The sequence below is a fragment of the Alligator mississippiensis genome, chromosome 14 (assembly GCF_030867095.1).
Source record: "Alligator mississippiensis isolate rAllMis1 chromosome 14, rAllMis1, whole genome shotgun sequence".
NCBI lineage: Eukaryota > Metazoa > Chordata > Crocodylia > Alligatoridae > Alligator > Alligator mississippiensis.
In genome coordinates, this window is record NC_081837.1 from 13,945,704 (window position 1) to 14,234,061 (window position 288,358).

General features: G+C 44.9%; 2 protein-coding genes across 5 annotated transcripts in view; both read right to left on the reverse strand.

Annotated features, from left to right (window-relative positions):
- Positions 1–3,612: 3,612 nt before the first annotated feature.
- SPNS2 (SPNS lysolipid transporter 2, sphingosine-1-phosphate) lies at positions 3,613–168,348 on the reverse strand. 2 transcript variants are annotated; one of them, XR_009456460.1, is made up of 14 exons: positions 168,007–168,348; positions 122,008–122,073; positions 84,657–84,793; positions 56,574–56,725; positions 54,415–54,481; positions 50,689–50,831; positions 49,081–49,233; positions 47,207–47,396; positions 41,874–41,939; positions 34,609–34,707; positions 22,404–22,567; positions 21,678–21,760; positions 8,508–8,554; positions 3,613–5,756 (listed from the first exon to the last, which is right to left on the reverse strand). XR_009456460.1 is itself a non-coding variant. In XM_059717057.1 (13 exons), the coding sequence occupies exons 1-12, from the start codon at positions 168,299–168,301 to the stop codon at positions 8,512–8,514; spliced, it is 1,575 nt and encodes a 524-aa protein (XP_059573040.1). In that variant the 5' UTR covers positions 168,302–168,348; the 3' UTR covers positions 3,613–5,756; positions 8,508–8,511. The 2 variants fall into 2 exon arrangements, 1 of the variants encoding a protein (XP_059573040.1); XM_059717057.1 differs by lacking the exon at positions 21,678–21,760.
- A 76,867-nt stretch (positions 168,349–245,215) lies between these two features.
- The window catches only part of LOC102573351 (protein spinster homolog 3), a 69,766-nt gene continuing 26,623 nt past the window's right edge, over positions 245,216–288,358 (reverse strand). For 2 of the 3 annotated variants that reach the window (XM_019493397.2, XM_019493395.2), the window contains exons 4-14: positions 284,421–284,486; positions 282,960–283,096; positions 281,249–281,400; positions 280,010–280,076; positions 278,750–278,940; positions 276,658–276,810; positions 271,859–272,048; positions 261,220–261,285; positions 251,956–252,054; positions 248,964–249,135; positions 245,216–248,510 (exon numbers count right to left, since the gene is read on the reverse strand). In XM_019493397.2, the coding sequence (XP_019348942.2) occupies positions 248,446–248,510; positions 248,964–249,135; positions 251,956–252,054; positions 261,220–261,285; positions 271,859–272,048; positions 276,658–276,810; positions 278,750–278,940; positions 280,010–280,076; positions 281,249–281,400; positions 282,960–283,079 (1,275 nt within the window). In that variant the 5' untranslated portion in view covers positions 283,080–283,096; positions 284,421–284,486 and the 3' untranslated portion in view covers positions 245,216–248,445. The remainder of the gene's footprint in view (positions 248,511–248,963; positions 249,136–251,955; positions 252,055–261,219; positions 261,286–271,858; positions 272,049–276,657; positions 276,811–278,749; positions 278,941–280,009; positions 280,077–281,248; positions 281,401–282,959; positions 283,097–284,420; positions 284,487–288,358) is intronic. The other variant, XM_059717316.1, reaches the window with a different exon arrangement.

The window sequence follows — 288,358 nt, forward strand, 5'->3', positions numbered from 1 at the left end:
AACCTCCCAGCGTGCTGGAAAGCCCTCAGGGAAGGGATTTCTTTATGTGGCTATAGAGCAGGAGGTGCATCTCCCAACTCCCTGCTATTAGGAAGGCCAGGCCTCATGCTAGTATCTGAGAGCTGTAGTGGGGCTTTAGCTTTCACCAAGTGGCCATGAGTCTCCAGGCTCAGCTGCAGCAGCATCTGAATACATGAGCTCACAATTAATCGAGTCATTTGCCCAGAAGGACTTGGGAAGGCCCGATGGGTGTTTTTCCCCAACAGGAGGTTGGGCTTGATGGCTATTAGGCACCTCACGGGGTGGTTCTGTGGCCACAAAGGGGTCCTGCCTGTGGGAGGCAGGCCCTGGTGCTGCCCAAAGGAAGGCTGCTTGGAGGGGAGATGCATGCTTCAGTTGGCAGTGTGCAGCCTGCAGCCATGCATGCTGGAGATGAGAGATGCCTAGGGGAGGTTTTCTGCTTCCTGTCTGGCTTCTCCTATCTGGCACTGGCCCACGTCGGTGGAACATGTCACTTTTAGGCACAGAAGGCAGCGCTGCTTTTGTAACATTTGTCACCAAGCAAGCTCAGAACCGTCCGGGGAGGCTGGAGGATGCCCAGGGAGCTGCCCGGACCGGAGCCCTTGCTCTGCAGAGTGACCCCGCACCTCCTGTGGCTCCCCTGGCAGCATGCAGCCACTCCAGCCCTTGCTGAGCCCTGATCTGGAGCAGCCACTTCTCAGCGGGCAGCAGCATGGTGTGGCTCCATGGCTGCAGCTCCCTCAGACCTGGAGCTCCCTGCTAAAGAATCGGGGCTCAGTCTGCTTCGGGCCATGCTGCCTTGGACAGACGGGGCCGGTAGCTGTGGACACTGCTGCACTTGGGGCACAAGCTCTGCTGATCGGGGCTGGCTTGGAGCCAGCACCCATGATTCGCCAGGGCTCTCTAGTCCCCCTTCTCTGCACCATGTTCGTTTTAAATGGCAGATTCGAGAGGCAACCAGTGTTGATGGTGCTGTAACCCACATGGGCAGCTGTGGGTGGAGCTGGGGCACTTCTGGGCACAGCGACTCCAGGCAGCCCTGAGACCCCATCTCCTGGGAGTGGCGCCAAAGCCTCTACAAAGGCAATGCACAAGAGCCAGGAGGTAGGTTTTAAATACATTTATTCGTTAATTTACATAAAGGTATATATTTGGCTTTATTTCTCTCTTCTTATACTCTGAGATTTGCAATCAGCTGCTCTTAAAAAATAAAATAGTAATTTGCTTCTGAAAGAAATCAGAAAACTATTTCATACTTCTCCCTTGTATAACAAGAAATCATAGGCAGACCCTGAACCTCGCGCGGTAACAGTGATTGTAAGTGCTGGTTTACAAACCAAGAAAGCCAACTGAGGAGAACCAGATAACCAGGGGCTTCAGCGTGCCAGACGGTGGCCACTTTGATTAACCAGCAGCTTGCACTGCTCTGAAGTTCCCCTCATGGCTGGTACGTGACTGAGACAAGCAGCTCCTGGGTCCAGCCCTTCAGCCTTCACGCAGGCAAGCAGGCAGTGGGTTTGAACAGGCCAGGCCCTGGGAGTACAGGCTCAGGAGGCATGACGGTGGTGGGGAACAGCTCTGCACTTTGGTTGCAGTGTTTGCAGGTGTCTGGCTGCTTTGAACCAGCTCTTTCCCCTCTCCCTGTGCAGAAACAGCCCTGCTGCCTCGGCAGTGGCTGCCCGGGTGCCAAGGCAGCTGTTAGCAGCAGAGGAGGAATGCTTTTGGGTAAAGCTTTCAGGAGTGAAGCACTCGCCCTGCTGCAAACAGCTGGCCTGGCTGGGGGCATCATAACCCTCCCCAGGCTCGTGAGCCCCACCCCATGCTGCTGATGAATGCAGCAGGCCAGCACCCCATCTTTGGCCCCCTATGCTGGAAATGCCACAGCAGCCAGAGAAGCTAAGAGAGCATGTGCCCTGCTGAGCATTCTGCTGCAGGCTGAAGACCGGGTGAAGACCGGGAACTGAAGGTCACTGAGGAAGATGCAGTCACAGCCTGAGTGGTGGTGGGTCTGGCCTGAGCCCCCCCTGGGAAGGGAGGGAGGGGGGTGGCTGAGCCCCCCTGGGGAAGGGAGGGGAAGCTGATGTGGAAGGAGTTAGGTCCTGGCTAAGGTGTTCCCAACCTGGTCTCTAGTTTGAGCTGCTAAACATCCTTCAGGGCCAACCCAGGACCCTCACCAGATGCAGCATCACTGAGTGTGCTGGAGACAGCTTCACAGCTGCCCCCTGCCCACCCAGTGTGGGTGGGACCTATTTGATTTGGTTAAAAAAAAAGCAGTCTGGAAATGAGTTGGGCGCGGGCCTAATACAGAACTGCCCCCAGTGGCTGTACTGTGACGGATGCTTAAAGCATGTAAATCAGAGCAAAGTGTTTCCAAACTGAGGTGATAAGTGGTAAGCGAGCTGCACAGCTGACAAGTCTGTCAGTGGGTGGGGGGGGGGGGTTGGCTACCTCCATGGATAAGTGGTGCAGATCCCAGCAGGGGGGTTAGAGACTGGTGCATTCAGCAAGATCTCTGCAGACAAATGAAAGCATGGCTCTCCCTCATCCTGCAGCCCTATAAGGTTTTGCTGTTTACGACTCTTACGAACACATGCCTGCAAACTAGAGACATGCAAGGCAGTGCTAATGGCTTCTGCAGTTTGGGCTTATTTAAGTGGGCGGTTTGTGGGCTTCTGGATCCTGTTGGACATCTGGATCTGTACAATGACAGCTGCTGGGTTGGCTGGTGGTTCTGCTCTGACTTTTTGGAAGTTGTTGGGGGGGGGGGGGGGGGGGTGGTTGGGGTGGGGTTCGGGGTGGGGGTTGCTTGGGTGCCACTGCACGACTGAGATCCTCCCCTAGCAAGCTGCACCCAGGGCCAGGGGGGAGGGAAGGATAGTTGATTAGGGTCATGTAGAGCTTTACAACAGGGAGGTGAGACACGGCACAGGTGCGGCTCAGTGAAGGAGAATGCATGGTTCTCCACCCCTAACCTCCCTTCTAGCAACCTGCTCCTCTTCTGAGTGGGACTTGACTTGGTTAATCTCAGTTGTGGTCTGAACCCAAGACTCTTCACCCGATCATCTGGTTTCCCTCTCAGACAACAGATCTGCATTTACAAACGTTGATAGGAACAGTGCTGAAAGAGCCATCTGGACTAGAACAGGTGGCTGTCAGTCTGCTGCAAAGTGCCTGTTCAGGCAGAGTCTGTTCACCTTGTCTCGTCCATCTTGGTTCTCCCAGCCGGCTGCTTTCTGTAGGCCCTGAATCCTGGTCCAAGCACTTACGGGGCACTGGGGGTGGTTGGGCTGTGGACCCTGACACTGAATTAAGTCTCCAGGAAATTGTATGCGAAAAAGTCGCGCAAAGCTGCCTGGCTTTGTGTTTCTAGAGGAAGTGCAGTCACCACGTTCCAAAGTAGCTTTGCCTTCCTGCCAAGGAGAGAGGTTTGGCATAAGAAAGAAAACAATGCAAATGAAGGTGTATCGTATAGGCTCTTCATCCCCACCAAGTCCATGGGAACGAAGTCTCGGCAAGCATGCAAAGCCCTGCCTTTGACATGATGGCTGAACAGTCGTTTCCGAGTTACAGCCTTACAGCCTACCGTGCTAATCTTCCTTTTGGCCTCCGAGATTAAGTGGCTAATTGTTTTCTTTTACGGTGCAACAGGGAACGGCTTAATGAGAGTGAGAAATTCCCATCCTTCCAAAGCCAGGCATGTGGCTGCCAGACCGCAGCGCTGACACTTCCCCCGACCAGAGTAAATAACGGCACACGGTAGCATAAAGCATTGTTTCGACTTTGCTTATTATTATAGCTGAACTTGAGTGGCATTTGCAGTTCCCTAGGGGCCAGCAAGTAGTAGTGGTTGGATTCCTATCTCCAATTGTTTGCCTGACCTACAACATATTTTTAACGCCAACTGAAGTAATCTGGGAAGGGGCTGCCTTTCAGGAAGAGTCCGGTAGAACTGCAGAGGGAGGAAACCGTGAGCCCTCTATCGATGCTGATCTTGAAAAATATGGAAGTGCTGCTGGAAACTGCTGCTGACTCCCTGCTGGGAGTGCAGGAGGGGTATTCTGCAAGGAAGCCAAAGTTTCTACAGAGCTTGGAAGTGGAAAGTGTGGGTGGACCCCGACTGCTTTTTATGTAGATACCAGTGCTCTTTGGGGACACTGGCCAATTAAAAATGACTCCTCAAACCTAAGCCATGTTCTCCAGACTGCTAGCTTGTAACATTATTAAAGCCATATCCAACTAACAGGGTTGGCAATTCCTTTGCTAATCAGGTATGGTTTCCAAAAGAATTAAGTGCTGGGCATATGCAAGGAAACTCAAGGAAAGTGCATCTACTTAGGAGACCTGAACCAGGTGGTTGGACAACTGTTGCCACTGACAACCTCACATCCTTTATTGGGACCATTTGTACTTACCTCCTCCTGCCACAGCTGCAACACGCCCGCCGGCTCACTGTAAACATGCCAGTCTGTCACATGAGAACCAAAGATGGGTCGGAGAGGTCCAAATACAAATGAGCCTGTGACTAGCTAGAGCTCTGTTTTTAGCCCATCACACCAGTGAATTAAAACCATGCCAGCCACACCACTGTACAGATCAAAGTGACCTTAAGTACTGCAACAGGGGGAGTAAACAAGGACAGTGTTTATGCACACTACCATCCTTGCAGAAATGCAGTTGCTGGATAGGGATAAATACTGGGAGCAAATCATTTGCATCTGCAATAAGCTAACGATGTTGTATGATATGCATATAAATGACCCAACACCTTCACTGGCGCAGCAGCACTGCCGTACCAGGCTCTGGGTACAGCAGTTCCTTCACATGTGGATTTTGGTATTTTAGAGGCCTGTAAACCTTCTGTGCAAGGTAAAACAAAACGGGTTAAACAAAATAAAAAGCCATTACATATAAATGGCCAGGACTTTCCTGGCCTTGCCATAACAGTCCCACCTGGTGCAGTGAGAGACTTCTCCTTCCAGCAGCGATGCAGCCCTGTGCCAGCCCCGGGGCTGCTCCCATAAGCAAAGTGCTGTTGCGTGAATGTCTCTGCCGCCTTTTGGGAGTGCTACCATGGAGCCCTCTTTGGAACCAAGGCTGCAGTGCCAAGATGCGCACAGAAGTGGAGCTTTCCATGTCCTGCCATTGCACTGGCCGCTTCAGATGCCCAAAGTTTAAATAAAACTATTTATCTAGCTATAGAGATAGAGATCTGATATGTGACGTCTTCAGCAGGGATAAAGCATCTGAGGATGTTTAAATAATACTAAAAATCTGGGTTGAGCCTTTAGTGTCGAGCAAGAGGCCATGATGTACAGAAGAGGTCCCCACCATTGCACGGTCTCTGGCCAAAGGGGTGGTCGCGCTGACATAGCAGGCAGCATTGAGCAGCAGCTGCCCTGTAGGTAATGTGGACTTCTTCATTGGCTAACTCTAAAATCGTATACACAATCTACAGTCGCTCGCTGGGGTGTAGTGCAGGAGTGCGTCCTACAGGCAGCCCCTTCCGAAGTATGGCAGTCTGGGGAAACCCATCAGTGTCCTTGTGTGCACAAGCACTGGGATCCAGGCCACTCCTGGTCACCTCTTCTAGCTTGACCCTGGAGGTAAGAACAAAGGGATTGGTTTGGTGTTGGAGTGGACTTTGGATGCGTCACGGAGGTCCTGCTTGTGTCTGGTACTGGTGCGTTGTTCCCAGCTGGGGCCGTCAGCATGGAAGCCGGAGTCCTTTGTATCAGCTACAAGTAAGTAAAGGGAAATGTCTGTCAGCCTGAATAAGTCCGGGGTTGGAATTTTGCATTCCTGAGCTTGCAAAACAAGCCATGGAGGCTTCACTTACAAGACTGAGATGAACAGACTTGGAGAGGTCCCATCCAAGGATGAGCTGGGGGATTGTACCACTAACTACAGCAACACAGTAAAAGGGCTGCCACCATATCCCCCTGCACAGATGCAGCTATGGTATAAATGTGCTTATGTTAATAAGGTTTTTGGCTCGGGGAAAGAAAAACTCTACTGCTCTAAGACATCACCCCATGGTCTGGCTGGGCCCAGATGCCTGGGTCAGATTGGTGTAAGGGGGCTGGTGTAAAAACTCATCACAGGGATGACATCCTGCTGTGCAAGCTGCACCATTGTTCAAGCACATGCATATGAAGGGTAGGAAGATCAACCAGCAGGGAGGGAGAGGTGGACAGGGCAGGGCTCTTTCTCTGCCATAGCTAGCGCCCCCCAGCTCAATTTATACCCATGGAAACTGGCCCACTGTCTGTACTGTGGGACACCCAAGAAAATGCCCTTCCAGTGACTCTGTTAAATTAGAGCTCAGCCCCCATGTTTGTCCCAAAAGGCCAAGGGATGGGAGAGCTTACTGGTGTGTTAAATTGCTCATAGCCTAAGAGATAAGTCTTATTAGGAGTCTTCTGCTACCATCAGCAGGGAAAGGGAAGGGTGCGTTTCTAATGCAGAGCAGCCTGGAAGACATGGCAGGTTTGACATGGAGCCCGTGTGCAGGTTTGACAGATGCCCTTCACACCACCGCACCCGCAGTTTAGGCATTGGGCTCTGGGGCCTCGTGAGTTTGTGCAGCTCCAGCCTTGACAGTTCTGCACTGGAGCTTGGCAAGTTGGATGACAACAGCAGTGTAATGTGGACTAGGGCCCAGCTGCCTCTCAACCTTCAGCACACGTGTCTGAGGGAACAGCCCTGGCAGAGCTCTCGGGTGGGGGGAGGCCATTCTGACGTGCTCATTTTTAAGAGGACAGATATATTGAAGGCTGAGGAGTGAAAAAAGCTGCCTGCCACCAAGAGCCTTTCACCTGCATTGTGAGGTTGAATTACCCTCCGCCCTGCAGGACTTGCTGGGTTGGGTTCTGTGGCCTGCTTTCTGCTGCTTGTGGCCTTAATAGAAATCTACCTATGGGGTCCAGGAAGACTTCCCCCAGAGGACATATCCCTTTCTTCAAGTTGCTTAAATCTAGAACGAATCAATAAGAAAGCAACCCTGATGTGCTGGACTTCTTCAATGAGAACCATGCTTTCATTCTGCCGCAGATGCAGCCTCCGATCGTATCCGCTAACATTTTCTCCCAATCCGAGGCCTTGAGGATTCTTTAACCTCGTATAAAAGCTGCTACAAAATGGCATTAAGGTGGAGTTAGACTTCCAGCCCAGGGAGTGAACGGTATGTGCTGGGCTGTTGGAGGCCTATCCTCTACCCTGATCTATTCCCCTCTGTGGAAACAGAACATCTGCTCTGCTCAAGATTATATTACACCAGTCCCCCAAAAAGGCCACTGCTAACTGTGTTACTGAATGTGTTCTCTCAGCACATTTAATTTACAGGAGGGGGAAAAAAAAAATCTCCTGTAAAAAAAATATAATTAAAAATTGCTTAATGAATTTTGGCCACAATCAGAACTGGGAAGTTTTTATCATTCGCTGCAGCTCCAAGCTGCAATTGCATGACTGTCAGCTAGCGATAAGAACAATGTCGGTGAAGGAGGTGGGGGAGTCTGTGTCTGGCCTGATGCCAAGGCCTAGGAGCCGTCACCCAGTATTGAGACCTGCAGCATAGGGAAAAATCCCAGCAGGAGCAAAGAGCAAAGTCTTGCGCTATCACAAAGCATCTTTCCATGAATTGGTTTGGCTCTGCAATGCAATTAGGGATGCTCATGTGGCAGTAAGCAGACATCAGATTAAGAGCAGTGCAGCGGCCGATTTAATGTATGCAGGAAAATGGCAGAAGGGGGTCAGAAGCCTTCAGTCTAGTGTAAGATGGCATGTTAGGGTGATAATGGTCTCCTTATTCCTGCTCTGCTTCATATTTGGAAGGCGCATCAGGACAGCAAGGACCTGACATGCCTTTCAGGGCACGTGCCACTAAGATCCAGCATTAGGATTATACCAGGCTACCCTCATTCCATGAGACCAGAAAATGAGCGAGCCAGTATGTGCTTTCATAGTGCACTAGTAGCTTAAAATCAGGGAAGCTGGCTAGGTGCATGGGGACAGACAGCTAGTACAACGCAGCCCTACTGGAAGGGGTGTTAAATTGCCCCATGTTGTATGTGTGTTTAAATTACAAGAATGACTTTACCACTCAGCCTGTAGGAAACCCTGGAGGGGTCTGGCAAGGGCATAAGACTCTTATAGGTATTAAGTAACTTGATGAACTGGGTTTTCTGGGTAAGCAAAGGCTGAAGACAGATCGAGAGGCTCTGCTGTGGGGGGAAAGTATCTCAGCACTGGGTGTGGGGTGGAGGAAGGGAGTGAGCTGGGGCTGCAGCTGGGGCTCTGCTTTGATCTGAGTAGGGACCAAGCTCCTGACCCCTTGCCTACCCTGGCACCCAAGGAGCTGCTGCTCTGACATGGTACAATCCCTCTGCCAACCTGCCGTGGGAGAAGCAGGGGTGCTGCCTCCCCAAAGCCAGGCTCACAGAAGCCCCACAGTTCCCAGGAGAAACGTTTTCTATGGTGCTGTCACTCACCATCTCAGACTTTCACAGAGGCTGGTGGCATCATGAGTTGATTCACCCTGGGCGGAGGAGAAAGCAAAGCATGTCAAACAAACCACCAGCGCTGAAGTGACAGAGCATCAATTAGCCATATCTACTGGGCTGCCCCGAACTGCTGTCGATCGCATCTCTAAGTGCAATCGTGTCCTAGAAAGACAGGAGTGACTGTGCGTTAGCATTAGCGTGTTAGCGCCTGCATCCCAGTCCGAGCGAGGGGCTCGCAGCCCTCACGCTGGTGTCTGGTGGCAAACCTGACAGTCACTACCGCTCGCTCAGGAAAGCTGCTGATGCCAAATGACAAGGATCCAGCGATCCTCCGAAGGCGTTCAGATGGGCAACAACTGGCTGTTTGCTCCATGGCTCCTGAGCGGCCTCCTGACCGACGCTGTGCATGTAAACTCTGGCTACTGGTAACAATTCGAGTTAAATAAAAAAGTCCAGCGTTTTTCAGTTGCTGGGCTCAAGAACCTGTTGCTCTTCACAACAGATCTCAATGCTGGGTCTAATCCACCAGGCCATTTATCTGCCCTGGGCTCAACAGCGTTGTCATACACCACGTCCAAGGCACTGCTGACATGCAGGCTAGGGAAGGACCTGCTCCCTTTTCCACAGTCCCCCATCCTCCTCCTTGCAGTGCATCACTGGAAGGGCAGCACGGTCTAGGCGTGGGACGGCAGCTCAGGCACCCTGACCGCCGGGCTGCATTCTTGGCTGTGCTGCTTGAGAGAATCGCTTCACCCTCCCTGTTCCTTCTCCCATCCTTTGCCCTTCTTGTCTGTTTAACCTTTTCCAGCATGGACTTCCTTTACCAGACACTGCATGCTGCCACAGTTAAAACAGCATTGCCTCAGAGCTAGGAACTCCCCCTTAAGACTCAGGACCCACCCTGATTTTCCACTTTGAATGCCCACAGACCCAATGGGAGCCCAGATCTTCAACACTGCTCGCAAAAATGTATGAGTGTGAAGTCCCCAAATACTGAGGTGGGGTGCCTCATCGGGACTTGAACTAACCTAACCCCCAGAGTAACCTCGATCCTCCGATCTGTCCCACTTCCCTTTCTAACAATGCTTGTCGCTTCCCATCAGAGAGCAGCTGCTGACTACACTCTGGCTCCCAAACTGTCCTGTTCACTCCAGTGTTTTCCCACAGATAAGAAAGTTTCCATCCCTGGAAGGGACGGAGATGGGAACTGTTCTGTCGTTTCCTGACCGGGAAGAAACTGTTCCAAACTGCCTTTTATAGACATAGGTTTGTGCTGTCCTTGTTTTACTGCCATCTCCAGCAGCTAAAAATGAGTCTCTTCTGTTTTTTTGGGTTTTTTTCCCCCCCAACAAGAAAACCAAATATTTCTTCTGCACATGATCAAACCAATTCCATGCTGCGTGACAGCATCTATTATTATCTAGTATTTATACATTTACCAATTTAATTGAAGGTTACATATGCCAAAACTGTCAAATAGGGTATTTATCATCTCTGAAACAGGTCTAATTTTGCAGCACCTCAGCACCGCCTCAGATAGAAACTGTCATGCGGAAGGAAAAAAAACAAAACCCTCTCAACTGTATATTGAGTTGGCTGGAAAAGAGAAAGGACCTTTTGCAGGTTGTCTTTTCACCCACATTTAAGCTTAGTTACCTTGTGACCCACAAAATCCTTGGCTGGGTTCTTGTGGCCTTGCACACGAGTCATTTCAAAAGCAAAATCTCTTTCAAGCTTCACATTATTCAAGGGCTGCAGATCCTTGTAGCCAAAGTCAAAGCACTAGAGCTTTGTACCTGCACAATTGCTGCTGGTTGGTGCTACGTTTTTAGCATACTCCTGCTCTCCAAAACACCCAGTTCTCCCCAGTCCAATGGAGGAATCGGGCAAATGCTCTGCAGACTCCCTCTCTAATGCGCATCCTTTCTCCCTCCCCACAACAGGGCACCTGTCTAAAACCTGCCATCTTGTCTTCCAGCAGACTCCGTCCCTCCCCAAAAACACTGCCTGATCCCCACCTTCATTGCTTGCTTCAGAGACACCAACACAGCTGGCAACAGTAAGTGCCTCTGGCAGGAGAAGATTGCTGATAGCAGGGGGCCTGTGGCAGACAAAGCTGTAACAAGATGCAATCACTGAAGGCTGAACCCAGACAAATTCTGATGAAAAATGAGACCCAATTGTTCTTTACAGTGAGAACGACAAGCCACCTTCCCAGCTGTAGGGGATACTCCATCAACTGTCTTGTAAATTATGGACTGACTCAAGAAATACGGGCGAAATCCTGTGGCCTGCATTAGAGGGAAGATCAACCCCAACGACCGTAACAATCCTTTGGGGGAGGGGGAATGCCCTCTGAAAAGCAAACCCCCTGAATACTAGAGATCATTCATTTGCTCAGTTCTTTTTTAAAACCGCTTTTTCCTACAGGGTTTAGCTAGCAACAACTCTCGCTGCCCTGTGTCTGTGGCTTTAATTGCCCTGGGTTGGCGATTCGAGTACCCTGGGGTGCGCCGTTCAGCAAATCTGGCCGCTGGAAGTCCAGGCAGTCACATTCACTTCTAACAGAGTCCTTCACCTGATCCCGTGCAGCAGAGACGGAAGTGAAGTCAACATTGGTCACAACGGCAGCCGCCAGACACGGCAGCACGCAGGGAGCAAGCAGAAGGGCAGGAAGCTGTCTGGATCAGTAGATAAGCTCAGGGAGTTAATCGGACAAAAGCACGGCTCACGCTGTTCTCTACTTCTGGTCTCTATCCACTACCTGTACCTGCCCAAATAGGCCCAGCACTTTCTGTGGCAGGAGGTCCAGGGCAGCATCTTGGGGTTTTTTGGTCTCAGGACTGGCACACAGCAGATCTGTCTGATAAGTGAGGACACTTGTCTTCCTGGCTGTAAGTAAATGCTGTCACCTTGGCCACCCAGACACTCAGGAGCCCAGCTTACCTGGAGCTGCTGAAGAAGGTGGGGGCACCCTGGGGGAGAAGGACAGGTGTCATTGTGGGGGTGGGATTGTCCCCTGTAGCTTAGGGATGAGGGAGTGTAATCCTGAGGACCTTACTCTGTGCAGCCAGCTGCCTCTCTCAGCCTTGTAGTAGCTGCAGCAAGCATTTGAAATGGGCCATTGCCCGTGGAAGCAGAGTGCAGAGACAGCCGGAGGGTACGGTTCTGGGAAACAGCAAGAGGCAAGGCGGTACTGGCATGTCTACATACAGCCCAGCCCAAGGGGAGCCAGCAGTAAGGTACTGCTCTTCCCACAGCTCTTTTCTCTGGGGAACACCAGCAGTTTTCTAGATACTCAGTAGAGTTAGCCTGGCTAGTTGGTCTGAAAGACAGGCTCAGCTTGTGACACCAACAGTGGCAGCTGGCTAAGCAACACATGGTCATGTTGTTAGGCTAGGGCTGACCATGTCCTCATTCAAAACTGCTCAGCTCCCCAGCAGTAGAAATCCACTCATCTCCCTGACCTCAGTCAGTCTGGAATGGCCCCATGACTTCCTTAGCTCTCAGCCCTGTTTGCAAGTGGCCACCACCAGATGTTGGGGAGATACGAGTGGTTGCTCCACGTGCGCGTGCATACAGCCATACCTAGCCCTGCGCTTGACTAAAAGCTCACTGGATGGGGATTCACCAACCTTTTGCTATATTTCCCACAACACTGCTCCCACCTCCTCCTCCTCTTCCCAGAGGCCTTTGCATGGGTGGGTCAGTCTCAGTTAATTCCAACAAATTTCACTTAACGCTGCACGTTGCCAACACAAAGCCACATACCAGTGCCAGGCTCGGTTGGGTATTGAAACAAGTCCCCAGCTTTTGATCAACCTGACTTTTAAATTCAAGGGGCATCAGAAAGCATGTTCCACCATCTAACTCAGGGGTGGACAATTATTTCGGGTGGAGGGCCACTTACTGAGTTTTGGCAAGCCATCGAGGGCTGCATGACAGGCAGCCAAGGGCAGATAAATATTAATTTTCTAAATTTTTTAGGGGCCCTGCAGGCCCAATAGACTGACCTGGCGGGCCACATCTAGCCCGTGGGCCACATTTTGCCCACCCCGATCTAACTGCTGCACAGGTGACAAGCACAGTGCATCAGTCAGTGGCCAGGCATTTCCAGCCAGCTGTAAAACAGCAGCCCCCAAGGCACTAGCTCAGACACACTTGCTGCAAAGCCCCAACTGCACAGTGTTTTCAGTACAGCAATTTAGGGTCCTTCAAAGCTCTCCTCCAGCCTCTTCCAGCTGGGACGTGGCAGAGCTTGGTGCAAGTCCCTGTTGCACCACAGCTGAGCGCGGTACCTGTGTCCTACCTGTTGAACTGGGTTGCAAGGGTGCTTCTCTACTGCACAGGGTGCTCAAAGCCCAATACGCTGAAGGCTGTGGTGTGCTTTAATGCTTTGGTAATGACAGCCATTAACAGTACAAGCTGTTAACTGGAGCCTGTGCAATCGGAGCTTGCTGACCAAGATTTAGGAAAAACTAAAGCCAGCCTGTTCCTACGGCATCTTTGTCAGATCTCTGCCTGACCCCCAAGGGCTTTGGAGAGCTTGGCACAGAATTTGTGGATATTCTGTACGGACCAGGTTAACACCACACATGACTGTGCACCACACTACCTCAATATCCTGAGGCTCAATACAGCATGCAGGGAAAACCCCATCAGTGCAGGAGAGGTGAATGGTGATTACACAGCAGCGCATGGCAAGAAGCAGTGATTGGTTGGGGGGAGAGAGGCAAGGAGGCTTGGTGAGCTGCTAAAAATATTCTATCCACTAACAATTTCCTGATGCATCGTGACAGATCCTTCCAGCCTCCCAGGAGCAGGTCTGGTTGACGAAGTTGAGGACAGTTTGCCAAGGGGAAGATACTAACAATTAGTCTGCTTAAAAATGTTAACAAACAAGTGGAGCTAGCAGCAGCATGGGCTGGGGTGGGACTGGTTACTTGCATTTAGCTTGTTTTATTGCTTAGGTGTGAAAGACACCTCTGCGCACAGGGCCTGCCCTGCACACGGTTCATGCCTGTGCTGCACAGAGCTCCTGCCAGCACCATGTACACAGGCAGATTTCAGCCTGTGCAAAGTAGAAACATAGAGCTAAGCTCAAGGGGTCACATCGCCTTGCTAGGACAACAGTCATATTTAAGTTCCTTCTGGTGATGTCAGGTGCCTCCACCAGCTGCACTAAGAAATGAACCAGCTCAATCCCACTCTGAATTTGTGCACATCCATGGGGACGGCATGGGACACAATGGTTATGTGGAGCAAAAACAATGTTCTTTCTTATTCATTTTTGTTCCTAAAAGCTGTGCAGGCTCCGCTAACTTTCTTCATCTGTATATTTAATTGTACTCAGAGGGAGAAACACAGGTCATGTGTCTATTTCCCTTTGTTACACAGCTCTTGATAGCATAAGTCTAGCAATAAAAAAAAAAAATCAAATCAATAGCTCTCCATCCTGTCTCCCAGAATGCAGCAGAACAGTTTTGCAGATGAACAGTTAACAGCATTCAAAGTATCACGGACTTGGCCGGAAATCAGCATCAAAGATAAGCCGCCTCCTCCAGCACAGCAGCTTAACGCAGACTCTTAGAAAGCATAAAGCTGAGGACCTCTGTAAATGCTTCTGGACAGGCCAGGAAAGTTTCTCTGGGCACGTTCTGTTCTCCTTTGGTAACAGCATGGCTCAAGAGGGAGCACCTCGGCTTTAGAGCCAAGAGGGCAGTTCTAGCACCTGTCAAGGCTTAGGTTCATCGTGCACCACAAATGTTAACACTGCAGGAAGGACAAGCAGGTCTTGGATCCCTTTTGAGACTTGAGGTAGGAGGTGATGCCTCCATCTGAAACATCAACCTCTAGTTCCACCCACCTGCCTCAGCAAGAAATGAAACATCTCCTTGCACTTGCTCGTTGACCATATCCTTTACTCACAAGAGCATCCTCATCCATGTCCTTTCTCTCCCATGAAGGCCAGCAAGTGCTGGGAAGAATTGGCTGATATGGTAATTTATGACTGATCCTTTATTCAGAGAGAATAGTCTGATTCACTCCACTAGTACCAATTTATGACTGATCCTTTATTCAGAGAGAACTGTCTGATTCATTCCACTAGTACCAATTGCACAGGTCTACCAAAGGTTAAGGGAGGTAACTGGCAGTCATTTCAGTGGGGCCAAACCCCAATGCTTGTACACGCTGTGCTGCAGAAATGGGGAGGCAAGCAAACAGCTATGGCTTTGGTTCACTAAGGGTCATGGCTCTCAACATCTACAGAAGGGACAGTCTGACACCCTGTAGCCTCGCATCACTACCCCATGTCTACCATATTCATGTGAAACCTTGAGCCCTGATTCAGAACTGTCACAAGAATGCAACTCCCCAACTTCAGGTACACCAGCTATGAATTAGCCCCGTTTTAGACTCTTGCCTTGATCCTCAGCATGTCATCCTCCACGTGAATGAGTGTGCTGCTTTCCGTTGGCAGAAGTATTTATAGCTTCTGCTATTGTAATAATTCCGTGAGACCTGACAATGACAGGCACCGGGAAACAGAGCAGCAAGATTGAATGTTTCATGACTTGCTTTTCTAGTTCCTCGTCTGAGGAGGGTATCTGCCTCGGAAGGAAGCCGACAGTTCGGTTACCCTAGACACTGGCCTGTGATCTCTCAGATTCTCTTTCTCTGTCGCAGTGTGACCTTAGCAAAGAAGTTGTCCTAGCACAAGTTTAGAGAATCAGTTAGCAGCTTTCATTAGAAACCACTTGCATGCCAATAACTATTCCCTGCAGTCACACTGCAGTGCAAATGATCCATTGCAGAGATAGGGATTAAGTGCAATTAACACTTAAACAGCACTTTGCAACAAACTGCACACAATCCCCTTTTGTGAGGCAGGTAAAAGCTGGCTAGTCCCATTTTACAGGCATTGGAGTTTAATGGACAACTTTCCCCTACCCTAAGCCACAGCAGGAGTTAGCAGCCAAACCAGGTGAAAACTTCTGGGAGGCCCCCACTCAGTCCTGTGCTCAGACCACTAGACCTCCCATTTCTTCTCAGTTCACAACTCCTCTCAGTTCCAGCTCAGGGGAAATGCCCTCCCTTCAACAGAGCATCACACGGGTGGGCAGGGGTCACCCTACAGAGGGCTTGCTTTCCCCCTGGGCTCCAGGTATTCACCTCTGCAGAGCAGCACATATGGACTAATAGCTCTGAAACAGACTTGACTGATTTGGGAAGGCGCTGAGCTTCAGGGCAGTTATTGCTGCTGGTGCCAGCTGGCCCCATCTTTCTGTCTGAACTTCCGCAAAGCTCCCTCAGCTTCTGATTAGCTGTAACGGCCCACTGCAAACTATAAGCGAAAGCTTCGCCTGCAGGACCACTGGGTCCAATGCGCCAGTAAATCAAGGAAGGCCGTGCAGCTTCCCAAGCCACCGCAGTGGTAAAACAACATGACAGCAATGCGGCACAGGACTACCTTCCCCATCTGCATGAAGCCACCTGCTGCTGAGTCAAGGGAGTCGGCCAGCATGGAAATGTCACCATCACCCGTATCTGCATGCATCTCTATCTGGCATCTGCACCCACAGGTTTGGAAGTGGAGTCGGTAGGCTCTTTAGCTCCATGGGGAGTCAAAGGCAATCTGGCTGGTGCCATCTTATACCACTGGACGGGGCAACACTCGCTTCACCTTCCTCCCCTGGCCCTGCATTGCACACGAGCAGCCTCTTCCCCCAGCCATTTCCCTTTCCTTTGTGTGTGTTTCTCGCTCTCATTCTTATACTGCTTATCATGCTTGTTTTCTGCACCGAGAACACACTCCTTGACACGCTCTCCCTTCAGAGCCTTCCCAGGAAAAATCCTCCTGCCTCCTGAACTGCAGCCCTGCATCTTCTCGTGTTTGTTTATCTTGCTTCATTAAGGTTGTAAGCTCCTCAGGGCCAGCAGCTTCTTATCTAGGTTAAGGAAGCATCATGAATGTTGATATCACCATGGAGATCCTTTATTATAATAAATCATCCTTAGTGAAAAAGCAATGCTTGGAACGTGGCGGCGTTTAGAGCGTGTGGCTGGGATTTTCAAAGGAACTCAAGGGAGGTGGGGCTCCCTCCTTCAGTGAGCTCCATGGGCTCACTCCCCTGGGCTTCTCGGGAAAGCACAGCCTTTGGATAGGAGCTACGCTTGGGACCTGCAAAAGCCAAGCAGGGGTTTTAGCTAAACTCCCCTCCCCATTTTCTTGCATCACCATTCAGTGTTTTGTGGTGGGGCTATGCGTTGTTAATCAACCATCACGTTATTCCCCACAAGCAGTTGCATATCAGTGGGTGCAGTGATCCTCATCAATCTCCCTTTATGGGCGCTGTGTGGCTAAATCCCCCAGTCAGCTTGCAAATTCTGAACATACAACTCAGCTTTATGCAGCAATGAGCACACAGCATCAGCCTAAAATAAATGCTTGGTTGGTCGAAGGAGAATTCAATTTGTCTTAAGCTATTTTGTTTAAAAAAAAACTAAACTGGTTAGCGATGCAAACCACAAGGGCTTCTAACCTGCTCTATCATATCAACAAAGCATAATTATCACTTTAACATCATATATATCACCTGTGGAGAGGACTACTAATATATATATTCCTGTAAGAAGAATGAAGATTATTGGAGGGTGACTAATCTCTGCGTACCTGTGGTGGTCTCACACAAGAGAAACTGAAAAGCAAATATTAGATCAGGCCCCTTCCATCTACGTAACTGCTGTGCTGGGAGAATTTTAAGATATCGTGCCTATTTCCAGTAAAGGCCATGTCCAGTCTACTACAAAGCAGAAAGGAGGGTCTGAAATCAAATCGTTCGGCTCTTTGCTTCATGGGATGCTGCAATGCAATCTGGGGATGTGCCACGCTTAGGAAGCGATGAAGTGGGTACATGCTCCGCTCGCCTTGCGCCATCTTATCAGTAATAGGAAAGGAATAACTTCCTCGGAGTAAGCAACTGTGCTAATCACATTTAAGTGATACATTAATCATCACTGCTGTTCATCAGGAGTTTCTGCCCCTGATCAAAGGTGTTACGTACTGGAAAGATTTTTTTAAATTATTTTTAAATGTTTAATTTTCATGGCAAATATGTGTAGCAGGGAAACCTGAGCCCATGGGGCAGCCCTATCCTTTATTGATGATGTGGGCGAGCAGGTGAATCCTTCATCCTCATGGGTCCCTTTGAAGTGCCCTGTGTGTAAGCTAGTTAAGTGCCTGCACTTGGCTGTCCGGATCTCGGCTTCTCTCTGTACAGCAGATGCATGGAATGTGAATTTCTGCTTGCCTTTGCGAAGCACATAGAGCTCTCAAAAAATGTGCTATGTGAGTGCATAACTGAGACAATAACTTCCTCCACAGCTGGGGATCCTTGCCTGCTCTGCATGAAAAAAGTAAAGAAGAGGAGGGCTGTCTCCTGAGCTGCTAGGACCCTTGGGTGCTGGCTGGGGTCAGCTGGCCCTGAAGCAGTCAGCGCGTGACCCCAAGTGATCTTTTGCTTGTTCTGTAACTCCCTGTTCATACTGGTTTTGTTACACATTGCGGGGCTGAGCCTTCTGTTGTGCATCTAGTACAGAACAAAATCCTCTGCCCCTCACCACCACAGGGACATGGGCAATGCCAGTCTGCAACAGTACCATGGCTCTTCCTTAGCTCAGTCCTGTTTGCAAGTGGCCACCACCAGATGTTTCAGAGGAAAGTGCAAACACTTTGGCAGTGACCAAACACAAGATAACCACTACTGGATATTACAACAAATGAACAAGTCATCTGTAGATACCACTCCCCCTCTCAGCACATTTGGTATGTTTAGGATTATACATCTGTTACGTATATTTATTTTTAAAAATGCACCAGAAATAATTAGCGCACATTATAGGCTGACCAATTTCTTGTTGTATGCACCAATCCTAAATATACCGAGAGCTTCTTCAAGCTGGTGGATTGTTGAAGTACTGTTATATGTACGGGGGGAAGAAAAACAGGATTTCAAGTGCAATCTCATTTGGAAACAGAAGGCCCATTGTGTTGCTCTTATCCAGAGATTTTTCTGATCGGTCTTTTTAGTGGGAAGAAAAAAAGCCTTTATCGACTGGATTTAACATGCTAAAAAGTAATCCGCAAAGTAGGCCAGGAGCTGCAGGGGTGATAAGAGGAACATAAAGACATCGGGAGGGAGATTGAGAGACTGCAGGTTTCATCTTTTAAATTCCCTCTTTTTAAAAAAACCAAGTGTGGCAGAAATGGCAGCAAAGCTTTACGAGGAGGGGGAGCGCTGTTCTACTTACAGTTGGTGCCACCTGGAAGAGGAAATTATTTCTAAATAAACAGCCCAGCAGAAGCCACTACACAAAGGAGCCCCTCCCTCCCCCCTGCACTGCCTTTCAGAGAAGCATGACATTAGAGCTGCAGACGATTCATCTCTGTGGGCAGAACAGCGCTGAGGGCAGCAGCACTGCACCCCTCTACCCTCATATTAATTCATTAGTGAGGGCTGCGACCTCTAGCCTGCCTGACCTGACCCTCCTCCTGGTGATGAACGAGTTTAGTCCTGCACGTGGCATGGAAGGTAGTTGATCCCTGCGGGCTAATTGATTCAACTTGGCAAGGCACATTTTGGAGCCCTGCTTGCTGAGCAGGAAGATCTGCAGAGGAAGACAAGGTGTGGCACTCCTATAATGCAGCCAGGGATACGGGGGCTGAAGGGGGAGCTGGCCTGGCAGAAAGCTATTTAGCCAAAATGTACAATGCCAAGCGGAGATGGCCTGTTTCTACTAATCAGGGGATGCACACATGGGTGCTGGCTATAGCATTAACACTACGAGAGGCTTCTTTCTATAGCACAGCCATTTGCAAAGCAGTCCCTTTGCAGACCCCCTCTGAAACACTTCCACTGCCACCAGCAAAGGAAGGCATATTTCTAAACCTACCAGCAACAGCAGACAGGAACAGGATGACAACACAGACATTTCTACGCCCCCAGATGGCTCACAAAGGGGGTAAGACTCCAAAAAAAGGACCACTGTGCAAGCAGCACTAATAGGAAAAATACTGAGATATTTTCAACTAGTCCAAGATGCTGATGTAAGCTGCGCTGTCCTGAACCCGACTGTAGGATACTAGAGTATTTTTAACAAGAGAAGAATTTCTAGATTTAAATCATGTCTAGAAACCCAGCAGACCGCAAAGTGAATTGAAAGGAATTGCTTTGTCAGTCATTATTTATAATAACTATTCTATATATATCTGAGCCACTCCGCAGAAGCACGTGAAAGATCGCTAGCTGAATGACACTAATGTGCAAGCAGATGTGAGGCAGAAGAGAAGGAGTAGGGGGAAGAGGAAGGCTGCTGGAGGGAAAGAGCAATAACAGCGAGTGGGGAGCCTGAATTGCCATGCTATGAGGAACGGCTATAGGGAAGGGAAGCTGGGAGGCTCTGGCACAAGCAGAAAGCAGGAAGCTCAGCCCAGACAGTGACAAGTAGACACAAGCCATTGCCATTTCTGCAGGGGATGAGGAAGCTGGGGCCTCTCATCCCACTGCATATGTCTGACCACCCCAATAAACAGATTTTGTATGCTGCAAGGCTGGCTGGCAGGTGCATTGCAACAGAAGCCCAGCGCTCACTGGCACCTCAGCATGGTCAGCCCGTCAGCAAACAACGCGGGGATTGTGCAAACTGAGGAATAGGGTTTTGTTTTTTTTTGGGGGGGGGGGCTATATAAGAAGCTGTGACGGGTCAGGCACTGAAAGCATTCACCAGCCAGAGGCAAACTCCACTGACACAAAGTGAACTGCACTGCTGGGTAAGTGTGCTGATACAGCTGGGACCCCAATGCAGGTGCTGTGGCTGGACAGTTCTTGTTCCTGTACCATAATGCTCTGTTGGAGCAGCTGCTGCACTTTGCTGGTGGCCAGGTTTGAAAGAACATGGTCTTGTTTTCCACATGCACTGTGGTGCTCAATGCTGAAGTTTCTCAACACTCCTGGCTGTCTGAGTGACAGAGATGGGCCAACCATCCCATATGAGATCTTTTAACACCATGGTCAATGGCATGGGTCATGTTGTTAAACCCAGTGGCTGCAGTGGACTCTCTGAGAGCCACCTGTGCTCTTATGGCTGCATCAGGATGCTCCATTCATCTCACTACACCTCCAAATAATACCACTTGACTTACACTTAGGCCCCATCCTCACTCTGGTGGTAGCAGGGTCAAGGAACAGGTACCATTCGCACAGAAATGGTCATGGTGGTGGAACAAAACCATGATACCAGAGCAGGGTTAAGGTTTAACTGAGCCTTACTGAGATTACAAATGACACGATGGCATCCTGTCCATACTACTGCATGCTGGTCGGAAGACAGCTTGTAATCAGGTCCCTTTCCTAAACTGTAGTTGTAGTATTGACGGGGCCTTAAAAATTGCCATTGCTTAATGCACGATGTTTTAGTTCAAGTTACTGTCACTTTGTGTTCCCTCTTCCTCCTCCTTTCTTTTTGATCCCCTTGTGCTGTTTTGACATATCCTAAACTGTGAGATATGCGGAGCAGTGACTGCCTTTATACAGTGTCCAGATATCACCTATTATTGATAGGGTTCCTGATCACTGACTGGATGCTCTTAGTTGCTAATAAAAAGAAAAGGGAATGACAGAACTGTCCCTCCTCGCAGAAAGCTCATGGACCACATCACTGGTTCCCAAGTCTAAGATATAAGCACATGTATGAGCTAGACAGGCACTGCAAAGTGCATCCTGACTCTTCATGCACAAATGCCTGGCTCTCAGCATCTTATGTTGCTTCTAGAAGTCTCATATCTCATATGTGCCCATGAAAACCTGTTCCCGATGTCATTTGCCCTAGTGGATATATATGCATGTCATTACAGCAGAGAAGCCCCTAATGCAGGGGTGCATCACCGGCCCATCCAACTTAATCCAGTAATGTACTGAAGTAGACAGGTAGACAGGGTTTCTGTCAGCACAAACCACTTTGTGAGAGCAGTGCCACCTCTTCCAAACAAGCAGAAGCAATATGAAGGCTACTCACAGCTCACCCGCCTGCCAATACACTCAACGCAAGCATGATACGCCAATGCCCTTATTGCCCAATGATTATGAGAAAGACACTAACCCCAAAACTGTGTGTGTCATGTGGAAGCGTCTTCTGAGTTACTGTAGTTGCCAACAGTGAGGTGGTCCGAATCAGTTTCTTTACTGAAAAACACATAGCCTTTTTTTTCGTTTTACAAGCTTCAGTGGGGACTGGGGAAGATCATCTTTACTATACTGACCCTGAACTAATATATATAATTAATATATCTCCCCCGCACATGCACACATATGATACTTTTGATCATTTCGCCTGCTGCTTTACATTTCAGGTATGGAGTAGGGTAGAGGCAGTCTCCCAGGGAAGCATGGGCTAAAAGTTGTCCAATGAGTTCTCTGATACAGCCCATGTCCATCCTTTTCTGCACCACAGAGGTGTGGTCCTGGGAGACTACTGGTCCCAGGGTGCAGGACCCCAGCTTAATCCCAAGTGGCTAGACCTGCTGTGCCCATGGGACACATCCACATTAAAAGGGAAGGGAAGCCTGCAATCTCAATTGAGACAGTGCCCCCCAGGACAATGCAACCCCCAGCTGAAACTCCGTGGAGCAGACACTTGCAAAGGATGCAAAGCCAGTGCAGCCTGGTCTGAGCACCTTTTGCGGCACTGTATGCCCAGTGACTCTTACAAGAGCATGACACGTCCTTCACCTGGAAGGGACTGAAGGCATGATACAACAATACAAGCATAACAGGTATAAAACAGTAAGAGGCTCCCTCTCCTGTTGCTGGCTGCAAGACTACTCACTGTTGTTCAGCTTTGGCTCGGTCACTTAGGAAGAAGAGGGCTGTGGCCAGGAAGAACATGCCTCCCAGGACGATGACAAAGGGGCAGAGCATGAGGGCATAGCCCAGGCTGAGGAACTCCCAGAGCGGGGACTCCTTCGTGCTCTGTCGGATCAGGTCGGAGATCTTGGAGGGAAGAGCAAGAAAAGAAAGAAATGTTATAACTCCAGGCAGTCAGGGGAACACAGAAAGAAACTCAGCATGAAGGCAGCCCAGGGAGGAGGCTTCTTTAACCAACGGCCTGCTGAGCACGTAGGCCGAGAGTTAAACAGAAGCGTTCTCTTTATTCAACACCCTGCGTTCTTTGCGTGCTTTTAAAAGCCCCTGTGTATACCATTATCCTCCACTCGGGAGCCCTGGTGACATTTTCAGTTTGGAGCAGAGCAGAAATCTCCTCTCCTTATCGGTCTCTCAGCCTGCTTCAGTATTATTCCTTGTCCTTCTTCCCACACCCCCAGATTGCTTCAGCATCTGAATGAACAAGTCTCATGCTGGATGTGCTAACCGAGGCTATTAACACAGCTGCACTACTACCTATGAAATATGAAGCTGTAGTGAATTCTGTAGCCTGGGTTATTCCTCCTCTGTTATGTGCCCTTTGGAAGGAGGTATATCACAACCCATATGCTTATGCTGCATGTGTGGGCGTGCAGAGGGCTCTCCCAGAGAAAGTAAAAGCCATAGGGTCTCGTCTGTGTTTCACAGACACAGAGCGCTCTCCCGAAAAGGCACTTATCCTTGCGTTTGAAGCCAGTTTTCTCTTACCCTTTGTAATTCTGTGTGCCCACTACTGTCAGCACTGCTGTAGTGCCCTGGGCATCCCTGTTCACTAGATACAAACAGAACAGGCTTCACCCCAAGAGCTTAACTTCTAACTAGCTGCTTCCTTGTATTAAGAGGTAACAAACTTTGGCAATAAGTCAACAGGTTTATATGACAGCAGGCAGATTTGAGGCAAGTGGCATTATAGAAGTGGTCTTACCCTGGTATTACGTATTTCAGCACTGGAAAAATAGGGTTGCTAAAAGGCTGGTCAATACAGCCAAAACACAAACCAAATCTTAGCATGCATTGGTCAACAATCCAAGTTGGCTTTTCTAGCTCTAAGTGCAAACCACTGTAAGGACTACAGTGGTGACTTTAAACACAGGCATATTTATGTCTCGCTCCCCCATTCCCCATTTGACCTACAGTATTTGTTGTGTAAGACTACTGCAAAGAGGACCAATTAGCCCCACGCGTGGTAGGGAATTTGTGATGTCAACTCCTATTGAAAGGTGGAGGGAGACCCACCGCACACTTCCTGAACGTATCCAGATCTAAAGCAATGCCCTCAATGCAATGCTAGAAACAGACAGAGCTTGTGCAGCGTGGGTTTTTCATCAACCCTAAACTGCTTCCCTCCTTTCTCATGAAGCAGGATCCTTCATGGCAAGAACAACTGGCTTAAGGCAGAAAAATACAAGCAACAAGAGAGATTTATGTACTGGTTATAAGTGTATAGTGACAGACTGATTCAAGCAGAAGCAAATCATACACCTAGAAGGAATCACTAATTCCCAACCCTTCAATGACATGCAATGAGGTAGTGGGTAAAAGCCATTAGAAGTGGCCTGAGCAGATGAGAATAAACAGAAACAAAGGTTATACTAAAAAAGGCTACGTGGGGTTTCAATGAAAGGTGTGTAGAGGGCTGTGAATGGAACGGCAGTGCTGGTCTCAGTCTCAGCTTTCCTCTTTCCAGAATAGTTTCTGAGATGAAGCACATGTCAAGAAAGATATGTAGGGGGACCTGGGCAGATGTCTGTAGCACCAGTTCTTATTTTATGAGACATCTGATAAATGAGGAGCCAGCAGAAGGATGTGGTGCATGTCTCAAATGCTTGTACTCCTGTTTTGGAAACAGATTTTTTTCTGAAAAACACTGGCTACAATGAGGTACTTCCCAAGCCTAAAGCTCTTAAATTCCCAAGCCTAAAGCTCTTAAGCCAAATCCTGTGTCCCATTCTTATCCTAAAAAGGAGGGTGAAGTTTGGGCATTTGGGATGTAGCCAAGGAGCTTTTGCTGCCCTCTTAAGGAAAGCCCTGTGCCGCTTGTCCAATGTATAATTAGAAAATAGGAAAACAAAAGTGCTGTTAAATTAGAGGTTTTTCCTTTCTTTCTTTTTGTAAAAAATGATCTTTGGGCTGCAAAGCAAAAAGTAGTGACTGTTAATCTGTGAAATTTATTTTAAAAAATAACTACAAGGCAGAACTGTGAAGAAAATAAGTGCTCAGGAAATTAGAGGAACAAAGAATGCAACCTATATGCTGCCAGAAGACAGAGACCTCAATTAGCAGTTATTTCTCTCCTCGCATATCCAGTTACTAAGTGTCAAAATTTCCTTTGTTCTCCATTTTTAATCAAAATTAGGCAATGGACCAACTTCTCAACATGCACCAGCAACAATTTAAACTAGACACTTTCACCTAAAGATGCCAAAGCACTTTTCAACAGTAGGCTGGTACTAGCCTGCCAGGGATCAAGTGACAAATCTCATACCCCCTTCACACAAGACAGGATTATAACCAAAGCAGCAACTCCCTGTTGTTTCTCTAGCCACTGGGCATTGCCTCCGCTTGCACAAAAATGAGATAGTCTAGTCCAAAAGAACGTTTTTCTTCAGCTCACACAAATATCAAAGAGGCCACTACATACTTCATGCTTTCTACCAAACGAATACATCAACTCCTAACTTTTACTCCTCAGTCTCCATAGTAGAACTAAACCAACATCTTGCAAGCTTAAACTAAGCTTGCAAGATGCTACAAGATGCATCTGTTCTTCATCTGATCTGTACATTTTGGAAAGTAGTTTCCCCCACCCCTTCCCTCATCATGCACAACTTGGGTACCAGGAAGTTCCTGCCAACTGTTTGCACTGAAGGTTGGTCTTTGTATCTTGGGGCTGGCTCAACCCCAAGACAATCAGAGAACCTCACACCCTCTGTTGGATTTAACCTCACAATACCCCTGGGAGGTAGGGTAGTGCTATTAACTCCACACTGCAGAAGGGGATATGAACCCAGCTGTCTATGTCCCAGATTAATGGTCTAACTACAAGTCCCTCCTTCATGATGGATGGAAAGCTGCTCTTTCCTTCTGTGCAGATTCCTACATCAGAAGCTTCCCCACCATGGCATCTGAGCACCCCCGTTCTCTGCTTCACTGTCAGCGGGTTGAGCGTACTGCTGTTTATTAGATATGGTTCCTGGAAGGCAGAGAGCGCTTTACCTCCTGATTTTCAGAAGCATTAAGCACTTGCACCTTCCATTGGCTTCAACAGTCACAGGTGCACAGCAGCTTTGAAAACTGAGCAGTTAGTTAAAAAAAGAAAAACATATTCTTGAGTTGTCCGCATTTAAAAGTTTCCAAGATAGAGTCTAGTATTGACTCTGAAATGAGATTTCCCCACCTGGAAGCAAAGAAAAAAAATCCAGTGCAAAACACCCAGGCTGCCAGAATTCAGTTCTTACCAATTTTACTACTTCACTAGGTTCCATACACATGATTTTTGCTGCTCATGTACCCAGCATGACTCTCTAGGCATCCCAGTCATTTGCTTTATCCTTCTATAAAGCAATTGTTAATACTGCAACCTTTACACCTTCTGTTAGGGAAAAGCACGATCTGGTGTAAGACCAAGTATCCTTTTGGCCTGCTTTAGTAACACCTCATGCCAGCTGGCCTCACTTGTGCTGCCATTATCTTTTTCTGACTGGATCGAAGTATCTTTGTTCCAAAGGCCTTGAAGTGGCCAGCATGGTACAGGCTTTCCCAGGAGCAGATGCTCCACATGTACGTTGATGTGATTTGTCTGGCTGTGATTTGGTATTGCCCAATCCTGAGAGACTTTCGATACCTTGCATCTGCCACTAGCCTCAGTGGGTATTTAGCATTATCAGCATCCAGACCATCATATTTTGTTCTTGCAGAAATGATATGCTTGGGAAAGAAGGACGCAGATCAGTGACTAGAATAAAAGGCAAGTGAAGAGGTTTTGCTGTTCTTTTCCAATCTAATCTAAACCCTTCGCTAAAGCTCCAAGAAACCCCAAACCCCAGTCTCATTTTGAGCAGCTCATGTAGTGTTGACCACAGATGAACAGGAACGAGTCCATTGAAATTATTTCACTCGTGGCATTTTTAGAACGTCTGATTGCAAACGGCATGTGCTCAACAGATGGCAGTTGATTGGATTGAGTCCATATAGAGAAAAGCCCATTTTCTGAGTGATTTTGCATGACAGAAAATTAATGATATGATTACAATGGGCCCAGCTCACTAAACCCATTCAGCACTTGTGTCTCAGTCTGAGAATTAGGCAGGCTGCAGGGAAGAAGAGACCTCAGCACCTTTGCTTTGTAAATATGTGCTGTCTATTTTTGGAAGACTGAGCAACCTACTGGCATCTAGCAAAGCTCAGGTGTGCCACAGCCTAGGGAGACAGGCTTTTCTGTCTCCAGAAGGGCACAAACAGTTCACTTGAATAAGTTTCCTAATAACAATAGAAGAATAGCAGCAATTCAGACCCCTGGGAAATCCATACCATCCCTTCCTCCCTCCCTCCCCATCTCACTGCTGAGTCTCATGTCTAACCCCTCTCCCTCCTCTCCATGCTTACTGGATTTTCTGACCATCCCATAGAGAGATGCCTTCTACCTACCCGTGTGGCTGTTATAATACAGGATACAGTGTTTGACCCTTATTTTCATTGACTTAGTTCTTGTTCTGCTTCTCTCCTCAATATTTCTTAAGACCATAAGCCTTGTAATCTCACTATTGCATTCAGAAATGGCTTGGGGTTATACACTGGGATTTTAAAGAGACACTACTGGCAAGTATAGGCCCAGCATTTTTTGAGGATTTTGCCAAACCACATATGAATAGGAAATGTAAAACAACAAATACAAACAATGACAATTTTTAAAATTAAAATGTTTTGCATGGTAGAAACTCAATTGTACAGCATCGTGCTAAACATAGGAAAGCAGTATAACGGAAGGGACAGTACAATTGATTAGTCTATGTTTCGGTTCTGCCTTTGAAGTCGTTTCAGTTTCAACCGCGATACATCTGGAGATTGAAAAGGATGGCTGGTAATGTTGACAGTGTCCCTTTGAGAGCCCCCTGGATTTGTCATTCAGTTGGCAAGGGTGTCAGCGTCATTCTGATGTGGATGGCACCTGACATTAGTCATGGCCAAAACTCCTGTAGTATTTCCGTGATGCAGACCAGCCTGGCTACACTGTTGTTCTCTCCTGCCTGGATTAGTGCAATGTAATACAGTCGGTGTGTCTTTGGAAAACCTGCAGTGAATTCAACAAGGCAACCAAGGACTCTGGCAGCTGTGCTGGAGAACGAGCATACGATGCCTGATCGTGGTTCAGCAACATTTGCTTCCAGCTAAGAGCTGCATTGGCTAACAGGAGGCCTAGAAGTTCATTTTCTCTACGCTATTAACTCCTTGTATCCTTAGGCTTGGCTACCCACATATCTTATATAACTGTAACTGTTAGGGGTGTGAATTTTTAACCAAAACTGTGGTATTGGACAACTACCATCAGTGCAGTTTTACAGGAATAAAGCTGCCCTCTGTTAGCACAGTGCATTCCCATCCCTGCCTACAGATGCAGCTGAGGTGGTACTACTTTCTCATACAGACATGGCTTAAAGCAGCTATGCTTATCACCTCCCAGGGGCCTCTTTCTCTCCACATCATCCATGTGCATTCCTCTGGCACTGAAGCAGCAGCTCTTGTTCACTACATGAGGGATGACAATTACTGCCTCCTGACATTGCTCTGGGGAGCAAAATATTGCTGCGAACTCAGCTGTAAGAAGGATTCTTCTCCCCCCGCCTTCTGCAAATCATGCTGCGAGGTGCTCAGCCCAATTGTCTCCCTCTACCTTTAAGGGGAACTGCCAGCACTCAGCAACTCCTAACAGGTGCTCAGCAACTCTGAGAACCATGCTCCACCTTGGAGATTGTCAGCATGCTGCCAAGTTAAAGCACAGGGGACATGCTTGCAGACATTAGAATAGGATGGGACCACTGTAGGGAGGTACTCCCTCTCCCTCACCTGAGACTCCAGTGCTGGATGCTCCTGCATTTTGCTGTTCCTGAGTAATCGGTTTAGACTTGCAGGCTGAGATTCAGGGTGAAAGGTGCTGCTCTATTAACTGACTCCCCTAGAGTTTGCTGCTGTATTAAAGGCCCTGCTATGCAGCACAGTCCACTCTCATAGAATCACAAAATCATAGAAAGTTAGGGTTGGAAGGGACCTCAGGAGGTCACATCTAGTCCAAGCCCCTGCTCAAAGCAGGACCAGCCCCAACTAGAGCATCCCAGCCAAGGCTTTGTCTAGCTGGGTCTTAAAAACCTCCAAGGATGGAGAGTCCACCACCTCTCTGGGTAACCCGTTCCAGTGTTTTACTACCCTCCTAATGAGAAAATTAATCCTAATATCTAACCTAAACTTCCCTCATTGCAGCTTGAGACTTGCTCCTTGTTCTCTCCTGCCAGAACTCTGTTATAAAGCATGTGGTTTTGCAGCTTAGATGGGAGCAAGCTCTTTTTTTTTTTAAGTCTTATTTGTCCATCAGTGTCACACTTTTATTCCTGACCAGACTGTATCGATTGGTTGACTTTATAGCATAGATAAGATCCTTGAAAGCCATTTCCAAGAGGTTATTGAACCTTAGTGTAAATGGAGCTTGGATAGATTCCTATGGGATTCCTTGCAGTCATAGAACATTCACAGTATTGTTCCCATATCCTGTACCATCAGATTGGGTTTGCTTAATGAGATTTTATTTAAACGTATTAAGGGCCTGATTTTCAGACATGCTGGGAATTCATAATGCCAGTGGAAGTTAACGGAAGCAAGGGGTGCTCAGCAGCTTTGAAGAATTAGTCTCCGAACACTTGGCAAAGATACTTTTGTATTTGGGACACTGTTCTGCTTTTTAGGGCACATTTCACTCTGGAATGCTGCCAAATCAGCACAAGTAGAAGGCTTGTCAGCTTAATCCAGGAAGGAGATAAATCTTGTATCAACTGATCTTCAAGGTGCTTAGTTTTTCCTCTCTTTTTCAGATGACAGCCATGATAAAGACTTGGCCACTCCACGCTCAGTAGAAGGGACCTTGTCACCTGGCTCTGTTCAGAACAGACAACTTCCTGAGCAGAAAAAGACTGCACAGAGGAGTTGCTGGTAGGAAAGGAGAGATCCTAGCACTGCTTCTGTGGGCAGGCACGCAGCTGAAATCCTATGAGCAGAGCCCTCCTTAAGTCATTGCACCCTGGGTAGGAACTATTCACTCCTGGGCTAAAATTAGGATTTTCTATTAAGATAACACTTTAAATGTAAAACTCTCTGTATTTTGCAGTGGAGATGACAGACACATTGTATATGTAGCAAACTGCTGGCATAATTCAGTTTTATCAAGGCGGATTAACTGACCTGTAGAACTCTTCTAGAATAATTTGCTGCGTGTACAACTTTTAGATTTGTTTTAATTCATGTTGGCAGTGGTTGAAGCAACTCTAAAATGGCATTCTTATTCCAGATTAAGAACCTCTACGTGGGGAGCTATTTTGGAACAGTTAAAGTACTTTATATTTGCTTGGTCCAGAGGACCTCACTAGATACACAGGCCCTTACATATAAAGTGACTTCCCATCCATAATTAATAAGCACGTGCATGGCCAGAAAGTCCTTCAAAAATTTATCTGCTACAAGGCCACTTCAAACCAGGACAAGCAGTCCGTGGAACCTGGAACTCCAATTATAATGTTCATTAAAGAAGTATCCCAGTTGTTGTGTTCACTCTGATTCTCCTTTGCTGTGCGACTGATCAAATGCTGCTGTGTCTTACTGTAACTCAGCACCAGTGATAATTAACACTGTTCTGATAACTACTTGTTAAAGGAAAGTAATTAGCATTCTTGCTATTTAGGAAGCTCATTAGATCCAGTTTATCAGCTCAATCAAATCATGGTGGGGAGCAAGAAATGACAGCTTTACGGTTCAAAATTTTCCAGGAGTTATTTAGGGTCACACAAAGCTTCTTAACAACAACAAAAAAAAAAAAAAGGAAAGAAAGAGGGAAAAAAAGGCCATTCAGCTCAGACTGACCTACACTGGATCATGAGGTCACTTGCCATTTTCTTGCCTTGGCCCTGTGGTTCTAGGCAGAGATCATTACAAAGGGCAAGGAGCCCTTTGCAGATGCTGCATCCATCTGCCAGGCAGATAGGTGTACCTGCAAACTGGAGAAGGGGCACAACCCTCCATCCCATGCTGGTGAGATAAAGCTATCAAAAGTACAGAGATTCAAATGAGTAGTGCTGGCCATTTGCATTAAAGGGAGGCTTTTTAATTAGATACATGGAAGAGCAGTCCAGGTGAAGGATCAGCTATAACCTTATGTGACACTGGCACTTCCTCTCAGGGAAAAAAAGCACAAGGGGCAGTCATGCACTGCACAGGTGTGAAGTCATGTGAAGCAGCATCTCACAGGTTATGCTGCAGAGGTGGCAGTGGGGTAACGGCATCAGTTGAATGCAGGAGAGCCTGAGACAAGGTGCTGGGGGAGGAATACCAGTGCATGAGCCAGCAAAACCCTCTGAACACCCAACTCCATCAAGCCTTGAAATGACGGGAGAAGAAAGGGATGTGGGGCAGGGAAACTCTGTAAAGCAGCCAGGTAAACATGAGGGACAGCAGCACAAGGGCAGAGAGGACAACTTCTGTCAGTGAATGAAATTTCCCTTGCAGATGAAAGGCAGGAGGGAGCCTGGCGCAGATGCCTGTTTGCTGTCCCCGGCAGGGCTGGAAGCAGACACGAGGATGGAGGAGGAAAGCATTGGTTGTGCTCAGAGGGGAAGCGAATGCAGAGTGCAGAGTGCCAAGAGCACAGCCCAGAAAGCTGTCTGTCTGCATGAGCTTCCTGAATCAAAGGACCCTGCCAGAGTGCTGGGGAAAGCTGCCTTTCATGTCTGGCAATGCTGTAAACCCCAGCCACAAAGATAGACACGTCCTCACACGCACCAACCTAGAGGCACTTCTAAAGCCTCCCCATAGCCAGAGATACGGTTCAGAATAGAGGGAGCTTGTGGAAATATGTAGCTGTGCTCTATTACCTGAGTTGACAGTGGACCACATTCTGGTCTTGGTTACACTCATTGAACCTTCTTGGCCTTGCAACATGGTCCAGAGATCACAGCACGAGAACAGGGGGTTAGGACAACTGAGCTTTATACCAGGCACTGGCTTGCAGTGGGATTTTAGGTGAGTCTCTTAGCAGACCTTTGTTCCAGTTGTCCCATCCACAAAACAGATAATAAAGTGCCTGGCAAGAGTGGGGAAGTGCAAAAGTTCTTGAATGCAAAGCACTGCAGTTGTCAAAAGCCTCGCCACCCATCTTGGGAGTGCAACAGACCCTATTTCACCAAGCAGGATTGATACTAATTCCACAAGCGACTGCTTGGCAAATAGGGAGTCAATTGCTGAGGTACAGGCACCAGCTCACCCAATGAACGACCGCAATGGCGCTTTCCATGTTTTATGAATGAGCTGCCAGTACCAATTTACCATAATTGATCCACAATGCTAGGTAGGTAGTAAAACCATCTTACAAAAATTACAGCCACCACCTTAATCAAATGAATTTGCGTAGCATCTTCATAAGACAGTCTCAGTGCCTTTTACCAGGATAAAACTGCATTCATGTTATCGATATTTAAAGAGCTAGGGAAAACAGCTACACACACAGGTCTCTTCCCACTCACTTTTTAAATGCAGAAACACACTGGGCAGTTTGGTTGGCAATACGAAATTGCCTGAGCCTAGAGCAAGATTACAAATGCCCCAGTCCGCATTGCCACGAAGTCTGGAATAAAGACAGATTAAGTCAACCTCCAGTTCTTACCCAAGCAGATGACTTGGGCTCCCAATGACCAAAAAAATAAATTAAAAAAAAAAAATCAGCAGGCCTTAGTGTGAAGTGCTCTCTGCACATCACAATAAAGGCTTTAAAATCCAGATGCAGACAAGGTTCTTTGGGTAAAACTGATCAGCTTCACCCAAAGAACCTTGTCTGCCCAAGTCCTTAGAGTCTGACACAGCTACAACCTACACCCCTTAAAATCCATATGTTTTAAAGGAGCTGATACAGATGGGGATAACTTGTAGAGACAGTCAAGCGCCTGCAATCGTGTGAGTAATTGAATTCACCCAGGGAGCCATTCAAGAAAGCATCCCACCTGTTCACACCCAGAAATCAGCAGCATAAGCAGCTGCAATCAGTGGGGGCTTCTGAACTTCTCAAAAGCCTCCGTGAGCAAAAGGAGCTTCCTCTGGAATGTATCTTGTTAATTGCTAAAAGAAAGAAGATCCTGGAGACTGCATCGTACACCCCAGGTTGATGATGAAAAGAGCTCTTTGGTTACCATATTCTTTGCTTGCCTGGCCTTCCCCCCTCCACAGATCTACAACCCAGTATAGTTTGACCACATCCAACAGAGTGATGTCCTAAAGCACCAATTCTTGTAAGAGCCAAAGGGAACTGGACACTCAACCTCTGTTGGAAGCTAATAAGAGATTGGTGTTTAACGCTCAGAGGCGCCCCTGAAAATCTCATCCCTCAACCAAGTCACTCTCCCCTGCCCCACCTCCAGGCCTATATACCTCTCCAACAGGGATTTTTATCATACCTAGGGCTTCATCCTATAGCCCTTACTCAGGCAGATAATTCATGCAGTGAGACCTGCAGTACTTAAAAGTATAAATTGCTGGCCTGCAAATTCAGCAGTGAAATCAAATGTTCACTCTTTCATTTGAAACAATATTAGCTCTTCTGTATTTTGAAACATCCCCAGATGACCTTTCCGCCATCATGCCACAGGGAATACGAGTCAGCCAAGCCAAACCAGAAGAAGCTACAAAATACAGGATGCTGGCACCTCCCAAGATATGAGAGTTTCCTAGCCTGGTATCTATTAAAACCTATCTTTAACAAGACAAGATCATAGAAAGCCCAGTATAGCAGTGAGCTTGGCAGACCTTCATCCCATACTACCCTGGTATCTTTATGCAGTTTGCAGGTCAAACAGTCCATGGATTCTATAGGATTTGGCACACTGGCTTAGGAAACCAAAGATCTTTCTATCACACCAAACAGTCCCAGAGCAACTTTTTTAAAGACGAATTTCATTCCAGCTAAGCTTTTTTTCACTTCACTATTACTTCCTTTTTTGCAACATAAAGCAAAGGAGAAAAACATTTAACCAGTGAGGCTTGGGAGCCATAATTGCGTATGCACACATCCTGACATGCAATACGACAAAACACAGGTCCAAGTCTGCATTTCAGCCCTTCCCTCCTATAATTGCCACCAATATGTTAGCCTCATTGGCTTCTTTATTACACTCGGTCTCTACCATCTACGCCTTTTCCCATGAAGCCTGCCAGGCACGAAACAGCCTCTCCCAATTCCTGTTTTGCCAAGACACTATCCTTTCACCATTCAAAGCTCCCCTAAAATCACTTCTACTGCAATGCCCACAAAATTTGAGTTAATCATAAATTTAGTAAGATCACACATATTCATACTCCTAAGTTCTTCCCACCTCTCAGTTCCTCACTGCATTGAGCTTCCCCTGAGAGAATGACTTGTAAGGCAAAGAATTGTACTTTTTGTGTCTTACAGAGTACCAGAGAACTGTTGGTGGTATAAATGTAAATCCTTCACATAAATGTGTATTGTATCATTCACTTGCCTCGAGGTGATGAAAGATGCAGCTATGAGCTAGGTGGAGCAAAAATTATTATTTTTTTAAATAGAAGCCACAGAGGTAAGTAAGATGGGAACATCCAAAATACTCTATATGCCTCCAGGGTGCTCAGCTGGAAGAAGAGGCCTATGAGTTATGTCTGTCAGATGATGGGCCAAATTACTGTACATTACTGTTAATCGTCAGGAACTTACAGTATTGATAACCACAGGGTTCCTGCTCCGTGGATAAAGGCAGGGCTTCGTTTTCCAGATTGGAAAACACCTTTTACAAACCCTCAATTAATAAAGGCATCCTCCCCTCCCCTCAAGCATCATGGTGTGCACTTACAAATCCGATCAGGTAGGGGCTGCCAGCGTCTCCCAGAAGGTGCGAGGTGAAGCTCTGCAAGGCCACTGCGGTTGCACGGCGTGTTGGAATGACCACGTACTGTAAGGAAGGAGGCAAACAAATACAGGTGGAAAGTCAAACAGAAAACCTGCCTAGCTGCCCCGAGTGGCTGGGCAGCTCCCAGCTCCAGGTCTAAGCTGGGCTCTCTTGTCATCAGAGACTGGAAAAGTGACTCCACGGCTTTCAGCAGCAGAGGCAACTGCACTCCAGCTCTGCATAGGCTGCAATCACGTGGGCAGCTCCGGAGCTTTGCTATCATCACCAGGTTTCTCATTGCAGATGCTTAGAGAAAGGAGGGTCTCCATCCTGCTTTACCTGCTCCCTTTTGGTAATATTTTATGCAGGACTGGGCCTTACAAATGGGCTCAGCATGCAGCCCTTGCAGACTCCCCAGATTCTACCTTCTCCATTAGCTCCCCTCCTCCAGCACATTAGCTCTCCCTCTCACCCACTGCAACCCATGTTTTTAGATGGCCGGTGTTTGCTTTACAGGACATCAAGCACAACAAGGGACGCTGTACTAAGAACAAAGACATTTGTCAGGTTCTATCTTTTGTTGGCATGACTATGAAGGGCAGCACCTCCTCGGGTCTGAGATCTGCCTCAGATTTTTTTGTCTGCTTATACTAACAACAGTTAATGGTGATGCACTGGAGAAATCATCATTGTGCCATCTGCTCCTACGACCCCATGACGTCAGGTCAAGCAAAAATCAACCTGAGTCAGCAGGAGAACAAGAATGAATATTATTTCCCTGTTAAGGGATCACTGGAAATGGAGCACTGGCCAATGAGGTGAAGCCTAGGTTGTGGTCTGAGATTTATCCTGGAATGATAAATTTAAGGGCAGAATGGACAACTGTCTACTGATATGTCATGCACAAAGCCTGCGAAAGAATCTCACCCAATTATTTCTATATCCAGACCAGAGATTCTGGCTCAGCATCTTACAGCAAGCGAGTGAGTCTGGATGGAGCAGTTATGAGTGACGAAGGATCTACCACATCCCTAAATCCTCAAATGCCTCACTTTAATTTGTAGCCATTGAAGGTAGCTCTGTCTGGAGTAAAGAGTTGTCTATATACCAAAAAAAAATCACATTTCAACCTTCTCTCTGATAAAATAAAGAGGCTGAACTTCTTTAGTCTCTCATTAAAGATATGCTTTTCTAGACCTCAGCTCACTCTTGTATCTTCCTTCTGAACCCTTTTGGGTTTATTACCCAACAATGGAGTTCTGCTAGGGATGAATGGGACTTTGCTGATTCTATTTACCCTGAGCTAATTGCTCCGGAGTAACGCATGTCTCTTGGAGAACGAACGTGAGGCAACGTTTTAATGTCATATCATTTCCTCCTACGGGAGGAGAGGTGTAGTTACCATCTCCCTGAAGTGGAAAGAGAGGATCATGCGAGTGGAAAAAACCTTGAAAGAATCCACAGTGCGAAAGACCCCATGGGGAAAGGTCACCTTGAGGGATTACTGATTTCAAACACAGTTGTTCAGAGGGTTTAGGAACAGCAGGTAAAAGCATAGGACTTAGCTGCCTCTGAAAATTGGAATGCCCTGTTGTTCTACAGGGAGGTAAAGAAATGCACAGAGACTGTCCACAGGCCACACAAAAAATCCAGAGTGGAACTAGCAGTGGAAATCAGATATTGCAGGAACTAGAGGTGGAAACCAGATATTGCAGCTGCTATTGCTAGCCCATGATACAGGTACAAGGGCACTGGGCAGCCCCCAGGTGAATTCCAGTCTAACATCTCCCCCAGCCAAGCCTGCATGGGAGCATGTGGAAATGCTCTAAGTGCGACTGCTTGAGAATGATGTCTTTGAGGACATACAGGAAGACTTTACCCTCCAGCAGTCGTATCCGGATGGACCCGAGGAAAAGTTAGTTTATGTTAACAGTTTTCTTGTCATAAGCTGCGGGTGGCGTCAGAGCTGGAAAGGAAACCCAGACTCCTGACTCTCAGACCTTTCCATAAGGTTCTCCTTTTCCAGCAAAAGGACAAGGGCAAATACAAATGTATTTGCTTGCTTTTGAAAAATGAGTACCAGTAAATTAGTGTCATTGGGGGGAAAACTGTCCCCTGAACATTAATTATTCTTTAAAAAAATGCAGCTTTGCAAATAGCAATACAACGTCCAGGAAGACTTTAGCCTTCCCTGACTAATTAAATTATGGATGGCCAAAACCAGACTGCCTTTATAATGCCAAATACATTTATATGTCTAGTTTGATGTCCTAGCAAAAAAAAATATAATGCAGCCACCAAAGGAAACATTAAACTTTTTCATCTACTTTACATAATATTGGGAGGGGGAAAATGTTGTTCCTACTTAAAGGGTATTTTATTTTGACAGAGAGGATATAGCTGGTAGTAAACATTAGCTACTATTCTAGGGAGGATAGCAGTAAATTACAGATCTGAACGGCATGTTGATACTAAAATAGAGCCAAATTCAAACCATACACAGGCTGGTTACAACATCCCCGCAGAAACCGGAATCCGAGGGGAAGAGTGTGGGATTGTCCTGGCTTGTCTCTCCAATTCCAGGTTGGGAGGCACACATCACACAGGATGTGCGGGGAGGCTGACAAAGCAGCTCTGGTGAGCCTCACCTCTTTAAATAGAGGTTGGGAAAGGCCATGGTTTTATTACGGACGTTCCATTCTCCTAGCGAAGATGTAAGAACTGCTCTTCCCAGACAATGTGTTCCCCTAGCTCAGTTTAATGTTAAGCATATCATATCTATGGACAAATGCCCTTCCTCAGTTAAAAGGTCACTCCAAAACTCTGAATTGTAGGTGCTAGTGTTCTCTTTTAACTCTGAAAGCAAGCCCATTGTTTTAAACTTTAAAGCCTTGCTGCTGATTTGATGCTCGCACTGGGACAGATAGGAAGCTCCAGAATACTACATGTTGAATTAGTTCAGTATCAGAGGAAAGCAAGCGCCAGCACTGATCTGACTGTTGAGAGTGTTATGGAGCTGTTAACTGTCCAAAATTTCTTGGAACTATCATTCGAAAGGAAGGAAAAGGCTTGATCCAAAAACCCATTACAATCAGCGGTAGTTTCTTCCCTTGACTTCAGGGCGCTTTGGAATGAACCCAAAAGACTAAGAAAAATACAATGGAAAAATAACGTCTGCTTATTTAGATTGCAAGCAAAAAAGTACTGGAAACTGGCTAGACATGGCCAGGGAACAAAACTTAAGATATTTACCCCGAGGGCTGAGAAACGCATACATGCTGTCTTTTAGTGCAGATCCCCACCTCCCAACCAATTCCAAGAACATAAATAATGTGATTTGTAAGGAGGTCTGAGGAGCCTAGATTGCATGGGTAGCCAAAGCTGTTTCTGAACAATGCTACTTCCACATTCAGATGTTCCCACCTTGCTCTCACTTGATGGACTGCCAATATTTTACTTGCATCCAGCTATAAAGACTTGAAGAAGTGGTGAAGGAGGAAGGGCAGGCAGTCCTTCCAAATAGCACTGAAGACGACTTTGGGATACACTCCAAAGCAGTGAGAATGCCTCTAGGTAGGTTCTCTATGATCAGAGCTTTGTTGGCCTTTTCCAAGATAGGTCTGTACAACTGCATATACTTATTCTACATCTTCACTTAATCTGACTCTAGGGAACCTCATCCATCACAGACCGCCTCTGCTACTAATTTTGATGGCTGGAGCAAAGCAGCTGTGATATCTATATGCATTCATACTGTATTTGTTGCAGTGATATATATCCCAGTCATTTTACACCTGTTTCAAACCTGAAGACAACAGTTGGATCTACAGCATTAATTAGAGGCTGCACTTCCCTATAGGCATCACTGGGCTGTTTTAGGAAAAAACTGCCAAAAAAATATAGGAAGCATTTTGACAAGGTAAACATGGAGAATTGGTCTTCTCTGTAAGAGACCCATTAATTTTTGCATGGCCTGGGGTTCAGTAGCTAACCCCTCACTTAGCCATTGACACTGGATCTTGCACAGGAAAATTACCAAGACAGTACCAACCTTCTCTATTCCTAAAAGCTGGCATGGGGGAGAAATGCTTTTAGGACCAGACAGTGCCGAGCACTCCCTGGTATCACCTGTGGTTGAAAGCATGCAGCTTCTCAGTGGCAGGAAGCCACCTTTCTTCCTGCTGTCTGATGCACTGCAGTTCATTCATTACTGATGTTACAAGGCAGTTTTAATGCTACTTTGGGGTTCAGGTGACTTTGAGACCAATTTGCAAATCTGGCAGATAAAATATGTTTCATAATTAGTATCCTCTGTAAGAAGTCCCCCCAGCGCCATCGCTCAAGCACGTGCCTTGATGGAGATTTGGAGAGTTGCACCCAGGAGAATAAGATTTATTTTGTGAAAATCTGCTCTTGGAATAAATATCAGCCTTTCAGAACCCCAGACAACAAAGCACAAACAATCCTGCAGCACAGAGGGTCTGTCATATCCAACTCACTATGGTCTTTCACAGGCCAGCTAAATCCATGAGAGCAGTAGGGCAAGCAATGCAGGGAGTGAGCTTACAAGAGACAACATTTAAATATTAAAATAATAAGCAAATGTCCCAGCACTGCCAGGGAATTTGGCACCTGAGCCTGCCCACACTGGTGAGCCGTTCTGCAACTCAGAGGATTGGACCCTTAGGCAGTCATGAGATCTGTAAATCCTTTTCAAAAGCCCTAACTGTTAGCCTAATTCTACCACTGAAGTTGGAGAGAAATTCCCATGGACTTCAGTGGGAGCAGAGTTAGACCAATGCTGAGAGCTTCTGGAAAACATCTTTTTTCTTTGAGCCTCAGTTTCCCTTCTTTTTATGTATAACATTTATGTGCATTAGAAGGATGTTGTGAAGCTTCAGTTCTTAATGTCTGTAAAATGCTCTGAGAGTCTCAGTCTGAAGGTGCTACAGGCCTGCAAAGTGTTCTTCCTTTTACGTCAATAAATGTATTGCAAGTTAATTCCTCCTGATTACCATTTAAAGTGCATCCTGGCTGGAACATTAACACACCTCTCTGCTGGACAGGACTATTATGAAGCTGTCTGAAAAAAAATCAGTTATAATCCTAGCTCTCACCTACTGTCTGACTACACATCCTCTCTAGCCCCATGTGTAATGTAAATGCACTTCTGGCCAACTATTTATGTGCTTGCATTGATCGAATGGATGTTTACATTTATTTGTATAGTGTTTTTACAGACTTGCTCATGCTGATAACGTATTAAGCAGGGACACTACTGTATATTACGGTCAGACCATTTGTCTAGATACATAAATGAAAGTCTGGTTAAAAAGTCGATGCCAATGATTAAAAATCCATTTTTGGTATGATTTTGTGCCCTCTCATGCACCTCATTTAGTTTCTGCTTTATTTTTAAATTGGAACTTAGAAAGCATTTCTAACTCATTCTTTGGGTTTTTTCACTAGTAGAAGTGACAGCAGCATCCCTGCAAAACCAAACTGAATATATAATCCCAAGCACATGAGGAATCTGCATACACTATAAAACCTTAAAAAGAGTCAAAGGATCTTACAAAACCCATTGAGAGCAATGTGAAAATCCCAAGTAATCAAGATGGAAGCAGGATCAGGTCCTTTATTTTCCAATTTCACCCAGCATTTAGGGAAAGGATGACGTGCTCAAGGCTAGAATTCATTCTGCTTATCTGCTATAGATGTCTTGGGTGACCTTGACCAAGTAACTTGGGGCATAGCTATACTGCAGTCACTGCTGTGACTACAGCCACAGTAAACTTGCCTCAGATAGCTTTAAACCTGCCAGCTCAGGCTCCAGTAGCAGCAAAGAACTTAGCATTGGATACAGATACCTGAGCAGCATCTCAGCCTGTGCAGTGTTTCATGCTGCTACAGCTGCCCTGACAGCTAACTTAAAGCAACGTCTAAATAAGCAGCAGCAACTGCAGAAAAGACATCGCTCAGATTTCTCCGAGTCTCGGTTCCCTCTCTGCAAAAGTGGAAATCGGCACTTCCCATGCCTCACAGGGATGTTGGCAGGATACATTCATCACAGATTTGGAGATTCTCATGCATGACAGTTAGGAATACCATAGAAGTACCTTAGGTAGACAGACGTGCGCTTAAGTATTCAGCAGAGAATGCAAGCACAAGCTGAAGGTCTTGGCTTAATCAGAGCCTTACACCTTAGAAATACTGAGCCAGATTTTCTTCTTATTTAAATGTGTGTAAATAAAAAAAAAATAGCTGCACAGAAGTCAAAGGGGTTTAGTACTGGTGGGAAATAAACCTAAGTGAAAGAAAAATGAGGGCTGTTCCTGGGATGGAGTGAGTTGCCTCAAGATGTAAGCATAGGCCTAGGCTGTTTGCAGCTCTACATAGATTCACCATGTGACTTTCAGAGAACACTGTGATCTCTCTATGCCTCAGTTTGCCCATCTGTAAAAAGGACCTATTAATAACAGCTGTAGAGTGGTACTTGCAAGAATCAGCATCTCTGAAATGCTTGGAGATCCTCAGATGGATGGGACTACAAATGCACAAAAAGTTATACCGGGAAAACAGACCATTTCACCAGAGAAGCCAGTGGTCGAGATTAGTCTTCTGATCAGAAAGGCAGAACATGCTTTAGACAGAGAAAAAATGGAAGATCAGGAACATGATGTGAATAAACCTTGATGGCTTCCCCTTAAAACAGAAGGGTGTTAAAAAATTCTTTGGACTTTCTTTTCCTCTGTCCTTTCCCAAGGGTAGTTTCCTATTGTGCATGTGTTGAATGGCAGGTTTTCTGGGGCAAAGCCAGAAGAGAGAGAAACAGTGGGCTTTGGATGTGGGAGAAAGGAAAGAAAGTGATTTCCCAGACCACATTAAAGCCAATGGGAACTGTGGTTGTCAAAAATAAAACCCAAAGGAAGCCTATTCCTCAATGCTCGCTGAGCTCCACACACAGGATGGCTGTACAGTTCCTTTGGATTTCAGGGCACCATTTGGATTCTGCGGTTGTTCAATGTAACAACTGATGTTCAAAACAAAGATAGAGAAGGATGCTTCTCTCTTTCTCAGTGGAAAAGGCAATAGCAGGCAAGAGTTAAAGGGTAGCATTGAAAGGCTGTTGTGGACATGCATCTGTTTTCCATAGCAATTTGAAAAGCTGCTTTAACACCACCCCCACCCCATCCCAAAGGAAAAATGCATTGTTAATAGAGACTCACCATCAGTATGTCTGCTGTGATAGCCCAGTTTGAAAACAGAAGAGTTTCACCGATAAAAATGCAAATCTGTCATAACAAAACACAGAAAAAAGATTTATTCACTGGCAAGCAAAGGCAGGAGAAATGAGCTGCCAGAAGCTTTTCTGCCCTGTCCATGAATCCCCAGTTAATATGCTAAATGTTAAAAAAAAGAAAGAATCTATACATTTTTAGCTAACCTCTGAGGGCTCAGATTACATCTTTGTTCACAAACATGGTTTACATTCTAGAAAATTGATGAATGAAAGGCCAATGTTGTGAGTGGTAGTTTAACATAACAGATCCAAAGTGAACAGATATCTTCAGTGGATTTTACATTTAAAAATGCAGTCTCAAAAAGCCAATCAGCAAGTCAGAAAAGGTACAAAGTCCACATTAAGCTCATTACTAGTAACTAGTTGAGTCTTAACTAGCAAACTGAGGATGACTTTCCTCTAACCAACCACAGAAGAGGTATGGCAGTGGGAAGGCAAGGTTCCCTTGCCATATAGATCACTGTCCCTCCTCTCGAGGACAAATTTTGGAGTCTGTAGTAATAATTTAGGCACCGGTTCATCAGAGAACTAACCACATAATTACGTAGACCCAGACCACTCAACAGAGCACTTCAACACTTTCTGTGCAGAACTAGGGCTTTAAGCTCTATAGCCAATTCAGTCCTTGGGTCAATGGTCAAGAGACTATACCCAGATTTTCTTGCACACAAAAGAAACAAGGCAGGAATGTCTTGGGGAGAGTTCCTGCCTCTCGCACAAAGGAAGGAGCCAGTTATTTATAATTCAGCTTTGTACCATTGTTTTAACTGTACATTTGTGCAATGTTATATATCACAATTCAATGCTGACACACAAGCATCTACCTATGTACATGTACTGCTCAGTACATGGTTTGTAGACAACATGTCCTTTGGATAAGCTGATAGACTGGCTTTCTATTCAGAGAGGGAAGCAGACACATGCTAGGGTATCACAAAAAAAAAGCTCATTTTGTTTTGTCCAACCACTTGGCTTTTGATATGACACCTAAAACACTACATTCAGTGCTAAGAGATGGACCGATCACTATGGAGGCTGAAGCCAACAATGTATTTCTAAATTCAGTTCATCTGTGTGCTCTTAGGTCTGGTGCAAATTCATCTTCTAACTGCCTCAATATTTTCGACGCACAAACACAGTCTTCACTGCCTTAGATGCAGTCCAAAACTGTAAATATTGCAAGGTGCACTTGGCTCTGCAGTGATACTTTGGAAGTGTACTGTTTTGCACTGTCCCTTGAGTTGTGCTGGTCTCCAGGAAGGAAGGAAAGGTTTGGCAACATGCCCAGTGGAACCACAGTGCTCATCTGCCTTGTTCATGTTGTACACACATTTTTTTGGTGGGAGGGAGTTGGGGGACACGGAGAAAGGGGTATATCGTATTCTGGTTCTAAGGTGACCATGGCATGTGTTTTGATTGTACAATGGTTTAGGTTCCCTGAATTTCTCTGACTAGCTGGTCACTGCCGGGAACAGCTTGCCTTATTTAGCAAGTCTTAGCAGGCATGGATGGAAAGCTTCCTTCATTTGTTTCTAAAATCAGCTTTATCTACTCCCCCACTCCCCACCAGCTTTGTGACTGATCCCACTTCCTCTATTACGGTGTCTGGGCCAGTTCCCGTAGCACAGTTGATGAGCTATGAATTCTCAAGTCTACCGCTGGTTCCTACAACGTGCTCATCTCTTCTGCCATAGAGTTCCTGGATGCTTCTCCACTCTGTGCCCATGGGTAGGCCTAATATGCAACTGTATCACATGTAGGCATGTCAGAGCTAGCTCAGACACCAATAACTATAAAGATGTGACAGGTCATTTTAGGGTCCCAGAAGGGCCTGCTGAACCTGCCCTGAAGCCTGTGCTGCCCTGGCTTTATTATGGTTGATATTGGAGCTTGCCAGCACACCACCACTGGAGTGCAGACATAGCCTGTATCCAGATAGATATTGACATATACATATATCTTTATTTTTATATGTGTGTGTATATATACACACACACAATATATATATATACACACATATATCTTTATTTTTTTATACACACACACACTATATATATACATATATTTTTTATTTTTTTATACACACACACACACACACACACACACTATATATATATATATATATATATATACACACACACATATATTTTTATTTTTTTATACACACACTATATATTTTTTATTTTTTTATACACACACACACACACACTATATATATATATATACACACACACATATATTTTTATTTTTTTATACACACACTATATATTTTTTATTTTTTTATACACACACACACACACACTATATATATATATATATATACATATATATATATATATATATATATATATATATATATATATACACACATATATTTTTATTTTTTTATACACACACACACACACACACACACACACACACACACCTTTATCTATATATGGTATGCATCACTGTTTATCACGGCAGATCTGGGGGGGTGCAGAGGTATAGTAACACCTCCCTTCAACTGTGCAGCGAGCTCTTTTTTTGCTCACTAGTTTATCAGCACAGGCTCTGGCCACAGCCCCTGCTTTCACATGGCCCCAGAGCTTGCACAGCAAGGCACTTTAAAATGCTGGGTTGCAGAAAGCCAGGCTGAACACATGGTTTTTAGACATCCTCGAGGATGGAGACCATGGGATGGGAGAGAGGCTCTCCAGTCCTGGGGCCCCAGGGTTCCTGGTACTTCTAAAAACCACGTAGGCAGCTGGGGAGTCCCAGGCCTGTCCTGGAGAAGCCCAACCAGCAATCGGCTGATTGTTGGACTCAGCCCCAGACAGCTTGGGATCTCAGACCAGACTGCAACTCTCTGGGTCTGAGGCCAACGATCAGCAGATTGTCAGATTCACACCAGATAGCCCCGGGTCTTGAACCTAGTAAGGGCTAGGGATGGCCCTGGGTCTGGGACAGAGCTGCCACCTGCTGTATCTGCAAGATTGGGCTGCAACTTGCTCACAGTCACACAGAGATGCTGTGCCAATTATGGACAGAACTCCCATTTCCTAGCTACCAAATCAGTGCTTTAGCTAGAAGACAATCTCTAATATTTTATCACTGCTCTACAAGCACTAAGACTGAAGTGAGATGGAGCTGTAACATCCAGGGCAATGGGGTAGGCAGCATTAACTGTTAACACCTACCTGAAGAAACACAACAGCAATACAAGCAATGCTGCATCCTTTACTTTTGTTCCATACACAGATATGACTTCGGCAACTTCGCTCAGTGACCAGCTAACATATTCACTCTTTATAGGTTTGTAAAATTAACTGGTTTTAGAATGTTTTAATAATTCCATCCATCCTTGTATAGACATGTGGCAATGTACAAAAAGGCTACACAGAAATATGATTAAAAGTAGCACTCTCAAGAGATTAAACAACTAGGAAATTATTAAAATGGGATCAAAGAATGCATAATATTTGATCACCCTTTGTTAGAAATGTTTGGAGAAAAATCTTTGAAGATTGGAAAGGGAAGTTTTTTGCATGAAAAGAGGAGAATCAACACACAACAACACAGTCAGTTTAATCTCTCCCCCCTGCTTCAGGTACGGGAGATAGGAAAAATGGGTCTGTGTGCATTAAGGAATTAAAATTAGGGGCAGGTAGAGGGAGGTGTCAGAAATCATCATTTAGAGCCAGCTAAAAATAAAAAAAGGTGAATGCTTTGCCATTCCAGAACATGCTCTTCCAAGCACCCTGGCATGGTCATTTTTCTGTTGCTCACTGCACCAAAGATTGTTCCCATGAATTGCATTTCTTTCTGATTCTTCTTTAAGGGGCTGCTGTGGATTTTTTATTTTTAAACTTTCTTCTCTAAGCATATAAAGACAGTGACAGCAGCCCCAGCACACACAAATCAAGGCCAGTTAACTTTAGTGCTAAGGGATCTATGTGGACTAGAAATGGCTATTTTGCATCTTTGCCCATTTCACTTAAAACAGGAGGCCTGAATCACTGCATCGACCTGCTATGGGCAGGAGAAGCAAAATGCTGGGATTCTCTGAGATGAGGACTCCCAAATGGCCCTACTCCTGTTCTCCCACACTGCCTCTCAGAAGCACACCATCTCTGCCCTGTATAAGAAAGCACAGAGTTGAACATTCAGTAGAGCCAGGATTGGGCTTCATGGAATTGAATTTTGATTTTCTGGTGTAAAATGTGAGATCCAGACCTGGGGCTGGATTGCAAAGGGGAGTCTCTTGTAAGCCAGCCTAGGCACGGTTGGGCTGGAAAAAAAAGCCCAATCTAGTTGGGGATGATCCTGCTTCGAGCAGGGGGATGGACTAGATGACCCCGTGAGGTCCCTTCCAACCCTAATTTTCTATGATTCTATGATCGTGGAGAATGAAAATAAAAGGGAAAGGCAAAACTTTCAATTTTTTTCAGGTTCCCATATGAAATGTATCTGGTCATACTCTTTCTGCATTCACCATATAATCAAATACTTTTCACTGTGGTTCACCCAACTACTCCACTGGTTCACCCAACCAAGATTCCCCAATGGTGGCGTTATCATGCACTCTGTCAAAAGTTTTCTTGTGCTCTTCTGTCTCTTTTTGTAAATTTAGATTATAGGCTTTCTGGAGAAAAGACCATCTTTTTCATGTTTGTACAGCATAAAATGCGAGGGTTTGGTCATTGACAGGGGCTCCTGACTACTATGGTAATACAATTAATAACACATTGTATTCACACTGTAATGATTCCCAGTAATCCAGAAAGTGGTTCAGTTATGTGAGTTAATAGTATAGTAATTACAAGCAACAAAATGTGTGCCAGAGTGTAATTGTACTGTAACTACCATGTGCCATGCTGCAATTACAGCCCTCCTATGATAAAGGGAGATCTCATATTTGCCTACATCAAAATGCTGGACAAGGACAATAGTCCCTTAAGTGGTCAAAACTAAACAAAGAGGGGGACGTATGACTTTTTGTCCATGATAAACTTAAGCCCCAGAATCTCACGTAGTCTGACTTGGTGAGTTTCTAATGGGGAAGGGGAGCACTGGGAAAAGCAGTCTTGTCTCTCAATGTGTTTACAGAATGGCAACGAGAAAAGAGAGCATCAAAAAGAGAGGAAAGCACAAGACCAGTGTCACAGTCCCAGACTGTGCAAGGATGAACACTGCTTCCTTCCTAGAAGGTTTGGTGTCAGGCTGGACCTGCAAGATGGTCCCTGCCCATTCACAGTTTTCACTGTGGACCATACTTACATAGGCTCCCACAATACTGCTCTTAGCAGCGACGAAGATCAGACAGATGAAGATGGCCGAACCCAGCATGCCCACAGCACAGACGAGAGGATCAGCTCGTTGTGTTTTTAAGCGGCACCATTTGGTTGCACCAGCCCCTGTGATCACACCCAGAAAGCCTGTGAAGCATGTGATTGCTCCAAAGATCAAACTATTAAAAACAAAACATTGAGAGTTAGCTGTAGAGTTTTGCACTAAAATGGAAACATTTTACAAACAAACAGAGAAACCCCAGAGGAACTCAGCTCTGAAAAGAGTGCTAGAGCTTTGAATCATGTACTGCATGGGCAATGCCCACAGGGTCCAAACCTCGTATTCCTCCTCTACTGTCACGTTTCATCACAGCTCTCACTCTCCTTCATTACCCAGTGTGCACACATCAAGGGTAGTAAAACCTACTAGCTCAAAGGTCTCCAGGGGGACCACCCTTAAATAATTTAATGCAAAGTTAGGGAAGCAGGAACCTCAGGCCATTAAAACTGCATGGCAGTTTGCATGAACATGAGGAGTAGTAACTAGAACTGGTCAAAATTATTCAAATAAAACATTTTTGACTTTACATTATTGAAGGGGACATGAAACACGATTAGGTTTTCATTGAAAAACTGATCAAATTCTCAGTGGATGCAAAGGATTTGGGAAAGATAAAAAGGAGTTGACACGCATGAGAAACAAAACCATGCTTTCATCAAAACCTTTTGCAAGGAAACAAAATCCTTTCTTGGTCAGTGTTTGTGTTAGGCTAGAAGTGGACTATCTTTCCTACCCATTTCCCACTGCAGCTATCCACTTCCGCAGCATTCTTCCCAAATACCATGTTTTGCTTCAGGAGAGGCAGCATGTTATTGGTAACTGAAAGATAATTACATCTACAGAATGCTTAGGGATTTACTAACACGCTTCAGCATTAAGCTCCTACAGGATACGGCACAGAGGTTTATTCAGCTTGTTACCCGCAGACCTCCCCCTCATCTCTTCCACGTCCCCAGGTCAGCACTGCAGGAATATTAAAGATGAAGATGGGAACAATTTTTAGATGAAGAACTTTCAAATAAAGGAACAATAGGAAAGTCAATTTCCAATGTTTCGTAGTAAGTCTGAGGTCTCTCCCACCCATAAAGATCATGTAGTGCAGTGACTACTGATGCAACCAACTATTCTTTTTTTGTAACCCATTAATGGAAGATGTTGCACAGGGCAAAACCCTAACTTCCTGCCAGCCCCCGGGGAGAGGAACTAACTGGAGACCTGAGCTTTGGCCTCCCCATGCCAAATGGCAGGCTCCTCATGCTAGCCCATCCTCCTGCAGCCTTTGTAAACAGCATCCCTACTGCAACCATCTTCCACTCAATCTTAGAGCAAGAGCCAACATGGTGCTTCTGACATCACAGCAGGTCACATGCCATTCAAAGATCTGAAAGTGCTTTTCTCAGTGTGAATCAATCAAAACTCTCTTGTGAAAGTAGTGTGACTGACATCTTACAGGCTGGGAAGTCAATACAGAGAACCCTTGATCCTGCTCAACACCATGCTAGGGATCAGTGGCAGGGACAGTAAAGCATTCAGACCTCTTGTTTCCCTGTCCTGTGCCTCTGCTGCAAAGCCACCTCTTCTTCCTCAACCTTCCTGGTTGCCTATTCTGGCCTCACAACAGGTTCATGCTGAAAGGGATATGAATCCTGAACTTAAACTCCAGTGATTCCATGTTGCAGAGGGCCAGGAGAAGTTACAGGAATCCTTGTAACTGTATCTCACTCTCTTACATCAAGATCCCTGGGGTTTTCACATTTCCCCAAGTAAGACAGCCACTCTCCAAAACAGCAGATGAGCCTCACCTGTCCTTGGTGCTACAGGGCTGGGAACTGCAGGTCTCCACTGTCTTCTGCACCACCTGTGCTCTGTGAAGGTAGAGGGGGATCCACATGCCCAGCGCCCCTGTGGCGAAGGAGACGGCTGAGGTGGCCAGTGACGAGAACACATAGCTGCGGCTGGGGAGATGGAAGAGGCAAAGCCAAGAGGAGATTTAGCTTCACAGCTGCTTTAGTTTTGCAGAGACCCTGAAGGAGCAAGAGCCACAGGTGCCTCAGGAATACTGAAAACAGCAGCACTTCAACCCAAACCCCTTACGCCAGTACCCCAACAGCTAGGTGAGGATTGTTAGCCTAGCCACTGAAGTGAGCTTTGACAACACACAACAGTGCTTCCTGGGAAAGGCTGCATCGTCCTCTAGAGAGGGTGGGCTCTTGTGGCACACTTCTTGCAGGCTCCCAGAGGATCAGTAGCTGGGAGGTCACCTGCCTGCAGCGACCACTGTGCTGTGGTTTTTTCTGTGCCACATAATGCTGCTTTGTCACTCTGGTTAAAGCATTGCCCCTAGTCTACAAGGTCTAGTTCTCTTCTCTGCAGGCACTTCCATCTGTACAACGCAGGTGTAAAATCCCATCAGGCTCCAGGCTGGTCTTGGTTAGCACTTGCTTTGCATGGGTCCAGTGACAACAGACTGCAGAGCAATAGAGAATCAGGCCCAGGGTGCACTCCTAATTTCTCATGTTGTAGCAATTTCTAGCTTGGAGGCACCATTTTATAGTTTCAAAGCACTACATGACCACTAAATAGGAGGCTTTCAGCATACACTCAGCACTTAGGCATCAGGACACCAACTGCTCAAATGCCACTCTCTCTGCTATAATGCTATCTGCTTTCTGGCTCAGAGCGCCAGGTTTCCCACCTGAACATCCCAGCTCTGAATGGTAGAGGATCACTGATGACCAGGTACCCAAAAATATGATACACAACAAAGACAGCTGTAAATAAATTGCTAGCCCTTGTAACACTGTCCTAGCAGAGGCTGACAGCACTAGCCAACAAGGGCGCATATACTCATATTCAGCCCTGAAAAGTAAGTTAGCAAATGCAACTCCCTAAACAGCTGAAAGCGTGTGCCTTTGGTACGTGCACTTGTGTCAACTATGAGGAGATCCTGAAAGGATATGCAGTCACCTGCAACTGTGGGAATATGTGGACACCTGCAAAAGTGTATGCATCCCCTCAGTGCTTGTGGGCATTTATAGATTTTTCTCTGCAAAATTCCCTTTGGTTTTTAATGTAATTCCACTTTGGGAAAGGGGTTCTTCTCCTGGTGCCCACCAGGGAATATAAAGGGTATGAGCATCTGAAAGCTGGTAACAGAGTTTGCTGCAGGCCCACTCTCAAGTTTCCACACCTGCACTCAGCCTTGCTGGGAACTTCCTATGGATCCTAAAGCAAAATTTTGGATCTGAATCTTAGAAAGCTTTGATCCAAAATTGGGGTCAAAACCCTGTAAGTAGGATCCTTATCTAGTGAACAGACAACTGTGATTTCCTTTCCCGGGTCTTCTGCAGCTCCTCAGATCCCACCACTGGGTAATCGTACAGGGCAGGGAGGTGAAGCATGTCTCTTACTTTCTGAACAATGCCTTCATATCTCTTAGCCACGAGGTCCTAGCCTTCAGCTGTCCCCCCAGCTGTTCAACGTTGCCTCTTTTAGCAGCAGGTACCAATATTAAGATGAGCGTCCCTGTGATCATACCCAGCAGTGGAGATACCTGGAAGAAAGGATCTGGGCATTAGCACAGGATGGCAGCAGCAGTTGCCTTGACTAGTCAATAAGAAACAGATTGCATTAGTTTCGCTTCAGTGACCAGATTCAGCGGTCAGAGCCTCTACATACACTGCAGCATCTGCTCCTCTCCTTGCTTTCTCTATTATTCCCTAGGCTGTCCTAGCTCACTCCCGTTACCCCCAGCCATAGGGATGCTGTCATGAAAGTGGTAAATTTCTGTGGGACAGCTGCTATATTCAGTTTTTTCTTAACACAATTCTGCAGCGACACAGTGCTTGGGTAACTAACTCCCAGCAGGACTTGATTTCCAGAAGCATTTAGAGATGGTCTAGGGGCAAAGAGCCAGGAAAGTAAAAAGGTTTCCAGATGCTGGGGGTCTCCTTGTCCCCCACCACAATCCTAATGTCGCATCCATTCACAGCAGCCTCATCCTTCCTGCATGGATGCCTCAGCTATCCCTTTTTTCCTTCAGCAGCTGCTTGCTGAAGCTGTGGTGCAGCAAGATGCATGTGATATTCAAGCTGAAAAGCGGAGAAAGCAGATAAGAATACTGAAGCACGCCGCGGCCTGGCCCCTCAATTCCCACTCCACTAATCTGACCACTCAACAAGGCTGCATTTCCCAAAGGATCCTCTAGTGCTTTCCAAGCCACAAACACAGATCCCATTGTTGCCACCGATGTTCAGTCATCGCTAGGGTGAAGCAGTGCTGCTAAACAAAGCATTTTCAAAAAAAGGCCAGTGACACCTCTTCTATATGTGAAACACCCCATAAAAACTCTGGACCAACCAAAACAATCACAGGCATCAGCCTGAGGACTCGCACCTCATAGCATCTGATTTACACCCACAGTGCAAAATTACATGTCCCAGAGATGGAGGTCCCACATGTTTTTTCCCTGGAGGAAAGGCCCCAAACATTTCAAGACAGGAAAGTATCTCTTTCAGTAAAAACCATAGGAGAAAATAAAGGATTCAGAAGTTGAATCACACTTCTAACTCTAAACTGAAGTGCCTTGGGACCTTTCATGAATATTACTTTTCAAGACCTTTGTTTGTTTGGATCTGAAGAGTCCAGCTCTTCCAGGAGCACAGCATCCCCTCCTGCTCTGCCGGCACATTTAAATTATTATTGGCTGTATAGTGATGAGCAGCATCTATGGAAGAACCACCAAACAAATTCTAGGTGTTCTCTGTAGGGTTTCCCGACTAGGCACAGACTAACCCTAGCCTCCTTCAGCTCAGCAGATCCAATGAGATCAGAAGAGTGATACAGTGGTATCGTTACTGGTATCGTGCTCTACTGAGTTGCATCTCAGAATATTTTAACCTAACTCGTTCCTTACCATAGCAGTGGTCAAAGCACTGGTAGTGCCTTAGTCTCTCTTGCTCTTTGGGCATTTTACACGTGCTCTGGGAGGCTGGGGGGTAGGGGAATGTCCCGGAGTGTCACGTGTATCAGCGTCCCTGCACTGAAAAATGGCAGTGGGGGGTGCTTTAACAAAAGCTCAAATGAGCTTTGAAGTGACCCCGCTGCTATTTTTCAGTGCAGGGATGCTGATACACATGACACTGGAGTCTGCTGGAGTGCGGTAATTACGGCGCTCTAGCAGATTCAATTAATCGACTCTGCTCCAATGCATTGGAGCAGCCTCAATGTACATGTATAGGTGCCCCCTATGTGTGGCTAACTGAATGGTTTCTTTTCACTGGGTGCTCAGAGGCGATGGTGCGAAAGATGGCTAGGAGAGGATGAATTTATGGACCCTTTCTGGATAAATGACTGCCTGCAAAATACATGGGACTGGATTCAGCGGCCCAGGAGGTCCCCCTTTCCTTTGTAGTAAGCAACTGCATCACACTACTAGGTTAGGACAGACTAACTTCTCCTTATAATTTCCATATGCTTTGCATGGGCAGGTGATCAAAAGAGGGCCATGTGTTGCAATGTTTGCATCTAAGACGATGGCCCCATTGGAGGGGCAAATCCCCAGGCAGCCTAGGCCAAGAAGAGCTGTGGCCTTGACAGCTTTTTCAGTAAAAGAGCAGAGACCTCATTGAAGGGAAGGAAGCAAAGGGTAACTTCCTGCACCCAGTGACACTGGCAAACCATTGGGGTACTGTTGGCTTCTGTGCAGAGGGCTGGCCCAGATCTCAGTGAAGCGTGTTCGGCAGAGTGGGGTGCTTTGGTGTTGATTATGCTTTGAGCTGGCTCCTGTTCAAGCCAATTTCAACTTTAAAGCATCTCTGCCGTTAGATAAGGAAGCCAATTTTTTAGGCTGAGGCTTCAGACCATTAAATTTAATTCTTTGCATTAAGCATTTATGGTTGGAATCTGTTCCTCGCTCTCCCAACTGCTGACGGATAGTTCGTGGTGACTTTATTGGCTTTGCTTCCTGGTCACAGTCAGGGAAGAGCTGGTATCATAAAAAGGACGATTTATTTGAGGCAGGGAATCTGCATATTTCAACACCTGTGGTTATAAATGGTGTTGGCTCAAGCTCCAAGGAATGAACTGCCTTCATGAATGCCAGCACCCGAGAAAACCTCTTGCTCAGCCTCATACTGGCCTGACTGTCAAAGGTCAAAAAGCAGTTTTCCGGGGCCACTTCCTGACAACTCTTTCAAGACATCTTTTTGTGTGAGTGCATATTTTTATGTATGTAGCACATTATCTTTCCAACACATTTATCGAGGTCCCAAGAGGTTAAAATAGAAGGAAATAGAGTATCTCAGGGCAGAAAAACATACGGAAACTGAAACAAAGTGTTTTTTCCTCAAAGCAGGAAGCCATTCCTGCAGAGTTTCTTGATAGCAGGGGACTGAAAGGCTGTGGAATTGATTTAAGGTCACCGCCTCCTCTTCCCCACCCCATTAAGAAACCACCCTTGACTGATAATGAAATGATTAGAAGTCTGTTGCTCCCAGAGTGGGAAACAAACATAAAAAGCCAATAGCTTCCACCTTTTTTTTGGTCCCAGTGGCTTCACAATTTTCACCTTCCATGTGCTGAATATCCATAAAAATATTTTTAATCTTCCCTTTGTCTAGAAGTCCTGTTCTCCCTTTAGCCATGACATGTTAAGTTTGGATCCTGAGTAGGTATTGTTATACTACATTGCATAAGAGACAGGGTTCCACCAAGTTTCACTACCATCCTCTTACGAAATGGGACAAAGACTGCAAACAGAGACAGACAGATACCTGGCTATTAGTGCTTTCGAGACGTTTCCAAAATCTAAAGTCCTGCTGGGGAAAAAGACTGGAATTTCACCCCAAAAAAGGAAAATTGTGTTCATTTAGGAACATTTTGGTGAACCAAATCACCAAAATATCAAATTTTGAATTGGTTTGACTACCTGCACAGCTGGAAGTTCTGAGGAAGAAAATTGTGACCATCAGGCACTACTCAGGTACATCAGTACACATGAGGCACCCCTCATCAGGAGGGGTGTTTGTGTGTGTGTGTGTGTGCGTGCGCATGTACATGCATGTGCGTGTAAATGTGCACATTAATTTACTAGGGATATTTGCGCCAGTTTACTGAACCTTGAGACAACTGCTTACCCGCAATGCCCAGTGCCAGTCTCCTGCTACCTGCTTCACACTTGATCCAGTGATGTACCCTAAACCACTGCAAAGTAACAGAGAAAAGAGTAGGTTTTAATAGAATATCTTAAGTGCAGCTGTTTTCAAAGAAACTAAAATCCAGAAGAGACAGTCACAGTCAACTGTTGGTTCTATGAAGTTTCCCTTTTCCTGTTGGGTGAAAAATGAGCAGCACTAGAAGCAGAAAAGATGCATAATGTGTTAACTGTTAATAGCACAATTGGTTCCAATAAATATAGATTTGGTGGAAGTTCAGATGCTTATCTCCAGGCTTTTCCCTTCATAAGAGGCTGAAACAGCCTCAGGAGCCAAAATCTGTCTCACTCAAGTTCCCACACTCTGCCTATCCCTGCCCTAATGTGAATTTTGGACCCAGGATTGGAATTAATAAAAAAAAATGCCTTCCAACTTGATACTGCATCTAAACATTTATGTACTGACTGTCCATTTAATAGAAGGCAGCCCCAAATACCCATCAAGAGACACCATAACCTCATATGACAAGGCTTAAAGAAAACATGCAAAGTCCGAATGAGAAAACACTATCAACCCACTGGGAGGTCAGAGGACCAAGCAGATTTTTTGCTTGGTGACGCTGAATAATGTCCAGGAAATAAATGGCAGTTCTAGTTGAGTGCTGGAGTTTTTTTTGAAAATGCAGCACTCAGCATGGAGCCTGCCTGGGTTAAAGCTGCAAGGGATGCTACAGGGGGATTGGAACTTGTGAGACACCTTTATTATACAGCCTGTACAGCCACATAGATACCTGAGCAGTACTCAGTAAGATTCCAGTACTGACCATTTGCAAAAATAGGTCCCCAGACCAAACCACTGAGTCCAAGTCTGCTGGCCTTTGGGATAATTAAGACCCAGACTGAAGAACTTGGGTCCATTCCTAGCTGCATGCCATTACTAAGCACATTTGTCTTCAGGAGGAATTGATATGTTGCCAACCATCACTCAGCTGAATTCATTACGCAAACACTCATTGTCCCAGGGCCATTTAGGAAACAGCTATTTCCATCGAGTTACGGACTTGGCCATTTCTTTTTCCTGAAGAGCAAAGGAATGCTTTTAAGCTTTGTCTTCAAGTTAACTGCCTTGATCGCTAATCAGTGTGTTACCACCCCAAATCAGATGTTTTTTTACTACACTGATGGGGTTCACTGCTGTCCAGGTTTTCCCTTCTGGAAATGAACTCACTGAGTTACTTCTCCACAGGAAGCCATCTACCTCTGGAATCTGGATGCAAATTGTATGAGCTCACCCTGTCTGCCACCTCACAATGCAGGGTCAGGCACTGTAGAAAAACACAGAATCCCTCATGTCCCAACAATCAGATACTGCACTGGGCTGATAAGGGAACTCAAATGAAAGAAAGTGCCAGAGGAAATAATTACTATAAGACAGAATATGGCTGTTACATTCATCAGGAATCTATGGGCTTGGCTTTCCTCCATGTCTCTGTGTAAGGTTCAGCGTAAACGTTCATTAGAGCATTCAGCCTTCTCTGTACTAAATTTTTAAATATATAGTTCCCACAGTTGCAGGTCCAAGAGTAGAAGCACTAAAATAGTATGACCACTACTGTTTTAGTTACCATGGTGTCTAGAGTTGCTCAGAGCCACATTTCATAGTTTCATATAGGTTGAAATATGAAAGGCAACTAAGTAGGCTCTGGGAAAGCAGAAACTTATAAAGTATGTATGTTCAATCTTGCACTTGCACACCTTTGAAAATTTATCTTCCAGTATTAAAAATGATCCTCTAGAGTTGACAGGAATTTGGCAGGACTCAACTAGGTCCATACAACAAATGGGCAAGAAGCATCAACAGTTAAGAGAATCAGCATACCATTAGTCTTATTAATTGTACAATCAATACCGTCGCTATTCCAAAACTGCACTTTGCTAATAATATCTAATACTTCATACTTATTCCCTAAAAGGGCCTTAACACTGCACATGAGTTTATGGCAGAACTGGGAACAAAACCTAATTCTTCTGGTTAACTGGCTCCTCCTCTACTCACTAATCTGCAGCCTTCACTATATAAAGAAAGCCAATCAAAACAAGTCAGCCATGTAGGATCAGTCAGAACTGCATTGGGTTGGTTACCTGCCCAGAGGGATCGCAAAGTAGAAGACGGACAGCATGAGGGTCCTGGTGTTTTTGGTAAAAAGGTCTCCTATGATGGTGGGAGCGATGGTGGAATAACTGGCTTCACCAATGCCAACCAAACCTCGTGAGAGGACAAGGAGCCAGAAGTACTAAGAGAAGAAGAAAAAAAAAAAAGATTAATAAATGACCCTGATCTTCAAGCCTTCAAAGTGGTTGATAATGAAACAGTCCAGCAAGAAAAATGTATCCCCATGTGACCAGAATGTAACACTTGCCCCTCTTTTCCCCTCGGCCTGCTGCCATTGGTTTTCCAGTGATGTGTTTGTAGTGATTTATCCATATGAAAAGCAATAAATCCTTCTCCTAATGTGCATCTCAGAAGATGGTCTAATCCCTCTGTGTTTTTCACTAGCAAAAATATTTTGGCAGCCACTTTGGGTAAAAAATGGGAAACGAGATTCTCATTTCATTCTCAGGGTGAGCTTCAACCTCATGCAATTAGTGGCTAACTAGAAAGGCAGAGTTGAGTAGAGTTGAGCTATAACAACCTTTATATTCAGAAGTTTTAAATGATAAGCATAACTCCTCTTTATCAGAGGACACAGCACAGTGAGTGACAAGTTAACATTGAAGAGCCCATCAAGTTGCACCAAAGTTACAGAAGAACCAATTTCCCAAAGATTCAAGCAGAATTAAGCTAACCAGCATTTTCCTAGATCAGAATTTCTGTATTTTAGAGGTGCTTCTAATTCAGACAATGGACAGGCTTAGCAGCAGGTTTGGCGATGACAGGCTGAGGACCAGGTGTGTGGGGATGCACAGAGGAAGGAGTTTCAAAAGCATTAACCACTATTTGAACTCTGCTTTCACTCCAGACAGTGCAAGCCACAGCAGTCAGGGGAGAAGGCCTCACCTGATGCTGAACACTTCCAAAGAATTTCACCTTAGTAATTCAGGTAAAATGCAAACACTGATGAAGTAGTAAAACTCAAGCTCGCTGGTAAAGTTGGAAAATGGCCCCAGGAACATTGGCCAGCTCAGAAAGCAGCCACTGTGGCTGCTTATTAGAGACAAAAATGAGGCATTCACTAACAGCCACTGCCATTGCACATCATGCACCGGTGTAAAGTTGGGTACTGATATCACTCGGGGAAAAAAAGAGCAATCTCCAGGTGCTGGAGGTGAGCAAAGATCCAATGTGCCAGAATATATGTTGGAACAGGGGCAGCAAATTCAAATCTAGTAAATCCAATATGCAGGATAAAAGAAAGAAAAAAAGAGAAAAAGGAATTACGTAATTATCCAATTTTTTCCTGGGTTGTGGTCACACTCATTTTGACATTTATTCTTAAACTCTTCGGGCCTGATTTTCAAGTCATCCTTTCTCTCTGCACTTACAGTTTCCTAGGTGTCACTGTTTGAAGGCATTGTTCACACCACTTTCATATTTACCTGAAGCACTAGCACAACTGAGCAGTTAGACAGCAAAACAACATAAGTCGGCCTAGAAATAACTTGCAGGTTACACAAAAGTCATTAAGTGGCCCTCCAGCTGAAATAATTGCCCGGCTGTGCTCTAAACACATGAACACATGCACAGTCTTCAACACCTGTTACTATAATGCAAGTTCTACCTCCATACCCATTTTTTAAATGTAATTATAAAAGGTCCCTGCCCACTCACCAGGTGTTTGCAATATAGAGAATTAATGCATCTCCAACAGCACTGTCATACTTAACAGATGCCTGGAGGTATAGCCAGAAAGGGTAACTTTCTGATTCAAACCACTGAATTCATGGCCCTTGCCCACAGCTGAACCACCCCACAATACTGTGAAGATACGCTACATATGATTGGCATATTGGTAGCCAATGCATTGGGAATGAGAATTGTTCTGCACATGCCGAATGACTTGGGCAGACAAAATGAGAAAGAGGTCACATTGGAGGCTGGCTTTTATTTTGCCCAAGTTCATGGGTTGGCTTCTAACACTGGAAAGTCAGAAGCAAGTATGCTCCTGAAGAGTGGGGTACATAGAGTTAAAGAGCTCCACGTTTTCAAGCATTAGTCTCAATTGTCTCAAAAGCACTCTGCACTTGAGTGATGTTCTGACTTGCTTTTTCAAGATGCATCTCTCAGACCTTGCCTACAAATCCTGCTGAAATTTCTCACTGCTATTAATACCAGTTCAGTATATCGGTAAAACTGGGAGTTTTACTCTATTTCTAGTTTTTCTACTACACACATTCTGATGCATGGGGAGTGTGGCAGAAGGCCACCTCGGTTTCTCCCCAAAAACTCTGCTCTGTGACAATTTGGTTAGGATGGGCCCAGCAGAGGATACACACATTACCCTATTTCTTTAGGTAACCTGAGCTGGATACATTCCTGAGGGAGGGAGAAAATCTGCTCCCTCTGCCTACGTGACTGGCATCACATACCTGGGTGAGGGGCTTGGGCTCCCTGGGGAGCTAGGGACTGCCAGTCTGCCCAGAAACTAGTGATGCATTTCAAATTGGTTGGCTCACAGCCAGCAGGTGCTGGCCTCCACTGGACCAGGTAAATGAGGTCATAAGGGCTATATAAGGTAAGGACTGCCCAGGAGGAGGGGCAGCAGCCATGAGGAAGACTCAGAGAGAGAGAAAAGAGCTGGACCATCAGAAACTTGCTCTCTCTCTCAAAACTCACGATCAAGGAACTGCCTCCCTCCAGAGGGAATCTCCACCTGCCTCTGGATGATACTTGTGAGTAAGCTGAGATCCACCTAGATATATAGCTTGCAGTAACTCAGATGCATGATCAAAGACTACCCAGTCATGCCAGTTTGCTCTATGGGATTTCTCTGATATTGCTCTACCCAGTACCCTATTCCAACCCTAGCCCTTGCAACCAATAAAGTTCTCCTTTGTACCTGGCGTGGGAGACTTATTGGGAGTGGGTCTAGATTATGCCTTGAGGTCCCTTTGGTTCGGCTGACTAAAAGAGACCACTACTTGTGCTTCTGACTGAGGGAAGCACCCCCAAGTGTTTGAAGTGAGTCAAGTACCCTTGAGGGCTACTAGACCTGTGTTACCCAGGGGGGACAGAGCCAGAATCAAGCCCAGCTCTGGGTGGTGGCAGTTTTAACTCCAGGCTAGCGGGTGTGCTCCAGGAAGGGGGTCGGACAGATGTGAGGTGCCCCCAGGGAGGCACTCAGGGAGCCTGGAAGGTGGTTGGGCACAGTGTGGTGGGTGGCTCAACGTAGGACCACCCCCTGAGCACCCCCCTGGGTTGTTAACTTTAGATGGCAATCAACATGATCACATAAAAAGAAAAACTGTACAAGATGTAAGCAATGCTGCCCTTCCAAGACAGAGTCTTGAAGGCAATGGATAAAGGCACCTGGGCAGATAGAATGGTAGGTAAGCAGTATAGGAACATAAAAATGAATTAAGCATTTGCTTACAATCCTCTCCAGATCTTCCCATGCTGTGTTATATTATTTCCTTTTAATACTACTGATTGATCTTTCCTGGGAGTTTTGATAACACCCATCAACTTGGTATCTAAGTGATCAACATTACTCAGGAAATCATTTGAGATAACACCTAAACATCCATCTTTAAGTGTCTGAATCACATGAAAAAAAATCTTTACTTTCAATGTTGACAATATATACCAGCTAGGTACCTAGCCTCAAGGATGGGCCCTTCTGCAGGGAAATTAATTTTCTTCTCTGTCTACATAGGCAAGAAAAAACTCCCTTATGCTCCATGTGTGGGCTATAGTCATATAAATGAACTACTAGGGAAGAGTCAATTTACCACGTGAAGTCATGAACACACCACATACACACATTTTTATATTCAGCATGCTGCTCACATGTACAAGAAGCATGTCTTGTACACATGGATGGGTGGGCCCTTTTTTCTGGGTTGAGCTCCTTTTTCTTTTGGTTGAATTCTGGACTTGAGCAAAACAGTAAGACAAAGAGGGCAGCTGATGGTCACTTTGTGCATGCTCCGGCGCAACTGCCTTTAAGAACAGCATGAGAAGCTGAAAGTGAAAACTTAATTGAATTCTACTATTCCCCAAGCAGAAGTTGCTATGCATTAAAGTAGTTTATTCCTCTATACATTACTTTGGAACTCTTCTGTAATTTGTTCGTTTGTGCAAATGCTTCCAGCTCTGCCAAGGGACTCTAAAACCCGGAGTCAGCTTTTTACACCTAAGCTTATTTCATTTTCATATAAATTAATCCCAGTAATTTAAGGCTTTGGTGCTTCTGCTTGGGCTAGTGATGAGGGCGTGAAATAATTTTTGCACACCAAAAACTAGAACGGCAAGCAATCTGTTTCTAATACAGTCTATGCAACAACACAGAAGCCTTTGGGTTTTTCAACAATACCTGTCAGTGATGCTCCTGGTTTATGAAAATGTAGTTCCCAGGAATGGAAGCACTGGGTAAATCTGCCTCTCTGTGTAAACTGCACTATAAAGTCCTAGACATACTAATACAGTAGCGGCTAAGGCCACAGCAGCATTCTTGGCCACAAGATCTGTACACCAATGACTGGGTACAAAAATCAAGAGAAAAGTTGCCATGGGAACATCCAATCTATGCGGTGTAATTGCCTTGAACTCCAGGATGATTTAAGATGCAAGAGAGCAATAATTCCCCCTCCTCACTTTTGATATACAACAAAGGGATGATAGGGATAGAAGCACGCAACATTCAGCCATACCATAAGCTAACACGCAGAAAGGACAAAGGCTGCATGCTCTTGCTTACTGTCAGCTGAAAGACGTGCCACATAAGTATGCACTACCAGCATTGGGGAGGAGGGCAGAAGGGATGCCCTCTTCTCTTCCATGTCTTTCTAAGCAAGAAAGGGAAGCGGGGGCTTTTCTCTAAGAGTCCCAGACTATTATATTAACATGCATGTCTCCATTGCTGTAAATACTAGACTGTAGATATTAAATGTACATGCACACACATTTTGAAAGGGATATGACTGCTCAAGCCTCCATGATTTTACTCCAGTTCCTCTGCACTGTGGTAGCACTCAATAGGCCAGAGTGTCCTTCAGCAAGGCAGTGGCATGACTGCCTTGAACTGTGTTTGAACAACCCCCCTAATTACATATTTATCCTACTGACACAGACCATTAAGTAACAAATGTTTTAATAGGTCTAATTACAGCCTTAACTCTTGTCTCTCTTTTTAAAAAGTAGTTAATAAAGGGAATAAGCCACTATTCTTGAAAAGATTATAGGTTTATTGGTGGCCACTAATCTGACAAAGTATGTGTAAAACTCAGAAGAACCAGCCTTGCTGTCTAAATAGTCAGGTGATCCTTAAGCCTGGGAATTAAGCATTTGAACCTTGAAGTGAAGTAGCTAGAAGGGGTCTTGCAAGAGAGGAAATGCAGGGCTTGTCCAGACTAGTGAAATCTGAACCAGTGTTAGCTATAATGATATAGCAGCACTAATGTAAGGCCTGATGCAGGTGTCCTGCACCAGTATCAACTATATTTTGTTCTGGCACACCGGGGACTGCAACAATGTAGTTACACTGATTGCACTTGTGCAAATTTCCTGAACTCTAGCCAGATTTAACTTCCCCGGGGTTCCTCAAAGCAGGCTCAGAACCATGAAATTAGCATATGAGCTTCAGCTTTGCCAAATGCATGGGTTTTATTATACACGCATTACAAGCAGATGAAGGAGCGCAGCAGCATCAGGGTTCCCTGCAAGGAAAGCACACGTTGGGGCAGTGTCTTTGTGTCACTGGGCTGCTGGGAGCACAGCAGATTAATGTACAATCTGGTTAGATAAAATCAGCTGCCACTTGCATGGTCCATAATGACAGGGCTGATGGGTGGACCAGCTATGAGCTAGGGACAAAGAATCAGTGTAGGTTTCATTTCCCAGAGCTTCATGGTTTCTGGAGCAAACTCAATGGGATTGTATGGCAGAATTCCCGACTTGTTATCCTTCGAGCTGGCTCAGTGGTGCATTGTCAACACTGAGGCACAATAACATCAATGTCTAGTGGTCTAACATGATATCAGATCATTTAGGGATGTATTTGATATATTGTGGGGGGTCAACAGTTCAGAGAAAGACAAAGCAGCCAAAGCAAGAGCTGCATGCAGCTGTGCTTCCAGTCACCTTTCAGCACCTCTGCAGAAAGCCGCATTTAAGCACAAACAATTGCTTCTTCAAACACGGTCTCTTTTCTTACCAGATGAATAACACTTTCTGCTGTGCTTCATTAACAGCTTTCCCAAACATAGCAGCACGGTGTGTGGATCTAATGATTAAAACTGACACACCACACCCTTTACTGCAGGTGTGCAAAGAGTCCCATTAATCACGACACAAACCAGAATAGGAATTGTGCTTCTGTAGTATCAGTTTTGTGACTAACAATATTGGCAGCTGTAAACCCACAGTTCAAATATCAGCTAATTTGTTGGCAGTTGTTCTGAGAGATGAGCAATGAAGTGGCATTACAAATGCAGGTGAGATATTTTACTTAAACAGCCTCAAGTTCTGCCTTCCAACTTCCCAGAAAAGAATCATGTACGAACCTGCACCTTTCCAAATTAAACAGGGGCATCCACTGAGGCAGATCAGCAGATGCTGCAATGGGAATTAGTTAAAGTCACGTTCTGAGACTCAGTGGGCTGACTGAGGTGCTGGCGATGCACCTAAATGTAAGATCCTAAGCTGGATATTCCCTCCAGAAACTGTTGCAGATATTGGAAATCCAGATGTGAATTTTGCAAGGGGTTTCTATTTTTTACCACAGATGCAATGATTTTCCTGAGTCCAAAACTTTCTAGGACAATGCAATGTTCCAAATACAGATGTGGATCCAACTTTGGACACACTGTCTACCATTTTCAATTTCTTTCATTTTTAACAAGAATACATGCTTGAGATGAAGGAAAGGAGGGGGGGAGGGAGGAAGGGAAAGATATTTAGTGCTGGTGAAATGTGATGGGTTGACCATCGTTTACACGTAAGGGCAGCCCAAAAGTGCCTGAATGTTCACACCATGCAATGGCCAGCAGGGGGGATCTCTGCTCAGTTCCTGAAGACGACAGGTGTCCAGATCACAAAAATTGCTTCCATAGCCAGTGCCCATTAGGCCCCTTTGTGAGAATGCCGGCAGAATGGCCAAAATCTGAATGAGCCCCAGAGATGGAACTGTTTGCCCATCTGTTTATCAAGCCTTTTTTTCTGGGAAGCATTTGACTGGGAGATATCTCCCATCTCATTAATGGGTTTTTTGGCCGTGGTATCTAAGAACCCTTGTAATTCGTGGTGGTTACTGCCGAATCATCCGTCTGTGTGGGGTGGGAGAGAAGAGTAGGATAACATACATGTAGGAGGTCTGTTAGCTGTCAGCTTGATACAATGCATTAGCAGCACTGATGCAATGTCATGGATTATCATCATTACACTTCTCTTTCTTTGAGATGCCAGGGAGGCTCATGCAAGGACACCTGCTTGGCAAATTCAGCTCTAAACCACCACACCTCACCTCCTACAAACCATGAGATGTGAGTCACGCTGGAAGTGTGGCCCGATGGAAACTTTCACTGCATCTTCCATTTCTGTTCCCATGTGGTGTATGGCAGAACAGAAGTTCTTTGCAATTTGCCTCTTGCTCCCTTCCACCTCCTAAACTCTCAATCTGGGCTGTCACAGACACCCAGGCAGTATTTCACTTACTGAGTTTCAAAAACACAACCTTTCCTTTAAGTTTCTTTTGCAGCTGCCCTTTCCCATCTGTGGGATCACCTCTGCCTTCTCTTCCTCATCAAAACTCACCTTTGGCATCAAACTCAAGCTACTGATCCTTCCCTACTATTTTAATGTTTTGTCCCAGCTCCATATGGCACTACATCTTAGTTCTCATTCCTCCTGTTCCAACACACACACACCTCCTTCACCACCCCCTTCTGTATCAGAACTTATCTACATACAAATTGGAATGAATGCAACTAAATATCCATTTTAATTCATACTATATTAGTTCAATCAAGACTGTCTTTATACAAACTGCACATCAAACATGTCCTACCAAGTCAAATCAATATAGGACATGTTATTCCAAGACCAGTGTCCACCCATACTCTGAAAAAACTAAATTCAGTTACTTAAGCTCTAAAGCATTTAAACAAGCCTAGAGTGAGCATCTGTAAGCCACTAAAATAAGCAGAAAATGTGCTTTTGACTTTGCAAAGAGCTCTGCAGCTTCAAGAGCCTTGTGAACTCCAATCCTGAAAGCCTGTGCGTGTGCAGGAGGAGGAGTAACATGCACATGCATGGACAAGTGCCGGACATTAAAATTACACAGTAATCACAGTGCTCTATGTTGAGTGACAATGGATCTCAAGCCCTTTGCCTGCCCACCGCCTTAGGCACAGGGTATTAAAAAGGAAGGGGTGTAGAATAGGCCCGTCTGAGGTCATGCAGTATGTGCTCCTGTGTGTGCTTTGGCATGCCAATGAGGCAGTCTGCTCTGAGCTCCTCTCTTGTCTCCTTCTGACCAGAAGCAGGAGTGAGAATTTGTAGGCTGTACAATGCTGTTCCCTCTGCTGCAGATTCCCTTGTGCTCTGCAACCAACTCATGGGTTTATTCTTCGTACTTGCCCTCACTGCTCTCAGCAACCTATGCTGAGGAGATCAAGCCCTTAGCAAAGCATTTTGAAAGGGAAGTGGCATGACATGCCTCACTGCTGTGCAGTAGGAAACTGGCTGCTTGCAATGCTGCTTTCCAGCAGGTGAAGCCCATTCAAATCTTACCAACACCCAATTTTGTAGCATAGCCATTTATTCCTTGCAGATGTTTCACAGGGTTAACAAAGGAGTATTAGATGAAACACATTACGCATGTGAGCAATGCACATTACAGATGCTTGTAAGCAACTTATTGAGCTGCTGGGATGTAAATTGATTAATCTTTTACTCAAGTGCTAATGTATTAATTAACCTTTTCAAAGCTATTGTTTAAAATTTCCATATAGGATATGTATATAAATATATCTAAATATAAAGGGCAGCTGGTTTTTCCAACAGGGCTCATTCCTACAATACCTAAGCACCAAGCTACAATCAACTTCCTCAGAGCTTCAACCCATTTCAATTCCTTTAAGTAGCCCATCAACTTTCAGGATAATGCACCTCACCTTACAGCACTCCCCCTTTGGGAAACTTTTGCTGCTATTAGTATCCCCAGAAGGAGAGAAGAGACTGCAGCAAAGAGAAAGGGAACAAATTACTTTTAAATATAGCCACGAGCAAGGGAGATGAAACAAAGTCCACTAGTCCTTCCTTTAATTGTCTCTAGTATTTGTTAATGGCTTTAGCTCTCCCTGGTGACTTGTTCAGCCACACTTGATTGAATGTGAAGGGTTTTATTTGGAAATATACTTGAGACTCTGGGTGATTAAAGTCCCTTCTTACTTTGTGAGATTTATGCCATAATAGAGTATTTAAAAATATCCAGTCAAGGAAGCTTGATAAAAACTTCCCTTTTCATTACTTGTACCCTTTGACCAAGGACCAAGGTCTTTGACAGCTGGATGCCTACAACTAGGCTCCAAAGTCCAGATTTAGGGAGCTCATTAATTGCTCTGATCTTCTGAAAAGAAAATCAACAGAAGCTGCTGGGCGCCTGGCACTTAGGAAAACCAGGCCACTTGTTTTCGTGGCCTAAATATAGGGACGGGGCTAAGGTTTTCAAAGCTGCTTAAGGGACCTGGATACACATATCCCTTGGGAGAAGCCTAATTTCAGGAATCCATTTTTGAAAGTCCAGGTTTTAATGTAGGAGATCTCAATATGCACTGCAACTTCTCTGCAAGCCATGGAGATCTGACCTTCACCTTTTATTTAAAGGCAATGACAGCAAGATTCTAACCCAATCTTTGCTGTCATCTGGTTAAGTACCGTATTTACTTGGACCGAAGATGAGATGCTCCCCACCAATCAGCATGGTGGAAAGAGCCCCATGTCTTAGATTCCTGTACAAAGCAGGGCTGGGTGGAGGGGTACAGGGGACTGCTATGGTTCTGACTTGGGCCCCGAGCCCAGGTCAGGGCCAGAGTCAGACCCACAGCAACCTCCTGTCCTCCCCTGCTACCCTCTGCTTCCCTCTTCAGCTTCTGCCCCTCGCCCACCCTTTCCCTCCCCCTTGTCAGGAGCAGCTCAGCTCCAACTAAGGCTGGGTTCCCTCTGCAGCATGTTGCATACGGAAATCTGTCCCCTGCCTGGCCAATCAGCAACACTGACACTTGAGCTTGGCGGTGCGCTCCCTGCAGAAAGCACTGATGACGCTGCCAGTGGCGCCTGTGGGCAGTCACTGCTCCCCCTCCACCCCCCTGCCTCACTACTGTCACCACTGTCAGCATCTGCAGGCAGTCCCTGATCACCACCGCTGGTGTCTCCAGGTGGTCGCAGACAGCCAGCACCCTCCATGCCCCACTGCCGACAGCGCTGCGGTAGCCTGCGGGAGCTTGCCACTCGCTGGTGCTACGCTCCCACTGTCGACAGTGCTGCCATTGCCTGCGGGAGCTCACCATGCCCCCCAGCCTCCGGGGGCACTCAGTGTTCATGGCAGAGGCTGTGGGGAGTTGGAGACGGAGGGGTGCTGGTGGTGGAGGAATAGGCAGGGAGGCTGCAGAGGGAAGAAGCAGGAGGGGGTGGAGGAGGGTGGAAAGAGGTCAAGAGGGCCACCTGACCCCTCCCTGCAGCCACTATTTTCCCTGCTGTAGCAGTGGGGGGGGACAAATTAAAGACAACCCTCTGATAATTAGGTTCTCTACCTGGAAAATTATAACAAATTTATAAATGTTCTAGATATAGAATCTAATTATCAGGGGTTCTCTTAAATACAGTGTCAACTTAGATTTGCGTAAATATGGTAGTTTAATTATATGGTGTGAAAGAACCCCATCCAAGCCTCCTCACTTGTTGGCTTGTCTGTTCCCCTCTCTCTCTCATGTGTCTGTCAACCTGTTTGCCCTGGGTTATTGCGTAGGTGACTGGCCTCAAGTAAGAGGGTGTGGATTTAACTTCTCTATTGTTTTGAGCTCTGACCTCATGACATAGGGGCAGGGGCTTAAGCCCATGTCACTCCCTTAGGTAACTGTGATGTTTTTCAAATTGATTGGCTGGCATCAAATGATACCTGTCCCTGACTGGGTCCAGGTGGTGAGGTCAGGAGGGCTATTTAAGGGGATCCTTGCAGGAAAACGACAGGTGGGCATTTTAAAACGCACACACAAAGAAACGTGGATCTCCGCAGCATTCGCTCATTCACTGGATATGGAAGAGACTTACCAGAAACTTAACTAGGAGCTTAGTTTAATGTACTCTAGTCGTGTATCAAAAGGCTACCAAGCTGCTTCTGTTTGCTCAGGGTTATTCTTTTGCTACTTCTCTGACTTGTACCCCTACCCATGCCTACCCTCTCTACCCAATAAAGCTATTTGTTATAGCCAGCCTTGTTGTACATGCTTGAGAGGGACCGGGCAGCCCTTTATTCAGCTGACTAAGGGAGGCTACTTCCTATGTTTCAGGCTATAAGAAGCACCCAGATATATCCTGTGGGGGTTAAAGCAACCCCTAGGTCTACAGGGTCTGCATATCCCAGGCGGCATGGGGCCCAGACAACGCCCTGAGTCTGGGTGGTGGCAGCAGTACCCTAGGCTTGCAGGTGTGCTCCCGGAAGGGGGATGGCCATAAGTGGGTGCCCTGGAGAAGCATCCAAAGCCGGGATTTTTGCCGAGAGCGGTAAGGCGAGCGGCTCCGCTCAGGAGCACCCCGTACTGGGCCACCACATATGGCAATCATATTGACCTGATAGTGCACAACCACCAGACAATAGCCCTGGTTGAGACAAAGCAGCAATTCAGTTTGGCAATTAAAGCAACTCTCATCGAACTGTGCTGCCTTGCATTAGAAGTACTATGTGACACACGGTGGAATTTACGCTATTCTTGATTTAGGCTATTGGTCATTAATATTACATTAGCAAAGGGACCTGGAAAGGAGCTGAAAAGGAATATAATAGCTTAATTTGCTCACTCAGACCACCATCAGGTAGAATGTTACATGGACGGCTGCTTCTAAAGTGTAGTTTACAGAAAAAGGTGGATTTTCAAATAAATCATCGGGAATGAGAAACCCATATTATCAGTGGCTGGTGGGACACTGAGTAAAAGCATTTGCTTTTTATACCTGAGAGTCTGGATTAAGCCACAACCAAAGGAAGAGTTTAGTAACACTAAATTGTTTAAATAGTGGTCACATAGGCAGGTTACAAAGCCAGTTCAGTCCGAACATACCTTCCCAAACAGTCAACCCTTGGGTACCTTGATAGCGAGGGGTCAGAAGTTCATTGTTTTTGCTTAGCAGGGAGGAGAGAAGCTGTAATAGCTCATCCAACAAGAACAATTCCTGGCTCTAACCACTGCACCAATGTTAACAATTCCTCACTTTCACCAGCCCAAGCCCTCTATAATCCCACATGGACAAAAGGAAATCATCTCTTTGCAACAAAAGTACTGACCCAAGGCTTTTGATGCACAAGGAAAATAAAGCCAAAGTTTTCAAGCGTGGGTGCTTTCTGTAAGATACCTAAATATATCGGGATGGTAGCAATCAGATAAAAATGGCTTGATTCTGAAAGACACCGAGCCTTACCACCACTCAGAGGTAACTTTGTGGGAGATGCAAATTTTTAGCGCCTTTGAAAATCAGTCAATTTATTTGCGCATCCAAGTATGAAAACATTGTCCTTAGCACATGTATTTAAAAGCCTATTTCTAAAAAGTCCATAAAAAACGCATTTTAATGAAATACCTTGAGAATTCCATGAAATTACCTAAGATCTAAGTTTCTTACAGTCAGCATCTTTACCTGTAATGCTTCTGTTCAATGATGGTTTAGCTAACCTAATTGCACCAATGGGACACACTCAGTAAGCAAAATGGCTTAGGTGCTAGAATGAATATTTTTACCTGCTTTCCATTTTCACACTCCTCTATCTTTTCCTGGCTTACCCTGCATCCAAGAGCACCAAGATGCTGTAAGGAAGGCTGATCCTGCAGTGTTTCTGGCCAATACAGAAATAGGAAATGCAATAATTAAGTCTGAGGAATCTTTCGCTTTTTTAGTATCAACTGTAAATATGTACACAGGTTTCAGTGTGAAGTCAGTGTGCTTGCTAATCTATTTTAACTAGCTTTCCCTTTGAACAATCTTTGTATTGCAGATTTGGTGCATTATTAGTTGACAAGGTTCCTTCATGCTGCAGATTAATTTCACTCTAAAGCCAATCTGTTTGATACAATGGCTATCCTATTTAAAGCTATTTGGATACCAGATGAATTTTTCTTCTACATCTAAGAATGCCTAGGGTTATACTGTATTCAATTCATTTTCATGTTTTCTATTACTGCCTCATGACTATTTCAATCATATGGTCAGATATGCAATTCAGATTCCTTCCTAGGGATTTCCAGCTCAAGAACATTTGCAGGGGTCTGAGCTCGTTCTGAAAGTCAGTGCTACCTGAATTACAAATCCAGTGTTTTCCTTAGTACCTGAAACTTCTGTATTTGTAAGAAATGTCAGTGCTTCAAAAGAACAAAATGCTGTCCAGTGCCAATAAGACAGCATTTCCCATCATCACATTGTTGGCACATACACCTAGAACACAGAAACCTTTTTGTGCAAATTTAAAATTTTACCAACAGACCTTGCACTGGGTTTGCCAGTGCAATGTATCACTTGTATGCTACTACATTATGAATGGAGCTACTACAATACTACTTGCTACTGTGGGCATTTGCCAATAGACTTTCTCTCTCTCTCTCTGTTTTATCTAGCCCCCAGTATGTTGTAAGGACAAAGGGCTTTTTGCGCAAGTCTTCATTTTGGGTCCATTTACCTCTCCATCAGTATGACCCTTTTCCTTTGCAAATCCAGTCTATTAGCTCAGGGAAAAAATGCTGAATGCCCACTTGGGTCTCACAGTTCAGGACAGAACACTTCTCCTTGCATACTGCCAAGAAAAGACTCGACTTCAGACCTCTGAACAAGCTCACCCCTAGGTTGAATTAATTATTTCAGTTTCATTTGTCTCTGGCAGAGATCATTAATAACGTTCTCCAAAAGCATCCAATGGCTCTTCCAAGGGTCACACCTGAAGAACACCAGACACAAACTCCCCGTCATGCTCCCAAACCAAGGGCTTAATAGCCTACAGCCCCATCCAAAGGATCTCTCTGCAGTCCAAGCTCTGCACCAACATATCCAGAAGATGGTCTAGAATCCAAATGTCTCTTGTATTAAGCCCAATGTAAACCCAATGGAAAAAGCCTACAAGCCAGGGAACAGCAGGACCTACCTCTCTACTACCTGGTGGAAGGCTATCACATGTCCTTATATGAGGACAGCCCCAGTTCTCATAGACTTTCCTAACTGCTTGGTTGCATATTAAACAGTTATTTCATGTTCTGTGGAAATGTCCCTGTACGTGAGTGACATTAGTGCATAATAATAAAGACCCAAATACTTATCATCACTGTAAAGAAACCATATGTTTCTACAAGATGCATGAAATGAGCATGAATTCTAAACTAACCCTAGGACCATGGATATAAGAAACCACCTGAATGCATCTCCACATCAGACAACTGGCTTCCACCTGCATTTCATCTTCTCAATTTGGTCCTGTAACGATTAATGTTGAATGGCTTTTCCTAAAGCTTTACAGCACATGCTCATAGCTAACAGTTAAGAATCGTGGACGGACGGGCTCATGTGGCAAAGGACATATTCCACTCCTGTGATTCACAAGCATGCTTGACATCAGGGGTCGGCAACATTTTTGGGCAGTGCCAAAAATGCCTGCAACTTCAACATGTAAGATGTTGGGGTGCCAAGGATGGATGGCAGGGGAAATACAAGGGGCCTGATCCTTGTTGTGGCTGTGTAGCCCCAGCTCCTTCCCTGCCATCCACACAGAGGTTCGTGTCCCAAGCAAAATGACTGAGTACCACACTCTGGCACCCATGTCAGGTGTTGCCTACCCCTGCTCTACATTCAAACCAGGTTTAATTCACTAGGAATCTTATTTCCACAGTTTTCTTGGAATGGCTTGCATTAGTCTCATCACAATCACTAAATGGGTCACGTTATGTCTAGGTGTAATTTAATATTTACTCACCTCTCCACTGTAACACCCATTTGGAAACTTAGGTCAATATTTCCTTCCTTGCCAATTCTATTCTGATGTATTTAAGCAACCTTTCCCTCTCTCTCCATCCCTTTAATGTTTTGAAGAGGGGTGAATTTAAAAGACTATGGAAAATACTTATTTATAAAGCATTATTTTGCAATGGGTTTGGGCACCCACTCTTGAGCAGAATGGACAACTGCTATAGGAGGATAAGCAAAACATGGATTATGAGGCCTCGGTGATATATTGTTTTAAGAATGCACCTTGACTGACAACAAATGAAACAGACTCTGCTTTGCCATGTTTCCTCAGTGAATAGTTCAGTCAGCTCTAGAGGGCTTTCCCTACTAGAAAGTTTAAAGGCAAGATACATAGGATGTTTTCTTTTTCTTTCCAGTATTCATTGTTTCAAAAAAAATCAGTTGTCCCCTCCTGAATGGGAGATGATGGATGAGCTTTCCCATTGTTCAACTAATAGATGGCAGATCCAGGAACGTGCAGGGGGACTTCTTTAGTCACAACATAGAACAGAGCTATTCAATGTTGTAAAGGTCTTTGGAAGAGGATTCATCTTCCTGCAGTGACTGAGCAGTATCTTGCACAACAGGGCACCACAATCTCAGCGAGATCCTCTGGGTGCTATAACAATACAAGTAAATGAAGAAGCAGTGCCTTCCACCATTTGGAAAGAGATATGGTCACTGACATTTCAGTGCTGGCTGCTGTCTCTATACTCATGAGCTGGCAACAAAAGCCTCTGCAGCAGCAGTATGCATGAGTTATTTTCACAGCAATGCTGAATAATAGACACATCTCTTCTTCTTTCAGCATCCATGAATTTTGCTTCAGCATGCTCAGGATAGTTGACTGGTCAATGAACCCATGCACAGAGGGCAGGAGACACTGTAACCAATGTAACAGCACTGTGCAAACCATGAAAGCCATTGAAGGTGATTTCAAAGGTTTTCATGAGATGCGGTGCCACTATCCCCAGTTAGCTGGTATTCTGGAAATGCTGCCAAGACTCCTCTGTGATTGCTTTAGGCTCCTGGAGGTGAAAAGAGACCCACTGCTACTCTGGAGATACTGCAGAGATGGGAAATGATCCACTTGGCAGCAATATGATTTTTGATAGCCATTTCTATTTCAATTTTTTTAGCTAGCAGAAATGCGCCCCCTTTCCAATGAGCTCGTCTGATACATGAAGTGGAAATTCAGGATTTCGGACCTGTTCACACCACCTGGGTTTTTCAGTTGTATTTTGAATGTGTTGTTGACTCAGGCATGCATTGGGAGGGGTTAAGATGAGGGGGTGGTGTGAAAGGGGCTGTCCCCCTCCTCAGTCAAGAGCATGGAGGTGCTCCCCCTCTTCTCCCCATGTCAGGTAAGCAGTGCTGAGAGCACCCCACCCCTCCACACACACACACACACACACACACACACACACACACACAGTTTCCTGGGGTGAGAAAAGGTTAGAACAGGACTACAGGATGGGTAGAAGATGGGAATATGCAGCAGAGTTTGGCAACAGCCCCCTAACTCGTAGTAGTAATTGATGGAAGTCACTCATCGTGGTGTCCTGTGACCAGTGGGGTCCCCCAGGGCTCTGTCCTTGGACCCATACTGTTCAACATCTTCATTAATGATGTGGACACTGGAGTCAGAAGCGGACTGGCCAAGTTCGCCGATGACACCAAACTTTGGGGCAAAGCATCCACACCAGAAGACAGGCGGATGATCCAGGCTGACCTGGACAGGCTCAGCAAGTGGGCGGATGAGAATCTGATGGTGTTCAACGCCGATAAATGCAAGGTTCTCCACCTTGGGGGAAAAAAACCCGCAGCATCCTTATAGGCTCGGCAGTGCTATGTTGGTTAGCACTATGGAAGAAAGAGACTTGGGGGTCATCATTGACCACAAGATGAACATGAGCCTGCAATGCGATGCTGCGGCTAGTAAAGCGACCAAAACGCTGGCTTGCATCCATAGATGCTTCTCAAGCAAATCCCGGGACATCATTCTTCCCCTGTACTCGGCCTTAGTGAGGCCGCAGCTGGAGTACTGCGTCCAGTTTTGGGCTCCACAATTCAAAAAGGATGTGGAGAAGCTTGAGAGAGTCCAGAGAAGAGCCACGCGCATGATCAGAGGTCAGGGAAGCAAACCCTACGATGACAGGCTGAGAGCCCTGGGGCTCTTTAGCCTGGAAAAGCGCAGGCTCAGGGGTGATCTGATGGCCACCTACAAGTTTATCAGGGGTGACCACCAGTATCTGGGGGAACGTTTGTTCACCAGAGCGCCCCAAGGGATGACAAGGACGAATGGTCACAAACTACTACAAGATCGTTTCAGGCTGGACATAAAGAAGAATTTCTTTACTGTCCGAGCCCCCAAGGTCTGGAACAGCCTGCCGCCGGAGGTGGTTCAAGCGCCTTCATTGAACACCTTCAAGATGAAACTGGATGCTTATCTTGCTGGGATCCTATGACCCCAGCTGACGTCCTGCCCTTTGGGCGGGGGGCTGGACTCGATGATCTTCCGAGGTCCCTTCCAGCCCTAATGTCTATGAAATCTATGAAATCTATGAAACTCAGCCTGCTCTAACCACTGTGTCTGGTTAGAATAATTCTGGCTTCCTGCCCTCCCATGCTGGGTTTCCTGCATGTCAGTAAAGGTCAGGAGTGCTGGTGAGATAAAATGCCCAAAAGTTCAGGTACTCGCTTCCAGCTTACTTGTAGTAAGATGGCCACTTATCTTACAACAGCAGCTTCCCCTGTGGTATTATGGTTATGGCCCATCTCCGAGCGACTGGTAAATCCAGCTATTGCAAAGGAAGCCTATTTTTCATGGTGCCTGGATGCCAGCCAGGGCTCTGTGGCAGAGAACAGTAGCTGCAAATACGATCCCCCTCCTCTCAACCACACCACCCCCTTTTGAAAAAAGAGGAAGAGGATGGAAGGTGCAATAGCAGCAGGACAATCATGGGAAAGGGAGCAAGTGGTGTGCATCTCCTACAGAGACAGGAGGGACATAGCACCCCTCAACTCCCTTTTTGCAATAATGTACAAGCCAGGCTCCAATTTTGGCACATCTGGGTCTAGCCCTAAATGAAGCACAGTAGTCAGAGGAGCCATGAACCTGAGGAGTCAGTTCCTAGTTGAACAAAGAATAGGCCAGAATTAACATTGAAGAGTTGGGGGTACAGGCTTTGGCACACATCTCTCTTTCTCTAAAATAGGGAGGGTGAGCAGCAGACATTACTTTTCCCTGAGTAGATTAGCACAAAACAGACATGTCTGAATCTAAATTTCCTATTACAAACTCACTGCTGAGACTCAGAAACCTATGGGTACCAAAAATACTGCCATGCCCATTTACAGCCCTTGTCCATCAGCATCTGCATTATATTCAGCACAGATTTCTTTAGGAGCTGACATCTAATGGAAGTCAGGGGACACAGCTGCATGTCCCAGACTCCAGCCAGCACTGCGAATCTGTTTTGCCTTCCATTGGAAACAGACCTCAGTGTAAATACAGTAGGATGACAAACAATTCATCAGTTCAAAGAGACTTCACTAACAACACCCAGTTTCCTTCATACTTATAAAAAATGGCTTAAGGCTTTTAGTTTTGCTGGTTTCTGCTTTTAAATTTGAGAATTTATCTTACTCAATGGAACCTAAGGTGCATTAAGGTATCTTTTAGGCAGCAACTCATGCCAAATTGCTGACGACTCAGAGACAGCCTGAGATTTTTCTTTGCTTGCAAAGGAACCCAATTGTTATTCTGAAACTCAGCTACATTTTTTCAGATGGCGTGTAATTTGCTGTTTCTCTTTTTGCTCTCCTTGAAACACAAGAACCTGAAATAAAAATCAATTCTCTTTTAAACTAAGCAAGTTGCAATGAGAGGGTTATATCCAGTGTTGCATGCCAACATGGATTTTTGCTTCAGCTAACACACTTCCACAGAGGGCTGCTGCTCCCTTTCCAAAGAGAAGCAAAGAGTGGTGAAGGTACAGATGAGTAAGTCACTGTGACTTACCTGCAGAGGGAGTAGAAAGAGGGCAGGCAGGCTGTGTGTTATGCATGTCTTGGGCTCCTATTCTCCCAGTGCCACAGGAATCTCTAAATACTGAACCAATTAGGAGGGATATAAGAGGCCGGAAGACAGACCCCATGCTGTATCTTGCACCTTGATGTTGCTTGGCCTGCTCTAACTTCTGTTACTTTCTGCATTTAGTTCATGCCACCATCCCGGGGTACAACTTAGACCATCACTGTCACCTCTAAAAATATCCATTCTATTCTGCCACAGAAATAAGTGCACAGGACGCACTTCCAGAGAAAAAACAGTGCACAGCCCAACAACTTAGCATAGATGGTAAAAAGTATTTTTGGCCACTACTATTGTGACCCAGCAACCCCTTCCTGTTAGCTAACCTAAGCAAGCAAAAGTGAGGCGCACAACCCTTACACCACTGGGGCTGGAGTTTGCTCATCCATGTGTTCTGGCCAATTCCCCCAAGTGAACCAGAGTTACCTCATCCTTACTTGTGTTGAATCTCATTTATGCATAATCTCCTTTCATCCCAAAGAAGCCCAAAATGCTTTTCAATCTATACCCTAGAAATAATTTACCCATCTCCAAAGTAAAGCCCCTCTTGTGAAGAGATGACCTGGATTTGAGCCATCTGTACGAGAAATATTACTGTTTTGTGAACTGCTGCTCATGTTTTCTAGCTTTCCACTTGTGCCCATCTCCTTGCTTTATGAAATTAATGCTGTTTGCCCACCAGGGAGAGGGGTGATGATTTCTTGAAAGCTGGTGTGAAAAGAGGTATGGGAAACCAACATTAGAAGGGAAGCCAACACAACTCCCCTCTCAACAACACTTCCCCAGAGGCAGATTTTTGGACAAATTAATCAACTCTGAGAACTATTAGTGCGATTAACAGAGATAGAGCTATCTAAGTAGCTTTATCCACACACTCAGAGGATTCAATGCACAGTGTGATCACTCCCAGAAACTAAGTGGCTTCACATGACGCTACTCAGAAGCAATCACAGGTTTATATGCCCCCCTGATGAAATACTGTAATACAAGTCAACCCAGGGAGCAGGATCAACCAGCTAGTTACCTCAGGTGCCTGTACACAAAAGCAAAGAGCTCGGGAAACAAGCAGGAAGAATTGGGAGTCCTTGCACAGTCATGGAACTCCTTTTCGTTGGCAATCCCTCGCAGTCGAGGATGACAGTCTTCCATGATTGTCTCATCCATGTATCCAAAGATGGCAGATAAAGTCTGTTTGGGATCCACAGACTCTACTGCAGCTTGGATGTGTGTTTCTGTGTGGGGTGGGTGGTGGTGGATTCTTGAAATAGTCCATGACACACTATTTCTGCCACTCCCACTTTTCCATCTCCTGTTGTTGCCTTGAGGTTTCAAAGTACTGAGATCCCTGCAGCAGCCTCTTCCTCCATTTGGGGCAGTCCTGGACAATAGTCTCCCATGAGTTGACATCAATATTGCATTTTTTTAAGTTGGCCTTGAAGACGTCCCTGAAGCACTTTCTCTGCCCTCTTGAGCGTACACCTTGGCTGAGATGGGAGAATAAAACTTGTGTCAGGACTCTGGATGATATGGCCAGCTCAATGAAGTTGATGTCAGATGATCACCACCTCAATACTCGTGATCTTTGCTTGCAGGAGGATGTTAACATTGGTGTATCTGCCTTCCCACTGGATTCAGAGGATCTTCCAAAGGCAGCAGTGGTGACTCTTCTCCAACAACTTTAGATATCTCCTATACATTGTCCACGTCTCAGCTCTGTACAGCAAGGTGGGGATCACAACTGCTTGATAAACCATGAGCGAGGTTTCAGATCTGACGTTGTGATCTTTAAGCACCCATTTCTTGAGGCGTCCACAGGCTGCACTTGCACATGTGAGGCGATGTTGGATTTCTTTGTTGATATCAGCCTTCTGAGAGAGATGGCTTCCAAGGTACGGGAGCTACTTAATAGTCTCCAGAGTCTCACCATGAACCTGGATTACTAGAGCTGGGGACTGTTCATTAAAAAGTGTGTTGGTGGAGGATCTTAGTCTTCTGAACATTAAGTGTCAGTCTCATTTTCCTATATGCCTCGGTAAAGACATTGACAATTGCCTAAAGTTTGCTTCCAAATGAGCGCACAATGCAGCATCATCAGCATACTGCCCTCTTTATGATTGTGGTTGGAGTGGTCTTGGTTTTGGCTCACAGTTGGCTGAGGTTAAACAGCTTACCATCCATTCAGTAATTTAGCTCCACTCCAGCTGGAAGCTTGTTGGGGATAAGATGTTGCATCGCAGCAAGAAATATTGAGAAGAGTGCTGGAGCGATGATGCAGTCTTGCTTAACTTCTGTTTTAATCTCAAAGGGATCTGTGATGGATCCATTACTGAGAACCACCACTCATAAAACATCATGGAGCAGGCAGAGAACAGTGACAAATTTCAGTGGGCATCCGTACTTCAGAAGGATCCTCCATAATGCTTCTCTGCTAACAAGAGTTGAAAGCTTTTGTAAGGTCAAAGAAGGCCATGTAGAGAGGCTTATGTTGTTCCTGACATTTCTCCTGCAGTTGGCAAGCTATGATGATCATGTCAGTTTTACTTCTTAAATGCCCTAAATCCACACTGTGATTCTGAGAGGAGCTCTTCAGCAAGTGAAAGGAGATGGCTGAGAATGGTTCTCACAATGTTCCTTCCTGTGGTGGACAGCAAGGTTGTAGTGGACAGCTCTGTAGTTTCCACAGCTGGACTTGTCTCCTTTCTTGAAGACTGTCACAGTCACCATACCAGATCCTTAAGATGAGGACATGAAGCTGTGGTGTGAGCTCTTCTCCTCCCTGTTTTAAGATTTCAGTGGGGATCCCATCCACTCCAGATGCCTTGCTGTTCTTCATCTGCTTGATGGCTTTTCTCACCTCATCAAGGGTTGGAGGGATTCCAAGATCATCTCTGACTGGGTGTTGTGGGATGGAGTTGAGAACCCTCTCCTGACCAGCAGAGTCTCAAATGAGAAGGTCTTCAAAATGCTCCTTCCAATGGGCATTGTGGTTTTCCTTCCATTGATCAGGAATCTTCCATCCTTAGGTCTCAAATGGGGTTGGTCCTGAGTGATCAGACTGCACATGGCTTTGGTGGCACTGAAGAAGCTGTACATATCATGGAGGTCAGCCAGATGTTGAATCTCCTTAGTTTTGTCATCCCACCATTTGTTCTTCATTTTGTGCATCCACCTTTGGACCTCTGCTTTGGCTTGCTGGAGATTCAATTTATTTTGCTTGTAGTTGGTGTTATTTTGCCAAGCACAAAAGGCTTTGCTCTTGTGATCGATCAACTCTTGGATCTCGCAGGCAGTCAGTCTCATCAAAACAGTCTTGATGTTTCCTAGTAGAGAATCCAAGCGTCTCTTCACAGGTGCTGCTGATGGTGGCCTTGAGGGTACCGCACATGCTTCTGACATTCTCTCATTGTTGTTGATTGTAATCCACCAGTTTTTCGTTGAGGCACTGGTGAAAGAGGTCTTGCTTGGGTCCTTGAGTCCTTCAACACTGATCTTCCATCAGCATTGCTTCTGGTGCAGTCATCATTTGGGAGCCAGCTTGTGTGACATAACCTCTGGAAGGGAATCTAGACTTTGGAATGGAACCACTGGCAAGGAAGGAATAGGAAAGATCAACTCCAGTGCCAGTCTCCTCTTGACCAAACGTGCAGAATATGGGCTCACCATCACCAACACCCTGTTCCGCCAGAAAAACACAGGCACAAGACATCATAGCAACACCCACAATCTAAGCCTTGGCACCTGATTGACTGTGTCATCATCTGTGCCCCGGATTGCAAAGATGTCCACATCACCTGGGCTATGCTGGGAGCTGATGATTGCTGCAGTGGTCACCAATTTATCCGCTCACAGAACTATGATGTAATTGGAATAACAGAGACTTGGTGGCATAGCTCGCATGACTGGAGCACTATCACAATTGGGTATAAACTGATCAGGAAGGGCAGGCAGGGGAGAAGAGAAGGAAGAGTAGCTCTTTATGTAAAAGAGCTGTATGACTGCTCAGAGCTCCAGATGGGCTTATTTAGTCTGGAGAAGAGAAGACTGAGGGGGATTTAATAGCAGCCTTCAACTATTCAAAATAGGATGGAGCTGGACTGTTCTCAGTGGTGGCAGATGACAGAACAAGGAGCAATGGTCTCAAGTTGCAGCAAGGGAAGTTTAGGTTACATATTAGGAAAAACTCTCTCACAAGAAGCATATTAAAGCACTGGAATAGGTTACCCAGAGAGGTTGTTGACTCTGTCCATGGAGGTTTTCAAGACTCAGCTACCCAAAGCCTTGGCTGCAATGATTTAGTTGGGGATGGTCCTGCTTTGAGCAGGTGATTGGACTGGATGACCACCTGAGATCCCTTCCAACCCTATTTTTTATTTTTTTTTTTATGATTCCATGATTCTATGATCAACCAAGATATAGGGCAACCAAAATTTGATTAATCAAAATGCTACCCAGATAGGAGGTTGAAGAGTTATTCATGAGAGGCTGCATTGGCAGGCAAGGAACGGAGGGAGCGGCCAGGGAGGGTAGGCAGGGGAAGGAAATCGGAGAACTATTTAGCTCTTCATGTAGATGAAAATATAATTGTTGGAGATGTGTTTGATCAAGGAGATCGTTTGAGTTTAGTAACTACCTATGTAAAATGCTTGCCTTTGTACCACAGAACAGTTCACTCACATCTCTAGGCTCATCTTGTCATTTTATTGCTGAGTCTGAACTGATAGAAGGGTTTTCCCCAAACACTTATCAAAACAAATCCAAAACCCCCAAAAAGGATTTGTGGAAGGCTACTAAAGGGCACGTATGAAGTAGTAGAAGCGTTAGCAGGTGTTTGTACCTACAACGTGCAGACACAGATAGGCACATGCTGACTTCATTCTGGGCATGTCCAAGTGGATTCAATCCAGATGCTTGTCTGAAAATGTACCCATTTCCTACAATAATGGATAAAATGTAAGGTCAATGACCTCTATGAATAACTTTGGGTTTGAGAACAATGTAACATTTTTACAACTCATAACTATGCAACTATCAGGCACACAAGGATAATCATTAGAAAAGAGCTTCCTTGTTTTAGAGAAACATTGTGCTCCAATATCATTAAATTTCTCTTTAGCAGGGTGCTATAGGACAAAGCAGGCCTTTTTCACCATCCAAGACACCTTATTTCAGGTGATTTTATTTAATGACATGAAATTACTGACTCCGCCTGTATTTATAAAACCAAGCATATCTATCAAATGTTAATTAATACTCAAATAAAATGGACACCTTCCTCCCTGCCTCCCCAAGCAAATATACCTTTAGTTCTGGATAAATGACAATGAAGTACCTAAGTAACTCTTTATCTTCTGACTATCTGGTGGACATATAGATGGTGTGTCGGGGGCGGAGGACAGAATACCTGGATCCAGGGTCTGTATGTGGCCCAGAGCTAAGATCAATTAAAATGGAAAAGGAAACTAAACAGCTCAGGGTATTTCAGTTATAGCTCTCCTACCCCTACAACTTCAGCAGCAGGAGCAAAAGCCCTGGTGTGCAAAGTTTAAATATATCCTGGCCTTAGGGCTGACACTTATCCTCTTAGGGTGCATCCACACATGCAGGCATGTGCACTTCCAGCAGCTCAAATAACAGCAGCACAAATTTGTGCTGCAGGTTTGTGCCTCACCACATGTACCTGACATGTCATGAGGCACAAATCTGGCATTTGCTGGCCCTAGCAGTATAAAATGCTGCCCTGGTGAGCAGCTCAGGGTTACTTGCCCTAAGGAGCTTCTGAGACTCAGCCAGTTAGTACCTGGGGACATTAGCCCCTTGTGCTGGCTAGACTGCTGAAGCAGCCCTAACCTAGAGTAGCCCCTGCAGCCTCTACCCACTGCAGCAGTCTGGCAGTGGGGGCTGCTGCCTGGCTATGACCTGTTGCCATCTGTGACAGCATCTGCCCCCTTAGACCTGCAACCCCATGGCTGTATGCCTGCCAGACCCAGATGAGGGCCAAACAGCTGCCTGGGCTCTGGTATGGGCACTGCAACAGAGCTGCCTGCACCTCTGGACCAGTTGCTAGTGGGCCATGGCTGCACAGTTGGCCTTTGGGTGGCACTGCTGTCATGTCTTCTGGTGTCCCCGCTCCGCCATCTGGGCAGCTATCGCCCAGAAGATGTGCTCCTTGTGCTGGTCCACTTCAAACTGCTTTTGTTTTTTTTATCATAGAAAAATCAGAGCTGCCCCTGTCCCCCTTTGCTTACCAGGATGTGGGGCACTGTGTAGCACTGATATGCCAGTGTCCTGTTCCTGCCTTTGCCCCTCACTCCTGACCCGCAACCCCTGTTTGCCGCCACTAGCTCCCTCCTGGCAGCAGGTGCACCCCAGCACCAGGACATGAGTCCAGCTGCAGCTGTCCCACCTGCTGCTTTGTGGCTGTGAGTAGTGCCAGCCCTTGCTGTTCTCTTCCCTGCACCCAGGCCCCAGCAATCCCCATGCCGTTTCTGGGAAGCCCTCAACTGGGGATCAGGGACTGGATGGAGCCAGCCTGGCCCGACAATGCGTGGGGCACATGGAGGTAGGACCCGGCCAGGTCTGAGGGCACACAGCCCCTACGTGTGACACTGAAAGCTGCGGGTGACAGCAGGAGCTGGCCTGGTTCTGTCCAAGGGTGCATGGGTGGGACCAGACTAGCACCTTGTGCAGCTGCCGTTTGGAGCCAGCCCCATGCCACCGGGGGTCTCTACCAGCTGCTGTACTGCAGGGGGGCTGTGTGCCATGCGAGGGAGGCGGGTGGGAGACCCAACCCTCCTAAGCAGCCATCCCACCCCCTGTCCCTCCACCCCCACACACAGTGTTGTGTTCACCCCCATCCCACCGCCACTTACCTTGGACAGCGCCTGGGTCTGAGCCACTGCCAAAGCTTTGCCTAGCTCCTATTTGCCCCAACACACTGAGGCAGCATGCCGGAGCAGCAGGGGAAGAGGGCAGGTACAGAGATGCTGTGGCCAGGTGCCAGAGCATCTCTTTGGAGAATCCAGCCTCCATTTGCCTGCGGCGCTTTTTCCAGGGGTGGTTTTTTATTTTTGTTGGGTTTTTTTTGTTTTTTTTTTTTGTTTGTTTTTTTTATATACCAGGATTTCCCGGTATCAAAATCAGAGCCTGCACTGCAAATATACAGCACAGGGGACATTTTTTCATTCCCAGCATGCCTCTTGCAGTGTCTCAAACTGCTTTGAGGCACCACAAGAGGCATGTGCTCTCTCATCTGGACGCGACCTTACAGGCTACCTCAGGTACCCTTAGGTAAGTACCGCATAAGAGTACAAAGTGCAGTCAGTTCCTCCTGCTGGCTCTCAATAAAAGTGCAATGGCTTAACATAGATGCTGTTGTCCCTGGTGGACTACCAGCTTTTTTGGCATCAATCAGAATTGCATTTATAGCATGCTTTGAAAGGACTCATCTGAAACCAGAGCAATTCTGCAGCGGAGAAGGTTTTGGCCTTCTATTAATAAACGCCTAGACATAGAGCCCCATCCAAGTGGATGTGAAGGTGAGGAAGTTGGAGGTGTGACTTCTTCCTCTCCACCTGTGATGGCAACCACTGTTTACTGGAAACCGCATGGCATGTCTGTGGGTGCGTATAGGCGGGGATCTGGCTGTTTTCTGGGTGTGACCACAGCACTGCAATTTCTGGAATGCAGCTAGACTGAAAAAAGGAACAAAGTCCTGATGCTCGCCAGGGAGATCAGTCTATGACGCCAGTAACTATTATTTACCGGCATAACTATCTCTCCAGGAATGTTGCCACCTGCAACCCACAATCTCCTGTGTGGTATGGTTTAAAATGAGGATTTTTTTCCCCTCACGTACTGCCAGGCCATTGTTGCCTGACAGTATCCTTGACAGGCAAGAAAACAAACATGCTGACACGGCCTTGAAACAGGGAAGGTGGTGATATGTATCAAAAGGCAGCCAGGGATGCTATATATAGCTTGCCAAACTTAGGTGAGCTGAAGGATTGCATCAATTCCCAAGCAAGATCATCTAGTTGGTGCGAGGGGAGCTGAAGCTATACCCAATCCAAGCCCTTCCATTTACCCTCCCTACCCATCAGGGGAACTGATGGAGGACATCAACAAAACCTGTGCCCAAACTGATGTACTTAGTCTGCGTACTCTGTGTCCTGCAAACAGAGACAGTGTCCACATACCATGGATTATGCTATGACATCAGGGGACAAGAAAGTCTCTGTTTAGTCACAGAATTGTTTAATTTGTACAATGTCTATAAGCTGTTCCTCAAGCTAAAGCACTGGTGTTAATGTCACATCGTGCTGCAATTCACCTAGGATGTTTGTGACTCATATACCTGGGGGGAGAACACACTTCGGATTTAATGAAACATGTGACCATGAGCATTACAGTTTGTCCCACAAAAGCTCACACAATACAGTTTCCAAATTATGGTCTGCAAGCTCATTGGAGGTAGGCCACTATGGCCCCAAGCTCTGCACGCTTCAGGGTAAAGTCTAAATGTGAGTGTGCCCTAAGAGACATGTTGAGATCTGACAGAGGTCCCAGAAGTGTGGGAAACACTGCAATGGGTTATATTTTAAAATGATTGTCAGTCCATGTATGCAGGGGGAGGGAAGCTTAGAAAAAGATCCCACTCTGTTCAGTACACTCTCCAGAACGTCTCTGCTGACATTTCCCAGTTCTGCCAAGATCGTACCTGCTCAGTGATGAAGGAGCTTGAAAAGGTGACAGCTGACCAGAAGAAGATCCCACAGCTGAGGATGATCTTTCGGTTGAAACGGTCACCAAGGTAACCAAATATAGGGGCTGCCACCATGAAACTACAGATAAAAACTGCAAAGGAAAGAAAAAAGGGAGGACACGTTTAATAAACATCAGGCCAAGAACATGAAAACTAATTTTCTGCAAGCCCAGTTCCCCGGAGAGCAGTTCCGCTTAATTAGATGTTCTGCAGCCAGCTCTGATGCGCAAAGTTAGGTATGCTGATAGGCTTTCTGAAGACTTAGTTTCCTTAATCAAACATATTTTTCACTCCCAAGGAAACTTCAGAGCGGGGTACTTGGATTAAATTTACAAGCATTTCTGCCCCTCACAGTCTGCTATGAACTTAGAACCAGGGAACGGGAACAGAGTAAATTAAGAGCGTCCACCCAAACCTCAGCATGATGCTAAAACACACATAGAAGGGAAGTGAGGAGCCTCTTGTTGGCAGCCTCAACTGAGATGCCAAGGGTGATATGGGCCAAGGAGACTAAACTCCTCCCTAACCTACAGAAGCAGCCTCTACCATTCCCCTAGCTGCACTTGCAGCATGGCTGAACAAAATGCACCAATCCCCAGTCAACACCAATCTTTGATTTAAACTGTTGCATGACCCAGTAGTGCATGTCTCACCAAGTAACTATTCCACTACAAGAAAGAGTTTTGACTTCTAAAGTCAAAGCATCATGGGACCTACTTATCTGAAAGCAGGGTTGAGTCTCTCTATGTTTTGGTAGCATTGCAGTGACATTGTGGTTGTGATGGCCCCGGAAAGATGTGAGAGAGGCAATACATTTGTGGATGATATCTTTTATTGGACTAATTGCACAGAAGGGATGGACTCAGACAAGCTTTTGGGCATCACAATCCCCTTCCTCAGGTTTGGGTGAGACACCCAAGGAAGGGTACTATGATACCCTTGTCTCAGTATCCCAAGCTGCAGTTGGTCTAGTAAAAGATATCACCCACCAAAAGTCTTGCTATGTCCCCATGTCATTTTGACTCAGCCCAATCAGCCAAGATACCAGGGCAGATCCCCAATCATGTAAGAGAGGAGGCAACTGGCAGAGATCTTCTATTTCAGAGTGCCCATCTCTAGCATGGTCCAAAATAATCCTTGGCTCTTGTCTCTACTGAATCTAATGACACAGCTGCGAACACCCAACGTGGACATTCACACTAGCTCAAACACCCATCAAGGTACTCCACCTCAGGGAAAAAAAACCCTGCAGCATTCTTATAGGCTCAGCAGTGCTGCGTTTGCTAGCACCACTGCTGAAAGAGACTTGGGGGGTCATGACTGACCACAAGATGAACATGAGCCACCAATGCAACGTTGCAGCTGGTAAAGTGAACAAAACCCTGGCTTGCATCTATAGATGCTTCTCAAGTAAATCTCAGGATGTCATCCATCCGCTGTACTTGGCCTTGGTGAGGCCGCAGCTGGAGTACTGCATCCAATTCTGGGCTCCACAATTCAGGAAGGATGTGGAGAAACTTGTGAGAGTCCCAAGGAGAGCCACACGCATGATCAGAGGGCAAGAGAACAGGCCTTAAGAACAGAGGCTGAGAGCCATGCGACTCTTCAGCCTGGAGAAGCGCAGGCTCAGGGGGGACCTGGTGACTGCCTATAAGTACATATGGGGTGTGCATCAGGATCTGGGAGAAGGTCTGTTCACCAGAGCGCCCCAAGGAAAAACAAGGACCAACGGTCATAAACTCCTCCAAAACCGTTTTAGGCTGGACATAAGAAAAACTTTCTTTACTGTCCGAGCCTCCGGGTACCTGGAATAGACTCCCTCCAGAGGTGGTGCAGGCACCTACTCTGGACTCATTCAAGAAACGCTTGGATGCTGATCTTGCTGGGATCCTTCGACCCTAGCTGACTTCCTGCCCCTGGAGTAGGGGGCTGGACTCGATGATCTTCAAGGTCTCTTCCAGCCCTAACATCTATGATATCTCAATTTGGCTAGAAAACAGTTAATCTGAAAACAATATAGACAAAGTTTAAACCAGTTTAAATGTGTCTACACTAGGTGTTTGGATCTGTGTAATTGCACTGATTTTGCATTAATGTAGTTATACCAATGCAACTTTCCTTAGAGATAACACCTAGTTTATTGACCTTCATGGGACACTGCAAGGCCTGTTTGTTTTCCTGAGCTGTGGGGGGACTGGGGGGACACCGGAGAGACTGGAATCAGTGACTATTTAGTCACTGGGCTATAATTCATATTAATTACTGGGTGGCTTCTGAAAGAGAGGGTGGGCTGCTGACATCGCCTAGCTGGAGCGTTCTATTTTTAAAATGCAGTAAAGGAACTCACAGAGCAAAGGATGCACACTCCTTTTGATGGAATGTGTGTATAAATGGAAAATAATTCATACATAAGTGATTTCCGTGGGACTAAACCTTATTCTCAAAAAATGACTGTTCTTAAAAGATAATACAGGTTTTGCATTTTCACTTACTGAAACTGGGGGTGGGGGGGAAAAAAAAAATCACATGATATAAAATATATCTGTATGTCAGTTAATATCCATATTTTGCTGGAGTAGTTAGTATATTAAAGCAATCATTTACAATTCCTGCAATGGACATAATTACAATGCAATATCTGCAAACTTGTGTAAATAAAGAATCATGAAAAGACAGAAAAATTACATGAAGAGAGAAGTACATGCAACCGTTAGGCCTAAGCACGACTCTACTACAAGTACAGTACTTTGAAATTATGAGGGATACATGGAGTTCAATCTGGCAGTTCTTGCACAAGCAATACTTCCACTGATCTGTACTTTTGCTGGTAGTATCATCATTCCCCCCCCCCACACACACACACTTTTATGTAGTATTTTGAAAGAGATGAAGTCAGTATCATTTTATAGATAGGGAAAGCGAGGCACAGAGCAAGCAGCAAAGTGATTTAGCACCACTGGGTGCTGGAGACCCATTGGGTATTCTCTGTACAGAACACTGCTCTACTGGAGGCTCTCAAATGTAGGAGACCAGGCCAACCCGAGGAGGAGGTAACTCTATCAGCCTGCTGTCCCCTGCATTGCCAAGGCAGGAGGATACTCTATTCATCTCCACAGAACCTGCTGCAGGTAGCCTGCTGTGCAGTCAGTGATGGATTTGTCTCTCATAAACTTGGATACAATACAGTAGAATCTGGCTCAGACAGTTGACTTTGCTCAGTCCTAGCTATACCAGCCTCCATCCAGCCATGCTGTTAAGCACACGCTTAATTTAAGCACCGTATAAATCACTAATTTGGAGGCCAAGTGCTTTGTTGGACTGGGGCCAGCAAGCGTTCAGCACCGTGCAGGGCTGAGTCTGCCATAAACTAAGATGCAGAGAAAGAACTGTGACCACTGAAACAGAAGCAGAAAACCAACCCAAACGGCTGCATCATGATGGTGCAGCTTGTAGGTCTGGCTAGGAGGACCCTTTCCTGGGAATGACACTGAAATGCACTCAGCCCCAGATCACAGATCAGGCATTAGTTAGGAGGTAAAAAAGATGTACAAAAAAAATAAAGCAAAGCGTCCAAGGAAAAAGCACAAGCACCCAGCCCAACATCTCTCTCACTTCTAGTATCCGTCTCACCAACAGCAGCACTCCACGCTCAGACCATTTAGGGTCTGGTCCAGAGTTAACCAAAGTCAATTATTGTATTTCTTTTTGCTACGAACTGGTCACACACTCAAGTTTCGCTCAGCCAGTGGGGGATAGCACGATCCAAGTTGTTTTTTTTTCTTCTTTCCCAACACCCCAAAAGCCTGCCACTTCCAAAACGTCTACCTGCATGTATGACTCCCCTGCTACTTGAGACCCCCTTGGGGAATTTCTCTGTGGCAAATTCTATTCAAAACGGAGTCACAAGCTTCATGAAGAGCTAAGAAGTTTACTTGACAGCTCCGCAAAAAAGCACACAAAGAAACCACAGAACTTAATAAATAATAGATAACAGAATAAACCTGTCACAATAATACATTTAATTTGTATCAGATTATTTATGACCCAAATATGCATCAAAGCACTGACTGACTCCATGAATGCAGGCTACGACGGCTCTGTGATCTGTCAAGTGGATCTGCCTCACAGATGCATTTCCCATGAATCAATTTTTACGATTGCTCTTGCCCATGACGGATGAGCTTCTTGAGCTCCGCAACGACAATGAGTGGCTCTGCAAGAGCTTACAAACGAGGACAAATAGGTGGAAGCACCCAAGTCCAGGACACGTCCCCAAGTGGAATAGAGCCTGATTTTGCATCAGTGTAGTTGACGCAAAATCAACTCAGAACTACTGAGTTGTAGGTCCTGGCTTCCATGGTAAATTCAACTGAGTGCAGAGACAGTGTTAGTCCTCCCCCCTGCTGAGCTACTGCAGGGGTGTTTGTCCCCCTCCACCAAACATGAGAGAGGGGAGCAGCCTAATGCACAGATGGAAGCACAGGGAAGGGAAGATCACTAGTCTAGTTGTGCAAAATAAAGAGCACTGCACACACACTAAAGGCTTCCTCAGTTTTTTTCTCCTTCTCCTCTGACACAGCACTTTCTGCTCCCTACGTTCACCTGCGACCAAGTTAACACCTACATGGAGCCACATCTGCTGCAGCCTTCACCTCGGATGGCTGCACTGCGGGCACTCATCCCTCCACCGCCAAGGAAGCAGTGACAGAGCCGTCATAAGTCAAATGGCATTTTGTTACCCTGCTCCCAATGAGTGGCTGCTCTTCCCATTCTTGTTGGTCTAATAAAAGATCTCTACACTACGAGTTGTGATTGCCTTTTCCTCTAGACCAATATGGCTACAACCTGGATACCTTCTCTTCCCATTTGCATTTAATGCCTTCTCAGAATATAATCATCTGGTGAACAGACACGGTGGGAAAGAGCTGAGGCAGAGGCAGGCACCCAGAGGTATCCAGAATGTGCTGCCAAGGCGGCACAGCAAGTGTGTTTACAGCGGATGAGGGCAGGTGTTGCTCCGCTCCATCACCAGCTTGTGTGATGTGAAGGATGTTACTTTTAGAAAAGGACCTGAAATGGCACCAGCTAAGGGTCCCACACCCAGTTCTGGGATGGCGTTAATGTGCATGTCTGCAGAAGCAAAGCACCTCCCAAGGAACAGCTGAATTAAAATACATATAATAAATGCCATCCCAGAGGGAGGCTCTTTTAAAGCACAGGTGTTTCTGAAAGGGGAGCACATTTGTCTTTATCCCTCCCCCACCTCCGAGTCACGCACACTAACATGCCTATTGCGGTGAAAACATGGGAAGAGCCTAATTGCCGAAACAGGATGGCTCAGTATCTATTTCTGCCTCCAAATGCCAGACCCATCCCATGACAGGTGCGCTACTGCTCTCCCTGGCCAGCACCTCCCAGGTTTTTCTGTATGTGGTTGGAATGATTAAAAACGTATGTTTAAGTGGGGGTGGAAAACCCAAAGGCAAAGCATCCTCCCTGAGCTGGCTCCACGTGTCGTCACCCTTGCTACTTGGTCAGCGCTTCTGGCCAGAGAGCTGGCATTTAAGCCACACTTTCCTCCGTCAGGAAGTAACGAGCTGCAGAGTTACTCACAGGAAAAGAAAACCAAAATGCTTGACGCCTTGCGGGGAATAAAGAGAAACAGCATGAAGACACGTCGCAGAACTTAGCACCTTCTAGCCGCTAAAACCCCTCTGGAAATGGGGAAATAACAAAAGTGACCCAAGTCCAGCTCCCAAAGGGAGGTAAGGCACCCCTCACCCTGCCCATCCACTCCAGCCCTGTTCTTCCACACTCCTTCTCTCACTGGGACTGGGCAGCCTCAGAAGGGCATGTGCTGGCCAGTTTATCATGGGCTCAGCAGGACAGAGGGGAAAATGGGGTTCCCTTAGAGAGCAGAAGCTACATTTTCTCAGTCACTGGGAGGCAGCTGGGCTCCAAATGCATCAGCGAGAAATGAGGCATCAGTGAGGCTGTGACTTAACCCTTACCTTTGCTGTTTTCCCATCAGGACAGTTTAAAGAGGGCTCAGCTTCAGCCAAACAGCTTGCTGTCTCTGAGCAGGGAGGCTTGATCTCAAATGTGGCCAGTATATTAGAAACCCAAGTCAGCACAAAACCATATATTGACTTTTAATTGAGTGCTGACAGTGTGCTTGGCTCTGTGGAAGGCAGAGCCAGAAAGCCTCTGCCTCAAGGGGCCCGAAACCTAACCAGGCCCTGAGAAGACTGTTAATATTTTCCTCACAACATATTTCTGAACAATGCGAAGACCTAAAGCACCCCTTATCCTAGACTGCAGGAGTACACAAGCACAAGCCTGTTCTCTCTGCAGGAGCCACTGCCTGCCTAGGGGTTGCTCTACCCTCCTGTGTATTCATCACGGACTTTCACTCCTGAATGCACTTAGCACAGCAGCTCCAGGTCTCAGCTGACATCTACCTGCAAGCAAATGAAGCTGCTATCATCCAGCCAGGTAGCACCCTCTGTTTCCAGGACACTTTTACTGAACTGCTTTCCTGGGTATCAAGGCTTTCTTGCTTTAATAATGTCCCTTAGCACTTTTCAACACAAAGGTCTCCAAGCACTTTACAAAGAGAGTTAAATATGGTGAACTCTGCTGGAAAGGTGAGGCAATTAAGACACAATGAAGGGAATGGATTTGCCCAAGGTCACACAGCAGTTCAGTGGCAGAAAAAAGGACAGATGCCAAGGTCTGCCAGGTGCTACTGAATCACGCCAAAGGTGGGTGCACACTAGCAGTTCTATTACCACAACTTTAAGGCAAGGGCCTGACTTTCTGCTGCCTTATAATCTCAACTACTGAACAAAATTTCCTTAAGTCACCACAGGACTGGCCAGCTCCCTGAAGACTGAGCTCCTCATTTGGTTCCATGTGCTGCTGCCCTCAATACGTGAGCAATCACCCATGGTATTTCCCGATTGGGATGGGATGGGAGAGGGGTCGAGCGATTCCAAGGCTGGGCAGGATCCTAAACCATTTTTATCAGATGTCTCATTCGCACTGGTGCTCTGCAGTCAAATATGAGCTATACCTGGATTGCGCTAATGAAAGAGCCAACAAGACTCTATTACCGTAACAATGTTACCTGGCTCTCCATGAAGACCATATCTTTCTATTTTGTTTGCTAGACACTCAAAGGAAAGACCATAGTATTGTACCTTGTCATACAAAACAGGAACACAAAACAAAAACCAAAAACCACCAAGCACCAAACACACCCACAAACCAAACCAAACAAGATGAGATTTGAGATTGAACTACACAGCTCAGAAAAGTCCAGCCGGCTCAAGCTTTCCAGACTGGACACAGACGAGCATGAGATCTAATGACTGTTCCACTCTTGCACGATCTGAATCCTTAGCACACTGACAAGAACACAAGGACAGTGGGAGCCATTAAAAGTGGGATCCTAAACACTCACAGCACTTAGGTTTGCCATAGTATTATTCCTAGGACATACTAGAGCGCTAGATGCTGCTTCCAATTTTGCACATGTCCTTGAGACTATTATCTAGGGAGGAAACGCAGCAGGATGAGATGGGTGTATAAGGGGGGACCTGAAAGCACAGCCTTCCCAACCAATTCATGACTCACTGGACTTCACACAGAGTGCTGTACAGAGGAGGATCGGATAGGAATAGTTTCATTTCTCTTCCTCGTTTCACAAAGGAGGTTCTTCCTAGAGACTGTCCCTAGGCTCCCAGCAAAGGATATCCTGAAAGCACATTCTGTACACACCTCTGCCCGCATGAATAATTGCTTCAGTGGGAATTGTTGGGAAATCCACTCTTCTTGGAAGCAGAGGGGCAGATAAAAATAGCCAGAGTCAATGCAATTCTATATTAATGTACCAGGCTTTGGGAGGAGCTGTACTGGGCAAGAGGTATCCAGAGTCAAGAGGTTAACAGGATGAATTGAAAGCTACCAAAATCTCTTGTAGGAACAAAATATTTGATCCATATCAGAAAAGACAACAGCCCATTAAGTCCAGGCTCCTGCCTGTGGCCAGCATGTGATATCCTGGAGGTAGGTAACAAACACCTCTCCCAAGCCACTTCTGCAAAGCTACATGGGGCAAAATTCCTTCCACCCTCTCCGGTGTATGGTTTGCTTACTTCTTCTGCAGCATGTTGCATAACTGAGATACAAAAGTTTTACTACTCAAAGCTACAAATCAAGACTTAAAGCATCCATTCAAATAATACAGACATCAACAATTCTTAGCACTAAGCAATTGTACATAGAAATGACACAATCAGTTGCAAAATCCTGATAGTAAAGAATTGACTACTAGCATTTAGGTTTTCTGAAAATACTGTTTTTTAGAAGCAAGATGGAGGATAAGGAGCGGTCTTGACATAGATTAATACGAGCTGGTTACAGGCAGCTGGGTGTCAACAGGTACCGTTGATTGTCATTGTTGCTGGTGGCCTGAGACAAGCAGGGACTGCGCCTCCAGTCAACAGGACATTAGCAGAGAGACAGAAGATGAGGAGGTGATTGAAAGATTTCATTTTCTAGCAGCAACTGCCCTGCATGTCTGGGCAAAGGGAAAGCTGAAAAGGTGGCTGCCACCTGTAGTGTTTGTTTCCTCACACTTCAATGGTGCAAGGAAACATACCTCTGATAAAAGTTGACCAGGACTCCATCCCAGAACAGGAGCATCACACGTTGTGTGACAGGCTGAGGTTGTAAAACACTTGCCTAGCCGGGACCCTCATTACAACATAGGGGTTTTTATACAGTCAGTCTCTTGAGCTGCATTTCTCCAACCCAGACCAAACACTGGCTCACACATCAGACTCTTTTGTGTCATTCACTGCTTCAAGTCATTCCTCATTCAAGAGTGCAAGGCCTGCAGTGAAGGTGACAGGGGAAGCTCAGAAAATGAAAAGGCTAAGCCCCTAAAAGTTAAGGCCTTGTAGTGAAAGCACTGGCCTGGACATAAACATCCAAGGCTCTACCACTTATTTTATTTGTGAGCAAGTCGCTTGAACCCAAGGTTTGTCCACATGCAGAGGGAGGGCAAAGTTTGCTCACCCACCTCACAAGTGCATTAGGCACCTCTGCACAATGTTCAAAGAACTGCACACAGGAGGGGCCTTAGGAGCTCTCCTGGCAATAATCGGTCACCGCAGATACTGGAACACATTCAGACGCTTATCAAGGAGCATTGAGATGGCAAAGTTAGTCTAGAGGTCTCCCCAGAACAGGTGCTGGCACGAGGCTCTGGATAATCCCTACTCAGAATGAGCCACAGAAAGCACTGCTTTTTTCTTCCAGTTGGAGTTTGGAAACGCAGATGCAACAAAAACTAAACCACAGCTTCTGAAATTGTTTTATGATATTTGGAGAGGGCTAAGGTTCGGGGCGGGTCTGAAGTTACCCAGAGATATACATTCAACCATAGCCCTTACATCACCTCTTTCTTCTCCCCTCCACTAATAAACTACACTCATATACAATATATTGGAGACAGAATCACAAACTGGCTATAATACAGGCAGTTACCCAATCAAACGCAAGGATTACACACTTAACTATCATTATTACATAGTTTACCTTCAATAGGCCTAAATTATTCCCTTGATAAAGTTGAACAATTTTGTGCTGGTTTTCATTATCCCCCAAAATTTAAAGCAATAGATGAATGTTCCTTGAACAGACACTGGTCCGGATCATCTTCCAACTGACAGTTTTCAAATAAATTTGAAATTATTATTAATATTGATTTTAAGTAAATTTAAATTAGGATACTGGTGCTTTAGACAGTGCTTGAGATCATTCCTGGATTGCTGATTTTGGGCAATATACACAAGGGATGGGGTGGTTGGAAGGGTGGAAAACGACCTTCACTATGAAGTTCAGATCAGGTTCAGAATACAAACCTCTCTCATACATCATAGATCTTTATATTTCTCTTGACAGTGACATCAATGGGAGCTTTGTTAAAGCAACACACTTCATGTTATTTAGAAGTCTTTCCAGAATATGTTATATTACATGACCATTTTCCACACTAATTGAAATCCAAAACTGACATACCATCATTCAAAGCTTCCTAAGCACGTGGCTGAAAAGTTGGGATTTCTTAGACTATGAAACTCTCAGAGGGTGCGTTAAATGATTCTGATTCAGAAGCTAGCTTGTTGCTAGGTTAAAAGAATATACTTCTTTACAGGGAAAGCGTTTAAAAAAAGCAAAGTCAGTCTTCAGCATTACAGCAGAGTTGTGATAAAAGGACCCAGTTAAGCTGAAATTCATAAGTGGTAACAAGTGCATTTACCTGTGTTAGGAATACAACTTCAGATCACCAGATGGGAAAAGGTTACTGATCTAGTTTAACTGACCTTATACAAGCTCTGTTCACTTTCTACATTTCTTCCAGCTTGGATGATGCAAATTAGTAATGTCCACTTTCAGTTATAGCAGGGATGTCAAAACATACGACCTGCAGAACCCCATAACGCAGCCCCCAGTGCCGCCCCATTCACTCATGTATTGTGCCAGACCAGCCCCACGTACAGTGCCCAGGACATGCACTGCCTGCAGCACTCCCTGGGGCTGGTCCTGGTCCTGGGCTGAGCCGCCCGCAGTGCCTGCTCAGGCCAGCGTCCTGGACCAGCCAAGGCAGCTGCTGTGCACACTGGATCAAGCATGTAGGTTGGGGGCAGGGAGGCAGTCCGTAGGTGTGATCCAGGCTGTGGACCAGCACCATGCCACTCATTCAGCCCACAGGGCCAAATGAATTTGACATTCCTGGTTTATAGTAACTTTCACTTGAAGTCCTGACTGTTGAAATGCATGCTTGGCTAGGAGCCTGAATCAAAGTTCAAGTCAATGGAAAGACTCCTACTGAATCAAGGGGGCTTTGTCTCAGGCCTTTTTTGTTTTGAAATAATTGTCTTACATGGGATCTTTAAACAGCACAGGAACATTTCTATCATTCATCGGTTTTAGTGAAGCTTAAAAAAACCCAAACAAACCCCTAGAAAATTCAATTCTGCTATATTCCTTTAATACAAAAGGTTTTTTCACTACATCTGTTTAGGGAGATGAAATTGTGTCTGCATCTTGATTCAACCAATGAGCACTGAAAGACTCACTTGTAGGGCTAGAAAAATAAGATTTCTAGTGTTTGCAGTTTGTATTATAGCTGACATACCCCCAAACTCCGATTTTCTTTGTTCTCACGAAGTCCTATTACAATCTCTCTCTCTCTCTCCCTCCCTCTCTCTCTTAGCTAAGGTAAAGTAATAAGCTACTTTGTCAGGCAATAGAAGCTTTCTTCCCTTGGGAGTTCTCTCTCTATTTAATTTAAATGGCTTGGATGGGTTGAGAAGTTCGCAGATTAACACAGTGAAACAAGAGAGCACAAGATCTCTTCACAAAGGCAGCCTCAATACATAAAGGACGTGTATCACAGATTTGTATGCCATCCTGCAGTCTGGTTAGGGATAATCTTGTTAACTGAGCCCACCAATTAGAATGGATTTGCATCCATTCTGGTCAGTCCCGAATTAAAAACGAAGTCCCAGAGGTACCGAGACTGGTCGATAACTTTGCACTGCTGCAACATTTTGAGAGACATTTATCCAAGACTGGTTTTGCCTCAGCACGACTGCTCTATACTTAAACCACCTTTGTTGCTGTAATAGAAGTGGACATTCACTAGAAATAATAAGGAAGGCCTCATTTCAAAAAGCAGCAGTTTTCCACCTTCCTTTGGGAATGAGCCAACTCCCAGGAATGCTGTATGTGCACCATATGTATGAGTTTGGTTGTTCCACCTAAAGCTCAAATGGGGCACAACACTTTGAGGTGCATGAGGCAAAGGAAGGTCGAGGAGGGCAGCATAGCTACTCTCGTGGCTCAGGGTTGTAAAGAAGTCTTGAAGACAGCACCTGAATAGCTGTGAAAAATCACTATTTTATTTCATTCTATTGTAACTTTCCCACTGTAACAATGGCACCAGGCACACATTGCTGTTATATTCACAGGAGTCCCAGTGAACAAAGCTAAGATCATCTGAAACAACTGATGATTTTAGATGCCCAGCTTGAGACAGCCTAGAAGAGCATCAACACGTGTGTTCTGATAATCAGGCCCTTGTTAAGCGTCTTAGGTTGGGGACCCAAGAACTGAAACAACCCCCATCACTAGTTTGGAACAATCTGGGCTCAGGGCTGCATTACAAAAGCTGTGAAGATACAGCAGGAAATCTGGTAACATTAAAAAAAAAATCTCCCACTGGCCACAGGTCAGAGATGAAGAATCTCTCAGATATGGAGACGCATGTGGCTCTTGCCTGGCCACACTAGCTGCAAGTATCTCCTTACGCTACAGCTATTTTAAAGTCAGTCACTACCAGAACGCCTGCACAGTTGTTTGGTAGATGATGAGCCCTCAAGCCTGGTTTCCTTATAGCAGAGCGTATGGGTATGTGCTCTGCCCCTCTACTTATACAGCAGGGCCATCAAGTGTGAGCTATGGCAGAAAGCAGGGGAAGGAAAGCAAGGATGAACATCAATACTGATCTCCAAGTTTGGAGGAGAAGAGGCCTATGAATATACCTTCTTGCACTTCAGCCCAGGACTCTGGAGTAAGTACAATGGAGCAATGGTGGCTGGATAGGTAAGGTGTTGGACCTGAAATCCTGCACAGGCTTGAATCCTTCATGTCTTGGGTAAAGGGTTGGATTCAATAACCTCTTGGGGTCTTTTCCAGCCCTATACTGCTGTGGACCATTGATCAGATTTAACACCAGAGATCACCAAGCAGAACAACAAAGCAGCATGCAGAGAGAGAAAAACAACTCCAGTGCCTCTCTGGAGTCAGAGCTAAACTGCACCAGCCTTGGACTTTGGACACCGAAGGCTTCTGCTGGGCATTTTAGTATCACACCCAAAGGCTGTCGGTTATCTGCATTTAATCGGATGAGGGGCAGTAATGAAAGCTCATCCTGTGGAAACTTACTTCTTGGGGCTCTCTGCTGCAGCCAGCCTATCCTATTTGGAAAAGGAGGAGAACCACGTCATCTCTTTCTATGGCACACACCTGCCCTCTCTCCCGGCTGTGGCTCTGGTGCCTGCTTTTGCTAGGTGCCTGCTTTTGCTTGCCACCTCCTTTATGTATTTGTAGAAGGATTTATGTTTTGCCCTCGAGGACAGACCAGCACAAAGCTGGTACAGGACTCTTGGGCTAGGGACAGAAGTTACACATAAACTGGTTTAAGTGACCAGAAACTGGTTTAAACCTGTAACAGAACAGAAGCTCAGTGTACATAAACTAGTTTAAAAATGGATGAAGCTGGAAGATAAACCTGGTTAAATGTAGTATCAGACTTACCTAATTTGGGTTAAACTAGTTTATGAAACTTCTGTCTCAGACCCCTTCCTGATTCAGGTTAAATCACAGTCCTCCAGCATCCGAGCAAGCTTTTCAGCCCAAGGCTGGGCTGTGTTTTTGTCTGCTCCAGAGAGTAGGGCTGGCCCCACCCCTCTGCTCCCTAGCTGGAGCAGTGAGAGCCGTTCCACAAAAAGCAGGGTGGGGGCAAATCCAGTTGGGGATACAGCTCAGTCTACAGAGGAAGACTGCCCCCTCCCCCTCCCTCTCCCCCCCGCCAAACCCTAACTGGGGTCTGGGGCCAGAGAGGGGGGGTTAAACACCCCTCCCCCTGCTCAAACTTACTGCTGGCTGCAACTGTGGACTACAAATCCCAGCGGCACCTGGAAGCAGGAAGAAGTGATGAGCAGCCCTGCAGAGGCCTGCTGCTGTAATTCTGGACTGCAAATCCCAGAGATGTCAGGCGCATTGGGAAGAAGTAGTGAACACACAGCCAGAGAGTTGTGCTCTAGCACCCCCGGCTTCTGGCCTGAACCCGGCAGACATGTGGCTGCATTTCCTGAATCAAAGGTAAATGCCTGTTCACTTCTGTTTCAATCTCATCTGTGCGGCTTAGACTAACCTGCAAAGACTGAACTGATTCAGCCTTGGGCTTTTTGACCTTCTGTATTTAGCCTTGATGGGAGAAAGCCCATCTATAACATACAGTGGGAGGGGGCTGGAGATGACATGTCTGTATACCTCCCATCTTCTTCAAGTGGGGAATGAGAGGAGGTCAGCATTGTACAAAGGGTAGATTCTACTGACTGGCAATAAGGCAAGGTGAAGGCATGGCAGGTATTCATGGATTCAACCCTGACCTAGAAAACCAGATAAGCACATGCTTGAGCACACAAGTCCTCCCACTGATTTTAGTTGTATTACTTTAACGCATACGGCTAAGCACATGCTTTGATGACTCTGCTGGATTGGGGCCTCAGTGCATCTTCTCAGCCCCCTGCCAGGAACAAAGTAGTAAAATCCTCTACCCCCAACCCCATTTACACCTCTTGAGTGAATCAGGGTGCCTGCCCTGCTTGTTTCCTGGAGTGCAGTAATGATTGCTAAACCTTGTATGCTAAATGACTGTCTGTGCCATTAAACCACCACAGACAGATCCGAGTGGCATGAACCACAGCTCACTTGCAAGGGTGTTCACACAGCAGCGTCTCTCCTTGCCAGAATTATACTGCATCAAGTAGACCAGGAATTGACAAACAGAAAAACAACAATCCTGTTTTTTAATTTGGGCCACGGATGTTTTGTGGGCATTTTTTGTTGTTGCTTTTAATACATCAGCTCTACTTCTCTTCTTTCCACTGGACCACTAGCATCACTTATTTCTCCAAATTCTGCAGAAACTGTTCTACCTCAGCCCCCAAATCTGCTTCCCGCAGTGACAAGAAAACAGGACAGAGAAAACACACCCTAAAAATACAGACTATTCCCAACAAATCCTTTGCTACTTTTAGCCCAGCAATAGCAGCAGCTTCTTGAGACTGAAGTTAAAACAGGAAAGGCTCTTTTTTAATGGAATCAAGAGCTTCTCATGCCACAGTTGCTAATGGAAACTTGCTAAAAGAAACATGCACCTGATATATTCTTATCCAAGAGCTTTATTCAGACACCACTTAAAAAAAAATGCAAAAATAAATGTCTTTTCCCCACCAGGGATGCCTTTTAACCTTTTAACATACTCTGCTGCTGGTAATCTGCCAGCTGCATTTACAAGACTGGAAAAAGTCTGCAATGATTGGAATTGTGCTTCCTAAATATCCTATTTGAACAATTGGAATGTTCCTCATGTAATGGTGCCATTATGGCTATTACAGGACAAGGAAGGCTGAAAAGTCTGAGGTGTAACCGCTGTCCTCCTACTGTCTCATCAGCACTGCTGAGACCACCAGTTACGGTGATGGGGACCCTCCAGGCTGCGCTCAGGGAAACTGAAGGGGATGTATATAGCTGCAGGACTTGTGCTTCTTCATGCACACTGTGCGGCTTTGAGGGCATTAGGCAGGTCTCGTCTCTGCTGGTGTCTACCCCTGACCATGACTGCTGTTGACCATGAGAAGCTGGCTCCCTGGTTACCATCACCTGGGTTTTTAGGGGGCTTTTTCACTCATGTGGCAGAACACACAGATTTAGATTGGACATTAGGAAGAACTTCTTCACAGTTCGAGTGGCCAGGGTCTGGAACGGGCTCCCAAGGGAGGTGGTGCTCTCCCCTACCCTGGGGGTCTTCAAGAGGAGGTTAGATGAGCATCTAGCTGGGGTCATCTAGACCCAGCACTCTTTCCTGCTTATGCAGGGGGTTGGACTCGATGATCTATTGAGGTCCCTTCTGACCCTAACATCTATGAATCTATGAACACATGCTCAGTACTCTCCAACATGGCCTGTATATGGGGCATGATCAAGCTGCTATTCCAGTACAGCCACAGCAGCAGGAGGAGTGTGAGACCAGATGTTTGAGTAAAGACAGCATGGGAAGGAAAAGGAAATGAACAGGAAATGTTCCACTGTAGGGTAACTGAGCTGGCTTCAGTGCACTCTAGGTCCTGCTTCACTATGATCAGCAGGAGCCCTGCAACGCGTGTGGCTGCCCTTGTATGGAGGATAAGGAACAGCACTCCCAATGCATGCTTGCATATGTGCTAATCAAAATGCATCAGAGTTTGAAAGCAAATTCCTTTCACACAGCTGTTCTACATAATCCTTACTTTTTCAATCAAAGGCGTGTACATGCACAGGCAGCAGCGAACTCTAATGGCTTCAGAAAAAAGATACACTGTTTTCTAAATGCAAAACACTTATGAATATTTTTAAGAACACAAAGATTTAAATACACTTCTTTGTAAACTGGACCCATCTTTCGTCACTGAAGCTCATGCAGATCTTTGCAAACTTCCAAACAGATAGCACTGGATAAGCCATGACTCTTTTGCTTCTCATTCTTGGAGGGTAGGTAGGCATTTGTCAAATCAAATTGGAATTTAAGAGGAAAAAAATATATTGCACCTTCCAGCAAATACTGCAAGAGGGCATCAAAAACAGCTGATCTTTATTTGCTTCTTGGTTCTAAAGCTATACAGTGCACTGGCATGGGGTATTACTCCACAAATCTTGCCATCTGCAGCTTTATGCTAATTCACTTCAAGAATATAAATCATTGTAGAATGGGAATACACTAAAATCCACAGGAGATGTGAATGTAAAAGCAATTGTGCATAATTGCTTTTGTTTGATGGTAAGCTGAACACCTAGGATTTTATTTCGCTTTTCTTGAAGTCCCTTCCCCCTGCCTCAAAAATGATTTTGGAGCCTGTGAGAAGTACACGATAGACAGTCTGACATTTATTTATAGAAGTTGCACATAAGTTTCCTCACACTGCCCTACCAGCTCTTTCCTACAGAGAAGCTGTTCATAGGTCTGAGAGGGTATTTCACTCTCCAGCACGTTGTTTAAATCCCCCCACTCTGCCAAGGTGGCTGCCAAGTTTGATACTGCCCAGTCTGATAATAGCTATTGGGATGTAAACTCCAGCTCCTAAGGAAAACATGGTTATTTCACAGATGTCACCTACTGGATGGATAAAACTTTCAGTAACATCAGCTCTAGGCTGGATTCAAACTCAGACGTCAGAAGATCACCTCCCTTTATCAAGACTTGTGATATCCCCTTCATTAGTGTGCAGCTATAGCCCTGAGCCAGTCAGCACCTAAATGACCACTGAGGATAAAAGGCAAAACAAGTCGCCTTTTAGAAGTCCTTTTGGTGGAGCTTCAGAAGAATGTTTGATCGCACCAGATCCAACCTGAGCGCCGTCTGCTCTAGCATCCTGCCTCTGCCAATAGCCAGCTTCAGAGGAAGAGGCAAGAACACAGCACCAGGCAATTTTGGTAGAGCCTTCTCATAAGGACTTTCCTCCTAAACCATGTTACTTAGAGGCTGATTAATTTTGTTAGCAGGTTTCTATCCCTTCCCTAAACTCTTGCTTATTTAATGCCTACTTTTATAGCAATTATCCTTATAAACATCCAGTTTTAACTCCTGATAAGCTCTTGGCCTTGATAATATTACTTTTGGCAGTAGCTCTACAAACTACTGGCTCTGTATGTGAAAAAGTATTCCCTGAGACCACTTTAACCTTTACCCCTCTCCCCACATCACTGATCATCTCCTTGTTCCTGGGACCATCGCATCAAATTTCTTTAGACCATCAACCACGTTCTGTCCGCTTATCAGGACCTCTTTTCCCCCATATTTTTACTGTTCACCTTTGAAACTGCTGTTGCTGCAGCGAAGGAAACAATTAGTGGAAGAGTGGGGGCGGGGGAGTCAGAGTATTATTACAGGATGGGTGAGCCGAACTAAACTAGACATGCTGGCCAGGAACGTCTTGAGTGCAAATGAACTTGCTGTCTAGTTTCATTATGAGCCACCAATTCCTGTACAAGGCAGGGAAGAGGCTGTTTGTGCTGCCAGTTATCCCCCAACCTGAATGTATTCCAATTTATTTAATTTCCCCAGCTCTGATGGCCTTTAACCCCTTCCAGTTGTATAGCTACAGAAGTGGTTTGTCAGCATAAGATTCAACAGGTAGTTGCATGGGCTAAGAAAGCGTTATGCAGTTAGACACATTTGCAAAGTGCCATGTTCAGTCCAGGAAAGGTCTGAATACAGTACATGGCAAATTAAACACTTTGCCCAAAACATGGGCTGAACATCTGGAATCTCCAGGGACAGTGTTGCTTGTCCCTTTGTAAAAAATATGCTTAACCCATCTATATAAACACTCTTGTTGAGGATTTCTAAGCCATCTATTATCTTAGTATCTATGTCCAAATAAACAGGCTTCCTGTGTATCAACCAGTGGATTGTAACAACCTCCTTACCTGATAAGGAAGGTAAGCAGATAAGTGAGATTTCAAAGCATCCTCAACTCCCACTGACTTCAATAGAAGACAAGCCTGCTCAAAAAACTTTTAATGATTAAGCCCTAAGTTGTCAACCGAAACCATATGGAGTCACTGCCATAGAAGGTATTCCCAGTTAGATAGGTGGGGTCTGAACACAGGTCTAGGAGCCATAGACTCCTATAAAGGATACTCCTGTTGTATAACCACTTCCAGCATTAGGTACAATGTGTCCACCAATAGCAAACTGATATTCTCTGTCAAGGTATAGTGTCATGGGCTTCATCCATCTTCCTCTTCAAATGGCCTGAAACATTTCATTGGGTCTTTCACCCCGTTAAGTGGACACAAATAAATGTTTGCCGTTGCTTGTAATTTGTAATTATCCATCAAGTAGCAGGAGAACAAGGGAGCTGAACAAGTGGCAGGCCACAAATAAATGCTTACGCTGACAAGCAGGCTTCATCCTACAATGAAGAGGGATCTCAAAGTTTGTAAGGGAGCTGCTGTCTGACAATTGTTAGTGGCTGGTGCTATTCCATAGAAATTATTCACTGATTACATTTCCCTGGCAGCAGTTAAGAGCCGTTTGCCTCTTGCAATTATAACAGCGGTTTAAACAGAGCAACATTTGTATGCTGGCTGCTTGGTCTTCTAGAGAGAGAAATTCATTTTGAGGACTTATTAAACACTGAGGCATCCCTGGGTTCAAATTAATTTGCAGTTGAAAACAGTTCATCACAATTAGAAAGAGGCCTCAGCTAGACTGCTGTCTGTCTACTGTCACTATTTGTCAGCGGCCCAACACTTTGGTATCAGAGTGCTATCACCAGGCATGGAAACACAACACGCCAAGTGTCAGTTTGGGACAAGTTCAGATCCAGCTCAAGATCTAGATGTTGCAATTTAGATGCATCTTTGGAGATGAGAACATGACCTCCCCAACAAGATCTCAGGACAGCCAGAAATTCCTGTCACCAATGATCGCTATTATTCCTATGATAAGTATCTTCTGCATTTAATAGATATATTCGTACTTCCGTACTTCGGTTAAAGGGAGAACTATCAGTCCTGCCTCACCCATTTGCTCGGGGAAGATTCAATTAATACTAGTGGAAGAAAATATGCCAGAACATTGAAGAGCCCATGACCTACAGACCTTTGGTTTGTATCAGGTCTAAGTAAGTAGTGAGTAAAACTACTTCCAATTCAATGGTCCCTTAATAGCCCATTGAAAATGGGCTTGCATTATATTCATGTGTTTTTGAGGTCCTAAGCTGCCAGCCAAGCATCTTTGTTAATGGTCTCTGAATGCATCCAAGACTGAAGAGAAAATATGTTAAACTTATCTAGGAAAACTGCCTGCTATTGCCACCAGCATGGGGACCATGGGGTCAAAAAGAGGGTTCTAGGTTCTTTGTCAATCCACAAAGAATATGTATTTTTATATGTGGTTATATAAGTGAAAGCAAGAAAACCTGGGATGCCCTTAATAAGTGAAGGAAGCATTTTCTCAGCTTATTGTGTATTATCCAAGCCATTGTAAGGGTCCATCCTTAGCAAGCTGGTAGGAATCTCTCACTAGGGAGCTTTTCATGTGAACCTGGCATTTATTTGTAACATCTAGTATTATCGTCTCTACAGTCCTCCAGAATCCTTAGTGGGATCAAGGGCAGATTTAACCAACTTGTTTCACAGGGAAACCTGTGCTCTCTCCCCACCCCCTCCTGCTCTTTTCAGAGGCCTTCTGTTACAGAGCCAGCTCTTCCCCCACCTCTAAGTTTTACACAAATATACTGACATTGTGCCTTATCAAGCACCTTCCACTCAAAGATGTCTCAAGGATCACATTTCCAGAATGGCTGTCTGTTTTTAAGCTTTGACCACGCTTCACAAACACTGGAACACAAACAGCATCTGCACACCAAAAATGGAAAGGGAGAAAGATTTCCAGTGTGGAGCTCATGTAATATTCATGGAACCAGGCTTTGGTTCTGACCTGCAGAAAGGAGAGAAACCTGCGAGGAAAGCTGTCAGTGAGATCATGAACATAAAGCTTAAACTCAGTGGCCCTGATTAACATTTTCTCGGTATTTCCATCCATTGCTTACTTAAGTCTTCTTGTTAGAGGAGCACCAGTTGCACCAAATTTCAAATAGCATACACATTAAGGGTGCAGATGGCTTAAACAGTGATTCTCAATGTTTTTAGATTTGGGGCATCCCTTGGAAAATGCCAGCTCTTAGCTTTCACTTGTTTCTTGACTCCATAAAAATACTAGAATAACTGCAGGGAACTCAGAAAGAGCACATCAGGTCAGAATGTTTCTAACACTATGGATTCCTATTTGAAATCTCTGGGTTTATCTTGTGAATTATGTGCAAGGTGATTGGCACACCTGACAGTGCTATATTGCACAGCACACTGCAGCACCCTTAAAAGGATCTCAACACCTGGTTTGAGAATCACTGCTCTAGAATCAACTTATGCAGTACAGAGTTTTATAGCAGCAAAACCTCCATCTGTCAACATTGCTGCGGCCACACTGAAGAACTGCTAATTGCCCCATACAACTTCAAAGTCTCTTACCCAACATCACAGGATCATAGAAAATTAGGGTTGTGAGGGACATCAGGAGGACATCTAGTTCAACTCTCTGCTTAAAGCAGGACCATTCACAACTAGATCATCCCAGCTGAAGCTTTGTCCAGCTGGGTCTTAAAAACCTACAGTGCATGGGATTGTTCAATCCTAAATGCAGGACTTTGCACCTGTCCTTACTGAACCTCATGAGATTTCTTTTGGTCCAATCCTCCAATTTGTGGATGTCTCTCTGAATCCTAGGCCTACCCTTGAGTCCTTGAATTGTGGATGTCTCTGAATCCTCCTCCCTACTTGAGGTCATCTGAAAACTTGCTGAGGGTGCACTCCATCCCACCTTCCAGGTTGCTGATGAGGATATTGAACAAAATTGGCCCCAGGACTGACCCTTGGGGCACCCCACTTGATATCAGCTGACACCTAGACATTGAGCTATTGATTACTGCCCTTTGAGCCTAACAATCCTGCCAGTTTTCCATCTACCTTACAGTCCATTCCATACTTTCTTTGTTTGCTTGCAAGAACATTGTGGGAGATGGTATCAAAAGTCTTGACAAACTCAAGATACATCACATCCACTGTTCTCCCCACATCCACAGAGCCAGTCATCTCGTCATAGAAAGCAATCAGGCTGGTCAGGCATGACTTGCCCTTGTAGTACCCTGGATCCTACAGACCAGTTAGCCTCACCTCAGTCCCTGGAAAAATCATGGAGCAGATCCTCAAGAAATCCATTTCTAAGCACTTGAAGGTTAAGACAGTGATTAGGAACAGTCAGCATGTATTCACCAAGGGCAACTATCACACACAGTAAACACTGCCTGAGGAATGACAGTCTACTATAGAACAGATAACACGTCTTCCCCCTTCTCCCTGGATCATTTTAAGCCAAGAATCTCTGCAATTCTAAGCAGCTTTCAGTTCCTATCCTTGGCCAGGCCCAGAATGGGCAGTGCCAAGACAAAGAGAGAGGCTACTCTTCTGAGATTTCCAGACCAGTCCAAAGACTCTAGTGGTTCAGCTCAACATCCAAAGCAAACAGTCTCCTGTGATTTGCATATTGATGAATCACTCTTGGTGACACTGGTTACACAAGAATGCAAGGGTACAGCCAAACCTTGCTCCAACCTGGGTGCTCTAAGTAGATGTAGAGATGATGGCCAGGGCTTTCTCTGTTGTGACATTCTTGCCAGGAAGGCAGAGTGCCATGCTGTGGAGCACAGGGCAAATTCACATTTTGCTGGACTTGAAAACCAAACAGTATCACTTGCTGCCACCTCCTATTAACACACATTATAAAATGCAGTGTGTTGGGCAGGGCCCAAATGAAGAGGTGGCCCTGACCCACTGCTAGAAAACCACACTACCTTGGGGTGTGTCAGCCATTACAGATGCACGGTTTGCCTCTGCAGCATTTCCTCGAGCACTAAGGATTTGCCACACGCTGGGTCAAACCCTAGCTCAGGAAGGGGGAGGATTCATACCACTGCTAGCAATCCCAGTCCTAAGTGCTGGTACAAACTATGGCCTGTAGCAATTCAACCTCTTAGTACTAAGGGTTTGCATGGTACAACTAGGTCTGTGGCTGAAATCCCCGGCATGGACAAGGCCTAGGTAGGAATTCTGCCCTGGTGCTCAACAAGAATGGAAGGAAGAAAAGATGTGCCCTTTAAGCCCTGAGAAACCCTGCTCAGTAAAGATCAGGATCCAGTGTTAAGCCTTCTGTATCCTCTCTTACTCCACTACAACAGTGTGTGAGATAAGTCAGTCTAAGAGTAGCACCACTCCTCTGCTCCACCCTCTGTATAAACACTCACCTTTGTTTATTCCAAGGTACAAATGCTCAACGTGGGAAGCCCAGCCTTCTGGCTGCACCAGGATGATTGTCTAACAAAGGCTGGAGTTTCAGGACAGTAACCTCCTACCACCCTTCAGAGTGGCAGACAACAGAGGCAGACAACAGTTATGTGGCTTCTGGGCAGATGCATGGCTAAGCCAAAGAAACTGCAGAGCTGCTTTCCAGTCCACATAAAGCAACATGTGCATTTTAAACCCTCTGGCACTGCTGCTGCAAATACCCACCTGGGAGATGTCACTGGTGGCAGCAGGTGAGCAAAGGAAGGTACCAGGAAAACCAAACAGCCTTTCCAGATGAAATGGCAAGGCCTTCCCCCTTGTGAACCAGATCAACAAAGAAATTCTACCTGGAAGAGTGAATGAGGTGGTTTTATCTATCCAAGTACTAACGTGACTCCCATCTCCATAACAGCTACATTCCTCTACTCTGCCCAACTCAAATCTATTTTAAGGGCCTGATTTTTAAAGGGTCCTCAACCCAGTCACCAATTTGGAGCAATTTACTATGGGAGAAATTTTGCAGGTGTAATTTATGCCATTTAGTATTTAACTACTTGATTTACAGTGAGTTAAATCTCTAAATGCCACACACTGCACCTGTAAAAATTGAATGTTGTTTTGGAAGGGGGAGAAGGAGAGCCCTAAATGTTTAAATTAAGAGCCCAGCTCCATTTGAATTAAATTCCTGTAACATCCTGTTCCTTTCAGAAATGGAGAGGAAATTGATTTTTCCTTTCCTGTGAAGTTGTGTCAAGAAGATGGGGAAGTTATAAGACCAGTGCTGTCAATGACAATGCCCATGTCACAGAGATGCCTCTATCTACTGGACTTTGTCAGTGACATCTCATGGTAAGGAACTGAGGGCAAGGGCAGCTTTATTACCACCATCTAGGCTCAACAAAGCCTCAGTGTGCCTAATAAAGAAGCATGAAGCAGGCAGCTACACAACAGCTTTGGATAAAACTGGACCTCAGTGCAGAAAATACAGAAAGAGATGGTAATTAGAAATGAAAGGGGCAAAAGAGTATGAACTCTGAGTGTACGTCATACATTCAACTGGTAAAAAGAAATCTGAAAGCTAAATAGGGACTCAACCTAGATGTTTTCACTTAATTAGAACTCCACTGAAGGCAACATTCATGGGACTTTTGCTCAAGGAACCAGCTTAGGGCCTACACTGAAGTGCTAGTTATACCAGAACCCCTATGGAGAGACATTCAAAATGTCTGAGCATAAATTAATTCAATTTTTGCAGATTATTCTAACCTGCCTAGCTTGAACTGGTTTACAACTGCACAGACATTCTCTCTGGACTGAGGAAATGCAGGCAAATGCCTGCAGCAGATCTGGCTAGAAGCTGGGGGGGGTACTAGAGCAGCCCTCCCTTTCCTTCCACACTGTTGAGCTGATGAGGGGTGTGGCTACACCCCAGTAGGATGCTCTGATTTGGGAGGGGTTTAGACCCCCACCCTGCACAGTCCCAGGCCTTTCCCCACTTGCTGCTTAAGGTGTGGGAGTGTTGCCAGCCCCCAGCCCTGGGCTAGCACCCTGAGACAAAAAGAGGAAGTGTGCAGTGCATGCATCTGTTGATGATACTGAGCTTTTCAATCTCCCTCTCCCTGCTTCTTCATACTATCTGCAAACCTGACAGGTGAATGAACCAGCAGGGAGAGGATAATACAGCATTTAGCAGCCCATCAAGAAAACAAAAGCCTGTCTCATTACTTCAAATTCTTCTTAAACATGTTTTTCGAAGGAAAGAATGGAGGGACATTACCAGCTGACCTGTTGATTAGCTCCAAAAAGCCCTAAGCAGACACTGTCCCATCTGCTTTTGTCCTGTCCCCCCCTCCCCCTCTACCTCTCAGCATTAACTAGCATACCACATGACTAGAATCCATGGGGCTGGGGTCCATGCTGTGGGAGATGGGAGGGAGGGAGAGGGGAATCCCCGCTTGAGAAGCAAATGGTGTGGGGGGGAAAGGGCAGGGGGAAGTGAGGCAGACCCTGCTGTGCCTGCAGTCTTCCTCAGAGCTCTGGTCAAGGAGCAGAAGGCCACAGCCAGCCCTGTTCTCTGGAGCAAACAGCCCAGCCCAGCTCAGCCCAGGGCTGCAAAGCATCTGGGATGCTGGGGGTGTCTGGTTCAACTTAAACCAGGAAGGGGTCTGGGACAGACATTGCATAAACAGGTTTGACCCAAATCAGTTAAGTCTGATATCAACCAGGTTTATCTTAAACCAGTTTCAGCCATTTTGAAACTGGTTTATGTACATTGAACATATGTTCTGCTACAAGTTTAAACCAATTTCTGGTCACTTAAACTGGTTTATGTTTAATGTCTGTCCCTAGCCCATATGTATTACAGGAAAGTGCAGAGATCCAGACTGCAATGGGAAGCACTGTACATACAGGTAAAGAAAGCCTGCTTCCAATGCAATCTGAACAGAACAAAAGGTGAAGGTAGAAGGGGTTGTATCCTACTCCAGGATCATTCCAACAGGACGTGAATGACGGAATTGGGAAAAGGATCTAGATCCGAGTGCCCTGCACAGTGCCCCAATCCATAATGCTTCCCCAGTGTCCTTCATTGGCTAACCTATTAGCATTTTCCTATAACAATGCATTTAAATTACATTTTATCTCCAAGCAGAAAAACTGAACATTATTAATGCAACATCTGATTTGTCTAAGGCAATTGTTTACAGAAAGATCAGATTAATACTAGTCCTATCAATTCAAATTGTTAATCCACAACAGAACAAAGTATAGCTGTCACAACTCAATTCAAAATTCAACTAAGACAAAGAAGCAGGAAAAGAAAGTACTGAAAAGGTACATACAAATAAATATGTTGAAACTGCAAGAAAAGAAGCCCTGAAACAAATAGTAAAGCAAAGATATGGGGAAAAACATATGGGAAAAACATAACTAGAGCCTGTTAATTTTTAATTCACTATCTATATTTTGATGCAAAAATGGACGCGTGTCAAAACTGACATTTCTACAAAATGTCAAATTTTCAGTTTAAATGTTCCAGATTTTCACTGGCAAACCCGGAGTTCAGATGCTGAAAATTAAGGAATTTTTAGATGGAAAACAACCATCTTCCTGACTATAGCAACTTAGAATGGAAACATTTCTGTTAAACCTTTCTTTTGCCACCCCCTTCCCCCAATAATTGTTTACATCTGACATGTGTTGGATGCTTAAAATGGAAAAAAAAGAAAAAAAACCTCTCGTGTGTGATGAAAATGTGAAAACTTTTGCCAAAAGTTTTAACCAACATTTTTCATATTCATTCACGAACAATCATCAAGTCAGAATATGAGAGAACTGTGCTACAAAGGAGCAAGGGTATTACTGGAAATAATCTATTTGTGATCTAACCATAAAACTAGATACTGTGTTTTTAGGTTGAATAAATGCATAGTAAAAAGACCCAGAATTTTGGTTCTGAATTGCTTCATCCTGCTTTTATGATATTTCTCCACTTCAGTTAACACACCAAGGGAAATTGGTTGACCACCAGAGGAGCAGCAGATCCCTTGGAGTATTAGCTCGTTATAGCAACTTGACTGTATCTATTTGCTGCACTTGAGTAATTATACACCCTGCCACAGTAACTCTGGGAAAAGTAACTGGACAAGGGTCTCAGTACTCATATCCAATGGGAGATTAATGGTAAATGCTCTCCAATTAAACTGCAAATACAATGGTTCTTTGCATCAATGTCAGATGCAATTTATGTTATTCTTAATCTCACCTATGCAGTCAGTCTGGGATCTCTCTCGCGTGCTCTCTGTCTCTCACTCATAAGCAAGTCTACATATGCCTGATACAGTTTTCTTTAGGCTCCTTTTTGTAACAAGCACAAAGCACAGAGTGCTGCAAGATGTATGGTACAGAGATTGATAAGGATGTGGTGAGTGCGCTGTAGAAAGGGAAGGTTTCTCCAGAACCACCATGGCAGTCTCTTTTAGACAGTTCAATGTAATTGATGCAAACTGGAAAGCAGTTCTTTAAATTAGCAGCACTGAGGGAAAGGACTGCTATGGGAAATGGTATACAATTCATTTTCAGAGGACCAAGGTATCTATGGTTACAAAAGGACACCTTTCTAAAGCCTGTGTGTACGTGCACAAGAATGGTTGCACAAAAGCACTGTTTCAACAGCACACAACAGCTTTGGGCAAAGGCCAACACGTACCTTATCAAACTGTAACTGTAACTAGGCATGTTAGAACAACAGAACCGTCACTCAAACTGGATCACGGCCCAGACATCCCTATATCTATACCAGGCATCCCCAAGTCAATAAACATCATAGTACTTTGAGTGACTAGAGGCCCATTGCACTGATAACTCACAGGGATGCTTTCCACCTTGCTAGAGACACACCATCTTTGATATCACCATGCTCCCTAGCCCTATGCCAGGATGTTACATCCAGATGAATCAGAAGGAAGAATAACATGTATTGGATCCAAAGCCTCTTCCATCGCCAACACCTCCACCTGCACTGTGGTGGATTTGACTTAGAAATATCTCCCCAAGCACTGACCAACCTGACCTGCTCATCAATCGCAGGTGGTCACTCTGTAGAACAGAATTTGTGCTTTGAGAAAGCAAGGCAGCTCAGGTGAAAAAAAAGCAGCAACTTTTTTTTTTAAATATGCAAAAAATAAAATCTAAGAAGTTTTTTTGGGATCCCCTGGGTGAAACACGCTGTGTAAATAGAACATGTTGTAAACACTACTCACATTCCTCTTCCTTGTAATTCATAAAATGCCCTGACACGAGCCCCAGAAAAGTCAAAGCAAAGACCCTCTCACCAGGCTGGCAACAGATCTCGAGTCAGTCCCAAAAATGCACATGTGGCAGTGGCACCTACATGCACAGATCCAGACCAGTATAAAGGAGAGGGGGTGGATAGTGGGTGTGGGCTCCACGAGCCCATTTAATTTAGACTACAAGAAAAATTCCCTTGTGCCTCTGCTCATTACTCTTCAAAATTAACCGTAAGTGCACAACAAAGCCTGAAGGTCAAGCCAGGCAGATTTGCTGTTCAGCTCAACCAGCTTTCTGGTGTCACAGGAAAGGATGGGGTGAGGGGGAATAAACAAAGCACAAGACTTTGAGAATATGAGCCCACTTCTCCAGCAGTCGGTAGCCACTAGCTGTTTAATGACTCCATCAGAACAGCTGTTCATATTATTAAAATGCTTAATTCTTTATTTGAAAAGGCCAAGTAGTTATAGGGCCTGGTGTTAACAAAGGCAGAGATAGGCAAAATCCTCTGTCTTCTGAACTAGCCACATGCAGCATTCAAAATCTACTGTGCTGCTGACACCAGCTAGCATCCTGCTGATTAAAAATAAGAAAGTTGCTCTCGCATAAAACTATATGACAAAGATATTCCATTTTCCACTCTAAAAGATTTGGATGAAGTCCTGCGGTTTGTGGCGATATCTGGGACTGGATGGGCAGGATGTACTAAAGCAAAAGTAACAACTGTTAGGACTTTGAATGACGATAGCCTGCATCCCGGATTTCTACGGGAAGATGCTCTCCTTGAGTTGCTGTGAACAATTACATAAGTTAATTCAGTGAGGGTGCAAGGTGCTCAAGCTGTAACCCCAGGGGGCAGGGTCTCACAGCACAGACACTGGCAGTGCCTGCCCCCATCCAAAGGAGACCAACAGCAAGTGTGCACAATGAAGGATGCATTAGTCACCACATTAGCAACATCTAATAAAATCCTCCTGCAGAAAAATCAGTCTGTACTCTTCACATGCATGGGGAGGGTCAAGGCTAAAGCTGGGGGGAGACTAAGATTTGCCTTCACCTGCTGACCTGCTTGGTCCCCTCTAGGAATCTACATGTTAACAACACGAAGCAAAAGCAGGGCTTGAAGGGTGTGCAGGGAATCTGTCATGCTGCCTTCTCAGCCAATCCAAGGGTGCACGTTATAAAGGTGTATTTTGCAGCCGACACTGGCTAGAGTAGGGGATCACAGCAGGACACTAACAAATTTTCTATAACCTGGTCCAGCCTTTGAGGCCTAGTTCAGGAAAGCACCTAAAATGTACACATGGGTTTAGTGGGATTTAGGTATAGGGTTAAGTGCCTTCTTGAATCAGAACCTCAGGTTGCAAGAACTTCTCAGTTAATATTTGACCTAATCTGGAACCAGATGGTGAGCAAGTGGAAGACCGTGTCCAAGGACCAATTTCGTAAGCCATCTAGATTCCCACCATGCTACTAAACTGCCATTTATCTTCTCTAATTGGCTCTGGTGTCAGCAGGTTTTCAGAATTCCCTCTGGCCTGAATTGATCTGAGTATCATACAAGTCTTAAACCTCATTGCCAGGCTGAGCAAAGGAAACATTAAAGAAAGGCAAAAGTGATTATTATTATTATATATACATTAAAGAAAGGCAAAAGGAATTATTATTATTATATATACACTCAAAGCAGCCTGAATAGTGGTGTCATTTCATGTCAGGTCATTTGGCAATGCAGGCATATAGGGTTTTGTAAATAATTCTGCACAACCAATCAGTTTATATTGTGCAGATTTAGATGCCGTCTGTTTTTTTTTCTGAACACATTTTTCTTTTCTTTTTTGAGGGGGAGTAGACTGGAAACAGAACCAAAGCAAAAATGGACCCATTTGTTACCTCGTATGGTCCTATTTTGTGAGCAAATGTCCTAAGGCATTATTAATCTTATTCTGTAAAACCGGATCACTTAAAAAAAATACAGAACTAAATATGAAAATGTTCTTCTTAATAACAAAGCAGAATGTTTAATTGAGGGTGCATCTTTTCTGGAAATAACCAGTACAGAAATGCAAATCAGATTCAGCCCTTCCAGAATAAAAAAGGACCAGAGGAATTTGTGAGTCTAAGGCTGACAAGCATCAGCAGTGCCCCAGCCCTGACCTGCAAGGAGCTGTCTAGAGAAATGAAGCACTTGAATCTTCATGCCGTTAGGTCTCTGCAGAGCCTTCCAACAAAGGCACCTGCATAATTGTAATCGGAAAATGGATTGAGATTCAGGGCAGCTTGCAAAGGCCCTTTAGCAGACTGAAAGTAACAACTTGGCTCTGAAGGTGACCCAAGGGGATGTGAACCTGTGACTTCAGCTCCGAGTTTCTGCATTTGCTCCTCTGTCCCCCAGCCAGCCCGCCTGTCAGCCCTTCATTACGTTAGGCTGATACCAGTTAGGGAGACACAAAAGAATATCTTCAACATCCTTGCGTTTGCCAGCCTCAGAGAGCCTTTTAATCCTATTTCTGCACCTACTGTGCTCAGAATAACCAGCACACTTGGCATTCAAGTAACAGAATCGTATCAATTTAGGCCCAGCCCTGCTAGCCTTGCCCCAAGGCATTCATCAAGGCACTTTATTTGAATGCACAGCCTTGCTTCTTAATCGTTATTGCTTAAATTGGAGCTGTTCTATATAGCTATGTCTTGATCCCTGCAATCGTGTCATGATACAGAAAGGTGGGGAAGTTGAAATCAATCAGTACAAAGACAAGTGGGGCAACCAAAATGAGTTTACTGATTTTTCTCTTGTGCTGAAGCCATGACATTCAAAAGCCCTTGGCATGAAAGCAGTCCAAATCTAGCAGGGTTCTGGATACCTTCAAATCCCACTGAAGTCACCTGGGGTTGTGGATGCTCAGTCCTGCTGAGGGGTGGGGAAGAAGGGTGGGAGTCCAGTGGGAGATAACTTGCTCCCTTCCTTTCATCTCTTTTGCTCTTGACCCGATCCAACCGGCTTCTGGATATTAGGATTTCCTCTGAAGAGATGTCCACAGCCCTACAAAATAACCATTCTTTTCTTTCCCACCCCACAGCTCTTTCTCCAATCATTTTTCTCCAGCAGACTGCAGTGCCTGCATGCTAGTGCTTTCTCCTCTGTCATCGCTGAGATCAGACCATGCAGGCTGGAAGAGGTTGGAGTTCAATGGGAATGACCAGCTCATTGTGTTGAATCTTTAACTGTTCAGACACTGTTCCACACTTGGCCTTGGGCAAGACGTTTCTGTCCCGTCTCTTCTCTCAGTTTTTCCCCAGGTAGGTTATGGTACCCCTCCCAAATAACACACTGCCACCTTCCTCTGATCTGTGTTCTGCTTAGGAGAAAACAGCAATAGCTGCAAGAGGAAAAAACTCCAGGGGCATGTGAAAAGAAGAATGAAAAACAAAGAGAGAGAGACTGAAGAAAGGAGAGAAGAAAAATTTAGCAAAGCACGCATTGCACTAGTGAGAGCAGTGTTTGAACAGGTCAGACTTTGGAGGCAGGTAGAAGGAAACAGCTGGGATTTTCAAAATGTGATCCTTCTTTATTTTTTTAATAAAAACAAGGAATTAAGAATCTGAAGTAGTTTTGTGACCCTGATTCCCCTCCCTCCTTTCAGCTGAGATGCTATATAAAGCCAGGTTTTGCCAGTCTTACATACTCTTCCAGCCCCAGCTCCTTTGCAGCTCACCCCTACACAGTTATCTTTTGCAGGACAGGGCTGGCAACAAGTGTACTGACTGATCGCAGTTGTCTGGTGCAGCCAGACTATGGGCTTCTCCTGCATATGCAGATATCGGTCAGCCCTGTCCTCCCTCCGTCCAGCAACCGGTGAGATTGGATCTATAGGCCAAAACCACACAAAGCAACACTCATGCACAAGGATCCAGGAAAATTCAGTAACAATTATTTAAATAGCATCTTACAGGTAGCCTTCTAAAAATGTAAGAAGCCCAAGGCTCAGTTTTAGCACCATCAAGAAATAATTGAAGCTTGGGAGTCACCATAGTTATGTGCCTTGATGTCTTGAAAAATACTACTAAGCAAGCAGCAATTGTGACCCATCTGTCAGTGTGTCCTTTGCTGTCAAAGGATCCTTGTTAATAGAGATGACTGCATTTTGCTCAGTTCCATTATGGCTGAGACATTAGAGTTCAGGTAATTTTGCCACAAAGAATTACAGGGTTCCTGTGAACAGCTTGTTACTTCTTTGGTTTGCCTAGCAACTCCTACCTAGAAGCACAAAGAAACAAAATACAACTCAAATGTTCCTTCTGCACAGCTCCCAATCCCATGTTTTTTTCAGAAACATTTGGGCTACAGAGGTTGGGAGAGTGCACATGTAGATTTTGTGCATTTAGGTGGAGCGATGGCGAGATGGACTAAGTGGCCAGATCCAGGTGCGCTGCAGAGCCCCATGCTGAGGCTGCCGTTCCCCAGCTGGCTGGGCCGCAGCGCATCTCAAGACAGGGAACCCTGGGCCGTCTGCTCCCCTGTCTCTGCACTGTGGAGCCCTGCGCTGAGGCATGTGGAAACAGGGAAGCAGCCAGCCCTGGGCTGCCTACTCCCCCAACTAAAGGCACACTGTGCCCCAGCCAGGTGGGGAGTGCCTGGTGGGGGTTCAGGGTGCCTCAGCATGGGGGCTCCACAGTGCACGGAGATGGAAGAGCAGGCAGCCCCGGGACCGCTTATTCCCTTCCTCCACGAGCTACTCCTGGATGGGCTGGGGCACAGGGTGCCTCAGCACAGGGGATGCCTGTTGTTTAGTCCCCTGAGGCATCCTGTGCCCCAGCCAGCCCTGCCACAGCACATAGCACAGTGGGACAATGTGTCCTGCTGCAAAGCACACAGGCAGGGACTTGCACTGCAGCACAAAGAGGCACAAATTTGTGCTGCTACTATCTGTACTGGTGCAAATACAAGCCCCTTCCCATGTGGACGTGGCCTGTGTGTGCAGGACTAAGTGGCTATGAACTCAAATTTCAAGAGTTCCTTTTTTCTTCCATTATTTGGGTGCGAAACACCATCTTTCCCAAAATAACTTTCTATAGCATTACGGTTAGAAGGGTTTTCAGTGCCGTAAAATTAGCTTAAAGACTTGATGACTGATTAAACCAGCTTAAAGACTCGATGGCTATCAACAAATCCCTCATTCTCTCTTGTTAAAGTTTGAAGTCAGTGTCATGCACATTAAGTGCAAGATCAACATCCTGATAACCAAAATCCACTTTTTCATGGGTAGGTACAGGCTAAATGTTGCAAACTTCACTGTGATAGGAAGGGCCATCTTGGGGGCACAATTTTGATGAATCTGTCTCAATGGCCTTGGATAGCATCTGCAGGCTAAATCAAAAGGTGAGGACATGAAAGTGCCATTCTTGGCTCTGCCACAGGTTTCCTGTGAAACTTTGGCCAAGTTCCTTAAATTCACTGCCTCAGTTTCTGACTTGTAAAATGTGGATGACAATATAGATTATTTCAGGGCCCTGACTTACTCCTGGTGATCTGTGGCTTATTGAATGAGCTGTCCAGCTAATATCCATGCCACTATTTACAGGGAAAGTCACTTCCCTACTTAAGTCACAATGGCAGAATCAGGCCTTCAGTATGTTTTGAAATCAGTGGATCAGAGGTGCTATAGAAGTGCAAAGTTATCACAGATGCTGTGAAATGGCCAAAACTTTCAATTCAGTGCCCCTAGGAGACAGAACAGAACACATGGGAACAACTTCCAGACCAGGAAATGATCACAGAGAGGGTACTGCATTTCTTCACCAAAGGGGCATGTTGTTGCTGACAGAAACTACTGCATTCCCATTAGCAATATTCCAAACAATAAAAGGGCCTTTAGGTGGCCTGCCTCTTCACTATAGAAATAAATAATAATAATCCATCATGTAGCAAGGGGGATTAAGATCAAATATTTGCTTTAGAGGATGAGATTTTTCCATCAGAATATTTTATTGGAAGCACTCACTGCCTAATAGTACATGGAGGATCTGTTCCTAGGGGCGCAATAAATAAAAATAACTGCTGCAAAAAAGGGCTGGATTGAGATCCAATATCATTTTGGGCATCACTGATTGATGCTCCTTCTCATCAGCAGTATTTGTAAAGTTCCAGCCTTCTGTTCTTGACACGTGTTGCACGCATCAGCTTAGCTGAACTCTGCCTTTCCAAGAGGAGAGCAGCTGGTGGAGAATTAACAAGATAGGGATGGCAGATAATTTGCTGGTGTACCCACGAAGCCAAACTCTCATTCCTACTCGGCAAAGTTTAATTGAGAGCCATATCCTGCAAGATGCAGTAATTTCCACAGAGATCTTGTCTAGTGCCTTGCAGAATATGACCCAGACACCTAGTAAAAATGTCTGAATAAGGAAGGGGACAAGCTGAAGAATGAGAGAACAAGAGAGAGAGAGCACGTCAGAGAGCTTTTGATGGATCTGAATGAGGTCAAGTCAGCAGGGCCCGATGAACCTCCCAGGGTACTAAAGGAACTGGCAGAGGAGATCTCAGAGCCCTTGGCAATAATAGATGAAGTCTTGGGAGATGGAAGAGGTACTAGTAGCCTGGAAAAGGGCCAGTATAATGGCCCTACCCTCAAACAAACAAAAACTTTGACAAAGTATCTTCTTGGGTAGATCAAGGGAATTCTATGGATATAGTGCATCTGGACTTCAGCAAGGTTTTTGACAAGTTTCCACATGACCTTCTCACAAGCAGGTTAGAGAAATGCGGGCTAGACAAAACTACTATAAAGTGAAGAGACCAGTGGCTCGGCAGATCCACGTCAGAACAGCAGGAGGTTTCAAGTGGAATCCCGCAGGGGTCTGTTCTGGGTCTAGTGCTGTTCAAGGTGTTTATTAATGATTTGGATCCTAGAATTTAGCGCTTCTTGAACAAGTTTGCAGATGATACAAAACTGGGAAAGACTGTGAACATGTTAGAGGACATGAGCAAAAATCAGAGGGATCTTGACAGGTTAGAAACCTGGGTTGGAGCTAACAGAATGAAGTTCAGTGTTGACAAATGCAAGGTAAGGTGCTGCATCTCGGGAAGAATCATCAGAAATACAAATACAAAATAGGTGATACCTGGCTGGATAGCAGCACCATGGAGAAGGATCAGGGAGTCTTGATGATAGATCACAGGCTCAATACGAGTCTGCAATGTGACGCAGCTGCACAAAAGGCAAATGCAGATTTGCAGTGCATTAATAGAGGCATTAGGTACAAGACACAGGAAGTGATAGTGCCTCTCTACCTGGCACTGGTTAGGCCTCATCTGGGATACAGTGTGCAGTTTTGAGCTCCATATTTTAAAAAGGATGTGGAGAAGCTAGAGAGGGTCCAGAGGTGGGCAACAAACATGATAAAGGGCTTGGAAGGCAAGTCATACAAGGAGACACACTGAAGGAAATAGGCATGTTTAGCTTGCAGAAATGGTGCTTAAGAAGGGACATGATACCAGTCTTCAAATACCGGACAGGCTGCCATAACAAAGAGGCATCTTTTTCTCTTGCTGCAGAGAGCAGGGCACAGACCAAAAGCTTGAAGTTGCAATGAAGAAGGCTTAGATTTGGTATCAGGAGACACGTCTTCGCTGTTAAAACACTGTGGAATAGACCACTGTAGGGAAGTTGTGGACTCTCCATCATTGGAGGTGTCCAAGAAGAGGTTGGACAGGCATTGATTGGTCAGGGATGATTTAGGCACAGGGGTATCTATGTTCTGGTATGGGTATTTCCTGTGCTTCTGGGCTTCACTGGTTGCCACATGGGGCCAGGACGGAATTTTTTCCACTCCTGCTGCTACGTGTCAGAGTTTTTTTAAGCCTTGCTCAGAAGCATTGGGTGTTGTCTGAAGCCAAGAATGAGGATTTTGACTGGAGCACGCCAATGCTTCTGCTGGGTCTTAAAACTGTAGGTTCCCAACTAGAGGATCTCATCCCTCTGCTCAGAGTCAGACCAGTGGCGATAGATGGGGTCAGGAAGGAACTTAACCCCATGGTCAGATTAGTACAGGCTGTGGGAATTTTTGCTTTCCTCTGTAGCGGTGATGTGGCCCTCTTCCTGGGATCTTTCTAGCTTATTTTAACCACCTTTGCAACATCAGGACATTGGCTGCCATGTTCCCCCTGCCCCCCATGGCAGATTAGGGTGTCTTGTGGTTATGTCAGGGTTCACTGCATCACTCTGCTAAGCAGTTAGACAATGGATGTGTATAGGATGGTTTGGATAGGGAAGATCCTGCCTCAGATGGGGAGCTGGACTAGACCTGTGGAGATCCTTTCCAGCCATACTTCTCTACGACTCTGTGACTCTGATTCATTCGAGCAAACCAAGGTGCAAGTGCAGCAAGCACCCCTGGCAAAATGTGGTAAGAAACATGACTAGACCAACACTCCCAACATTGTCAATGGAACTGCACCAGCGATGGGATTTTTTTAAAGAGCCCCAACGTATAGTATTACTGATTTAATTTGGATTGTAATTGTGCCTAAGAGCTCCAGTTATGGGTCAGGACCTCACTGAGCTAGAAGCTACACACAGCACCACAAAAAGCTTACTCTCTCATACCAGTTAAAATCCTTTATCAGATAAGAAGCAGCATTCCTAAGTTTCATTTACTGAGATGCATGTATATTCCTTGTTAGTGCCATCAGAAAACCAGTGCAAGACAACAGAAACACCAAACTTCCAGGCCTCTGCCACCTTGACAATCACCTTTGCAAGAGGGCTCTTTTTCCCCTTAAAGACTGCATTTGCCCCCTGACTGGTTTACCTCCTCTCTGTAAACATCAACTATTTTGTTATCATTGTCATCCTGGGGCTGTCAATCAGAGTCTTCAAATTCAATTTGATTAAGGCATCAGCCAAAGCCACATCACACTAGAGGCCAAAATACCTGGTTTGTCCTGGACTGAGCAGAAAAGTCCATAGTTTGTAGCACAAGGAAATGCCCTGAGATCTAACAACCCTTCTTCTGTAAACGCAAGGCCAGAAGTGTCTGATGCAAATGGCCCAAATTCAAAGGCTTTGTTTTCACCAACTAAACCAACAGGATAATGAGCTAAACATATGAGGAATGGCTATTAGCTCCTTCCTGCAATGTTCATACTCATGAATTTATTCCAATAGTGGCATTCATTTCTTATACTGTGTTACTTTGTGCTGCCTGTGTTTAAGAGGGCAGACATACAGCATGACTTTCATACACCAGAGGAGTCATACTATATACAAAGTGCAAACTTTCAGCTGAAACAGATCCACCACTGAGTTGCTATGCCCAACCTAAGACTCAGGAAGGTGGCTGTCTTTCACTGTGGCTTGGCACTTCTCTTCCCTTAATTCAGTTCCCATAAGCTAAGAGAACAAATGTGCTCACTCACATCGCCCGCTGCACCCAAAACATCCTTATCCCATGCACTGGCAAAATGAGGCTGCAGCTGGCTTCATCCTCCAGGCCACCAAACTAGAGTTTATTTGGATGCAGCAAACTAAGCCACTGCTAAGTGGAGGCCAAGTGCACAGCTACTCAGTCAGGAATTATTTGCCAGCCTATTATATTTTAACAAAGCAAACACGTGCATAGGAGGACAGCCTGACCTTTGTTCAAAAAACCTACAAGATACCCCCTAAGGAAAGGAAAAAAACCCAGACAGACAGGAAACACAGACTCTTACCTGTTTGTAGCAAGCCAGCTCCACTGTCTTTGACTCCAAAATGCTGCTGGATGTCTAGCAGTACACCTGCCAGGAAAACAGAGAAGAAACTCAGCATCCCCAGCCTTAGAGGAGATTGCAATATAGACAGGTGGCAGCCCTGAAAAGCCTGCAGAATCTCACATTGTGCAACAGCATTTGTAGCTTGTGCCCCGACTTCTTTCCAGTACATGCTTGTCACTGCTGGACTGATCGAGGGTAACTGAATTACCAGCAGAGTCAGCAGGTTAATAGTGTTGTGCAAAACATTTACAGCCAGACAACACACACAAGAATCTCCCCTTGCTCCATTTCTTACTTGCAATTTGCATGACAATATCAACAGGAGGCTTGAATACAGATCGGATTCCAACCCCGCTAGGTGATGGGCAGACTTATGACAAAAGATTGTTTCCGCCCCCAAGAACCTGCTGTTAAAATAGGCAAGAGACAGGGACCGGAAAAGAAACTTTTATAGAGTAGGTTTTGCAGTAGGTCAGTACTTGAGTCGGTAACAAACCTGACGTCTCTCAATTACCAACCCAGAGCTCCATCTACTACCAATCTGCACTGGTTTCCAAACCCCGATCAGGTTCTTCAAGTGGTTCATGTCCATTTGCAAGCATTTCAGGTGGGCCTGGCACTGGCTCTGAGGATCTCTCTGATAAGGGGCACTGCAACATCATGTATGGGACTGAGAATTAGAAGCCCCCTTCTGACAATGACTTGGAGAAACCCCCTTTCCTGTACCTCAGTTTCCCCATTTATCCAGCTTCAGTCCATCCTTGTTTCTGGTGCATTTGGGGAAAGAAATTAAACTACCGGTTTAGCTAAAGGTAGTGGCATGCGAGTAGATGTTATTTTAAAACCTCAATATTCAAAATACATAAACTCATGCAATGCCCCAATAACCAAGACTCAATGTAGACCTATATGTTTTGTAACATCCACTTCATCTAGATTTTTCTACTATACCCAACATCAAGGCCCTTTAAATTTACTGAAATGCACATGGGAATGAAGTAGCATAAATCATCAAGTTCAGCCACATCATGGCTCCAACATGGCCCGAGGTACAGCACCACATCCTTGATTGTTTGGCATAATGGGCAAGTATCTCCCCAGCTTTAGAGGCTCCAGTTGGGTTAGACAAGGGTTAACACATCTGGACATTTGCCTACACTGTAAGGAAAGGTACTCCAGCTTCTTTGGCTTGATGACAACACATTCACTTGCTCCCTCATTCGTACTTTCTGGTTTTGGCCAGATAGACTATTGTGCTGTTTCCTACCTTGTGGTTCTAGTTATTCTGACTTCCCCCACAAAACCAAGAAATCTAGCATTGTGCCTCTTAGAGAGAAACAGAAAGAAAGACAAAGCTTTCCCAACTGCATTGAACAGCTGCTTTTATAGCCATAAAAGTTCAGCTCCAGCTAAAATTTAGTCCCAGTGTAACTCCTGCCCCTGAGTTAAGTGGAGGTGTGAGGCCACTCCAGACCCAGGGATCTGGGTTGAATTACAGCCCCCAGGCTTGTTTGAGGGCTAGCAGGAGGGGAAGTGGAAAAGAGGAGCTGCAACAGTGGGGGACATTTTGCCCGGAGCCAGTGTGGTTAGAGCTTCCCTCCCCGATATGGTCCCAGAACCACTGATAGACGCCCCAGCGAGACTGTAGAGGAGCCTAGTCTGGGTGGAGCTGGGAGAAGGATCATCGACATCTTCCCCACAGAGGAGAGGAACTGACTGTTGCTACAGGATTGTACTTAAAAGGCCGCAGAAGGTAACGGGGTCAGTGTGATTGTGAAGTGGTGAAAGTCCTGGTGCCATCTGGGATGCTGAGGCTGTGCACAAGGTGAAGCTTCTCACCCCAAAGGGTCCTTGCAAGACTGCTGGAGTTGGGGTTTTAAGTTCCGTTGCTGAAAGGGGCAATTTTGTCATCAGGTTTCCATGCAGTTTTTAGTGGGGGTTTTATATATTTTACAGACTGTGTTCTAATGCCTATGGGTGTAAATAAATCCAACTTGTTTGTACCCTCTTGTTAAACTGAGGTACTTCTGGGGGCACTGAGTCATTACAGCCACACACTTGGCCCCCTCCTCTGCAAGTGGGTTTTATTTTTGGCCCCCAGAATGATTCTGCTCATCCTTAGGAGTCAGAGGAAACAGCTCTCAGAGCTACTTTAATCTCACTGGCCATAAAGCATCTTAGCTTTCAGAATAGTACTGACCAACACCACACAGAAACACATGGGAACAAGCATTTCCAGAGGGCATCTGGGGCAATGCCAGGAAAACAAGCAAGACTCAAGGAAAACGGGGACATGAAGGACAAGGAAAGAAAAGGCAGGCTGCCCATATGGGGTCACCTACCTACATGTCATTTACTCAAGACAACAGCACTCAGATTGCTTGTAGAAGGGCATCAATAATACGATATCTGCCCCTGAATAGTGCATTCAACTTGCAGTTCACCACTTTCCCCCTACAGCAATCCCAGTCATGAATTCTCTGACTGAAGAAGTGCTTTCTGCTTCTTCCCCCAGGCGGCATGCTCTTTGTTTCTATTATGCTGTTCAGGTCTCCCTCGGCCTTAAAAGCTGTGCTGTGTACCAGGGACTCAGTTCACGTCTAATTCTAAAAGAAGCCCCGAAGTTGCTTTTATTGTTTTTCCATCATCGCTGGAGATCTAGACATGGTGCCTTGCATGAGACATCTTCATCCACTTTCTCTGGGCTCCCCTCCATCCCTGTCCTTCCACCATGCCTTCCTGGTCTTTGCTGCATTGGTAGCTGGAATACAGTCATATCAGCAGAGCCTGATGGATGGAAACAATTTTGCATCTCCCTAGGGTAACCTACCAGAACTGGTGCAAGCTGTGCTCTGCCCTTGAAGTCGGATTCAGAAAGGAGACAAATCCATTCCAGCACCCAGCTGGGGGGCCTGCTCCTTAGCTCCAGTTATTATAACTCAGGGTTTCAGCTCCACTGTTTGGTCCTCAGGGTTGGCCAGATTGTGGTCATCATCACGTATGTGAGGAGAAAGTAAATCAGAGTGAGCTCAGGGCAGCATGACTACAGCGTCAGCTCTGCAGCTCCATATTTACAGAAGCATCCCATTGTGTTGTATCCAGCTTTAAGTGAGGACCACCTCCGCTTACACTCGCATGCAATCTGGTGGCCACAACCGAAGGAGTAAAACCTACTCCTTCCTCCAGTTAACACTTAGCTTTCTGCAGCTTGGCTTCAGACACTCCCACCGAGTCAGGCAACAGCACTAGAAGTGCTGACCTCCCCCTGGTATGGTGAAGGCAACAGCCATTTCTCTAGGGACACATACAGTGCAAGGCTTAGATGAAGAGCAGGCATGGCAACTGTCCCCTGGCAGAAGGGTGCTGGCTTGCATGGGGGCTGTGTTGCTCTGCAGCCCCACCATGTTGCATCTCTCTCTACCTTGTAAAGAGAGGGCAAAGTCCTGCCCCCAGCTTCACATGCTCAACTCCCACTCAAGTGGGTAAAACGCCTGACAAACTGGCATTTTACTGCTTAAATAAATCCCCCATAATATAGAACCAGCATATTACCTACACATCTCTCAGATGTAGGAAAGATAAAGAGCCTGAGCTGCACAATGCCAAGCCAGTGACAGGAGGATTGTGCTGCTCCCTGAAAAGCTCAAGAGTTAGGGCTAGAGCTGATGAAGGAAGATATTCATTGTAGATGACAGGTCCTTCCTGAGATCTGTTCCTGGGTGTAGCAAGAAGCCTGCATTTTGAAATATACCCTTTGGTGCAGAGGCATGGGGTTAATCAGCAGGCAGGACCTGTACCTTCAGAGCTGAGAAGCATGTAAGCCAAGAATGAGCTAAAATCACCCCATGCCATTACCTGCAAAAAGGGCTTTTATATCATGAGTGGCACAGCCCACTGGCCTCCACAGGGACCCCTAAGGGTGTGTGTAGATGAAACGGGGACCCTAAATTGAAGTGGTGGGTTTTTAAAAACATTGCTTCAATTTAGGGCCCTTTAAACCCCTGTGTTGTGCACACACCCTGCTGACTTATCTGCCTCTCTGGTGGCGGGGAGGGGAGGGCAAGCTAGTGGCGAGCAGCGCGGTCCTTGGGCTGCAGGGGGTGGGGGGCTGGTGCTTACCCCCCGTGGCAGTGGCACCTCCCCCTCATGGCAGCAGCCCACAGCCACTCGGCTCAGGCGGTCCCAGTGGGCACCACAGCCGCGAAGAGAAGAACTGGGCTCTCTTGCAGCTCAGGCAGGAAGGCTCGGGGGGAGGGAAATCAGGCTCACCGCTTTGGGTTTTTTTCTTGGGCAGAGCCTGCCTTCCCAGGCTGCTGCCAGGCTGCCTGCATGGGCTTCCTGCACAGCCCCTGAGCTACGCAGAGCCCAGTGCTTTGCTCCACAGCTGTAGGGCAGTTTGCTGTGCCCCAAGTGATTTAAGGTGCGTTAGGCCACCGAATTTGCTACAGTGGCTGTAATTAATGCGCAATACATTGCCAAGGCATACAAACACTGATACCATTAAAAAGTGGTGCAAAAGCATTTAGCCCTCTTTAAAGTGTCATGCACACATGCCCCCTGTTTCATCTACACAGCCAAAGGCAACGTACTTCTATTTAACTCCGTGTTATTTGAAAATTCCCCAGAGGCACATTAAAATACAAAACATTACTGGGGTGGGGGAAGAGAATACTATGTTAAAGAAAACATCACCTGGGAAATAAGTGGTTCTCAGATGTGCTTAAGAAACCTGAATTGGAGGAGGAAGGGATTATAATGGTGTCTACAAACTACATGGCAAAAAGGCGAGGTCTTTCTATTCTTTGTAAAGAAACAGCTACTAAAAGGATAATGGCTTTACATTTATATGCTGCCTTTCTTCACAAGGGAACCTAAAGTGTTCTACCAGCTTGAAGTGATGCAATCAAACTAAAGCACAGTTCTCACCCCAAATGCAGTCACCTTTGCATGGAGCTTGCAACATTCAATATGTTAGGAGAGGAACTGGAGAATGGTCTCTCTCCACCCTGGAAAAACAGATAAGTAGGATTTCAAGTTTACATAGGAGAGTGCTGGTTCCATCGGGATAGGAATTCTAAGCCCCCTGAAAGAGACTGGCAAATGACAGCCAAAATGGGGAGAGAGAGCACAAGTGAATAATTTACTTCCTTTAGATCTGCTGTCATTCAAGCTCTTCTTCCAAATAAGCTGTGAGCTGTCCTGCAGCTACATCCATCCAAACTCCTTGGGACAGACACTACACATAAACTGGTTTAAGTGATCAGAAACTGGTTTAAGCCTGTAACAGAACAACGTTCAGTGCACATAAACCAGTCTGAAAATGGCTGAAGCCAATTTGAGATAAATCTGGTTGAATGTAGTATCAGACTTAACTGATTTGGCTCAAACAGGTTTATGCAATGTCTGTCCCATACCCCTTGCTGGTTTAAGATAAACTGGACTCCCCCAGCATCCCGGTATGCTGTCTGGGCTGGGTGGCGGTCTGCTCCACAGCAGGGCTGGCACTTCCCCTCTGCTCCCTTGCTGGAGCTCCAGCAGAGACTGCAGGTAAAGCAGCATCTTCCTGGCTTTCCCCTGTCCTACTCCGCCTCGCTGCTTGCTGGACAAGCAGGGATCACCCCCCTCCCTCCCATCTCCTACAGCATGGACACTAGGCATATGGTATGCTAGCTAATGCTGAGGGGTGTGTGTGTGTGTGTGTGTGTGTGTGTGTGTGTGTGTGTGTGTGTGTGTCCAATTTTACTGGGGCAGGCAGACAGAATAGCAAGTGCTTAGGGCTTTTTGGAGCTAATCAACAGATCAGCTGGCAAACTGTTTAAGAAGAGTTTGAACTAATGGACAGAGGCTATTGTTTTGCTGATGGGGTGATAAACACCGTTATTATCCCCCTGCTGGCCTGCTTGCCTGTCAGTTTGCTGCAGACAGTATAAAGCAGCAAGGGGGAGATTGAAAGGCTCCATATCATCAATAGTTACGTTGCACTGCACACGCTCCCTCCCCTTGCCTCACAGTGCTAGCAGGGGGCTGGCAACACTCCCGCCCCTTGAGCAGCCAGCAGAGAAAAGCCTGGGACTGTGCAGGCAGACCTCCCTAATCAGAGGTCCTGTAGGGACCTGGCCACACCCTCCTCAGCTCAGCACTGCATAAGGGAAGGGAAGGGAGAGCTGCTTTAGCATTCCCTGGCTTCTAGCCTGAGCCACTGCAGGCATGTACCTGAATTTCCTCAGTCAAGAGAAAATGTCTGCCCAGTTACAAATCAGTTCAGCTTAGCCAGGTTAGACTAACCTACACAGGTTGAATCAATTCAGGCTCAGGTTTTTTGAATGGCTGTCCCTAGCCCTAATGGACACTGATGTTCCAGTCACTACTACACTTGCCTCCAGACAGAAACAATCCAAAGTTAGTCTGCAACTCTGACTTGCTGCTCTACAAGATACTTTTTTTGTTTCCTTGATTATGGGGAGAGGAAGGGGGGGTTAGGTACTCCACTAGTAAATGTAATATGACAGTTTAGCTACACTCTATGGTCCCATGTGGGTGAGGAAGATAATCTCATGTGATGTATGACGATCTTTGTGCTTAATTGGCATGGATTTCCTACTTCACATAAGCCTATTTTGTATTCTCTTTGGACCACAGATGTTTTGATATAGGATTTGGAACACTAAATTGGAGGCAGCAGGGAACAGATGATGCAATAAATGCATGGGATGATAGGAGCTATTTCTTCCTCCAAAAGCTATCTTCCTCAATATGCTGAAATGCTAGGGGGGGGGGGGGGGGCAGAAATCACTCCTTTCCTAATTTTGTGCAGTGATGCTTATCGTTGTTTGGGTGCATATCAAAGAAAGACTCACCCAGAACTTTTTAAATAAGTTTTAAGGACAAATAAGCCAAGACACATTTTAGGGGAAAAAAATTAAATGGTGTTTGTGGCTCTTTCCTGTGTCATTCCTTGATCTCTTCTTCTGGACATCGGGGAGAACTGGAGAATGCAGTGATGCTCTGGGACACAATCCTGTCACTCGTTGAATTGTGCGTACATGTTTCCCACTGGAACACAACACCTGATGCAACTGAGGAAAGGGAAGCAGCCGCATGTGGCAGACAAGACCTTTCTAATCATAGAGTTCATTTCCCTGGCTTCTCTAGAGACACTAACAACAATGAATAGTTAACAGGTAGGCAACACCCTCCATAAGAAATGGCCACTCGCCAAAGACTATTACCATACGGACTGTGCTTATGATGTATGCATATGGTGTACTGTTATGACCTATTATTTATCAGGCACCATCAGTGTGCTCAGGCCTGAACAAATACACAGAAAACTTAGTGGCATCCTGCCCCATTTGGCTTATTAACTGAACCAGACACTACTATATACTGACAACATATTTGGCACAGTCAAAGACAAAGGTAGGTAGTGTTGACAGTCTCATCAAGACAGATACTCAGAGGACAGGATGCTTTGGGAGGTCAGAGGAGGGAACAACTAGAAGAATGGCTTGTTTTGATTGTTATACCAGGCTTGTCACCATCACACAAGAGCACCTAAAAGATGCTGATGTGGATGCAAGTTTCTTATAGGCATGAGGAAGAAGACAGCCTCTTGAAAGAAAAAAAAATGGTGATGGGCTTGGTTAATTTTCCAGATGAACACTCCACAAACAGTGAGGAATATGGAAGAAAGCAAAGAGATGCCCTCAAGGTAAAGGCAAATGACCAGGGAACTGGGGTTGACACCACATGCATCCGAGACGCTCTTCTTCCTTATCCCTATTGCTAGAATCTAAACTGGCTGCCTGCTGCCCCTCGCTTTGTAGCTGCTGGATCCCAAACCCTGAAACCTGAAGATCCAGTATCCAGGTCCCAATTTTGCAGCTTGAGCCTATCTCTGATTTTAAGGGAGGATTTAGGGGGAGCTTTTCCCTAACATTGTCCTGTTACTCTCCCTTGCTGGGTTTCAAACTCTGAAGCAGCTGGTGCTGGCTGCTGTCAGAGACCAGATGTTGGACCAGATGAACTTTGGTCTCATGAGGAACATTTCTCAGTGTGATAATGACTGAACTAAGACAGAAATGTCACTTAACACAGAGGTAAGAGGTAGGTTTAAGAAAGAGGGTGCTGGGCTCTTCCTAAAGGCACAGCCCAGTTTCTTATGTTCATCTTTCATAATCACTCATATCACCCCAGGTCCCCAGTCAAAAGGCACAGTATGAATGATCATAAGCAACCAGGTGATTCTTTATTTTTAAAAGCCATTCTCAAACTTGTCAGCCAACAAATGCTATATTTACAAGTCAACAATGAGTTGCCCTGGCAAAGAACTGATACTGTGAGTCAAGGTGCAGCGAAGTCGCAATTTCCAAAGCAGAAAGACATTACAGCTTCCCACGGGAGTGCCCCATCTTCTTCTGTTTATCACAGGTTTTAAATTCCAAGGTGCAAGTGCAGCTATTACCAAATACAAGGGATGAACTCGATGTGGGCGAGGTTGCTACAAGATCTTCTCCAGGGAAAGGTTTCTCCTGGAAGCAGATCTGCATGTTTTCACTGAGTTTTCTTCTGTAGCAATGACAATATTTCTAGAGGCGTGTGGACCAGAATGAGACCAGGTTGTGTGCAGAGTCCAAAAGCTGTGAAATGCAACTGAAGAGGCTCTGATACTCAAAGGGAGGAGGTGGCAGCTTTGCAGTAGAGTTTCCAGTGCCCACACACTTCAAACGCTACTTGTGCGCCAAGATCATCTTGTCTAATTTCAGTATTTTTTTCATTTTAAATGTATTGGTTTTAAATGTGTAATTTTGAAAAACCCCCAACATTTTAATGGGATAAAATCCAACTCATTACTCTATGCAAGTCAATCCTCATTGTCTCCTGATGGCACCTCCTTATAGCAGGGCATGTTGCAGTGAACTGGCCTTAGTTACCTCTTCTGTGCTAGTCATCCCGTTCCCTGCTAAGGGGAGGGCGCAAGACCACAACCAAGTCTCAGTGGTCTGTTTCTCTCTCTCAGTCCCAGTCGTACCTCTGGACTGCAGCAAACAGAACATGTGTAAGGCAGGTGAAGCCACCTTTTCCTCGTTTTTGGTTTTGTTTTTTTTTACTACTTCTGCAGGCCACTTTGTACCTCACCTCTTCCTCAAGGCACTTTCTTTTCACAGGCCTCCACTGTGGACCTGTGCTCCCCTTCCTGGGGCCCTGATCTGAAGATCTGCCACAGGAACAGCTCATCTATCCTCCTTCCCAGCTGCTGAGCTTCTTCCTAACTCTTTCAGGTGAAGCAAATGAAGCCAACTAAACAGGGCAAGCCAGTTCCAAGCCTCCTAGCCCTTAAAGGAGCAGGCTGCCCTGTTACAGATACATAACCAAACTTGTCAGGCCAAGGCTCACGCTGTAGGCCACTTCCCTCAAACTCTAAATAAATCAGTTATAGGACTATGCACATCCTAGCAAGTTTTGGTCACTGCCAGCCTGGCCTGGATATGAAAACAGTGATGCCGAGAGACTTGAGAACCTACAGCCAGCCTTCAGTAGCACTTAATGAGGGGTGCCTCGTTCAGGCCCTCGTTAAGGGCCTGAACCCCACAAAACAGGTCATACATTCCCTAAGGTTCTTATAAAATTACACTCCGAGACCATGCGCATCAGGGAACTCCAGCTGGAAACAGCAAGAGCTCCATGGCTCAGCCAGTTTTGAGGATGCTAGGCTGCAGCTGATAGAGGGAAGGGGAAGAAAGTGATGTGCAGCTCAAGGAATTAACCTTGATTTTCTCCCCTTTGATCACTGGCTTTGCCTGCACTGTTTGCAAAATACTACACAGGGAAGGCTCTGGGGGAACAGTGCATGATTTAAAAATACTTTCTAGCAGATGAAAGGAGCCATCCTCATTGTTAGAAAGGAGACGAATGCAGTAGAGATGGTTTTACTCCTAGGTTCCAGCCTATTATGAAAATGAAGCAGAGACACTGTCCCTGTGACTGTGCCTGTACTTGGACCCGAAGGCATGATCACTCATGTAGATGTACTTGAGCAAGCATTAAAATTAGCAAGCTAACCAAGAACAGTATAGCCGTGGCAGTGTGGGTATTAGTGGATACTCCTCAGATACCTGATTAAGTACCCAGTGGCTGAAGCCTGCCACACTGCAACAACCCCACTCCAGTACCCGAGCCAACTCAGGGATGCCTGCTTTGCACTGAGTATGTGCAAACCCAGACCCACACACCTGTGAAGGAGAATATGGGGACTTGGAGAGGAAAAGGATCATCTGTTCCACTACAAGCCTGATGTTTGAATGAGGTGACCAGACACTGGTTTTCAGGACCTTTCTCAGCTCCCAGAGATAGTCTCCAGGTCCAAAGATATCCAAGCACTAGAGCAGGCAATGCACAGGAACGAGGTGGGGAGAACAGGTGTGGGTGTGTGTAGTTTGGAGTTAATTTTTATTTAATTTAGGGATGAGACCAAAGCCAAGAATGCAAGGACAACCCTGGCTGCAAATTCATGCCTTTTTCCTACAGGAGAGGGCTCCTCAGACTGGGGGGTTGCCAGCATCCTGCACTTTACCTAGGCAGGAAGTGATGTCTCAGAAAGAAAATGGGGGGGCAACAACTGTCCCTGGAGACCTCTGCAGGCACTTAGAGAAACATGCTTTCCTGCTGCCACTGTGCCATGCTGGTCAGCGCCTGCCACTTTAAGGAACAGTGTGCCCTGACAAGACACTGCTTTTGCCTTTGTCACTACACAGGATTTTAAATTAAAAAAAAAAAAAAAAACCTAGCTGAAAATCAAACAACTGCCATAAGGAAACATTTACATTAAGTCACTTGAACCTGCACACACACAACCCCTCCAAGGGATCCCTTGTGGATGCTGTTGACAGCTATGCCCACACCAGCATGGCTAGCAAGGAAATTCAGTATAGAATATAGAGCAGGATTCTATGCAGAAAGCAGAGCCTGGAGGAATGAACCATGTCCCTCAAAACTCAGTACTGTAATCCTGCAGTGACATTGCAACAGCTATGCAAAATTCAGCTCTCAAAACCCAAGTAGGAATAAAACAGTAAGTTTCAAAGCCTTTGCAATCAATTGTGATGCCCTCTGAAATCTGAGGGACCCTGCTATGTTTGCACACACTGAAAGGGAATTGCCCTAAAGCTCAACCAGGGAGACTTTTTTTGAATAGGGAGAGAAAGACACCAAAAGGACAAAAAGCTGCAGTTATGAGAACTCCTTGCTTAACTTAGCATATTGCTGGCCGTTGCACAGGAAGACACGGAAGCAGGCATTTCCATCAGTGGCATTTTCCTGTTCAGAATAAGAACTTCAGCAGTTTCACTGGAGAACTGCCCCCATTACACCCTTCTTTTTTCTTTCATTTTTTTTAATTGTTATTACTATTCTAATACCTATGGGAAAATATATGAACCATTTGTTCATTTCCAAAGGCCACTGGCATATATTCATGGTATGGAACAGGTAATTAAACTTCAAAAAAGAACAATGAAATTAGCCAAGGGGTGAGAAAGGAAAAAAATATTTTTTTAAAAAACAATGACATCTCTCTCTCATTGATGTGGAATGAATAAAGGCGTATCTCTAATGGTTTTAGCCATACCAGCATCGAGCTTGAATGCCACCCTGACTACCTTGGTGGCAAGACCACACCCATATCAAATCCCGGATCTCCCTAATTACGATGTCAGCCTGTTCCCAGACCTGTGGCTGGGAAATTAACCTTTTGCACATGAGACTGAGTACATGGTATGCTCAGCCAATGCAAGCAGAAGAGCTTAGATAAAACTGAAATGAGTGAATGATTTCCATATGTGCCTCATCTCTAGCTCCCACGGGTACAAATGTGGAATGAGAGCAGGTTCAACTGGATGTCTTCCATCAGGTTTTTACTTCCTATTGATCCACCCTGATCTCCCAGCTCTCTTACCAACTCCTTGCTCTTACTCCCCTTGTCCAGGTGCCTTTGCAACCCCTGTGCCCCAGGCAGACTCACCTCCTTAGACCTAAGCCCCAGCACCTTAATCTGCCTCCCCAAGTCAGGCACAGGGGTCTCCACTGCAGTTGTGCTTCCATAAACTAAGGAAGCTTCATGGTTAGTGGCCAGTGAGACAACTCCACTAGAATGGCAAAATGAATTAAACCTTTGCCCAAAAACTACAGTTTTTTGAGATTTGCAGGTTCCTTGGAGCTGCAGTTGCAAAAATTGGAACCGGGGCTAATTCTAAACAGCTTGGTTAGTATCCACAGTCTAGATCAGCCAGCTGCCACAAACAGGAGTTGTAGTCAACATTCAGATCCAGGCTGGACTACCAATCTCAGGTTCAGGTCTTAAGATGGACCCCATGTTCTGTTCTTGGACATCTGTTTAGACAAAAAGTAAACCAAAAAGATATTCATTGCCATACCTCTCTCCTTCAGATTCTAGAAGGAGGAAGGAGCAGATGCACTGAAATGTCACAAAGGATGTGTGCTTTTGTGGCTTTTCTGAACCAAACAGAAACCTCAAGTATTCCTAAAATGTCCAGCTCAAATGATGTAGTCTCCAAAGGCAGGGACTTCTGATTCAGCTTATTTAAAGATGTGAAATCCTTGAGGCTTCCCCATAACTAATCCCTTGGGCACAGGGCTGCACAAGGCAGAGCGGACTCACGGCTGCAAAGTTCTGGCTTCCTCAGTACTCTGACGACCTCAGGAAACACACTTCACTGCATGGATTTACAACCACTTTGTGCAAGAAAAAAACAGCACTGATAATGAGAGGGCCCATTAAGCTATATATGAGTCCATCCAGTGACTCACCACTCCCTTGATTTTCTCATTGGAAAAGTGGATACGTCGTAGTCCCAGAGCAACAGAGTCAGGAAGTTGGCACGAGCCACAAATGACAGGGCACAAGAACAGAAATACCTATTTCTTTTTAAAAATTGTTTATACGTTTGGGTTAATTTGGCTCTCTGGAGCAGTGATTCTCAGAATTGTGATGAATATCTCAGGCCTCCTGGTTGGAAAAAAAGCAACAACGCAGGTTATTTTATGATACCAAATACCAGAGGAAGCTGTCCCTCTCCCTCACACAAAATCAGTCCAAGGCATTCACTCTTGCACATGTTTATTTGAGGTCTTTAATAAAGGAAAGTTTAAGTTAAACTGATTCACAATTATACACCGCATGGTTTAAGGAGGGAGACTCTGAGCCTTGCTGATTCAGAGTCAGCACAAATTGGCACTAGGCAAAAACTAATTTGCATCTCAGATCAGCTCAGTGGCTTATGCAACATGAGACTGGAGGTCTCAGCATAGGTCTCAGGGGACTAGGACGCACACAACAACCCCCAACATCACAAAGGCCCTTAATTGGTCCCCCTGTTGGCTGTCTCAGCAAATAAATCAAAGGATGAAAGTGCCATGAAGCCTGCACTCCCCTCATCTCCTCACACTGGCCATGTCAGAGTTTAGGTATATCAGAAGGACGGGGAGGGAAACCTGCCCTATTGTGCTGCTGCCTCTGCACATAAAGAGTTAATTCCCCAAGTGTGTTCATCAGGCGCATTTCACCACCATGAAATTCAATTCAATTCAAAAGAGAAAAAACCTGAACATATTATCCAGAGAGAAATGAGAAACGTGTCTTTTTACTTCCACTGCGGCAATTCCAGGCACAGGAGATGGGATGAGGAGAGGAGAGGAGAGGAGAGGCTCAGTGATCTGTGTGTCAGATTCTGTGCACAGTGAGTGGGAAATAATTCTCCACTCGCTTCCTCCCCCATTAGAGATGCACATGATTTCAGAGCATTGAAGAAAAGACTGAAACGTGGCTGAGCCCCCAGGATAATTAGCTGCTGCTGCTTTTCAGCAGATGACAGCTAATTCTTCTAATCAAGGAGATTTCTATCAGATTGGTAGAAATATAAACTAAAAGTAGATGGGCTTCAACGTGATCTTCTATTTCACAATTGCGCTTTGCTTTCACTTAGCAGTGTCTCATGAGCTATTTTTAAGCCCAACAGTGTATTCACATGAAACTTCCGGGGCTTTCTAATATTCTTTACTACAAAACATAACACATGGGAGACTCCTATCGTAACCAAACTTTTACAGTGCTCGGGGAGGTAAAAGACTAATAGCATATCATGGAAGCCAGGTAGGTGCCGGGCAAATTTCCTCTGCACACCTCAGTCCTGACATGAGCACAAGTGCTGTCCCAATCCTGGGCTACCACAGAGCTCTGCTTACACACTGCGATTATGAAATTCAGGACAACTCCAAGACTTCCATTTGCACCAATCCACATAGTGAATCTGGGGAGCAGTATGGCCTTATGAATTAAATGCCTAAACAACCCTCTTTCTATGACATAATTATGAATTGGAACCCAAACACTTAACTGTAAAAGCAAAAAAGACTGGGTAACTACAATGACCCAGTTCCATAGTAGTTTGGGGTCAGAAGGGACCTGAACAGATCATCTAGTCTGACCCCCCACCACTGGCCGGAGCACACGCTGGGATCACATGACCCCAGACAGGTGTTCATCCAACCTCTTTCTGAATTTACCCAAGGTAGGAGCGAGGACCACTTCCCTAGGAAGTTGGTTCCAGATCCTAGCCACTCTAACAGTGAAGTAGTGCCTCCTAATCTCTAACCTGAACCTGTTCTCCAGCAGCTTCTGGCCATTGTTCCTCATCACCCCAGGTGCTGCTGGGGGGAATAGGGCCCTTCCTATTTGCTGCTGATCTCCTCTAATGTGTTTGTAGGCAACCACCAAATCCCCCCTCAGCCTCTGCTTGCTGAGGCTGAACAGGTTCAGGTCCCTCAGCCTCTCCTCATAGGGCCTGCCCTGTTGCCCTCCAACCAAGCAGGTGGCCTTCCTCTGAACCCTCTCGAGGCAGGCCACATCCTTCTTAAAGTGCAGTGCTCAGAACTGGACGCAGTACTCCAATTGAGGCTGGACCAATGTCGCATAGAGGGGAAGTATCACCTCTCTGGACCGGCTTGAGATGCATCTTTGGATGCACGACAAGGTGTGGTTGGCTTTGCTGGCTGCAGTCTGGCATTGGCAGCTCATGTTCATCTTGGAGTCAATAATGACTCCAAGATCCCTTTCCACCTCTGTGCTCTCAAGGGAGGAGCTCCCCAGCCTGTATGTATGCTGTGGATTCCTTCTCCCCAGGTGCAGCACCCTGCATTTATCTACACTGAAGCCCATCCTATTACCATCTGCCCACTTCTGTAGTCTGTCTAAATCTAATTGCAGCCTCTCTCTCCCTTCGAGCGTGCCTACCTCTCCCCACATCTTGGTGTTATTGGCAAACTTGGACAACGTGTTTTCCACCCCCTCGTCCAAGTCGCTGATGAAGATGTTGAACACTGTAGGCCCCGGGACTGAGCCCTGGCGGACCCCACTATTCACATCCTGCCAGGTTGAGTACGACCCGTCCACCACTACCCTCTGGGTGCGCCCCATCAGCCAATTTACTCCCTTAATAGCTAAAAAACCCTTTTAAAGCCTTATTGGCATCTACCTGCCAGGTGTTCTACTCCTCAAGAAAAAGACAACTATATATAGAAAAATGCCACAATCCAAGTTGTCCAAGAGTAACAATCCACGTGTTCCTTTCTCAACTTCAAAGTGGAAGTCCTGTAGGTTGAAGGAGCCCATTATGTAGACAAAGACAGATCCTAATGTTCACTCTCCCAGGATGGCACCTCATGTTAGCAGAAACTCTGCTGCACTTGCCAAGGGATTGTATGACTGCCATCCTGCACCTAGAAGGAAAGCAGTCATACAATCCCATTTCCCATTGCTGCTTCCCTGTTTTCTAACTCACTATCTTCAATTTTCAGCCTCCCTATTCGTCTCCTTTCTTAACCTCTGATTTGTGATATAGCCATGGACTAAATGCAACCTGACAAAACTTCTTCCACTTGCCATACGCACACCCCCTCACTTGCTATGAGTATTCATCACCACAAGTGCATTGATCTCTCCTGGAGTCCTACTACATGCTGCTTTAATGGATTATGCATGTTGTAAATAAATCAGGATGCCCCATTTAGAGGAGTTTCTTTCACATCCCCCATATGGCCTGAGGGAGGCATCTCTCTTGCAGCTGAGGCCTGAGGGTATATTACTGCATGGCTGACAAAGCAGTCACCAGGAAACCCCATAGCTATTTAAAGTAGCCATGGCAGCCTTCAGTGTATTGATCCCAATCACTGCTATGCTCCATTTTAGGCAAAAGGTAGAAAAAAGCCATTTCCCCATCCCTCATGGACTAGAAATCTTTGTCCACGGGAAGAAACAGCGTGACCCTCTGACAATCGCTGCTCTTGGAGGAATGCACAAGCTTTAAGGGATAAGATCTGGTCATAGTCCTTTCTTTCTAGGTCATGGTCATCTGGAGTCAGGAAATAATCAAGCCTGATGCACCACTGACAGAAGGTTGCATTGGTTATTCTAAGCAACATGTTCACCAGGCTGACAAGACAAGTGCCTTCATACAGTTAATTAATAAGGAGCATGTGTATTTGAGAGGGAGAGCTGTGTGGGGTCCAGGAAGCTTGTTAATGAGTCCAAGGCTCACATGTGGCAGTGTTGGATACGACAGGGAGAAAACCAGCATCAGGGCTGTGACAGGACATACTTACAAATACCCATTTGTGTGTAGTCTATAATATTCCTTAGTATTATTTTCAAGTATGTCCTAAGGTAAGCTGCATTGCTGATACACTGGTAAAACTTATATGTGTGTGCATATAGAAGGGCAAACTGAGGCTGAGAGAGACCGAGTGATTTGTCCAAAGCAACTGAATGGCAGGGCAGTGGCAGAGTTCATAAAAGTACCGTACTTCCTGACTTCTAACCCTCCAAAGCCACCCCTTCACTCCATGTCTACAAACCGAGGCAGCTCTAGTTTTAACCTCGCTATGTACAATTCCCAAATCGTGTTAAATACAAAGAGTTGTTGCTTGGGGAGTTCGATAATGAATTCTTAAAAGGGTACATGAATAGGGAAATCTGGCAAAAAGAGAAATAATTGAGCTGTCTCCTCAGGACATGCGACACCTTTCACTTACCTTGTGAAGAAAGAAGAAAAAAGCCTTTTTTTCTTTTCTTTTATGGGACAGTACTGAAGTCTCAATTTCTCAGGGGTCATAATTTTTTTTAATGCTGCCAGCAAGTCTGTTTTTCTTTAATTTATGATAATTAATAGAGCAAGAGACAGAAGGACGTATTCTCCACACGTTGCAGCGGGGCTGCAATAAGATTGGCAGGAAGAAGTTTCTTTTCTTCCCCTAGCTTAAAAAAATAGCTAAAGGTCCCAATGCTGTAAAACCTTTGCTTGTGAAATGCATGTTTATGTACAGTGGCAAGTGTGACTGCATGTTGGAACAGTCACTTAAGTGACTAAGATCTGCCTGTGTAAGGGGCAAGGGTTTCTGTGGGTGATAGCTAATTGCTGCTTAGTCATTTGTATGGCACAGAATATAAAGGCACGGGTCTTGTGAAGAATGGCACAGTGGGGTCCCCACATACGTGCTCCCAGGAACTCTAGAACAAAATTTCTTCACTTTAAATAGAAAATTATTTCCTACTCACCCTGGAAACTGAAAGTCGGTCCCTGCTCCTTCTGGACCACATACTGTTACCATTAATAGAGGTTCTACACATAGAGCTCATCTCATTTCTTTTAATCATTTATATAGAAATGGAAAGGAAAATTGTAGCACACAGTTTACTTCTTTGTACGTTCATTAGAACAGTGATTTTCAACCAGAGTGCCAGGGCATCCTGGGGTGCCTTGAGGTCCTTGCAAGGGTGCTGTGGGGTGCAACACAATGTTAGCACTTTTAGGTGTGCAAAGATGATTCACAAGACTATTTGAAATCTCTGGATTTAATAGTGTTAAAAACAGTCTGACCTATAGTGGTTTTTCTGAGCTTTTTGTAACAGAAGAAATTCTTTATTGCGTTTCTGTAGCCAAAAATTGAATGAAAACTAAGAGCTAGCATTTTCCAAGGGGTGCCTTGAGTATGATAAGAGGTGCCTTGAGTCTATCAAGGTTGAGAACTACATTAAAACAATCACATAACAGAATTTGGAAGAGTAGAAAGCAAGCCACATCAATCAGCCAAGCAGAACTACAAACAGACACTGCCCTGTCACCAAGGATAGCAGAGGGGTTCTGCACAATTACCTGGTGGTCGGTAAGAAACACTCTTTGTTTTAATGTGGACTAGCTCCAAAAAATTCACCGTAAATTAAAACTAAGAATAAGAGAAAGTTAATCTCTTCACTAACATAAGCTGCAAGTCAATGCACACAGTGACTCTCTTCAAATGCACAGGATATTGTCATTTTCTAAATGACAAGTCCACTTTAAGGAAGATATTTTTAGATCCAAAGAGGAAATCGGGCATCAATTTTAATGGAAACTGTATGTCCAAATCCCTTTGGCAGCGCCGGAAATCTCATTCTGTATATTTTGTTAGAGTTAGACTCTGGGAGTTAAACCAGCAGCTACGGACATCTTGGGTATCTGCCTGAAACTTCCACCTACAAAGGATCAAGCAACTTACTGTTTTGGCAGTAGAAAAACAATAAGCAGCAAGAAGAGTTTTAAGAAGGATCAGCATTGTGGACAAGTCTACTTCATTGTACAACTGTAAGTCAATAAAGACAACAACTTGCCCTATGACTTCATCATAGTCTGATGGATCTGGTACATTAAGCATGCTTCACTTTTTTAAGCCAGGAAAGAAGGAACAGTATGTGAAAAATTAGGAAAGGAAAATCTGAAAATTAGTTCACTTCACCATTGGTGCATTACCTTGGAAATGGGGTGAAATATTCTCCCTCCTTCTCCCACTCATCATATTAGCCATATGTTCATTACAACAAGGAGCAATTAATAATGAACAAAAACCCTATAGGAAGACATCACCTTAAATTCTTGTTGGCATTTTCACATTACCCTGCTGTGATCCCTGCCCATAAGGACAGCCCAACTTCCGGAAACAGAAAAAACTACGAAAACAAGAAGATATTCAAAGGCAAAATATTCTGTCAGTGCATATGGCAGGTCTATAGATTTTGTTATAGTTGGTATATACAACACCAAGCCATCTGACCTTAAAAGGCACCTTGTGATTCTCAGAGACGCTGATGAGATTTCAAAGCAGTATCATCCAAACGGCCGCCTGTGTAGATGGCTGAAAACCCACACCGAAGGGAAACAGTCATGCAGTTGTCTAGCCCAGAAACAGTTGTTCTTCTGGGTTGGGTTGTTTGTTTTTTATTTGTAATACACCTATCACAACATTGAAATATCATGTCAAATCTGAGACACATAGCAGCTAGAGGGAGAACTGCTCTCTGGAGTCCTGGGACCACTTCCTGCTGTCTGGCAAGATTGCATTTGCCCATTTAAGCCATCTTAAAAAATGGGAAAAAGCTATTCAATAACAAACACGTGAGAAGGTAGCAAGTGATATGAGATGGGATCTTGGCCAAACTATCTTCAAACATGAACAGTCTTCCCATTCTAAAGATACACTTATAGGAACTATAAGACACCAGAAGCGGAAGTGTGTGCGTCAGGGAAAATGAAAGTGGAGCTCATGAAAAACTGTTCCCCAAACTGTCAAGTATTGCAAAGGGTCTTATTAAACAGCAACTTAAAAAGAAATCCAAAAAACTCATAATCACTTGAGTCTCAGTTAAGAAACTGCTTTCCTGTTAGCCCTCATGCCTGCCTTTCCCAAAATCTGCTTGTTCCTTCCATATTTTCATTATTTCACTCACATTTTTAAGATAAGTTTCGACTTCTGGGAAGCTGAAATATCTGCACACATTAGGTATGAATATAAATATGTTCCTGATAGGGAACAAAAAGTGTCTTTTGTACATTGGAAATGAAAGTAATGGTTACATTTGCATTATCCTGCCATCAGATGTTACTGACAACTTTCATTTTGTTTTTTGCGTTGCCAGCAAACCTCTAATACAGGGGTCTTAACCTCTGGCCTGCAAACCAAATGAGGTCCGCAAAGCCATTGTATCTGGCCCCTGGGGCTCTCCACAAGTCAGGAAATTTGGCTATTAATATGGCCACACTTCCCCCTGCCAAATTCCCAAACCACAAGCCCTGCGCAGCAGGCTGGGCTGGGCCAGGCTGCAACTCCTGATCTGTGGAGCCAAGTTGGGGCCTGGCCACGTCCCCTTCCCTCCCTGCAGGCAGGGTTGGCCCCTGACCATGCCTCCCACCCACTCCCTTCCCTCTCCACAGGGCAGGGTCAAGCTCCTTTCTGCTGGGGGGCTGTGCTGGGGCCAGCCTGCTCCCCACTCCCATCCACATGGCCAGATGATGCCTTCCATGCTCACTCAAACAGACTGGGCAAAAAGGTTGAGCACCATTCCTCTAATACACACAAAATAAACAGGATGGGGGGTGGGGAGTGGAAATGATGCAGAAAGAAGAGTGGAAAGAGGATGAAGCCAAGAGAAACCTCTTGCAAGGTTGTTTGATAACCTGGAGTTCGTGGCAGGCCATTCAGCCCTCTGTTATGAGAGGGTTTGTGTGGGACTGTCACTTCTTGCTACAGGATGTTCTTATAGGAAAGCAGAGGACTATCAAGTTGCCAGGATATGGTGGAAACGGTATGTTAATATGGAGACTGCCATCAACAAGTGGTGCTAATCTTTCCCCCAGATTGTCCACATCTGATTTTATTTATTTTAATGAGTCCTGGCTCTTACTGGGGGAGGGGGTCAAAATAACCTCCAGCAAGTTGCTCTGGGACTTCTGCAAGCATCAAAGCTGAAAGCATTGCTTAAGGCAGAACTCCAGGATCATACTGCGTGCTGAGGGCCTTATACATCTCCATTAGTCTGACTGTACAACAAGTAGAGGGAAAAAAAATAGCAGCAATTGCTTTTTTTCCTAGGAGTCCCCGTTAAATTTTCTTGTTGATTCAGAAACTATATATTGTGCTCCAGTCATACAAGGAAAGCATAAAAAGAAAACTGCTAGTTACAGTATTTACTCCCTTTCAATAGTGTGTGAAAATACAGTGAGCTATCTGCAGGCTTTACATGGTTGGGGTGATCAGGAGAAAACTCCTGCAGAGGATAATGGTAAAATCAGTGCCAATAGAGGATGGACCCTTTTGTACATTTACATGTGGCTCAGTACAGGAAACCGAAGGTTGTGATGTGTGGAGGATCCGCATTAAGTCATTTGTAAAACTCTACTGGAGTCTCAAGCAGACTCTCATCTTGCTGTCTGACCATGGTATAGACAACTGGTGCTCAACCTCTGGCCAGCGGGGCTGTGTCATCCTGCCTGCAGGGTTCCCCATGGGTTTGGGAATTTAGAAATGGGGAAGTAGTAGTTAGCTGCTGCGACTCTGGAAGCCACGGCTGCCGTTGCTCCCCTGCTGCCAAATTTCCGGACTCACGATGAGCTCTGCAGGCCAGATGACCCAGCCCCATGTGCTGAATCACACCAGTGCATGGGGATACCTGCAGACCAACCCCACACGTCAACCCCATGTTGGATCTGGCATGTAGGACCCAGGCAGTTGATCAGTCCTTAGCTACCCTGCTAATCTGGCCCGCTGGGCCATGAAGTTGAACACCACTGGGGTAGATAGTAAGTCAATCTATAACTTTTAAAGACAGAGAATCAGCATTGCCAGTACGTGCCATTTTACTGACAGTCTTGTAATATTGTGAATTTCCCTTAAAGCCCTGGGCTCCCCATGGGTCTGGGAACTTAGAAATGGGGAAGTAGTGGTAGCGTTAGCTGCTGCGACTCTGGAAGCCACGGCTGCTGTTGCTCCCCTGCTGCCAAATTTCCAGACTCACGATGAGCTCTGCAGGCCAGATGACCCAGCCCCGTGTGCTGAATCACCCCAGTGCATGGGGGCACCTGCAGACCAACCCCACACACCAACCCCATGTTGGATCTGGCATGTAGGACCCAGGCAGTTGATCAGCCCTGTGCTACCCATCTGGCCCACTGGGCCGTGAAGTTGAACACCACTGGGGTAGATAGTAAGTCAATCTATAACTTTTAAAGAAACAGAATCAGCATTGCCAGTACATGCCATTTTACTGACAGTCTTGTAATATCGTGAATTTCCCTTAAAGCCCTGGCTCCCAGAGTTCTGTTAATAATGTGATAATCAAAACCTCTCTCTCAAAACAGACACAAATGCAACTCATAAAGTGTCTACCCTTATATGTTTGCAGAGAAAAGCCTGAACACGTGAGCTCCAAAGGCTGCAGAAGACATATATAGATAAATAAGTTTTTATCTTTTTAAGATGTCGCAATGTTTTGAAGGCCTGCCTCATTATTTTTTAACTACTGGGATTGATGATTATTATTGCTATTTATATTACATAGCACCTAGGAGTCCCAGTCACAGCTTAACTTGTACAAGGTGCTGCATAAAAAGAAAATAAGATGATGGCCCCTGCCTTAAAATACTTATAAACTAAATATAAGACAAGACGACAGACAACGAGACAAAGGGGGGGCAGAGGGCAGCAATAAAACAATGAGACAATTCTGGCCAACTCGACAGACATTGAGATCAATACTACAACATTTCTGGGTTCAAATATTTTCACACTTGAATCAATACACCTCAAAAACAGAAGGGGCTGTGTACCGTCTGTTATGCTGCAATGTTCCCCTGTGATTTTTTATTATGACTAATAGAAAAGTAATATTTTCTTTCACTACCTCTACATTGCAGTGCTACTGATAACCTCAGAAATACTTTAGACTTGTTCTTAATTTTCCTCCATCAATGTCTCCCACTTCCCTTCTTTTGCACTCCCATTTCTGACTCTTATGGACCCTCTCTAGATTGTATATCCCACCTTGAGAAACTTGGACTCATTGACAATATAAATCCTAACTGAAGTCACAGAAGCCTTACTGCCAAAAAGAAAGAGACCAGTCTCCTTTTCTTCCTCTGCCAAAATGGTGCTACTCACTACATACCTTGCAGTACTCCCTGCTATTACAGTGAATCACCAGGAACAATGAGACACTACGTGGGTCTCCATTATTCCTGCTAATTACAGACATGCACAAGAAGCCTCTCTCACATGCTTTCAGCAGCATCCGTTCTTCCCTCTGGGCCCTCTGTGCTGACTTACATGCTCTGCCAGACATTAATGACGTAACCCAAGGGCCATCCATCAGCTTGTTTTTAAGAAAATGGCTTCGTTACGTGCTGGCATAATCCTGGAAAAGCTGCTTGTTCCAATCCAGTGACATCAGCTGCAGGCGTAAGGTGCAGTGGGAAATTAAATATTCAAAACAACTCATTCACAAATTAACGCTACATTCATCTGCATGTGTACACTGCACTGGTGCATCCAGAACAGCTCCTCAAATGGGAGCAAGCCACAGGAGAAGCAGTGTTTTCAAGGCAGCAAAAACAGCCAAAGCAGGTGGATGAAAGGGGATTTTCATGCCTGAGAGGCCATTTCAGGACCCATCCAAGACTCTGTACGATCTATATTCCTTTCTCAGATTTCCAGCAGCAGGCAGGGAATAATAGAACCAGTGCTACCTACCAGGAGCATTGTGAGCTTTAATTACTTAATCTTGGTAATGTGCTTTAGAAGCACTTGGCATTATCATCATATAATCAATGGAGAAACAGAACCAGAGGGGCTATGATGACGAGAACAAGGTGCACACACAGCTCTGCAAAGCCAGTAAGAAAACTGAGGTGATGCTGTCTTCCACTCCTGTGCTCAGTCCCTTAGTTTTATCACATGCACAGATGATCACATAACCACAACACTGAAGTACCACTGGATTCCCCAATGCTTTTCCCCAACCATCCTTCTGTAGCACGAGCAGGAAGTTTCAGAGTATGGTGCCCAATGCAATGAGACAATCTCACTGGTTTCCAGGACTCTGCTTCTATATAAACAACATTGCTCGGGAGTATCTGAAGTCCTGTCCAAACCCTGAATTCATTCCCAACTTAGTATTTACCTTTTTGTTGTCTTTAAAAACAAACAAAAAAAAAAAACCAAACTATACCAGTCAACTTCTGAGCTCAGCTGCATGATGCAAAACCTGAGCAATGCCAATGGGTAAATACTATGGTCAATGAGAGCTAATCTGACCCTTTTGCTTTTTCTCCCTGAGCCAACAGGCTCATCTTCCCTTCAGTTTCATGAAGATATTATTTTTTTAATAATATATTTAGTGGTCCAGGTCAAATCAGCCAAATCAGTTCCAGATCATATTGAATTAACAGGCAGAACTCAATCGTTGTAGCGCCACACATAGTGTTTACAACTGGTGAGCATCCTCCACCCCAGGCTTTCACCCTGGGATTTCAGATACTCCCAATTCCATTGGCAGGCATCCTACATGCAGACCCAAGCCTGGAGGTCTTGGGATTCGGATGCCCCCACTTGATCTTAGTACACAAGAGGTGAAGAACTATACTTGATCCAAGCCAAAAGGCCGAGAAGCGACTTGAAGATATCGATATCCTTCAGCTTCCAGAACTTGTCATCCAAAAACAAAATATCTGCCTAAATGATCAAGTCCTTCCATAGCACCACCTGCTACCACATCACAGTGAATTGGAAAAGCAAACACCTGCAGGGTCTCAAATCAAATTATTTAAATTAACTATGGTCCCTTCTTGGGATTAAAGAAAATCCTTTTGCCTTCTTGCAGCATCGGATGCTGCACAGTAATGTGTTATAGCCAGCTACTGCTGCTGCACTAAGCATACTGCAAATTGCTTAAACTCAGCTTCCCTTCGTTGCATACTAAACAATGCAGAATCCGATTAGCATGTCCAGAAGGATACACAGCAGTGGTTAGTTTATAACTAGCCTGACCTGAAGTTGCCAGCTGTTCGGTGATGACAGGAGCAGGATGGCCTAAACAGAGAGCTCAATTAAAGCACTACATTGAGAAAGTAGACATTGATGACCACTACACAGATCAGCAATTTGAATGCCTCAAAGTTTAGGTGTTCTTTGTCTGTGAAGTATCTAACACGCTAGGGTCCTTGACTGGAATTGCCAGGTGCAACCTTAAAGAATATTAACAATAATAACCATGATCTTCCCTGTGGAAATGTGAGTCTCCGTTTTCTTTTTTAGCTAGGAAATGTTTTTATTCTACATTTAACATTTCTAGGAATTAGAATTCCTCTATACAGGTCAAAGGATGCAGGGCTGCTACTGCAGCATAGGCTTTTGCATCATATCTGTTTGTTCTGAAAGCCTGGGGTCTAAGCTGGGTAAGCAAGTCAGCCTAATGAAAACGAGAATCAAGACCGACCTCTGAGTCAAAACTCAAATCAAATGCTAAACTTCTGAAGATCTAACTGGTCTAATTCAGTCTCTCTTCCCTGCTTCTCATTTTCACACACACCCTCATCTTCCATTTCTACTGGGAGAAGAAATAACTGCATAGGCACAAGAACAGCTACTTTTGCTGTGTTTGCAATCCAGCTGATATACTGGAAATTTCACCCAAAAAATCTGTCCCCCCAATATTTCTAACCAGGCTCTAAACTAAAGGAATTTTCCAGAAGTTTGGATGCTTTTCCAAATACACCTCCAAACACAGTGTGCTTTGTTCAAATTTCACTGCCTCTTTGGCTTTTCCTCCTCAATTGCCATCTGAGCAGTTTGGTTGCAGCAATGTTGGTCTAAGGACATAAGCACAGTGCACAGAAACCAACTGCTGAACTGCCCAGAGCTGGCTCACCACAGACACGGCAGAGCTTTTGAGGATGCAGCACATAAGAAGCAACTACAGGAGAGAGAGGAGCATAATCTGCATTCTGATCACAAACACCAAAATAGTAGGTTGCTTCTGCTAAATGCCTTCAATATGCACAGAAACAGACATACTACAGGTGAAATCACATATCCAATGTTTAATACCAACCCTATTGTCTTTAAGCTACTTATTTTGTGCGATGCTTGTTCACAGTTTGGATGCAACTAATAAGGGGAAACAATAAAGCTAGGCAAAAGGAAGCCATGGTATAGTGTACGTAGGAGAGGCTCAAAGGAATCAAGGCTGTCTCAAAAAAGCAGAATGAGGGTTTAGTTCTGTATCCCTGGGTTGTGACAGTGCAAAACCAAGGCAAGGAACAGCTTGGATGAATCCGCCCCCTGCCCCTCTTCATTTCAAGAATCAGGGAGAGAGCCTGTTTTTGGCCCAGGTCTTTTTGAACAGTCCAAAGCCATTCATCTTTGATTGATGCATAGCATAATGGTCACACATCATCTGAAGTCATGGCATGACCCAGATATCATTAATTTGAATCAGCCAGAGGTTTAAAATAAGTTCTAGGAAACCAGCGACCCCAGCATTGGCTGTTGGCAGTTAAACACCAGACTTAACTTACGTACTCAAGGCCTATCTCAATGCTGCCCCGGAGTCCAGGGAATGGAAACCTATTCTAAACAAGGCCACATAGGAGAGCCTTTGTTTTCACTCCTTGTTCGACTGACATCCTGGGCAGCATCTCAGAGTTGAGCTCAGTTGTAGCATCTTGGACCCCTGTCTCTGGGATTTTCCGAGTCAAAGTTTGAAGCTTTTGTTGTTCACTTTTGCTCCAAAGCTACATTGCCATCTAAGTACATAATGCCTTCTCTTTGCCATTAGCAAGAGCCCCAAGTTTCCCCCACATGCACAGCATGCACCCACTCTCCCACCCAGCAACCTAGCTTTTAAGTACTCCCGACACTGCACACGCACACATCTTGCAGCCACAGGGATCTCCCTCACACTGACTGGTGGGCCTTTCATCTAGAGCCTCCCACCTTGTTCCTAGGAGGTTTCTTTCAACTCCCCCACCTTCTCTGGCCACCAGGCATCCAAAACCTTGGTGTGGGTTAAGTGGTTTGTGACAGCAGCCTGTATAATGGATGGACAAGAAAGTATCTCAAGAGAGAAGCCAGGGGCAGCTCTTACTGGAGACATCTTTTAAATTCTGCTCTCCATATGCACTTAACCACACACGGCTTCCTGAATTAAATGCAGCCACAGGGAGGGCTGTTTCTGTATATGCATACACTCCCACTGCTTTGGGAATAAGGAAACAGGATGCCATTTAAATGTTTGCCCTTTTTTCCTTTGTTTTCCTTTCTGTTCACTTCTCTAATAGAGCCTTGTTCAAAGGCGCCCCAGCACTTGTTGCACTGCTGCTCACATAGCTTCTCCCCTGTTAACACAAGATACCCACTAGAGGCTCAGCCACCATACATCTGTTCATGGCCATAGTGTGGACAAAGTCTTCAATATGTCTGAACTAGGAAAACCAGCCTAAACTGGGTTTGAGAGAGCAAAAGCAGCCACAGTCACAAAGTACCTTGGATCAACTTATTTCCAATAGAATCTGGCTACAGACAGCAACTAAACACACCAAATCATATTAGCCAGATGCCATGCCACAGACAAATACATGACATCACATACTTCTAAGTTTGGGCCGAAATAGCAAAATTAAAATAAGATGGATAGGTTTACACAAGCTAGCTTTCACCTGGCTATGAAGGGGAACAATAACCATGAACACACAGCAACATGGACTTTGGCCTAGGTTGTAACAAGCCTACCAGTGACCCTGGGCACAGTAGTTGTTAAACTTATGCACACTAGCTTGATCATGCTCAGGGGCAATCAGCATGGGTTCATCAAAGGCAGGCCCTGCCAGACCAACCTGATTGCCTTTTATGACCAAGTAACTAAATCCTTGGATGATGGTGTTGCTGTGGACGTAGTCTTTCTAGACTTTAAGAAGGCCTTTGACACTGTTTCTCACCCCATCCCCATCAATAAATTAAGCGACTGCGGCATTGATACCTGCACAGTTGGACGGGTTGTACTCAACCTGGCGAGATGTGAGCAGTGGGGTCCCCCAAGGCTCGGTCCTCGGGCCCGCATTGCTTAACATCTTCATTAGCGACTTGGACGAGGGGGTGGAAAGCATGCTATCCAAATTTGCTGATGACACTAAGATGTGGGGCGAGGTGGACACACTCAAAGGGAGAGAGAGGCTGCAGCTAGATTTAGACAGACTACAAAAGTAGGCAGTTGAGAATAGGATGGGGTTCAATATAGACAAATGCAGGGTGCTGCACCTTGGGAGAAGGAATCCACAGCATACATACAGGCTGGGGAGTTCCCCTCTTGAAAGCACAGAGGCAGAAAGGGATCTTGGAGTCATTATTGACTCCAACATGAACATGAGCCGCCAATGCCAGACCGCAGCCAGCAAGGCCAGCCATACCTTGTCATGCATCCAAAGGTGCATCTCAAGCCAGTCCAGAGACGTGATCCTCCCCCTCTATGCGACACTGGTCAGGCTGCAGTTGGAGTACTGCATCCAGTACTGGGCGCCGCACTTCAAAAGGGACGTGGCCAGCCTGGAGAGGGTTCAGAGGAGGGCCACCCGCTTGGTGAGAGGGCAGCAGGACAGGCCGTACGAGGAGAGACTGAAGGACATGAACCTGTTCAGCCTCAGCAAGAGGAGGCTGAGGGGGGACCTGGTGGCTGCCTACAAGCTCATCAGGGGGGTCAATAGCACATAGGCAGAGCCTTTTCTCCCCAGCACCACCTGGGGTGACGAGGAACAATGGTCATAAGCTGATGGAGAATAGGTTTAGGTTAGAGATCAGAAGGCAATATTTTACAGTTAGGGTGGCCAAAATCTGGAACCAATTTCCCAGGGAAGTGGTCCTCGCTCCTACCTTGGGCAAATTCAAAAAGAGGTTAGATGATCACCTGTCTGGGGTCTTGTGAACCCAGCATTCATTCCTGCCTGTGGCAGGGGGTCAGGCTAGATGATCTGTTCAGGTCCCTCCTGACCCTAGCTACTATAAAACTATGAAAGCGAGCATGGGCATGTCTACCTATGCTATAAATGTACAATTTTGCTGTGTAGACATACCCAGTGTCACAGCAGAAGGGGTCAAGGTCAGAACTCCTTTGCCTATCTGCAGGCTATCTACTCCTGTAAGTGCTACACATCATCTCACAAATAAGTCTGAAATTCTGAGAGCAGAAAACACATTCCTCCTGCAATAAGAGAAACAAAACAGCCTGCCAGCTTTTTTATTTTTTCCCCCCTAAAATATACATCTTAACTCAGCCAGGCTGTGGGGAAGGGAAGGAGGCATATCACTGGACCATCTAGCACACTGCCACAGAGTGCTTTGCAGTCTTCTCAGAGAGGCAAGAATCTCTGCTTTGAAATGATCTCTGCAAAGTGTGCGCCGAGTAGTTGAAAGCAAGCAAAGCTCCAGCTGAGAAAGAGGCAGCTGCCCGTGGCCAATATTTCCCAGGGCAAAATTACAGCATGTGGGAATTACAGATCTGCAGACAAACCAGTAATTTGTGAGGAATTCAAGTCACCAGAAGCAACAAATTAGGACCACAATGATAACAGAATTAGACACAGCCTCCTTTTAACCCCATCTATTTTTAAGATTTTTTTTTAGGGTTTCTGTTTGTTTATTGTCATGTTGTTAAAGTTTCTGTGAAATTAGGCAGAGAGCAACTATTCAGAACCAGCCTTCCCCATAATTTGCCCTCAGTCCTTGGACTGTATAAAATTATCCCCATGTGTGTAAAGATGTTTCAGTTGGCAATTTAAGAAAGTGACAGCCAGGGGCATGAAGGAAGGAGAAAGCTCTGTAGCAATGAGTAACTCTATATGGCCTCAGTCAACATGCCAACCAGGAGCTGCTGGATGGCGGCTGCAGGGTTTTCAGAGACTCCTGCTTTCTTAGGGTTTCTCCTCCGTGGGGGATATGGCTAGGGGCAGAATCCCAGTATCCTGCAGTCCGTCTTTCATATCCTAATGAACTGAACTGCACCCAGGAAAGTTCCCTGGCAACTATCCTTGTTAGTGCTCATTATTAATCCAACTGGTTATCTAAAATGCATGCCTAAACCCTAATCCTGCTCTGTTCCCCAAAGCAGAAACTGCAACCTGGAGAATTCATGTTGGGAAATGTGGGGTCTCTTTCTATACCACACGGAGATAAATGCACTACTAAGAGCAGGATTTAAAATGCCTCAATTCTACCAAAGTGGTTATATAAGCACTGTGTTCCTCAACGCTCCCATCACCACTCAGATCACCCACTGAAGCAGAACTGGGTGCCTGCTTGGATCAAGCTTTTAATATATTCCTAGAGTCTGAACATGAGTTTACATAAGTAAATTTACTGATGGTGAAAGGTGCTATTTTGGCATCCAAAAAGACCAACGTGCTGAATTTAGCTGAACAGAATGTACAACTGAAGCTGTGGCAGTGGAAGCTTATGCTGTATTACTTTGCAAGCATGTTTCGACTCTGCCCTGGGGAGACAACTCCAAGCATAAGTCATCTTCCATGGTACATTCAAATTTTAGCCTCTCTGAACCCCAGACCCAAATGAAGAAATACTCGCATGTGATGAAGACAGAAGGAGACGCTCACATTAGCTACTAGGAAACTTAAAATGCTGTTGGATTTGCTCACTAGTGGAAACAGTCCTTTTCAGAACCTCAGATTCACGGTGCTTTGGGTCTGATATAAAAAGCCCTCAACAATAAAAGAGGATATCAAAGTTGCATAGAAAACAAGGAACCTAAGGCACTTTGGGAGCAAAAAGAGTAAAATCACTTAAAAAAGGGGTGGTTGGTATGTCTGTGTCCAAAAAGTAGGTTACCAACTTTGATAGTTTTGATATCTTTCCATAATAAGTGAACAACCTAAAGTAAATGAGTTTGATGACCTGTTTAAGAGGACATGACATACTATGGGGACAAGCATGTTACAAGGAAGATGTATATTCTGTACATGCTGTTGCTCTACAGAATACAGCAGCATTTGTTGCTACCAACTTGAATTAAAGTGAAGTAGGACACCACAGCACTTCATATCCAACTACTAATCCCTTGAGCCACCTGGCCCTTTTGCACAATCATCATTTGACTTGTCCATTGCTCAGGGAAGACAGTGGGTTCTTTCCTTCAGCTCCAGACTTAATAAACCCCTTGTAATATTGCCCTCTGCAGCACTGGAAACATTCCTCCACAGGGACCCTGTCAAAATATCATTGCTGTTTATGGACAAAGGCAAGCTTCACAGCACTGGGAAGAAAAAAAATAATGGGCTTTAATGACTAACAAAGAAAGGAGAAACAGGGATGCCACTTACTCATGGTGGCTGCTGGCACACAAGACAGGAGCAGTAGCCAGCAATGGCAGGTGCAAATGATGAAATGTGTACATGATTTCTGGGGGCAGTTTCCTAACAGAGAAACTATTCTCCACTGAGGCTTGGGCCACTGTTTAATTTGATGACTTACAGCTGCCAGCTAAAACAAAAGCAAGAAGAAAAAAGCAAGCACCCTACTAGCACCCACACTGAACCCACAGCATACACATGCAGCTTCATTAGCAGCAGTGGGGATCCTGAGTAACAGTCCACAGCAAAATTATATAGGGCACCACGCAGCTGACATGGCACGATAATTTGGTAGGCAAAAAATTACTTGCTTTCCTCTCAGCAAACCACATGCTGCATTGTAATTTTGGTTGCATAGAAACTACCCCAGCTTTAAAGGGAAACTTGCCTTTTTAAAAATTTAAATATAGCAGAGAGAGAAAGAGGGAGAGAGAGAGAGAGAGAGAGAGAGAAAAAGAAAAGATTTTCTAATCTTTCCACAATCATGCCCCACCTCTACTCCTTAAACTTGAAAGGAATAGTTAGTCAATCACTCCAGTGCCAGGCTCCCAATTGCTGCCATGACTTAGCCTGGCTGTTGAATCACCTCTTCATCCATACAGCCTGGCTCCTTAGGATGCTGCTAAAGCAGGAAGTGAGTTCATCATTTACAGTGATCAGTCCTGTCTAGAGTTGTGGTCTTCATAAATTAAGGACCAGTCCTGCAATCATCTGCTCATGCGTGGCATTACTCTTGTTGATAAATCTATTTTTGGGCACAAAGTTGTTTGTAGGACATACAAAGCTCATTCAGAAGGGCAACCAGCTGAAACAACTTGGGTTTGATCCCAAGTGAGGGCAGTGGGTTTCTATTCCTTATTTCCACTTCTAGTGCAGCCCTGACATCTTCCCATCCAGGGGCTACCAGGAGCCCCCTTGGGGAAAAGGTGGCCAGAACATGGTGCTGACTGAAACACAACCTTCTTACACCAAGGTTAGAGAAACAGCGGAGTCCTGCGTCAGTGGCCTGTAAACAGGACACCTTTATTTTAGAAAAAGGTTTGCAGTAATGGGCCTGGGATTTGGCAGTGGCACCTTTCCTGTCTAAGTTCTGCCTTACTAAAGGACTACATCAGGGGTTGGCAATGTTTTCAGGCAGCGTGCCAAAAACACCTGAAACCTCAACTTGTAAGATGTTGGCATGCCAGGGGCAGATGGAAGGGGAGTCACAAGGGGCCCAAAGCCCTGTTGTGGCAGTGCAACCACAGTCCCTTCCCCACCCCAAGGCACATGTGCCAAGCAAAATGCCTTTACTTGCCATGCTCTAGCACCTGTGCCAAGGGTTACCTACCCCTGGACTACATAATGCTGAATATATCAGTTCAAAGTGCCCTCTTCTTTCAGGTGCTGGATTCCTTGAGAGATTGGGTTGACTAATTCAGTGTTGTCTAAATCCAGAGCAGAAATAAAAAGAAGTTCCATCCAGGATTATCCTGCTTGCTTCTTACACCCAGAATAACACAAAGGAAGAAGAAAATTATTGTGCCTAAATTACTTGGATTTTTTGTTTTTAACCTACCTTTAAATTGTCAAGATACTCCCCACCCAAATTTAAATTATACCTTTAAAGTTATATATATTAATATTTAGAGTATATAATTATAAGGAATGGAGATAATTATATTTTTTAAACTACCACACTTGCAAAGGTATTTTTTAAATGGATACTGTTTTAGAAAGACTGTAACATAACTATTTGGTCTACTGCCTCAAAGTTAGACAGTTAGCAGGGGGAACCAGAGTTAGCATATCTGTTTTCAAGAGCAAAGGCTGCAAATGCATGGATGCTATTAACAATACCATCCACAATGCTGTTAACAAACAAGGAAGCACATACGCTAGGTTCTTTCATGCAGGAAAAGAGTTTTAAACCATCAAAAAAACTGGGTTGCTAATAGTTCTTCCATACCATGCTGTTTTCATTATAGCCGAAGTCCAACAAACATTATAAAGTATTTTTAAATCTAAGAAATAGTTGACAAATGTCCCTTTAAATCTGTATTTTTGGCCAAAAGAGCCATGTCTAAAATTCATAAAATGAACAGTTTGTTGATCTCAACCCAGTCCCCCAAAGAACTGATTTCCACATCACAAATAATGCTACCAGGTATTTCTGGCAGCCTGTACACAAGAGACCAGACACTGAATGGATCCCAGAGCCAGAAACCAAAATCTTGTCCAATGCTGGATATACCAGTCTCCCTACCCACTGCTGCTAAAACCAGCACAGCGAAAGCTAACAATGAGGGAGGTGGTCTCTCTATTTTAGGAATGAAACACAAACAGGATGGACTAAAGAAGCTTGCTGCTCTAGTGTTTATTCACTGAATATTGCCTGTGCAGACAATTCCAGTGCCTGGGCCACTCAGTCCAGCACTTTACAAAACTTTAAATGAACAGTTTCATGTTTGTGTCAAGACTTATAATGATCCATCAGCTGCGTTAAGAAAAGTTAGTGAAGTAGCACTTCAATGGATGTACCTGGAGCCCATTAACCCTCTGTCTAGCACCTGCATGGCTCTCCTCTCAACACCTGGGTTTTAATCTTGCCTCTACTCCTGATTTGCCATGGGCAAGTAAAATGAAAGTAAGAGCTCACAGCCATGTAAGAACATGTTTGACACTGACACCAGGCTCTGAAAACATACAGTGTCATAGAGAAGTGTTAAGCATCAGTGGTGTGGAGCCACTTCCAAACCGTAAAAGAGAAACTGGACCAAAGCAAAAAGACTTATAGCGAAACCTGCCCCCACCCTGTCATTGCAGCATAATACCTTGCTGCTGCAATTGAAGGGCCAGTTATTTTATTAGCTTAATCATGATTTGCAAAACACAATGTGAAGAGTTGCCAAGTGAGGCGCAGATTCACCAGGATGCTGGAACCCATGTGTACTATTCAGCATGTTCATAGTTCCCTGCTTAGCTAGCAAAACATGAGCGTATGTGACTTACTGAATCAAGGCCTGAGAGAGTCAGCAGCCCTTGGAAGGACTCAGTGGAAGCATCAAACAGCCTGCCATAGGGAATAAATACCTAGAATTATGGCTGCTACCAAGTCCCTATGACATATTAACTGAGATATTCAAAGAGTTTTCATCAAGCTTTGTGCTTCTATGGACTGGGAACACTGGAGTGGTGAGACACTGTCTTTGTCAAGGAGCTCAGGCTCTCATCCAAAACTCACTGAACTAAGTGACAAGTTTCCTATGGGCTTCAGTGAGGTTTAGATCTAGCTATTGGAGAAGAGCACTCTGGATTTCCAGACTGACTGCTGTTCCTCAATTCATAAGCCAAGTGCTGGATGATGTTCACTTATTCCAAGTTCCAGCCTGCCAAGGAGTAAAATGTGTGAATTAAAACCCTCTAAAAATATAGGTTCTATGATGGAAATGGCAAGTGACCCTAAACTAAGCTGGTGCTACCGAGGCACAGCTATAATGAAATAGATGGGAGAGGTAATCTCATTTATTTTATTGCTTTTTCATTTCTGTTGTACAGTTTAAGAGCATTCCACAGAGCTTGCAGACACATGGCAGTTTAAGTGCTAGGAAATTGTGACAAGTCACTCACATGCATCTGGCACCTATATACATCTAAAAAGTAGATTAAACAAGTGCAGGAAGTAGATGGAGTAAAGGCAGCCCTATCCTGAACATTAACAACTGTGATGGCACAGAAGCAGGGAAAGTACAGCTATCATATGCTGTGTTAGCGTGCATTCCCCAATCCTGCAGCCCTCCTTACAACACAAGGCCTACGGTCTGACATTAACATCAGCCCAGAGAAAGTAACTCTGGGCCAGATCCTATCTTTCACTCTGACGCTTGAAAATTTCCTCTCTCTTTGTTTTGTAACTGCTGAAATCCTGCCACATGGCTTCCCTCACATCACAGTATTTCTGCGATGTAACTTTAAAAAAAATCTTTACACAGTTAGTAAGCACAAAGCCCACAGTATGATCACGTTAAACCCAGACTGTGCTGTATGTTAGCAAACTTATCCAAAAAACAAACAGTGGAAACCAGAAACTTAGCATTTCCTTTCTCACACTGGAGAAGAGACAAGGTGGAAGGTCACTATTTATGGTTCCAAGCAGGCTTAGTCGGGTACCTTTCTTATTTCTTAAATGAGAACAAAAGCAGCTCTAGGTTGCATTGTCCTTAAAATAGGCTTGGTATTAATAGGGAAATGATTCATGTATATTCTATCAGAGACCCTAAAATAAGGAAACTGTCAAAAAGTATCTTGTTACAGGAATATGGTCCATGTTCAAACCCTCTGAGACCCACCATCCAATTTGGAAGCATCACGTACTTTAAAGAAAAATATATTATGCTAATAGATACAGAAGGTTTAAACAGTGGGCTGGACTCTCCTCTTGCTTAACCCTTTGCATACAGATGTTTGCCTCCACTATGGCCCCAATTTAGCAAAACACACACCTTTAGGCTCCCAAAAGTCCCACTGAATTCAGTGAGGCTACTTTCACTAACTAGTAAATTTAAGCCTAAACTTAAGAGATTTATGAACCAGACTCACAATACAATTTAAGTTCTCTCTGCTGTCCTAAAATATTATAAGGCATTCCTTTCATTTTCCCATTCCTGATAGTAAGCACTTCCATGACTGGGATGATCAGAAAAACCTGCTGTTCAATGCTCAGTTTAGATCTGAGCACTGCAGCTGGGAGACACACAGGGCTCCAGAGGAGCTGACTCAGTGGGCGGTTGTTTTCGCATATATGCATACAATTTTTAGCCTGAAAGTTAGTCAGCACTTTTGGCTGCAAGGAAGAAAAAACATATTTTTAAAACATTTATAATTAGTGTAGCAGCAGCAGTATTTGAATCTTAACAGCCTAACGATAAAGAAAAATGCAGCAAAGAGCTGTAGGAGCCTTAGGCATTTAAAAACAAAACAAACAAACAAAAACAGCTAGCAAAAGCATCTTCTTTTCAACGTCTACTCTAAAAAGAAACACTTCCACAGTTCATGTTATTAATCTCATTGCAATTCCATACTAATTATTATTTGTTTATCTCTGACAACATGCTTGAAACTGCGCAAAATATGGGCCCTGCTCCAGAACACTTAAAATAGTGCTAACTCAGCATTCGGTATTGACATTTCTTGTAAAAATAGGCTCAATTGTTAAACACCGAGTAACACTAAGGCTCTACATGTTACAATTATGCCACGATTAACATGTTAAATAATGGCATAAATGCCAAGGGTGACAAACACACACCCAATTTAAGGCTCCATAAAATGGCAAGCCAGCCATAAAAATGTTCTACATTATACGTAGAACATTTTTGTGGATGGTTTATACGGTGCCTTACATTGAATGTGTGGTAGGTTCAGGGCTAGACAACTGATGGTCAGCCTTTGCCCTGGATCTGCAGGCACCCACTTTTAACTTGCTTGTGAAATACCAGGGAAGTACTAAGCACTCCCCCCTCCCTGCCCCCATAATCAGGCTAGTTTGAGTCAAAAGCCCGAGACACTAAGACCATGTACTGACATCTGCTTTACTGTTAGGCAGCTCATCTCAGAGCAACTTGTTTAACTCATATTGTCAAGGCTGGTAGCCCTCTAACACCCGTTTGGGGGTGTGATTTTCAAATACGAGCATCTTATCAAAACATCCAAACACTGCTCAGACCAACACCTGGAGAGGTACAAAGGGGAGTGAAGTATCTTCACAGTGATTTCAGCCCTACATAGGAACTGGAAGTCCTGTTATAGCATATTGATTTTGAAATGAGGTACCTTCATGAAGAAGCATGACAGCAGAGAACTTGGGTGGGTCCTGCTGGTGTCAACAGGAGTTTAGGTCAGGTGAGGGCTGCAGGACTGGTGCATATTAGTTGGTCATATGAAAAATAACGAGACTGAGTCAAATTCTGCAATTCTTACTTGGGTCCGGCTGGCAACAACAGGAGTTTTGCCCACGCGAGGCCTATGGGGTTCAGTTCAATAGTGTTTAGTTAAACACTACTGAACTGAATCCTGCAGCTCTCACCTGGGCAAAACTCCCATTGCAAGAACTGCAGAATTTGACCCAGTCTCATCATTTACCATATCACCAACTAATACAAACTGGTGCTCACACAACAGCTATTAGTAATCATTTCCTCACAATAGAAATGGAAAAAAAAGAAAAGAAACCCAAACACTAATCAGACAAAGGGAGCAGAAATAGTTAGGAAGCTGTCTTCTTTTAATTACACAATCATTGGCAGAAGTCTGCACAAGGAGTAAAATGGATTATAGCAGTTTTGGTTCAATGCAGACTTAAAAAAAACCCAACATCACATGCCAAGGCTAAAAGGATTTTCGTTCCAGCATGTGGTTCTCTCATTCCATCAGCCGAGCTCTGAGCTGCTACTGCAGTTATTTTCTGCATAGCTTGCCCTGAGCCTTTCCCTTTGCTGTTCTCTTTAGCTACTGCAGTTGCTGGCTTCCTCCAAGAGAATGGAAAAAAAAAAAATGTGTAGGAGAGAATACCGTTTGCCAACCATATGAACCCTGTGCATGTATGCTGTAGAAGGTAGAAATTTAGCGCTCTCAGGATATAAAGCTGGATTTACACTGCAATTTTTCTGCTCTTTGTGAGCTTTTTTCCCTTTCGTTTAAAATTGCTTTGTGAAACTAGTGCTGGTGCAAGCTGCCAGGCTGACAGCACTGGAGAGGGATGATTGATATTTATCCAAGAACACCCAGACAAGGTACAACATAGGTGACAGCAGCAACACAAGTTTCCCAACATCACCCTGCCAACCTGCCTCACTGATGCCCTGGAGGAACCACCTTCTACCACAGCTAGCTTGGACTCTCCAGGTTGAGCCTACTGTGGGCTTTTCTGGAGGTTGCTAACAAAAGTTCTGAGTTATGTCAAATATAGGGGTGACTTTTGGGACACAAATACCTGTACACCGAAAATGCGGCGAGACACCAGCACATTTCACACAGGCCAGCAGGCAGCCACGTGATGGAAACTTTCAGTCATTCCTGACCGGGACTACGGCCAAAGGGATGGCCTACCAGGTAAAGAATTCTATACCGCATTAGTCATCAAGCATCCCTTCAATTCTCACTTTCCCAACTATTCGTGCTGTCGTAAAAGATGGAAGCACAGAATTAGAGTTCCCTTCCTTTCACTTCCTTTTGGCGCAGCTATGCAGAAATAGCTGGGTTATACAAGATATAACAAGGCCTCAGCACAAATGGCCTGGCTAAAAGGAGAATTAACAGAAAGAAAGGAGAAAACAAAACACCCCCTCTTCCCCAAAGCCCTAAAACATCTTTGAGGTGCCTACTCCCTGTGTCAATTTAAAATAAAATATCTGTTAAGGTTTTGAATAACTGAATAAATAACGATTTGTAATGGTGAAATCTAAATGCTAAGCCTTCCCTCAGTTTGTAACTAAGACAGATTTCCCAAATTTTGTTTTTACTTCTGCCATTGACTTGCTCTTTGACTTTTAGGGCCCAGTTCAGCAACACACTCAAAGTAGCAAAAGACAGTTATATTATATGCCTGAATCTGAATCCCACTGAAGAACAAAGTAAGGCATGCACCTTACTCCCTTACATCCCTTTAAAATCTCAGCTTCACACCCATGTTTAGGTCCTTTCCTAGTCAACACTAAGCACATTCTGCTTAAAGGCATACTGAATTTGCTGAGGGGAAACCAGCATGGGTTTGTGGCGGGCAGATCGTGCCTGACCAACCTAGTCTCTTTCTATGACCAAGTTACGAAACGCCTGGACACAGGAGGAGGGGTGGATGTCGTATACCTGGACTTCAGGAAGGCCTTCGATACGGTATCCCACCCCATACTGGTGAACAAATTAAGAGGCTGTGATGTGGATGACTGCACAGTTCGGTGGGTGGCAAATTGGCTAGAGGGTCGCACCCAAAGAGTCGTGGTAGATGGGTCGGTCTCGACCTGGAAGGGTGTGGGTAGTGGGGTCCCGCAGGGTTCGGTCCTTGGACCGATACTCTTTAATGTCTTCATCAGCGACTTGGACGTGGGAGTGAAATGTACTCTGTCCAAGTTTGCAGATGACACAAAGCTATGGGGAGAAGTGGACACGCCGGAGGGCAGGGAACAGCTGCAGGCAGACCTGGATAGGCTGGACAAGTGGGCAGAAAACAACAGGATGCAGTTCAACAAGGAGAAATGCAAAGTGCTGCACCTAGGGAGGAAAAATGTCCAGCACACCTACAGCCTAGGGAATGACCTGCCGGGTGGCACGGAGGTGGAAAGGGATCTTGGAGTCCTAGTGGACTCCAAGTTGAACATGAGCCGGCAGTGTGACGAAGCCATCAGAAAAGCCAATGGCACTTTATCGTGCATCAGCAGATGCATGACAAATAGGTCCAGGGAGGTGATACTTCCCCTCTATAGGGCGTTGGTCAGACCGCAGTTGGAGTACTGCGTGCAATTCTGGGCGCCGCACTTCAAGAAGGATGCGGATAACCTGGAGAGGGTCCAGAGAAGGTCCACTCGTATGGTTAAGGGCCTGCAGACCAAGCCCTACGAGGAGAGACTAGTGAAACTGGACCTTTTCAGCCTCCGCAAGAGAAGGTTGAGAGGCGACCTTGTGGCTGCCTATAAGTTCATCACGGGGGCACAGAAGGGAATTGGTGAGGATTTATTCACCAAGGCGCCCCCGGGGGTTACAAGAAACAATGGCCACAAGCTAGCAGAGAGCAGATTTAGACTGGACATTAGGAAGAACTTCTTCACAGTTCGAGTGGCCAAGGTCTGGAACGGGCTCCCAAGGGAGGTGGTGCTCTCCCCTACCCTGGGGGTCTTCAAGAGGAGGTTAGACGAGTATCTAGCTGGGGTCATTTAGACCCAGCACTCTTTCCTGCTTATGCAGGGGGTCGGACTTGATGATCTATTGAGGTCCCTTCCGACCCTAACATCTATGAATCTATGAATCTATGAAGTCAATGAGGGCTAAGCAAATGCCTCCGTGCTTTGTTAATCTAAGGCAGCACTTCCCAAACTCTGACAGATTGTACATCACCAATTTAAAATGATACAACCTTAAGTACCACCAGCAATTTTTTGTCATATAAAGTAATTATAATAAATCTGTTAATGTGTGCCACTAACAGGTTGCCTGCATACCACTAGTGGTTCACGTACCACAGATTGGGAACCGCTGATCTAGGGCATTATCTATGGAGCTTTTCTACACCAAAGTGCAGCCTTTTACTGGGTAAGCTCTGCCCTCTGTTGCAGCACTAAGCATTTACAGGTCAATGACCAGCCGACACCTAGATCTGACTGATTCTTCATACCCAAGGCACAGCCTTTCCTATCCATTTGCACAGCTAAAATGCTCGCCCAAACTGTTCTTATTCCTTGTCTTGATTATTGTAGCTTCCTTCTTTATGCCTTTGACCAATACCATCTTCCCCATTCACATCTAGAATACTGTTGTGATGACTGTTGTCCTACCTAGCCTGATACTTGAACTATGTCACTCTTTTCACGTGCCCCTCATCAGCTCTGCCTTCTCTTTTATCAAATATAAACTGCTTCTCCTCCCTTCCTAGTCTCTTCATAGCCCACCCTATCTTATTTGGTATCAAGAAGTTACCCACCTCCAATCAGACACGATGCCAGCCTCCACCACCCATTTGATAAACTTCCAAACAAGCAAGCATCTTTGAGAGTCTTCCCATGCAAGAGAGGAGCTCCGTGTAAACATCACCAAGACACTTTGGTGTCCAGTGTCAAGTCCTCCTCTGAAAAACTCTCCTTGGCCTTGATGCCTGCAAAAGCACTTGACCGTGGTTAGGTGGCACATGTAATGAGATCACTGCCCAGTACATTGACTAATATGGTGCGTCTCACTATTCCCCCTCCCCGAGATTGGCCCCCGACTCAGCACTGCTCAGGACTGGGCAGTTTTTTTGCCGCACAGGTTGGTGGTGGGGCTGTTAGATTGGATTAGGAGGGTGATGAAAGCACTGGAACAGGTTACCCAGAGACCTGGCTCAAGAAAGCCCAGGCTGAGATGATCTAGTTGGGGATGATCCTGCTTTGAACAGAGGTTTGGACTACATGACCTCCTGGGGTCCCTTCCAACTCTAATTTTCTATGATTGGAAGGTCTTTGAGGCGGGGACTGTCCCTTTGTTCTAAAGGACTGGCACACGGTTCATGACTATGGCTCCTACGTCCTATGGTGATTTAAGACAAGTTGTTATGTCTCTTCTCTTGGTGCCCCCTCTGTATTAAAGACATCGGCTCCCTGATACATCCCTCAGTGAGATGTTATGAGCCTTCATTAATATTTGCCAAGAACCCTAAGATCCTCACATGAAACAGGCTACAAGAAGGCAATTTACATGTTGCTCTCTACATCTATTCAATGTCTCCTTTGGTGACAAAGTTATCTTCAAAAAGAATTATTACAGTTCAAATGTAATTCACACTATTTTCTATCTGTGCATGCACTACATTAGATGTCCACTGGAGGGGTGAGCAGGAGAACCCAATTTGCTAAGACCTTTTTTTTTTTTAAAGGGATGTTTATATCTCATGAAAAAGAGCCAGGCTTTCATACATAAGCTCAGGTAGTACAGCCCCGTAATATCATATTCCTAAAGAGGTTAAAGGATTTGTACTTTTGTAACAGTCACAAGATCCTGTTTTGGGCCCACTAGACTCTCAGCAGGCTGAATTAAAATTATTAGACTTACACCAGATAACAACCACCTTTATATTGCAAGGTGCTGAGCAGCGTGACACGACATTTTTCTAAAGATACTGAGCAAGAGCTGCGACCCATCACAATAGGGGAGAGACACCAGACCTGAACAACATCTATTGAACTCAGCAGACCAGTAAGCTACCTGGTATACAACTTAGTTTCCTACAATGTGCAGCCTACATGAAGTAATAAGAAATAAATGTATAATAAGAAAGCAACAGAAGGAGGAGGTGGGGGGGGGGGGCGGTGCTGATGAAGTTTAACCCTGTTCAATCTGACACTTCCCCAAGGAATATCCTGAAGGTTTTATGCTCTTGATCATGAAAGTCTTTCCACATGGTTTTCAATATTGATAAGCACTGAGACTGTGGGGCCTATTATTATTAAAGAATTCATGGGAACAAGATAAAGTATTTACAAGAGCCTTAGAAGGATTTATGTATTAACTGCAGTTAAATATATACTTTGATCCTTTTTAAGAGGGGGGAAAAGCCAACAACCAAAGGGTTTTTCATCAGGGTCAAATGGGGGAGTCTGACCACAGCAGTGAGGGTATTATTTGGAAAGCACGTAACAGAGAAGAAAAATGCTTCCGCTGAGCTTAACATGACTTCATATTTAATCTATATATTCTGGGCCAAATCCTGCCAATGCACACAAATCTAGCACAACAGAAACAAAGCTAAAATTGCCATAATGCCCTCCTATGAGGAAAATCTGACCCACAGCCGGCAGCCAGCCACTAAGAGTCACTAGCTATTGTGTTCAGGATGCTTTTAATTGCTCTGTTGTGCATTAGCCATAGCTCTGTTGCTATTGACACGAGCTTGCTTGTATGACAATACGGCGCTTCCTGAATTATGAGACAGTCGCGCCCATTTCCCAGTCCACCCCCTTCCCTTGTCCCATTACACATTCCTATCATATTAACAGTGTGTATCTCACGAGCACCACGGTAGGCTAACACACACCTTGGTACTTAAGTTAAGCATCCAAGTTGTGTGCGCAAAGCTCTGGTTGCTATTTCCTCCTCATTCTTTCCATCGCAGAGTTCCTTCAACAGCCAAGCACTAGGTTACAACAAGGTTGAGATTAGCTCAGCGGAAGATAGAAAAATCAAGAGGGTAAAGCTCCCAACTCCATGTTTTCTTTCCTCATACTATATAGAAGATGGTTCATAGTCTCATTGTAGGGATATTACAATAGGGGATTAAGTGGTCTCTTCATAGCATTACAGACACCAGTTTGTGGATTGTATCAAGTTTCCTGGGATCGTTCAGACTGAAACATACAGTACATAAAGGTAAGACCACAGTATCAAAGGTGAATTCACAAATCATGGGAAACGCTTTCCGTTTATTAACTCGGATTTCCTTGCACTTGAATATATGCATATGTATTGGAGTAGTTTTGAAGAGTGGCGCTGACAGCTACAAGTTGCAGCAAAGGACTTATTATCACAAAAACGTGTTTATTATTAAGACACAGACATTTACAAGAGAAAAAATGATAAGAAAATTAAATATTAAACCAAAACCAATACCTCATTGTGTGTCATGATGATATGCAATCACTAGAAACTGCTGCTAACATGAGTCAGGACAGACACTAACTACATATGTCACCATGGGTAAGTCAAACCCTTTGCAACTCAATTTCCCTCTCTAGACTGGGATAATTATCTACATCTGCTTTACAGGGTGGTTATGAAAGAACCAAAACATTATCCTTAAATGAAAGGCATTACAGACATGTAATACAGTAGTGTTTGGACAGAGGGAAACGCATAGCAGCTGTCAATCATGATGACAGCAAAACTATTGTCTGCCATAAGTGAGCATAAATTAAAGGTCATTCATAACATAATAGCAAACTGCATTCCAAAGCTCTGAAAGTGAAAAAGTTTCAGAGGAAGTCATGTTCATCAAGAGGGTAAGGCCAGTATCACCAGACCTTGGCAAAGCTGCCTTGCTGTCACAGCACAGGTGACCCACAGTGGATTCCTTACTACTATTTTTCTCAATTGTGTGTGATGCCCCTCATAACTGTTGCAGCATAGCATACCTTTTAGAAGAACAGTTTTACTTTGCAAGAAGTCAATATGCATACACTACGCTTCCAGGAAGATGAGAGATATTTTAAGAAAAGTTACAGAAAAGACATTTACCTTCAGGTCAACATTGCTTAGTAGAGAGAACTTCAATTTTTCCTCATCAGGAACCACCCCCAAAATCCTGTTTGACTTAACACTCCTCAATCTTACCAATAATATGGGCCAAAGAAAAAACCCTCAACTTCCTACCGAGTCTCATTGTGCCTAGGCAGAACAGTGCTGAAATACAATGCTTTTCTGAACAAACCTGCACTAACGAGTAAAATGGATTACAAAAAAAAAAAATGTAGGCTTTAGCTTCATTTTTCAAACAGACTCTCCTTGTATTGCTTGGATTTGTGTTATTCAGCTTCTACGTGGTCATGTTAGAAGTTTAAGACGCTTGGGGATTCATGTTTTAAACCACATACGTCACACATTGATAATCTGCTAAATAAACACACAATGCCAACTTTAAGGCCTTGCACATACTGACCACGTAGCCTGTAATGACTGTAATAAATACAATTCTTATATCAAAACTAAAAGGTTCTATGTGATTTTTTCAGGTAGCAAAGGAACAGCCTGAACTAGAAATGAATTCCAGTTTTGACATCAACTAAGTAGTCTTAGGTAAATCACAGCTTCTGATTTGGTTCCCCCTTCCATAATGGGGATAATCCTTGACGCCGTCACCACAGTGTTGCGACAGTTTGTGTTTGTGAAGTGCTTTGAAGAGCTATAAGCACTAATTATTACCTTCCTTGAGACCTGACCTGGATTTAGATACGATTACATTTACACACCAACACTCGTTACAATAGCACAGTGTATACAACAGACCCAACATGCTACCAGACACGAGATGGATTTATTTGTTTAAAGGAAAACACCTTTAGTGGACAGTTGTTTCTGTCACTGGGCCAGACTACACCTATTTCATAGTTTGTAAAACAATGTTTTGAAAAATAACTACCTGCCTGACGTGCACCAGAACAGCACGTGCCATTTGACCTTTACACCTTGGTATCTCAGAAATAATCACTCATTCAAAGCGAAACCTGACTCTTGAGCTAATTTTTTTTTATATTAAATATAAACCAATGATAAGTTTACTGCTTTGTTATCGAGGCCCCCAGCACCACGGGTTGTTGGAAACGGTGCTGACTACGGCACAGGACGGCCGCTCCGATGCTGCTGGCGGCTGTCATTTACGTTCTGTTTGGACAGACACTTCCTGGCCTTCCTATAAATCAAGATGCTCCACCTGCCAGAGGATCCCTCGCCCTCTTTCCTGCTGCCAGGAAAACCAGAGGCGGTGGCTCTGTGCTGGGGGCACTAATAAACGGGGGCAGTGATGATGAACCAACTTTCTTCTTTCTACTCTGAGAAAAAAAATGTTTCCCTGTGAGATAAGCAAACCCTCCCCTGCCCTACAGCAAGCAAGGGGGTCATTTGCTGCTTCTTAATCGGGGGCATGCCCCCCCCCGCTCCGCCAACAAGGGGACACAGGAGACCCCGCAGGTTCAGTCCCCCCCTCTGGGCCTGATCCTGCCACGTGGGGGCCGAGCCGGCCTCAGCACTGTCCTCTGCGGGGCCTGACCGCTTCCCGGGTTTTGTCAGGGACCCCGGGACCAGCCCTGAACCTGCCACCCGTACACACACACACCTCACACATGCACACACACACTTTTCACACAAATATACCACACACACACACAGCGTGCAGGCTCTATGTCGCCGCAGAGTCCGGCGGACGGGACGGGGCGGTGCGGGGCGGTGCGGGGCAGGCGCTTACCCGCCACGGTGTAGCGGTCCAGGTAGTTGAGCACGTTGCCGGCGCTGAGCACGGCGGCGGCCAGCACGCCGGAGCGGGGGGCGGCGGGCGCGGGCGGCGGCGGGCGCTCGGGGCTCTTGGCCGCGGGGGCCATGCTGCCCGACAGCGTCTGCACCTCGCCCTCGGCGCCCCGGCCGCAGCAGCCCCGCTCGCCGCCGCCGTCCTCCTCCTCCTCCTCGTCGCCGGCGCGGAGCCGCCCGCCGCTGCCGCCGCCGCCTCCTCCTCCAGCGCCGCCGCCGCTCTCCAGGCACATCATGGGCCGGGGGCAGCGCCGTCCCCGCGCAGGCAGCAGCAGCCCCGCGCCTCAGCGCCGCATCCCGCAGCCGCTGACAGCCCCGCCCCGCCCCGCCTCGCCCCGCCCCCCGCACCTGCGCAGCCCCGCCCTCGGCTCCGCCCCGCCCCGCCCCGCCCCGGCCCGGCAGCGCTGCCGCAGAGGTGGCGGCGGCCCCGTGCTGCACGGCTACGGCCTGAAAGAGGGGCTGGAGGCAGGCATGGGAAGGGGATGGTTTCCTCCCCGGTTTGGGAGCCCTTCTGCGCTCAGAGCAGGTAAGGAGCTCTCCGACCTTCCACCCGCTGGAAAGCGAGAGCAAGCAAAAGTGTGCCTGGTAGCTGCATTGGTGTGAGACACAAAAACATACAGACACCAAGAGTCCTAGTTTTTTGTAAGAGCAAACAAAAGCATTTTACTCCCCCAAATCCACCGCGCACCAGGGATGAGCAAGAGGAAATGTCTCCCCGAAAGCCAAGCAGTCTGCGGGAGAGGGGCTGCGGCAGGGAGCTCCTCTCCCACCCGGAGCGCCAGGCTAAATGCAATAGAGAAATCAACTGACAACCTGCCAGCTCAAGGAGAATCGGGTCAGACTTCCTCTTTGCGGTGGGTCTGCCCCACAGGAGACCGGCTACAGCACCAGGACTGGGGGGGGGGGGGCGGAAAACCTCTCCCAAAAAACCTCCATCTTCAGGATGTCCTTCGAACTGATAGATATCTATATCTATATCTATAGATATATATATATATCTATAGATAGATATATAGATAGATAGATATATCTATAGATATAGATATATAGATTGATATATATATATCTATAGATATAGATATATAGATTGATATATATATCTATAGATATAGATATATAGATTGATATATATATATATATCTATAGATATATAGATTGATAGATATATATATATCTATAGATATATATATATCTATAGATAGATATATATCTATAGATATATAGATTGATATATATATATATCTATAGATAGATATATATCTATAGATATATAGATTGATATATATATATATCTATAGATAGATATATATCTATAGATATATAGATTGATATATATATATATCTATAGATAGATATATAGATAGATATATAGATATCTATAGATAGATATATAGATATATATATACATATATATATATATATATCTATAGATAGATATATAGATATATAGATAGATATAAAACATCACCCGTCCCTAAACAAACTGGAGGAAAGGGCACCAATTGGAGGAGCACAGGCGTTCAACACACACCGTTGTGTCCACCCCATTCAACAGAGCTGGAAACGGTCCGTGGCACAAGTGGCTGCGATGGCACCTGGGCTGGGCTGCGAGGAGCCACCAGCAGAGGCGGCCCCAGGATGGTGGGGAAGGAAGGTGGCACAGCAGGTACCACTTTCCATCTGAGTCGGAGTTTGAATCAGTCCCTCTTGGGTTACGACACAGGCATACATAAACATTCTTTCTAGCCACGCGGGATCTTTGAAGCAGCCCTGTCTGCTAGGAGTTAGCCCCAGGGTTATACTCAAATTCCAATAGGTAATTATGTTCTGTGCCAGTTGGGTAGTTTCAGCTGAGTGTCATATTTTTTCCCAGCACTTCCTGTGCCAAACGATGAAGCTGTTTGTTTGCTATTAAATAGCCAGCATATTTTACACCTTTACTTCCTGCAATTTCAGCCATGGATAAAGTGATTGAGTAAGTCCTAATGAGTAGGATTTATGAGCCAACACTTGCACCAGGGCTCCACTGTGCCAGGTGCTGTCCATACGTGTGGACTGAAGACTTCATAGATTCATAGACATTCGGACTGGAAGGGACTTGGGCAGGGGGCTGGACTCGATCTTCCGGAGGGGCAGGAAGTCAGCTGGGGTCATAGGATCCCAGCAAGATAACTATCCAAATTTCTCTTGAAGGTGTTCAATGTAGGTGCTTGAACCACCTAAGGTGGCGGGCTATTCCAGACCTTGGAGGCTCCAGTGACGTTCCAGTGACAGTCCCTAAAGTCCAGGGGGGGACAAAATGCAGCCCAGGAGCCAGATGCAGCCCACCAGGCCATTCTATCCAGCCCACAGGACCCCTAAAAAATTTAGAAAATTAATATGCATCTGCCCTGGGCTGCCCGACATGTGGCCCTCGATGGCTTGCCAAAACTCAGTAAGCGGCCCTCTGCCCAAAATAATTGCCTACCCCTGCCCTAAACTATAGGTCATGGCACCTGCATGTGGGGTCATGAGCTCCATGGAAATTAGATTCTAGCAGCTGAGCTTGTACTGGAAACAGAGTCACAAAATCAGAAATGGAGGCATTGCATGGAAAGGCCAGGACCTACTGGCTGACAACGCAAGAGAAAGACAGGGGCAGGAGAGGACACAGAGGCACAGAGAGGTGGAGTGACCTGAAAATTGCCCATCAGGTCAGTGCTGCCATCCGTTCACTTATTTAGATGAACTTCCCTTTACCTACTTAGATTTGTGACACCCTTCTTCCCAAAAGGCCAACCCCACGCTCACAGCGGTTTGCTGTCCATTAAAAAAAGTTGCATAAAAGGACTGAGGCAGCAGCAAATCTAAACCTTGCCTTCTGCCCTCTCTCCTCGAGCAAAGAAATAACCAAGTGTGGATGGAATCAAACTCTGACCAAATGCTTCCTTATTACCATCAACCATGTCCAAAGCCTGGGCATGCTGGTCTCAGGAAGTTAACAAATTTGGGCCTATGCTGAACCAAGTTAGAGGCCCTTACCCAGATAATGTTCTGGGGGACTCTTCTTCTGATACCCAAGGGGCTTCAGTTCAAGATCTTCTACTGACCGCAGGATGGTACAGGGACCAACACCAGCATGTAGGCAGGCCTTTCAAGGGTCTTAAGCTCCACCTGAAAACCCACAGACAGCCAGTGCAGATGGTGGGAAACTAGCTTTGTTTTCCCAGCAATATAAGCAGAAGAAAGTGGAAGTTCTCACTGGTGATGGGAAATGTGATGGGACTGGCTGTACCGAAACCTGGTGGGATGATTCATGTGATTACATTGTTTAAATCACTGATTACTACCTGCTTAACAAGGACAGAGGGGATTAGAGAGGTCAGAGGGATACTAAAGTAAGGATGCTACAACCTTTTTTTGCATTTATTGCTAACTCAGATCCACGGTATCTTGAATTCACAGAGATCAGTGTAATAGCAATCCCAGGAGGGGGTACTGCTGGGAAATTCCTTTGTTATAGCTGTGCCATTATTCAAATAGTGCAAGCAGGATGACCCAAGGAACCAAGTACAAGCCAGTTAATCTGCCATTAACTCACGGGCAAAATAATGGAAAAGCTGATATGGGATTCAGTGAGTAAAGAATTAAACAATAGGAACATAATTAGTGGAAGTCAACACACACTTACTAAAAACCAGTCTTGTCAAACAAACCTGATTTCCTTTTCTTAATGAGGTCACAGGTTTGCCAGATACAGATAACCATATAGATAAAATATCCTTGGACTTCTGAAAGGGATTTTACTCAGCAGCACAAAATTTCCTGGTTAAAAAAAGAAACAGAATTATCCAGTACCAAGAAATACTAATTCAATGAATTAAAAATTGGCTACATGACACCTCAAAAAGTAGTCCTGAATAGGGAACCGGTGCTGATTGTGGGTATTTCCACAGAGATCAGAGTCTGATGTTATTCAGCACTGTAATTGGTCTGGAAATAAATATAAATTCCCTGCTGATTAAATTTGCAAAATGACACAAAGACAGGAGAATGATAAATACTGGCAAGGACCAGACAGTCAGACTGATGTGGATCACTAAGCAAGCTGAGTTTACTCAACCAAAATACGTGTTAGTACAGCCATAAGCAAGATCATCCATAAGGGAGGGGCAAGAAATTCAAGCCACTGGTACAGAACAGGGGAACTGATTCCTGGCAGGCAGCATCTTAGTGAACAAATAGCTCAGTCTAACCTTCCAGTGCAATGCGGTGACAAAAAGGTCAACTACAATTTTTGGTGGTGCAAACAGGAGGGTAGTGAGGAGTACGGAGGTGACTTTATTCTGTTAACAGCACTGGTGAAACTGATAATGGAGCACTACATACCATTCAGTCCGTATCTTTTTATTAAAACATAATATTGTAAGATTGGAGAGGGTGCCAAAAAATGATGCCAAGGGGTTGGAGAAGATGTAATGCCCAATCCATTTAGCTTACCAGAAAGACTGACAGGTGACTTGATTATACTGTACGAACACCACCACAGGGAGAAAAATACCACATAGTGGAGGGCTCTACTGGAGAAAACCATAACAAGAATGTCTTGAAGCCATACAAACTCAAATTAGAAATAAGGCACAAATTTTTAACGTTGTAGGTGTTTAACCAAACTCCTGGGGGAAGTGGTGGGCTTGATACTGATATCTTCAAGGCTGGATGACTTTCTAGATCACAGGCTTTCACCATGCACCAGTTACTGGGCTTAAAGCAGGGGCAAATGGGTATAGCTTGATGATTTATGACGTACAGGCCATCAGTCTTTGATAAGCTAGTGGGCCCTTCTGGCCTTAGAGTCTATATAGGGTGCCTGTACACAAGTGCAGAGGCTGCTCCAAGCACGTTGAAGCAGACTCCAAAGCATGGTAATTACCATGCTCCAAACAGACTTGATTAATCGAGTCTGCTCGGAGCATGGTAATTACCGCGCTCCAGCAGTCACCTGCATCTTGTGTATCGGTGTCCCTGTGCTTCAAAATGCTGGTGGAAGCGCTTGAACTAAAGCTCGAACAAGCTTTAGTTCAAGCACCCTCGCCACCATTTTGAAGCGTGGGAATGCTGATACACGAGACACCGCAGTGTCTTAATTCGAGTGGCTCTCAGATCTGCTCTAATTAAAGCACCGCCCCCCCACCCCCAGAGCATGTGTAAAAGTGCTCATCATAAACGAGTCTATACATGGTTAAAGAGGCAGGCAGCATGTTCTGCACCAACCTCAACTCCCAGGTCAATTTAAGCCTTGACCCAAGTGTAGCACATTGCAGTAGCCTAACCTTGAAGCAACAGCCCAATCTTGAAAGAAATGGTCACGCAGCGCCCTGGCAAAAAGGAAATATGAAAGCCACATTCCTAGAAACCGGTGATGTACTACAGCAGCTGGGGATCCAATAATACCCCAACTGCACTGCAGGATGGGCATGCGCTGCCAATGAAAGGGGCAACTGTAATCTTAGCTAGAATGCCCATCTCCTTCCCCTGAACTTTGGCCTCATCCATGCCCTAGATCCCAGCCAGGATCTTAGATAAGGCATACAACAACAGTTTCTGTGGTGAGGGGTGGCACAGCCCTGGGTGCGTCACTGCGGTCCTCCCCACTAACCATTCCCAGTAGTCTCAAACCCACGACAAACAAGACTGAAGGCAAGATGCAAGACCCCATGACCCAACCTCGGGAAAGATGCCTGCCCAGCCTCCTTCTGCGACGTAAGTGCTCAGGCCGGCTGGTTGATAGCAGCTCCCCTCCTCTATAGATACATTCAGCATGACTGAGCCCTTCAGGTTTTTTTTGCCCTCTGTTATTTTAACACAGTAGTATCTTAAAGGCTTGAAAAAATTTGTTTTATTTTGTCCTGGCTTGCTCTTATTGATTTTTCTTCATAAATGGAACCAGTATTAACAAGACTGCTTTTATTTGACAGCAGCTATAATTTATTTGGGAGAAACAAAAACATCCTTGTCTGCATGCCAAGATCAGCTAAGCTGATGGCAGAGGTCTCAAGTTAACAGCTGGGGATGCAAAACTGGCAGGGGGAATACAGAACACTGCAGTTGTGGAAATCATGTTTGTCACTTAAAAATAGGCGTGGTGCTGGGGACACATTTGGATGACTGCTTTCTAGCTGCTATTTTATAAAGAGTTAATATGAGACATCATGTTAAGCACATTTATAGACTCAAGAAACACCTTGTGACTTGTTAAAGGCACAAAGGTCAGGTGCATTACCAGTGCAACAAGTCAACAGGCTGCTTACAATCTAACACTTAATCCTTTATTAGCTCTTTGTAACAGTGGCCTTTAATATAAACCAAGGCTTTTTGTTTTTTGGGGTTTTTTTAAACTTCTTTCAATTTTCAGCTCACCCTATTTAGAACCAGGTCCCCTCTTCTGAAATCTTAGGAACGTCGCCTTTTGTATTTTAAAGCTTCAGTTGTGTCCCTTTAACACACGACTGGCCAAGGGACTGTAATCTCATTGCTGCAACGTTGAGCCAAAATGCACACAAACCACAGCAACCACCATCACCAGGACAATAAATTCTTCATTTCCCAGAAGGATGAACTGCCTAGCGTGGGCTCATACTTTTAGACTGTAAAGAAAATAAATATGGTTCAAGACAGTCTACATATTTTTTCCACATTTTGCTTACTTCTGGCATCCTAGAGAATCGGGATACAAACATACATAGCACTCCCTTTTCCCTCCATGCACACAGAAAAAATTAACCTACAGAATGCAAACCTCTGGGACAGCAAGCCTAGAATTTCAGGCTCCCCTTACCAGAGTATCAGGCTGACCACATCTTATAACACGACACATCATTAGGTTGTTACAACCCTGACAGCACATCATCAACAGAGGTTAAGTCAGGAGAATATTAGACATAAAATGCTGCCTCTTATACTGGCTGCCTGTGAATGGCCTGCAGCTCCACAGGAGCAGAGGAAAATATCCCTGCAATTACTAACCTACAGCAATTACCAACCTACAGCTTCCATCAGGAGAGCTGTATTTCCTGTTTTCTATTAGGGTCTTTTGTCTGTTAATCTATTACTACCCGTGTATAGTACCACTAAAAGCGTCATTCAGGTCCAAGCCCCATTCTGCTGGACTCTGTAAAAATATGTTGTCACTGATGGTGCCTGTTCCAAACAACCTAAGCATGGAGGTGACATTGTATTATCCAATGTGGTCCTACATGTTATACTGTTGCAAAGACTAACCTTCTGCGTCACTGTGGTGCCTTTCACCCTGGATTTCTTTCACCCTTCTACGCTGTGCACATGCACATACACACAGCCTCCCCCATCCTTGAGGATCTCCCTAATTTCAGTCAACAATAACAGAAGTCCAGGCAAACACCTAGTGTAGTCGCACCTAATTTACAGCAGAGTAACTTAAGTCACCAAAAGAGTAGGTAGCTTAATATCAAAGGAGTTCTGTATATACTATGGCTACAACCACACAGGGAAGTCTGTTACAACACGGTAGTCATGCATCCCCATCCACAGGTTGGTATTACAGAAAAGCCTAGAGGACCCAATCAAAACATGCATTGCACGATGCTTGGTGTAGTGCACCCACACTTCCTGCCCGCCTCAGAAGCCACACAGTTCCATTTTAGGGGAAGGCAAGACATTAATGGTGTTCCTTAAACATGCTTCCTCAGCCTGACAAAGGGTATTTGTACCCAAAAGCTTGCAAAGAAGAATTTTTCCAACTATTTAAGTTGGCCTAATAAAATATATCAGATTTGCCCAAAGAACCCTGTTTGCCTATGTCCTTAGACGGACACAGCTACAACCTATACCCCTGTAAAGCTTTGGACACTTACAATGCTTTAGCACAGACCAGAAACAGTTAATACATGGCAGACCAATCCATCCTAATGCATAGAGGCAATGCTGTAACTGGGTCATTATGTGCATCTGAAGCCGTGATGGGGACAGGGATATAGTGAATCAAGACTCCATCCTACTCCTGCCACTATGCTACGGTTCCTTAAATACCAGGCCAGATGTAGAAGCTGTGTTGCAATGAAGCACCTTATGCTTTGTAACAGTATAGGCAAGTCCCCCCTGCTCCCCATAAGTAACTGAATATTCATCTGTGTATTCTGCTGTCAACATTTTTATACAGTTCCAGTTCGCATGTGGTGGTGCCAAGCAAAACTGGAAAAAAAAAAGCTACAGTCACATTAGTTTGCCTTCAGGATCACAGCATATACAGTTGCTACGACACACCACAAGCTCAACTGCCCTTTGCAATTGTCAAGTGAATAGCTTTTGATGTTTGGGAACGCTCCTTGAATGTAGTAATCTCTCTCAAAGCATCCTGGATTTCACTGCACTCAGAGGGATGGCAATGTTGCAAACAAACAGGATTTGTGGCCTCAGCTCAGGTTCCAGTGGAGACTACAATCTCATTGATACCACATTTTTGGCAAGCCCTGCCCAACGTTCAAATGAATGAGTGCTGTGCTTGAAATACTGCCTCCGCCCACTAGAGGACTCAAGTTGTGCAAAGGATAATATGCATATTTGCTGTTAGAAAGAGACTGGGCTCCTCAGTTCTGCCAAATATTTGAGGTCTGATTAACTAGTATTTAAGAATCCTGCGTGGAGCGGAGAGTTACAGAAATAGTACTGCCACACCACCCCGGCATTTCAGGAAAGGATTGCCAGCCCTTCATGGGAATAGAGGAATTACAAAACAATAGGGACAGACCCAGCAATTACCAATTTAGAAATGGATTCTTGGCACTTCACTAAAGGAGTCAAGACATGAAAAGGAGATTCTTGAAGAATAACATCAACAGGACACTTCCAGCATTCTCCTTTGTCCACATGGGGACAGACAAGAAATGAGGTTAGACAAAGTGAAACCGGCTGAAACAATAGGAGGAGACAGAAAAATCACAATTCCAGTGACACAGTAGGGCAGCCAACTCCAGGTTCTTTGGGGGAGTCTGGCATCAAACATTTTTTAAGCAACTCTGAAAATCCCAGCTTGTTTGCATAAGCCATCAGGTTCCGCATAGGCCTGTCTGCCCAGGCAGATCAGTGCAGGGTTATGCTCCAGAAGACCAGTTTAAACCACAGCTGGCCATCAGGCCTTGAAAATGCCCAAACTAGAGCCTGATCCAGCTGGCTGAACCACACACCTCCCTGTTCCAAACGCATCTGTGCACTGCTGTCCTGCCCAACCCGTTGGCAAATCAAATGTATCCAACAAAAAGGTCTTCAACCACCCGAGTTGATCCTGGTTGGGGGAACATTCTGTAAAGGGCAGATGGGATGACAGGATAATGTGCTATCTTCCTGTAGCCAAGGCACAAGATCTCACTATAAGGCTGAACGGACTTCCAAAGTTGTGGACACTTCATTGGGGATGGTGCATGTCAAAACTAATCGTATAGCATCACCGCATCTCTCCAATTACAGGTGATTTAAGAGAACTCAGAGGGCCACTGAAAGAAAAGAACTGTGATCTCCAACAGCCTTCATGTCCAATCAGTGAGGGAGAACAGGAGGCAAAAGCTTTTAAAAATGAACCACTGACTCAGGTAAGTGATGTAAAGGGGGTGCTGGGGTTTGGGTTGTAGCCGTGTTGGTCTAAGGACATAGGCAGACAAGGTTCCTTGGGTGAATTTGATATCTTTTATTAGACCAACCCAAATGGTTGGAGAATAGTTATTAAGCAAGCTTTCGGGTTCAAAAACCCTTCGTCAGGCTAAGGAAGCTTCAGCAGTTGGTGTGTGCTCTTCCTGGGGTGTGGGTTTTGTGGGGCACTGATCCAACCGGTATCAATTTTGGACAACTTCTATGTCAGTAGAAAAGGAACCAGGTCTCTAGGGGAGGAGTTGCCTAAACTAATCAGAAGTCTGTTTAACAAAAGGGGACAGAGAAATGAGCACTTCTAACACAAATAATTAAGGCACTAAGAGATGTGAAGAGAAGAAATTCTCTAATTGCCTTACACTCATCTTCGGAGCCTGTGCAAGAAAAAGGAAATGGGTTTGCTCATTTATGGACATAAATTCAACCTAGTTGGTATTCCTGAAACCTGGTGGTGACATTCAAATAAATGTAATGCTAAAAAAAGATATCAGTGCTTATAACCTATTGAGAAAGGACTGTGTTGGCACAAGGGAAGGGAGAATGGCACATTCTGACAAAAAAAGGCATTACCCATTTCTATGTCACCGACAGCTCAGAAGCAAATGATCTGGAATGCTCCTGGGTCAGTGTCCTGACAGATGAAGCACAAATGGGGTACTAATTGGTGCCTGTTACAGACCATCAATGTACACTAGATAATAGGATGGCTGGCTTTTTAATCACCTGTCCATAATATATATGGGGAAGAGAAGCTGTATCAACTTAGAAGACCTCATTTTGAATGATATACACTGGAGGTCTCATGCTGTCAATACAGAAATAGCCTCAGAATTTCTGAAATGTTATAATTGTAGCCTAACACCAGAAATGTTGCTTTCTACAGGGAGTGCAACTGCACCTCAACTTGACAGCTCAAGGGGGGCCTGATCACAGAACTAAATATTAGTGGTATCTTAAATACAAGTGATCATAGCTGGATTACCTTTGTTGCTTGCAAACAGAATAAAGTCCAAATAATAATTATTTTTATATATGTCTAACCAGTATTTGGTGCTTTAAAAAAGGGTCAGTTTCATATTGCTGAATATAATTTTGAGCCAAATCAGTTGGGAGAAAGTAGTTAGAGAAAAACATGTAAATGATATTTGGGAACTGTTCTTTTTAGTAGATACACATGTCCAAAAAAACACGCAACACACAATTCCAGTTGAGAAAGATGGCCACACTAGTTAAAAAGTCAACCTGGCTTAGTGGGAAAATGAACGGAGGTGTAAAATGTGTGTATACACAATAGGAGGAAAAAGCTGATACTAATGAATACGTCAAGATCTAGGAACTGTAGAAAAATGGTAAGAGAAGCAAAAGGAGTAATCCATGCCAGCAAAGTAAAAGACTAGAGAAAGTACGGTGAAATCAAAAGGAAACTTAACAATTGAACTGGTGGTTATCACTAGATGGAAAACCCAGACCTGTCCGCAACAGTGCAGAAAAAACAAGAGGTGTTTACTGACTATTTCTGTTCTGTATTTGGGAAAAGGCCACATGACATTGTTTGGCAGCTGCAATTCTTTCCACTGATATACAGGTCAGACTTAATAATCACAATAATTTCAGAAGGGACAATAACATCTGACTCTATTGTATTTATATATTCACTTACTAGCAATCTTAAAAGAAACCCAAGTGCAGCTCAGGGTATTTTCCTAAGTAAACATAAAGAGGAAGAAAAAAAAAACAAACAGTCCCCAGATACTGCAGTGATTGGTGCTACATAAACAGCACAATAAACTCTTATTCTGATCACTTGTCTCTTTCTAAACTCTTTGCTACAAAGCATAATGAACCAGGACTGATATCTGCCAAGAGAGTAAGTTAAAAGCTTTGTTAAATAATCAACGGACAGATAAGTCAGAGCAAAGCTGGAGGGGATTGCCTGAGTGTTTAAGTCTCGTTTTTCCAAGACTCCTTGAATCGCAGCTTCAAGCTCAGCAGGGTCTTCTTGGCAGTTTATGCTTTGAATACAGATACACCAACATCCCAACCACTCAGCAGAGATCCAGGGTCATTCAGAAGGCCCGCTGCCTTTCACATCAGCTGCGAGCACCCAACTTTGTCAGGATCATGGGGGGAAGAGGGGAAAAGGGAAGGGGCACATTAAACTTAATCCAATCAGACCCTGAAACTCCAAGACTGAGAAGATAAACCTGATTTATTAAGTACAGCATTTCTTGCCTCTCTGAGGACCCTTAGCAAAATTGGCAGGAGGGAAACAACTGGAGGAAGAGAGGCTTGCAGGCAACTTCTCCCATTCTCACCCACGCTAAAATGAAGCCTACTTTTTGACCACCATGCTTAGATTTAAGAGGAGGCACAGGACTTAATTCTTTACTGCACAAGACAAAAATAAGTATAGGAGAGGACTATATTATAAAAGAACAAACTATAAATATGAGCTAGGAAGCCCACTCTTTTTTCCGCTGTTCAACACTGCACAGTTGGTTGAAGTACACTATAAGGACCCACTTTCCTCTCACTCCTCAGATACTAGTGACTGTTTGGGGCAGGAGTCCTGCTCCGATTCAGTTCATCAGGTCAGTTCTTGATGAGAACTAGATAGCACAAGACCTACTGGCACCGGAGAAAGAATGCAAGTTTGCCAGCATCATTAACAGCTTTCCGCGCACAGAGAAATGAGCAACTAATTGTCAGATTTCTTCACTGTAAGGAGGAAAGGAAGAATGTCATAAAATCTGCAACCTACATCATTTCCTAAATAGAAGTACAGCAGCAAGGGCAGCAAAATTCACACAGATGAACTTAGCCACCAGATTATGATGAATTCCCCACATTTATCAGCATCACTGTAAAGGGAATTAAAAATAAAACCATTGCAAGCAAGGCCCAAGTCTCCGCAGTGGAGGAATTAATTGAATGCAATGGTAACTCGCGTTTTCCTGTCATTCATAAGCTGCGCAAACTGCCATTAGCAGTTCCTTTAATTGAATTACAACCTGGTGTGGAATCAGGAAACATGTGTTTTCTGCTATGTGGCAAAGAGAATGTCACGGAGAAATCGGCACATCCTTCTAGACAGCGTACACTTGCATTTAGCATTATACTATAAGTTGAGGAGAATGCATGGGCCTGAAAAAGCAGTCAGGAAGTGAGACCCTAAGACAAAGGTCAAGGACACCTGGAGTACATAAAGGCAGAACAGCCCAACCTTGCTGGAAAGGTTTTTCCAGATAACTGTAAAAGACAGAAATACGACAGGTTTCCCCTAGAACAGAGAGTTTTGCTCGCTATTAAAACAGTGCCACTCATGTTATGCACAGGAACACAGAAGTGAAAGGACTTTCCTAGCTCATGGAGTCCAATCCCCCATCACAGGCAATCATATGCAATAATCTCCTTTATAAATGGATTGAGCTCCAGCTTAGAAGTAGGCAAGCAATTTGCCCCCTATACAGCTGGCAGGCTGTTCTAAAACCTTCTAATTTGCAGCCCAAAATATATTCGTGGCTAGTTCTGATCCACTTGTTCTTGTGCCAACATTGTCTCCTAGCTTAAACAAATGTTTTCCTTCCTAGTGTTCACCTCTTGATGTATGTGTAAGGAGCAAGCCTGTCCCCTCTCAGCACTTTTTTCGCAAGGCTAAGCAAGCCAAGCTCCTTTAATCTCTGCATTAGCAACTACCCTCAAAGTGCTCCTTAACACTTATGTCAGTCCACGTTCATTTCTCCTGAATATGGGCCATGGGAACTGTATGCTCTATTCCAGCAGACATCTCATCAGTGTTTTGTACTATAGCACTAATACTTCCCATCTCCACTGGAAATACCTCTCCCAAACCATCAGAAGATGGCATGTGCCTTTTTCACAGCCACGTCACACATACAGGCTTTTTTCTTCCTCAGGAGTTTCTAACCAACCAGCTCTCAGTTTATAGCAGGAATTCTTGCTTTTAATCCCTAACTGCATCACCTTGCATTTCATACTGTTGGACTTCATCCCATTTCTGTAGTCCAGTTCTTGAGGGCCTTCGCATAGGATAGTCTAGTTCTCTTCAGCATTAACAGTCCTCTCAACTTTGTTTCATCAGCTTATTTCATCAGCGCACATATATCATTGATAACCAGATCACTGATGAAAATATTAACTCAAGGTAAGTCCCAGGATTGATTCTTGAGGAACATCATTAGTAATCTCCATCCAACCCAACAATTCCCTTCCCTCTTCATGAGCCAGTTCTTTACTCATCTGACAATTCTTGTACTAAACCATGCCTTCAAGGCCTTTGCCCCACAGGGTAGAGCTACAGATGTGTCAGAATAAGCCTACGGTCACAGAAGAAATATACTTCATTTTAATTAACAGAAAAAAGAAGGGGAGAAGCCATCATGTGGGATAGTGCAGATGGGTTGGAAAAGGAATTTACACACAACTTCTGAGCAGAGCTGCAATAAAGATTAAAAAAACCCAAACGTAATCCTACAGAAAAAAAAAAAAAAGGTAACAGTTTATGTTGGAAAAAATGGTACCGATCCCAATCAGGACAGGAGGCCCCTGCCTCCTGAGGTCTTTGGTTGCATGAGCAAAACCAAGGGCTTGGAAATGAAGCCGCCAAATGTACTGCTTTGCAAAATAAACCACAACTTGCAAAGTTGTGCAGTTTAACAACACATACCCTACAGGACTTCCACCACCACAGACAAAGAAGCCTGCCCTTCGAGCCACATGAATGTGTGTGGTGCATCTGCCCATTAGAAATATTTTTAGCATTTAGGTTTTCCTGACTTTCTGGTGGATTACATTCCCCAAGGACTGGGTGGTTCAACAAAACATGTAGGACTTTCCCACCCACATCTGAGTACGATCAGGCTCTGGCCCAGTTAGATCTGTGGAGTGCAGCGGATGCCCCCAAACAGAACAAAGTTATATAACTGTCCTCCTGGAAGGAAAAGTTTCCCTCCCACACAAGTATTACAGGGTTGATTTGCACCCTTCTGGAACAGGCAGCCAGGATTTACTTTTGTCACTTTTATTACTGGGAGGGTGGGAAAATCTAGTTCATGAAGTTTAACTGATCATCGGATTCTTTAGAAACTTGACTCCAGGCCATAAAAATACCCTTCTCCAACCAGCTAGCTTGCTCAAGGGAAGAGGCCTGATTGCGTACAAGTTTGGGAACCATGATTCCAGGTTTCTAACCACAGTTCTGGCACACACTCCAAATCCATTCATGGGCAAGTCACATCACCCCCTGCCTTGGTTCCCCCGGCTGAGAAACTGGAGAAAAACAAAGACCTCATCTAAATGTTGAAACGTCCCAGGAGTGCAACACAAACCAATGCAAACCCCTGTGTGAACGTTCTTATTTTGATTTGGTTTCAACTTGTTGCCATTCCAGAAGCAGAGAAAGACTGTGTTGTATGAGGCTTATGCCAGTTAAGCTTCATCCGTTAAACGGACATGTTGGGTTATACCTGTGCAACTTTCTCATGTCAAGAAGCCCCAACTTACCCAACAGAACTGTTGTGAAGGGGAAACAACTAATGCCTGTGCAGCCCTTTCAAGTGCTATGCAAATCCTACATGCTGTTACTGTCCTGATCAGATCCCAGTTGGGCTGCTAAATGTTGCCAGCTCTGAATTTTCAGCTGTCAGCACTCTGTACCACTCTGCTGCTGCTGTCTTGTGCTGCTAGTGCAAGCACAGGATATGGTCCTATCCATTTCAGACAGACATACACTAGTATTGCTATTACAACCCAAAATTGTATCTGCTTTTTTGCAACTGCATCATATTGCTGACTCACGTTAAGTCTGCAATCCACCATAAGCTGCAGGTCTTCTCTATGTTGCTGCCTACCCAGTTTTATCCCATTCTGTATTTGTTCATTTGATTTTTCTTCTCTAGGTATAGAACCTTACATTTGTCTTTGCTGAATTTCATTGTGTTGTCCATTGTTCAGTTCTCCAACTTAGCAAGACCCATTTGAATTTACCCCCACCCTGAAAAGTGCTTTCAGTCCCTTCTGGTTTTGCATCATCTGCCAACTATTGTTTGATAATTATTGCAGCAGCAGTCAGGAGCCCACTGTGCAAACAGATGGCACCCTGCCTAAACTAGTCTGAAAGATGCAGTTTACAAGTGATGCAAGATCCTCCATTCCAACTCAAAGCAGCTCCTTAATGCTGCTGCTTATCATAACAGTCTGCCTAAGAGAGACACTCCTGGCATCAAAGGGCATGTCTACACGTGGAAATGCTGTTGTATGGGTTTATCCCAGAGTAATTTACTCTGCAGTAAATCCACTCTAGGCAGACTCCCACATGTGCCCATTTGGGAGCAGATTTGCTGCTCCTAAAGGCAGCCTGCTCCTGCCCCCCTCTGGCCCCGTGCAGCAGCCAGAGGGGGCAGGAGCTCTAAGGTCCCCATGGGGGCAAAACCTCTAGGGTTTCCCTGGGTGCTAGCCCAGGGGCTGGCAGGGACCATGGGGCCAGGAGACAGCTGTCTCCTGGCAGGGGCTGGGAGAATACTCCTTTCCCCCAGGAGCTGCCCGCTGCCAGGGCGGGCTCTGGTGGTGGAGCCTGAGTGGGGCCAATGTCCCCCTGCCCCAGCAGCAGGGAGCTCCTGACCCTGGGTCCCCAATCAGGGGCAGAGGCCTTGGAAAGAGCTGCAGGGAGGGGCAAGTCCCATCCCCCTGCCCCAATTCACCAGTGGAGCAGCTAGTGGTAAGCCCCTAGCTGGGGGCGTTAGCCCCCTCATATAGGGTCAGGGGTCTGGGATTTGGAGAGCTAGCAGTGAACCCCTGGCAGATCAAGGCACAGGGCTGGGAAAAATCTGTGAGGCTGGGACCTACCCCTGACTGGGACACTTCTTGGCCAGTCCCAGGCTGTGCAGGGAAGTCTGTATGCGATTGTCCCAAAATGGGACAGGCCCAGCCACCTCCAGCCTGCACGTGCAGACTTTCCCGTGTAGCCAGGAACTGTCCTGGTCAGGGGCATGTTCTAGCCAGCTCCAGGTTGGGCAGGGAGCTCCCTGCCCCAGCTCTACGATCACAGAGCAAGACTGGGAGATTGCTCCCTGCCCCAGCTCCCTGATTGCAGAGTGGAAGCCGGGGGCTCCTTGCTGCTGATGCAGGGGGACATTGTCCACACCCAGGCTCCGATGACAAAACTCTCCTTGGCAGCAGACAGCACGCAGGGGCAGGGACCAATTTCTTGCCCCCTGCTGCCAGTCTGACTGGGAGCAAATTTGCTCCCAGTCAGCTGTCTACATGTTCCTTACTGTGCAGTAATTACTTGGCAGTTAATTTGCCACTTGCATTTGCAGGTAGCAAATTAACTGCTGAGTAGAGCAAATTACTGCACAGTAAGGGTCTTCATGTTTAGACACAGACACTTACTATGCAGTAATTTGCTCTACTGCACAGTAAAGCATCTCATGTAGAGGCACCCAAAGAGAAGCAAGATCCCCTTTGGGCTGTACAGGCTGGGACATGCTGGGAAAAGGCTGACCTACAACTTCACACCCCAGTAGTCTTGGTGAAGCTGGCCCCTGATATAACTCCAGTAACTGCAGTGGTGTTACAGCATGGATGACTTGGATGCATGTGTCCAGCTTCTCAACTGCTGGAAGAGGCAGTGCATGGGGTCCTGCCTTGAAGAAGAGGGGGACAGAGCAGCTGACTATATGAACAGCGCTTTCTACAATTCCTAACTGCACTTACATCACATTCCTCCCTTGAGGTGGCTGCCAGGTAAAGCAAATCTTGTAGAGAGTTTGAGCAATACCATGCAAAAAGCTCATTACCTGTATCCACACTCCAATTCAGTGACCTCCATAGGCAAAAGACACATCACGTTACACACCAGATAACTCAGCCAAGCTGCAGTTTAATCAGCCAGCTGCCATAGTTCTTAATTTTACCCTCCTCTGACTGAGCTACTGACTGAAGAGCAGGAGGCTCCGCACTCAAAACCACGCAGAGGAAGCATGCAGGCCACGTGCCTCAGCAAGTGCTGCTGGGGGGGGGGGGGGGGGTAGGAGCTGTCCATTCCTTCAGCATCAAGCTTCAAACTGACAGACGCAGCATCTGGCACCTGGGAAATGGGACTAGCTGTTGAAATGGTCCTGAAAGTGAGAGAGGGAGAACAAGAAGCAGAGAGACTTGCAACGGAAAAAAAGATTAACTGGCTGCTGAGAGCCAGCCAGACATCACTGCAGTGCGAGATCTAACGAGAGGCTGCCAAATACCACAGGCAGCCGCTGACAGATCCAGGGCAACCCCAGACTCTCTGCAAGTCATTGGCAGCCTTGCTCGCACTCAAATGCTTTAGGGAGGTGAGAGCGGTAATTCTCCTCCAAGCCACCACCATGGTCAGCCAGAGAAGCGGCTCTGTTTCAAGCCTGCCCAAGCCTGCTCCCAGCAGCAGCTGGTCTATACAGGATCTGCTTGGAGCTGGCAAGGAGCAACTGGTCTTCTTCGGAGGCATCCTTTTCAGCAGAGGAACATGTAGGGGAATCTTATAACTGCAATATTGTGGGTCTTTGCTACATCATTAAAATCAGTCTATGAAAAGCACCTTGAAACAGCAGAATTTTTGCATTTCATTTCCCAGTTTCTGTTTAAGAATATTAAAGTGTCTGTGCGGGAGGTGGGCTGGAAATCTGGAGCATTTGGTGTGTGAAGCTGCTTCTTCTATGACGGGAATATACCAGGGGCTGCCACCCTGCCTGGAGCTGAACTGTTCAGTGCCCTTGTTGTGGAACCAAAATAAGTGAACCATCAGGGAAACACATCCTCGTTGCCTGTTGAAAATACAGGAGGATTGAAAGCTCCCACTGAGTTTGTGCATGTGTGGTACCTGAAGGGTCCATGTAATGTGCCTGGATGTAGGTGACTTTAGAATGGGGAAAACTGGGATACTTTCTTACAACACTTACATGAGAATTGCCACTCCTGACCAGACCAATGGACTCAACCAGGTTAGTGTCCTGGCTGACAGCTGCCTCTAGCAGAGGAATCCAAGGAAGACTCAACCATCCCCGCAGCAGACAGTTATGGGATAACATGCCCGCAGAAGGAGATCTTTCTAACTCCTGTCAGGAGGGGTTGACTTGAACCCTGAAGCATAAAGGTTTACTTCCTTTGAAAGACATTTCATCTCACCCAACCATCTGGTATTAGGGCACCAACCCCTCAGATCTTTTGAGATTACCATTTTGGATCAAGTCTCTCTCATAAGGTACCATGTTCACTTGAAGGAAACTCAGCTTAGAGTTTCAAATCACTGGCGTAGGACTGAAGGGATCTGGATCTTATTCCCTGCTTTGCCACTGTCACTACCAAACTTTGGACAATCCGCCCCCTTTGTGCCTAAATCTGCACAGCTATAGAATGGACACCAATGCGTTGCCCATTTGTTAGTGGTATGAATGCAGCAGAGCTTGCAAAACATTTTGCAAGCCTCCAATGACAGGTGCATTATTGACTACTATATTTTTTCTAGCTGCCTTCGTACATCCTTGTAACAGATGGCGCATGAGCAGCACTGACACCAGAGCTGTGGTTGCAATCCTTCACACATGCCTAATATGCCACTGAGTAGCAGCCACTTCACTTAGGATGGAAAAATCTGCTTTCCGTGGGTGCCACGAAAAGCAAAATTCCCTTTATGCTGAGACCTACCAGCTGTGACTGACTGTTCCCTTGGGCACCATTTACAGGAGGAACCTTGCTGCTATGGTCAGTTGTAGCATATGAGTGACACAGGAAATGCAGAAATCATTATCTTACCTATCCCAGGGAAGAGCAGTTGCAATATCATCACCCCTGAAGCAAGGAAAGAAAAGTCCGTCCATAACCAGAAAAGATCAATAGGTCTTGTGGAAATATGCACATCTCTGTTTCTAGAAGCAAAATTGTTGTCTAGCAGATACCACGTAAGCCTTGGCTCCAAACATCTGATAAGACGCAATGCAGCTTGGAGCCACCAAGTTCCTCTTGTGATACTTTCATCTCCCTCACCAGGTGGGCAAATGTGTTTGCTCCTTTTGTAACTGTGAAACTGAAGCACAAAGCAGAGATGTGCTTTGCCCAAGGCCATCTTGCAAGCCAATGGCGGCCACGGCTGCAGGGCTTGTGTGCTGGAGGGAGTTTTGACAATACAAGTCTAACCCCCCGCACAAGTGCTCTTCTTGGAAAACAAGAAAAAAAATGTATTTTCTTGCCTGAACTGCTCCAAAGTGAAAGTGAACTGGAAAAAAGCTCTCATGCCAGAATCAGAATACCTTCATGGACAGCTGGCTCAACCATAGAATCAGTGACTGGCTGGAAGGGACCTCCAGAGGTCATTTAGTCCACCCCCTACCTGAGACAGGATCATCCCTATCCAAACCATAATCTAAACTCTACGTAAGATTACCATCAATGCTGATACAATACAAACCTAACACCCTAACCTACCACAGATAAAACAGGTAAACCATGACAGCTGAAGTCTATCTTCTATGAAATGTTGTCAATATATGCTCAAGAGATCCTGGGTAGAGGCCTCACCCCCCACTAGAGGAAGGGAAAAACCCCACAGTCCGTATGAATCTGGCTATGGGATAACATTCCTTCCTGACCCCAAATATGGTGATCAGTTTGACCTTGAGCAGAGAGACAAGATTCTCTAGCCAGGAACCTCCGGCTTTGGTCCCAACAGGAGCACAGGCACACCACAGTCAAAGTCCCCAACCTTGGCTATAGCCAACACCCAATGTCTCTACTGCAGTTTAAATTCATGCCTTGGTTTTGCAAGAGTCAAGCTGGTAGAATTTAAGTCTTCCCAACACCTCATCCAAACGAGGCAGCTCAAAGGGGGCTTACCATCCTTCTCTTTCTACTCATCATTGAGACAGTGTGACTGAATTAGCAAATACAGTGATCAGTAGGGGTCTACCCACTCGAGGCAGTGACTGACCAATTTCATGGGCAGATCATGGGCTTATCATGGTGGGGCCCTCCTTATGTCTCTGATTGGCAGAGGGGGACCCCCATCTGCAGATTGGTGGAGAGGGCTGTTCACCATGCAGCCCTGCCCTTGCTGCTGATTGGTGAAGAAGGGCAGAGCTGCATGGCGGGCAGCCCTCTCAGCCAATCAGCATTGAGGAACAGGGGCAACAGCCATCTTGTCCACTCACCTTCATGCCAGCAGCCCCCTTTTTGCCAGGCTGCATGGCCAGGACGACTGCTGGCTTCCACTGGGGAGATCACCTGATTTCATGATTTCTGCAAAATCACGATTTGACTAGGTCTTTACTGGTCAGTGCAGGGGAATGGTAGTTGGGAGAACTGGAGAACAGCTTTTTGGGTTGTTCATGCTAATCGAAGCTGAAGCCTGCTTCAGAGTCTAGAGTCATCTCTTGCTCATTTGCTTTTGAGGGAATCTTTGTAGTCAGAGGTGAAGTACACAGACACAGCACATAGATCCACTCCCAGACAGATACTCTCCCACAATCCTGCTTCTGCGCTGCTGTGGATAAGGTTTGTCACCACAGATCATCTTACAGTGCTGGCAGGTATAAATATAGGTAATCCAGGCCTTGTGCAGACATTCAACTTCTCCTGGGACAGTTGCTGACCTCCCAGAAAAAAACCCATGAATGTCGAGATGTTCAGGCTTTTTTTCCCAAGAGTAAAGATGGCAAAATGGCTGCTCCAGGAGGAAAACAACTCGGGTACCAACCAGAAGAGTTTCTCCCGAGAGACCAAATGTCTACATGCCATGCTTCTCTCAAAAGAGAACACAGTCCTCCAGCAACCTCCCTCCACCCATCCTGGTAGGCAGTGTATTGCTTACTGGATTCTGATGCTCTAGCAGGGGGCAAAACATGCCCCCTTCACAATCCTCACATTGCGCTAATTATGAGCAGTCTAGGCTGCCATCTGTCACCAGGCAGACTTAGGAAGCCTGCAGAGCACACTGATGTGTGCACAGAGTCCCCAGCACTGCAACCTCTCCATGCTTTAGGTCCTCAGCACTGAATGTCTGTATAGGCTGCTCTGGGTAAGTTTCTCTACCAGGAGAACATGCCTGGTTAAATCATCCCAGATCATTTGAATGTGTGTACACAGTTCTAGGTAGCACATCCCTTCCCAGGGATACATCAGGAGCAGGATACGGCCTTGGGTCAGTATCATCAGCAAATGCTCATACGATGCAGTTTCCTCTCCCAGCCAAGGCAGAACCTGCCCTCCAGCTTGTACACCAAGGATTGTCAGAGTCCCCACCTGCAGCTGCACATTCCAGTTTACACACATGCATCAAAACATGCCCTCACCACACTTCATTGAATGAGAAGGGGCATGTAACAAACCATCCCTTCACCAAGAAAGGTGAAACCAGGCAGCTAGGAAACACTGCATTCCTATGTGAACAGTGCCAGATGTGCTACAGCATCATCTTGGGAATCTTTTACTTATTGACCCACATGACTGCTCTTTTTGTGAGGTGTATGGTGCCCCCTACTGGTGCATGCCTCCGCATCACACCTGTCATGGTTAGGTCCATTGCCTGATTTGTAGTCTGCATTCCTGAACTTCCCCTTAGGCTCCTAATGAAAGGAGCTGCTCTAATTAAAGTGCCTCCTCCTCCTCCACTCCTGAAGCACGTGCATAAACACCCTATGTGACTACTTTGTTCATACCTGTGAGATAGTCAGTAAACAGAATGACTAGAGGTGGGGGAACAGCCTAGCCCACTCTCACAGCCACCTCAGAAATCTTTCAAAGAGAATGCAAGACTCATATCTTCTATTTAATTTCATCCTCAAATAAACCGCAAACACACACAGCACCCTGACTCATACCAGGGTGTAAAACACCCTGGCTAAACAAGCTGTTCCTCCTACAGGTTAGATTAAAGGACAACAATCCAGGTCTCTGGGAGGTACTTTGATACCATGAACTTAGATCAAATAGATTAAATGTGGTTGTGGGGAAGGGAAGCAGGGCACCGAAGAGAATTTATGTTCTTCCCAGAGACATATGCTAGAACAGTGCTCATTAAAAGGAAAACAGCTAAGTAGCATTCCTGTAACCTATTTGCAACAGTCTATAAAAACAGTGCTCCTGGGAGTCAGATTAAAAATACTGGGCCTAATTCTGTGCTGGTCCGAGATCTCTGAATGGCAGTCATGAAGATAGGACAAGAGAGCTTCTCTACTGATCCAACCAATTGGCAACCATAACAACTCCCAAGCCTCCCTCAGCTCTAAATTATAGTCATGGGAATGCAGATCAGCCAATCAAAGGCCATGAGCCATGAAAGAAATATGCACATATCTCCGGAAGGAATGTGTGCCCTCTCTAGTTTACTTTAGCACTAGGCTTCATGGCTGCCTATACACACATTCAGAGGTAGGGGGTGTTTTAATTAGAGTGGTTCCCAGACAACTGCTCCAATTAAAACTGCTCACTGTCATGTGTATTAGGCTCCTGCACATTTCAAAAGGGCCTCAGGGCACTTTACCTAAAATTCATTCAGTGAGGTTTAGATAAAGCACCCCCGTGGCCATTTTGATATGCACAGAGACTTAATACACGTGATAGTGAGACGGCGCTGGAGAGTTCCAATTAGAATAAGAATGAGCACATCTATAGGCACCACATGTGATGGCCTCTGCTACTATATTTCATTTGCAGGAGATGGAGCAGGTCTTGAAATATGATATAGAACGTGTCCCCAGTGAACACTTAACTCTTACTGAGCAACACTGTACAGGACTGGGGCTGAATGATTGCTGTTGGAGTAGACAGAACATCCATCTCCCACATTAGATCCATCCAAGGTTATCAAAACACTTGATACAATTTTTATTGCAGCATCTTCTCCCATCTCTCTTGTATACAATCCCTGAGTTTGCATTTGCAAAGGATTCTGTCATTGGTCTATAAAAGACCCAGCATGTCTTCAGCACTGCATACTCAATAATTTATGCTGAACATCTTTACATATTTAATCTTCTTTTCATCATCTACATGCATTTCTTTCAGCTTAAACAATGAATCTTAGAAAGCAGTTAAGCATTACAGCACTGTGCTAATGCCTGAGCATCTGACAGGCTGAACTGCAACCAGCAAGGGAGTGATAAAGACAAGCCTTTTCCAATGTAGTTCAAAGAAACCATAGCCACACAGGACTGGAAGGGGCCTTCTGGCTAATCCTCTGCATTTGCAGGATATCATTAACCAAAGGAGATACTCCTGCTGGTCTTAGATTGATATAACATGGCCTCAGAGACCATGTCATCCACCGGGGAGAGCAAGGCATTGGTAGTCAAGGGTTTGGGTTCTTCACCTCAGTCTGTCACCGATTTGCTGAGTGGTTTACAGGAAAATGCACCACTTTGCAACTGGCAGACAAGGGTCTTTGGATAGACGTGATATCTTTTATTAGACCAACTAAATTATTGGAAATTTGTTCTTTCAAGCTTTTGGCTACAAAACACCCTTATTCTGGCATAGAGAGAGTCTGTCAGTGTTGTGTGCGCTTTCCTGGGTAGAATAAAGGCCGAGATGCGAAACGCAGGTCTGTGAAAATGCAAATGTATGGCAGCGAGGATTTTTATTGCAGCCTACCCAAAGAACCTCGTCTGCCCATGTCTTAGACCAACATGGCTACAACCAACAACCTGCTTTGTAACTGTGTGGTTTTGAGCAAAACGCACCACTTCGCAACTGAATCCCTCTGTACCTCAGTTCCAGTGTACAGCACAAAGATGATGCTTATCCTCACTTAACCTCAGGGTATCAGAGCACTTGATAAAGCTGGCTGCGTGCAGGGCAAACTACCAATACCTTTCTATTTCTCTTCAGAGGCCATTTGAACTTCCCCGTATATCTCAACTCACATTCACCTCCATGCGTGCCACTTCCGTGCCACATCTCTTTAGGAACAGGAACAGGTGAGAACAACTGATTTGACACTTTGCTGGCATAAGAGAGAAAAATATTTGGGGTTAGCCCAGAACAAACAAGCAAAAAAACAAAAAGGGGGCAGGGATTTTTTTCTCAGGAAAAAGCCCCAAATTAGCTCTGGGTAGAATACCATGTTCCCTTGCGTACAACTCACCCTGTTTTTAAAAGGCAAAATGAAGAAAAACACATTTTCTTGTAGTAAGTAAATGAGTAGCAACAGCAAGGGAGTAAATCCTGCTCATTTCTGGCTGCAGCTTTTACTTTTATTCTTACCTGGTGAGTGGCAGAAACTGCTCTTACGGTATTTCTCACATATAATGCGCACACTAATTTCCAGCAGCTGGGTTTTGGAGAAAAGGGTGTGTGTAATACATGAGAAACTACAGTATTTTTCAGCTTTTTGTAAAGCCCTGTTTATTGCTAAATGTAGATACATTTCTAAATAAGCCATTGAAACATGACAGTTTGTTTTAGAAGATATTTCTTTCAGGGGAAGAAACTTGACACACATTTCTAAATCATTTCAGTTACACAATTCTGCATTTTTCTGTCAAATAAAATATGAAACCAAAAATGTTTACTTAGCTCTTATATTAGTGTCCTCAGATAGTACAACAGCACAGCATGCGGCATTTGGAGTAAACCTTGTATAACCCCAAATAGGGCTTAGTAATTACAGTAGCACCTACAGTTCTCCACTGGGATAAGGGCCCCACTGGGCTGGGAACCCATGCGTATGCCCTGGAGGGACCCTGGGCAGAGGCTGTTTCTTGATAGCTAAACAGACAGGCAGGAGAAGGGTATGGAGAAAGGAAATGATATGCTGAAGATAACAAAACAGCCCACCAGCAGAGCCAGAGACAGAAGTCTCCCAATTCAGTTGTAGCCACTAGACCATGCTCTAACATAACAGCAGTTGTGCTTGCCAGCCACAGGGATCTCCATCTTCTGGGTAAGTAGGCATCTCCCACATGCCTATGACAGGAACACAGACATCTGCCATTCATCTTGCTATGTCAGGACTGGATGACTAGACATAGCAGGAGAGGCACACCACAAGGGTGGCCCTACTGGGTTATTAGTTGCATAAGTAACATGTTGGCTCTTATTACTTGGGAAACACCTGCCCACCACTGTAGGTAATTTATCCACTATCCCTAGGAGAGAAGCAATTTCCACTTCTACTGACAATACGTAATGATTTAATTGCTGCAGCTAACAAATGTGTATTGAAAATCCTTAACAAGCTAAAAAGGTCCCTAGTTTATAGCCAAAAAAGACCTAAATCATGGAAGCTGCTGGATGCCAGTGCCTATCTGGGATCTAAACTTTGCCATCGATATTGTTGAAGGTTTAAGCTGCTAGTGCTGCTTTTACCCAGACCTTCTACTTTTCTTCCCTTACACCTGACAGCAGCTGTGACTAGTTTTTGCCTTCTCAGCTCTGTTAGCTAACGTGGCCCTTGAAAAGCAGCAGCAACACTGAGAGAGATTAGGCAAAGAATTGACTTTCTGCTTTTTGGATCCAGGAATAGTTCCAGGTGGTCGACGGCTCATCATCTGCTATCGACTCAGAAACAAATTCCTAATAATTCTCCTCTATGTCAGTCACAGCAAGCAGGGAGCACAGGATGGAAAGAGGAACCTGGAAATTAGATTTTATTGCTAAATCAGCTCTTTGCTGAATGAGGTGCAAAGCAGCTCTTCCCAGATCACTTGACACTCAGAGAAAGCCATCTCTCCCCCGGCCACCCAGAAAGCACTGTGTGGGACTCTGTTTCAAGAGCATTGAAACAGAGCTCTTATTCTGGCTGTATAATGCTTTGTGACAGGAGATGGAGGGGAAGATCTTGAAGACAGCATCCTTCTTAGATAAAAAAAAGGAAACAACTGACTATCTTTGTGGACCTGCAGTCACATCCTCTATTCCAGTCACCTACACACAAGAAAGGGAGTTCGAGGTGCATCACAGCACCAGCCCATGGCACTTGGATGGTCTCTTTGCTCTCCAAGTGCTGAAAGCTCAGCAGAGCTTGAGGGGGCCAGGTCGGACCATCCTGTGGAGAAGGAGCTGCTCATTTCAGTTTCCACTGCTGAGCTGTATTGACAAGGTGACCAGCCTCATCTGCTTGCCACCTCCTGAGCTTGGCCATGAGGAACATCTGCCAATGCTGCTTGCTGTCTCTAGCGATCTATTCTGAATTAGCAGCAGCCTGTGAAAGGGAAAAACAGGAGCAGTTTCCCAACATTGCCTTCATGTTCCTATTTCCATTACCTGAGAGGGAGCAAAGCTTGAGCAAATACAAGTTAAGTAAGTTGCGATTGGGCAGAGTTCTCACCCTTCTTTACAACCTCAAGTACCCATAACAGATTGGGATTTCTGCTGCTCTCAAAGGTGACATTAACTTGACATTTCTACCCTGCAAGACCTCCCAACTCGTGTCTTAGTTCTCTGCCTGCTATAGGAATTTTCCCATCCCTGCTCCTGTCCTCTAGATTGCAGCTGGAGATGCAACTGCTCTGTGTCCCAGGATGAGTTAGGAGAATCTCTCTGCATTTCCATAGAGGGTCCCAGAACCTAATGTGCAACAGGCATGACAAATAAGCAATTGTATTTTCAATGACTGGCTCATATTGGGGAAGGAAAGATAATGCCTTATTCTCCCTGGAATTATTTAACATTGAGAAAGTGCCCAGTGCCCTTCTCAAGGTTGAAGATGCATCATGCTACTGAATGCTACTATCCGAGTAGTTACTGTGCTTGATCTAGCCAGCACCCTTCTAACCTCACCCCACCACACACGTCCATTATCTCCGTAGGAAGGACAGGGTGGCCATGACTCCCATCATCAATTTGTACTCCCCAGTTTGAGAGGCCCTGCTGCAGATCACCAGACACTGAAGCCAACCGACAGTAAAGTGTTCAGACACCCACTGCATTTATTTTTTTTTCACGTGGACTACTCAGCAACTGGTAATAATAAATCCATTAGCAGAAGTGAGGATCAGTTCATAAACAGGCTAAATTTTCCAGGTACCTTTATTTACGGCCAATCATTCATATTCACTCTACTTCTGGTATCACACTGTTCCTTGGAGCAAGGTAAAATTACTTTCCACTATAGAATGTGCTTTATGATATCAGAATAAAGGTAGAGAATAAAGAGGCACTTGTGGGAGTTGATAGCAAGTGCCATTCAGTTTGCTTTAAAGTGCACATTAGTCACATCACTGCAGATTGCTAAGTGTCATGCAGGATTTGGCGGGTACAATTTTACGACACGTATGCAAAATCCTCCAAGCTGGTTTCAGAGACAGGAAAAACAAGAAATATTCCAGCTTCCTTATGGAAATACTTCTGTTAGACTCCATCAGTTTTAAAGGGATGCTCTTCTGTAGTGATCTGTATTCAAGTAGCTTTCCCATGAGAAACTGCTATTCTAGCCACCGATACCTACTCTAGAGAAGTTCCATTATGGTAGCAGTATTCCTGATTCCCAGAAAGCTCACATCACCCTGAAGACACAGAAGTCCTTCCACACCCCTTCCCTCACCCCCAGCACTGCAGCCAAAAGCAAGCAGCAGAAATTCGGCCAGATCCTTCCAGATCTGACGATCCAGGCCCAATAGAAATCGTCATGCCCCTGAAACATAATGGGGGAGAAAAGGCAAATCACAATATTGTATCCAACATAAAGACCACTTAGGACAAGAATCAAACCACCTCTCCTCACCTCTGTCTTTCTGAATGATATCTGAATCTCCCTTGTGCTCAAAAGCCTTGATGCTGATGAACAGCCTGCTTTCTGAAATATCCCCACCCAATATCTCACATACATGAGTGTATTGCTATGGGGCAGTTCACCTGCATTGGGCTGCCTTTGGTTTGTTTGTTTTTTCAGTTTTCTACATCTTTTTTTTTTTCCTTTTTAAAATGTAAAGGATCTAGGAAATACCTTGGTCATTCATTTTTTCTGAAAAAATGCACATTAGGGCATCCATAACTATTTGGGACAAGTTCACTTAACAGTTTTGGCTAAAAGAAAGGCAGTGGAAAGAAAAAAACAAACTCTTCTGACATTTTAAAGCTTGTTTTGGCATCTGCAAAATTAACCATTTTTGTCCCAGGCCTGGAGATGCAAGTGACATTAAAAAAAAAACCAAAGGAAAGGTATCCCAAGACTACTTTACTTCATTAAGTGCCTTTGATGGCAGACCTGTCAAATGCTTTTTGGAAGTCCAGGTATACTGTCAGCTGGATCACTCTGATCCACCCGCTTGCTGTAATCCTCAAAGCACCCCAGTAAGTTAGTGAGGTATGATCTACTGTTTAGTTTATCAAGTTCCTCTATGAGGTTCAATAAATTAGGTCAATTTGGGTCTGTTCCAAAGACTTGCCTCTAGAGAAGAGTGGATCCGGTGAAGGAATCTCCTTAACATCTTCCACAGTGAAGACAGACAGAATACATTTAGTTTCTTAGCAATGACCCTGTCATCCTTTAGCATTCCTTTAATGCCCTGATCATCCAAAGAGTGGAAGATTCAGGTCCAAATCCCCTCTGTCCATTGGAGCAGGAACTAAAACTATAACGTTCTTTCCCTCCAGGCAAGGGATCTACTCGCAGACAGAATCCACTTCTCTTCAGTCTAATGAATATTTTGATTAGGCAGCTTCAGCAGGAGCAATTGAGATCCACCTCAGGCTACCCTATATGCTGCTCATTAGTGCATACTTAGTGGGATTTTCAAAAGCCCTTTGTAAATTTTGGAACACCAATCCTATGTACTCACCGGTGCTTCTTTCACTGGTACGTACACGGTCCCACTGGACCATCCTTCCATCAGATAGAGTTAGGAGCCCTGTGCATTAGGCAAGAGAACAGGCCTTATGAAGAGAGGCTGAGAGCATGGGACTCTTCAGCCTGGAAAAGCATAAGCTTGGGGGTGACCTGGTGGTAGCCTATAAGTGCATCAGGGGTGTGCATCAGGATCTGGGGGAATGCCTGTTCATCAGAGCGCCCCAAGGGACAACAAGGAACAACGGTCAGAAACTCAGCTCCAAGACCATTTTAGGCTGGACATAAGAAAAAACTTCTTCACTGTCTGAGCCCCCAAGGCCTGGAATAGACTCCCTCCAGAGATGGTGCAGACACCTACTCTGGACTCTTAAGAAACATTTGGACACTTATCTTGCTGGGATCCTTTGACCCTAACTGACTTCCTGCCCCTGGGGAAGGGGGCTGGACTTGATCTTTCGAGGTCCCTTCCAGCCCCAATGTTTATGAAACCTATGAGGGGTTATCGTTCTCTATTCAGTCACAGTGGATTTTTCCATAGAGACTGCAATAACTAGGGTGGTTCACCTTTGCAGCATCTCTGTCTAGCAGGCATGTACTACTCAGCATCAAAATGCTGTTAATGGAGGCCATGACCACAAGAGCCTCAAATGAAGAATGCGGCAGCAGCTTCTTCCTGTTCCCACACTCTTGCAGTGTTTTTGCTTAGCAATATTTTGAGTCGGTTGCTTTGGGTTTTAATTCTAGTAAAGATGAGTTTAATTACATTCATGCTATTCCCTCACAAATCACAGGGGATGCATGTAAATATTTTGTGGAGAATAAACCTTTCCAGTGCTGCTCCTCATATAGACAACTGAAGAGAGCAACAGATATGCTGCTTGGTATTGATGATGTATCCTCCTGAGAAGAGTGCACATTACACCAACAGACATTGTGCTAGATAAAGTCCTTGATAGCATTAATTTACATGCTAGACTGCCAAGGACTGGATTTGGGAGGCCCTCCAGTGAACTAGGAGATTCCCTGTGGTCACTTCAAAGCAGTATGTGCTGATTATTTCTCTCTTTCTCCTCCCTGCTTTGATGAGACTGGGGTTGCTTTATGTTTGTTGCCGGTTCCCATTCATTTATTGTTTCACTGTCTGCTTCTGGTAACTCTTTTCTGTGTCAGATGCTTTTGATTTTTATTCTCCACATTTAATGCACAAGTTTGAGAGCTTCCCTTAAACTGTAGGGAGCACTGGTGTGAAAGAACTCTCTCCAACAGCATTTTACCCATTATTCCTTAGTCCAAGCTTTGGCTTGGCACCTCCTTGCTAATGGAGATTGCATCAGTACATCATCATATACTAGCTAGTACTTCTTACAAGGCATCATGGCAATATTTCAAACCTTCCCACCTAGGAAGCACTGGACACAACACTGCTGTTGACTGATTTCTCCATTTTAAAAAGCAGGCAAAGGTCAGAACACTTCCAAATAAGAACGGATCTGACCGAGACAGTTACAGTGGAGACATATGATACTAACATCACCGTAAATTGAAAAGCCACCCTAAACGGATGTGTTTTGTTTCCACAGATCTTTTGGTTCGAGTGCCATAAGGAAGAGAACCAATAACTCCATGAAATATTCCTCTCCTAGGGCATTTACATGCAAGGGAGCATGGCCAAAACAACCAGGAGTGCCAGAGGCTTAGCTGCCCTGTGGGCTCCAAATAGGCTGATAAGAAAGCCACAGAATACAGGCTGCAAAGAATGCCCGCCACTGAATCAACAGCTACCTGCGCTGAAGACCCAGGAAGTCCTGCATTGCATGGATGGGAGGCTGGGGCCATCATTCAAGTCAAAGAATGGAATGAGCACCCAGAGGGAGGATACAGCTCCATGACTCCCCATCTCCTCTTGGCTCCTTGCACAGCATCCATTCGCATTCACTTGACCAGGCTTGCATGTGGGCTGGAGAGAACCTGCCCCCAGACCACAGCAGGCCAAGTCCTGCAAAGAAAGCAATGGTCCTCTAGGTAGAAGGCTAAATGCATTTTTCTTTTTTAAAGCAAAAAAATTCTGACCATTTGTGATTTCATTGCCAGAAAGGTAATGGAGCAGAAAGAGCCTGCTGGGTCATCAGCTGGCAGGCTGAGCACCAAGCTGCTCCCATCTGGTCAGACAGAGAAGGGATTCACTCAGTGAGCACTTAAAAACCACCTCGTGTTCACGTGTGATGGACCTCCAGCCAGACACCAGGGTATTTTGCAGTGTATTTCTTTTATGGAGAGGATATCAGTTGCACTACAGCAAACATGACTTGTGCTCCCACATCCGCAGCATGGAGATGGTAACTACAGCTCTTAGGTGCTACCGGTCCCTCATCAATGATATGGGAAACAGCAAGTTGCTCTCTGATCCTGGCTGCCCTTCTGTGAAGGCGGAGGTGTAAGCACTGGCCCCACAGAAGCCAAACCAATTGTGCTATTAATTTCAAGGCAGGGTTTTCTATGGGCCGCACAAAAGAGCCTGAAAAAGCAGCAAGTATCTTACTTGATTGAGTCACTTTCTGATGACCTGGGAATATTGAGTTCAAAGCCTGCAAAATAGAGAGCCAGCTGGTTAGGCTTCCTCCTAAGCATTTAAAAGCTTTCATCAAAAAAGAATGACAAAATTAAGTGTCTTGCTCACTCTGCAACATTATTGTCCTGGTCACAAACAGCCCCTAACAGATCACCGAGAACCCTGGAATATACCTAAGTTATGCAAAGCTGTTACTTCTATGAATATGGATCCAACAACTCATTTCTGAGCACTGATCAAATCATGTTGTGCATGGTCCCCAAAGAGTTGTCAGTATGAAATACAGTTTGAGAGACCTAGAATGCAAAAAATTATCCCACTTTTGCTTAGCTTGGATAGGAGGACCTTCACTGAGAGTAGATGCAACTCCTTCTGACCAGAGTTTGTAGCCCACAAGTGGCAGACAGCCTGGGTCAGTAACACTGATTGCCTGTGCTAGAAAACTACATTGGTTTATTACTGAACCTGATGCAAACTGACTAGTATGTGCGCTAAGCTCCAATTGGAGCCAGATTTCCCCTCATTCAGGAAGATTTCAATAAGAACACTCTGCCTTCTCCTACTGGAAACGAACAGTGCCACAAGAACTTTAATGAGCACTGGGGTACAGGCCGCCGAGGCTAGGGATGGAAGTTACACATAAACTAGTAAAAGTGATAGCAAATCGGTTCAAATCTGTAACAAAAGTTCAGCACATACAAACTGCTTTCAAAATGGTCAAAACCAGTTTAAGATACAGTTGGATGTAGCATCAGACTGAACTTACTTCTTTAGTTTAAAATCAGTTTATTGAACTTCTGTCCCAAATCCCCTCCAGATTCAAGTTAATTCACAGTTCCGCCAGCATCCCAGGATGCTTTGCACTTCCCCTGCAAACCCACCTTCTCAGGGTGAGAGGGCAGACTAGCTTCATCCCAAGCTGTCTAATCCAACCAAACAGGAAGGTGTGCTCTAGTACTCCCCCAGCTTCTGGCTTGAGCCACTGCAGGCATGCGGCTGCATTTTCAGAATCAAAAGTGAATGTCTGTTAATTTGCTTATTGGTTCAATCTACACAGCTTAGACTAACCTGCAAAGGTTGACCCAATTCAGCTTCAGGATTTTTGACTGTCTGTACTTAGCCCTCAAGTCTCAGCTGTACAGCACCCTGAGACACCCTGAGCTGAAGCACTGATGCAGTACTAAGCTCAAGAAGGAAGAGTGTGGCTTCATTGGTCCTGCAGCATCCAGGCACCCCTTGGTTTGCTGTTTAGGTGCAAACCTGACCTGGTCAAGCTGTAATGGGGGTAAGAGGACAAGGCATACTGTCCTCCCCAGTGATGCTAACTGGCTTGCAGTTAGAGACTACTGCATGAAGCCAAAAGATGAGGAAAAGTGATAACAGGAGGGAACTGATAAAGGGCTCTGCAAAGTCTGTGAGAACGAGTCAGTTCTGTTTTATTGGGAACATATCTCTGTTTTAGTTCTTCTTTTGTTAGTGATCTTAGTGTAAAGTGTAGAAGAACACACAGCATTCTCCTAACCTGTCTCCCAGACAAGGGAAAAATCAGAAGAGAGACAGTATGACAGATCCAGAATCCAGCCCCTGAATGAGATGTTTTAAGTGGGGCTCCATGGAAGTAATACCAGGTCTGCGTTGGGATGCATGAGTCTGCACAGGGATGTTTTCTGCTGGTTTCAGGTGACAGAATGAATGAACATTGAGAAAGTAGTAGCCATGGAAGATGTGGTTTGCCAAGACTAAAGGCAGTAGCTCTCTTCTTTTGGTGGCCAAGAAACAGGGAGATTATAAAGCGCTGAAGCTCAAAAGAACAAAGCAAAGGCTTATAGAAGACATGCTTGGGGATACTAATCAGGGCTTGCTGAAATATTTATATGCACTAAATAAAATATCAAGTGATAAAAATACATCTCTGTCACGATTCATTTTGAGCAATGAAAAAAGCATGTTAGTCTGTACAGTTTAGCAAGACTTTTATTCCCCATGTTCCTGAATTTAAGTTATCAGCATATTTGCTTCCCTACCAGCTCAACCCAAGAGAGTTTTGCAGAGAGATATTGATCACATTATGTATTTCTCCAACATCTCTGTAATTAAACTCCTAGGATTATCTCTGGGCTGATATTTCTTTGCAATTCTATGACCCATTTTTAGGCTGTTTGTTAAGAATAAAAATGTGCTAGGTTCCTAGCTTAAGTATTATTGCAAGCTCTGTAGCTCCAATGTCCTGGACTTGCAAAAGCTTGTCATGTTAAATATGCTAAATCATGCCTTTCTTTCAAGCTCTCTGCAGGTGGAGGTCAGTGCAGTAAAGAACAGCAGGGGCCTATGTCAAAGAGCCCCACTCACCTGCACATAAGGTACCATTTCAACTCCCACACAACACTTTGTCCAATTCACTGCTCCAACAGAGCTACTAACTCAACGCTTTTGACTGGCCCCTTCATGAGAAGCTCCTGAAATCTCTGATCACAGTACATTTTAGTCTCTTTAGAATTTGTGCATGGAAACATGCTGAGAGAGGGGACCTAAATGGCATTTCTCAAGTGTAGCTACTAGTTGCCCAACTGATTTGCAACCCTGGTCAAGCTCTGCTAGTTCCACCCACCAAGCTATTTGTCTGGCTCCATTACACTGGGATCACATGCTTGTAAGCTTTCCTTGGCCTGCACAGTGCTGGCTGTTTGCTTGGTCTCTCTAGCGCATCTCCTGGACTTTGGCTCTGTCCATTCACAGAAATGGGACCTTGCCACCTAGCTACTTTAGACCCCCAAGCCCTCAGCTGCTCATCTGCAAAATGGGCACAATGCTTCCTTTCTACCAACCTTTTTGTTTAGACCTTAAGCTTTCCAGGTACAAACCATCTCTTGTAGTAAGACAGTGCAGTGCGTCAGACAGTAAGGCCCTCCTACTAGATTGTTATACAGTGTGCGCAGTGGCTCAGAGCCAGAGTTGTACACCATAGTGCCACTGTACCGGGTGTTGTTCAAACAGAGAGTGCAGAGGATAATCCCTGCCCCGACGAGTTTATAATCTAGGTGCTGCTACTGTGATACACATGAACAAGGCAAGCATTTTGAATGGCACAGCACTGAATAAAACTGGAACAGACATTGTCGTATGAGCAAATAATCAAGCTCTTGCTCTCAGAAAAAAATCCATCCTGATGCTTGCAGGAACACGATGTCTTTGTATGTCTTGTTGTATCAGTTCACTGTGACAAAACCCTACCTGACATTCCGAATTTGACTACATAAACTGCCCGTAGGTTTCTCTGTTGCTTTCTGTACCAATCCAGAGACTCCTATTTACTCCATGTAACTGTCTTCCCCCCAGCCGTGTGCAATGACTGGTTAACACAGTCCCACACTTCTGTATATATAACCTTTTTCAGTACAAGCTGACTGATTTGAGATCACTGAAGATTTTTTCCTACCAGCAGTGAGTCATGACATATGCGTAAAGCAAGCCGATACTTCACCCTCAGAGAGCATTTTTCAACCCAAGTCTCCACGTGTTGTAAAGACAGATAATTATTCTTCAGTTCAGCCCATAAGAGAGACAAGTGTTATTCACTTTGTACAGATTGAGAAACCACAACTTCTTTAGAGTCGCATAACATCTCAGTAAAAAAATTAGCCAGGAAACACTCTAGATTAGCCACAGGATACCAAGTGGGATAACATTCATTTAGGGAGGAAGAGAAATTCCTTGCAATGCAGGAATTGCTGAGCAAAAATATAGCCAGGTGTCACATATGAGGTCAAACAAGCTGATCATAAAGGTCTTGTCCAAAGCCTTGTACAATCTATGCAGTCATTACTGCCTCCAAGACCACTGGAAAAATATCACTGAAAGTGCTAGAAATCACTAAAATATCACAAAAAGTGCTGACCAGGCTTACTACCACCAGGTAAAATAAAAGCAAAAGCATTTGGGACCATAACATTAACTCCTACCCCTCCACATGAAGAGAAAATATCCTGTCACCATAATCTGCCTGTACCACTAATACCAGGTGTTTGACAGCAGCAGGCATCTTATCTACTGCCCACAATGAACAGCACTGCATTCAGGACCTCCAAAACAGGCTCAACCCCTCACAAAACAAGCCTACCTCTCCTGTCCCCCCAGGTCTGGCCAACACAGCTGCCCCCTGTTTGCCCTAATCCTTTGGTAATTACCCACAACAAGTTGCTTCATGTGTCATCACTTCTACTAATTCAGACTATCCTTACCAAATGTGATAGGGAGAAGTTAAACAAGCTCCATACCTTGTCTATCTAATTACCTGGTAAATCCTTGGACAAAGAGATTATCTGTTGGAATTAAGGAGAGGTATCCTTATTTTCAGAAGGCAACTTGATCAACAGCACGGATAGCTGCACAGCAACTTTTTCAGCAAAGACGGCAAGAGCACTTAGGAAACCTTAACAAACCCTATGGCAGTGAATAGCAGAGCGGAGGTGTGTACTGCTGCCTGTCTGGCATTGCACACTCTGCACAACATTTAAAGGAGATGGTTGGTTAGCTTCCAAGGTAGGTGCCAGTATAACTGGATCAAGAGGATTTGGGTCTCATCTCTCTGTCTTTCTTGGTTAATCTGTGCAACAACATATCCTCTGTGACCATAGGGGAGAAAACTAGGAGCAATGACCTTAAACTGCAGCTTGAGGAAATATAGGTTGGAGATTAGGAGGAACTTCCTGACTAGAAGGGTGGTTAAGCACTAGAACAGGCTACCTAGAGAACCTGTAGAGTCCCCACTCCTAGATGGTTTTAAGAGCAGGTTAGACACTAGACAAACTTGACTGGGATGGTTATCAGGGATGGTCCTACCTTTAGCAGGGGGCTGAACTAGATGACTTTCTGAGGTCCCTTCCAGCCTTTCTTTCCTATGGGCTTAAAAACACCCAGATGTGTGTGAAGTTACTAGATGGGATTGTGCAGTATCACCATCCCCACATACAGAAACACCAACACAACAGAGTTCAGCACTTTGCCCAAGTCCATGAGTCCCTCACCCATTCTAGCCATTAGGTATGGTGGTCCAGATTTCCTTCTCACCCTACCTTTCCAACAGTGGACCCAGTATTTTCCATGGCATTGAGCCTTATTTGCCTTGGTGTGAGATCATAAGTAAGTCCACTGTCTCCCTGCATAGATGTCCAACTTCCTAACATCACAGAGAGGGAAAAGCATTATTCTGTAGTTGCCATTCTCTCGTGTTCACTGACCTTTCAAAACAAGGTGTGTGTCTTGTCAGTATTTGTACTAGAAAGTAGTGGCATCAGAAGGAATTGGGGATGACGACAGCACAGACTCTGCTGGCGCTGTGACATGGCCTGGGCTCCACTGCCTCACTGCTGTTGGCAGTCTGGTAAAGGCTCCTTGGTGTGAACAGATGCAGAGGTGCCTAGAAGGTGAGCATCTCCAATAGCACCCCTCACATTTATGAGCTGCTCAGGTTAACAAGCTGGTGGAGTAAGTCAGGCTGACTCAACTTTCTCTGACAGCAGCTGTCAGGGCATTTTAAGTGAACCCACTCACTGGCGCTAGTTATTTGTGGAACAGGGAGATTCTGCAACATGAAGCAAGAAAAATTGTCTGCTTAAAGCATCCAAGAGTGATACAAGCATCAGGGTGGGAATCCTTAACTCAGTGAAATACCCCGGCATTCAGTGGGACTAACAGCACATCTGATGGGGGGAAAAAAAATCTTTCCACTAAGCTATTATCCTATTTTCCTCATCAGCTTTGGGTTATTTGGGGTGTTGAAGTCCCAGCCCATGAATGCATGAGTAAGTGCCACTCAGAAGGAGAGATGGCTTTACACTTGGTTTGATTTGCTTTGTCTACACAATCCTCCCGTCTCCTCAAAGACGGAGGGTTGGTGTAAAGGCAGATGAAAAATGACTCAGTGTCTGTCTAAACTGTCAGTTTCCAACTAGTGAAATATGATGAAGGCTGACACATGCTATTTAAAAATAGGAAGGCATCTTGTCTAATGTGTCCCAAGTGTTTTACATGCTAATAAAGGAGCTAGGGGAAGAGAAAATGGACTGGGCAAGAATCAAGCCAACATTTCATGCTCTTTCTACTGTCCCGACTCCTACCCAAGGTTTCTCCATGGAACAATGCAACTTAGATCTTAATCCACGAAAGCCTGAAAATGGAGAAGTGAATCTCTACCTGCATTTCATGATGCTTTTTGATACAGAGCGTGTACTTTATATCCCAGGACATCACTGGGTCTATTTAGCCCCCAGGTAGCTTCCTCAGGCCTCAGTGGAATAAAATAACAATGAGTTTGCCTCATTTGCCTATATTTAACAGCAATCTCTTTTCTCCCTGCCCCTTCCAAAGGCAAAAATTGGTATTTTTATGATGCCTTTTTAGAACAAAAGCTTTATTATGAAATCTGAAGCTTTTTGTAGCTGTGATAATCTGTTTTCCAACCCTTCCAATGTAAGCATGCGTTACAAACGCACCCACTGCCAACCCCTAGCCACTTTAACAGTCGCTTCTAAGAGACTGAAGAAATCTGTATTATATGAACTCAATAACCATGGCGGTAAGGTTCCCCTCTTAACTAGAAAAGGACCCATTCCACAAGATTCAGATCTAGGCCTGAAGTTTGCACATACCAACAATTCAGAGATCTTGAATGTTGATGCAGCCCTTTGTGAAAATATGTTAAATGTGAAATGCTGACTCCAGTCAGACTTTGGATTTCATACAATCTCTATCAGCAAAGAGCAAGATGGACTCTGGTCTCCTCGTTGTATCCCTGTGTTGCCCAAAGCTGTCATTAACAGGGCTAGAAGGACAGCAAAACTTTATTTTATTCATCAAAGTCAGCAGAGCTAAACCTCAGTGCTCAAACAGAACAGATAGGCTGAGTAGCAAAATGTGAATTATCCACAGTCTCTTTTTGAAGTAAAAAACTGAAAGAAAAAATCAAGCAAAGGAAATGGGAGAGACAAACATATTTCAGAATAATTTTAAGGCTGGGACAGACACAGCTCACAAAAGTCACAGTCTGCATTGGTAAAATGACCTAGCAGAACATTTTCATTTCCCTATTATTACTCTGTAGTCCTACATGCGAGAGGCAGGATGTGAATCTCTGATTCTTCTCAACAACTTAGCGGAATGATTTATTGGAAGTCATAAAAGCAGTCAAGTTTTTTGGCTTGGGTACCAGACTCCCTCTCCTTTCTGAAATAAGGGCTCAGACCAATGCCCATTGGTATGAATGGGAAGTTTGCAATCAGACCTCAAAACCCTTACTGCACTTGGGAAGGAAACTCTTAATGAATCTTGGAGCCTAGTATCTGGTGCAACATGTACATTCACATACAATTTAGGGCTCTGGAATGGAGGAAAAAGTGAGATTTCCAGGGAGGAACACACAATTCTTGTAGGAGGAAGTGAAAACCAACCCAAGCACTCACAGATTTGAGAAATACCAAACCAAGGAGAAACTTCAGCAGCTCTGACAAGAATGAGGGTGAGGTCCAAAGGAAGTTATCTTGACAGGCAACTTGGTCAAAGGAACTAGGAGGCATGACTTCTGGGGTCTGGCTCCCAGCTTTGTCAAGGACCTTCTGAATAATGCTGGACTAGGGGAATATATAGGCAAGTACCCCTCTTAAAGCTCAGGCCAGGGCAAAGGCCCTGTAGAGGGAGCACATCTAAACTACTTGTTTAAAGAGTGAACAGACTGGCCCTAAGAGGGTAAAGGAAAGGGAAGTAGGAATGTCCTGGCAACTGGGTAACTCATAGCACCATTGTTAGTGGTCCAACAGTCAGTAGTCTGGTTACCCCAAATGCCTTTATGTCCTATATACATATCACTGCATTGTAATATGTGTTGGCATTATGAACCTGTCTTCTCTCTGGTAACAATGAATGTAAACCAACAGCCTCCCAAATGTGTTTGGCTTGTGCAAGGCTTTTCCACGTCTGTAAACTGGTGCATGCACATCATTACAGTTGCAAAAGCTGAGGTGAATGACTGCCCCTCTGGAAAGAGGAGAATATCCAACTCAGTTTCTGCAAACAGACACGCAAGCGTGCAGATTGTCTGGCTTCAGAGGACAAATAACCTTGGCCACCTTCATCCGAACATCCTAGTAAACTGAGATAAAAAGAAGACCATGGAAGTGTTTGACATCTCTTCCCCACATGTAATGTAAAGTAACCTTTGCTTGTCTGAATGCCAAACAGAGCTGATTTGATGTGCTCAGGCTAAGTATTGGATTTTGCGCAGAACAAGTCTGTCTCCATAACAGATCGGTGCCCTTCACATTCCAGATCTCACATGCCATGCTGACAACTGGTAAATATTTTCACCCAGAAAGTGACAGTTCCCTGCTCTGTGTGATTCCCTTGCTAAGTAAATTATCAAGAGGTGAACCATTTGCTTTGATTTCGCCGGAGAGAGCAACTATGAACAAAACTTCTGCAACCCTCATCTGCTGTGAGCTCTAGGGACCTGCAAAGCAGCCGATGTGCTTCAAACAGACAAGGATACAAATTACACTGACTGGGCCACCCAAGCGATGAGTTCCCAGCGTCCCAAGCAGGTTTGAGCAGCCTTCACTATAACTTGTCTTGTGACTGCTTTGCTGCTCAAATTACCCAAGCTGGCTACCTTAGAGCCAGTGTGGATATACCTTTCTGTGCTGCAATCCCGTTTCTCCTTGAAGTATGCACAGGTACTCTGCAATCCCATTGAAATCTCTGTGGGCACATCTACACCTGTAATGACAGGTACTAAATTAATGTGCCATAATTGGTGCTACTGCACATTAGCACAGATGAATGCTTTAGTGATGTTAATGCAAGTTAGAGTAAATTTACTCTGAATTAGCATGGGTTTTGCCCGCTGCAGTAATGCGCAGTATAATTAGTCTTCTGCACATTTAATATCTCATGTAGACACGCCCTTTGTCTCCCAGTGGATCAGATGGGGAGTTGGGTCTGATAATAAGCTGCCTTAATGTTCACTGCCCATGTTTGCAATTCTTCAGCTTCAGTAGCTGCACCACTAATGGGAAACACCTCACCGAGAGCACTAAAGTCTGAAGGAATCTATTTATCCACTGAACAGATAGGCGCAATACTGTTCCAAAGACATAACCAAGGTTTGTATGAGACAGAGAGAAAGTAAATTCAATCTACAAGGACTATTCAGGGTCATGGGCTTTGTTTAATCCAACATACTTGACATCTTTGGCCCATTATTGCACAGCTCACTGTGTGAATTTTAAAGAACTGCGTGTTGTTTAAGTAACCGTTCTCCATGGAAGTCAATTTATTCATTTCAATGGGAATAGTTATGTCAGTGCTGACTGCTTTTGAAAATACCAACTCTGTCAATTAGACAAGGATATGGACCAGTGGCTTTGTTCTGCACACGTATGTCCCATCAGAACTGAACTGAGACCATTCCATACAAGTTGATGAGGTTCAATCCATCGCTAGCTCATGGTCAGAAATTACAAAATTAACATAAGCTCAAGAGCAGCTCAAAAATAAATGAAGAACTCAAAGCTCATTGGCTTTGCTAGCTGATAGACTACTACTTATCTGTATGGTCCAGTGAATAACAAGGCACCATATTGGGAACCTGGATACTGCTCCCAGCTCTGAAATTCATGTGCTGTGAGACCTTAGTTGATCACTACTCTTAGTGCTCTGACTTCCCTTTCTGCAAGACAGAGATAATAAAGCTAACACACTTCTGGAAAATGTTTTGCAAGGGAAAGGCATTTGCCCTACCTGTACTTTTGAGATAGACAAGAAGCCCTGCCATGTTCTTGTCTTAATTATAAAGGCACAGCTCCACAGTTCAGGTTCCCTTTTGCTTTTATACCATGCTCATGATGGAGATGATAGAAGAGCATGCCCTGTGCTAACATGTTTCTGTAGAGACACGGTTCCAGTGCCTTAATAGCTGGAGAGCAATCACATAGTACAATACAACAGAATAACTGAGTACTAACTTGAAAGAACAAGTGCTTTTCTATTTTGTCTGAACCTCCAACTCTGAAGATTTATGGTCTTGCAACTGTGCCAAATGCTATCATGGGTGACACATGGGAGACTGAGCTGGGGCTCTCCAGGACCACAGCAGCTTGAGCTAAAGAGTCTAGACTCTGTAGCAGGTCTGAAACAACTCATCCCCTCTACTGAATGGGCAGAGGGGACCTATAATACACATTTAATGGCCAGCCATGTGCCTCCTCTGCTCAAAAGAATGATGCCCCAATTTCTTGATATAAAGAAGCAAATGGGTTTAGCATCTCCTAATGATAAAGAAGCTGAGAGCGTGTGTAAACAGCTTTGCCTCTTTGTCAAATGAAAAACACCCTGCTGGATCTGGGAAGCCAGTCGATAGTGTTTGCTGTTCACTCAGGCAGAATCAATGCACTACTATCATGAATAGAGACATCCTTCTGAGATGGCTGAGGTTTCAAAGAGACTAACAGTAAGATCAGAAAACACGGGACCTGCTAAGTGGTCCAAGCAAACAGATCAAGCCAAGAAAACCAGTAATAACCTACAAACTACATGGCTTCAGAGAATGAGCTAAATAGCTGAGGAGAAGAAAAAAAAATAGCAAGGCCCTTACTCAAACCTCTGGGTCTTTGGGAGGAAGCAATGAAACCCAGAGTTACTGCTTATACCGCTGTTGCGAATTTCTCATAGAAACAGCTGACACTCCACCCCCATTGAAGCTGGAAGAAAATTTGCTTCTGGTCAGCGTCTACACAAGCCCTACTGTGCAATATCTACTGCACAGTTAGTTTAGTACCTGTACTTATAGCTACTAGCTAACTGCACAGTAGACTATTTTACTGCACAGTAGATTAGTCCATTGCACTGTAAAGTGTCTCATGTAGACACACCCACTGTGAATTCCTTGTGGCTTCCATTAAATACCACTAGATCAGGGGTTTTCAAGCTTTTGGGGTCAGTGTACCCCCAGTGGCTGGTGGAGAAGGAAGGAGGGTGGGGGAGAATCTCCCAGCAAGCATGCCGGCAGTGGCAGAAGAAGTGGTGGTGGCGCAGCGGTGGTACCCACTGCCAAGTACCCCCTGAGGCCTTCCCAAGTAACCCCGGTTGAAAACCTCTGCACTAGATAATCCAGAAGTGCTGTGGTGTTCTTGTGTGAAATCCCATTATGTATTGACACTACGCTTAGGTTGAAGTATCTTTTGATGCCCCTGTTCAGCTTGCACGTGTCCCCACATGGGTACAACTTTTCATGGAAATAAACCCTAAATACCCTGAGCAGAACTCTTTCCCCCTGCTCTGCTCGCTTGGCTTGTTCCACCTGAAGCAGAGTGCAGTAATGAGCCTCGTGCTTTGGTTGGGGTGGTTTGTTCTTTCTACCAAAATCAAAGAGTGACATGAACTGTATGAGATGAGATCAGCAACGCTGCAGAATAAGTCAGAGGGAGGGGATTTGCCATTTACCCAGCAGGGAAGAGCGAGTATATATGATAGATTCCAAAATGGAGCTGAGAATCAGATAAACACATCCAATGTATTAAAGGTGCAGGACTTTTAAAGGCATATTAAAGGGAGTTTACTTGCATCTCATCCTAATGCCACATTTTCATATATATTGCACATCTTTTTCCAAACCCCCCCCTTCCAAAAAAACCCCAGCTACTGGAAATTGGGCTGCACACTATAAGTGAGGAAATATGGTAACAGCAGTTTCTGCCAGAGGAAAGTGAAAGTATGTGTCTGCACAGATTACAGAACAACGGAGCAGGCTCATTGTAGCTGCTACTCGGGTACTTACTACAAGGAAGCACCTCTTTATCTTAATTTTGCCATTCAAAAGCAAGGTGTATATCAGGGGTAGGCTACGTTTTTTGGCCGGAGTGCCAAAAACCCCACAATGTCTACCTTGGAAGGTGCTGGAGTGCCGACATGCCGGAGCCCAGAGCAGCTGTTTGCAGCCTCCCGGCTGCAGCCAGCCCACGGAGCCCGGTCTGATTGCAGCAGGGCTTGCAGCCTCCCAGCCGCCTGCTGGGAGCAGCCTGGGCTCCGTGGCTGGCAGCAGCTGCTTAGAGCCCTGGCTGGCGGTGATGTGCTGAGCAAAATGGCCTTGTGTGCCATGCTCGGCACACGTGCCGGGGGTTGCTGACCCCTGGTGTATATCTTATTCTGGGGTGCGTTGTATGTGAGAATATATAGTATTCCCGTTTAGGGAATGACATACCTTAGTTGCCATAGTATCATAGGGGACTGAAGCAAGATGAAGCTGCCAGGCAATGAGTCTAATCTTACAGCAGAGTTCAGGATATAAAAAAGTTCAGTCAATGATCAAGACTGAAGTGCAACCACCTATCTGTTACGTTTCTTCGTCAGGTGAAGGGTATATTTAAAGTGCAAGCTCGTTAGCATGCAGTACTTAGTTAAAAATAAATAGACTTATGCTGGGAGGGACTTAACTGGCAGCTTCTTACAGATTCATTGATTTAAAAAAAAGAAAACTTGTTTCAAATGCCCATTCTCCATGTATTACACACACTCCTATTCCCAAGAGCCACATATTTATACATGGCTGATAAAGTAGCTGGGAGGGGAACTACCTGGCTTCTTGCTATTTTGCAGATCAGGGCACTGGTGCAGAATGAAGAGGCAGCACTGCTGTGCCAAGAGATGAATGCTGCCAGCCTCTCTGTGTATGAAATTCCCACTTGAGTTCCATGGATGCAGCGTGCCCAAAATTCAGAGAATCAAAACAAGGCAGTAGCTATTGTCTGGCTTGCTGCTGGTGCCTCCTCATCCTTCCCCAAAATCCACTTCTACCTTGCAACCTTCACCACCTTCTTCTGGGAGACGGTGGTGCAAGTGTTGTCATAAAACCCACAGCAGCTCAGCCAGGCATCCCTGTTGAGTCCAGTGAAATGTAAATAGCATTTTGTTTGCAGAAGTGCCTTTGGTGAATAAAAATTATCCATTTTATACATGGAGAAACTGGACATAGACCTTGATTTCCTGTCCAAAGCAACACATTTAGTGGCAAAGCTGGAAGCAGTCTCTTAGTCCCTTGTTCCAACCTGTCACCATATTACCTCTTCTCACCCAAAGGGCAGACACACAGGGCATTCTTAGTCAATGAAATATTTCAAGTGGATCTGTATGCTAAGGCTGTTGTGGCTGTCCTGGGTACCTCTGAAGGTAGAGGCCTGCAGTTTGTTGACAATTCAAAGGGAAACTGCTCACTGATAGCTCAAGCTTAGCTAATCAAAAAGGTATTAAAGCTGGTTCCTGATGAGATGAAGAAACCTAAAGGTATTTTGTGTGACAATGAGTAAGGTGACAATGAATAAGACTGTTCACAATATCTCTGAATACCAAACTGAGGGTAGTTGCATTAGACCACTGGATGGAGCACCATGTAAACTGTTTAAGGAGCTTTATGAATGAAAAAACACTATCCTAAGATTTTCTTTCTTTTTTAAACCACTTCTCATCAGGGTTTTTTACCAAATAAAGCTCTTACAACTGCCCAATTTTGCACTGATTCGTTCAGTCTAGTTAACTGATGCTCAAATGGGCTGTCTGTTCATTTGGACCCTACTCAAATCCCACGCAGATTTTACATGAAAATGGAGTGCTTGGATTTTGAACAGTCTGTTCCACCACTTTGGATGGACCAGCCAAGCTCACAAGCCATTAAAGCCATAAAATGCCAATTGACCCATCCGCTTGTAGTAAGAGTGAGCAATCAAGACTAATTGTTTTGTTAATTAATGCTTAAGAACAAGAGCTAAAGGGACAATGTAACCCAAACAGGTAAATGTTTTGCCCTAAAGGGCTACAAAAAAAAATCCTTTTTCTTAACATCTCCATTGCTGTACAGCAGAAATTAAAAGTAGCTCCTGCTCATAGGGGAAAAATAACCTTTCATTTAAGAGAGGTGATAAATCACTGGGATTAGTGTTCCTGTTTTGGAAAGCACTTTCCTCACCTCTCATTCATACTTCTCTCTCTCTCTCCCTTTTTTAAAAACAGTGACTAATGCAAGAGCGGGTGAGAAAGGAAGAACAGAATGGCAGGAACCACAGAACTGTAAATTCTCAATGGACTAATGTGAGCTGTCAAAGCAATAGTCTGAATAAAAGGCTATGAATTCCAGAAATATAAAAGTCAGCCTCAAGGAGCTAAAATGAGAGCAGTATTGGGCTTTATGTTTTGGGAGCCTCTCCTTTTTACTAGACACCCATACTAAAATATAAGCAGAAGACATGAACCTGTGCAATTCCATTTGCACCATGCTCATGCTGCCCATGAAGGAGGGGCACAAGCAGCTGGGGAGGGAAAACTAGGTAATAATCAGGGTCAGTTGGTTCTCTTCCAGCTCAGCCAGGATCTGCAAGGTGACCCTGATCAAGACAGGGTATTCACCACTACTACTCACTGGCAGAGCAGGTACAATAGGATACAGCACTGCAAGTCAGTGATGCATCACCCTGTTTGTCAAGGGTTTGCAGTCCTCATACCAGGGGGTGCAAAAAAAGAAATTCACTTCCATTTAAATACCAGGAACAAAGATAGCAGAATCTGCCAACCAGCCTCACAGTAAACCTCGATTTCCTACTATGCCAAGAGAGCCTTGAGATTGGTTTACAGCACGGGTGGGCAATTATTTATTCTGGAGGGCCACTTAATGAGTACCGGTGAGCTGCAGAGGGCCCCAAGGGTAGCCCCACCCATTGACAGGTCCCCCACCCATCCCCTGGTCACCATTTGGGGGCTGGAAGTCCTGCCTCCTTGACCTTTGCCACCAGAAGTCTGTCCCTTTGCCTCTGGAAGTACTCCTTTTGGGAGGGACGATTGCCATCTTGAAACCAGAAAAAAACCCAAATCCTATACTAAAAATCAAACATCTACCATAACACATTTTATTTCAAAAAATATTTTTGTCCTGATTTACATGTATTTATGTAGTGTATACAGAGGCGATTGCATAATAACCCAAAATAAAGTCTTACTTTTGTATATTGTGGATGTCGGGGTGTGGGGGGGAAGTGTGTGGTGGGGTGTGGGGGGTGTGGGTGTGTAGGGTGTGTTGTGTGTGGGATTTGTGGGGGAGGAGGTTGGGAGACCAGGGGGCGTGGGATGTGTGGGGTGTGGTTGTGATTGTGGGGGGTGGGTGTCGATTAGGGCGGTGTGGGGGGGGCGTTGGGAACAGTGAGGTGTGAGTGTGGAGGCCACCCCCCACAAACCCCCCACATTGGCACTCAGCCCCTGGAGCGCTGCAGCAGGGACACAAAGAGGAGTCATTGGAGGCTGGGGGAGCTGAGCTGTTCCCTGGGCAGCAGCAGCAGCAGCCCTGCCCAGACGCTGTGCGCTGGCAGGGGCCAGGGCCAGGGCTGTGACCCTCCCATGCATGAGAGTAGGAGCAAAGCGTTCTGCTCTGGAGGGAGTGGGCAGGGCTCAGCACCATGTGGAGTGCAGCAGGGGCAGCCACAGGCTGGGCCAGATGTAATTAATTGGTGGGCGCCAGCCTGGGGACTGGATGAAATCGCCTGGCAGGCCAGATCCAGGTATTTTGCCCACCCCTGGTTTACAGTGTGGGTTTAGGGAATAAAAAGCACTAACTGAATTTCCTCTGCTTCCTTCCTGCTCAGTCTCATCTCTCCTCATCTGGCAGGAGGTGGACTGTTGCACAGAAGAGATCTTTCCCTAATGCAAATTTCCAATGTCTTCAGTGAGGTGACTTCCCTGGGGAGTCTTAAACCCCCACCAGGTGATGCATTGCTTGGTTACCAAGCCATCTAGGAAGCGAGTTTCCCATAGCAGTAGCCAGGTCTAGGTCCAGAAGTGGTTCCCTTTGACAAAAACACCAAGGTTTAGCGACCTCTGACTGAGCCCTCTGGTAGATGCAACAATTTCTGTTAATGCCTCCCAGTGGTTTAGTTCAGCTGGGAAGCTACAGAGCCAAGGTCACCAGAACAGTTTTACAATCAATCAAACTGACCTTCATAAGAAAAAAGGATGTAGACTGTTATAGCTACTTGCAGACATACTAATCTGTCAGTCACACTTAAAGCTTTCTGCAGCAGAAGGATTTAGTGACACTGCCATGATTTTCACCTTGAACAGAGTTGTGGCTTGTGTAGATTAAGATAAGAACATCTCAGAGAACATGTTAGTTAACCCACGGGGCAGACAGAACTTATTCTGATGTGTTAGCTGGTCAAGGTGAGCTTCAGATTCCCCCCTCCTGAGGCTTGTCCAACTAACACATCAAAATACAATTTCCCTGTTTACACTCTCACTGTAAAAGCTAATTAAACCATTCTAGCTAATATGTTTAAATAAATCTTGGAAACTACTCTTTGACCTTGTCTTTACTTCTACTTAAGGTGCACTCTACACTTCTGTCTGCTCTACTAAAGACAAAACCACACAGTTTTGCCCTCTGTGTTGCTGATGAAGGCTAACCTTGTTCACACCTGGGAGCTGACTTCACTAGAGCTAGCCGAGGTAAAGATGACTTGAGCCTCATTTCCACTAGAATTTGCATTTGGCAATTCTGCATTGACTTATTTCCATTAAAACACTTTCTGCAGTGAAGACACTGCTTTACCGTAACCCTATCAACATGCAGAATGAAAAAGCACATACTGCCAATGCCCATGGCATATAAATCCAGGGACAAATAAGCCGTCTCTGGAATAGGACTTTTTTGCAATGATAGGTATCAGTCTAGCATAATCAACACAATTTTGACCAGAGAGGACTTCAGAATCCTGAGCTCATCAATGGAAGCTATCCCCAAATGTTCATGTTTTCTAACATACAATACATAATAGCAAGCAGGTGAAAAGAGAGGTGCAGGGTTCAAGTAAGGATTTGTGCTAGTTCAGTGCCAACATCTGCTCTTCTGAATGAGCACAGAGAATCTAAGAAAAACAGCTCAGCTGATGGCTGTGACCCAAGCAGTGGGAGATGAGTAAGTCCCTGCTACTTAGAGGTGAGAAATGCAGAACTATTCACATCAAGACAAATACTAATAGGTGTTATAATCCTGCCACTGAAGCAGCCCCAGGGCAGTAACATTTGAAAAGACTCTAGTATCCAAAAATTATACAATATCAGAAGTAGCTATTTTGGTCTTTCAATGAGCCTTAGATACTGTGAGAAAACAGTAAACAATTTGGCACTGCGGAGACTGCAGCTTGCAACTGCCTTCCAGTGACAGCCAGGTGCGAGCGGTGCTTCTGGGTTGCATCCCTCAGGGAGTAGGCAAGAGAACTACAGGAGGCGGTGGTGAGGCTCCGAAGCATCCTCCACCACGAGAACTTCATCAATTCAATACTGGAGGAGACCTCTAGCACTGTGAAGGAAGGACTGCCAGAGGCAGCACTAGAGAAGGAAGAGGACCTGGACTCCCAGGAAGATGGAAGCTGGAAGCTTGTGACCTCTGGCAGCAAGCAGAAGTCTTCATCTCTACTTGCAGCAGTTTTCCTGGAGAACAGATATGGAGCCCTAGCAACAGAGAAGGAGCACGTTCCGTTGGTGGAAGCGGCCAGGCCAAGCATCCCCAAGATTGGGAGGATCAAGACCACCCACACCAAGAGGAAGCAATGGGTGGTGGTGGTGGTTGGAGACTCCCTTTTGCGGGAGACAGAGACATCCTGTTGTCTTTGGAGGTCTGCCGCTTGTCCAGAGCCTGGATCTGAGATGTCACGGAGGGATTACTGAGACTCATCTGACCCTCTGACTACTACCCTATGGTGTTCATCCATGTGGGCACCAATGATACTGCCAGGGGTGACCCTGGGCAGATCAAAAGTGACTAGAGGGCTCTGGGTGCAAGGGTGAAGGGGACAGGTGTCAGGTGGTCTTCTCCTCTATCCTCCCAGTCAAGGGGAAGAGCCGGGGCAGGAGCAGAAGCATCCTGCAAATCAAGATGCATGACTGTGCAGATAGTGTCACTAGCAGAGCTTTGGCTTCTTTGACCACAGGATGATGTTCCAACAAGAAGAATTACTAAGAAGAGAAGGGTCCGACCTGACAAAGAGAGGGAAAAGCATCTTCACAGACCGGCTTGCTAACCTAGTGAGAAGGGCTTTAAACTAGGTTCTCACCAGGGGATGGAGACCGAAGCCCCGAGGTAAATGGGGAACCGCATGACCTGGAGGAAGCACAAGCAGGAGGAGGCAATGGGGAGGCCTTCTCATCCTTCCTAAGAAAGTAGGGCAATTGGCTAGTTACCTCAAGTGTCTCAACACAAATGCACAGAGCCTGGGAAACAAGCAGGAAGAACTGGAAGTCCTCACACAGTCACAGCACTATGACGCGATCGGAATAACAGAGACTTGGTGGGAGCTCGCATGACTGGAGCACTGCCATGGATGGGCACAAACTGCTCAGGAAGGACAGGCAGGGGAGAAGAGGAGAAGGAGTTGCACTTTAGGTAAAAGAGCCATATGATTGCTCAGAGCTCCAGTATGAAACTGGGGATAGGCCTGGCAAAAGTCTTTGGTTGGGTCAGAGGGAAGAGCAACAAGGGTGATGCCATGGCGGGTATGTGCTATAAACCACCAGACCAGGAGGATGAGGCAGATGAGGCTTTCTTCAAACAGCTAGTGAAAGTTTCCCTGTCACAGGCCCTGGTTCTCATAGGAGACTTCAAATCATCCTGACATCTTCTGAGAGGGCAATATAGCCATGCATAGGCAATCCAGGTAGTTTTTGGAGAGTGTTGGGGACAACTTCATGGTGCAAGTGTTGGAGAGGCCAACTAGGAGCCGTGCTCTTCTTGACCTCCCGCTCACAAACAGGAAAGAATCGGTGGGGAATATAGTAGTGGATGGCACCTTGGGCAGCAGTGACCATGAGGTGATGGAGTTCAGGATCCCAAAGAAGAGAAAGAAGGAGAGCAGCATAGTAAGGACCCTGGACTTCAGAAAAATCAAATTTTGACTCACTCAGGGAACTGATGGGCAGGACTCCTTGGGAGGCCAGTCTGAGGGGGAAAAGAGTCCTGGAGAGCTGGCTGAACTTTGAAGAAACTTTAATGAGGGCGCAGGCAGGAACTATCCTGATGCACAGGAAGACTAGCAAGTATGGCAGGAGACCAGCTTGGCTTAGCAGGAAACTCTTTAATGAGTAAAACACACAGAGGAAGCTTGTAAGAAGTGGAAACTTGGACAAACTACTAGGGAGGAGTATAAGAGTATTGCTCAGGCATACAGAGATGAAATCAGGAAGACCACAGTGCAATTGGAGTTGCAGCTAGCAAGGGATGTGAAGGGTAACAAGAAGGGTTTCTACAAGTATGTCAACAATGAAAGGAAGATCAGGAAATTGTGGGTCCCTTACTGAATGGGGGAGGCAACCTAGTGACAGAAGATGTGGAAAAGACTGAAGTGTTTAGTCTTCACAGGTCAAGTTCAGCTCCCAGACTACTGACCTTGGCAGCGCAGTTTGGAGAGGAGGTGAGCAGCCAACAGTGTCAAAAGAACAGGTTAGGGACTATTTAGAAAAGCTGGATGTGCACAAGTCCTTGGGACCGGACAGGATGCACCTGAGGGTGCTGAGGGACTTGGCCAATATGATTGCAAAGCTGCTGGCCATTATCTTTGAAAACTCATGGTGATTGGGAGAGGTCCTGGATGATTGGAAAAGGGCAAATATAGTGCCCACCTTTAAGAATGGGAAGAAGGAGGACCCGGGAAACTAGCGGCTGGTTAGCCTCAACTCAGTTCCTGAAAAAATCATGGAGCAGGTCTTCAAGGAATACATCTCTAAGCATTTGGAGGAGAAGGTGATTAGGAGCAGTCAGCATGGATTCACCAAGAGCAAGACATGTCTGACTAACTTGAGTGCCTTCTATAATGAGATGACTGGCTCTGTGGATGCAAAGAGAGCAGTGGATGTGATATACCTTGACTTGAGCAAGGCTTTTGATACCATTTTCCACAACATTCTTGCAAGCAAGCTAACGGAGTATGGATTGGTTGAATGGAGGTGAATAGAAAACTGGCTGGATCATCAGGCTCAAAGGGTAGAAAATCAGTGGCTCAATGTCTAGTTGGCAGCCAGTACCAAGTGGAGTGCCCCAGAAGTTGGTCCTGGGGCCAGTTTGGTTCAACACCTTCATCAGTGATCTGGAAGATGGGATAGAGTGCACCCTCAGCAAGTTTGCAGATGACACCAAGGTGGAGGGGGGCAAGGGCAGGGAATAGTAGATAATCTGGAGGGTAGGGCTGGGATTCAGAGTGATCTCGAGAAATTGGAGGACTGGACCAAAAGAAATCTCGTGCAGCTCAACAAGGACAAGTGCAAAGTCCTGCACTTAGGACAGAGCAATCCCATGCACTGGTGCAGGCTGCGGGCTGATTGGCTGGGGAGCAGCTCTGCAGAAAAGGACCTGGGGGTTTCAGTGGACAATAAGATGAATATGAACCAACAGTGTGTCCTTGTTGTGAAGAAGGCTAACAGCATACTGGGCTGCATTAATAGAAGCATTGCCAGCAGATTGAGGGAAATGATTATTTTCCTAAATTCAGCTCTGAGTAGGCCACATCTGGAGTACTCTATCCCATTTTACACCCCCCCTCCCAACCACAGAAAGGATGTAGACAAATTGGAGAGAGTCCAGGGGAGGGCAAGGGAAGTGGTTAGGGGAGTGAGAAAAGTGATTTGGGGGCTGGGGGACATGACTTACAAGGAGAGGTTGAAGGAACTGGGATTATATAGTCTAAAGAAGAGAAGACTGAAGCGGGATTTAATAGCAGCCTTCAACTCCCTGCAGGGAGGTTTGAAAGAGGATGGAGCTAGACTGTTCTCAGTGGTGGCAGATGACAGAGCAAGGAGTAATGGATTCAAGTTGCAGCAAAGGAAGTTTAGGTAAGATATTAGGAAAAACTCTCTCATCAGGAGGTTAGTAAAGCACTGGAACGGGTTACCCGGAGAGGTGGTGGAATCTCCATCCTTGGTGGTTTAAAGACCCGGCTAAAGAAAGCCTTGGCTGGGATGATCTAGTTGGTGATGGTCCTGCTTTGAGCAGGGGGTTGGACTAGATGACCTCCTCAGTCCCTTGAAACCCTAATTTTCTATGATTCCATGATTTAATTGTTTGCCCTTCTGCTACTTGTTTGGCATAAGCTTCAGGAAAGCTTACAGATAACAGAACTGATGATTCTTGTCAAAGTGAGACTGGAACCATGTAAAAAACTGCTGACTTGATATAGTCAGCTAGCACATACACCTCAGTCTTGACAAAGGCACTATTAACTGGTCAGGGAGTATGTAGTCCTTGGCCCTTTGGTTGAATATTCCAGCAAAGCTACTGATTAAAGCTAGATACATATTCCACCCACCTCACCCTACTTCTGGTTTTTACTCTGTAAAGTATCCATCGGTATCTAGCCTGAGAATACAACCATTTTACCTACACCTCTAAGAAGCAGTTATGTGTTAAACGTTTAGTGGCAACCTTAGGTTATTACCAATCTAGGATGGACTAAAACAAGCAACCTAGAGCCATCCAGCCCCTAGCTACCCAGTCAGCCCAGGCCAAAGCTCAGGAATGCATATCATTAGTCAATCTATATCCAAGTAAGGTGGTTAGGCTTCTATGTACTTGAATGCCCCTAATGGTTCTTATCTCCCAATTTTGTCTGCAGCAAGTGTGTGGATGGGACTTGACTACCATTATAGGTCTCTCTGGATATAAACTTAAGTTAGCAGAGTGAGGAGACACAGAACGGAGAACCTTGCAGCAATGTCTGATCTTCACAGTGTATATGCAACTGATTGCTTCAAGGCAGACTATTATTGTTGAGTTCTACTAGTACAGAACAAATTATAGCAATTATATAGTGAGAAAGAAGGCAGCTTCTGGGGGAAAGAAAAACCTCCTTCAAGTTACTGGTGACTTGTTTGATAAAGGTAGTCAAACATATGTGACAAGGGGTCAGCATGTTGGGATCTTGTTTCATGGAAAGGTCATGAAATGTACCAATTGTCATATACGTGCTATACCCCAGTGACACATTTGGAATCCAGGCATGATGCAAACAGCGTCTTTCTCTCCAGAACAGCCATGACAGCAAGGCGTAGGATGGCTTTTGCAGGAAAAAAAAATGGCTTCGTGTTGTGCATAATAACTGGGCAACCATCCAAGCAACGCACTGTTCTTGACAGAAAGCAGCAACAAGTTACAGCCTGTACAGATCAGATTCTTCCCATTTTGATGCATTTGGAAACTCATACTGTGCTCATTCCTATGGGGTTTCTGAGCGCCAGCCTGCTATCATGAGAACATGCCACCTACTGCATTTCATCCTGTGACTCCTTTGTGGTAAACTTGAGCATTACTGCTTTTTGGAGAGAGGAACTGACAAAGGTTAAGTCATTGGACCATGATTTCGTTTGGGGAGGGGAGGAGGGGGAGGGAAATGGACACAAACAAGCAGCAGCAGAAATGCAACTAGATTCCAGTTATCTGAACTTCAACCCTGTACTTTAATCCTAAAGCCTCCTTTCTAAAGGAGGATAGATCACAACAGTTTGAAATTCTTATCCACGCTATGAAGAACAACCGTTGATGGGTACCAGAAACAATAGGAGTCAATAAGAGAAACTGGAAGACCCCCAAAAAGCTGGTATGGATTTGGACCCCACCACCTAAACAGGACTAGAAAGTGCTGCCCCTCCTATACCTTCCCTCTTGACTTCGAACTTACGGATTCCACCCCATTCACAACATAGGCAATGCAGTTTGATCTTCCATTTTCCAAATTTACTCCGTCTTCCCACTCAGATTGATGCCAGCATAAGAGTCCCTTTATCCATCTATAAAAGTGAAGACACGCTGACAGAGCATGCAGCTTTCAATGCACTAATGTATCTGTCACGTTCGCCTGTACCAACTACTGTCACTGTTTTACAGGACACGTTCAATATTAAGGGAAGAATCCCTTGTCACTTGTTTATCTGCATCACTCCCCATCTGGTATTATCATGACATCTTTGTTTATGATACATTATCTCTGAGTATTATATTAACCTTTTAGTGGCAATTAAATGTAAAACAGTTGGCCAAATCCCTCGTGTAACTTTATTAATAAATTCCTTCCTCCTCAGATCCATCTCTTGTGCAGTCATCACTACAAAGGGAAAACAGTACAACAGACTAAAGGAAAATTCTGCTTCACAAAAAGATGTCAAAGTTTTGACATTTGTTTCCTTCCCAGCGTGGAATGAAACCAAAACCTTTCAGAAGGGCAAGAATCACCCTATCTCAGAACTGCTAATAAACCAATGATTAGAGCATTCACCTAGAGGTAGGAAATCCAGGTTCAAATCCTCCTTTGATTTTAACCAGGGACTTGTAACCACAATGCAAGTAACGTTAACTACTGGGTAACTGGCTATGCCCAGGTGACTCTCTTGTCCTGAAAGTTTATCCTATATACAAGAAAACTTCCAAACACAAAAGTTTCATAGACTCCAGTGTTTACACCATGCATTTTGGCTTTAAGACTAGATTAAAAAAGGAACAAGAGTTAACAATCTGTATATAATCCATTCTTTTCACCCCTCTGGCAGAAATTCCAAAAGGTCTTGTCAAGGGAAATGCTTTTTTTAAAGTGAATTTTGAAGTATTTTTCAGGACACCATTTTTAAACACTGCTGTAAGAAACTGGAATTACTCAGACTGCTCCACAAGCGGCAACATAAACCATGATGCAGCATTTGAGGCATATAACCACTTGATATAATGCCTAATGGTTCAAGACAGAGTTCAGCTCTTTTTTCCACTGTACACTCTGATTAGCTAAAACCTTGTTTAACAAAGCACTGCTTCACATAATAGTAGGAAGGAGTTAACTTACTTTAAGTTATTGACTTAGGGTATTCTTCTGCATGAAAATGGTCCATTACCTGGAAATTCAATCAATTAAAACCCTTAGATCCTTCAGACAAGGTTATGATGTGAGGCCCGTTAAATAAAAACAAGTCAAAACTACTTTATTTGATTCTGAATCTCAATAGCAAATATGTAATGAATGAAATAGTTTTCCTTACCTTTTAATCCAGATCTAAGGCCAGTTTTATATCTTGTCTTTTCAAGAGATGTACCTGGCTCAGTGAGGAGCTGCAATGATTCCAGTTCTTTGTTCACAGTTACCAGTGTTATTCATGTCGTGGTAGCATCCAGAGACACCAACTGGGGATCAAGGTCCCACTGTGCTAGGTGCTGTATATCTAATAATGCAGTGTGGTTTCCTTTACTCTCCAAATAGCTTACCACATCACTGCAAGAGAGGGCACTGACTGCCTTTAGCGTGTTCTTGCCATGAAACCCCCAGACATAGCTCAGTTTACTGATAGGAGCTTTCATGGCAAGACAGCATTTTGTGTCGGAGAAAACTGAAAAAGCCACCTCTCTTCCTCCCATGCAGTGCTCTCCCTGAAGCCCTGACATGTTCTTTCTTAAACAAGTTAAGACAAACTCCGAGCTTTGTATTCAAGAAGCTGCTTGGCGTGGCTCTGACACAGCTTGTTTCAAAAGACTTACATTACTGGGAGTTCAGGGAAAGCCCCAACCTTTTTAGAAGCACTCTGGGGTGAGCAATTCCAAGCCAGAATGCCCCCTTGATCCCCCCTTGGAGCCCGCATTACCGCAGTTAGGTACAGCCTGCTTGGCTCGTGTCGGAAACAATTTATTTACTCGCAGAAAAGGACATTTATTTTGCCCTGTTCTCAAAGCCAATGTGACTAGTAGGGAGCTGACAAATCTCCAGACACAAAATTTATTATACAACAATAAGAGATGAATGAATGAAGTGGCATCTTGGAAAAGGCAGTTAGAAGCATAATTAGAAGATGGGTCCTAATCACCACTGCCTCAGGCCCTTTAAGCTGCCAGACGGACATGTCAACAATACCTCTGTAGGGCTTAGAGAACTACAAATCCACCTCAGCGAGGCATCATTAGTAAGGCTCTGAAGCCCCAAGATCTATGGGAGTGCTAAGGGGAATCTCTTAGTTCATCTCCATGGTGCTCACCCTAGGGATTATTACTGCAAATATCAATGAGGCAGGCACAAGAGTAATGACAAAGTCTGTAATAAAGTCCAGAGGTTTTGCATATACTAGCGCTATGAGAACAGAGCTTGGCCCTTCACTCATACTCTGTCCTTGTTGGTTTATTGCAGTTGTCTTATAGCAATTATCTGAAGGAACTGCTTTCTATAAAGGCCACAGGAGACTATTAGCGCTCTGAAGTGTTTCTGCACACGAAGCAGCCCATGAAGAGGAAAACAATTCTATTTCCAGTTTGGGTTGGTGTTAGGTCTGGTTGTCACCAGGAAGAAAAGCTACATTAATTTATGTTAGCTGCCTGACAGCAAAATCCGGTTGATGACAAGGCTCTTTTAGGCTTTCCATGAGTTAGTGTGCACAGAAGTTGATTTTTCAATTTAATGCCATGACTTAACAGAAGTGCACGGCTTTACAGCACTTTAAAAATGGGTACAGCACTTTAAATTAGAATTTGTTAAATGAGGTATTAAATTTGAAGTGCTGTATTTTACAGCCCTTTAGCAACCTATGGTGCTTTAAATAACTTCTGAACGTTGGTCATATTTCTGACCAATGGAGAAGCCCCAGGAGGCTGCGACACGTACCCTGCCACCTAACCTGGAAAGTGCAGGGAGGCTCAGAGGACCCCCCACCAAACACTGCACTTCTGTCATGTTTAAAAGCACTGTAACTTTATAGTGCTATATAAAGTGCTCTAAATTACAGTGCTGCAAAACATGCATGGAGCACTTCTGTACACACCCTTAGATTACAGGGAGCTTAGATTTAACTGAGCGTGCTAACTCATATGGAAAAACTAGAGCAGCAATGAAGAGTAAGACTAAAGACAAGCAGCCTAGCAAACAGACAACTGAACTGGAACTAAAGAGCCCTTAGTTTACTCCTAGCTCTGGCATTAGCCTTGGCTGAGTTGCTTCACCTCTGTGCCTCAGTTTCCCTCTCCCCAAACTATAAAGTTGTGATGATACTGACCCCCTTTGAGATCTGTTGATCAAGAGCGCTGGCATATTGTTTAAAAAGCCTAATAATTTTTGTTCGACTGAGGTAAGCCTTCCAGAAAGACATTCAGATCTCTTCAAGTCCCTCCTTGCTTTTTTTTTTGTGGCTTTTTTAAAAGTTTTACTCCTCAGAGTTGTAGAGAAGAGGCTAAGAGTGTAACTCAAGTGTACCATACACAAGCAGTGGTTTTCAACATTTTTGGACTTGTGGCATTCCTCCCTGGATTCAAGGCACCCCTCTCTCCCTAACTTTTGTAAATTAAAAGAGATTAATGTATATATTACAGTGGGCCAAGGAATCAGCCAGGGACAAACCTGAACCTGCAATTATTTTCTTATCTCCTCACACTTCAAGACACCTTTCAAAGGATCTGATGGCACCCAGGATACCACTGGATCTTGGCGGAGCATCATTGCTTAGAGGCTTGAAAATCAAAATGTCATTCCAATCTATTCAGCCCAGATTCATGATTTTAGAACACTTGGGACTGACAATGTTGTATGTATTCAGTATTTCATTATATACTAGATTTCTACTTTTTACCCTGTTCACGTGCTCACACCCACATATAAGTAGCCATAGGCCAGCTGATTCAGAGTGCCATCAACCCCTCTCCCCCCCACACTAACCTGCCAGTCTAAAGGAGAGAAAAGTCCAGGAGAGCTGGCAAATATGGCAGAAGACCATAAACTAAGTCACAAAAAGGCAGCTTATAAGTGGAAACTTGGACAAACAACTAGGAAGAAGTATAGAGCATTGCTTGGCCATGCAGGGATGAAGCCAGGAAGGCCAAAGTGCAACTGGAGTTGCAGCTAGCAAGGGATGTGAAGGGTAACAAGAAGGATTTCTACAAGTATGTCAACAATGAACGGAAGATTAGGGAAAGTGTGGGTCCGTTACTGAACGGGGAAGGCAACCTAGTGAGAGATGGTGCAGAAAAGGCTGAAGTGCTCAAGGCCTTCTTCATCTCAGTTTTCACAGGCAGGGGTCAACTCCCAGACTATTGCACCAGGCAGCATAGTTTGGGGAGGAGGTGAGCAGCCAACAGTGGCAAAAGAGGTTAGATACTATTTAGAAAAGCTGGATATATACAAGTCCATGGGGCCAGACAGGATGCACCTGAGGGCACTGAAGGAGTTGGCTGATGAGATTGTAGAGCCATTGGCCAACATCTTTGAAAACTCACGGCAATTAAGAGAGGTTCTGGATGATTGGAGAAGGGTTGACGTAGTGCCCGTGTTTAAGAAAGTTGAAAAGGAGGATCCAGGGAACTACAGATCAGCCAGCCTCACCTCAGTCCCTGGAAAAATCATGGAGCAGATCCTCAAGGAATCTATTTCTAAGCACTGGGAGGAGAAGGTGATTAGGAACAGTCAGCATGGATTCAACAAGAGCAAGACATGCTTGACCAACCCGATTGCCTTCTATGATGAGGTGACTAGCTCTGTGGATGACAGGAGACCAGTGGATGTGATATAACTTGATTTTAGCAAGGCTTTTGATACCGTCTCCCACAACACTCTAGCAGGCAAGCTAGGGAAATATAGGCTGGATGAACGGACTGTAAGGTGGATAGAAAACTGGCTGGATCAGCAGGTTCATAGATTTCATAGATTTTTAGGGTCAGAAGGGACCTCAATAGGTCATCGAGTCCCACCCCCTGCCCTGGGCAGGAAGGATCACTGGGGTCAGATGACCCCAGCCAGGTGCTTGTCCAGTCTCCTCTGAAAGACCTCCAGGGTAAGGGAGAGCACCACCTCCCTGAGAAGCCCATTCCAGATTCTGGTAACCCTTACTGTGAAGAAGTTCTTCCTGATTTCCAAACTAAATCTGCTCTCTGTCAGTTTGGGGCCATTCTTTCTAGTTACCCCAAAGGGCGCCCTGGTAAATAGAGTATCTCCTATTCCTTGCTGTTCCCACCCCAGATGAAGAGTGAGGCTGAGGTGTTATTGCTACTGGCTTCTTACGTTTGTGCGGCTCAGCCTATTCTTCTGCCTAGGTTGCTCAGGTGTGGCAGCATTTGAACAAACTCACAAGCAACCAGTAGCAGACCCTGGCTAGTGGAGTCCAACTACGCACCCGGGCAATGGATAGAGATTCCAAGAACTCCAGGAACCACTGCTTTAAGGAGGACTCTGGTAATAATTACATGGCCACCTGGGATTTGCTCTCATTCTGGATGCTGGGAACTCCTAAGTGACAGTGATTCAGCTCCTCCAGCTCCAGTAGTGCAGAGGTGCAGAACAGTCTCCAGCACTTACATGAGGACAGTGCCATACATTAATCCATACCGAAGATGCTATTAGTATAACACCACTCTAGATGGGACTCTCTGCTTCTTACCTTTCCCTTTTAGTCAGTAAATTATCTGCTTCTTCTAGTAGAAAAATATGTTTTTCCTTCGCCCTTCCTGCCAATGCTTCTCATCACACAGCAGGTCTGGACCCTTCCCTATTAATAGGGTGGTTTCAGTGAACACTTTCCGGTGGGTTTGGCAAGTCCTCCTTGGTGAGTAGTAATTAATTCCTGACACATGGAGACATGTGCCAGGCACTTAAGGAAATGACTCCTCATTTATATTTCATCCTTCCACTTAAATTCCCTTTCTGCTCCAGACTGCTATAATATTTACTTTAAAAAAGAAATCAACTAGTGTTAATTCTCCCTGTGCCTTTATTTTGGTCGTATCCTACCATACAGAAGTGGACTTGAAGCCACCAAAGCTTCATAAGAAGTATTTCTTTACAGACCAGACATAGCCAAAAAAAAAAATCCATGTTACAGGTGGGAGCTGGGCCTGGGAACTGCTGTTTTTGTAAAGTTCCTGTGCTCTTTCAGCTGATCCCTAGAAGCTGGACAGCCCTTTTCAGTAGAAATGGTGGCTTGAGAGAGGATGCTTGCTTCTCACTACACAGATAGAAGTGCTCTACCCCCACCACGAGGGCCACATTTTCAAGATCATGAAAACAAATGGATGGATTTCCAAAAGCAATGAGCACCACACTGGCTTCTGAGCTGCTTAGGAGCTACTGAGTAATACCTAAATGAAGCTGAGCACCGAAAAAGTTGGTCCTGCATTCAGAACATCGTACTGTTGTTTGCTGAGACTCCTGTCCTCCGAGGGGCTGAACGCTGCCAACAATTCCTGTAGTGGGCAGGGTTGGCAGCTTACATTTTTACAACAGAAAATGGCTGAGAGTCAACTGAAAGGAGACGTGAGCTACTGAAAGGGCAGCCTGACATTTTGCTAGGATAGCCTAGCTATCCTTCTCTTCTGGAGCCCCAATCTCACAATGCCTTGATTGGCTTCCTTCCTCCCATCATTCATCAGGCTATTTAAGCAAAGAGCATGAAGGGTTGTGATATGGTTGTTCTGGTAGTTGCATGCTGATAGTGGACAGGTTTATCGAACAAATCCACGCTGGCCTTACGCAGCCAGTGTCCACAACCAAAGTAAGACCGTGAGAACAATTCCACGCTGAATTCTCTGTTCGCCCCCCTTCCCTGCACCCCTTCCTAACCAAACTGTTAATCCATTTTCTCCTTTTCCAGCAGCTTTACACTAGAATCTCTAGTAGTTAAGAGCCAAATCCTGTTCTCAGTGAAGATTTGGTATCAGTTTCTGTGATAGTAGAAATATAGAAATGGTCATATCAGACCCGACTAGTGCTCCCCCTCCTCCTGCCTCCAACAGTGACCACCACCAGTGCTTCAGCAGAAGGTGGAGGAAACACAGCAATAAGAGGTCCTGAGATTGGACCAGTTTCTCCAGGGGTTAGGCTCAACTTGCATTAGTTTGACATTAAAGCCTCTGGTTTAAGCTACTGCCCCCCCCCCCCCCAAAATGTTTCCGTTATCTCTGGGCTTTTTTTTTATTATGCTTCAGAAAATAATCCAGTCCTATTTTATTCAGCTCTTAGTCTCAGTATAGGACGGGGCAATGAGTTCCACAGGTTGGTGTACACCGTGTGAAAATCAGTCCTGAGTCTACTGCCTTTTGGTTTCACTGCATATCTCACTGATCTCATATTAAAGTGTTGAACAGTTACTAATGTCCAACTCGGGATCCTTAAAATTCTAGTTTATTAGGCGGATTGAAACACTGTAATCATAAACCTTGGGGCTGGTCCACACACACACATGCACACACATACACACACACACACACACAGTAGCAGGCTACAGAGTCAGGTATACCTATCCTACAAGCGCTGGAGTCTGTCGTTGAGGCTTCTTTCAGCATGGTGTTATCTTCCAGAAGGGGGTCGCCGGCTGGTCCTTCTGGCTGGACAGGTCTGGTCGAGTTGGAGATCAAGAGGGCGCCACTGAAGGTCACTTTTCACTGCCTTTTATCTGTCCTTGGCAGACTTTGGTGACTCCCCAGTTTTCTGGTTTGCCCAATCCAGGGGTCATTGACCCTCGTGGGACTTCCCCCCCTCGGTGGCTACTGGACAGCATCTGTCAGCCCCAGGGGTCGTCCGCATGTACGTGCAGGTTTGGGAGTCCGTTGATGAATTTAGAATAGGGCTCTGGGAGTGGTCGATCTGGAGATATTCAGCCCAAAAGTTGGTCTCTGGTGTTGATTAAGTCAGGTCAGGGCTTCTAGCCCTTGATCAGTGAGGTATAGAGATTTCCCGGTTGTTACACTGTCTTCTATTGAGTTCAGCTTCCAGGTGATAATTGCTGCCTGCTTCCATGTTACACATTCAATCTCTGATTCACTCACTCTTTCAGAGGCCAGCCTGATACAGGGAAGGGCAGTTTGATTCCTGCCTTTGTTAACAATGTTACAATGTATAACTTACTAAAACACATTTAGTTGAAAGTTGAAAGGTGAGGAGTATAAAATATAAGCTACAAATGCCATGGCACACAAATAGATAAAAATACCAAACTACAAGGGGAGATACAAAATGCACACATACAAATTTTAAAATACAATTCCTTATCTTAAAGTGAAAGAGAGAGGAAGGAAGAAAAGGTAGAAAAAGAGAAACATATCCAAAGAGGGGAGAGCAAATGCAGGCAAGAGGAAAAGGGGGCTTTCTGCTACAAAAGTATCCAGACTACAATACCTCAACTGCTCAGTAATCATGCTGTGGTATAGCAGAAGTGCCCAAGTCACAAAGCAACACACCACTGTGCACTGTACAAATGCAGCCTTTCTGCTCCCTTGCATTAAAATATTTTCTCTAAAGTGGCTTTAATCATTTCAGGTTGTCATTGCATAGACATTCCCAAAGTCTCTGGCCATTGTCAGTACTGTCCCTTCTCAGGTTTTATCATCCACGGCTTCCTCTATGTTTTCCGTCACTGCTCTCACCCAATGTCATTTCCATCCGTTTTCTACCTTGAGTGCTGAGCTCTTAAAATCTGCCATTAAGTGACCTAAAGGGACCTCCTGGGTGCTGACCACTCCTGAAGAAGCTGGGACTTTCAAGTCTCACTCCAGGCACTTTAATGATTTAAGAAAGGCAGCTGCACTGCCATTTAACTTGTCTCAAAGATCTGAGGAGTGGCTTTCTCTCCAGACTGGTAGAGAGATGAGCATGGCACAAAACCACCCTCACCCTGACTCGAATTCTCTGCAGAGAGACCAAGCATGAAGGATCTGTCTCACCACCTCTGCTACAGGGGGAGTTTGCACTGCTTCTGCTCACAGTCCTATAATCAAATGTGAAAAGCTGAAGGTCTTTAGGTTCCCAAGTGTCCACTTTGCACCATTCAGAAATATAAAGGTTTCAGTTTTAAAAGGTTTTAGAAGGAAGAAATTTAAGAATAACTTATTATTCAACTGTCTGAGGAAAGTGAGCAACTTGGGTGCAAGGAGTAGCTAGGATCCAGGCCAACTGTTTACCAAGTAGCGGTATCTGAACCCATTTCGTGGACCCACTCAAGTTGCAAACAAAATGCAGAGATAATTGAAATTTCACCTGCTCTGGCAACACTCGCAGTTTATACCATGGGGAACACTCTTAATCAACATCTCAGCAGCATCTAATTTGGACACCTTTCAAAAATCTTCCTAATTAGGTCTGCGGAACGTGCACCACACTATGCCAGGATAATGCAACGACGGTTTATAGTTGCTTTGGGCCTTTGTCATTTATAATCAGTTAGTCAACCTGATACAAAAAGAATGGTAAATTGCCTAACTTTGGTTAGGAGGTTACATTGCCTTGGTCATGAGAACTGCAAGGGAGACGGTGGTTCTTTGCATGCAGCTATCAAGCAATTAGGTATTCCCTTATCCCAAAGAGGAGCTTTTAGGGGGGATGCTTCTACCTCCCATTAGATGATCTATTCTATGCAATATTTTATCCACAAATCCTGCTCAGGTGTGAGGAATTTAAGCTGTTGGTTGCACCTACCTGCCTGTTGTGGAGGTTGATGATCAGACTTCCTGTACTTTCCATTTGCAAGCGGGACCCTATCTGCTTGCAGTTGTGTTCTCATGCAGCTGTTTCTCTGCAAGGTCCCAGAAATGCTGATTCAGAGAGACAGTTAAAGGAAACCACCCTGGCCCCTGTCCACAAAGAAGTCTAATATTCTCAGGGATCAGCACTGAACAGCCAAACAACACATCCTTTGGTGTCAGCCTTAAGCATTACTGGATGCAAAACAAATTAGGGACAAATATACTAGCAGGACAATCTAATGCTACTCATTAGTCTTTTGTCTCAGAGTAGCAGACTATCATTTTCTGCCCTTTATTCCCAAGGCACCTTTTCCATCTTACTCACTTTCCTACTGATTCTTGCCTCCCTATACTGTTGTCCTGTTGTCATTTCTAACAAAACATACCACAGAATCAAAGATACAGAGTATCTTGATCCCATATGGAAACGTGATCATTAACCCCGCTTCCATCCCATTTATGCCTTTTCCTTATTAGTGCTATATCTTTATCTTAGAAAACTGTTGTCCCCTTAGCTATGTCCCCTAAACCCCTTCTATTAGTGACATGAGGAATATTATGAATATTTTTATGTTGGCATCGGATACTGCACCTACAAGCAGGTTTTCAGCAGTGCTCTAGAGAAGGCACCATGCTCCAAACAGACACTGGTTTGGGAATCAAGACACAGAAGTTCTGTTTCAAGCTGGGTCCTTCAAACCTCAAAGATACTCCGTTTCGACAGAGTAGTTACAAGGTTTGGATGTGGATCCAGGGTTTCCCACTTTCTTTGGTTTCAAGTATCATGGTTGGCGCTTTCAGCTAGATGTTAGGTAGCAAGGAGCAATGCAAAGTAAGCCAAACACAAAAAATAATTAGAAAGCTCACTGACAGCGGTGAGACAAATATCCTGGTAGAAATGAAAGTGCCATGAATAATTAACTACCTCTGACATAGGAAAATACTGGCTTCGTTTACAGCAGTCATGGAATGCAAAAGGACTGTGAATGGAGGAAGAACATACTGTTTAACCTGCTCACCCCTCTGTAAAAAAAGGTAACTTCTTCCCTTCCAGTGAGCAGTAAGAAAAATGCCAAATAACAGGAGATCCACAATAGAGAATTAAAGAACCCATGGGGTGGCTCCAAAATTAATCCTATTAAGATGGGGGAACTTATGTACTTACTAATGAGGCATTAAAATAAATCCCTTGAAGAAACAAATTTGATGTTTCTTTAAATTTTAATGTTACTGTTGCTAAATGAGACCCTGAATGCCAGGGAACTGGGGTTTGCATGGTAGATGACACAGACATCTCATTTTCCAGGACTTCTGCTGCCCTTCACCAATTTCTGGTTTGCTTCTTCCCAGACCACCCATGGTTTTGCACCTTCCTACCTGGTTACATTCCTCTTGCACTCTCCCACCAGACTGATGCAGCCCACTCGGTGCTGGCTTTTGGCAGGAAAGAAATAAGACATCTTTCTCAGTAAATCACTGTGGAACTAGCAATATTGTGAGGCAGGACATAACAGGATGGCAGGCAGTTTGCATATTCAAGACGAAGATGTGACCACTGCAGCTCATTCCAGGCAGGAAAGCACCATAAGCATCAAGTCATCATCAGAGAGCTCCAAGTAGCAGTGAAATGCATGCCATCGTGGTCACAGTAGGCACAGTTTATGAGCATAAGTGAAAGCATCAGAAAACCCCAAGCCACAGAGAATCCAGGATCTGGGGATCACTGAAATCCCATGCCAAACCCAAGGTAGGTATCTTGGAAGTTGAATAAAAGCCTCACAAACCTCTGTCAGCCCAAGCTGGCTCACAGGGGCTGCACCCAGCCTCATTTCTGAACAATGCCACATATATGTTTTCAATATTACATTCTTTTCCTTTTGAAGATTCTGGTTTGAGCTGACAAGTCACTGGCCATGCATGCCTGAAAGTGTCCCTAAAGACTTACTCATTAGAAACCAGACTCTAAGTGTATTTTGAATGAAGAAAAGCATCTTTAAGGTAGAGCAGCCAAGTGACACTGAGAACTGTATGCCCTGCACCTGGGCAGCAGACTTAATAGCCAACCAGACACGTTGTGAAGAGCAAACTAACGTCAACCTGAGCCAACAAACTTTTAGGCTGGCTACTCTTTGAAGCCTCCCTCCATTAGAAAGAGCCTCTATCCTGCCCCATAGAAGTGATGGCTAGGTTTGTAAGCTAGTAGCAAAAATGGGGCTGATCTGGAGGGAAAAAATAAAACAATCAGAGACCAATTCCTAATATCCCAATAATTTATAGCTATTCATTCATTACATTTCCATACGTTTATCTTGCCAAGTTCCAAGCTATAACAGCATTCCTTGCGTGAACTGGCATCAGCCCCACAAGGCTACAGCTACATACACTGGACGGAGTCATGTGAGGTCTTGCCAACCAATGCACACCAAGGTGGGATTAAGGCAGGGTTGGGCAATTATTTCAGGTGGAGGGCCGTTTATGGAGTTTTGGCAAGCCATCGAGGGCCGCATGACAGGCAGCCAGGGACAGATAAATATTAATCTTCTACATTTTTTTAGGGGCCCTGCAGGCCAGATAGAATGGCCTGGCGGGCCACATCTGGACCGCGGGCTGCATTTTGCCCACCCCTGGGTTAAGGTCAGGGAAGGGGAGTTCCCTCACTAGGTAGGCAGTGCTTTCCCTTGGCTCCCCTCCTCCCTGCCTGCTGTTAGATCTGTCCCTCCTGTTTCAGTTTACTGCAGCCACAGCCCCCTGGTTTAGTCCGATGGCTTAAAGAGCAGCTGAATGTACAAGGACGTGGTTCTTCCCCTGTTAAAGGGATTAGCAACTGACTGCGGTACACAAGGTCAGCCTTCCTGAGCACTGCAGTCACCTACTGGGAGATGCTAGGGTGCCCCTTTATCACCTGTTTGACCAACAAGAAAAAAATACATATTCCTTAACAACGTGTCACAGAACAAGACCCTGCCTCACCTCAGTCAGGGCAAGAATTGTATTTTCTTTCTTCCAGGCACAGACAAGCTGCATCCTTCAACATTCAGTTAACCATGCTGCATTCCCAGTGACCCCTCCTGTGGCATTTTCCCTCCTAGGCAGCAGAGACTCATAGGGCAGAAACGAACATTAGTCACTGCACTAGATCAGGAGGCACTTGTCCAGTAAGACAACATGACAACATTTAACAATATAAACTAAATTTTTATAGAGAAAGCAGTTGGCATGAAAATAACTGCATCTGCCTCATTCCCTGACATTCTTCCACTTGCATGCGCTTGGGAAGAGATGATGAATCATATGTAATCACATGCTATTAGAAGAGGATAAGGCTATAGAGTGAGACCAGGATAACAGGTAGAAGTGCATATCTGATTCCAGATTAAACACATACATGTCTAGGGGTAGAATTCACATCACCATTGTGCCTTCACATTTAAAGGATCAGGCAAACAATTCTGTCCTGTAAGTCTTTCAGGAGAGGAAAGCACTACAGAAAAACAATTTCCCCATATAAGATGGTGACAGGAAGGCTAGCCACATAACTCCAAATGACTTCTAGGGTAAAGTCCACTTAGAGTGGGACAAAAGCACTAGATCGCATTGCAGAAAAGCAATCCAGTCCCGCTACGGATTGCTCTCCCTCTCCCCCAAACTATACCAAACTTTGCAATTTTCTGAGACAAATTAAATGAATATATTTACAATCCAACGTATTTTGATCCCAGATAGTATGGTTATCCAAGTGTAGGTGACGGAAAAAAGTCTTTTGATCTTGAGCTGCTCTGGGAAATATTTTCAGCCTGGCCTTCAGGAAAACTCCGTTGTGCCATTTCAATTCCCGTTGTGCATTAGGTGAATATTGTCACAGTCCTAGCACATAGGGCAGGCTCCAGTTTCAAAGCGTTCACTATGGAAAGCTGCTGCTTTAAGAGACCATGTTCTATCCCTGACCCAAGGACAATGTTGTCAAAAGCAGTCAAGGTATTAGAGTTCCCACCAAGTGCTTGTGACCTACATTTTCTTTCTATGAGATATCTTCATTCAGCAGGTCAGAGAGACCCTAAGCAAAACACCCACAATCAAGATTTCCAAAAATGGGAGCCTGAGATCGGCTCTTATTTTCTTATTTATAGGTAGACTGATTTTCCCTCAAGTGCTGATCATGCAGCAGCTCAACTGTGACTTCATAAGGTGTACAGGGGTATTTCACCCACCTGAAAAAAATCAGGCCACTGACTCAGGCTCTTCCTTATGGGTTTAGACTCCTAGCTTTAAGCCAAACTGTTCAAACTGATTGTTTCTGTTCCCATTTATTCTGGTTCCTGACTTACTGCCCCCAATTTCAACTGCAGAAGGAAATCAAAACCATTAACCTATTCCCAAAAGAGCCATTTCGGTTTTCATACCAAAACAAAGAAAAAAAATTAAAAAGAAAAAACAAAAAGTAGAATAAGTGCAGGAAGAGATGCATGGCACTACAAGAGCAAGGCAAAAAATGGGATTCAGCTTTATATGGGTCAAGTAGTTATTTCTTCTACTATAATAGGCCTATAGTATGTAATACATGAATCATGACCTATAAGGGGCCTGATGCTATGGAGGTAATGCATAACCTCAAAGACCAATCCATAAGCAGGTTAAGCTTATTGGAATTCAGCTATACATCTAGTTCTGCATAAATAAAACACTACTGTATTGGGGGGGGGGGGGGGGGCAATTTATACATCCAGAGTTTTCACAGAACCTGAATCAGTTTTCAGAAATGATAACTGTTTGTTGCAAACAGTGGCACAGCCAACTGCACATATTAAAAGGGACTAATTGGGAAGCAAGTGTTAAATTACTGAGAGTGATAAGTATACAATTATGTTTTGCAATGTAATATCAAGGCAAACCTCTCCATGTTCTGCTCATATCAACTTTGTAGACTACCAGATCACAGTGAAAAGAATTACAGGAAAATGCAAGATTAGCAAACTGCACCTATAAAGGCTGACTGGCTGATTTGGTCATGGGAGGCAGCCAAATTTCATCATTTGAATGCAGCCCAGCTCAGTGGGGACCCAGAGGCACTTCCATCTGATGGTTTTCCTGGCCTGTATGAAATGAGCAGGTGATCTCATTCCAGGTCCTAGTGGGAAGCGTGACCATGTCAGTCACTTCCACAGTCAGCACTAATTAGCATCATTGCTGGCAAACACACCAGAAGCCCACAAATGGATGGGGCCCAGAGACTGAACCTCCACAAAGACTGTACACTTCAAAGAAGCACTTTGGGGCAGCAACACCAGGATTATTTACTCCTTTCTGGCACCCTGGGGAATAGATTTGTCACTTTTCGACTCTGAGAACTGCACGTCTGAGGCACTGAACTCATATTTTAAGGGTTGGTGGGACAGCAAAAACCAAGGAAGTGTCTATTAAATAGGCTGAACTGTGAATTTGGCATTATGGCCATGCTGAATGCCAATGTGTAACATGGATGCATATGGGCAGAGATGTTTGCTCAGGTACTGGACAACTCCACAGGCCTGTTAATCATAATTATAAGCTATTGAAACTGAGTCAGAATTTTGAAGTTCAGCTTTATACCACTGGAGCAGTTGACTTCCATTATCTGAGTAGTGAGGGGGCAAAGAGACTGGCTCATTTCTCTTAATGCTTTCATGCAGTAGCACACTACAATGGTTGAGTATGCACATAGGAGCATTTCCACCCATGCCAAGACCAGATTTGAAGAAGTGCTTCTTTAATGCTATCAGGGCCTGAATATGAACAGCATTTAATCTTAGAACTTAAAGCTTATCTGGACTCCTCCACAGGTGAAAGTGCCTAAAGTGATTGGGCACCTATACACACACCCGATGCCAGCTCTGATATGGTCTAATTAAAATGCGTTGGAGGATCGAGTCTTTTGGAGCATTCTAATTAACACGCTCCTGCAGCCTCGGCATCATGTGTATTCAGTGTCCCCGCATTTCAAAATGGCAGCAGGGGTGCTTCAACTAAAGCTCGTTGAATGAATTTTAGTTCAAGTGCCCCCACCACCATTTTGAAGCGTGGGACGCTTGAATACGTGAGACGCCAAGGTTGCTGAAGCGTCCCAATTAGAATGCTCCAGCAGACTCTATTCTCTGATGTGTTGTAATTAGAATGCATTGGAGCAGGTGTTGGGCATATGTATAGGTGCCCAAACAGCTCCAGATATGCTTTAATTAAACCCCCACCCCAGAGCATGTGTAAAGATGCCCATTGAGAAGTGTCACAGAAATAGAAAGAGAACAAGTCTTAGCCTGGATTTGATTACTGCAAGGTTGAAGATACTCAAGACTGAGCTTAAGCCAGGTCCATTGCCTCTATACATACACATACTTCCATTTTAACTCATGTCTTCTGCTTTGGCAAAAAGAATAAAGACTAAAAAAGGATTTTAACAGTGATTTGAGTAAAATCTTTTCAACTTCTCTGTAGAGGAATATGGGAGTTGCAGCTTTCCCATACCCAAGTCTGACAATATGAAAGCCTCACTCTTTAGGGCCCACAGAATTACAGAAGTCATGTAAATACTATGCTGTTTACTCAGGCTGCAGAATTAAATTAAAACTAGAGAGGATGACGCAGCCAGCCTGCAGCAATTGAGTGCAATTGTGATACTAGCTACAAATCTGTCAAAACTTTTAACATTTTTAGCACTTGAATATAAGCTCAATCTGGCCACACGCCATGCACACAACAATTCTCTTCATGTAAGCACACGCTGAAAGCGCACAGCAGTGAATCCAAACATGAATGTCTACCTTCTAGGTGCGGTGAAGCGAGCAAACGGGACAGCCTGCTGGTGTACCATGTTCCATCACTGAGAGTCAGTTCAGGATCAAGTCCTCGGTTCCTAGCTTTGCAGTTATCTCTGTTCCGTTCTTCCTTTCTACTGGCAAACAGGCCGAGGCCCAACACACTTAAGGTAAAAGAAATTATTCTCTCGTTTACACAAGATACGGCAATCAAATGTCCCAGAACTTAGCTCATCAATAGCTGATTAGCACATAGAGACGAACCATTTACATGAAAAGTCCTGTAGCTAACCCAGCATCGTTTCTGAGAAAAAAATAAGAGACAAATACTGCCTTTATCAGAAACACAAGTACGTTCAGAGGGAATGGAGTGAATTATAGTCATGAACCTAGACTCTTATAGAAGCCTTCACTGGCCGATTTTAACAGCTAATGTCCCAACCAAGAGGCTTGATTTTATGAGCTCTCACTGACTACAAATAATCAAGTTCCAGCCAAGAGAAACTTTGTGCTTACACTACAATTTGGTTTTTATCTGTTGTACAAGACTCAAGTATTTGTGTGGCTGGCCAACAAAATAAAATTCTTGCCCAACAAAAGAAAACTACCCAGTAATTGGGCTAAAACACCATTTAGAGATGAAAGGCAGCTTAAAAAAATGCAGGGGTGTATTTTGTTCTATGGGATAATTCATGCAAGATCGTTATCTGGGGGTTGCGCCCCCCTTCACTTCAACACCATGGTAACTAGAGAGATCAACCACAGGCAGGGATAGAGGGCACAGACAGAATAGTAGCTCCTGTTGCAACTCATAGCACTTGGCAGAAAGCACTATGAGTTGCAACGATTCCCTGGACCCAACGAGAGTTCGCTGCTGTGTTCTGGAGTTGGGGATTCCAGATGCTTGCTGGGAGCCTGCAGCACTGACTCCCCCCTTTCAGCTCCAATGCTGTTTTCAGAATGATAGGGGGCAAAGGGAGCAGAGGGAGGTCATTCTTGAGGTTCCCCAGCCAGTGCTGGAGGGTGAGGTGGGTAGATTGGAGGTGGAGGACTGCAATCCACCTACCCCACCCTCTAAGGTCAGCAGAAAATACCCCAAACCAAACTCCCTCTGCTCCCTTTCTCCCTCCCATTCTGAAAACAGTGACAGGCTGGGAGTTCTGCAGACACAAGTTACAGAACATACTCCATTTTGGAGCGTATTTATCTGAACCCTTATGCAATGAAGGTTCAGATTTTTGTGAGATCAGGCTCTTTTAAAGCAGTCTGCAGCCATGTACTTCTGTTTGGTCATGGCTGTAGGCTGCTTTCTGAGGCCAGATCAGATGCAATTGTCATTTCTGTCTGTGCCCCTAGTGTTCATGCTGCCTGGCTGTCTCATGGTAAAGTTGTCAAATGCCTGCTCCCCATCTGACTCTCCCAGCAGAAAAGCAAACATGTAGCTGTCTTACTGTTAAATGCCACTCTTTTATGTCCTGAAAAAACAACTAGTTCTACTAATACAGTTCAATTCAATCCCTAAAAAGGAGCGGAGGAGGAAGAGCTACCTAAGTGCATAGCATGCAAATGATGCTCTGTAAGAATCCTCTTATTCTTTGCCTAAGTACATCATGTCATTAGCATTTTGCACATTTCCAAGAACACTTGTAGAAGCTAAGTAGCTGAGATACTGAGCTCTGGAAAAGGGCTTCTGCCCAGTTCACCACACTAGAAAGCAAGCTGCTTCCTACTAGGTCTAGAGAAACAGCGGGAATTTTTTTCATAGGATCCCTAAGAGTTGCACGACAAGCCAAAACAGCACCACAGGAGGGCTGCAGGTCCATGCTCTCTGATGTAAAACATCTGTCAAACTAGATGAAGGTTTTTCAGAGAGAAGCTAGGTGATTTAAGGTTTCACTGAATCCCCTGTCTCTTGCTCTGTTGCATCACAGGCTAGTGAAACAGGCAGACCTGGATAGGCTGGACAAGTGGGCAGAAAACAACAGGATGCAGTTCAACAAGGAGAAATGCAAAGTGCTGCACCTAGGGAGGAAAAATGTCCAGCACACCTACAGCCTAGGGAATGACCTGCTGGGTGGCACGGAGGTGGAAAGGGATCTTGGAGTCCTAGTGGACTCCAAGTTGAACATGAGCCGGCAGTGTGACGAAGCCATCAGAAAAGCCAATGGCACTTTATCGTGCATCAGCAGATGCATGACAAATAGGTCCAGGGAGGTGATACTTCCCCTCTATAGGGCGTTGGTCAGACCGCAGTTGGAGTACTGCGTGCAATTCTGGGCGCCACACTTCAAGAAGGATGCGGATAACCTGGAGAGGGTACAGCGAAGGGCAACTCGTATGGTCAAGGGCCTGCAGACCAAGCCCTACGAGGAGAGACTAGAGAAACTGGACCTTTTCAGCCTCCGCAAGAGAAGGTTGAGAGGCGACCTTGTGGCTGCCTATAAGTTCATCACGGGGGCACAGAAGGGAATTGGTGAGGATTTATTCACCAAGGCGCCCCCGGGGGTTACAAGAAACAATGGCCACAAGCTAGCAGAGAGCAGATTTAGACTGGACATTAGGAAGAACTTCTTCACAGTTCGAGTGGCCAAGGTCTGGAACGGGCTCCCAAGGGAGGTGGTGCTCTCCCCTACCCTGGGGGTCTTCAAGAGGAGGTTAGACGAGTATCTAGCTGGGGTCATTTAGACCCAGCACTCTTTCCTGCTTATGCAGGGGGTCGGACTCGATGATCTATTGAGGTCCCTTCCGACCCTAACATCTATGAATCTATGAAACAAGGTGACTGTCAGTGTTGAGGAGAAACATAAAACGTTCATTCCTTTCAACATTTAGTTTACCTGAGCCTAAGGTATACTGGCTGGGCTGACTAGTTAAGCAAGAAGATGGGAACAACTGGTTCCTCTTAATGCAAATTGTACGAGATAACCTTCCCCACCCACCAAAATAGCAACAACAGTGCAGTCTTAGGAAAGAGAGACTAACTTCTGCAATCTCTGCAAAAAGGAAGCAAAACTCAGCTATCTGCAAGTAGCAGAAGCAAGCAATTAATCTTACCTCCTCAGGCCAATCAATCCTTATTCTATCAGTATTGGTCAGTTCAATTAGAGCTGAGAAATTAGTTCAAACATTTGATTACTGGCAAGAACCAGAGATCAGAATGTAAACAGGTGAACTGGGACCAGACCTGGGACTGCACAGTGCAGTTTCCTGCTCATTGTCCTCCCTCAGCATCCCTACAAGGATTATTTACCAGGATCTCTCTTAAGGAAGGAGTAGGGGAATCAGTATCTGCTTCATTGAGAAAATAGAGTTATTGGCAGCTCAGGCACTATATGTAACTAAATCCTGAAAGGCAGATTTTGCTTTAGTAAGGCCATTAGTATTTGGGACACTGCATACACAATGGCTCTAGATGCTCTTTATCAAACTCTCCCCTTCCACCACTGACACTTGCATTAGTTAAGCTTTTACAAGTCAGAACATGAAAAAGATTCTGCTGCAATTCAAGATAATCCACCTGTCATCAGCAAGACTAGTAATAAATGCACTTCTTCCATCTGGGCGATGTCTTGACATGCAGATTCTTTCACAGCAACTTCACTCCCATGGCTGGGGTGTAAAACCTCCGAGTTATTGTAGAAGATCAGCAGGCCGGGAGGGAGTGCTTGGGTGCTCTCTGCTGTGACTGAGCACTCTCTCCAGGACTGCCAATTCAATGCCTTCCACTAGCACAAAAATTTAGTTTAAAAGATCAGGCACATGCTGGGCTGCAAAATAGGTGTCATCACATGACTCTCCACTGATTAGGAGACAGAAGTTCATGGAGGAGGTTAACCTTCCTCTGACAACAAGCAAGGGGTTCACAGAGAGAAATGGACTGAACCACATTCCTGGCAGACTTGAGATTTGATCAGGCCCTGGATTGTAACCAGCTGAGCCACAGGAATCTTTGCTACCCACCTCTGTCAGGTCCAAGTTGCCTGTCTTAAGCCAAGACAATTCTCTTTTAAACAGAACTGAAACAGCAATGAGAACAGTAGCTCTTTTACACTCTTGAATGCTATCTTCCAAAATGAAGGATGAGCTTTGATTTCTGCAACCACTTCTTTTCTTACATTGGATCAGTGCTGCTCAACAACCTGCCATTGGGAGGTAGCTCATCTTTGCCAGCAGGTAGAGGGAAGAGAAACAAGGAATATTTAAAGCAAGCTACACAATGCATAATTCTAAACCACGTAACCAAATTCGCAAGCCCTGGTGGCCAATTTTTATTTATTTGTTTTATTTTATTTATATCTGAGGTCAAATCAGCCAAAACTAATTCCAAATTCATGAGCCCAGAACCATAAGTGGCCCTACTATCGGCAAACATCCTTCACCTGCACCTGGGGTTCAGATGTTTCCAAAACCTTGGCAGGTATCCTACTTGCAGGCAGAAGCCTGGAGGCTTGGGGTTTGGATGGCCCCCGAGTTTTGCTTGCCCTTAGCCATAAGGTCCTCGAAGCAAGCAAGGGAGGAGACTCCCATTTCCATAAACTGGTTTAAACTTTAAAGCCACTGAACCTCTGGATGGGTACTGAACTACGCCAGAAGAGCAGTTCTCCTGGAGTGCAGGAAAACTGGAAAACTGCCGCCTTAGACACAGATACATGGTATTTCCCCTGCCAGGTTAAGAAGCCACTATGCTTGATCTGAGCATTCAAGAGACCAAGCTGTAACATGCCCAAAGCCCCCAACTTCTCAGCCATATCATAGCCAGGGCTGCCTTTTGAAGGTGGAGAAAAGCAGTCCCCACCTCCACCTCTGATGGGCTGAGGGGCACCGCGAGACCCACCCCTCCCAGGCACTGATTGAAAGCCCTACCTAGAGCTGCCTGGCTTGTTAATTCACTCATTATCATTCTCTTCAAGGGGCAGAGGGCATTAATGACTCAGAAAACAAATAGTTTAAGTGTAGCAGTTAAACAGTACCTACCTGACTGAAGTGTAAAACTAGTTACCTGTCATCTTGTCATTCCCCCCCCCTCCCTTTTAGGAGAAGGGGACTTTTGACATGCTTTTTCCTGCCCCCCGCTCCCCTTCTGGGGACAGAGATAGGAACCTTTCCCACCTCTCTCCCCTCCCATGCTTTGGCCTTTGATTTTTTTTCTCTTTGCTCCCTTCCCCTCCCCCTGCCCCTGCCCTTCTAGGCTTTTGCCATCTCTTTGCTGGCTTTTTGAACATAGCTGGCTCCTCACACTTTTTCATGGGAAACCAGCTATTTCATGGGAGACTGCCAATTGCACGATTTCCATGAAATCTGTGAAATCATGTATTTGGTACGTCCCTACTTATAACAGCAACGGACTGCCATTTCCATCCATTGCACCACTGCCATGAGTAGCTAGATTTCCTACTGGGTATTGTAAAGCTTTCAGGAGAAGATGCATAGAGCTATCCATTGGACAACAAAGGTTTGCCACTAGCAACAGTTTGTAATGCCAACTAGGCCTGCGTGAAACGGCTAGTATTCACTTCAGATTCAGCTGATTTGGGGGACAGTGATTCAATTTGGTGATTCGAACCACTGTCCCGATTTGATTTAGCTGAATCCGATTCGGAGATTCGAATTTGCTGTTTTCTACTCCATCGCCCCTGTGACATCAAGCTGAAGGTAATGTTTTGGAGGGAGGGAGGGACTTATTTGTTCGTTTGCTTGATTGCTTTGTTTTGTTATTTGTTTTTTTGCATGAAGTACTAAAAACCTTTGTATGCACAAACAGCACTGAAACCCAAGACAACAGTCAACCATCTCCACATGTGCTGGGGACTTCATAGCTTTGTGGGATGACACTACATTCACTGGAATGGTGCATTTTATTTTTATTTTAGTGGGGAGGATTAAGATAGGCTATTACTTTTGTAGAAAATACAATACAACTGAGATAGCAATGATAAATGAACAAGAGTAGAAAGGACAGAACAACATCTTCTAGGCAACTGGATACAGCTGAATCAAATTCACACTGACTTAAGTATGCCTGATACATTTTCATTTTAAGTAAAGAGAGATCATTAAGCAAGTACCACATGGATATGAACTGCAGGAATTTGGTGTTTGAATCAAAGTCCAAATGCATCCTGTAGTAGGATAGGCAACTTTCTAGGCTGGAGTAAAGAAGTGAAGGGGAGAACCCCTCCTGTCCCTAGTCTGGTCTGGAGCAGTTTCCCACCATACTTAATGTTGTGTTCTTGTCTCATTTCATGCACTAAGAATAAGCAAATCAACTACTACATCCTCTGTATCCTGCACTTTCAGGAATTGTTCTAAGAGGGGGTTTTCCCTCTCTAGCCAACATGAACCTACTCTGAACAGAAGTGTCCCTCCATTCCAACAGTAGGGATGCTAGAGAATGGCAAATATGATACCACGTGCCTGCAAATCTCTTATTCTAGAAGTTACAGAGAGGAGTCCACTTCTGCCACCTCTGAGGAGCCAACCTGTGTCTCTAGCCCCTCACTGTAAGTATTGCTGCCGGCTGTTAATTTAACTGCAACCTATAAATTCTGCAGCCAATTCTTTCAAGAGTCAGATTGCTTCCATGTACCCCACCTAAGAGGGAATACTTACTTGGTTTAATATTGCATGTGGTAGCTGAGGGGCAAGAAACACTGAAGATCTGATCAAATACATCTGAAGTGCGTCAGAGGTTAAAGACTTTTTAAACCCTGTACTGAGTCTGAAAACAGCTCACAGAAATAATTTCACAGTTTTGGAGAGCCCACAGCAGCTTCACACATGTACAAGAGCCCCGAATCAACAGCTTGAGCAGCAAGACAGAAGGGGATGCCAGCTCCAAAGAGGCCAGAGCATAGCTCAGAATATCTGGTCATTTAGCTGGGTGGATCCAGTAAAAGTATAGTTAAAAACCTCTCTCTAACCTGACAAAAACCCCAGCTAGCTTTTGGAAAAACTGCAGTGAAATGTTCATTTGTCCATTTCCAAGGAGTTCAAGCCTTCTGCAGAGGAGCTATTTGGCCTCTCATTCATATCAAATGTGTGCCTCCACAGGACTCTTAAGAGTACGGCTTAATTTAGTGGTGGTTTGACAGTCATGCAAAGTGAGTAACTTATTAACAGGGTCATCACCAATACAGAAGGCATTCCAAAAAAAATCATCAAGTTGCTTTGAGTAAAATGTCAGCCCGAGACTGAGCATAAGTTGATGGTCTTGAAGGTTGTGTTTAGCGAGGACATTGTTGTAGGATCATCTATAAATTAGCTCTAACAATTAGTTCTTTCACCCATCAGCAATTTGCCAGGACATCTGGGTGTATCCCAGGGGTGGGCAGGAAGGCCATTCTATCCGGCCCACAGGGCCCCTAAAAATTTTAGAAAATTAATATTTATCTTCCCTTGGCTGCCTGTCATGCAGCCCTCACCGGCTTGCCAAAACTCAGGAAGCGGTCCTCTGCCCGAAATAATTGCCCACCCCGGTGTATCTACACAGCATATTGCACAACTACAATTTTACTGAAGTGCCCTAAAGCTCCTGAAAGGCTAACTCCTTAATGCCTGGGACTGGCTCTAGTAAAGCAGCAGTCTTTCTGAATCCATCCCATAAAGAGGCACTGAACTTGTACGATGTTAGGAAAACTGATGGAACTAGTGCCATAGCAAAGCAATTTCCTCAGTCTAAATAGCAAAATGAAGCCATTACAGACTTCACTTCAGCCAGCCATGAAGGAAGAATCTGAGTCTGGGCATTGACATCCACAAGGCATTTGGAAAATGCCAGGAAAAGCTGCTGTGTGTGGTTTTGTGTAAGTATTGTAAGTATTCCAAAACTTTTTTTTAGTATTGAGAATCCATCATTGCAATACTTCTAATCTGCAGCAATGTACTTTCCAAAGAGAATGTTAGTGGAAGAACATCTGCTATTCCTACCACCTGGAAACTGCTCAGTATTTGAGAATCCTGGATAGTTCTGCATTGTGACATTTATTTGATTAATGATAAAAGCTCTCCAAGTTCATTTTCACTGACTTGAACATTTTAAAAATTTGAGATATTTATAACTCGGGGGAACATCAAGTTCTGCTCCAGCTGTTACCACGCCAAAGTCAGTGGGGCAATGGCACTGTATAAACCAAGTTTGGCCTTCCAGGTTCAAATCAATTTCTAGAATAGATTAAAAAAACCCCCAAAACAACTCACACATCAGTATGTGCTCAGTTTACAAGAGCAAGCAGCTATTCACACTTGGCCCTGCTTTGTTATGCTTGATGTTTCATACTGTTCATCAGGAGGGGCAGTATTATGTGAAAGGCTGATAATGCCAGAACTTGCTAAGATTCAGTGAGGAAGAAATCTCAGGCTCTGGGACGCTGCGGAGAACCTCAGCATTTTGATCACAATACAGAGCAGGTGGGCACAGCCCTTGGATGGGACGACAATCATCCATGACAATATCCATGAAGAGGTATCTGAACAGTAGCTCAGAGATGATCCAGATGGTAGCCAAAGCTAAAAACAGAAAGCATCATTGTATTTAAGTGGTGGTATACATGAATAATGGTACTTCACAAGAGTCCCACAGTATTATAAAGAGGCCACGAATATATTTCATGGAGGTACCTCATGTCTCTTTCCTCTTGGCACCAGATGCTGACTAGCCAGCCAGCTAGCTCTTGACTTCCATAGTTATTAATAAAAGAGCTGGAGAAGACTGCAGCTTTGGCTGTGTTCTCCACATCCTTTAAGCAAATATCATCCTGCTGAGAATTCACAGGAACCCCAGCCCCATCTCTACTAGACATTCCACCTTAAAATGTACTGTCTTATTTGGGATAATAGTCATGTCTGTGACAGCTCTATATTCTTGGCTTTCAGAGCCACCAACCTCCTCAGAGCACTCATGCCAGTTTCACAGATGGGGGGAGGTTCACCATATGCCAATTCCATAGCAGTTTTTGACTCTCAGTTGAAAGCGTCATAAAAAATTAGTATTCAGGTTTTGCTGCCATATGGAGGGATTGCGATTTGGCCTCTTCCTCCAACTGCACCTTCATTGGGGGTGGGAAACAGAAGCTCCTTCACTCCTTGGGAAACTCATCCCCGAGGCCCTCTTCATTTGAAACGTAGCCTTTGTTCTCAAGGCCTGGAAAACAGAATGCACGTCAGAAAAGCAGCAGGTGATGAAAAGGGAACATTTGTCCCATTTTCTAGCTTTACACCTACAATGCGCACCCTCCTATGGAAAGAAGGTACAACCCAGGAACAGCCCTTCTCATAGGGTGTCTTGACCAGAAGAAAAAAAAACCCCTAAGATTCTTTGGTGTGCAGCACTTACAAACAAGCTACCTCATTACTACTGCTTATTGCAGATGATTGCAGACCATACTTGAGAAACTGCCAATAATGGAAATTATTTTTAACTTCAGACATAAGATTCTTAACATACTAGCCGTCTGTTCTGATCACTTTTTGCTGTGGGGCCTGGTGCAATGGAGTAGTCTGGCTTACACTGCAACTTTGAGAGCCAATCTTAGTTTGGGGATCAGGAAAAGGGCTGTTGGACAGGCTGTAAGAGAAATCAGATGCATATAGGAACCTCTGCAAAGCTGGACACCTTCCTTCCGATCTTCATCAAAGTAAAGGGTCGTCATAAGGAAAAAGTATCCCCCAAGGACTCCAATGAAGGCACATGTGATGAAGCTGTATTGCAGGCTCCGAAACTGCCACAAGTAAGAGTCAACATGACTGTTCTGGATGGCACCAGAGATCTAGGGAAGGAACATAATGTCATTTACCTGGAACCAAAGGTTATCTTTTCTCATTCTTTGAAATGTGCATGTCTCAGAACTAGCACTAACAAGAAAAAAGAGCAGATAAGAAAGCAAGATTTGATGCCTGTATGTGCTAAATCTGGTGCCCTGCATACCTAGACCTACACTGTAACTTAACATCCCTTTGTCCTTGACGTCTTAGGAACCTAGGTTTGCTTATGTCCAGCAGTTCCAGTTACAAAAGACAGAAAAAGATGGCAACTACAGCTTCTCACTGCAGTTCCCAGTCTTTTCCCTGTTTCAGACATAGGAAAGAGCCAGTGGAAAAACCATGAACTCATTTTTGTGTTTCTTATTCCATCTACAGAGAACCAGCTTGGGCTGTTTCAAGTTTTGTGAAGGTCTGAATCACTTCTTTTATCATGACACTTTCATACTTCAGGCCTTGACTAAGGATGGATAACTCCTCAATAATCTGGCCATCAAGGCTGCTATTGGTATAGAGCAGATGAAGTGGGAAGTAATGCTCAAGAGGGAAGGGAATGATTGTAAAGGTGAGAAGCAAGTTTGATTCAGAATCAGAAGCATTAAAAAGGAGTGACACAGAAATGGCATGGAAAAGGGTCCAAGCAGCAGCCTGTGCATGAATTGGGGGTAGCATCTGTAGGAGTCATGATGAGTCTGAATGAAACTGAGTTATGTAGACAGACAAGTGCCCAAGGTGCCCAATAAAACTCCATATTTAACCTTACTCCTCGGCATCTTCAAAATAATCTCAGAGCTGAATATAAGAGGCTGTACATTTTATTCCTATGTTTGACCTTGTAACTCCAAGAAGCTAACTCACTTGAAGTACACAAACTGGAGCCATTTAAGGCCGCCCTAGTACGATATGATTATTTTATAGCACTTTACCCAGACCAGAGCAAGATTAACAGTAAACAGGCACTTGGGAGCTGTAGCAAACACTACAGCTGACATGCAGTTCTAATGCATTTAATTTTAAAATGCTCAGTAAGGAAGTCTCCTGAGCCCGGAGAACAAAATATAGACTTCTTGAAAGAGGCCACTCACCAGCTCTCCAGTGCTTATTTTTAAACTGTAAGAGCAAGACAAGCAAGTAAGCAGGTAAGCATGTAACATCAAGAGCTGAATATAAACAATTCTTTCTTTAACAACAAGACCAGAGACAGGTAGCCTTCATAAGGGCTGATGGGGAGGCTGTTGTTATATAAGCAATGCATCCTGATTCTGAGGTTATCTAAACATCTTGAGTCTTGCACAAAATCCCAACTGGAAGCAAAACAGCCTCATTCATATACTTATTAAATCCGCTCCTTGGAGAGTTGCAAGGTTGCTGGGGAATAAGTCCTTCATTATGTATTATCATGCAAACAGCTCCATGACTCAAGCCTGAGTTAAGACACAGAAGGCTTACACTTTTTTCTTGGTGTTTTTCAGGTAAACAACTTAAGAGAATTGCACATAAAAAGTATTATTCTCAGAAAAGTATTTCGCATGTCATACCTAACCAGATGCCAGAGGCCCAGGGAACAGACTTTACAGAAGCTGCACACCAGAAAAAATATCTAGATTGGCAGCTTGCAGCGCCCTTAACACATTCAACAGGAAGCCCCAGTCAAGGTCACTACCACAAAACTCCCCACTAAAGCTGGCATTAGTTGGGCATCTTTTAGGCTACCGATTTAAGTACCAACGATCCACAGATCAGGTGTATAAACCTTTATCCTGGGACAGAGCCCAAGCCTTTCTAGGTCTGTGCATACACGTACCATACCAGCGTTTCATTTCAGAGGCCTTTGGTGACCTGTTTGTCTGGGACTTCCCACTATCCCTAAACCCCAAATAAGTACCGGGATTGGGCTCCCAGTTTTCAAAGTCTCCAATCAAAACCAGTTCTCAGGAAAACTAAAAAGGTAATTTCCTCATCAAGTTTATCCTTGCCAAATTTCAGCTGTCTAGTCCTAGTGGGTCACTCACCAAGCTAAACCCACCCATTTGGGGGGGGGAAGGTTTGGATGTATATGAAGTTTGCTCAACTCCTTGAACCCTCCTCCTCCTCCTCAGTTAAAAAAAAATCAGAACGAAACCCTGCACTTACATAGTAGCATGAAAATTAAGCCCACACAAATGTAATGTTTTGAAAACTGAGGAACATTTGAGAGAGACACTTGGAATGCCAGCCTCGACCATTTTAATTGTTTCTATTATTACAAAAAATGCGTGAATCTGAGTTTTCCTGAGGAAATTTCACAAAACAAATCGATTCCCATAGATTTAAGTATATTTTTTGCTTTTGGAAGAATAAATTGATATTTTGTAGTTCCTAGGGAGGTGTCCAACACAAGAGACACATTTAAACACTGAACAACAGCCGCTGCATTAAAACATGATGCCACCAAAACCAGCATGGATCAGCAGAGCTGAAATCAAAGTATGAAACCAAACCTGAAAATGTATGAGTATATACTCAGTAGAACTCTTCAGATGCAGAGATACAGAAGTTTACAGACCAGGCATTTTCAAGATTTTGGGCTAAGAATCATGGATGTAGTTAACCAAGAAAGAAACCTGGTTTAAGTGAAGGCTGTATGCATCTCATACCACGCTACAAGAAAAGCCACTACTGCAATTCCCAATCTCGGGCTAGGCATCAGCTGAAGTTTTGCGAGAGCCTGTTCCTCAGAAATTTTTAGATATTTTATATTAAAAAGGGTTTGGGTCAGCATTAAAAAAAATATCAAACCTTCCCTGCTCCCCACCACCCCCCCCAAAAAAAACCCACAAAAAACTTACCATGCCAATCAGGTACGGACTGCCTGAATCTCCCAGAAGATGGCTCACCAAAATCTGCAGTGCAATAGCTGTTGATTGGCAATTTGGTTCCACTATACACTAAAAGAAAGAAAGGGAGATTAGAGGCTCAGAAATATGTGAAGAATAAGCACACAAATGACCATTGCTCATAGTGTTGAAAGGTTGTTGTAGCATTTCCAGGGAATATGCAAAATATTAGAGGCAAAAGTTTTTGTGGGTGTTGTATATATTGGACCAACTGAATGGTCGGGATAGTAGTGCATAGAAGAGTGTGCAGGGTGAATGTGCTCTGCTCTCTATTCAAAGGCTGCTGCAAGTTTGAGGATGGAGATCAGTAGCTGGAACAGTTTAGAAAACCTGCAGAAGACACTGGAGTAGCAGCTTTGAAAAATTATCCATCCAGTCAAAGTAGTGAAAGAAAGAACGAAGGAAAAATAGAAAACACAACTTCTCTTTCATTAGGACACTCATTCCAGCATATACAGATTGCTTTGGCCATCCAATTGCAGCATTCACAGAAGATGCTGACTGATAGTCCTTGTGGCTTTAGATTTATTCATAGGTTTGGAGTGTCAGCCACAGAGCAGGCTTCCCCCATGCTGCAAGGTAATTGCCTGGCCTGACCTAGAAAGGAGGCCTGTGGGGTTGTTGGGACTTGTGACTCCAGACGCTGCCAAAACTGAACAGGGATAGTAGCCAAGGCCAAACATCAGACACTGAAAAGATACCAGGGAAGGGAATCAAACTTCTTATACCAAAAGGTACCCGGATAGCAATAGCTCCAGCTCTGTCAGGCTGGATTTACTGGTGTTTACTGGTTCCCAAAGATGTCCATTCATCCCATATGCAGCATTTTTAATATTGCTCAGGCAAACTGTGCTTTAAACTAAATACCCTTTAAATACCAAGGTAAAAAAGAAAAGATGTAATGGCATGTCCAAGATGCACAAATCGTTGGGATGATTACAGTTATTTTAAAAAATTAACATTGTTGTTTGGAATAATGGTAGCTTTTCAGGCTGTGCTAATAGAGAGATCAACTGTGCATAAAATAGAGTTCAGTCTATATAATTTGTGCTGCTCTCCTGTTCTGACAATGTTTACATTGTCTATCCAGACATGTGTAATAACGAAGTTTTCACAACCAGACACACAAAGCAGTCATTTTGTGAAGTTTGGTATGTTTTGTTTTCCAAATACCTGCCACTTGCTCATCTTTCAGGCAAGAAAATAGTGTTCTCTCATTTCTCCCAGCCCCATCCTTTATACCAACCTCAAACAACAAAAGACTTTGTTGCGATTTTACAGAGGAAGACAGAGACTACAGGGAGACCAGTGTCAGAATCAGACCGACTACCATCAATCCAGAGCCAGCTCCGGGGCCAGTGACTCAGGAGTAATACAACAGTGCCAAGAAATTGAGATTAGGGTTCCCTTGTACTAAATCCCAATATGCAGCAATGTAAGCCTACCATAGGAGAAAGGAGACTCCATGTTAAGCAAAATATTAGCTTTTCTCCTTGTTATGAACAAGGACATGTTGTATTTTTAAATGCATCTGCTCATCACAGTCAATTCCAAGGCAAAGACATTTCATACTGTGTTAAAGAAAGGTTAGCAGACAGGCACTTGCACCCAATTTATAGCTACACCTGCCGTGAAGAACTATATGGATGAAACAAAGGAGAAGGGGCCAGTGGTATTAGTTGTACAGATATGAAGCAGAGTCTGAAATTCAGTGCCTTTGCCATCCTTCCTTCTAGGTGGGAAAAGAGAATGGACAGTGCTAGGCAGAACAAGTCATTGGTACCTAAGCCCTGAAAATATTACTGTGGCATGAAACTATTGCCTGAGAAAGTGAAGGATCCCTGTTGGAGAAGAGGAGGGAAATCAAACCTTGCAGTGTTAGAGAAACACTATACAGGAGATGTCCTACTGTCAGGAAAGGTAGGGAGCAGTTTTGTGGAATACCTGCTTAACATATAAATTAATAGGAAACTTACTTCCTACCCAGTTCAATTCAGAAACAGGTACATGCTACATGAATGCCAACTAAATCCACCGATCGGTGGGCACAGAGATCCTGAATATATGAAACTGCCCAATAGTTATTAATGTGACTCTTCACTGACAAGCAGAACTGTTTTCTGGACATGAAAGTAGTCCATTATTTTTTTGTTTAGTAAATGATAGTTTATGAGAACTGACTTGCAACGCAGTTGAGTGCTATCTAGAACTCCATAGTCCAGATGGACGGCTGGCTACTCTGGTATAACCAGCATTTTAGTCCACCCCATTCTCTAGAAAGCTTTGAGGTTAGCCCATTGCTGAGGGAAGGGTTCATCTGAAGAGGCTGCTTTCTCTGTTCTCAATTCACTTCATCCTTTGTAAGCAGTGTCAGATGTGCAAAATTCATTGTCTATCTCCATCAGCTGCCTGTCCCTCTAGTTGGCAGTTGTGTAACTGTGTAATGTGTAACTGTGCACTTGGCAAATCTTCTTCCTCCCAAAGTAGGGCCAATGACACAGAGCAGTGTTATGAAGCAGGGTAGACAATATTCTATTCTGGGACAATGGCAGAAGCCTTTGTTTCACTGCCTTCTGATACATCCTGAAAGGCGGCCTGTGTTTAGTCCTTTTCTCTTATAGATGGACACTGAAAAGCTACCCTTGGATTGAAGCAAACCCTGGGATTTCTTTTCTTCTTCTTCCCAGCACAAAGGCAGGCCCCAAGCTCAAGCACCTCTGAATTTTGGGAACCAGTTTGGCCTTCAGTGATACCCCATCTGTAAGTGAATGTGAAGGATTTGTTCATCCATCCCTTTGTCTACTCTGCAGAATGTACATTTCTTTTGTTAAAGGCTCATTTTTGAAGCTATAAGATGAGACAGAGTGGGACAAAGAAACAGCGCTGACTTTGTTAATAATTAACATTCTTAAATATAGAAACTGTCCTCACTTTGGGACATCTCATGAAGTATTTAGTGTGGTGACTGGTGTCTTACCACAGGACAAACCCCAGGCTTATACACAAAAGCACAGCCTACTGGGCACAAACCAAATTCCTCCCTGCACCTGCATCCAAATCCAGCTGTTCTCTCCACCACTGCAGTCTCCAGACATTGGACATTCTGCTTTAGCAGAAAATGTCTTATTTTAAAGACCACACCTGTCTTTAAGTACATCTACACAAACAGGGCATCAAGTAACTAAAGCCGCGTCTTTGCTACAAAAGAGAGGTGTGTTATCTAAAATGCACTGGCTGTCCTGCTGTATAATCTATGTGGACCAAGGCACAGGCAAGCTTCTACTGTGACGTGAAGTGGCAGTTGACCTAGCTTAGATACTTTGTGGTGAAAGCTGCCAGTGTCTTCTCTCCGCTTGGATTATACGGTGAGATAACCCACTCATATTTTCTGTCCTGAAATAAACGCACATTTTTCTGGCAGCAAAAGCCGCATTGCTTTTACTCATTTTAATTCATGCCATTGTTTTAGTGCATGGAAGATAAAAGTGCCCTATTTCTATTTAGATTTAAATTGGGCACTTAAAGTGTCTATGCATAGGCATGCCAAAAATAGCTAGGGCATGAATCACAGCCAACTTGGCTATTTCTCTTCCAGTCCACATGAAGGTGAGCCCTTTGCACAGCTAACAAATATACACGGAGGAACTTGTTGGAGACTGTTTGAATGCTGGGAACATAGCCACGACTGGTGATCTTCTAGCTGGAAGTGAGCCAAATTCAATTCCTTGCTTTAACAAAATATAGTTTCTCCAGATGCACAACTATTTTCTTGTTTATTAGGTGGGAGCTTTCCGGGGTCTGCTCCCCACTGCTACCACTGGCAGAAAGCTTTTAGAACTAGCCCACAGGTCTGTGCTCTTCCCCCTACTGGGAGGCAGCTGGGTACGTGAACACAAGAGTCACTCAATACCTTAGGGCGTCCAAGTATCCTAGTCACACCCACCCCGGAGTGTCCTGTACAGCACAGCTTTATTAAATGCCAGCGCACCTGCCTCTAACAATCTGCACATGGTTTTAAAACCAGAAGAGTTGTTCTGTCACACTGTGTTCCTTTTCATTTTGATGCTCTCTCCATTGGCTTCTACTCACAACCGGCTCCTGGGAGGGTATGAGTCATTAGGAACATTCCTAAATTTCTTTATCCAATCAATAGGGATACCACGAGCAGGGATTGGTTCATGAGTTCACTTGTTCCAGCGCCGGAAAAATTCAGCCCTTCTGCTCCAGCCCCCAATACTGCCTTCATGATGCACCTCCTTAGTTCGTGTGCAATTTCTTGCCAATTATAGCTGGAGACAAGTGCTAGATTATTGGATCTGGAAAGTCCTATTTGCCCACAGGATGGGCACAGTAGAGCAGCCATCTGCCCACTCAACATTTCTAAATCCTATCATGGCAGGCCACCCTCAGAGGCGAGAGTATTCAGATAAAGTTTTCATGTCCCATGAGCTATCTTTGCAAAGACTGACCAAGGAGCCAGAAATGCTTAGGGGATTTTGGAGGGAACCTTTTCTACTGGAAGATGGACAGAAAGAGCTGACTAACAGAATTAGGGCTTGGTGGGCCCCTGGATTGGAGACTTGGTTTACTTCTGGCTGTTGCAAGGAGATAGATTCCCTTTTCTTTAGACTGAATTTCCCCCTATTAAAATATATTAGGAATTACTGAACAGGCAGGCCAGAGATAAGTCTCTCACTTGCCCCATACCTACCACCATTCTTTTAAGAAGTGCAGTAATGGTAATAGATTTCCAGTCTGTCAAATGACAAGCAGTTTTTGGAGCATAGTGGCTAAGAAAAACAGTCAACAAGGAAGAAGGGAAGTGAGGAATGTGCTCAGTAGGCAAAACAACACCTTTATGCAATTGTGCAGTTCGCTCTCTCCGAGCCTGACTAGCTGCAGTACAGGCTAATATAACAGCGACAGCACATACTGCTTCAGCAAGTGCTCTTCTTCCTGCTAGCACTCAACGCAGTATAGTTCTTGTTCAAAAAAGAACAAAATGAAGCCTCATACCCTAGAGACTTCGGAACAGTGTGCCAGAATATGTTGCCCATGAGAAGTGGCAGCCCAGGCACCTGCTCCTTCTCACAGTCAGGTGCAAAAAATCATTTCCTGGGACAGGCAGTCAAGAGTCCCTGATAGACAGGGAGACCCAGAACAAAACGTCTTAGTTTATAGGCCCTATCCTGCTGTCTCCCATAGACTCACTACACAGCAGAGTTGCCAGTTAACCAAGCAGATAAAAACAACCAGCTGGCCCAATGCAGAGAGGTTCTCACCAACCTCCCACAGCCCTGGTTTGGTTCTCACCCTACCTCCTCACTCAAAGCCTCCAACTAAGATTATCTCCCTCACTCGCACCTGCCAAGGGCTTTAGATATATACTCTGACATCCCAAAGCACAAGGCCATGCTCCACATGCTTCCCCTCTTCTTTCACTGCATTTACTCTGCTTGCTTATGCCTGTAAGGGAGACCGTATATATAGCCTTCTGCAGATAGATTGGAGCCACAAAGGAAGCTACAGCACCTCTGAGATCACATATGTATTATGAATGCAGTTGTACAGTAGCTGTCTTCACATTAACTGCAAAAAAGGGGGGCACAGAGCTGTCTACGTGCAATGCATCTTGATGTAACGGCACAAAAAGAAAAAACAAGCTTATCATTCAGCCAGCATCTTCCTTTGTCTGCAGCTCCACAGGTTGCAGGATAAATAAATGCCCAACTATATTGTCTGGATAGCAATGCCACGTGGGGAGAAAGAAAAGGTACTTTCATGGCAAATAAAAAGGTACTTTCATGGCAAGACAAGCCATGTCATCAGCAATCGCATTGGTTCAGACAAGAGACAAATTCAATGGATGAACTGGTTACTGAGCAAGCTATGACACCTCTCAGTCAATACAATAGCATCAGTGCACTGAACCTGCTCTGATTCTCAGTGCAATGAAAGACAGGTTCCAAGACACTCAGGTGAAGCACTGTATAACCAGCACAACTTCAGCAATTAGCCCTGTTCCGAATGTAACGAGTCCACCACAAAACACATGCAGATTTGGTAGGGAAACTGCACATCATTAAGATTCCCTACAGAACCATTTTTTTTGATACTTGCTAGAAGTTACAGGCTGCAACGTTTAATACAGTTCAGAACAAAGCACTAATTTACAGACAAGTCTTTTGTTGTACCGGTACAGAACACATCTTTCAATTAGAGTCTTTCCACAGAGCAAGAGACTGGGAAGGCACACAAAATTAAAAAGTCAAAGGTTCTGTTTTTCTTCTTGCTCCATGGGAGATATAAGTATGAGGACAAAGGAAATGTCATCAGCTTTGTAACTTCTGCTCTAACCAGCAATGCACCTTCATGCCACTCCAAGACTGCTACTAACAATAGTTAAGTATCATCCTCTGCCTTGGTTTTCCCATTTATAACTAACTCTGTTAGTTGGTCTGAACTTTGTCCCTCTGTGACATCCCACGAGCAAAATACTGAAGCATCCTCTTCCTCTGTAGCAAGGACATCTTGTAGGCTTATTAATATCCAGGTTTAAAGTTCAGAGAAAAGTGTATGATTCAATTAAAAGCTACTTAAAACCTCATGCTGAAGCAGTAAGTGGTCTATAAAAAAAGAAAATTAAAATGTGTAACTGTAATTGGTGCCATTGATGTAAGAAACACTGATAGAGTAAACTGAAATAGAAAGCAATCAAAAAAAATACCTTTGAGTCTCTCTGATGGATTACGCCCAGCCTTTCCTACATTTCTTCACTGTCTCACAGGGTAATTGTTTTTGACCCTTTGTAGACCGCAAAAAAAGAGCTGAGCTGACAACCAGTTCATTAAGGTCACTTTCAGATTTTTTTTTTATTATAACTCCAATTTAATGAAGCAGATTTTTTTTGTAATTTGACATGCGACAAAAAGAGGTACCACAAGGTATAGCCATTATATGATCCATTTAAAGAAAGACTGACGTAATTGTCCATTTCAGCAGTGATTTGATGGAGAGTTTTGAATTTTGATTTGGTAGCTTTATTCTTTCTTCTCAAAGACGCAAGTCATATTGCAAAATCTTGGAATATACTCTAGACAAGTAGTTAGCTACGTCAGTCTAAAAATCAGACAGAAGGTAGGACACAGGGTAGATAAACTCTAGACCCATGCGTTTGCCTAATTTGATCTAACCTTAATGTAGAGCTGTGCATATTTTATGTTGTCAAGGCTGAGTTTAGGGACAATGTACTTTTTTTTAAAGGACTGACAGATTAAGTGTACTGAAGCATTCTCACTTCTGCACCCAAGAAAAATGGCAATCCTTTTCTATACATCATCATCATCTAGTACCTATAGTGGTTCCCAATTAGCCCTATTAATTCCACACCGATGCGTTATAGTGCTGTGCATCAAAAACTGAAGCCATATAATGACATCTGAACTATAGGTTATACAGATGTAAAACATATGTTTAAAGACTGCACAACATCACCCTGAAATTTGTAAGAGGATCTGGGATCTTTGAGATAAGAAATACTGCATAGAATGAAAGACACCCAAGTGACCCCTGCTCTTTCTCTACAGTACTATCCAGCTTCTGGTTACAGAGCTTATCATCATTTTGATGAGGGTCCTTTTCTTTACTGTGTTGTACAGTTTGTAATGTACAGCTTCTAGTCTCTGGGTCAGACAGTCATGCCCACCTTTTATGGAAAGAAATGAATGTAATGGCTCCCAGTAACTTTGATAGACTCTGGATGTGATAGTACTGCATGGTGTTTCTACAGGAGGATTACTAGATATGAATAATTTAGAATATTACAGTCTTTCCTTTACAATTGTGCAAATGGTTAGGGTTATAACTTTTCCAGAAGAGCAAGTTAAATTAGGGGGTGAAAACAGAGCACACCACCCACTCTAGGGTAACTGCTCATGCACACACTCTCTCTTTGCAATAAATTTGAGGTAGCTTAGCCTTCAGTGGAAGTGGAGCAACCTATCTTGCATAGTGTTACTCCTTGGTGCCCTTACAAACTAACTGAATCAGAACCAATGTACTTTACAGCAAGGTATTTATGCACCCCTACCCATACGGATGTCAGGGATACATACTGGGGTTGTCTTGTACTTGTGTAAGGTCTAGCCTGCTTTGTATATTAAAGCAAAGTAACAACTACAAAGTTACTAATCAAGACAGAAGTAGCCAAATTCTTCTGTGAAATGGAAGTCCTATTAAAAAAAAAGTATCATTAAAATGTTGCTACCTCAAAATTGCCTTATTACAAAGAGAAAAGACAGTCCCTCATTGATGCAGACGCACGGAGACACGTGATTTTCACAGCACTCTTCCAAAGAGAGTTACAGATTAGGGAAGTCAAGTGTAATATTCATTGTTACTCTCCTTAGCTTGTGGTGTCACTGCTGGAACCACCAATAGTCTAGTAAACTTCACTGTTTTCCTAACACTTCAGCAGCGTGACACTGTGTATGAATTTGATTTGTAAATGTTAGAAGCTGTGTGCACTGCATGTTTAGAAGAGAAACTTCCTGGTAGTTGACAGAATAGTAAAGCAAGACTCAACAAAGCAAATCTCCAGGGAAATGTAAGTTATTCACTTTGTATCTCTTACTCTATCCATTTCAGCATGAGCACTGGCATATGGGTTGTGAAATGGCTTCTACTTCTGCAGAAGACTTGACAGGCACTGACACCATGCAGCACTTGGCAGGTACCAAAGCTAGATCTGAACAAGGCAAGTGCCAAAAGCAGTATAGCTTGGTCAACGATACCACAGTTCACTTGGGCATCTACATCTTGCTTCTTACCAGCATTAGGTAGCTTGGATAGCCACAGTAATATGGCTATACTGCTTCCTGTACAGAAGTCTAGCTCATTATGAGCTATCTTTTAGCCAGGGTGGCACACTGTGCCAACAAACCTCTACTGCTGCCAGCATCCAGACTAACTCACTCAGAGCTAGCTCTGGTTTCTCTGCATGGCACTACTTTCTGATAGTTATACCCTTGGTGTGAATGGATGAGTTATACCCTGGGTGTGAGTGGAATTCCAACTGTGAAACTCTTTGAGGAAACAAAATATGTACCATAAGAAACAGGCACTGAGGAGTTTCCGACTACCGGTACACGTGACTGAGAAGAGTATCAAGTTATCGAGCAAAAAAGTTAAATACACATGCAGGAACGATAGACTTACCAATAGCATGTCAGTCACAACGGCCCAGTTTAAGGATAAAAAAAATTCTCCAAATGCAATTAAAACCTGCAACGAGAGCAAAAAAATATAAGTGGCTAGGCACGTTCAAAGGAGGTTGACTCATTCTCAGAGTAGTCATGCATGTAAATCTCTTTGCAAACCTTCCTGATATAAGATTACAGGTATCATTTTTAGTTTAAAGATAAGGAAACCAGAGCATAGAAGTTAAGTGGTTTGGCTCACTGTCATATCTACTCAGTGGCACTGCCAGATCAAGGAATCACAAGTCTTCATTACCAAACCCTAACCCACAGCAGAAAAAAGTGACTCATGCTCACCGCCTGCAGAACCCAGCCAAGAGCAAACCAAGAGCCTGGAAGACAGAAGCACCTCCCAGTCAGATGCGATTTTAAAAATGTGACCTCAAAGATGAACCTTTGACCTGATCTCTAAATGAAGTGAACAGAATGGCTCTTAACAGGCAGGGGTCAAGTATTCCAGTAAGAAGGCTCTTCCCAGGAGGCTGACTCCAATAAGCAAGTGGCTCCTAGAGACAACCAACCTAGACTCCTTGGCTCACATCACTCTTAGGGTGCTGTGGGAATTGCCCAATTCATCACAGATGGAAGCCCAGCCACGTGAGAAGAGGGGTTGGACTCCTATAGCTCTCAGAGCTGTGGTCTTGCAAAGCATTAACCCTCTACCTGCCAATCCACTGAAGCATGTTTAATAATGCAAATAAAAATAAAGCAACACGCAATTTTTACTTTTGTGGTGTACCATAAACACTACTGCTTACCCTTCAAAGCTGCAAATTCTTGAAGACAGCATTTTCCTCTAGAGGCAGTGACTGAAGTCTTGCGTATAGGAGGCGAATTACAATTTGCCTACAGGAATAGGTTCCAAAATTTAGCACTGTGGACTCCAGGATTCACACAGATTCACAGAAGTTCAGGGCTGGAAGGGACCTCATGAGATCACCGGGTCCAGGCGCCCTGCTCTGGGCAGGAAAGACTGCAGGGGTCAAATACTCCCGGGAAGGTGTGCGTCTAGCCTACTTTTAAAGATCTCCAGAGTTGAAGTCACTTTCTGATACAAGTCATTTTAAATTTGCTCAAGTCACAAAGGGAACCCATCAAGGGTTTGCAAAGAAGCAGGGATCTAATTCTAAACTCTCTGCTTCTCCTTTACAACCAACTCCTTTTTCTTCTGTGTTGTCTGTTTGTCCCATAAACTGGACTGATACCTCTTTCCCACTTTCTACCTCTACAACCTGGACCCCAGTAGGGTTTCTGTCTCAAGGCCTTCTACACAGAAGTGATTTCAATAGGCCAGAGATGAGGTTAGCTCACCTACATATGACCAGAACAGCTTGTATTAAAGCTGGTTTCACAAGACAAGCCAGCAGAATGGCATCCATTGGCAACCAGCCCATGAAGAAAAGCCTCAAACTGGAAGAATTGCAGGGGGAAGACTTCAAGTTGTTGGGTTTGCATGAGAGAGGTATTAATTGATTCTTTTTTCAATCGTCCCACCACCAATGGTAATTTTCATCCTTGCCCCTCAATGCCTCATGGCACTGAGGGGCCTAGAATGCATTTCTAGTCAGAGCTCATTTTGCATATTAACAGGGATCTTTAGAAAAGCCAGTTTCAAGACAATGAAACCTACTTCTTGCATTACTCTGTTGATGCTTACGCCTTGGTACTTGCAGAAACGAATGTTTCAGCTTCCTGCAAATTCACCACACTTGTCTACCACTCTCCCAAAAGGCACAGTTGAATCCATTTATGTATGACTAAAAACATCATGATAAAACCAGCATTACTGGTAAAGCCTGGAAGCTGCAAGGATTGGGACAAAGTGCGTTCGTAACTCAGATAAGAGACGACAAAGTCAGGCCCGTATAGGTGCTTTGAACGGCAGTGTTTATGTCAAAGAGATGCTTTTTCTTCTATTAAAAATATAGCCTTAGGTTTGCTTTTGCTCGTCTAGTATCTGGTGGCTCAGCTATCCACATAAAAATGCTGCCATTGTCCATCATCCAAAGGGTCAGTTTTTAGACTTCAGATGCTAGGTCTCGTTCAGAGGTCAGGGAAGCAGACCCTACGATGACAGGCTGAGAGCCCTGGGGCTCTTTAGCCTGGAAAAGCACAGGCTCAGGGGTGATCTGATGGCCACCTACAAGTTTATCAGGGGTGACCACCAGTATCTGGGGGAACGTTTGTTCACCAGAGCGCCCCAAGGGATGACGACTAGGTTGAATGGTCATAAACTACTACAAGATCGTTTCAGGCTGGACATAAGGAAGAATTTCTTTACTGTCCGAGCCCCCAAGGTCTGGAACAGCCTGCCACCAGAGGTGGTTCAAGCGCCTACATTGAACACCTTCAAGAGCAAACTGGATGCTTATCTTGCTGGGATCCTATGACCCCAGCTGACGTCCTGCCCTTTGGGCAGGGGGCTGGACTCGATGATCTTCCGAGGTCCCTTCCAGCCCTAATGTCTATGAAATCTATGAAATCACTGAAGGTTTATTGTTCAAAGTGCATTGGGTACTCTGCATAACCTAGGGAGCCAGGGAAAGTTTGCAATCTAGCCAGGCATACAGATCTGAAAGGGGGCAGAAGCAGTTAGACGATCTTTTTTCTTCACTCAGTTCAAATTACTTCCACCTCATTTGTCTCTGAAGTCCAGCCCTTGTCCTATATATGTTGTTGGGGGTGGACTCTAAATCACAAAATTTAGATCTAATTTTGACTCTTTCCATGAGTCAGAGCCTTAAGGGTGATCCATTTGGTATGACGGCCAGCATTATTGGATCTGGGTTGGAATCCTAAACCATCCTTTTTCTGCTGAAAACCAGGAGCATGTGACAGCTTTATCTAGGACACAGGCTTATGTCATGTCAAGATTCTTCATGAAGTAGCTTTAATTTGCCTCTAGACTTCTAATGATAAACCCAAAATAGATGAATGAAACTTAGATCAACAGAACTGGTAGAGATTTGCAAAACAGTGACTAATATTATCCACTTAATCCCTGGCTCAGTAAGTGTCAGTACCTTGGGTTTATGTGCGTAGTCCAACCACCATGGAAGTCAAGGAGAGGCCACTTGAGCCAAGTGCCCTGCCTTTTCACATGTTGGAATTTTGCAATTTCAGCTTTTGACCATTTGGGGCCTTTCATCCCACGAACTGCACAGAAATGCTTACATGTGCCAACCTTAGCTGGAGAGCAAGTGACACATGCTTGCGTTACAGCACTTTGGGCCAAAAAAATGAAACACATCCATGAGTAGCAATAGCACAAAGCTCATCCTACTGCCAAGGCACCTGGCAATAACCACAAAACACCATGGACCTGTGCAAGCCACTGAGAACACTAGCCCTTTACTGCTTCATCCCAAAGCTACCGCAGTCCAATTTCCCCATGGACAGGCTTAACTAATTGTGTACCAGACAAATACTTTGTCTTCTCTTTTCACTGGTATCACAAAGACTCAAATACACCACTGTTCACTTAGGACCTCGATACCTCAGAAGCACTACAGTTTGATGGAGCAGACAAGTACTGAAAGGGAGGGAGTATCCAGGACTGCCAGCATGAACTTCAGTTGCGTAAATCTCAGCAAAACTGCAGCAGCTTATAAGAAACATCACAAGTAAAAGCAAAGCATGGAGAAGACAAAGAAAGTGGTAATTTCTAGGACCCCTGGAAGAAAGTGGCAGGTAGTTTGAATCCAACCGAAGGGGAAAACAAGTCCCAGACCTTGTCTATACTTACAAATGCCACTACTACAACCCTGACATAGCACGTTCCTATCTACATAGTTCTGCCAGCTCCATGCAGTGTGTGACAGCAAGGAGCAATTTTACCAACAGCTGAGAGTATGGCCCACAGCTAGTCATTATCCACATTTTACAAGCTGCAAAGGGCATTAACTGGTTAATACCACCTATCCCTCTTACAGTAGACTTTGTGATGCTGAGTATAAAGTAACGGAAGATACTAGCCTAAAAGGCAGCAGAGTAGGACAAAGCCTTATAAATGGCACTAGAATGTAAAAGCGGAGCACATTTATCATAGAAAGACAAACCGCACAATAGAAGTCTGTTAAAAATCCAAGTAAATATACGCCTTCAAGCCTCCCTCAGCACAAGACCTAGCTACTGAGAAAAGTGTCTAATTCATCTCAGGAAGTCAGGGAGAAACTGGGCCCAGAACGTTAAAAATGGTGGAAATGATGTGAACTGTGCTGGCTCAGCAAGTTTTCTAGCACATTGCTGCTACGGCACTAGCCCTTTCGACTCATTAGAATTCAACTCTCGTAGTTTGTATCATGACTGAATTATTTCTCTTATTTCACCTCATATAAGGTGAAATAATTCAATGCTCTTTTGTTCTGAGAATCGTGCTGATTCTGCCTTAAGCCGTCAAAGTTCATTTTAAGGCTCTGCGTGGATGATAGCTTTAGGTACAAGTGGAAAAATATTTCCCTAACCAGCTGTGGGTTGCAATATATAAAGCTGCAGATACATAGATATATCCACAAATACACATAGACAGGATATTTATCTATCTTAAAATTCAAATCGATGTTATATTTCACTTTATGGTATAATGCAGCATGTCGTACTCTGTGTAAGCTCAGCCATCCAACTGCACTAAATGCTCTGTACTTAGTCTCTGCCCAAGACCAAGAGACTAGATCCTGCAAGTAATGTTTGCCCAGAGAAACCACCATGCATTATTGAAGGGCACCCTACTGTTTCAGCTATTCCCCAATGCAGCCTCAGACCTCTCAAGCCATTAGTCTAAATTTATATGGGGAATGGTTCCATTAAATCTACAGGCAATCACATTTGTTTGTGGCAAATCAGACCTAATCCAATAATTAAGAGGAATTCTATACACAAGGCCTTTGAATATCTGCCCCAGTAAAGACAAAAACCCGAAGGAACGTGCAGGAATTGTCTGGTTCATAGCCAACAACACAATTCAACTGGTTTTAGAAGGATGACTGGTTAGATTCCAGAATAATGGTCCCATCTATTGCTATGAATAGGTTCTCTCTATTCTTACCTGAAACTTATGTAAAGGCCTAGATGCTGTTTTAGTGATCAACATTAAATGCAAGTAAAAAATGCTCTGCTCTAAGTCAGTCACATCTTAAAGCACCTAATAATTCATCTGGCCTCCAAACTGACTAATAAATGTATTACAGCAGTTGCTTGTAAAACCAGAACACATCTGTTTACCACACATGATGGGCTAGATTTATCCATCTTGTAACAACCTAAGTTAAAGGAATTACACCAGGGATGCACGTGATCCCCTATCTGTATGTCTTAATAAAGGTTCCAACCTTGCCAGGCATTGTTTTATGGCAACAGCTGTACTACAGTGTTTGGGGAAGCACTTTGTTTCACAGCACACTGAATTAAAGGAAATCTATCATCATCTTTGTCCTTTTAAAATTTCCCCTTACTAGATTCCAGCAATATGTCAACTCCTGTTGTCTATTTACTTCTGGTTGAGGGGAAATGGAAGAATATTTGACAACCCAGAGGATTCCAAGCCTTACAATTGTCTACAATGCAGAGGCTGCAGTTCAACCTGATATTAGGAGCTTTGAAGGAAAGGCCTTACTTCATCACTGAGGGTCCTGGACAAGAACTGAGTTGTGCTCCAATTGTCTGTCTTACAGGGATTTTACATGAGCATACTCAAAATCTTAGTATTTTTTTCTCTGAATATATTCATAAATATGTCGAGGCAGCCAGCTTGCTAGTATGTTGTCAGATGAAAAAATAAAGCAGGTGATGAAGTTGCATCTGCACTAAATCACTTCCAACAGCATAACTATGGAAGACATGTCAGACTACCCTTTAAACCAACCTTTTAGAAGATGAAATAGCGCCCCTTTCCTAACTGAGATGTGAAGGAATCGCTTGGGCAAGAAACAGATACCACACGTAACCCACAGATTTGCCACTGTCTGCTTTGGTACATGGGTGCAGCCTGTAAAGTTTGCAAGGCAGTCTGCCACCACTGCTGTCATCATCTTTAAGATGAAAGGAAAGTACCTAAGAAGTCTGAGTAAGAGATGATCTTGCTGAATTGCAGCTGCTTCTATCAGAGTGGAGAGCAGCTGCAGATTGACTCAAAATTTGCCTTTAATTGAGCAAACTCCAGAACTGTGCCAGAGTGAAGATGAACCTAGCTTGAGTTAACCCTAAAAATAACCTGGCTCCCACTTAATCCCAATATTCAAAACATAAATTTCAGTGCACTACAGAGACAGAACTTGCTGTGTTGCAGCAATATTCACGTATCACCTTTAGAAATGTGGCGAACCAGCCTGCAGCAGCCCAGCTTGCCGTCTCAGAAGGTCTCCGAGCGATTAGTGGGGCGTTCCCACCAATCAGGTGATGGCAGGGGAGAGGCTTGCCCCACCCCAACCAAGGGGCAAGGTGAAGAGCTGGACCTGAGAGGGAACTAAGCCCCCCTCTCTCCAATTGCTCCATTTGCAATCTAGGGGCGAAGCCCCCGAAAGGAATTAAGGAGCAGCGTGCCCGACGCATGGGTGGCTGCATTGAGGTACAGAGAAGGCAAGAAAGAGCTGGGAGAGCTGGCCAGCGGAGTGGGGCTGTTGCCTTGGAAGAACCCGAAGACTTGTCACTGGATGGGGAGCAGCAAGCAGCCAAGCCCCCCAGCCCCGCCGGGAGGGAGTGCGATGTTGGTGCACAGCTTGTGCATGGAGGGTCCAAGAGAGACTGAGACCCTGGGAGCTGCACAAGGTGGTTTGGGTCTCCAACCCTTGGCACGAGGCCAGGCAGTCAGTGCACGGGCGGTGCATGGAGAGTTCAAGAGGGACCAAGACCCTGAGAGCTGCACAAAGTGGCTCAGGTCTCCAACCCCTGGCAGGAGGCCAGGCAGTTGGTGTACGGGTCGGTGCACGGAGGGTCCAGGAGCGGACCGAGACCCCGGAGCCATACGAGGCAGCTAGGGCCTCCAACCCCTGGCATGGGCCAAGTACATGGTACACAGCCAGTGCACGGAGGGTCCAGGAGCAGACCAAGACCCTGGCGCCGCACCAGGTGGCTTGGGTCTCCAACTCCTGGCACAAGGCAGGGCCAATGGTGCACAGAACAGCGCACAGGTCCCCACGCAGGCTGGGGGCTGGGAAAGCCCCAAAGCAGCTGAGGCCCCCCTGCCAAGGGGAGAGACACTTTGCACCGGAAGACAAGGACAGCCTCACCGGGCCCTTGGAGGAGTTGTGAGTTGCCTGGGAAGGGGATTCCCACAGGGGAGGAGGGTCTTCCTCCCATGATGATTAATTGGGATATTTAAGTTTGTTAAAGGGGCAGCTGGGGTATCTGGGACTCCCCAACTCTCATCTAGGGCTCCTCCTTTTCCTGGGGCATTACTATTGTTTATTTATTCCCCCAGGGCCTCGTATTTTGTAAACCCTGTGCCTCTTATTTTGCGAACTTGCGCCTCATACTTTGTAGATTAGTATTTCACTAGAATATAAGATTGCATGATGTTTACGGAGACCCTTAGTTTCCCAGATCCCTCATCTGCACCCAGAGAATTTGCATAGAGAGGTGTGTGTGTGTGTGTGTGTGTGTGTGTGTGTGTGTGTATTGCAGATAGTTCCCATGTCTTTATTATATATGTTCCATTTTTAACTCTGATTATAGTTAATACATTTGTATATAGTTAAGTCTTAAGATGTGTCCCCGCTTTACTCTATAGGGGAAGGAGGGAACTGTATGCAATAGGCAGTTTCACCCCACAGGGCACCTGCCCTGCTAACATTCCCTCCAATTGGAGAGGGGAGTACATAATTGAGTACTACCCAGGTTACAGAAAATTTACAGTTTTGGACAGTGAAATCTGTTTTATAAATAATTCTAAGCAAACCAACCAGAACCTCTTCTGAGGCTGTGAAACATTCCATCAACTTGGTTACAACTTTGTGGGAACAAGCTTCCCAAGAGTCATTTTGCAGCAGAGAACTACTGAATAATATGGATAACAAAAGGAGAGAAACATCTTTTACCAGCTGCCACACTATGCCTGTTTGAATGCATACCTCAATTTTGATATTGCTCTATCAGCTGCACCCAGCCAACATGGCCTTCACCATTTATTTAGATCCAGAAGGTACTGCCTTTAGAAATTATGTGAAACATGCATTTTTTGCCTTGGTTACTGTCACATGCTGTGGTAGGGACAAGTTTGCTACCTTCAATGTGGCTGAATTAACTATGATGGGAAAGCCAGTTTCTCTGACAGCTTTTGCCACTGCTGAAAGCTTTGTTTCAGTGGGACCTTCAAGTCAAATGCACCAGCTGGCACTCCACCCTCATTCACACACCATTATGTCTTATGTCAGATCTGGTTTAGAGACACAGACATAACAGGCACCAGGAAAGGGAACAAGTCAGATGGCTGTAAAGAATAAGAAACAGGTAAGAGGTACATAGAATTTATTACAACCCACTGCTCATGCTTGATCCAGCCTTTCTAATATGCAACAAAGAGCCAATATAATTCGGAAAAGTTGGAGCATTTAAGAAACCCATTGAGCCATTGTAAGCGGGGGTGGGGGCAAGGGAAGAAGGGAGAAGACAGACATTGAGACCATGGTGACCCACATCCTACTCTGAGACGGATTTAATTGCTCGAGGAAGGATTCTGCCAATATACATTTAAAAAGGGAGTGGGTTTACCACCAGCCCTTTCACAGCGGTTTTTATACAGAAAAAAAGCTTTTTTATTCATTAGGATGTTCACCTCACAAAGCTTTGTCATCACTTGATGTCTCATAAGTGGTATGTAGGAGAAGGAGACAAACTCTTTAAAAAAGAGTGGGTTTTCATGCTATCATTCCTAATCAAGGACAGGGAACAAAATGTGATGCTACAACATGCTGGCTGAATCATCTTAACTGTGGAAGTTAGTGGAATATGAAACTATACTCATGCGCACTACTTTTATGTACATAAGGTACTGGGGTGTAGGGAGGTCTGCATGAGGATTTGAGAGTGGATCCTACAAAGGACAAGTACAAATTCTTGAGATAATTACACTTTGCTATTTGCCTCTTCACACATTGATAAAAAAAAAAATTATGTCATATTAAAGACCACATTTGGATTTGTGGGCCTGAAAAACCCATCAGTGCTGGATGGCCTTTCATGGAGAACGTGCTCCTGAAGATTCAAAGAGGTTTTCCTTTAGCATAATGTTATTTTTAGTAGAGAAGGAGCTGTGAAAGTACTCCTTTTGAATTGATGCGTTGATTACTATCATTAACTCTTCCTGGATCCTATTATTTATGTTAATACTGGTAATGGTGAATAAAAGATACACTGGAAAAGGCTCAGTCTTTTCATGGGTACATTGGAAAAGGCTCGGAGTCTTTTCATGGCTGTTAACAAATTATGGCTAAAATAAAGTTTGCATTCACTTACTCCTCGCTGAGAGTTCTTGCAGCTACTCATCACTCCTGGTAGGTTTCTGCATTTCCCTTTACTGACAACAATATTCACCCTGTTTACATTTCTGGTTACATCACTGTGGGCTGAAGTTTTCAAGAACAACTAGTGATTTCGGACACCCAAATTGAAGGCTAAATCATTCAAAAAGCAGGAACTGTGTTTATCTTACACTGCCAAGCACACAAATCTTGAAGTGTTCTGGGAGTAAACAGACACAAGAGCTGTAAATGCCAGAAGCCAGTCTATTAGAGTTTGCACCTCACTGCACCTGTGGAGGAAGGGACAGCCGCACTTCACTCAACTAAAACATAATGGGTGCTTGTACACGTGACAGGGGTTTAGTTCCCTGAATTGAAATGCTGGATTTTTAATTTCGACGATTAAAAACCCACTAATTCAATTTAGGAGCTTCCATCACTTACAGCGAGGGGCCTGATCCTTCCCCCCTACCCCCGCCACGGAGCCTGCCTGCATCTCCCATGGCAGGGGGGTGAGCTGCTGGTGGGCTGAGTGGCCCCTGGGCCAAGGTTGGGGGGCAGTTCTTCCTTCTGTGGCAGCAGCACCCCCCTGGGCTGCCAGGGTGGCTGATAGTGGGCAGGTACTGCCCCAGTTCAGGCAGCACCCATCTGCTAGCTGCCTGCTCAAGCAGCCCTGGGGAGCACCAGCACGGTGGAAGGAAGGATCAAGACCCCTCATTTAAATCATAAAAAACCCCCACACATGTACAGCGTGATGCAATTAACCCACAGAAACGACCAATATTCGTCACACGTCCAAGCGTCCAACACAACCTTTCAGCAGTCGGCCAACCTTATGCTGCCTGAATTTGTAATCATCATCTTCAGTATGTTGGTTCAGCCTATGAAGTCTGCTACTCCCAGTCTGCAATACGTCCCCGTTCCATCAGGTATTTGCCTGCTCCAGCTAAGAGGGAGGCATTACAATTTGAGGCCTCTAAGGTCCCTGGACTGCCCCTATGAAGTGCAGGCCAATTTAGTGCCACGTGCTCAGGCATTAGCCACTGTAAGCAGGTAATGAAATGGAACCAGTTCAGCCACAAACTTCAACCCACCCACAATAGTCTGCAAAGCAGTTTGTTGAGGACAGATGGTTTCATCACTTACGTAAGTAGCTGTGATGCTTTCCTGGGCCACCATGATTGCCACGTAGAGGAATGGAGCAGAGGTGAACATACTTATGGAGCAGAGAAGAGGGTCAGCTTTGGAGCTAATCTTCCTGCATCTTCTTGCAACTTCTGCCCCAGTGATGACTCCCAAAATTCCTGTCACAATAGTAATTCCTCCAAATATTAAGCTGGTAGTAAAGGAAAGGGATGGGGTGAGTAGGGTATGTTAAGGAAAAGATGCATTATTACTGGTCTATTAGTTGTGCCACTAATCTTAGCAGGGTTATAGGAAAAAAATAATCCAATGTGGGCTCTGTTTTATCCAGGTATCCCAATCCCTTCTATCCAAGGCTACACTACTGAAGCATGCAACTTACACTAAGATACTTCCTTACACTAAGATACAGTAAACTAAGATACTTCCTTATGGATACCTACTCCTACCCCCACAGTACAGATGAATTAGCTTCCTAAGGGGCTCCCTGCCCCTCAACATCCCCACTGTCCCAAATGAGATTCCAGTGACAAAGCAAGACAAGACTATGGAGTCACTGCTGAGCACATCATGAACTTCTTCATCTGAGTGGAAACAGGAGCAGAGGAGAGTTCTGAGAACAAGAACCTTTAAATATATTTTAACAAGGTCCATAGCTTTATGCTGAACCCTACTTTCTCAGGTCTCCTTAGCTCTAGGGCTAAGTACAGATACTCAAAATGCCTGAGACTGAATCAATTCAATCTTCACAGGTTAGTCTAAGCTGCATACACTGAACTGATAAGCAAGGGCAATGACAAATGTGGATAAAAAACAAATCAAAATGCATTTTATTGGAAGCACCTGTGCATTAGTTTGACCCAACTCTGCAGCGTCTGTATAAAACGGGCACTTCAACGGGGCTTTTTGGTACCTGTATTTAATAGCTGATTGAATAGCTAAGGTGCTCAATCTCTACGGACGTTGGGAAAGCCTGGCGCAACTAAGGTGTTGTCTCTTCTGGGCATGTGCTGGGCTCAGCGTGGAAGCACACCAAGTTTAAAGTGAAGCACCATTTTTTTCCACGTCTGCAAGCAGCCTAAGTGAACAGACATTCATTTTTTATTCTGGAAAGGCAGCCACATGCCTGCAGTGACCCAGGCCAGAAGCCGGGGTGTACTACAGCACACCTCCCTGCTCAGCTGGAGCAGACAGCGTGGAGCAAGGATAGCCCACCCACCCTGCGAGGGGTGGGATTTGCAGGGGAAATGCAAAGCATACTGGGATGATGGAAGACTGCCAGTTAACTTGAATCTGGAGGGGATCTGAGACTGAAGTTCAATAAACCAATTTAACCTAAATCAGTTAAGTCTGATACTACATCCACCCAGGTTTATTTTAAACCAGTTTCAGCCATTTTGAAAGCAGCTTATGTGCACTGGACTTCTGTTGTGTTCCAGATCTGAACTGGTTTATGTGTAACTTCTATCCCTAGCCTAGGGCAGGGGCATCTGCATTTGTAGTGATCAAACTGCGATGCAGCGTACTGGCTCTTCCAGTGCCTCCTGGATAACTGGACATTATCACTTCACTACTTCACTGTAGAATTAGTAACAAAAATAATCCAATGGCATTAGGCAAAGCATAAGGTTACTACTAGTTCACCACCCTCAATCCTCTAATCTATAACTAGTAATAATTCTTGTAGTATGGATAGAACCAGCAACATCTTCTTTTACAAACATCTCCGTCAGGTAGAATCAAGTTTGAAATTAGAAGCAGCCTAGCATTAGTCCATCAGACCGCACAACAAAATAGGTAGAGAGAAAGAAGTACAGAAGCCAAGCTCTGGAGAGAGAATTTTCTTCTTAAGATTGCCCAGGGGTCTTTAAGCATCTGAGAACCCCAAGTACTTGTCTGATCTATGCAAAGGTCTCTGTGTAAAGACCTGCACATAAACTGCATGGTATCTAAAGGGCTGAGTCAGCTATGCTGCAGGTTGAATTTTTGTTTCCAGGGAGCCTAGGTGCTGCAAGACTGATCCTTAAGCAAGGGTCATCCCCTCTGGCTGTTAAACAGCTTCCGACACACTTAAAGTATGACTGGGGGAATCCAGGAATGTGCAGCACCCTGGAAATCCCAGCACTAGATGTATATCTGATATTTCCCTTTATGCCACTCCACCAAAAAATATCTATAACCAGCTATATGAGGTCCTTGGCATTAGCTCCCATGACAGTTTAAAAAAGGAAAAGAAAACCTTAGCATAGGATGCAGTACATGAGATAACAGTAAATGTCAGGCAGTCTTTTACTTCTATGAAAAGGTAGCATTTACTCTAATATCATTATCATCAAATCATCCAAAATGCAAGCTAGAAGATAAAACTACATCTTATGCTTGGAACAAGCAAAATGGGACTAGCATCTGAGCAAAACAAGCTCCTTAGAAATAGTCACTAGTAGAGGAGACATGGTGGGTACCTGCAGGTGACAATTCATGAACTCTCACATCAGTGTGCCTATTATCTGAAACTGGGCAGGTTTCTCCAGGTTGGACTTCATTACCCAAGCCTGTCCTAGGACTGACCAGTGCAAAAATAGTTATGCACTGAAGTTCTGATCTGCTGCCACCATCTCCTCCAGCAAACTGTCCAACACCTCCAGCTCTGAGTTCAGAGCCTATCTGCCTGCTTAAACATAGCTTCCCCTAGCCTCTCCATGCTACACAAGGAGATGAACAAAGCTCTTCTGGTTTGTTTTTCCTCTACATTGTGAACCCTTCTTTCCCACCACGAGGATAAAGAACGTGGCAATCCGCTGCCCCTCCAAATACCCTGAAAACGGAGGTATTCATGACCACATGCACAGAGAATCGACATTCAGTGTGTAGATGTTGGGAGATATTTGAGTGCTTGCTGCATCTAAGAGCTGTACTAAGCATACTTTACTACTCTCAGTGTAGAAGGCCAAGAAAGTTTTCCTCCATGCTGAGGGCAAAAGGCTTCCAAGGAGGTCAAAAATCAATTAAAAGCCAGACAAGAATTACATCAGGACACTCTTTTCTGCAACTCCCTTGCTATGATATGCAGCTGCAAATCCTTTGCCTCCTTTTGACACCACACAACATTTTCTAAAAGGTACCAGATATTTTACCTGTATATCAATATCTGTACCTGACTATTCCTCTCTAGAACAGTTCTGCCTATAGATAAGTTACTAACTGATAGAAGCTACCCAATTTTGAGGCAGAGTGCTAGGGTGCTGTGCCACATGGCTCAGACCTGTTAGTGTGACTCCAGTCTCAAACTCGGCCGCTTGGTAACAGGTTCAGAGTCAATAACCTCTGTTCCTTTCTCACTGCTGTGGTATCATCAGATGGGGGCTTAATTCCCCTCAACTTTGACTCTGAATCTCGTGCTCAGGTTCATCTTTACTCAGCAATCTTTTGCCAGAACATTTAGATGACTTCCCCTTCTTCCCGCAATCCAACACTCACACATATCTCGTGGTTTGTGGTTTTTTTGTGACAGTATCATTTTAGGTTCGTAACAAGTATGTGATTAAGTTTTCCTACTCATCTGTAATGTCCATCTAGTGTAAAGCGATTAGTCTCTTTCCAGAGACAAAAGAACACAATGAAGGATAAGCCATGCTGGTATGCTGAGGCTGCTGCAAATGGACTATCAAGACCTTGCAGCTTGTGAAGGTTGCAAGTCACCTGGGAGATGACTGAACTTATCTGAAAACTTATCTGAAAACTACTTGGGAGATAGACTGGAAGAACCACCACTAGACAAGCCAAGAAGACTTTTTGGATATGGATGGGGAAACGAGTTTAACTTGCCGTGTCAGGACACAGAAAGACAGCAAGACTGGAACCTGAGACAAAGAAAAGAGACTGGAGCATACTGCTACAAGAAGCCATTTCTTCAAATACAGGGTGACTCAATGGAGCTTTTCGCTTTCATCTCCCCTACACACAGAGCAGGTTTTGTTGCAGAACACTGGGCCCCTTCCCTTGCGGCCAGACCCAAGTGGGGCTTCCATAACTCAACAAACAATCTAGCCAAGATTGAAGAGATGTGAGTGTAGGCTTTTCTTTACTGTTTACCCAAATGTCCCCGAATCCTGTATTTCAGCTATACAGTGCTTCATTTTGACAAGATTTACAAGTTGCTGCAAAAATCTGATGGTTGCACAGCTCCTGTTAGAGTTACATCTCCAACCGATGCTGGAGCTCTTTTGGACCTACTAGCAGAAGCCAGTAAGAAACAGGGTGGCAAGAGATCCAGTTTTTCAGTAGCAGACCTATGCAGCTTTCCATTGCTGAAGAGTGAGGGGCCAGGGTCAAGCACTGAAAAAATAAACACTCCCAAAGGGTCTATGAAGGAGGGAAGCACAGCCCATCATGTGGTGGGGACAGTTATCCATTCTATGGGGGCACGTGACTTTCATGTATGTAATCTAGGAGGTCAAGGGAGGTCTCAAACTTGGACCTTCCTTTCCATTAGCTAGGCCTTTCCCCACCGACTGAGAAGCTACAGTGTAAACTGCCTTTTTCTGAAGGACTAGTAGCATCTCACCAGGTAAATGAACCTTCAAGAAAAGGGCACCAGCTCATTTACAGTATGAGTCTAAAACAATAAACTCACAGCATTCCTCAGCGATCTCTTTTAATACCAGTACCTTATACCTTGTCCATAACTGCTCACAGCCCAACCTTTTATTAGAAAGAAAGCCCCTGGCCACCATTGGGATTAAGAAATACATTGTGTTCTTACATACATTTTCTACAGCTTTCCAGAATGAAGCACACCTCACCTGTTGGAGGAATTGCATGGCTCCTCAAGGCATGGAGAGACAATGCCATGGAGGAGTTCAGCCCTGTATAGAAACAACGGCATCCAGAATCCCAGGGCTCCAGTCACAAACGCCACAGCTGTCAAACCCAACGTGGACCAGATGAAACTCCGGCTGCCAGATCAGGAGAAACAAGTATCAGAGTTTTGAGAAATACTTTGAGCAAAAGGATGTTATTTCAGGAAGCATAAACATCACGATCATAAAAATCTATGATGAGAACAGATGCTATACTCAGACCAAGTAGGACAGCATCAGCAGTAGTGTGACCCATTGATTCCTTAATGTGAAAGCTCAACTTTAGCCTCTTGTATATTTGATTGCCAAGATTTATTAGGTCAGTTCCAGGTAGGCTTTGAAAGCAAAACTACAATGTCAGCATGCTGCCAGGTCATTAAGCTCTTTGCCACAATTTGAAAACTGTACAAGTGAGCTTCATACAAGTCAGCAGTGCCATCTTGTGGATAGCCATTCTGTTTTTCAGTCTTATGTCAAAGCTGAAGTGGTGAGCATGTTGTGGCACGGCTGCACAACTACTCCACAAACGCACCTCCTCATCCTGCAAATTCTGGCCACAATGCCATGGAGCACTGTAGCAGGCTATACAACATCATATGAGATTGCCCAAGACCTGCTGATCCATTGCAGCTTAGGAAGAACCCACAAGGTCAGCATCATGAAAGGGGTTATCTGCACAGGGCACCAAGACCTATGAAGAACTCAACAGCATGTTAGTTACTATTAAGGCCACAAGTGATATCCAGATTTCCTTTTGGCCCTGTTTTGCTGATGCTTTCAGACCCATCTTCCTCTGGGCACTTTTCAGAGACGGCTATTTGGTGGTAAAATAAAACAGGCTGAGCATTCCCAAGGCTGTGCATGCAGGTAACTGGGAGCTGCAATTATTTACTACCTCTTGTAGCCTCTCACATGAATAAATGCCCAGGAACAAGTGTAGTCAAGGGCAAACCTTGCTTCTGTCAGATATGCAGGGCAGGAAATGCCTTCTACTCTGCAAAGACTTTTGTTAAACTATCATTACAAGGAACATGCTATTCCTACCAGTACAGAACAGGAGAAATCAGATGGGTTACCGCCCAACATAATATTTGGATTGGTGCTGCCATCTCCCTCAGTCCTCACCCTAGGGTACATATTATCAACCAGAAGCATGCCTGGAAGTCAGCCTAGGAAGATTTCAGCATTTGGCACTCACCTGATGATTATCTGTGTTTGATATTATCACTGTGTGGTATGGGAATATAATCTGAAGGCCTCATCATGCAAGGTGCTATACAAAGAGAACAAGACAGTCCTTGCCCTTTGAGCCCTCAGTCAAAAAGTAAAGAGACAGGGCAGCACAAAGCAGCAGTATATTTATCCTAATCTGCAGGTGTTTCACTGACCCTGGTTTAGTTACAAGGCCCCATTACTCTCTGACAGCTCATTTATCTGAAACCTCAATAGCAGGCAGAAAGCAGGGTAGATTTGCACCATACAGACTTATAAGAGTTGCTTCTGTCTAGGCAGTACAAGCCTGGTAGGACTTTGTCCATGAAACCTGTGCTGCTGCAGCTTCATGGTACATGAGCTGGTGCAGGTAAATCTACACTCTGTATTCTACCTGTAACTGTGGGGCAGATATCACCTATGAATAGGCCCAGTTTGGTGGCAGATTTGGATCAGGATTTAAACTGCATCCACAACAGGGCTTGGATTGAGTCAGGCCTATCTTTAAGTTAGAACAAGAGGGGAACCAGGCGTTTGCCTTCCCTACCCCAAATACTAGCAGCTTTGCCTCTTCCTTTCCACATATGTAGGGAGAAACAGTCAGTCCTCAATCTCATTTGTAGTGTCCCAGTAATTAAGAAAGCAGGGAAATTAATTACGGGGGCTTCAGGCAACCTACATACCCTGCAGCATATACTATAGCACTCAAGTACAGAACAAATGCTTGTGGGACACAACTGCCATCTGGATCCAGAATCACATTGCCTACTGGTTTAACAACTATTTTGGGCTATAAGCAATATTTGCAACTATGATTACCTACTTCTTGCCAAGTGATTTGACATCTTTGCACCAGGTTGTGTGGGCAGTGCTGTGTGGTTCATGCTTCTTGGCTGCTCCCTGGGTTGTGTTGGTGATGCCTTGCTCTCCAAAACCTTTAGCTGTTCTCTGGGTTGTATTAGGGACTAGCAGAATGAGAAAGACCAGTGCCAACCCTCCCATGCAAGGAGTTATCTGTAGAGACAAGACTGAAGTAAGGTCATGAATGCTGTTCCCCTTACACTGGAGGGCAGGTAATAGCCAGATGTGTTACTGTTAAACATGTATACACGAGGACCTGCAGAAAGGCCTAGAAGAGACCTTATTTGTTTTCTCTAGGCTAGCGGGGGCCAACCTTTTTGGCAGGTGTACCACAAACTAAGCTTCACACCCCCCACATGAGTGCCACTCCTATCCTCTTTCCAGTCTGCTGCTCTGCTTTCTGCTCCCTGCCCCTTCTTGATCTGCTACATGCCAAACATGGAGGCTGCCCATTCCACTTGTGGCACATGTGCCACAGGTTGCTTACCCCTGCTGTAGGTCACCATGCAACTACAGGACAAGATTTTGTTGTGAGGAAGTGCAGTACACTGGCACGCCCTCACATGTTCCTGTATGAATCCACCAATGGTCTCCCACAGTTCTGTGGGAAAAATGCAGAGAAAGTTCCCCACTGTGCAGAGCTGCCATTCTTGCATGAGGGGTGGCACCCAGCCAAGCAGTCATCTCAGTACTGATGTTTCTACTCCTGCAAGTACCTTGAAGGTAGACAACTCACTTTGCTTGGGAGGCAGCATAACCAGGAAAGTGGGGACCAACCTTTTTGGCACATGTACCACAAGCTAGCCCCGAACCCTCCAACTACCACTCTGATCCCCTTCCTCTGCTCAAACTACTGCTCTATCTCCTCTTCTGCTTTCTGCTTCTTGTCCTACTTATCACTGTGTTTCCTGTCCCTGCCCTGATCTGCTGTGTGCTATATGCAGAGACTTCCTGTGCCACTTGTGGCATTCAAGCTGCATGTGGGTCACCCTTGATCTAAAAGATTAGAGTTCTGCTCCTAAAGATCAGGGCACCTCACTGCTAGAAGCAGCTGTCATTCATTCCCTGTGACTGCTGACTTGCCTTGTAAGCAAGCTAGGAGACTCAAAAATCATTACACAGATCCAGTCAAGACTGAAATTTTACAAGGAATAGATCAGATCCCAGAGGAAAGGGGAGAAGGGGTGAAGGGGAAAAAAAACAATACAAAAAACAGACTCACTCTGAATGCCCAATGCCAGTGGCCAGTAGCTTGTGTCACACTAGATGCCAGAATATAACCAAAGCCACTGTAAAAGAAAAACAATACATTAAGATTTCTGTGCAGTGTCCACTCGTGCCCTAGAAGACCAACCCTCAGCAGAGGGATTTTTATTAAGGGGAGCACACAGGAAGATTTTGTGATAGTTTCCTCTCCATGGTAATTTAATTGTACTTCCCATTAGAAGCTAACAGTGCTCAGACAGACTGTGATGACAATGTCCAAATCAGGTCTATACTAGGACTTTTTCTACCACAAATAAGGCCTTAATATCCATGTTGTTGAATTAGAAGTGCTTAGCACACCTTTCCTTATTCCCACAGGCACAGATTGGGAAGCAAATGAGATTGTGGGGAATGGTTAGAAAGGGGCCAAAAAATAAGAGAAAGCTGTTACTCCAGTGTCCCAATCCCATAAAGGCTCAAAAGACAAATGTATTGTACCTCTGCCTGGGCCCACCCTTCTTCATGAAGATTATCGTAAATGAAAGGAACCCAAAGTTAGAAAACAGCATTGGAAAGAAAGTATTCTTCAGACTATCTCACTGAATTTATATTCATAGGGAATATACATGTTTATTCTATTAGGACAAACCCAGGCATCCAGATATAAGCAGGGACCTGCAGTAAATCTTACAGTCTATTTACAAAAGCCGGATGAATTATACCATGCGTAGGGTCCTTTATCTTAAACTGGGAGCCTGGGTTCCAGTGTGGTCTGCAACTAACAAGCATGCTTTTTTTCCCTATAGATTTTATTGCAAGTGAAAACTAATCTCAAGTGTTTCTGTTCTTCAAGAGCAAGTATTTTAATTAAAAAATAGTTTCCTGACAACTGAGAAGAAAACCTTGTTTCTTGTTTCTGAGAAGAAAACCTAGCTTTCACCTGTCTAAAAATATATATATGTATGTTAAGATTTTCCCAAATAATGGGGGCCTGCCCACGCACCACATTAACATTTAAGTTTTCCAAAATGAACACAAAAACCCATTAAAATTATAAAAGGTGTGAACTAAATTATATACTTTAACATAACTATGGAAAGCCTAGCCAATTCTTTTTGGGTGTTGGCCTACCGTGAAGAAGTCAGAATAAAGGTACAGGCTCAGTTGGACATAATCAAGGCTGAAAAGGATGCTGTATGAGAGTCCTGACCTGAAAAATTTCCCATAAGGTTCAACAATAGGTAAACAGACATACCTTCCAACTGGGATGAAGATATAGAAGAAAGACAACATTGTGGTCCTTTTCCCCTCCTCAAATAGGTTTGCAATGAAAGTTGGTGCCACAGTGGAGTAACTGGAGGTGCCGATGCCAACAAGTCCACGCGAAAGAATGAATAACCAGAAATACTGGAGGCAGAAGACAGAGTATGGTCCAAAATATGCACATGAAATGAAAGCTTTCTTTTAAAGGAAGGGTATTCTTACCAGTGTTCACAACAGCAAAGACACTAGATTAATTGGTCCCTTGTATTGAACATGGGTAGACAGTGATTAACATTCTGTTATCAACTCACGCTAGTCCAGGTCCATTTTTGGAAGCCCTAGTGTACAATGTTTTCACAAAATTAATAGGGGAAAAAAGGCTGTTTAAGGATTTGAGAGGCAGTGAGAAAAACCTCAGAATACACCTCTCAGTGAAAAGGAAATCTCAATCCCTTTAGTGAAGATGGAGGGCTACTGTGGAGACCCGAGAAGTTCAGTTAACAGGGCGTTATACAAATAGGTCCACTACATGATGAAGCATCTAGTGGAATGCACATCAAGTGCATCATCTCCATCTTGTGGAAGGCACTGCTCACTTTCTCTTGTCTGTTTTAGACAGCCTTGTACCACACATCAAGACATTGCTTATTAAAAGTTGGGAGAAGGGGTACTAAGCATTTCCCAATTGACTTAAAGTGGTACAAGGACTGAAAATAAAAATCTGATTAAGACTAGCACCAAGCAGCTGCTTCCATTGTGGTCCGTGTCCTGAAGGTTTCCCTTACTGGGGGGAAATTCTCTGAACCACCTGTAGAATTTCATTACAAACTGATATTCCTTACAGAATGCTGAAAGTTTGCTTCATACATAGCATGACATTTTATATATTTGGTGCATGACCTTTAGACAGACATTATTGCTTAACTGAAACTCCTGAAATGATTAGTAGAGCTCATCATAACTTTTCTCTTAGAAGAGAACCCAAGTAGAGCCACCTTAATAATTCTGGGTACATGCCTAACAGATCGCCAAGGCCCAGAGTATCCAGCACTTCTTGAGGCAGCCAGCCATGCCAGAGCTTTCACCGTGAAACCAGGTCCATGGTGGTTGTAGTTGTAACTAGAGAGAAGAGCCCAGGCATTCCACTAAAGGGGCATTCGTCTCACTTTCATTGCTAATAACAGCAATGGTAAAATTGAAAAGATGTATGCAACAGAGCTGAACGATCCAGGGAGATTATTTTATTTCAGGATACCATGTGACACCATGAAGGATCTAACACTCTAACCATGCTTAAGAGCCAGCGGTGTCAATGATGCCACATGATAAACTTAGGTTTCGGTTTGTTAAACTGCGAAGTTACAAACGATGAAGCTAAAACGCCCTACTGTTCTAGAAAAGTCAAGCACTCAAAAGTTAGAAACCAAGTTGCCTGTACAATTTTAATTCACAGACTTAATCTTTATGCATATACACTATGCTACAGTAATCCCATGACTCTATACCTTCCATGGCTTGAGAGGCATACTACAATCCCCAGTAAAGCATTCCTACACATGGTTAACTGTTCACTTTTAAGAAGCAGGGTCTACCATGCTGCTTGAAAGCTTTTTTAAGAAGTATGATTGGTTCAAAACAAAACTCCATTATCCCCAGACTCCACCGACTCAAGAGTACCATCCCAGAATAAGCAAGTGACATACTGATTCCGGGATAAATGAACTGCCTAGTGTCACACCACTCCAGAAGAAGATGCCAGCACCAAGGATGATTTTCCTGTTGTATCGGTCACCTAGGTATCCGAAGAAGGGTGCAGATAGCATGTAGCACAGGAGGAAGACTGAAAAAGAAAAATATATCACTCTGAGAATTCTAGGCAAGTCATTCTTACGACACCCCTTTTTTCCCTGAGGCAGTACTATGTATGTATGTGCTATTTGTTGGGCTAAATGTCAAAAGGAAGGATCAAATTTGCAGAACTTGTGGGCAGACCACCACTCCCAAGAGCCATATTGAAACAGGCTAATATTTCAGCAGCTTTGACTTCTCTAGCCCTGAGGTAGCAAGGTTTAATAGTTCTGGTTTAGGCAGTGACTCATCTAGATGTAAGTGTTTGCAGCTGAAGAAACAGAAACCACAAGCAGCAAAACGTTAAGTGTAAACCAGTGACCAGGATGCAAGCAGTCTAGTGCTTTAGTAATTCATGAGGTTATCACATATGCATGACTGAAAAACTTCTCCCAGGTGCCTTAATAAACTCACTCTTCGATATACTGTTAAAAAATCTGTACCACTGCTTCTTGCACCCTCCACACTTTTTTTTTTAACTTCTTTGAATGAGACAAGGGTTTCTTAATACTCTGTTAAGAAGACAGTTTAACGCTGCCAGCCATGCTCATTAGTTCACATTTCCACCCAAAATGTGCCATTACTTCCCAAAACGTGCTCTTCAGTCAGAATTTTAACTCTGACATTAGGCAGACAAAGTTCTTCGGGTAAATCTGATATCTTTAATTAAACCAACTAAAATTTTTGGTTGGTCAAATAAAAGGTATGAGATTTACCCAAAGAATTTTGTCTGCCTATGTCCTCGGACCAACACCCATGGACTCTGAGCTTAGTTGTTTCAGGGTGACAGATACTAAATGATCCCATGCTAAATAAAGGCATTTCATAGCCATGTTATTTAGCACATTCATTCAAACCAATAGCAATTAAAAGTTAGCTAACCCTCAGACCCTGGGATCATAGGTTTGACCAATTCATATTTGACTCATTAAGTTTAGGCAAAAGGTATTTACTGGCCTATGGAACGATAAATAGAATTTTGTTAGGAGGATGTTAGTGTTAAAGCAGGAATTTGGCCAAGAAACCCACTCCAACTCCCAACTTTGAGGGCCATAAAAATTTTAAATGACCGAAAAAAAAGGTTAGCCCTCTCAGTAAAGAAACTTTTTTGAGTGTGATTAAAAGTCAGCAGTCAATGGCTTTTACCCATACGTTTGTGAACCAACTGATAAAGTTTTAGCAATCAAAGTTGCAAGGCAGCAGTGAGGAACTAGAAACAAAACAAGGAAGAAAAGAACAGCTATACTTCATTTTTAGGAACCAGCAAGCTGTATGTGGAACAGATCATATTCCTCTGACCAGGACACCCTCTTTACCTGTGTGCAAGAAACCAGCTTTGCTGTCATGGATACCGAAGTACGTCTGTATATCTAGCAGTATCCCTGCAAAGAGAAAACCCCACATTGAAGTTTAGTAGAGAACACCATGCATTAGCTGCAGTTTTTTCTCATTTGCCACCTTGAAGACTGATGTCTAGACCAGAGCTTGCAGAGCCGTGGTGCATTCGGCTTGTCAATTGTATTGCAATCCTCACCCAAAAGAGGACTGCAATCTTTACTGCATACAACAGGGGTTGGCAACATTTTCTGATGAAAGGCTGGAAGTCACTGAATCATAGAAAATTGAGGTTGGAAGCGACTTCAGGAGGTTCTCTAGTCCAACCCCCTAATCAAAGCAGGTCCATCCCCAACTATAGCATCTTGGCCAGGCTTTTTGTCTAAAAAACCTTCAAGGATGGAGATTTCACCACCTCTCTGGGTAACCTGTTCCAGTGCTTTACTACCCTGCAAGTGAGAAAGTTCTTCCTAATACCTATCCTAAACTTTCCTTGCTGCAATTTGAGACCACTGCTCCTTGTTCTGTATCTGCCACCACTGAGAACAGAGTCCAGCTCCATCCTCTTTGTAACCCCCCCTTCATGCAGTTAAAGTCTGCTATTAAACCCCCTCTCAGTCCTCTCTTCTCCAGATTAAATAAGTCCAGTTCCCTCAGCCTCTTCTCAGAAGTCATGTGCCCCACTCCCCTAACCACTTTCATTGCCCTGCACTGGACTCTCCAATTTGTCCACATCCCTTCTATAGTGGTGGGGTCCAAAACGTGATACAGGACTCCAGATGTGGCCTCACCAGTGCTGAATAGAGGGGAAGAATCACTTCCCACAACCTGCTGGCAATTTCATAGACATTAGGGGCTGGAAGGGACCTTGTGAGATCATCGAGTCCAGCCCCCTGCCAGAAGTAGGAAGTCTGCAGGCAGTGGCGACATGTAGGGGGTGAACGGGGGTGCACGGGGGGCAGGCGGGAGCACCGGTGCCCACCCTGCAAGCACTGGCCAATCGCTGCAGCCGCTCCCAGAAGCCGCTGCAACCACTCCCAGAAGCGGCTGCAGTGATTGTCCGCAGTGATTGACCATTGTGGGATCGGCTGCGGGGCTCCCCCTAGGCAGCCGGATTGGCCACAGGGGGACCCCCTCCCGGTTGGCGGGACTGGTTGCGGGGACAGTCGCCCACGTCTACAGGGATCAAATGATCCCAGTAAGATAAACATCCAAATGCCTTTTGAATGAATCCAGAGTAGGTGCTTGCACCACCTCGGTGGGAGTCTGTTCCAGGCTTTGGACACTCGGACTGTAAAGAAGTTTTTCCTTATATCAAGTCTAAATTGCCCTTCTAGAAGTTTGTGGCCGTTAGACCTAGTTATCCCTTGGCAAGCCCTGTTGAACAACTGTTCTCTCAGATCCTGATGTACCCCCCTTATGTACTTATAGGCTGCCCTGAGCCTTCTCTTCTGCAGGCTGAAGAGTCCTATGTCCCTGAGTCTCCCCTTGTAAGGCTTGCTCTCTTGGCCTTAATGCTCTACTAATGCAGCCCAGTACCCAGCTCAGGTAGGAGCTGTGTGGGCACTAGGACCTGCATGCTGTCATTTTTCCCTGCTGCCCATGATGGCAGGGTGAAAGCCACCCCTTTGCTGGAGTCCATGTTGCCTGACTGGCATAGTATGAGTAAAACCTTCCCTCTGCCACAGCCTAAGCTGCCCAACTGCAATGTGGGCACAGTGACAGCCCCTCTGCTGGAGCCCAAGGCGGCCAACTGCGGGGCAATGTGGGCAGTTTCCTCTCCATCTAAGATCCTGGTGCCAACTGTGGCGTGGTGCAGAGTCTCCTGCTGCTGAAGCCACAGCTTTGCAGGCTGCCTCCAAAATCTCCATGGGCCATAGGTTGCCAACCCTTGGTATATGAGATACTAAAAAGAGTTTAAATAACCTATTTTCTAGCACTTCATTCAGGAAATTATTGCCAGCTTACTGTACAGATCCTGCAACACTTTCCGCACCCAGGGTTTCCATTACAATCAGTAATTTCTAGAGTCATTTACATATATAGTGATATATAAGCAGTTTATAAATCCAAAGCTTAGGTAGACACAATGCAGAACAAGAATGCTCATCAGCCCAGATGGGGTTTGCAACACAGGAGCTCCTAGTCTCACAGAGCCAGCACTCCTAGAATATTTAGTCTGAACAGAAAGAACTTCTAGAATTCTACTAAGATACATCACCATTTCCAGTGTACAGCAATGTTCCAGCCTGTGCCTCTCAGACACTGGACAAAATACAAATGATTCCAACAATCCTTGTTATAAATTCATGGCTAAAGCTCAGGAGATGGCACTTCAGCCACTTCATGGCTTTTCACAGTTTGGTAGGGTGTTGGGGAGGGAGGGGAGGGAAGCTCTTATCCTAACACGATCTTGTTGCTCTGTACCCCTTCCTCTGGCAAAAATAAGAAACTGATAGCAGAAACCACAGTCACAAAAAGATGTGAAGTTTCCTTTCCTTCAGTCCTGTGGTAATGAAGGATATTATATCAGTTTAAAGATGTTAGTTCTTGTGTTTTAAAGAATATCTTCTTCACCAAAAATTTAGTTAAGGACACAAGGGGTCAGAGTCTCATCTCCAATGGCTTAGCTTACACAGAGCCCTCTCTCATCTGGTGGTTTATGGAAGACAGTTGACTATAATGTTGACTACTTTGGCTATATTACACTACCATCACTATCTATGCTACTCTGCAAACCAGAAAGCTCTAGTTCTGGTAGCAAACTAGGTGTGAAAACAGACCAACAACAAAAGTACTTACCTTGCCTCTTGGGCTGTTAACAGAGGTTCAATTAAAGCTGCAATGGAATCTAATTTGCAGTCTACCTTTTGCCATGCTACATGTGCATGGCAGGAAGTGCAATTGTGGGACTGGGGATCAGATCCCTATCGTACCCTATTGCCAGTGCAGGGGGAGCCCGGAATCATGATCCCAGGCTCCCCCTGCACCAGCAAGTAGCAAGCTGGGTGCCCAGTGTGCCCGTGGCTGGGAGCACTTAGGGAACACAGAGGAGTCCTTCAAGACTGGTGCACTCCTGGGGCTCAGAGTGCTGATCCTCTAATCAGTGTTAGCCACATGTTCAATTTAATATACAATGGGAACTAGCCACAGAGTTATTACACCCATTTTGCCTAAAAACTGTGGCTTATTCCGTTTTATCATACCATTAACTGCATAAATATGTGGCCAGGTTACTATGCAAGAAGTGATTAACTGGTTAATCATGTTTAAAGTGTAAGGTATCCCAGGTTCCTTGGATGGGTTTTCCCAACTTGTTCTGAGCTCTAGTTCAGGCTGTCATGGCTAGTTTAAGCTAGTTTCTGTATGTCTTCACTGCAGCTACAGTGGTGACTCCCAGCAGGTATATCCTTCGTCCAATATTAAGTCACTAGTCGATAATGTAAAGAGCAACATTGAGATTCTCAAATTCTAAGCTGCTCCTGATCACATACTGCATGCAAAAGCAAGAGATTTTTATTTTTAAAAGGTCTATTGCTCTGGAAAGCTAAATAAGTGACTGGAAAGTCAGCAGCCTTAATTCACTGGGACCTTGTGGCAGCGAGGCGCCCCCACAGGCTTTCAAAGGGGAGAGGGTAATCCCCATGGACCCCAAACCCCAGAAACGGCCTCCCTGTGGGGAAAACTTACCTCCCGCCGGGTAGCCAAAGCAGGAGCAGAAACCACAGCCACGCAAGCTGGTGTTATGCCGGCTGTTTAATCAGCTGTTTCCCGGGCAGGGAACAGCTGGACCAATCGCGGCGGCCATGCCGGCCACAGTGGGAAGATTTAAAAGCCCCGCCAGAACCTGGGTGGGAGAGGAGCCGGAGAGAGAGCGCGCTGGTGTGCAACATGCCAGACGTGCTGCGGCTCCTGCACG

Coding starts and splice junctions, on each gene's coding strand:
- SPNS2 (XM_059717057.1), bottom strand. CDS start 168,301: ATGATGTGCCTGGAGAGCGGCGGCGGCGCTGGAGGAGGAGGCGGCGGC. Junction 84,794..122,007: donor AGCTGGCTTGCTACAAACAG/GTAAGAGTCTGT, acceptor TTTCCTTTGCAG/TTTTTATCTGTAGTTTCATG. Junction 56,726..84,656: donor GCTCCTTCATCACTGAGCAG/GTACGATCTTGG, acceptor TTCTTCTCTTAG/TACTTCTGGCTCCTTGTCCT.